At 41.0% G+C, this 288,358-nt stretch overlaps 4 protein-coding genes, 1 non-coding gene and 1 pseudogene across 8 annotated transcripts in view; 5 read left to right on the top strand and 1 right to left on the bottom strand.

The window, feature by feature from the left end:
• SGPP2 (sphingosine-1-phosphate phosphatase 2) overlaps window positions 1-88,376 on the top strand; it is a 126,836-nt gene extending 38,460 nt beyond the window's left edge. For 2 of the 3 annotated variants that reach the window (XM_057747248.1, XM_057747247.1), the window contains 4 exons: window positions 13,063-13,221; window positions 49,795-49,974; window positions 54,954-55,043; window positions 84,840-88,376. In XM_057747248.1, coding sequence (XP_057603231.1) covers window positions 13,063-13,221; window positions 49,795-49,974; window positions 54,954-55,043; window positions 84,840-85,391 — 981 coding nt within the window. In that variant the 3' untranslated portion in view covers window positions 85,392-88,376. Of the gene's footprint in view, window positions 1-11,010; window positions 11,049-13,062; window positions 13,222-49,794; window positions 49,975-54,953; window positions 55,044-84,839 lie in introns of those variants that run through there. The other variant, XM_057747249.1, reaches the window with a different exon arrangement.
• Window positions 88,377-95,340: 6,964 nt separating this feature from the next.
• Window positions 95,341-169,191, bottom strand: FARSB (phenylalanyl-tRNA synthetase subunit beta). Of its 2 annotated transcripts, none has more exons than XM_057745572.1 (17): window positions 169,108-169,191; window positions 162,861-162,916; window positions 159,506-159,660; window positions 156,886-156,952; window positions 156,191-156,306; window positions 150,525-150,675; window positions 149,358-149,466; window positions 148,376-148,446; window positions 146,449-146,510; window positions 145,405-145,456; window positions 143,296-143,357; window positions 142,817-143,024; window positions 142,245-142,325; window positions 138,512-138,604; window positions 134,812-134,929; window positions 123,429-123,584; window positions 95,341-95,612 (listed from the first exon to the last, which is right to left on the bottom strand). In XM_057745572.1, exons 1-17 carry the CDS (start codon window positions 169,163-169,165, stop codon window positions 95,461-95,463), a joined length of 1,767 nt encoding a protein of 588 aa, XP_057601555.1. In that variant the 5' UTR covers window positions 169,166-169,191; the 3' UTR covers window positions 95,341-95,460. The 2 variants fall into 2 exon arrangements, with proteins under 2 accessions (XP_057601555.1, XP_057601556.1); XM_057745573.1 differs by lacking the exon at window positions 169,108-169,191 and adding an exon at window positions 168,008-168,075.
• Window positions 169,192-180,804: 11,613 nt separating this feature from the next.
• LOC130858970 (glycerol kinase-like) lies at window positions 180,805-182,637 on the top strand. The gene has a single exon (XM_057746156.1). It carries the CDS (start codon window positions 180,805-180,807, stop codon window positions 182,464-182,466), a length of 1,662 nt encoding a protein of 553 aa, XP_057602139.1. The 3' UTR covers window positions 182,467-182,637.
• Window positions 182,638-183,958: 1,321 nt separating this feature from the next.
• Window positions 183,959-224,378, top strand: MOGAT1 (monoacylglycerol O-acyltransferase 1). Its single transcript, XM_057745668.1, has 6 exons — window positions 183,959-184,142; window positions 203,159-203,337; window positions 203,692-203,896; window positions 205,823-205,997; window positions 206,556-206,755; window positions 221,848-224,378. Exons 1-6 carry the CDS (start codon window positions 184,049-184,051, stop codon window positions 222,000-222,002), a joined length of 1,008 nt encoding a protein of 335 aa, XP_057601651.1. The 5' UTR covers window positions 183,959-184,048; the 3' UTR covers window positions 222,003-224,378.
• On the top strand, window positions 215,152-215,222 carry TRNAG-GCC (transfer RNA glycine (anticodon GCC)). Its single transcript has one exon. It is a non-coding gene; the product is annotated as a tRNA-Gly (tRNA).
• On the top strand, window positions 218,085-218,390 carry LOC130858361 (non-histone chromosomal protein HMG-17-like; annotated as a pseudogene).
• Window positions 224,379-288,358: the final 63,980 nt, after the last annotated feature.

Raw genomic sequence — 288,358 nt, 5'->3', positions numbered from 1 at the left:
TTTTTCTCATGAGATGCGGTTTAGTGCTTCTCAAGCTTTAACATGCACGCGAATCACCTGGGGAGTCTGGTTAAAGTTCCCAGGGATTCCCCAGGTGTGGGGTGGGCTAGAGATTCTGAATTTCTAACAAGTGATGCCCATGCTTTGGGTCTGGAGACCACACTTCAAAGGATGAGGACATGGATGATGCTGAAGTCATTATTTTAACCAGAGGAGCCTCCGTTTCAGACAATGTGGCAATGCCTTGTGATTTCAGTTGGCTTAGGATGGCAGGCTTCCATCCTAGCATAGAAAGCAGGGGGAAGGAAGCGGGCGCGAGTGGGCAGGGCTTTGCATCCGTGGACCTCTGCCTGCCGTTCTGAAATGAGTGCTGTGAGGACCCCAAGCATCCTTTACCTCTACTCTTTTCTTTCAACCCGTGCTCTCCCTGCTTCATCAGCATCCTCGCGGAAGCAGGCAGAGACACCCCATTGTTTAACTTGGTCTGATAACTTCCTTATCAGCGCTGCAAACCCATGTTTCTCAGACCATCCCTTATGCATGAGGGTCATCGGTTCTGGTCACAGAAATTGTGTTCTATGAAAAGAAATGAGAACCACATTTTCTACACTTTGGTATTTTCAGTAAGTTCTGTATTCTTAGGTACAGGAGCCACGGTCCCCATTTGTGGAGGAGGCATCCGAAGCATGCGTCACTTGGTGACGGAACTGAGCCGAAGCCCAGAGCCTGAGGGTTTGTTCGGGGTGGGTCTCTGCACAGCCTGTGGCATTCGGTCGCCTCCTGTGGAGGAACTCACTTTCTCTGGGTTTCATCAAATTGTTTTTGTTCCTGTGGTTTCTTGCTAAATAACTGTATCATCAGATCCCACATGGCCGAGCCAAGGCCAAAAACAGAAACCAAGTTTTCTTCATCTTCCATGATGGCCCACGGAGGCTCTGGGAGCACCGGCTTTTATTGCAGATGTGACATGGGACACAGGAGGCTCCTCCCGGGCCGCGGGGCTGTGGGTGGCAGAGGCAGGTTGTGTGTGAGACCTTCTAAGAGCACAGCTTGAGGAGAGAAGTGGTTTCCCAGGCATGTTGCAGCATGTCTGTAACCTCTCCTCAGGTACATTTCAGTCTGCAACGATGGGAAATCACAGAGAAAGGACAAGAGTGTGAGAACAGAGCTGGCCGTTTAGAGCACTTCTCTGATCACATCGCTTCCTGGCTCAGACACTCAGCGGCTCCCTATCATCCACTTCAACCCAACCTCCTTATTACTGCCTTCAGGACTCCTCTCCCTGGCTCTGGTCACCCCTTCTAGGCCTTCTAGCCTTGCTACGTACAATCCCCCCTATAAATACCTTGCACTCTCTACTGGGCCCGGGACTGTTCCAGGAACCCTGTGCCTTGCTGCTTCCATACCTTCCCTCATGCTGTTCCCTTCAGCTGGAATGCCCCTCTTCCCTTTCTCTTTCTGTCACCATTGCAGCCTCCTTCCAGGACAGCTTGCTTTCCTCCTCCTCTGTGATGTCTTTGTTTTTAAAATCTCCTCACCTTCTTTCCCTCCTCTGTGCTCTACTATAACGCGACACTTCTGACACAGTATTTATTTTTGTAATCAAAACCATGCAAATACAACTACCGTTTATTGAGCTCATCCCGTGTGTCTGGCGTGGCTTGGTGTGGTTTACATAAGTGACTTCATCTCATCTTCCGAGAGCCTCTGCAGGGGAGCTGATGTTATACCCACTGCTCAGGTGAAAACTTCAAACTTCCCCAGAGTGGCCCAGCAGCTGTGTCACTGGACTAAGTCTGGTGCTCATGCCCAGACCCTTGTCTTGTTCCATTGGTGTCTGTTTAACTCAGCCAGAGCTGGCCAGAACTGAAGGGAGAGGCCCATGGCTCGCATACAAAGCCCACAGAGAACCTGGTTGTTGAGAGGTGGGTGATAGGACTGTGTTTCTGCCTCGGCACAGTGACTGTCCCGGGTCGTGTCCATCTCCAGGTCACCCTTTATTTCTTTGGCAGTGTGCTTTGAGCTGTGGCCCTTGGGTGGCCTTAAACTGGATCTCTGACACTTTTGCAAAATCTGGCAAAGAGACTTGAGGTCCTTGGGAAACAAAGGAAGCAAACCGCAGTGAGACTGAAAATTGCACACAGGTGGTCTCAGGGAATGTTCTTGGTGTGATGGTTATTTGGCCAGGTTACGGAGTGAGTGAGGTGAGACAGCATCCATGGAATGGCACCTCCAGGGGCTGCCGTGGAGGGGGCGGGGAGCTCCAGTAAAGAGGTTCTTGGGTGATAGGATTCCTGCTCCCCCGACCTGCAGGCGTGTCTGTGCTCTTAGTTTGCACTGGAATCGGCCGTGGGAACAGGTGAGTGAGCAGGGGGAGCACAGTAAAGGTGGAACAAAAAAGTTAAACAGCCAGGCTTGGCTGAAGTTGTGATCTAAAATAGTGTTTAAGGACCCAGGGAGATGCTCACAATAAAATAAATAATACTTAAAATAATACTTAAAGTTCAGTGGCATCTCAATTTTGTGAAAACACAGGCCCCCACACTTAGGCATAGGAGAGGAGAGAGACCAATGGAGGTATTCAAAGGCACTGAGTCTGAGGGTTGAGATAACAGGTAATTTTTACTTTGTTTTATATAGTTTTTGATCTCACGTATTCTGGAGTGAAATGTGTTCATCAGAAAAATAAGTGGTAATCAGATAATCAGAAAGAAAACACGAGATTTAAAAAAAAACCCTTTAACTCAAAAAATTAAAAGTCAGAACAGAACAAAAACAACAACATTCACAGGGCACAGGGAAATCAGTGTGCCAGAGACAGGCTGGGTAGGAAGGACCATTGTTCTGACCCAGCATGGCTCTCTTCTCAATGTCCTTTTATGTGTGTACACACAATTTGAAAGCTTTTCCTAAGTTTATTTTTGTGACCAGTGGCTTTAAACTTGCTCAGAGACAGCCTTCCAGAGGGATCTACGGTTTGAAAATGTGACGGAAGTTGATGGGACCTCCCAAGAACTTTCGGTGTAGACGAGGCTTAGAAGTGAGGACGAGTGAGACTGTCCCAGCAGAATATCCTCCCCTTCCATCTGTCCATCCTTGATCTGTCCCATCCCTGATCTGTCCCATCCCTGCTCTACCTCTGAGGAGCATCACCACATAAGGACGGTGCCCCAGGGAGCGGCGGGGAAGGGATCAAGAAAGGAAGAACTTTCTAAAGTATTTTTTCCATCTTGGATTCCTTGAGAGCTCTGAAAAGTGGAGCCTGGGTTTGAGAAACAGGGATGGGGCAGCACAAAGATAGCTTTTTGCTTCCTCTTTTTTCTCCATGTACACATACACCTACTAACACAATAGCCTTGGGTAAAGAAAACTCCAAACTAAACATTCTGTGCCCGTTTAGCCCCGATAAACAAGGATGGAAGCAGGAAAGCCTTTGGATAAAATCTTTGACTTCAGTGGCAAACTGGTCAGACGTCAGTTTTGTCCTTGTGTGATTTAAATGTTTGTTTTTAAATCTTTGTACATAAAAGATCATCAAGGAAAAAACTTATATGTACCCAAATAGCTTTCTTACATTTTGGTGGTACTTTTTAAAAATTAAAAAAATTGTTTTTAATTGAGGTATAATTGACATATTAATTTCAGGTGTATAACATAGTGATTCGATATTTGTATATATTGCAAAATGATCACAGTAAGCCCAGTTAACATCCGTCACCATACATAATTACAGAATTTTTTTCTTGTGTTGAGAACTTTACAGTTTACTCTCAGCAAACTTTCAACTATGCAATTATGGTATTATTAACTCTAGTCACCATGCTGTACGTTACATACCCATAACTTATTTATTTTATAACTAGAAGTTTAGACCTTTTGAGCCCCTTTACCCATTTTTTGGTGGTGCCTTTTAAAGCTTTAGCAAATGTTTTTTTGAAGGGAATTAGGAATGGGTGAGTTCATGCTGCTGGGTTAGAGCAGAACTGAGTCAACCCTTCCAAGTTCTGAATTCTGAGTATGTGCGTTGGGGCAGGGGGTGGAATTCCTGGGCTAAAGCTAATGAACCCAAGTTTATAAGACTCCTTCCTGAACATCCTATAGCTCTTCCAAATGTCATTTTGATAAGTTAATATAAACGAATCAGAAACATCTGCACCCAAAATCCCCTGAACACACAAGGGCTTAACGATTAAATGGAAGAACGTTTGGCACAATGTGGTTCAGGTTTTAGCGGATCCAAAATGTTTTGAAAAACAGTTAAGTTCTTATGATATTTTGAGAATTTAAAGGGCAGCTGGCTCTCCCACCCCCTCTGAAAATGGGAGCGGCAGTTTCTGTTCTTTGCATCGACTGCTGTTGCTCTTACTGCCTGTGGAGGGAATTCTCCTAGCAGGGGCCCTGTCTCTGGTCTCCGCAAACTGCTGTCCTACCCTCTCTCTCTCTCTCATTCCTAGATTTGCTTCCTCAGCAGATACTGGTGTTTCGGGCACAGGGTTCTAACACTGATGGCAGGCAGCGTTTTGTCGAGTTGTGAGATCCACTTCTAGGTTCAGGTGAAACGTTGTCGCCCTGGATCACAGAATTTCACAATCCTTGTCCCGGTTCATCCTTCCTGATGGTACCAATATGAGAGCTGGTCCCTGGGGAAAAGAAAAAAGAAATTATGAGACGTTCAGAGGAGGAACTAAAATCTGATGGATGGTCAGGAGGAAAACAAAGCTCAAATTGTGGAAAAGGCTACAACGAAAACTCCACTGTAAAAAAAAAAAAGCCACATTCGGTTCAGTCCTCTCGAGCCTCCCTCTTGTTCTTGGACACAGACTGAGCGATCCCAGCAAATGCCAACGAAGCAGATGAAAGTGATTAGCGTGCAGTTCCCTTTCAAGCTCTTTTATTCGAAGAAGTTGTCCTTCCATTTTATTGACTTTCAGTCTCGCCATCCTGAAATTTTAATCACCCGAGCACTGAGCAGACAGCTCAGATCACCCAACTCGTAATTCTATCTGAAGTGCAAGATGAAAGGGGACACCCTGGTACATTCTTGTTCCTTCTGTTTTCCCCTTCAAGGGACACTGTCAATCATCCTTAGGCTTCCTAAGTGATCATCATTTAATTTTCTTTATAGGTTGGAAAGTCTTGATTTTCTAACTTAAAAAAAAAAAAGAGTAATTAAAAGTGATGGGAGCATATTAGTAAAGAGACGTAAATTCAAGAAAATGCGTGTTTACTTCACTGGGCAAACAATGGGACTCTACCCTCAGTGGCTTTTAAGTTTAGCACTGCTAGTTAATGATATTTCTCCACTAAGTTTAAGGAATTAAAAAACAAAAGAATAAAAGCAGGGCTTCTTCCCATGGTTTCTAAGTCAAAATTTGTTTTAGTCTTGCCAAAGTTCAAATAATCGTACTCTTATTTGAAACCTTCCAGGGACTTACTATTGTTCCCAGCCTAGATCCCAAACCTTGGCTTGATCTAGCTTCTGCTTTTAATCTCATCTCTTCTCTCTCTCTCTGCGACCTGCCATATCCTAGCACACAAGCCTGGTTCCTACTTTGGGGCTTTTTGCTAAGTAGTTCTTCTAACCCCAGACCCCAAAGGAACCAGCTTTTATCCCCATCCAGGGCTCAGCTCAAACGGCTCCTTGGAGAGCACCCCCCAACACATACATATCATTTGGTATCACTTGATCCTGCTTCAATTTCATCATAGTGCTTATTGCTAAATGAAATAATCTTGCTTACTGTCAATCTTCTATCACTGAAGTGCGAGCAGTGAATGAATAGTCTATGTAGATATGAAAAGAGTTCTCTCTAGAAAAGATTTGCCACTTTCAGTTTTTTAAAAAATGTTGGGCATTACTTGGTTTGTACTTGGCATGTTAACGTGCTAGTTGCTGTCTTATAATAGCTTCAAGTGTTTATTTTACCAATATTCCATCTCTGCAGCGTGTAATGCCATGTCCATCAAAGCCTAGTCTTTCAGAGAGAGGTAGCAGGACCAAAACCCCGCGAAGTGTAGGCTCTAATGACAGAGGCATCAAGTTCCTCAGATTCGCCCTTCCTAATCTCTAGGCTCTAGATTAGGAATTCTGGATGAATGTATGCAGAGTGTGAGAATCAGAGAACAAGGCAATGTAGAGTTTTAGTCCCCAATCTGCCACCTTTCAGCACATTGCCCAACCGTGGAAAGTGTTTCTGGGGAGGCCCCGGTCTCTGTAAGTGGCTGTCAGTCTGGAGACTGATGCCCCTTTTCTCCCACAACCCCAAGCACATGAAGCAATTCCCACCTTGAAAAATGATGCCAAGGCGACAACCCTTGGGGGCTGATGAGAGGAATTGGTGTGTAGGTTGAATGCAGAGCAGATGTAACTGGAGATGGCAAAGGCTTTCCCAAGTTGAGTTTAAAAAAACAGTTTAGAATTCCAAAAACCATTGAGTTTAATGGAATACTCTCCTCTATCTTTTCTTTAAAAAAAAAAAAAAAAAAAGCTAATTGCTGCTTCTCTCTTAGCAGAGAACATAAAGGCAGATGCTCCTGCCTGCAGAGCCAGAGGACCTTGTTTCCAAGGCAGGATTCTGACGGTGGTGCAAGAGCCCCTTTTAGGGAAATGTTTCTTTTCCTGTATTGTGATGGTCTGAGAGGTGAGGAACGTTCTCCAAGCTTCATGACTGCATAACTAATTTTGGATTTGTCATCCAGGAATTTATGCAAACCCTTCTCAGATGGAGGCAGGGAGCCTGGGATGGCTTCTTTCTGTCTGCATCATCAGTTGGTCGTTTGATCTGCTGCTATTTCAGTGGGACGCCTCGTCCTCGTGCCCTTGCCGTTAGTACCCTCTGTGGTTGGGGGGCGTGCCTGGGCGCAGGTCCTGCATTCGGACCACTGTGGCATCCTCCGTGGACTTCACTAACTGTTCCCTTCTGGTTTGTCACCAGCATTTTTACCCGTTGCTTTGATCACATTATCTTACTCTCTTAAACTCCCATTGAGGCTTCCCCTAACACTGAGAATGAAATCTGAGAGCCTTCCTCTGGGGTCTCCTTGCTCCTCGCTCCTCAAAGTGTGGTCAGTGGGTAGGGGGGGAACCTGGCAGCACGTGCATCACCTGGGAGCCCATTAGAAATTGCAACCCTGTTGCGGGTGAACTGTATCAAAATCTGCATTTTTAACAGGATCCTGGTGGGTCGCATCCATGTTAAAATCAAGAAATGCTTTCTGGGAAATCCTCACTGCTCCGTCATCGTTCACGGCCGACAACTAGGTCTTAGACATTTCTCAGCCAGGCTGTGACCTGAATACTTTGCAACTACCAGCAACAACCTCTGAGTTAATCTTCCCAGCATCCCCATGTGGTATGTACTATTATTTGCAGAAGGGGACTCTGAGGCACCGGGAGATCAAGTCATTGGTGTGAGATTATTCAGGTAGTGAGTGTTGGAGCAGCCTGGATTTAATCCGAGAAACTCTGCCTCCCTAGTTCGTGTTCCTAACCACCGGCTCTGCACCCTCCCCGCTTCCTGGCCTCTTTTCTCCAGGTCTGTCTCCTCTGGACTCGCCGCCTTCTCATCGGGTCTGTAAGAGTTCTCTAGAGCAAAGCCATGGTAAAGGAAATCCTGCTGTTTGGTGTGTTCTATAAAAACTTTGAGTCCTAAAACTATTTTTAAGGAGGACTGTGCTGTACCCTGTATAGCTCTGACCTCAGCCAAAGGGAATGAGCTCCTTCTACTGCTTCCAGTGAATGTGGGCTGTTGGAGCCTCGGATACTCCCCTCCCGGGTGTGAATTCCTTCCGGCTGCATTGAGATAGAATAGTATCTCACACTTGACCTTTGGAAGCATACTTACATTTACAGCTCTAATTTAAAAAAAAAACGGAGGTAAGTCATTTAACCTTGCAATGACATTGGTCAAGAGGTTACCAAGTCCTTTAAAGACCTCAAGGTCGGAAAGCCTATAGCCTGTGTTCTCAAGGCCACACGTTCGTTACAGAAAGGTGGGATGTGAGGTCTGGCAGAGATGAAGCTTAGTGGTTCTCAAACTGATTAGGGAACTTCTCTGAGGGGATATTCCAGAGAAAAACTTTGGGAGTGGGGTGGGCGTTGCCTGGCCTGAAATAGGTGTTCCCTGGGCCCCTCCTCACTTTCAACCAATTAGTTTCAATCTAACATCATTGTATATAATAGGTCCTGAGGTAACATTCTGTTTAAGGGGCCCTTCCCTACTTAAATTTTCTTTTTGTGTACAAAAAGCCAACTGAGCTAATCCTACTCCATCCTTTACAGCTGAGGCCGCTGAGGTTCAGAAAGGTGAATTGACTTCCCCAAGGTCACACATTATTTTGGCTAAAGGCTGTTTCTTGTATTCCTCCTTTGAAAGCTCAAAAGCTGGGCCAGCTGCCAAGTCTGCTGGGCATCCACTTCTTTGCTGTCTGGGTCAGCCCTTATTCCAGCCAGTGGTGCTGACCTGGCCATATTTCCTTTGCATTTCGGACTCCTCCGTGTGCATTTGGAAAACAAAACACCGTTGAGGTGTTTCGGGGCAGTCCCAAGTCAAGAAGTCCTATAGTTGCAGAGTTCTTTGTCTTCATCTTGCCGTCAGTCTGTATGGCTCCCTGTCTGTCCTGATTTAGTTATGCATTGAAGGCAGCCTTGCAGAGAACCTGGAATACTCTGGTATCTGCAAAATAGAGCAGCTGTTCTCCCACCCAAACTTTAAATGACCAAAAATCCCATTTTAGGAAAATGTGCATTTGAGGAATTTGTAACCAAAAGGGAAAGGTGGCATTGGGAGACTGAGATCATGTTTTTTTTTCCCCCACCTGCAAAAACATTTTGTTTTTTCACTTTCAGGAAAATAAACCAATAAATAAAATAGACAAATGAGAATATCAGTGACATTTTGCAGTTAGTAATAATGGATATACAGGTAATTTCCATCTTATCATCCCTTATTTACTAGAAACTTCTTTGCCTTTGAGGGAGATGATTGGCATACTAAGAGGTATTTTATTTCTAAAAATAACTCCCCACCCACCTGAATGTTCAGTGCTTTTCCTGATCTTTTGTCTGAAAAACTAGCTGCTGATCACTGCCTCCTGAGTCTGTGCCCCTGAGACACGGCCTCTTGTGTGTGGCCAGTTCTACAGAATACAGCAATAGAGGTTTTTGTTCCAGGACTTGGTTTCTTGTCTCTCAGTTTTATATCCTCTTCTCTCTGCCATTCACTTTACCTACCATTTCTTGTTTTTGTTTTTTTTTTTTGGCTTTGTTTTATTTATTTATCTATTGGCTGCGTTGGGCCTTCATTGCTGTGTGCCAGCTGTTTTTTCTCTAGTTGCGGCGAGCCGGGGCTACTCTTCCTTGCGGTGTGTGGGCTTCTCATTGCGGTGGCTTCTCTTGTTGTGGAGCACGGGCTGTAGGCTTGCAGGCTTCAGTAGTTATGGCACATGGGCTCAATAGTTGCAGCTTGCGGGCTCTAGAGCGCAGGCTCAGTAGTTGTGGCACACGGGCTTAGTTGCTCCATGGCATGTGGGATCTTCCCAGACTAGGGCTCGAACCCATGTCCCCTGCATTGGCAGGCAGATTCTTAACCACTGCACTGCCAGGGAAGTCCCTTTAACTACCATTTCTATTTCTAACCCTGGTTTCTTCTCCCTCTAATTGTTCCCAATGAGGCCAATACATACACTGGAACTGAAATTCTTATTTACAAAGATGTATTGAAGCGATATACACTGAGATTTTCTACAAGGGAAACTGAGATTTCCTACAAGGGAAACTGAGATTCTTGTTCTGAAAAGATAAGTCCTTAACTACTTTATTTACAGTACATATAATTCCCAAGAATTTGGAAGCAAATACTGGCTCTCAAGCTATTTAATTACATATACAGAGATGTTATCTAAAAACTCCTTTGGCTGTCCTATACACATGTTGATTTTTTTTTTTTTTTTTTGGCACACGGGCTTAGTTGCTCCGTGGCATGTGAGATTTTCCTAGAGCAGGGATCGAACCTGTGTCCCCTGAATTGGCAGGCGGATTCTTAACCACTGTGCCACCTAGGAAGCCCCACATGTTGATATTTTAAATTTCACCTTTGCTTTTAGTTTCTAAGAAGATTTAGAGACTATTCAGCTCTCCATCCCCCCCCCCCCCCAAAAAGAGAGAAGAGTTCCTAAGAAACTGTAAAAAGCATGCCTAAAGATATTTGATTAGTATTATGTAACACTAAAGCAGTTTGCTGTTATTCTTGCCAATTTTTTCAGTTATTTTCTAGGGTGAAGATATTGAACTTGGTCTCAGATAAGTCTCTAGGGTAGAGAATGGTTGTTGCTGAGTGTTTATAATGTCACATAACACTTGGGTACCATGAAATGACACAAGGGAGGGGTTTGACCATTGTTGCTAATGTTTGGCAAAAGTTTTCCTCCTAAAGCTTCAAAGCGGGACAGATTACCAAGTGTACCTGGCAGCTGGTGCTTTAAAATAACTAATCTTTACCTAAAAAGGGTCTCTTCACAGGATTTGCCCTGAGGATGTATGCCTGTTGGATGTATGTTTATAAAACAGAATCTGCAGAGATGAGTCCTCACATTAGATAATGAGAGACAGGAGGGAGGGAGGGGTGTGTCACTTACTTATTCATCACAGCCCCTTGACCTTGTTTTCCATGTCTTGGCAGAGAGGTGGAACAATCCACTTCCTTATTTAATTCATTTTGTGCATTAGTGTCTTTCCTCTCGAGGATGGATCCATTCCCTCTCCTTTGAATTCACTTAGAAGTAAAGTTCATCCCGGACGAGAGATGAACTTCTGGCTTACATTGTATGCTTACTGCTGACTAGTAACTTTCTCCCAGGTAACACCATGTACTGCTTGACTTGAGCCTGAATTTTTGAACTTAACCATGACTGGTTCACACGAATCCAGATGTACCTCCAGAGCTAAGGGCAGTGTCAACTTCCCCCTGACACACTGGCTCTGTGGGGGAGGTAGGGATGCTGGAATAAAATCGGGGACCTCTTAGGAGAAGGAAAGCAATGCCTCTTTGGTAGGTACCCACCGGTGTCAAGCACAGTTAATATTCTTGTAATTTCCAAGGTCATCTTTCTTTCTTTCTTGAGTATAAGAAGTACTCTTGGCCTTTTTCAAGGCTTCAAATACAATATTGCTTTAAAAATTAATTCCTGCAAATTATACTTTTTGGTACCCACCCACCCCCACCAGATAAGAGCTCCTTGAAGCTGGGCATCGTGTCGGCTCATCTGAATATTCTTGGTACCCAGCCTAAGTTGTGACTCATCCATCATAGGCACAGAATGAATATTTGCAGAGTAAATGCATGTAACTTATTCTCTGAATTCCCCTAGGGTTCAGGGACCTCAAACATTGTGTAAAAACAAACCAAAAAGCCAGACCTGCAAGACTCTTGACATTGTCACCCCTGTGATAAGGCTGCCTTTTTCTCCTCCTCATTTTTGGTACTGGCATTTTACTTTGATTTTATTTTTATAAAGTTTATGGCTTCCATCAGTGGCATTAAAACTACTTTTTAGATTCATTTAATGGGGTAACAATGCTTCTGTTTTTTACTTGTAACTATAATATCATAATGTAAGGACATACACCATATTTTTAAACAGATTATCCGCTTGTTCCTGTTTTAGTACCCTTAAGTCTTTTTTTTCCTCCCTGCCTACTACGAGGAAAATGGGGTGGGAAAGGATGGTAGAAAATGGGAGTGTATTTTAGCAGGCCCCACGTGTACGTGCTGAGTTACTTACACCATCACTGTAGTTGGCTGACTTGACGAGTCCCATTTAAAAGGTAAATTACAAACATTCATCAGCAAGTGATTTTTCTAAAGTCTTCGTATTAGTTAATCGCTTGTTGCTACAACAAATGACCACAAACTTAGTGGCTTAAAACAACACAGGTTTATTCTGTGGGTACAAAATGTATGGAGGTCAGAAGTCCAGAATCGTTCTTATGTGGCTGAAATCAAGGCATCAGCAGAGGTGTGTTCCTTTTGGAGCCTCAAGGAGAGGATCCTTTTCCTCGCTTTTTCCAGCTTCTAGAAGCCTCCTGCATCCCTTGACTCTCGGCTCCTTCCTCAATCTTCAGAGCCAACAATGTAGCATCTTTAAATCTTCTGACTCTTGACTCTTCTGCCTCCTTCTGTCTTTTAAAGATCTTAGGGATTACATTGAACCCACCTACATAATCCAGGGTAACCCCTCCATCTCGAAATCATTAATTACATCTGCAAAGCCCCTTTTGCTGTATAAGGTAACATAGTCACAGGTTCTAAGGATTAGGGTGTGGACATCTTTGGGGATATTCTCCTGCCTACCACAGTCATAGACCCACACAGTGTGCTAACAGTTTGCCTCCCTTGAGTTTCTAGCCTTCTGTGGACACAGGAGAAAGGTTTTGGCTTTTTTGTGTCCCTTCCCCTGATACTTCTATCTTGGATGTTACTAATTTAATTTTATGCAGAATTAACATCATCTGTGTTTGTGTGGACACATGGGGGTTGATAGATATTTGGTAACACAATGCTGTTAGCAGTGATACTATAATTACCCAAGGGGAGAGTAGGTAGCACCTTGGCAATTGAAACCCCTTGAGTCACAGATAGAGGGGTTTGTTTGTTTTGTTTTTGTTTCTTTGGGGTTTCTTTTTTGGCCGTACCTAGAGGCATGCGGGATCTTAGTTCCCCTGACCAAGGATCAAACCAGGGATCAAACCCCTGCAGTGGAAGCAAGGAGTCTTTGGACCGCCAGGGATATCCCTAGATAGAGGTTTTCATTTTTTAATTAATTTATTTTTAAAATATTTATTTGTCTGTGCTGGGTCTTAGTTGTGGCGTGGGGGATCTTTTAGTTGCTGCATGCATGTGGGATCTAGTTCCCTGACCAGAGATTGAACCCGGTCCCCCTGCACTGGGAGTGCAGAGCCCTAACCACTGGACCACCAGGAAAATCCCTAGATAGAGGCTTTTAAAACTTGCCTTACAGTGACCTGTTCAATGAACTCACAGACTTCTAACTTTTGTCTTTTAGGCTTATGTACAGAAGTACATTGTGAAGAATTATTTCTACTATTACCTATTCAGATTTTCAGCTGGTTTGGGACAGGAAGTGTTCTACATCACATTCCTTCCATTCGCTCACTGGAATATTGACCCTTATTTGTCCAGAAGACTGACCATCATATGGGTTGTAAGTATTTTTGTTACTTATGAACCAGTATTACTTCTACAGCAATTACCTGCTTTAGTATTGATGTACTCTGCATATATACTCTTTTTAAAAAACCACTTAGAGTTGAATTTCTACCTGGTTTACTTTGGGAAAATGAAAGAAAAAAATTTAAAGCTATGGGTGAATAAGACTAGGAGAGGGGAGACATGATTTGCAGAGAAAGGACCTTTCTGAAAACCCAAGAAGGGTCATAAAATGCCTCCTCCCAAGAGACCCCCTTTTAGTAAAATTTGATCAAAAACTGAAAATAGGAGCTGTGGACTAATAATTCCAAGTGGTATTAAGTGTAACTACTCCATATCCATTGGAGACACAAAAGCTCATGAGGCAGGGCAACTTCTTTGAGGGAGCTTCTAGTAGTATGGGGGCAGCTGGCGTACACACGAAAACCCACTGACAATTCCAAGTGGAGAGGTGGAACCCCTTCTGATTTTTTTTTAAGTATCTTTCTAGATTCCTTTTATATTATTTATTTATTTGGTTGCACCAGGTCTTAGTTGCAGCACACGGGCTCCTTAGTTGAGGCATGCATGCGGGATCTAGTTCCCTGACCAGGGATTGAGCCCCCTGCATTGGGAGCTCAGAGTCTTAATCACTGGGCCACCAGGGAAGTACCCACGTCTGATGGTTTTTCTGGGACCCTTTCATTTAACTTTGTTCAGGACCAAATAAGTTCTGATTTTTTTTTTAATTGGGGGAGATGGTGGATATTTGCAAGGCGTGCTGTGAGCATCTGGGCCCTGGGATCAGATAGGCCTGGGTTCACATGCAGCTCAGCCACTGTGCTTGTCTATGTGCCCTTGTCCTGAGCCTGTAAAACGGTGTTAGTAATGCATGTCATCCAGAAGACGTATAGGGTGTGGCCTGGCACATGGGAGGACCCTGCAGGTCACTGTAAGCACGGTGATGCATAGTGATGAGTCCAAGAAGGCGAAAGAGTCTTAAAAATCAACCAATTCTTAGGTCAAGGATTGTTTAGCCAGGAGAGGGGGCTTCAGGAACAAGGCTGCTAGCATGGCTGTTTCCCTAACTCAAGATTCTGCCCTAAAAACAGAGCTTCAGAAGTGCCTGCTCAAGGAGTATTCTAGATTCCACATATAAACAATATCATATGGTATTTGTCTTTCTCTTTCTGACTTACTTCACTTAGTGTGATAATCTCTAGTTGCATCCATGTTGCTGCAAATGGCATTATTTTGTTCTTTTTTATGGCTGAGTGATATTCCATTGTATATATGCACCACACCTTCTTTATCCATGAACCTCTCTACAAAACAGAAACAGACTCACAGACATAGAGAACAGACTTGTGACTGCCAGGGGGAGGGGGTGAGAGAGGGAAGGACTGGGAGTCTGGGATTAGCAGATTTAAACTATTATATATAGGATGGATAAAAACCAAGGTCCTACCGTATAGCACAGGGAATGCTATTCAATATCCTGTGATAAACCATAATGGAAAAGAATATAAAAAGATGTCTATATGTGTATAACTGAGTCACTTTGCTGGACAGCAGAGATTGGCAGAAGATTGTAAATCAACTATACTTCCATTTAGAAAAGTAAATTAGATTCCCTCTTGCAAGAGCACCGGAATTACAACTAACTGCTGAACAGTCATCAACAGAAAGACACTGGAACTCACCAAAAAAGACACCCCACATCCAGAGACAAAGGAGAAGCTGCAATGAGACGGTAGGAGGGGTGCAATCGCGTTAAAATCAAATCCCATAAATGCTAGTAGGGTGACTCACAAACTGGAGAACAGTTATACTGCAGAAGTCCACCCACTAAAGTGAGGGTTCTGAGCCCCACGTCAGGCTTCCCAACCTGGGAGTCCAGCAAAGGGAGGAGGAATCCCCAGAGAATCAGACCCTGAAAGCCAGCGGGATTTGATTGCAGGACCTCCACAGGACTGGTGGAAACAGAGACTCCACTGTTGGAGGGCACACAAAAAAGTGTGCTCACCAGGACCCAGGGGGAAGGAGCAGTGACCTGATAAGGAGACTGAACCAGACCTACCTTCTGGTGCTGGAGGGTTGCCTGCAGAGGTGGGGGGCAGCTGTGGCTCACCGAGGAGACAGGGGCACTGGCAGCAGGGGTTTTGGGAAGTGCTTATTGGTGTGAGCCCTCCCAGAGTCCGCCATTAGCCCCACCAAAGAGCCTGTGGGCTCCAGCGCTAGGTGGCCTCAGGCCAAACAACCAATAAGGTGCGAACACAGCCCTACCCATTGGCAGACAAGCAGATTAAAGCTTTACTGAGCTCTGCCCACCCAGCCCTACCCACCATCAGTCCCTCCCATGAGGAAGCACACAGGAGCCTCCTAGATAGCTTCCTCCACAAGAGGCCAGACAGCAGTATCAAGCAGTATCAGCAGTATTTCATCTTGCAAAACTGAAAACCACAGCCACAGAAAGATAGAGAAAATGAAAAAGCAGAGGACTTTGTACCAGATGAAGGGACAGGATAAAGCCCCAGAAAAACAACTGAATGAAGAGGAGATAGGCACCCTTCCAGAAAAAGAATTCAGAATAATGATAGTGAAGATGATCCAGGACTTTGAAAAAAGACTGGATGCAAAGATTGAAAAGTTTACCAAAGACCTAGAAGAATTAAAGAGTAAACAAACAGAGATATGCAACACAATAACGGAAATGAAAAATACACTAGAAGGAACCAATAACAGATTAAAGGAGGCAGAAGGGCGAATAAGTGACCTGAAAGACAGAATGCTGATAATCACTGATACAGAAAAGAATCAAGAAAAAAGAATGAAAAGAACTGAAGACAGCCTAAGATACCTCTGGGACAATGTTAAATGCACCAACATTCGCATTATAGGGGTCCCAGAAGGAGATGAGAGAGAGAAAGGACCTTAGAAAATACTGGAAGAGATTATAGTTGAAAACTTCCCTAACATGGGAAAGGAAATAGCTACCCAAGTCCAGGAAGCGCAGAGAGTCCCAGGCAGGATAAATCCAAGGAGAAACACGCCAAGACATATAGTAGTCAAGCTGACAAAAATGAAAGACAGAGAAATGTTATTAAAAGCAACAAGGGAAAAACGACAAATAACATACAGGGGAACTCCCATAAGGTTAACAGTTGATTTCTCAGCAGAAACTCTGCAAGCCAGAAGGGAGTGGCATGATATATTTCAAGTGATGGAAGGGAAGAACCTACAACCAAGAATACTCTACCCAGCAAGGATCTCATTCAGATTCGATGGAGAAATCAAAAGCTTTAGAGACAAGTGACAGCTAAGAGAATTCAGCACCACCAAACCAGCCCTACAACAAATGCTAAAGGAACTTCTCTAAGCAGGAAACATAAGAGAAGAGAAGGACCTACTAAAACAAAAACAAAACAATTAAGAAAATAGTGATAGGAACATACATATCAATAATTACCTTGAATGTAAATGGACTAAATGCACCAACCAGAAGACACGGACTGGCTGAATGGATACAAAAACAAGACCCATATATATGCTGTCTCAAGAGACCCACTTCAGACCTAGGCACACATACAGACTGAAAGTGAGGGGATGGCAAAAGATATTCCATGCAAATGAAAATCAAAAGAAAGCTGGAGTAGCAATACTCATATCAGATAAAATAGACTTTAAAATGAAAAATGTTACAAGAGACAAGACAGGACATTACATAAAGATCAAGGGATCCATCCAAGAAGAGGAGATAATTGTAAATATCTATGCACCCAATATAGGAGCCCCTCAATCCATAAGGCAAATGCTAACAACTATGAAAGAGGAAATGCAAGGCAGAAATAGAGACACAGGTGTAGAGAACGAACACATGGACACCAAGTGGGGAAAGCGGGGAGGGTTGCGGGCGAATGAATTGGGAGATTGGGATACCAAATTGTACACTCTAAATATATGCTGTTTATTGTCTGTTAACTGTATCTCAATAAAAGTTCTTAAAAAAAAAAAAAGTAAATTAAAAAAAAAAGATTTAGAGAAAAAAAAAGTGCCTGGTTGTATGCAAAGGAGGCAGGGTTCTCAGGTGGCGTAGCTGCACCTGTGGGGCTTTTATTTTTCTCCTTTGTAGATCAAGTGAGAGGGGTCTTGATCAGGAGCTATAAGCACAGGTGTCCTGAAAGGCAGGGGAGAGAAATAAAGCAGCGAGGTGCTGGGTGGGAGGGCTGGTGGGTGGCGGGCACCTCGGGACACTGGGAGTGGCTACCCCTCGCCTCTATCTGTGCCCGAGAGAGGGAAGACAGGCTGGGGTTGTCACATCTCTTTTTCATGTGAAATCTTTAAATGTAGGCTTACATTTTATTTATTTATATTTAAAGATTTATTTTTTTTATTATTTCTTTTTGGCTGCATTGGGTCTTCGTTGCTGCACATGGTCTTTCTCTACTTGCAAAGAACAGGGGCTAGTCTTCGTGGCGGTCCGCGGGCTTCTCATTTAGGCTTACATTTTAAAAGCTTTCTATGCCAGTTGAACAGAGAATCCTTGAAGTCTGAACTTCCGAGTCCTGGTTTGAAGCCTCTGGCCTTGAGGACAGCTAAGGTCTCTCGGGTTTATGGTTAGGCTTATTTGGCCCCAAATTTTTCCTGACTGTTTGCTCATTTTCTCTCTCAAACTACAAGCCACTGTATCCTTTCTCCATCCCTGTCTCCTCACCAGCCCTCTCCTGAAATCTAGCTCTGTCTCAAAGTACGATCCGATGAGAATCTGCAAGAGCACAGGCATCTTGCAAAAGATGAACATAGTGCAGTTGTTCCTCTCCTCTTGGAAGTGGCTTCCATTCCTGCAGAGCGGTGATGTCCATTGGAGCAGCTGGGGGAGGAGAGAGAGGGAGCGGGGAGCACTCCTTCTGTTCTTAGAATGCGAAAATGCACCCAAGACTGGTGGTGCTTGAGCTTTTCTTGTACTTTATTTTTTGAGATACAGAAAAAACCCCCCAAATCCAGCTTACGGTGCTTTGGGGTAAATGATACAAAATACTTCTGTAATAACCTGGGAATATCTCTTACAGTGTACAGTCAACTCGAGGCCAATTATCTCGCCCGCTGAAGGTGGAAAGCTTTTCCTGAGGGGCTGGGAAGATCTTTGGACCCGATGGGAGGCCGTGGTTAGGGGACTTCGATTGCTGTTATGGGCTGCTCATTTCCACTTTGGAGTCCTTATTTTAAAGTGCTCAAAGGATTTTCCGTTTGAGGTAGCATTAGCGGTCTTTTGTCAGAGAGTGGGCAAATAAAGTCTTTAGCAGAGAGAGGAAAGAGCAACCTTTGAGTATGCAATTTGTCCTGAGCCTTGGCGACCTGTTGTTTGCTTTTAAAAATGGGTGCATGGTGGGGTCCACAAGGCCCCCGTGCAGAGAGGTGTGTGATTTGTATCAGTGAGGCAGTGTGTGCATTCGTGGCAGTTCCTGGTGGAGAGCATAGTGGCTGGTCCAAGGAGGGGATGGAGGAAGGGAAGGAAGAAGGAGCAGAGGGAGAGAGGGAGAGGTTGGGGGAGGGGGAGGGTTGAGAGCTGGGAAGGTGTTTGCTCTGTGCTCTGCTGCAGGGGATAATAACGAGAGAGGCATAGTTTGGCCCCAGTGTTGAAATGGGTGGAGGGAAGGGAAATCCCTGATGTGCTGGGAGTTGGGAGAGAAGGAGGGGAGACGGGTGAGATTCTTTTGGACAATCAGCTTCCTGCTGAGGCAGCCTGTCTCCTGTTAAGGGTTATCCCTGAATTAGTGGCTGCCTCTTTAAGAGGTGAGGATGAAGAAATGTAAATGATGTAAGGGGCAGAATTTGAAGTCCCCTAACGTCTTTTCTCACCTGAAATCCTTTGGAAGGCAGCTCTGTTCAAGGGGGCCAGACCTCTTGACCCATTTCGTATTAATTCGACAGTTGTCATTGGATGAAGTCTCAATAGGCTTTATTGCTTTTAAAAACAGTCTGTCATGTCCGAGGTGACTCATTCTATCTGAAGTAGCTTAGAATTCATGGTTGTATTTACCACTTCCTCCTCACCCCTGCGATTCCTCCTCCCATCTGTTGCACCTCTTCTATTGCTTTTGTTGGCCTCTGTGCTGATTATCTTATTTGATCTTCATAACAATGGGTTGGTATCATTTTCATCTTTTTGCAGATTGGGATAGTGATACTTCAAATAATAATAATAAGCCGTGTTATATTACACGTTGAGGGCTTAGTATATATGCCACGCACTGTAATAGTGCTTTGTATATTTTACCTAATTTAATCCTGCAAGCAATCCTGAGACGTGATTACTGCCAGCCCATTTCACAGAAACTGACATGTAGAAAGGCTCACATTGGATGACAGCGGATTTGATCCTGTCCCCTAAGGCTTGTTGTGCTAGAGAGGCCTGCCCTTGTTGTTTCTTAGAAGAACACAGCTGAACATGAAGGGCATTCACTGTTGATTTTTGTTTTTTTTAAGAGATTTTGAAGCTGAGGCTTTAAGCATTCAAACGACCTGCCCAAGGTTCTCTTCCGTTGCGAATTTGCTGTGATTGTATTTCAGGTTTGCCTGTATGGCATTTATTAACTCTCTCTACTATTTAAGTGTCTTCTATAGAACTTTCTTGACAAGTCAAAGGTATTTTATCGCAGAAAACTTAGATAAGCTTTTGTTAAATTAGCTGAAAACATCAATGAGGTATTTTCTTCTTCTGTCACTTATCAAGGTTTTTAACCTGTCAACAGATTCAATAGAATCTTTGACCTTGGGACAGAAAAGGCCATGAATGGTTTATTCATTAGATGCTCATAAAGAGATGTTGTAGATGGTGCTTCAGAAGGAGTCACCGTCCAACTGATCTCCTGGCTTCCATTTTGGTGTGGTGACAGCCTGACCAAAAAGAAAATAAAAGAATATTTTTTGTGTCTTAAAAAGGTTAGAGGCAATTTCATTGAAACTGCATGGTGTTCAGCTTTGTAACATGAGGCAAAATCTCACTTTTTGCTAAATAAGGTTATTCTCCATTTTGTAAAATAGCAATGCAAATATCAGTACCGCAATTGAGCCTCGGAAGGCTCATTTTCTCTGTTCTTATGATATTTCTGTCCTGCCTCTTCACAGACACTGCATGAAATTCAAGATGAGATGTGAGAAAAAATTGAGAAATGTATTGATAGACAAAATTAAAAATAGGGGGCATACACATAGAATGGGAGATGAATGCCTCGTCCAAAGTTGAGCCGTGAATTTATCTTTCAACTTTGTCTTGAATGTGTCTTTAAACTTTGTCTGGACCAAATTCAAATGAAATGACATTATTCGCTAGCGAATGACAGGCTTGCTCCTAAGAGCGGAAATCTTCTCCAGACACATAAGATTGATGGAATCATGAAAGATAGTGATGCATGTGGCTAAATTATTTTCCTAGGAATGTTGTTTGTTCTCAGGACCCCTGAGCAGCTGTGTTAGAGTACTCACTTTGACTCTTCCTCATAACCTTTGCGTGTTCTCATTTTTTAAATCCTTGCTGATTAAACTGATGAAAAATGGTATCTACGTTAATTTTCACCTTTTTAGTGAAGATGAAAATATTTTTCAGATTTTCATCAGCCATTTGTGTTAACTCTTGTGAATTGTCTGTCTCTTGAGTATATTTTAAAGGGGCTTTAATTTTTTAATTGCTTTTCACGAGTTGTTAACATAAGATGATATTGAACTATTGATTTTCCATGTCTCAGAGACAGTGTGTCTTTATACATAAGATTGTTAGAAGTTGAAGATTTTGAGAAATGGTATGTAAATGGTATTTACTGTATCATCAATAGTGGCCTAAGAAAATCCCTTAAAATCGAATTTCAGTGCTTTTATGCTGGGTGTTCAGTTTAGTTTAGGCACAGACCTCACCACTCCCTGTTGCCTTACCTTTTGTGACCTCCCTGGCCCCTTTAAGACATTTGAATTTGGGACTCTGTCTTCAGGCACACGATGTTTCTGTTCTGCAGTTTCCCTGGCCATAAACTAGCTTTCTCAGGGGCAACCAGCCCTTAGAAATCCTGATTCTTGCTGCCTGAACTCCAGTAAGGTTAAAATTTCTCTTGGAGTTTTTCCTTGCCTTTTCCCCCCATTTGTAAACACTAATACCAAAGGATACAGTCCCCACCATTCTAACCATGTGAGGTTATTTTTAAGTAATTGTCATCCTATTCACACTATTCTTATAGTTTTTCTGATTGTTGAAGCTCTGGTTGAAGGCCCTGGTTGCTTCTGGGAGTTTCCAAGCAGGGTTAATCTCTCTTCTAATAATTCTTGGGGTTTTTTTGTTTTTGTTTAAGTTCCCTCAGTCTATTTTAATTCATGGCTTTTGATGAACTCCTTGAATGGAAACGAGTGTACTGTTGGGGGAGGAGGACTACTTCTACCTTTATAAGCAGCTTTGAGGTTTGGTCAGAGGTTTCTGATCCTAAAATACCATGAAAGGAACATGAGGCTGATGTTTATATGGTGTTCTTTGGTTTCCACTCAAACTAGCTCAGGAAAGGGGATTTGTTGTAAAGTTATGAGGAATCCCATGGGAGCCAGAACCTCACAGGGGCTTATGCCAGTGAACAGCTTGGTTTCTGCTACAATTAAGCAGTGACTCCAAGGATCTGCTTCTGTGCCTCCTGCTGCTAGCTGGTAGCTTCCTGTCTTTTAGTTCAGAGTTCCAAGACAACCTGACCCAGCTCACTGTGTAGCACAACTCCATCCATCTCTGGCCAATGCGTATATGGACCATATTTGGTCCAAGCAGCTGTGTTGTGGGTGGGGATAGACAATTAATTGGGGCACAGGTTGAAATATCAAGAGATTTGGACTATAATCCAGGCAGTGAAACCTTGCTCAAGGCAATTCATGATTCTGGCCTGTAGCATCCCTAGCTTCAAAGTGAAAGGACCCAGCTAGAGAATTTTTGGAAGCATATAACATGCTCATGACTCTTCTTTATATGTTCGCTGTGTGACACTTAAGAGATCCACCCATGGCATGAGTAAGAAGGCAGAGAGTTAAACACTGGGGGGGTGGGGGTGGGGGGTAGAGGGGATAATATTAAAAAAGAAAAAAGTATGTCCTCTGTTTGCAGAGCAAATGCTAATGTGGTTTTACATGTTTCGTCTTGTGCTGTGAACCCGTCAATATTAGACAGTATATTAGAAATGCATATCAAATCCACTGCTAAATAGTTGCTAGATGGTCTGCTGTTGTGTTCAGTGTGATTGAAGGAACACTTTAAAAAGAAATGCTGAATTGCTTGGTGAATATAGATTCCATTTTCTTGTACTCTCAAAATCCCGGCGATAAGGAAGTCATAACAGCAGAAGATTCCTCTTGGCAGATCCTTCTGTTCCTACTCTTCCAAGTCAAATTAACTTATGTTGGAGAGCTTGAATTTAAAATGATGGGTTTTACATCTCTCACGTTCTGATTATTGAAAGCTAGCTAGCTGATCTCTGCATTACAAAGCAGACCCAAAATTGACATTTAAATTGTGCCTACAATCTAGTGTCTAACTACGGCAGAGTCTAGGGTATTATTTTATAAACAGTTCCATAAATTGGTTAAGAGGCAGCTTTGTGATAACATGTCTAAATGCAGTCGTGTCTCTTTGGATGTGGGCAGGCTGCCATCTGGCTGTATCACAGGGGAGTCTGAGACGTGGTAAGAAAGGAGGGCAAAGCAGCCTGTCCCATCCCTGTAATTCACAACCCCCAGACAGGGGTCAATTTTAGTGCCAAAAGATGACTTTTAATGTGATTATCTCCTAATCCTCTGTTTAAACCACTACCACGTTCACTTCAAAAGATTGCCCTGCTTGTAAAATTGGTTCTTGCTTGAGATTAATGAGTCTTGAAACGTATTCAACAATGGCCAGACTGTAACCCTCACTAACTTGCATTGAATGAAATGGAATTAGGCGTCAGAGATTCTGCCCAGTTCCTCTGAAGTAGAATCTTGTAATTTAGCCTTAGTTAAATATTAAGTAAATGTCTCTAGGGGGTTTGTTATACAAACTGTATTGGTTTGGTTTTAAAACACAATAAGGAAATGTTTTGGTTTTAGTGTAGGTTTAAAAAAAAAGAAGAACCTTGAAAACTAGACTCAACAGATTTGGATCTAATTATCACCATCATTACCTGAAAAATGATCTGTTCCCCCCCCCCCCCACTTTTTTGATGACAACTGGAGAATGTGCCCACATTCTTCCCTAAATTTTCGGCCATCTCACCCCCACTACAGTCCCTATTCTCAACCCCCTAAGACTTGCAATGCTGGTTTTTGGTTTCAGTTTTGTTTTGTTTGTTTGTGTATGTATTTATTGGTTGTGTTGGGTCTTCGTTGCAGTGCGAGGGCTTCTCATTGAGGTCGCTTCTCTTGTTGTGGAGGACAGGCTCTAGGCGTGTGGGCTTCAGTAGTTGCAGCTCACAGGCTCAGTAGTTGTGGCACACAGACTTTGTTGCTCTGTGGCATGTGGGATCTTCCCAGCCCAGGGACTGAACCCATGTCCCCTGCATTGGCAGGTGGATTCTTAACTACTGCGCCACCAGGGAAGTCCCTGGTTTTGTTTTGATTGAGCAGAATTGTAATCCTCCCGCATGGAGACCAGCACCCCTTGACTCTCGCCCCCAGGCATCACTTCTAAATGCTTCGCTTCATTTATCTCTGAATGTGTGATTACTTTCAAGTTTAGCTAGGTATGAGATTGTTTGAGACACCAGGAGCCTGGAGGCAGGATATCTTTAAGGATGAAATTAGTTTGGTTCTGCCAAGACAATGCAAAAAAAAAAAAATTTAAACATTTCATACAGAGTTTGGTTGTGCAGTTAGTCCTTCTCCTCTCCCTTTGATTTTATCATAGCTTTTAATGTCTTATCAAGAGAAACAAATAGACTTTGCCAAGTTACATCCAGATCAGAAACCAAGGCACATCCGGCAGGGGCCTCAGGAGTTCACTTTCTGAATTCAGCTGGAGTCTAGGACCAGGCCTGAGGCTGCGCTGCCCCACTGCCTGCAGTCAAATCAGCCCCTGGGGGTCTTTAGACAAGCACCCTTCTGAACTGGACCTAGTCCCAGTTTCTCTCCCATTCATTTGTAAAACAAAAGGAAAGAAAATTGAGCTAGTCAATAGGCCACAGGGGCCTTTACTTTCAGAGGAAATTTTCAAATAAAATCTTAACAATGCTCTGTTTTTTTAACCGATCAATTCCGTTTGCAAAGCTGCATTCTTGAATGGGTATGATTCTCACAGCAGCAGCTTCTGAGCCTCCTCCACCTGCCAGCTGCTTTGCATGCAAGAACCCCATTTCACAGGTGAGAAAACTGAAATCCAAAGTGTAGTTAAGTGATTTACCCAAGGGGACACATTTAGTAAGAATAGGTACATCTGTCTCTCAACCCCATCGATTCCTTTCCACTGCACCATGTTACCTCAAATGGCTAAATTCTACATTTTCCCCCCAACCCAATTGTTCAGAAATGTGCTTGGCCTGTTTGGTTGGAAAGGCTCCATATATCATCACAGTCCCCTTAGCAAGTGCCCTATATATGTGCAGCAGACACGTCGTCACAGGTTCCCTAGGCATTTATCTTGCAGTTCTCTGTGCTGGGTCCCTTGTGTCCCCGCCCCCCTTGTTAGGCTGTGTGTCCCAGACTCTTTACCCTCCCCAGAAGGCCAGGGCATTACAGGGACCTGGGAGGGGAGGAGGGCTTTGGTGCCTTTGTTGGGGGCAGGGAGTAGGGGAAGGCCTGAGGAGGCTGCCTGCTGACCCTGCCAGCTTGTCAAGCCGAGGCCCACACTCTACTTCCTTGTCCTATTTTGCAAAGAGCCTAGTGGAAGAGGAGTGAGGCTAAGATCGGCCTTTGTCCTATGAGATGAGGATTTGACCCTCCAGGGACTGTCCTTGCCGGAAGGGCTTCCGGTGGAGTGGGGAGGAGCCTTGCACCGCTCAGCAGCTCTTCCGCAGGATTAGGAGGTAGCCCCTGTGCCGAGAAGGGGAAGGAAAGGTTTTTGCCGGCTAAGTGCTCTACCAGTTTATAGCTGGAAAGGCCATACTGTATTTTGGCCTCTGGAATTTTCTGGAAGCTTGAGAGGTAATAGAGAAACCCAGTCTTGTTAACCTAATGGCGGTCACCTCTCTGCTTCCCTCTCCTCTCTCTGGTACAGCCCTGTGGCTTCCCCAGGTGCACCCTTTGCAGCCCCTTCTCCCCAGTGCAGACAACAGCCTTGACCTCCATTCCTTTCCTTCCAGGCCCAGATGCCAGTCAGGCTCTGTTGCACCAGTGGCCTCCGTGGGCATGGGGGCCGGGAGGCATTGTGTTTGCTTGGGGGGAGTTGGCCCTCAGCCATCTGCAGATTCATCGGGGAAACTGAGGCTTCCTGGTGAAAGTTGGAGTCCATCCTCTCTCTGCTTGCACAACAGGCCAATAAATTGGAGAGGTGTTGAGGCAAGGAATATGACTTTATTCGGAAAGTCCACAGACCGAGAAGATGGCAGACTAATGTCTCAAAACAGCCATCTTATTGCTGTCTGGATGCCAGTTTCTTTTATAGAATCAGAGAGGGAAGTAAAGTAAAAAGGCAGAATAGAGAGGGAGAGGCAAGTAAAGGAAGTGAGGAAGTAAAGTAAAAAGGGCCATCAGTCTTGCAAAACATCCCCTGGAATGGCCAGCCTAGGGGAGGGGATGTGTTAATTTCTTCTTTCTCATGGCCATTCACAGGTGGGCAGGCTTATAATAATAACCAAAGCAACAAAAAGCAAAGGGTAATAATGTCAAAGAAACAGATCCAACATGGAGTCAGAATTGGCTCTTCCCTGTTACCCTCTGACCCAGGGTGCCCTCTCTCTTTGGCCACTTGCCTCCTGCAGCCGCCCTGGTGGTGCCCAAGGCGCAGCCTCAGGGCTCTCCTTGACGGGTGTGTGCCCTTATTATGTCCTCTGTGAGGCTGAGTGAATATATCATTTTCGAGGAGCCACAGTCTAGCTGCTTATGAGTAAATAACACGGTAAAGTTCATAAACGTGCACAGAGCTTCTGTGCCAGCCTTCAAGATGATGACAGCTCTCTGTGCAGCCATAGTCATCTTACTGAGTCCCGACTGGGTGCTGGACACGGGGCTGTGGACCCTGTAAACCTTATGGAGTGAGGGATAGGCACTATTATTCTCATTATAAAGGTGAGGAAGCAACATGAAAGCCAGCCAAGTTGATGTAGCCAGCAGGGAGTGGACTCTGGATTTGAGCCCATGACTGTCTGATTCCAGAATCCTGGCTATGAATCACTGCCCTCGCTAACCTTTTTCCTTAATTGTGTTAAATAGAGTTGGGCTTTTTTGTATATTAAACATGCCCAGGTAATTTTATTTTTCATTTTACAAGTAGTGAACTGTGTTAATAAAAAATTGAGAAAAGAAGAAAAAGTTCCCTAAATCCTACCTCATTTGTTGACTTGAGGGTGCTTCCTCTTCTCCCTCTGTCTGTGTGCCTGCCTGTCTATGCACTTGTTTGCTCACAGGACACAGTGTATATGCTACTTTGTGGTAAATGGTTTGATAGAACATGAAGCATGACTTGGGGTTCATGGCACATATCTAAGAAAAAAGGGGAATGACGCTGGGGGTAACTCACAAATCTTTTAACTATAAAGGAATAACTGAATCAAAGGATAGTTTCATTAGTTTAAGAATTAGAAGACTTGGATTCTAATCCAAGTGAGAATCGCTCTGCCTCTATGTTACGTGGCATATGTTTTAGTAAAATAGAAGGAGACGCCTTGGAGCGGGGGATCATAAATGCTGGCTGTTGTAGGTCGATAATCAGTTAGTCCAGAGTTTGTTAATCATTAGCCAAGTGGCATTTATCTCTGCCCTCAATTTGACCACCTCTGAAATGTGGAGTTGAACAAAATGACCACAGGGTCCCCTCCTATTTTGAAAGTTTTATGGTTATAAAAATATAGATGGTGACACATGTTTTAGGATATTCTGTCTTTTTAATCATGTTCTGGCTTCAACGATGCATCTGGCTCTATACAATTTCCCCCACGTGACCTCCACACACCTTGACTGGGTTGGCTCCTAGCAGTTTTCTTGGGGTCCCCATGAGGAACAATAGTTAGTGATAGGGTTCAGGGCTCTCCTAGTCCAGGCACAAAGCAGTGGCAAACATCAAGCACACAGTCTTGCTCTGAGCTTCTGTGTGTGTGTGTGTGTGTGTGTGTGTGTACGTGTGTACACATAAAAATCTATTGTTTGCATTGCATATGCTCCAATGTAACTAGAAAAAGATGCTATGTTTTTGTTCCCCTTAAAATTGAATTTCTTCCACACCATTCACAGGCACTGAAATGAGAAGGGAAAAAAATATTTTGTTCAATTTGAAAATGTTTTTCAAAGACATAGCAATTCGACTCTTGGGGTTGGGAAACAACATAATGAGGGTTTTTACAGAAACATGAACTTGGAAATTAGCAACTGAGCAGCAGTAAGCTGACTTCCTTTCAAACTAACGCTGATCAACAAATAAAGGCTAAATGAGTGAAATAAGAGAGCTGATTTCTTTATTAGGCCACAATAGAAGGTTCAAAGGAGAAAATGAAACTCTGGATTTAAACTAGCTCTACAATCCATGGCACACCTGTATGGGGGCTGCCCCCCTACGGGATCCCCTCCCAGCCTGACCATGTCCCCACAAGGGCTTCTTAAACCTGGGCTATGTGAAATAAAGATTGAGCAGTTTTCAGCATTTGTCGACATAATTGGGGAAGATATTTAGCTAGAAAGAGTGGGTACAGGGTGATGCTTTGAATGGCTCCATTTTTCTTTAGGCAACAAAAACCACTGCAGGGCTGTTTTAGTGAGAATTCAGTAAAAAAAAAAAAAAATAGGATTGGGGGCTCATTCACTTGGGTAAACATTCCAAACAAGCTAAGTGTTCTTTGAGGCTTTAACCTATGCGGGCTGGATTCAGAAATTTAAACCTAAATTTGTACTGTAGAAAGCTTCTTTCGGATGTATAAGACTGGGTTTCTATGCTTAAAAAAAAAAAAAAAGGCTGCTAATCTACAAAGAATGCTAGACTATTTCCCCTATGGGGCAATCAAAAGGGTGTGTCTTTAAAACGAAAAGGATTAAATCATTATAACTCTGCCAAGAGCCTGAGTTTCAGAAAACCAGGTGCCTGTCCTTATTTAAAACATCTCAGCTGCCTAAAAGGATGTCTAGGGGTATGCTAATCTGTTATCTAGCTCTCTAATGGATGTCAATTTTGTGTAACCTTGTATACATTCATGAGGAATAGATTTTAAGGAAGATTTGTAAAAGAGGCATAAAACCACCTAGAGCACTTTTAGTCTGTTACCTTTAAGATTAAAATATAAACAGCCATCCATAGGATAGGCCTTGTGCTTGGTAAGTGGAAGAGAGTTTTTGTGATGGAAATTCTCCTAGAAAACTCAAGGTGAAGGGACACCCACATCAAACCTAGACAATGTTAAATACTCCTTTGTGGTCACCTGGACGTTTTTCATCCTCTGCAACCTGAAATTCTGAGACTGTATATTTAAACACTGGACATTGATCCAAGCAAGAAGACAAGCATGGTAATCTTTCCAAGGTGTCTCCTAAAACATCTTCCGAATCCTGTATTTTTACAGATTCAAATTCAGGTCTTCACTTGTATTTTTTTGTTTGGTGGTCTTGTAACCCTGAGCCTCATTCATTAGTTATCACCAGTAATGGAATACCCCATCCCTAAACTACTTACTGATAAGTGATGCCAAAAGCTCAGCCTCTTGTGCACCAGTGCCAGATCAATCTCAGAGACAGAGTTTTGGGTGAAGTAGATAAGGATTGCTTTGCCTGGCAAAGGGAGACACAGTGGGCTCCTGACCCAAAAAACTGTGTGTCTCAACCCAGGAGAATTTGGTGAGGAGTCTTATAGCAGTGGTTCAAGGGTGCGGTTGTTGATAAGAATTAGGGTGTGTGCGGGGACTATACTCCTGAAGAATGCACACATCTTCCATTGTTCCTTGGCTGCTCCTCCCTTGTCTCTGCATCTCCTCCCTTCCCTGATTACCAGCTGTGAAAACCTGCCCTTTGCAACTCAGAAAAGTTCCTAGAGGCAGAACAGAAAGGCTCTCAGGCCCTGGAGCCCCATAGGGTTCTGGGTTTCAGCGGTGCACCATGGCCAAGTCTGAAAAGAGTTAAAATGATGCGAACATGTGCTTGCCTCTTAGAATGATGAGGTGGTACGAGAGTATATTTGGTCTCAGGCTAGCGCTGCATCTCCACTGTAAGGACAGCTGGACATAAGCTCTGTAGAAGTAGCTTCTGTAGCATATCTGTGTCTAAAACATGATGTCAGGAGCATGTAAATAAGAAAGAAGTTCCATGAGTCAGTCATTGTTTCTAAAAATAAGGTTTTAAAAAAGCATACAACTCCACAGATGGCAGCGCACTTCCAAGCATAGTCTTATCTCAATCCAGCATCATTTTTGTAAGATATTAATACCTAAATTTACATAAGATGAACTGAGGAAGAGATATTAATATCACCCAGACCTCATTCTCACTCCAGCCCTCTTCCTGCTTCGTCATCTTGTGTCAAGCCTAAAATAAAGGTTCTCTTTGAAGCAAATGGAGACCCTTTGAGAAGGGCCCAACAGGCTAGACAGTAGGTGGTGGATTTAGAGAGAATATTGGTGAATGGGAAAATGTACCTCTCATGAAAGTTCAAAGGAAAACGATTGTATAGCTAGCACCATAAGATACATTGGCTGAAGCTGGGTAGAATTTAAAGACATTTAAACATTCAGTAAAGACTGGACCACTTTGGTGGTGGTTGGGGGGTGGGGTGGATTTTAATTTTAGAGGAAAGTTTGCTCCTTTTCACTCAGTGCTGGAAGTCTTGGCTTCACCTACTGTCAGCTTCTCAGAAAGCTCCTGGCGGCTCTTCCTCAGCTGGCCCTTGCCGACTGAAAAAAATAATGCACAACGTGAGAGTTGTGAGTTAAGTTATATATGGGGCAAAATGAGGACCATAGCCCAGGAGGTGGCATTTCGGATCGCGCTGAGACTGCTTCAGAGAGGTCGCGGGAGAGGTCAGTATAGATGTGATTTTGGTGAAGGAGGGGTCCATGCAATCAAGCACATGGTTTTTTGCAGAAGGTTCTGCGGGTCACGAGGAGCAGATGTCACCATGAAGGATTTTAGTGCTTTTCTAGATACAAGGAGATACAAGAATTGGGCTCATAAAATCTTCTCCTGCAAATATCTAACTATCTGAAGACCTGTCCTGCTCGTTCTCCCAGAGCACAGCGTGCCTCATTTGTGATCTCCACCCTGAGCTCCTTTCAAGGGGTGTTGAAGGCCAGCAGCTTCAGTGGCTCAGAATTTGATCCTTGTAGAAGTAGATGGCAAGTGCTAATTTGTAGGTGACACCCTTCACCTAAGAGTTGCTGACGGTTTGAGAGCCTGAAGGGCTTTGCCATTGTCAGAGTTTATCTTAAAGTACTTTTACCCTTTTTACATCTGCATTTTCTCCTGCAAATCAAAACCTTATTAGATAAAGCCCTAGATACAGTCTTGGCTTAAAAATAAAAGAAAGAAGGTGACCCTGTTGAATTTTACCTGAGCCCTGTGCTCCTGGAAAACAGAAACCATGAAGATAATCCACCCACCCGTTTGTGTTCTAGAAATGATTTACTACAAGGAACCATCCTTCCCCATATGACTTAGACAAGGCTCACAGGTTCCCTCCCTACCCTGCCCCACTTTGTTTACCTGTAACAAGGCCAGTCACGGATCCTCCAGTTCCCATTCTTTGCCTTATAAATGATTTGAACTCCATCCCCACTGGCCAATCTGGACAAAATACCTGCTCCCTTGACTTGACCAAACTTGAGTTAAGCTTCAATTGCCAGACCCCTCAATTTTGACCCACTCTCACTCCAGCCAGCGCACAGCCCCTCCCGAGGAGAAGCTGACCTCAGGAGCATGTAAATAAGAAAGTTCCATGATCAACAAGCGCTGATCTGCTGTCCTGTCCACCTCTCCACACCCAGGGAACATCTTTCCAGCCTTGATCAGCGCTCTCTATAAAAGAAAAGCCCATTTCTGCCTGGTCTTTGAACACTCACAGATCTTGTGATCAGAGAGGTCTCCCAGTTGCAATAGTCCTTTCAAATAAAGGCTATCCTTGCCTGAAGCCAGATTTGTTTTTTATTTGATAAAGAGAGTAAGGAAGCAGAGATTTCAGCCCTGGCGTCCCTCCACGTGCTGTGCTGTAGTTCTCACTTTCCAAGATCATTCCTGGTGAAATTCACTTTGTGTTTACTCCCCTTATGCAACATACAATCTTTTGTGTGACAGAATAGCTTTCAGGAAGGCACTTGAATTATTCCTCTAACCAAAGCAGCAGATCAAAAACAAAGAAGATGAGGAGGAGTCATTTTGCTGAGGCTAGTATTTCACATACACTTGAGACTAGATTGCTGCTCAGACACGAAGTGGTTTCCTAACTTTATTGTTATAGCTCCACGTCACAAGAGTTAGCGATAACTGTATTCAAATGTAACTACAAAAGCACCTTCCACCCCTCAATATTAAATCATTTCTATTCTCTCTCGCTTTATATAAATTTTAGAGCTGGCTTTCCCAGCATTAACTAGAGACACAGAGAATTTGCTGTATGGTACCTCCTTCTCAGCTGTGTCCAGGCAGTCACCTTGTTTTATTATTGTTTCTAAGGGATAAATAGTCCACCAAAGAAATATGGTTTTAAGGAATGCTATATCATTTAAAAATAATATACAAAAAGTCAGTTTTAAGTCTATTAGGGCACCTAGGCTGTTGATTAACTCTATCAAATGTGTTGTATTTTATATACTAGTTAATTCAAGGACCTTAATTTGACCAGTTGTATAGTCAGTTCTGTAGTAATGAAACATACAATATTTTTTTCAGCCCCAAATATTCTAGTATATAACTTAGGAGTTATACACTAGGATTTACACAGTATTGAAGAAATTGTCATATAGTATTTTATGTAAGATTCTTAATTCGGAGTTCACTGGTAGTTCATTGGTTAAGACTCCAGGCTCCCAATGCAGGGGGCTCGGGCTCAATCCCTGATCAGGGGACTAGATCCCACATGCTGCAGCTAAGACCTGTCAAAGCCAAATAAATAAATAAATAAATAAATTTTAAAGATTCTTAGTTATCTCTTAGAGTGCTGGCTGCAAGCTGTAAGTCCTAAGCTGTTTACCAGTAGAAGTGACTTCTTTTCCCTAATTTTTTCAGAGCTTGGTAGATCCAAAAACCTGGACTTTTAAACCCAAATGTCTAAATGATCTTCCTTTACACAGGAAGATATGAAACAGAAAAGCTACAAAATAAAGACAACCAACTTAAAACAGTTCATGTCCATTAGGTCTTCACTTCTCAGATGGGGTAGTGAGCACAGTCTAATTCTCCAGAGAGCCCCAGTTTGTGCATTTATTCATTTAGTGAAGATTTTTGTTCTATACTGGGCACTTGTAAGTTTACGTTTCTAACAATTCTGGAAACATTCCCTCACTTCAAGCCTGCATCATCTTTATTCTGCATGCTCCAGTTAACCATCTAATGAACCTCCTTCCAGCTGTTCTTATGACCTTCAAATCCATCCTCCCCACAGCATGTAGAGTGACCTATCTCAGATGCAAGTATGACCGTGAACCGCTCTTTAGAACATATTAATGTCCAGGTACCTTAAATTTACCTATAAGGCCTTTTGTGATTGGATTTATGCCTACATCTCTACCTTTAGCCCTTCCCCCATCCGTTCTCTTCTCTGGAATCACAGAACTGCTGACGACTCACACTCCCACCCCCGTTCCTGCCCTGCAGATGTATCTGCGCTCTACTTTACGCTTCCTTCCTACTGTGGCCACCGCCTTGCACGCTCTCACCTGCACCAGGTCTCAGCACAGGCATTACCTCTGGAAAGGCCACCCTGAACTTTGTACCACCTATATTCCCTACTAGATGGTTCTTTATTGTTCCTTGAACCTGCCATGTAGTAGCAACACAATAAATAATTATTGAGTAAAATAAAGCCTATTTCTATAAAGAGGATTTAAGAGCCATCCCCCTAGAGGAGACAGATGTAAAGAAGTAATTACAGTTCAGGGTGGTAAAGGTACATTAGAAAAATCTACAGAGTGCTAAGGAAGCATCCTAGAGATCTTTTTAAATGGAATTTTTCCCCATCCTGAGTGGTTCCCCAGTGGCCCTGATGGAAATTCAGGACATAAATTTGGTCAAGATTTCATTAAGGTGTTTCCAGTATGAAACTAGTAATTCCATATGTTTCTGAACTACGAAGGGATCTTTGAACCGGAAACCAGATTTTATTTGCCTTTTTAAAAGAGCCTCAGATCTCTTTCTTACTGTGTAATTGATGAGCAGCAACTATTGAATTTACTTAATCATTCATTCATTCACTTAAGAAACAGCTGACAAGGGCCTATTATGAAATACTACGCTAAGTGCTGGGGATTAAGCAACGAACGGGACAGCCTCCATCCTGCTCTCCTGGAGTTTGCTTGTAGGCAAAGCAGAGAGTAACGAGTAAATCAATATAGAAATGAAAGGTTATACGATTATTGTTTAGGACACGATCAGGGTGAGAGCAGAGACTTACTTTAGAGAAGGTGGTCAAGAAAGGGCACTTGGTGCTAATTTCACGTGAGGCTTGAAGGATGAGAAGGAGGCAGCCAGCTGAGGGGCCGGGGTGAGGGCTCCAGGCTGAGATAGGCAGAAAGGGCAAAGGTCCAAAACTGAGCTGGAGCCAGGCCCTGTCCCAGACTCGGGGCCAAGCGTTCACTTGGGGTGGGGGTGGGGCTGGTAAATCAGAATGTATCGTCTAAGCGCAGGCAGAGTAGAGGTCTGTGAAGAAAAATGAAAGCAGGGTATACAGACAGAATGGCGACCGTCAGCTGTCTCCGGTAAGGTGGCCAGGGGAGGCCTTTCCACGGAGGTGGCTTTTGGACACTGGTCTGCCTTTACGTATAATTTACTTATAACTCACATTTAAACTGTTGGTGGCAGATCTGAAATGTTCAAAATGTGTCAGCCGTCTTTGTGATTGATTTCTGAATTCGTCTGGAAATCAGTGTTCCCGAGCAATCAGATGGCACGCGAGCCTTCTAAGAAGACAGCTGGATTTGAAGTGGAAAGCCACCTTCGAGTTGGTCTTTTCCGACTTTTAACACCAAACGTTCAAATGTGTGATTCACATCTGGGAAGGCGCCTCATCACACAGTTCTGTAAAATTCCCGCAGTGCTCACCATCAGAGGGACCCCAGCCTGACAGTGGAATGTGGACACTGCAAAGGAAAGGGCTCCGCGAGAAGAGCATGGGTGTGCCCGTTGGCCCCGAAGGCTGAGGCTGGCCGGCCCGCGTCAAGCCTCTCTCATCACGGAGGGTCACGGGGAGGTTACCGCCCAGTTACAGTCCTGTGATCACCATCCCCTCCTAATAGCTAGAGTTAATCACTCACTGACCGACTGGAAAATCAGTGGCGCCCTGCCCTCTCTCCCTCCACTTCGCCTACGTCCGTCCAGCCTCCTTCCTTCGCTCCCCGTGGCGAACAGGCGTCAGGAGGGGGATTCTCTGGGACTCTCGTGCCTTCCTGCTCAAAGACTGGCTCTACAGGAGGACAGTCATCTAACTCCAGGGGAGGAGAACCCATTCTTCTCTGCCTGGGAGAAACGGTGGTAATGAAGACCTTGTGTCAGAGACGAGCAGGAAGCAGCAAAGACGGCCGACGGCGGGAGGGGGAGACCGTCTTTCATAGCAAAGACATGATTGCAGCCCAATGAAAAGGAAACTTGATTTTCCAAGATGATGGGCTAGGGAATGTTTACGTCCCCAACCCCTCGTCAAATGCACTGTAATCTTCATTTTTAGAGTATTTTAATCTCAGACGGTGGTGAGTGACATTTTTGGTTGAGCCCTAAAAGTTGATGTCATTAAGTTTACCCCAAATAGGCCCCGTCACCAGCCTTACTAGACCAGTGGTCTCTTGGCAGAGAGGCTGAGGAATCAGGATGCTGGTGTCCTGGACCAGAACTGAGAATGGCAAGCTCTCACCGTGGGCCTGACCAGGTGTACGTCTGAACCTTGGCTTGTCAGAAAGCTGTGACCAGCAGGTGGAATTAAACTCCAGGGTCAAGAGTTCTTTCAGGCACTCTGGCTGAGAGGGTTCATTCCTGAGGTGTCAGAGTCTCCGCCTGAACTTCAGGGCCGTGCAAAAGAGACTGTCACACAGGACTTCTCTGGTGGCACCGTGGATAAGACTTCGCGCTCCCATTGCAGGGGGTCCAGGTTCAATCCCTGGTCAGGGAACTAGATCCCACATGCATGCCTCAACTTAGGAGCCTGCGAGTCACAGTAAGGAGCCTGTCTGCCACAACTAAGACCTGGAGCAACCAAATAAATATTTTAAAAGAGGGAGAGAGACTATCACAGGTTTATACATTTCCCAGGCGGGAGGTTAAATCTCAGACCAGGGCCAGTTCCTTTCTCAAGTGAGATGTGAAGTCGGGGTTCCTGGTGGTGGTGTTGGGGGTGGAGGAGAGCAGTGCTCTCATGACAGCGCGGATCCTGATTTTTGCTGGGGAGTCTCTGATTTCCGTTTGGAAGGAAGAGACTTGATAACCAGGAAAGGTGGGGGACGAGGCAGTGAGGAGTATTGGGGGTACGGATAGACATACAGCTGATTGAGGGTGCTGTGGAGATAGCATACTCACGTTTCTAGAATTTAGACCAACATTGGCACACAGAGTTGGTGGTCACCCCGTTCGTGGTCGTCTCGTTGACGGTCGTTCAAAATGAGTAGGAAATTAGCTTTGCGCACTGTTGATAGCACAGCCCGTGACGTCAGCCTGAGAATGGAAATGGATGTTGTGTCAAGAAACATGAGAGTCCGTTTGGCTGTTCCCCCGATGAGTTGAATAGCTGCATATCCAGGGCGCCTTCACCGAACACGGACATCGTCTGCGTGGTCATAAGTGAATTTTCTTCCCTACATCCTGTGATTATGGCTCCCATAATTTTGTTAGCCTGCATATTGGGTTTTTATTCGTATGTGTTTCCTTAGCTCTCCATTTCCTCTTAACTGGTAATTTCGTTTGCTCGTGGACTGCTGTATGACAGAGCATCTCATCATGAAATGGTGCTTCTTCCCCACCCCACCCCCACCCCCACCCCCACGTGTGTAGATGTTCTAGCACAAGGAAATGCAGCCAGCAGTACCAGCCTTTAGAGACAGAGAACACCTAGACTGCAGGGTTTGGGGACAATCACCTGCTGTTCTTATCACCAGTTAGTTCAGTGTTAAATTACGTGCCATGGGAGAACTTCTGTGGTGGTCCAGTGGTTAGGACTCTGTCTCCCACTACAGGGGGCGCTGGTTTGATCCCTGGTCAGGGAACTAGGATCCTGTAAGCCGTGTGGCGCGGCCAAGAAATAAATAAGTAAATTAAAAAATAAAGTACTTGCCAAGTAAGAGAAGGGAGAAGATCTGGCATGTGTGACTGGTACCAAATCCAGACAGACGTAAGGCCCCTAACCCTGGAACCATCTCAAACCAGGGCCATGAGGACAAGCACTTCTCTGACATTGCTTTCACAATGAGAAATGGTTTTGATCCCTTGGGGCTACAGCAAGAGTTGTGTGAGCCGGCACCACAATTCCAGATTTCTTTCTGTGCAGTGCAGCTGACTGGTCATGCAAAAGGCAGGCCACAGAGATGTGGTTAATGGTCATTCAGAACTTGGGTGGGTGCAGTTGTGTGGCTTGACTCCGTGGAGTCTTTAATCCTTCTGTAACAGGGAAGAGCCAAGTCTGACTCCATGTTGGATCTTTCTTTTACTTTAGCCTTTGCTTTCCGCTGCTTTTGTTCACTAAAAGGATACTGTCTACACACGTGGCCTGTCTCAGGGAACCCTGCCCCTCTGCCTGAATGTTAAACCAAAGTGCCTTTGTTCAGGGAAGCATCCTGACCCTGTCCACCTGTGGAGGGCTGCAAGAAAGAAGAAATGAACACATCCCCTCCGCAAGGCTGGCCATTCCGGGGGATATTTGCAAAACTTCCAGCCTTTTTATTTTACTTCCTCATCTCCTCCCCACTCTCTGTTCTATAAAAGAAACTGGTATCCAAATCCTGATAAGATGGTTTTTTGGAGACATTCGTCTTTCATCTTCTCGGTCTGCCAGCTTTCCAAATAACGTTGTGTTCTTCGCCTCATCACCTCGTCTCCCAATTTATTGGCCTGTCGTGTGGCAAGCAGAGCAAGCTTGGACTCAGTAACACTTCCAGATATACATTTTTTTAATTTCTTCTGAGTGACCACCACCCAAATCTTTTCTGAGTTCTACAAGATTGTAGACTGGAAGCCAAGGTGAAATGGCCCAACTCTGACCGAATGTGTAAGGAAAGCCTGTGATGGCCTGAAAAACTAGGTGTAGAATGTCAACGACCTTTAGCCTAATATCAGGTTCATGATTCATCAGGTCAGCATGACAGCCTCTCCAACCTCACACCACGTCCAGAGACTTCCTCATACACAGATGCTTCCATAGAAATACAAGCAAGTGCATCATGGTCATGTTTTCTCTTGTCTGAGGGTAATTCATGGCTTGACATTCTCTAAGGCAAGATGTATTTCAGGATAGACTGAGCTCAAACCCCATTTTAATGATATCTGTGCTTTTTCCAATGGAATTTTTTTTCCAGAAAATTATGAGACATTACAAAAACCTAAATCATTTAGTCTGCGGAGCTGTTTTTATTTTTGTTATGGGCCTGGGTTTTTGGTGATGTTGGAGTTGGGAGGGACAGGTTAAATTTGTTTTGTTTTGTTTTTATGACCAACATTTTTAAGACAAATGCTTTCTCAGTCTTTATGAGGAAACACAAGTTTCCTTGGATACCACTAGAATGACCCAAGGTTTAAAAAAGGTCTGGGCACCTGTTCCTTACCTGCTCTCATAAGTTTTTTGCTCATAGAACATGGTGAGAAAATGGTGGGAATGTTTGTAAAATATGGTGAAATAGGGAAATTAGCCTAGGGTTGCTCATGTAAGTTTTTTTTTTTTTTTTTTTTAATTACCAGGAATATGTACATGAAAACGTCTTGGGAAAATTTACAGATCATAAATTTGTTATTTAAATTTAATATACCAGTATTCTCATCTATCCAGAAAAATAAGAGAGCGCCTTCCCAGGGAGGGTCCTTTGAAGGTGGAAAGTAGTGCTTTCCTGAGTTATTACCAGAGCAGAGGTCATGTTTGCTTTTTAACACGCGTCGTGTATAGTCTGCTGTTGGCCGTGCTGGTTTTTAACATCTGAATGGCTCCCAAGCTGATGTGTGTATAAGCAAGGAAGGATTTAAGGAGAGCAGCCGCTCGTTATTAACGCACGTGCTGGAAAGCTCTCGCTTGCTGTTGGTAAAGACAAGAGTGCTGGGGAGAATGATAGCTCATTTTGGAGGCTAATATTAGAAACGGTTAGTATTAAAAATGGTACCACTACTGACAGAGGGTTTACTCTGTATAAGTTCTGTCTTCTGAGACGTCTTTGGTGACAGAGCTGAATTGCCTTTTAAAAATATGGGTAAAAGGGAGTAAAAAGTTGAAGTACTCTGTCTTATCTTGAAGCTTGTTGTTAAATGATACATAATTGATTTATTTCTAGTTGAAGAAAAGATGCCCATTCAAAGGACATCACTTAGAGTATCCCTTTGCCCCAATCACATGCTCTGGAACATTCTGCTTTGGGGAGGCCTAGGGAAATTTTGAAACGTTTTTTTTTTGATTCTGGTAAAAAAATCTCTGTTCAGACCAAATAACCCATTAAAAAATAAGCAAAAATATAGACGAGGATGAGAATCAAGAGTGTGACTGTGAAGTACAATGAGGGATGGTCAGGAAGTCCTTCTGTTATAGCAAAAGCTATATAGTGAAATGATGTTGAATCATACATTTTATTAAATATATTATGAAATATTTCAAATGTATTGGGGCTGAAATAATATAAAGAGAGGAGAAGGCTGGTGGTGAATTCTTGTTGATCTGTTGTAAGTGTTAAGAGCGTAGATTTATATTAATTCACAGGCCTTCAATACTCAAGTCTACCTTCAAGAGAGATGTGAGGCCAACGGTTGTGGGGCTGTTCCCACTGGAAGATGAGAGGGCTCAGTCCCTGATTGCTTCAGATCAATGTGTAAATTACAGACCACTAGGGGGTTTTTTTTGTTGTTTAGTTTTGGGGTTTTTTTTGGTGATTATAATGTGCAGTATTATAATGTCATTGATTATAATGTCTATTTCATGTGTCCCCATGGGTTTTATTTCTTCATCTGTGCCCCCACAGTGCACAGTGTGGATTTTATTGTTGGTACCAATGGTGCGCAGCAAAGAAAGGCTCTTAAGTCTCCCCTTTTTTACCACTCCTAAATGGTACGTGTACAGAAAGGATGGCAGATTCTCGGGGTATTGGAGGTAGAATTGAGGCAAGGATTCCTCGGTGGCCAAGGGCCTCTCTCTGCTTCTCATGCCTTTTGAGGGAGGATAGTCCACGACATGTGACTCCATAGAGGCCAGGTGGACCATCAGTTGCCCCACGCAGTTTCTCCGGCCAGATTCATGGTCCTACTGAGAAATATGTTTGATGACGTGCTTGTCGAGGACAGTACCCACCGCAGCATCAAAAGTGCGATAGTGGTTGTCACCGAGGCAACCAGTTGGTCGTATGTGTAGCCCAGGATGCTTTTCTGGGGCCCTGGACCCTTGCTTCGTTACCTTGTTGCTGTTGTTGTTGTGTGTGAACCTTTAGTTGAGGCATGTAGGATCTAGTTCCCTGACCAGGAATGGAACCCAGGGCCCCTGCATTGGGAGCACAGAGCCTTAGCCACGGGACCACCAGAGAAGTCCCTTCATTGCCTTCTCGATGTCATTGTATTTGGCACCTTTTCCCAAAGGCAAAATTATGGCCAGTCATATCCACAACCGATCAAATCTTCCAGAAGCCCCTCACCCCAGGAGCTTAGTACATGAGATGAGCTTTTTTTATTTTTCCTTTACATGTATACATCTTGGTTTTAGTGTATAGTATAAAATACAACAATCAGACCACGTGTTCTTGAATGTTTCACTAAAAAGAAGTAAGCTGATTTGGAGGCCAATATTAAAGAGATAATGTGGGTGGTCCATAGATGTGGCAGAATCTAGAAGATGGGTTGTGAATGACTGTAGTTTGAAAAACCCTTATGAGAGCCAGGTGGAGTAATGTGGGAGCGTGGAGGAGACCTCCAAACTCAGCTTGGTAGGAGGACCACAGAAAGTGTCCCCTTGGAGGTCCAGACATGTGCCAGTTAAAACTGTGCTGACTTGATCTTGACAACATGAAAAAGCTGGTCGTTTAGGCTGTGCTTGCCTCATAGAGACCAAGGCTGTTGCCTGGCTAATGGGTGGAGCTGGATGGCAGAGAATTCAGCTGTTGGGCTGTTGGCTCAGATTGCTTGGGGGGATTTCTTGGGGCGATTTTCCCAAATTTGTGGGGGTTTCTAAGTTGTGAAGAACTCCTGTTAGCAGGTTTTACTGTTTTTGAGGCAGGTAAGAGCAGAAAGAGTCTCAGATTAGTAGTCCATCAGTCAAGACTAAAGATGGACTTCTCTTCAGCTTGAAAACTCTGAGACTGTATGTAATTGAGGTTTGTATTTAAATGCCTTTGTGTGTGTGTGTGGCTGTTGCCTGAGCTGGCTGGCTGGGTTACCCACAAAGATTTGTGGCAGCACACTTGGAGATGGGAATAGTTTGTGGTTTTAATCAGATGAGAGAGTTCAACATGGCATGCGGCTAATGTCTATTGCATTTTTGCTGTCAGGGATCTATGAAAATAAAGATTTTGATCCTTCAGTATTATTTTGCAGTTTCTTTTTTTCCCTGTGATCAGCAGGACAATTAATATACTTAGAAATGTGAGAGAGGAGACTAATAGTAAGTGTTCTTAGCAGTGATTACATTGTATCTGAAACAAGCCCTATTTGTTTTTGCATGAAAAACTCAAATGGCACATAAGGCTCTCACCCCAGACCTCAGTTCTAACCCCCCAGTGTATCCACTATCCACAGTTCCCCATGTAACCAACATCCATTTACTTATAAATACATTTTTAAAATTACAAATGGAATCAAAATATACTCTTGCTGCCTCTTGCTTTTTTCATTTCTCAGTTGCTTTTTAAACCAGTGTCCGGTCATGAACATTTAGAGTTCTTTCTAGGTTTTTGTGGTTGGTTAGCTGTTCAAAGGAAGGTGGGCTTATGCATGATTTTAGCTTTTATACCCTTTGCATTTCCTAAGACTGGAGACACCCATTCCCTCAATGGGCATCATTTTGGGCGTGACCTCTGTCCAGTGGTGAGTAAAAGACACCAGTCCCAGACTTCTGCTGGACTGTTCCCTGGTGGGATGGTGTGGATAAGAATTTGACAATTGTCTCATCAGATGTGACATCTTAATCTCTTAGCCCCAAGGGCAGTCACGTGGTCTCTAGTGAGTGTTACATGGATCTAAAGAGTTAGAATCATAGAATTGGGTTCTTTAAAAATAGGTGTCTGGGCTCAGTAGTAATTGTCATGCCAGATTTGGGGGTGGGGGGAGTGGTGGTGGTGGTGAAAAGACTATAGGATTTGGAATCAGAGCGAAATTCAAGCCCATCGTCTCTATACTCATTGTGTTTTCTTTAGGAGGACGTTCACCTTCTTTAAGCCTCAGTTTCCTCATCTGTAAAATAGGAATGATATGAATGTTAAAATAAATAATGTCTGCGAAAATACACTTAAAGAACACTGTACAAATATTAGTTATTATTTAACCCAAGTCCTCTTATTAACGAAAAGAAGGCATCAACTGTTTCAAAGTAACTTTCCTAAAGATATGCATACATACATCTATGACTTCATTGCTAATCTTTGTACCTTTAGTGTTTGTCCTCATAAATTTCAGAAGCAGATCTGAGCTTGAAAAGACGGAGCATTCGAAAGAACAGGAAAATGTTGTCACTGAATCATTTTATTTTTCTCACCTACCATTTGTGCTTTTGTTATTCTATTTCCATTTTTACACAGCCTGGCCTATGTCAACACCAGTTTGCTGATAGTCTTCTGTGATTTATGGTGTTTGCTCCGTAATGTCTTTGTTTTGGTGCTTCAGGCATGGAATGAAATTGTATTAGTTTGGAATTACAGTTGCTTGTCCCAGTGTTTCAGCAGCACCTCCCCCAACCCCCACCGCCCCCAAACACAAACCCACAGGACACACACTCTAGAAGGGCTTTGAATTTTAAAAAGTAAATACAAATAATGCCACAAGTAGGAGAGGACATTCACCGATTGAAAACAGCTTTTTACACTGGATGGTAAGCAGTAGTCTCTAGAATGTTCCCAGATAACCATAACAAAGAACTGCTTTTAATTCACTCCCTGAAGCCAAATAGGAGACCACAGAGCAGTGTGTATTCTAGGGAGAAAAAAAAAGACCGAACACTGAATAAACAAAAAGGCACACAGCCTAGCACAGTCAGTCTCTCTCTCTCTTTTTTTTTTTCCCCTTGGTAAAGCTGTTGATCTGAAAAGCCTCCAAGAGCTTAAAATTGCTCTTAAAATGAATCCCATACTCATAGGTTTGAGTAGGTAGATTTTCAGCAGCTTTCTCTGGGTCGTGTGTGGTCACCACGTCAGTGCCCTGTAGAGCTGGAGTTTGGGGGCAGAGTTGGACAGGCCTTTTGAAGAAAATATTAATAGCAGCCGTGGCTGCTTCTATTGAATCAATATTTGAAGGTGTTGTCAATAGCCTTTTGGAACAAAAGACTTCGTGGACACATAGAAGCGATATTTCAGCACCCATCTTGATATCTAGTTTCTCTTTTTTTCATTGGGATGCAAATCACATACCATAATATTAACCTTTGTGTATTTATTTATTTATTTATATTTTTAAAATAAATTTATTTATTGGCTGCATTGGGTCTTCGTTGCTGTGCACAGGGCTTTCTCCAGTTGCGGCAAGTGGGAGCTACTCTTCATTGTGGTGCACGGGCTCCTCATTGCAGTGGCTTCTCTTCTTGTGGAGCACGGGCTCTAGGCGTGCAGGCTTCAGTAGGTGCAGCACATGGGCTCAATAGTTGTGGCTCATGGGCCCTAGAGCACAGGCTCCATAGTTGTGGCACATGGTCTTAGTTGCTCCACGGCATGTGGGATCTTCCCAGAGCAGGGATCAAACCCATGTCCCCTGCATTGGCAGGAGGATTCTTAACCACTGCACCACCTAGGAAGTCCCTAACCTTTTTAAAGAATATAATTCAGTGGCTTTAGTATATTCACAAGGTTGTGCAACCATCACCTCTATTTACCTGCAGAACATTTTCATCTCACTAAAACGAAACCCCATGTTTACTAGCCCTCACTCCCCATTCCCCACCCTGCCCTAGACAACCACTAATCTGCTTTCCATCTCTGTGGATTTGTCTGTTCTGAACACTTCATATAAATGGAGTCATACAATATTTGTCCCTTTCATGTCTGGCTTCTTTCACTCAGCACACTATCTTCAACATTCATACTTTCTGTAACATCGATCAAGCATTTCATTGTTTTTAAAGGTCAAATAATATTTCATTGTAAGGATATACCCCATGTTGTTTATCCATTCATCAGTTGATGGACATTTGGGTTGCTTAAACTTTGGGGCTATTGTGAAGGATAATGCTAAGAATATTCATGTACAAGTTTTTGGGAGGACATATATTTTCATTGTTCTTGGGTATGTACCTAGGAGTGGAATGGTTGGGTGTCTGGTCTTTCTTTATCCCAATTATGTTAGTAACCTGAGGAGAAGGGGAATGAGCTTCATTTGGGCAGATTAAGAAACAGGAAGGGCAGAGAAGCTGTGGTCTTTGGGTTGCATCTCATTGTTCTCTAGAATGATGAAACTAATTCCTGACTTTTTAAAAATAAATCCATAGGTAGACTGTAAATCCCAGTGATTCACAGTGTTTCTGCCCCATGAGACCTGAGGGATACCTTACATCCCTGTTAATCACTTGCACTGTGATTTCCCCATGGTGAAGTGGGCTATGGGTGTAGCCAGAGGGAAGAAAGAGAGTTTATCAAAATGTGTGTATGTTTTGGGGGGTGGGTGGGGTGGGGTGTAATTTGAAAAGAACCTGTGCTCTCTCCATCCTGCAGAGGATTCAGCTTTTATTATAATAAGAGTGAGCCTTCGCAGGATGGGGATGCGGATGCTTTGGGAGGAGGACTAAGGTGTGGGTGGTGGGGTGGGCAGCCAGCAGTCTCATAGCATGAACAATAAATGTGTGGCTGTTCTTTAAAATCCTGTGGCTGCTTTACTAGTAATGTTACTTCAAGGACCTTCGGTTTTCTAAACTATCTAGGTTTTATTAATCTGGATGTGAAGACTAAAGTTCTGTTAATCAGAGCTGTGTTAGACATGGAAAAAATATCCTTCTGGATTGTAATAAATAGGAAGGACCACCCCATTAAGAGAAAAAGCGCAGTTTTCTCTGCTCGCCCCAGTGAGCCCGACCATCAAGGACAGATCCCAGGCTGGAAATTCTTCTAACTTGTAAAGACACATTTCTTTTTGACAGAACTGGTTCTCTAGAAAAGCCTTTTGTCTGCTTGGGGTCAACAGCAGACTATCCAGAGAACTGGATTTTCTTTCCATCTGTACACGAATTCGGGAAGAAGTAAGCAAGGAGGCTAATTCCTCATCATGAAACTCGGCGGGGCCCCAGCACCATCAGCACCACACAGGGGCCCAGCTAGGCTGCTGCGGTGTTAATGAGCTGTAATTGCTTCCTGCCTTGCCTCCCCATGGGGTTTTGCTTTTACACATAGGCCTTGAGGGCCTCAGCCCAAAGGAGCGTGATGGATGATAGAACTTAATTTGGTCCCTTTAGGTAGAAGGGCCTTTCAACAATACAGAGCAAAGTCCTGCATTGAGGGCAAGCCATACCGAGTTAATCATTAGACTCTTCTACTGTGGTCTAAATGGGGAAGTAGTTTCTCTCTGCCATAGGACTCTTTTTAATAGACTTTACTTTTAGAGTAGTTTTAGGTTCATCGCAAAATTGAGCAGGAAGTATAGAGACTTCCTGTACACCCCCTGCACCCACACGTGCACATCCTCCACCAGAGTGGGACATTTGTTACAACCAAGGATCCTACACTGGCACCCTAGTTTACATTAGGGTTCACTCTTGGTGTTGTACATTTTATAGGTTTGGACAAATGTACAATGATATGTATTCACCGTTAGAGTATCATACAGAATGGTTTCAATGCCCTAAAAATTTTCTGTGCTCCTCTTACCCATGTCCCCAGCCCCTGGCAATCACTGATCTTTTTACTGTCTCCATAGTTTGCTTTTATCAAGATGTCATATAGATGAAATCATGCAGTCATCTAGCTGTTTCACATTGGCTTCTTTCACTTGGTAATATGCGTTTAAGATTCTTCCATGTCTTTTCATGGCTTGAAAGCTCACTTCTTTTAGTGCTGTGACGATACTGTCTGTGACCCACGAAGCAGGCCCTCACCAGATACTGAATCTGCCATTGCCTTGATCTTGAACTTCATCCTCCGGAACTGAGAGGAACAAATTCCTGTTCATAAGCCACCCAGTCTGTGCTTGGTTGTTATAGCAGCCCAAGCTGGCTAAGACAACAACTTTTTAAGATGTGATTGACATGCAGTAAACTGTACGTATTTAGTTTTATTGAGGTATAATTCACATGCTATTCAACGTGTTCTTTTAAAGTGTATGATTCAATAATTTTTAGTGTATTCACTAAGTTTACACATATTTAAAAGGTACAACTTGGCACATTTTGATATATGTACATACACCTAAAATTATCCACATAATTAAGAGAGATAATCATCACCCAGAAGTCTCCTTGTTTGTAATTTCTTTCCCTCCTTTCTGGCAACCATTGACCTGCTTTCTATCCTATAAAGTCATTTCCATTTTCAAGAATTTTATATAGGGACTTCCTTTGCAGTCCAGTGGTTAAGACGGCATGCTTGCACTGCAGGGGGCATGGGTTCCATCCCTGGTTGGGGAACTGAGGTACCACATGCCTTGCAGCTTGTCCAAAAAAAAAAAAAAAAAAAGAAATTTTATATAAGCAAAAGCATAGTATATACTGTTGTTTTATTTGTTTTGGGCTTGGCTTTATTCAGCATAGTTATTTTAAGATTCATCCATTGCTGTAGCCTGATATCTATAGTTTATTTTGTTGTTATTGCTGAGAAGTATTCAATTGTATGATTATACTGCAATTTGTTTCTCTACGCACCTGTTGATGGAAATTGGGTTGTTTCTGGTTTGGGGCTGTAACAAAGAAACTGCCATCAATGTTCACATACAGATCTTTGTGTGACTTACACTTTCATTCCTTGTGGGTAAATACCTGGGATTGGCATGGCTGGGTCATATGGAAATCATATGTTTTGACTTTTTAAGAAACTGACAAACGGCTTTTCCAAAGTGGTTGCATCATTTTACACCAGCTCCAGTGCTGTATGAGAATTCCAGGTGCTCCCCATCCTCCCCAACAGCTGGTATGGCCAGTTCCTTTAGTCACAGCCATTCTAACTGATGTGCAGTGGTGCGCCCCACAGTTTAACTCCACTGGTCCTAACATTCTAGGAGCTCCCGCTGCAGAACACCCACTATCACTTCTCTAAGCCTTTGCTCATGCTGTTCTTGCAAGCTGGATGCTTCTCTATCCATCCCTCATCTTAAACAGTCTTCCTTTAACATTCAGCCCCAGTGTGCCTGGTCCCTCGGGTTGAACCAAAGTCTGACTCTACATGTATACATACCCATAGAATTCTTTGGATAATTTTTTTCAAAGTCTATTTGCATCATAATGAAATCCTTTGTGTGACAGTTTTCCCCACTTGAGGATGGGGACCTAATACAGGGCTGGGCATATCATAGCTTCACTATAATGAATGCAGTGGCAGAGATAGGACTTGTCACCCTGTGAGTGATGCTCCTTCCCTATACTTTGAAAAACAAAGCTCCACTTTGTCTTGTTTGGAGAGCACTGTCATTACAGTAATTACTTTTTTTTTTTTTTTTTTGGCTACGTTGGGTCTTTGTTGCTGCATATGGGCTTCTCTAGTCGCGGTGAGCAGGGGGCTGTTCTTCATTGCGGTGCGCAGGCTTCTTAGTGGCGTGGCTTCTCTTGTTGCCGAGCATGGGCTCTAGGTGCGTGGGCTTCAGAAGTTCAGCACACAGGCTCAGTAGTTGCAGCTTGTGGGCTCTAGGGTGAGTGGGCTTCAGTAGTTGTGGTGTGCAGGCTTAGCTGCTCCACGGCATGTGGAATCTTCCCGGACCAGGGATCGAACCCATGTCCCCTGCGTTGGCAGGCGGATTCTTAACCACTGTACCACCAGGGAAGTCCAGTAATTACTATTTGCAATTTATTGATCAGAAACAATGTGTTGCTATGGGAATACTTTTAAATAAAATAATTACCCTCATTCTTAAAAACATCCTTCAGACATAGAAGGCAAAAGATAAAGGAAGCCAAAGAAACTCATGAACTTCAAGAAAATTTAATTTTGTCTGAATGAGGGTCACCCAGTCTGTCTTCACACTATGATTTTAACGTTTCCTGTCTGAGGACTCTCTGTATTTTTGAGTGAACTAGAGTTAGTCGTTAGGCCTGTAATATTTCGTTGATGTTGATACGTGGAGAAGGGACAGGGCTGAGAAATATTTATATCCAAGCATCTTCTGAGAAATTCTTAGTAGTCAACAATACCTGCAAGTTTTTCAACTCTCCAGTCTGATGAGGTTTTTATAGGTTCACAGGAGGGAGGCAGAAACATAAAAGAGTAAGCTGGTTTCCAACACAGTAGTTTCTGGTCGTAAGGGGATGGTAGAGAGGTTAAGTTTCAAAGTCTGATTAGAAATCGCAGCTATGGAATTTGGAGTGATTGTCACGGAGGCTTTGAAGCCTGTGGATTTGGCCTGCTGTGCACAGAAAGTGGTTCTTGATTTTTAACCCAGAGCAAGGTGGCAGCAGAGCACAAAAACATAGGCAGCGCCTTCTGGGGGATACCGAGTGTGCCGGGATAACACTCAGAGTTCACCGGCAGCTAGGCGAGTTGAAAGAAAGCACCAGAATGTGGGAAACTCTAAAGCAATCTGGCTGACTAAGCAAAAGTATTTTGAAGTAGTCCTCGATAGTGGGTTTTGTTCCAAAGCAAAGTCACTCCATCCGTCACGAGCTAAATAAAGCCTGGTAAGATCAATACCATCATGGTAAGATGAGGAGGTTAATGATTAAAGCCCAGGACAAAGTGACCTGTGCAAGAATACAGTGTAAAGCCGTGCTTCTCAAATTCTCATGTGCACATGAACCACGCGGGAGTCTTGTGAAAATGAGGGTTCCCATTCCGTAGGTACAGGCTGGGGCCTGAGATTCTGCATCTTAAAACAGCACTCAGGCGGTGTGGATGCGGCCTGTCCTCAGACCACACTTTGGGTTGCAAATGCAGAGACTTGAGTAAATGGGTTGCTCCTCCCTCTTTTACAACAGATCGTGAAACTGTCCTGTGAGGCTCTCTGACAAAGTAAGTAAGTCTGTTGTTAATCTCAGGAGTGTATGGAAATCAATTCTGATTTCTATGTTGTACTTTAAGGGAAAAAGAGAAAGGGATTTTTTCATTAATGGCATCATGGAAAAAAAATCAATTGAAAAACATCCCAGATTGAGTTGTGTTTATTTCAGGGTTGAAAATAGTCATGCCATTTATTGTATGATGCTCTCAGTTACTGAATAATGTTAAATTATATCCAGTATGTTGCCTACCTACATCAGGAGTAACAGTGGCATTCACAAAATTTTAAGCCAGAAGTTCCAGAAGTCACTTTTTTGGTTAAAATTTGAATGGCTGTCTGATTTGAGTATTAGAGTATCTTAGTCCAGGACCATCCTGGAGGTATTATCGTGGTAGCACATATTTTGAAGCCAAACTCCTGCATTTGAATCCAGTAAGTCTTGCCACTTATTAACTGTATACAACAGTTTACCCCTCTGTAATGGGCCTGCATTCTACAGGTGTTATTGGATTAAGTGAGTTAATATTTGTAAAGCTCTTAGACCAGTGCTTGGCACACATACAGGCTGTATAAATATTTGTTAAATATATGACCAAAATAGGTAAGACGTGTGTTAGTGTCATATCTCAGTTGCCCAGTGACCCTCTGGAATCCAGGCCTGTTTCTCATTTGAACAACTAAAATATCACCCTACAAGACTTTCCCCATAGGCAGCTGGGTCAGAGAGAAAGATGATTTCAGCCAACCCAAAGGAAACCTCAAAATAAATTCATAGAACCTAGGAGTTTATTTAGTGTGCTCATTTTGTTAGACTTACCTCCATGCTTTGGTTTTGTAGTTGGTGATGTATGTCGGCCAGGTGGCCAAGGATATCTTGAAGTGGCCCCGCCCCTTCTCCCCTCCTGTCGTGAAACTGGAGAAAAGAGTGACTGCTGAATATGGGATGCCTTCCACCCACTCCATGGCAGCCACGGCCATCTCCTTCACCTTCCTCATCTCTACCGTGGACAGATACCAGGTGAGGTGGGACTCCTTCCTCCCCAGTAACACCATGCATACAATGAGGCAGCAAAGAGGGGTTTTGCTTCAGGATTTTCTTTTTCTTAAAGGACTTTGAGACTTATGAAATAAAGACCAGGGAATGAAAACCTGTGGAGCAGTCAGTGTCAATTTCTGTATAAATGAAAGTGACCATATGATTTCGTATCCAAAGTGAGTTGTGCCCGAGAGTGAAAGTGGACACCATAAATAATGACAACAGCACCACAAGCATAACTGGGGTGTGTGGTCTCCCCCTTCTGAAAGCATTTTCACCCTGAGCTGCCTGACCAGACAGCACTTGAATCGGTGCCCTCATCCTCTGCTTGCAACAGACGTGAGGGATTTCTGATCCTAGTAAATGATCCCCCAAGACTGAGAAGATTTCACCAAATCCTCCAGCTAGATGCCCCAGGGTCCAGGGTGAAACAGAGTCTGTGCCCAAATTAGCTTCCAAAGATGCCTCTGCCCTTTCTTGAGGCTCAACCATTAGAAATAATCATTCAACATTTTGTAGAAAGCTGCCTAAATGACAGGAGATTAATAAATGTTGAAAATAGAAGAATTTCCCTTAATATCTGTTTAAACGCCAATGTTAGTAAGACCTTTTAAAAGTTATATTATTGCAGTGAAGATTTATTTTTTGTTTTTGAGAACTCTTGCTCTAATTTTGTGCTTAATTTCAGAAATTTTACCTTTTACCTGTTGGAAAATTTAGATTTCATTGACTGTAGCCGTCTTGTATGCAGATGACAGCATTGCTTCTCCTGCTGCTTTACACCAGAAACCTAGGGACGCTCCGTGTTCCAGATTGTACAGAAATGGGGGTTCAGCCTGATGTGGTTGGAAGAGGACAAGATTAGTGTCAGGTCCTGGCTCTACCTGGTCTTCTCTCTGGTCACCTGGGGTCACACCTCAGTTTCCTAAATGGGAAAGGGACAAGTATAGTGTTATATCCAACTAGGTATAATCTTTTTTTGTAACTTAAATGTCATGCCAGGATCAAACAGTATCTGAGCTCCCCAGTGCTGTCGGAATTTATTGAGTGCAGACTTCTGAGCTATGTCATGCCCCGTGCCGTTTGCCCCAGAAGGACATAGTGGGCCCAACACTGGCCCCCATCAATCTGCCGTCAGCATCCAGAGAAGCCTGTGAACACACTTCTTTTAGGAAAAGAGCAGCAACTGGCATTGACTGCAGGAAAGCAACAACAATCATTTATATGCTCATTTTAAGGCCACCAGGATCTTCTTAAAAACTTCTTTACAGCTCGAATGATGCAACAGTTTTCTTAAAGCCTGAGTTGTTATGGACTTCTTTCCTATTTAATTTTATTTTTTTGGCTGCGTTGGGTCTTCGTTGCTAGACGTGGGCTTTCTCTAGCTGTGGCAAGTGGGGGCTACTCTTCGTTGCAGTGCACGGGCTTCTCATCGTGGTGGCTTCTCTTGTTGCGGAGCAAGGGCCCTAGAGTGCACAGGCTTCAGTAGTTGCAATGCATGGGCTCAGTAGTTGTGGCATGCAGGCTCTAGGGAGCAGGCTCAGTCATTGTGGCACATGGGCTTAGTTGCTCCCTGGCATGTGGGATCTTCCTGGACCAGGGCTCAAACCCATGTCCCTTGCATTGGCAGGCGGATTCTTAACCACTTCACCCCCAGGGAAGTCCCTCCTATTTAATTTTTGATGATAAATGTATTTAACTATTTGGGTTATTTGCTCATGAGTATCTCTAAAAATGGGTTTATTTATATAAATATGTGTTCAGGCTAATACCCAGCCTCTAAATTCTGAATGTATTAACTCATTAATTTTTAACACTTTTCAGATTAAAATCATAGACCCAGTTAATGACTAATCTTAAGAAAAGATGCACAACCCTGTGTTATTGTACTCAGATGTTGCATTGGAAAAAACATGCTGGGCTTGGACTCAGAAGATGTGGCTTCTGGTTCAGACTGTGTCACTACTGGCTGTGTGACCTTGGGCAAGCCATTGCACTTCTCTGAGCCCTGGCTCCTGTTGTGAGGATCAAATGGGATGATTACTGGACAGACATCCATGTGCTAAAGTTCAGTACTAATGCAATGTATTATCAAGGGTAAAGGGTTTCCTCATTTGTGGACTGGGGCTAATAGAATATAGTTCATAGAGTTGTGTGAAGATTAAATGAATAGTGACCATAAAGCAGTTCACATACGATAGACAGTTCTCTGTCATCTTTATCCTCATCACCACGGAAGACCACAGACATTAGTACTTGAAGCAACTGGAATATACCTTTATGTCTAGTTCATAAGCAGACTATCCATGTGTTCCTCTATCTTTCTGTGGCTGTCGTTTTCAGTTCCACAAGACGAAACACTGCTGATACTGCTTGATACTGCTGTCTGCCCTCTTGTGGAGGAAGCTATCTAGGAGGCTTGTGGCTGCTTCCTGATGGGAGAGACTGCTGGTGGGTTGGGCTGAGTGGGTGGAGCTCAATAAAACTTTAATCTGATTTGGTGGGCGGACCTCAGTGACACTTTAATCTGCTTGTCTGCCAATGGGTGGGGCTGTGTTCCCACCTTGTTGGTTGTTTGGCCTGAGGTTATTTAGCACTGGAGCTTACAGGCTCTTTGGAGGGGCTAATGGCAGACTCTGGGAAGGCTCATGCCAATGAGCACTTCCCAGAACCCCTGCCGCCAGTGCCTCTGTCTCCTCGGTGAGCCACAGCTGCCCCCCACCTCTGCAGGCAACCCTCCAACACCAGAAGGTAGGTCTGGTTCAGTCTCCTATGGGGTCACTGCTCCTTCCCCCGGGTCCTGGTGAGCACACTTTTTTGTGTGCCCTCCAACAGTGGAGTCTCTGTTTCCCCCAGTCCTATGGAGGTCCTGCAATCAAATCCCGCTGGCTTTCCAAGTCTGATTCTCTGGGGAATCCTCCTCCCTTTGCTGGACCCCCAGGTTGGGAAGCCTGACGTGGGGCTCAGAACTCTCACTTTAGCGGGTGGACTTCTGTGGTATAACTGTTCTCCAGCTTGTGAGTCACCCACCCAGCATTTATGGGATTTGATTTTAACGCGATTGCGCCCCTCCTACCGTCTCATTGCGGCTTCTCCTTTGTCTCTGGATGTGGGGTGTCTTTTTTGGTGAGTTCCAGGTCTTTCTGTCGATGACTGTTCAGCAGTTAGTTGTGATTCCGGTGCTCTTGCAGGAGGGTGTGAGCGCACGTCCTGCTGCTCCACCATCTTGATTCGTGGCCCCCATCTATGGGTTCCTTGTATGACTCAGCATTAGCCAGATTCCTCCATCTGTTTGCATTGCTCACCAGCAAATGCCAAGATGCAGTAAAGTCTGGACTTTTGCCTTGACATCTGTACAGAAATATGCCCAGTCTTAGCTGAGGGCCATTATTCCTGGGCTTCCTTAAGAAGTCAGTTGTTGCCAAGCTTTATCATTACAGCATATGATGGGGAAGTAGCTGGTAGCGTTTCATAAAATTATAGCATTGTCCATCTATCTTGCCTCTTATAAATACTGTTTATTTCACAAGTTTTAATCTAAGAATGGGTCATAGTACCTAATGAAACTTCAAAGCTTATGCACAGCAAAGGAAACTATAAGTAAGACAAAAAGACAACCTTCAGAATGGGAGAAAATATTTGCAAATGAATCAACAGACAAAGGATTAATCTCCAAAATATATAAACAGTTCATCCAGCTCAATATCAAAAAAACAAACAACTGAATCAAAAAGTGGGCAGAAGACCTGAATAGGCATTTCTCCAAAGAAGACATACAGATGGCCAAGAGGCACATGAAAAGCTGCTCAACATCACTAATTACTAGAGAAATGCAAATCAAAGCTACAATGAGGTATCACCTCACACCAGTTAGACTGGGCATCATCAGAAAATCGACAAAGAGTAAATGCTGGAGAGAGTGTGGAGAAAAGGGAACGCTCTTGCACTGCTGGTGGGAATGTAAATTGATACAGCCACTTTGGAGGACAGTATGGAGGTTCCTTACAAAACTAAAAATAGAACTACCATGTGACCCAGCCATCCCACTGCTGGGCATATACCCAGAGAAAACCATAATTCAAAAAGACACATGCACTCCAGTGTTCATTGCAGCACTATTTACAATAGCCAGGTCATGGAAGCAACCTAAATGTCCATTGACAGATAAATGGATAAAGAAGATGTGGTACATGCATACAATGGAATATTACTCAGCTGTAAAAAGCAATGAAACTGAGACATTTGGAGAGACATGGATGGACCTAGAGACTGTCATACAGAGTGAAGATACAGAGTGAAGTGAGTCAGAAAGAGAAAAACAAATATCGTATATTAACATATATATGTGGAATATAGAAAAAATGGTACAGATCAACTGGTTTGCAAGGCAGCAATAGAGACACAGATGTAGAGAACAAACATATGGACTCCAAGTGGGGAAAGCAGGGAGGGTTGGGGGGAAATGAATTGGGAGATTGGGAGACCAAATTGTACACTCTAAATATATGCTGTTTATTGTATGTTCACTGTATCTCAATAAAAGTTCTTAAAAAAATTTTTTTTAAATTTCATCAAACTTATTGAAAACTTTAAAAATTGGAAAACAAACAAACAAACAAAAAAAAAACAAAAAAGAATGGGTCAAAGTAAGAAATTATTTGCTCCACTAGAACTTCCAGCACGATAGTTACCATCATCATTCTAAAAGTTCTACCGTGTCTTATTTGCACGTGAATATGTTGTGAAATTTCCTTGAGAACTATATTGCTAGGCATCTTTCCCTTTTCTTTCTTTAGTTTTCCCATTTTTCAAGTGATTTTAAATTATCAGACTGCTGGTCTAGGGAATATGAGATTGAGACTAAGAGTTACTGGATCAGAAATCCTATTTCCTTCTACAGCATCAAATTATGTGTGTCTCAGCCTGATCTAATGTCCTTGTTTTCTCTTCTCCGCTTGCAGTATCCCTTTGTTTTGGGACTGACGATGGCTGTGATGTTTTCCACGTTGGTGGGTCTCAGCAGACTTTACACTGGGATGCACACGGTCCTGGTAAGTCTTATGGCCCATGTATAATAATAGTAATGAATCATTAAGATAATATCAAGGAGGCTGAACTGGGCTAGACCCTCATGACTTTGAAGATTGGCTAGAACGGTAATGAAGATTCAGGCAATTTGTTTACATGCTAGTTTACTGATGATGCAGCAGCTGTGCAGAAAAACACCCAGGGTCAGGGATATGAGTGATGGGTGTGGTTCTCTGCTTAGGTTCTCACAGACATGGGCCTGAAATTCAGGGGTCTCACCTGCCTTTGCAGGGTAGGGGTCCTGCCAGGTCAGAGGAGCCCAGAATCATGGGCTTGCTTCTCTCCGTACTGGACTTGCCTTGAAAGATCTGTCCACCCTTTTACCATATTAGGAATTTTTTCCAGGGCTGCTACATTTAGCATGGTTAAAATTACTCAGTTCTATTTCCTAGTGTACCAGCCAGCTGCCTTGGAGTTCCAGAGCCTGAGGCTGGCCATGGTTTACCACGGGCACAATTTATCATCGTAATTGTTGCAAGAAAGATTTCTCTGAAAAGGACTAGGCCCCTGCTGATTTTGTTACTCTTTATATGAAGCTGAAAAATTATGTTAGCAAGAGACCTCAGAGGGAGAGGCCAGCCTTCCCTTGTCCTCTCGTTTCTCCTCCTGGTGCCTCATGTCGGTCCTCCCGGGAAAGATGGCGGGGAGGTGTCGAAGGGCAGAAGCCCCAGAGGTGAACAGGTTTAGGGCGAGAATTCGTCCAAATGGGCAGAAGCAGAGAACAGGGAGGAAGTCAACCCAGAGAAAGAGGGTTTATGGCTGCCACGAGATTCAAAGAGCAATATCATGCTTTCCTCTTCAAAACAAAAACAAAAACCACATTCTCACTCCAAGGAAAGCAGGGACACGAGTGGAGTCAGGGCTGGATCTAGGGTGAGGCAAGTGAGGCTGGAAATTGAACCGGTGCCAAACAACTCTGGACTCAAGAGAAGCGATTTTCATGCCATACTTAAAAACATCAAAATCAATGCAAGAACTTCCCGTGATGAACAGAATGTCCCAGTTTGAAATCAAGTCCTGCGTTTGTGTGACCTTCCCGGTTTTGCCCCACCCTGATCCCGGAGTGCCGCCTGGGTGCAGGGGGGCCCAGATCTTGAAAATACGACGGGAGCAATTAGGGGTCAGGCTTATTATCTATCTACCAGGATGCGTCCCTGCGGTCCCCGCCCCATCGCACAGCGTGTCTCGTGGCTTATAAGACTTAAGGGGAACAGGGGAGGAGCACATTCTCAATTTGCTACACGGCTGCTCCTCATTATAAAGAGGTTCTCTCCAAATACATCCACAGACTTAAATATGGAACGAAGCAGAACCCTCTCGGGTGTTTGAGTATTTCTTTTATCTGGGGCTACTTTTAATTTCCATTGGTTTTAATAAAAAGCAATCTCAGGAACTCAGGTTGAAATTAAAACCAAAGTAAACATGAGAATGTCGAGCTGCAGGCATGAATAGAGGGCACAGAAAACCCACCTCAATAAAAATCCAGCTCCGTGTCTGTCTTTAGCTTGAAAAGTGGGTCGGGGGTGGAGAAGCACAGATTTGTGGGGAAGATCATTTAGGCCTCTCTTTGAGATACAGGGAATGGGTCCCACCACTCATTTTGGAGCATCTGTACCAGAAGAAACTGGAACAAGCGGCAGTAACAACTATTCCTCCCGCCCCCGTCCTGCTCCACCATTGCCATTGGGAATTCCTTCCTTCATAATTCTGTCACCTGGAGTTCCCTGGTGGCCCAGTGGTTAAGACTCCACATTTCCAATGCAGGGGGCGCGGGTTCAATCCCTGGTCAGGGAACTAAGATTCCACATGCCACACGACGTGGCCAAAAAAATTAAACAAATTAAAAAAAAAATCTGAAACCCTGACTCAGGCCCCGGTCCGAGTCAGGCTCCAGGGACAGAGGCATGGCCCAGGGTAGGATGGTACGTAATTTCTGTTAGCAAAAGGGAACGGTTGGTTTTCATAGAAAGATGGAGTTGATTTATGGATTGGTCGTCTTCTTTAGATAGCAGCAACTTAAGCTTCGCACGGACTTGGAGCTAGATCTGGAAAATACAGGGGTAAACAAAACCTACCTTACCCTCTCAGGTGTTCAAGTCTACTGATGGAGTCAGATGTTTGAGCTGCTGATTGTGGGCTGTGATGAGTGTTATAACTGGTGTGACACAGCTGGATCAGGCCAACTAAGGTAGCGTGCCTCTCCCCTGGACCCCTCACGTTCCTCAGGGACTGCCGCCCCCTGGTGGTTCTCAACTTTGGCTGCACGTCCAAATCCCATGGAAAACTTTTAAAAAATATTTGGGGGCTTCTTTTGGACACCCACGTTCACAGCAGCAGCATTATTCACAATAGCCAAGAGGTAGAAGCAATCCAAGTGTCCATTGACGGATGAGTTGATAAATAACATGATACATGCATACAATGGAATAATATTCAGCCTTAAAAAGGTGGGAAATTCTAACACACGCTGCAGCGTGGATGAAACTTGAAGACATCATGCTAAGTCAAATAAGCCAGTCACCAGAGATAAATACTATATGAGTCTGCTTATATTCATTAAGACAGAAGATAGAAGGTGGTTGTCAGAACCTAAGGGGAGGAGGGATAGGGAGCTGTCATTTAAGGGGCACAGAGTTTCTGTCTGGGAAGATGAAAAAGTTCTGGAGGTGGCTAGTGGTGATGTGGCAACAACAGTGTAAATGTGCTTAATACCACTGAACTGTACACTTTAAACTGGTTAAGATGGTAAATTTTATGCTACATGGTTGGTTTTTTTTAACCACAATAAAAGATACAGTCCTAGGCATTGGTATTTTTTCAAAGCTCTTTGGTTGATTTCCGTGTGCAGCCAGGGTTGAGAGCCATCGATTAGCTGTCCCTTAGAGCTGGGCCAGGGCACGAGCCTGGACAAAACAAGAGTTGGAAGGTGGAAGGAAAGTGGGGACAGGTGCTGTATAGGCACCCACTGTGTCTACAACGTGAACGGCTCTAATTGTAGCCGGCTAAGAGACTCATAGCACACGCGTCATTCAGGTGGCTGCCTGCTTCACATAAATGGTTCTCTGTGTGTAAAGAGGTGGAACAGTTCATGGAGTTCATTGCTTATCCATTAAGAAATCCCTCTTGTCAGAGGGGAGTGGTTTGCTATGATGTCAAGGCTTCTGGAAGGGCTCCACCTGACTCCTGGGCAGGCCCGAGTGAAGCGTGGGGAGGCATTGAACCTGCACTCAGTGTCACCATCCAGCCAAACCAGCTCTGGCATCACTTCCATCTACCAGGACGCCCAAATAAGAAACTTGGGCACCGCCCTAGCTCCTCTCTTTCCACACCCATCAGTCAGGTAGTCACCAAGTCAAATTAGTTCTGCCTCTTAAAGATGTTGTAAAGCTGTTCTTACACCACTGCCAGGATACTACGAGAGTGAGTCAAAAATTATCCACACTTTGGCTGCAGAATTTATTTTAGTTTACTTTTAGAAAAGACAAATACATCATTTTTCGACATAACCTCCTTGCTTTTCAATCCACTTTGTCTGTCTGTCAGCAAGCTTTCGTATTCCCTCATTAAAAATTGTTTTAGGCTGAGCTTCCAGCCACGAATGCACCGCTGTCTTTGCTTCTTCATCCGAAGTGAATCTTCGTCCTTGTAGGGCTCTTTCAGGGGACCAAACAGGTGAAAGTCCGATGGAGCAAGATCAGGACTATAGAGAGGATACTTTAACACCTCAAAACAAAGTTTTTGCAGAAGTGTCAGATGTGCATTGTCATGCAAGATCACAATGCCCTTGGATAGCAGTCCTCTGCATTTAATCCGAAATTTAGGGTTCAGCTCTTCAATAAGCGTCTGACTGCAATGCGCCCTGCTGGTTGTTGAACCTTTCTCCTAATAATGTTCTAATCCTGGCCCTTGAGAATCCCAGAAAACTGTAAGCATCAATTTTCCAGCTGATGGTTGACTTTTGAACTTTCTCCTTGGTTGGTGATTGAGGATGTTTCCATTCCATACTCTGCTGTTTACTCTTAGGCTCATAGTGATGAATCCATGTCTCGTCACCAGTAATGATTCTCTTTAAGATTCTTTCACCTTCCTTAGAGTATCGGTCCAAATTTTGTTTGCAGATATCCAAATGCTTCTGTTTATGCTCTTCCGTGAGTTGTTTTGGCACCCATCTTGCACAAACTTTTCAAAACATAAGTCTGTCATGGATTACTTCATTTTGAGGTGTTACAGCATCCTCCCTATAGTCCTGATCTTGCTCCGTCGGACTTTCACCTGTTTGGTTCCCTGAAAAAAGCCCTATGAGGATGAAGATTCACTTCTAATGAAGAAGTGAAGACAACAGTGCATTCGTGGCTCACAGCTCAGCCTAAAAGTTTTAAATGAGGAAATACAAAAGCTTGTTGACAGATGGATAAAGTGTATTGAAAAGTAAAGAGATAATGTTGAAAATGATATATTTGTCTTTTCTAAAAGTTAATTAAAAGAAATTCTATAGCCAGAGTGCGGATAATTTTTGACTCACCCTTGTATTTCCAAATCTGCTGATAGTCTTCCATGTATGTAGGTGTTTCTCTATCTCCTGTTGAATGTGAGGAACAATACAGGTAGCCCCAACTGGGGACTTTGGGGGAATCGACCTTTGAGAGACGTCAGCACTGTTTATGGCAAAACATGGAAATAAAACACAGGGGTCCTGATGACATTCTTGTACCACACCTGGGACCACCCTACCTCTAAGCTGGCTGTTCCTTATTCCCTAAGCTGATTTTTATTGAAATCTTACCTTTCTCATAGTAAAAAGCATCCCAGCCAATGATTTACAGAAATAATTGTTTGGTGTATAATGGCATGTTCTCCTGGTTTGAAAAGTAAATCAATTACAGCCAGCCAAAAGGGCAGGGGAGAGGGTAGAATTTCTTGGAAAGATGGGGTAGCCCATGGAATCCAGCACACGTGGGGCTGAGCGACTAAGCCTCACACCAGTCTTTCTCTCCCTGTAGAGTGCCGCTGGGCACAGAACCCAGCTCCAGACCACTTCTCACTCTGATCCAGACCCTCACTTTCAGAGCTGAAACTTTGATTGGACTGGGCATTACCCTTGGACATGGGAGCCTGACAGGGAGACAGGGTTGCAGAGCAGAAACATGGCCCCAGAAGCCACTCCTGTGGGCGGCAGAGGCAGTGCCCAAAGAACAGGAACTGGGAAAACAACCCAGTAAGTTCACCATGGCTGAGAATGTCCGAACTCAAGTGGTTACCTTGTGCCTGAATCAAGATGCCTTGAATGCAGATAACAGAAACCAATGCAAACTTGTTGAAGCTTGAAAGGAAATATATTGGTTTTTATAACAACACTGTAGGAAGGGCAGAGGTGCGGGTGGCCACTGGGAGAGTGGGACCCCGGGTCTAAATTTTTATTGGAAGTCTCCCCCACTCTTTCCCTGGGTCATTTCTACATCTCTCCACGTGGTGGTTTCATCCTCTTGGGCTGCCTTCTCTCTGAGGCTAGACTCAGGGCTTACGTTCTTTCTGCTTTACTCCTGAAAAGATTCTAGTGGAGACTTTCAGAAAAGTCTAATTGGCCTAGCCTGGGTTATGAGTCTCTTGCCATATTAAACACTATCCCAGGGGATGCAGGGGATTGTGACTGGACAGGTGGGCCAGGAGCCAGCCTGTGTGAACAGGGACTGTGATTGGCAGTGATGGTTAGGGTTAGGACTGCATGTGAGAGACACCCTTCTCCAAAATAAAATACATCTGTTGCCAGAAGAAGAAGGCAGGCAAAGCACCAGTGATATGCTTTGTACATTGACATCATTGCGTTTTCCTGCTGTTTTAAAGATGCAAAAACTGGACATTATATTTGTGGGGAAAGGAGGTCTAGAGAAAATCAAGAAGGCTGATCATACTGTGTTTGTGATGCCTGAAATTAATCAGCTGTTACAGAATTGATTTTGTCTTTTAACTGATAACGTCATCATCCCTGATATATTAGCAGTAAAAGTAGCCAGAATTTTTGTCGTTGTCATTAGGTTAGTGATTAGTTGTTCCATTATTTTGAACTTGAGTTAGCTGAAATGCTGCTCTATTTTATTGTCCCTAAATTGCTTGATCTGTGAATAATTATATAGATATTAGGTTTTATTTGCTTACTCATTTATTTTTCCCCTAAATATTGCTTTAGTTTTGGTTGGAGTTGGAGAATATTGAAAAGGTTTCTCAAATATTAAATTATCTGCAGACCATACAAAACTATGTTCTGGCTTTGGACTAGAGCATTTTGGGTGTGTTTTTTCAAGTTCTTTGAAACTACTTCTTAAAAAAAAAAGAGCTTACTTCAAACTGCCTTACTTAATATAGAGAAGAAAGCAAATTGTAATACAGATTACACCCTACAAAGCTCTACTTTGTTATACCCTGTTGGGTGAGTTAGTTACTGAGATAAAAAAAGGAAATTTGGTTGTGTTTCTATGCATCAGTCACCACAGTGTTATGTGCTTTGTTTTCTGTTTACCTTGGAGAGAAACGTTTTTACCCTTTCATAGAAATAGAGGATTATAAAAAAAAAAAATAGAGGATTATTTCTGGTTTCAAAAGTAATAAGTACTCATGGTAAAACACTCATCCCCTCGCATTTTTAAAGTTGCATGTGTGTATGTGTGTGTGTTTAAGACAAAATAAATTGCTGTTAGTCAAACCACCACAGGAGGAGTTCAGACAGCCATTTGTTAGGATGATACAAAGGGAAACTGAAGACACTTTATATTTCTGTATTAGTTGAACCAAAGTGAGGACTTTGCACAGTTTCCAGCAAGAACTGCTCATGGTTTGTATTCCTAACAGCAAACATTGGCAAATTAATTTTTTATTTTTATCTCCTTTCTCTGTGATTTCTAAAAAGCCAGAGTTGGGGCACATTTTTCTACCTGTTCTGTAAGTGCGAGGTGCATAGGCTACTGGAAATGCCCTAAATCTAGCAAGCGGAGCTGCACTGAACCTTGAGTGCAGCTCACAGAAGATGCACTAAGACAGAAGCTGGTGAAAGCACCAGAATCACAGAGAGTTCAGAGGTCCCTCGGGGCAGTGAACCAAACCCTAAACGGCTGAAGCAGGCATAGCCTGGTCCTGGGCCAGTTTGCCTCAGACCAGAAGCTATCCTTCCTGCTGCAGTGGTTGGCCTGTAACATTCTGTGGCCTGGAGCCTCAGAAGCTTACTCAAGTGGAATGTGTCGTCAGACCTGTTGGAGTGCGACAATGGACAATTAGCCTGCCTGGGGGGGTGGCTAATGTCTGAGCAACCAAGCCAAATGGACTAAGCCTGCAGCTACAGAGATGACCCCTTGAGTCTGAGTTGGGCAGGCAAGGTGGCTCTGGGAAAGCAGGTAGTTTACCCCAGTGAGAAAGACACCAAAGTACCTGTATACCCCAGATTGCTGAAGAGGGAGCTCGGGGCAATGCTTAAGGTCTAGATTGTATTGAGAATGCGTTCACTTTTCCCAAATACATGAAAAACAAGCACATTCAGAGACAGAGCACAGATTTGAGATGTAGTACTACTGAGGGTTGTATTTGTGTTCTATGTGAGTCCCGTTTATTAGTAAAATAAGAGAAAGGGATTGATTTAAACCTTCCATAGAAGCCAGTCTCCATGTTTCCTTCTTTTCTTAGGTTCTTGCTATTTGGATCATATAGTGTGTTACAGTCTCATTGAAGGGTGAAGGTTTTCTGTAGGCTTATAATCGTATGCCTCTCTTAGTGGAAAAAAGCACTGTCTTTTCAAAATTTGTGAACTCAATTTTTGTAAAATGAATCAGACCTTCCCATTTATTTACATTTTTTTTTTTTTAATTCTTTGGCCCCTTGGGGAAATACATACAGACAATAAAGCTTTATTGCTGAACAAAATCCAGTCATGGGGAAAAAATTCAATTTGGTTTCATAAACTATTCACCTACTTCAGAAGGCAGATGCACCCCCTAGAAAAGAAGAATCCTACATATTTAATATCAGTGGTTCAAAGCCATGAAGGCAGAAGCAAATCCATTGTGCTAGGGGAGAGGTGACTTTGTCTGTCTCACCTAAGAAGCCTCTTATATCTACATGCTGTCTCAAAAAACATTTGGAAAAGTTAGAAGATATAAGTGAATATTTATGTAAACATAAAATAGAAAAAGACCTCTAGGCATGATATTAAATGGAATAATTCACAAAAGAAGAACTGATTACATGCATTTTTTTAAAAGCTTCTGTGTGTAAAAAAATCAAGTTCAGGGCGAGGCAGGAATGGACACAGGGTGCTACCTGACAATTTCCATCGTGCTTTGGGGTCCATTTTCCCATTGCCATCTAGTTTTCTCTAAGCATACTGTGCGAAACTCTGCTTAGGATCATTTCTTATAAGTGGGCATCCGGGGAACGCCCACTATGACATTTTACCAACAGAAAAAGCAAGAATGTGAATTTCCTGGCATTTGTTTCTTTTAATGTTATATACAAGTATTTCTATTCCAGTAGATAAAAGGACACGAGAGATTTTCATTCAAAGTACCTTAGGTCATCTAGCATTTTATTTTATTTTATTTTATTTTATTTTATTTTATTTTATTTTATTTTATTTTATTTTATTTTATTTTATTTTATTTTTTTCCTTGCTTGGAATTTTTAAAAATTTATCTATTGGCTGCGTTGGATCTTTGTTGCTACACACAGGCTTTCTCTAGTTGCAGCGATCAGGGGCTACTCTTCACTGTGATGTGCGGGCTTATTGTGGTGGCTTCTCGTTTTGGAGCACGGGCTCTAGGCACGGGGCTTCAGTAGTTGCAGCACATGGGCTCAGTAGTTGTGGTGCACGGGCTGAGTTGCTCCACAGCATGTGGGATTTTCCCGGCCCAGGGATCGAACCCGTGTCCTCTTCATTGGCAGGCGGATTCTTAACCACTGCGCCACACAGGGAAGCCCCCATTTAGTGATATTTTAATATGGAAATATCACTTTCATAGCAGTAAGAGTGAGCTATAATATAAGCATATGACTGGTTCTGTTCATGTCAGTCTTTCCATCAGTGAGTTATTTTCTTCACCTTTGTTTGCCCACAGTTCCCAACAGTGCCTGACAGTAAGTGCAGAGTAAATGTCGAGTGGATTGTAAGGGATATCATCTGGTATCTGTTCATAAACCAGTCTTTTTAATTTCTTTGTACTTTATTCACTCAGATTTGACAAGATTCAGCCATTAGTCTGAATATCGCATTCACTGTAGGAGACCAGGCGAGAGCACGTCTAATATTCTTTTTCAACATTATTTTGTTTTAACTTTAGGAATAAATGTGAAAAATGTAATAGAAAGTGGCATGCAAAAGTAAATACTGTGTGGGCATGGGTGCTCCATTTTGGAGCTTCTAGAACTCCCAGAGTTGAATGTGGCAGGTGTCTTGACGTGTAAAAAGAGAGCCTGGAACAGTGGTCAGCAGAGCAAAGCTTTGAGGCTCGTTGAGGGACCAGTTCTTAGGAGAAGAGTGTCTGAAGACATGCTGCTTCAGTGTTTCACACACTTCATCTAATAAATGTGATGATGATGTAGCCAGGGGTGGAGAGGAAATTCTGCAGTTCCTAATGGACTTGAGAATTTCATAAACAGAAAACCTGCTACCTGGTTCTTGGGTATAGGTGTGTAAGTAGTACCTAGAGGATAAGGAGAGATAAGTAAGCACACCCAAGGAATCACTACCCAGGTGACTGTAAATATAGCATGACCGGTACCTCAGAAGTCCCTGTGCCCTTTACTCTGCATCTCCCCCAAGGTACCCACTCCCAAGATCTCTGACACCATATCTTAGTTGAACTTCACATAAATGGAATTATACAGTATGCTTTCTTCAGCATTGGGCTTCTTTCACTATTTTGTTTGTGTTATTCACCCATATTGTATGTTGCTTTAGTTCATTAATTTTTATTTTTTATAGTATTAAATCATAGACCTATATCACATTTTACTTATCTCTTTTATTACTGATGCATATTTGGGTTGTTTCCAGTTTGATGCCATTATGAATGATGCAAAACTTTCTTAAACGTGCCTTTTAGAGCACGTATATATGTTTTACAGTCGAATATGAATGTAGATGTGAAATTGCTGGATCATGAGGTATGTTCAGCTTTCGGATGTCCGGTTGTGTTTTCTGAAGAATTGTATCAGTTCACGCCTACCACTAGTGTGTGAGATTTCCAGTTCTCCGCATCCTTGCCCCCCTTGCTAATGTTAGTCAGTTTCATTTTAGCCATTCTAGTGGGCATAGCAGTATCTCTCTGTGCTTTTATTTTGATTTCTCTGATGAATAGTGACATTCAGCCCCTTTTCGTGTTTATTGGTAACTTATACATCCTCTTTGGTGAGATGCCTGTTTATCTTTGACCATTTTTTATTGGATTGTTTGACATCTCTTTATTGACTTATTGGTGAGTCACTGGTCAGATATATGTATTACAAATTTCTTTTCCCATTCTCTGGCTTGGCTTTTTGCTCTATTGGTGGTATCTTTAAGTGAACAGAAGTTCTTAATTTTAACATATTCCAGTTATCAATCTTTACCTGTGTTTATAGCTTTTTGTGTCCTGTTTAAAATATTTTTGCCTACCACAAGGTCATGAAGATATTCTCTTAGTTTGAAAAGTTTTATTATTTTGTTTTTCTTATTTAGATCTACATACAATCTACTTGGAATTGATTTTGTGATCCATTTTTATTCTATAGGAATACCCAATATACTCAGCATTATTTATTGAAGATTGTCTTTTTTCCACTAACTGAAGTATCAACTTTGTCATAAATCAAATGACTATTTATGCACTCTTTATATATATGTAAGTATACTCTCTACTCATTTCCATTGGCTTACTGGTCTGTCTTCATGCCAGTACCACTCTCTTATTTATTGTAGCTTTGTAGTAAGTCTTGATGTCAGCTAGTAAAAGTCCTCCAGCTTTGTTCTTCTTCAAAACTATTTTTGCTATTCTTGGCCCTTTGGATTTCCATACGAATTTTGAAACCAGCTTGTCATTTTCTCCAGTGCTAGATTTTTTATTGGGATTATGTTGACTCTAAAGATCAACTTAGGAGAATTGGCATCTTTTGCAATATTGAGTTTTTCAATTCTTGGGCACAGTACATTCCTCTGTTTAGATCTTTAGTTTATCTCAGTAATGTTTTAGTTTACTCTGTAGAGGTCTTGCATGTCATATTAGATTTATTCCTAAGCATTGATATGTTTGTTGCTGAAAATTGCATTTGTTCCATTTTCTAATAATTTGTAGCCTATAATCAATAATTTGATTTTTGTACATTGACATATCCAGTGATCTTGGTAAATTCAGTCATTAATTCCATTAATTGCTCATATGTTCTTTTGGATTTTCTGCTTAACACAATTATGTAATTGGTAAACAATGTCAAATTTACTTCTTCTCCAATATTCATTTCTTTTGTTTGCCTTATCACATGGTCTTAGATCTCCAGTATGATATTGAATAGAAATGATGATGTGGTTATCCTTGTTTCTAAATTCAGGGAGAAAGTATTTTATATTTCATCCTTAAGGATGATGATAGCTGTAGATTTTTTTGTTGGTACCATTTATCAGCATTGGAAAGTTTCTTTTTATTCCTGATTTGCTATGAGTTTTATTTTTTTTATCCTAAATGGTATTGAATTTTATTAAATATTTTGTATCTCTTGAGATGATCATGTGATTTTTCCTCTTCATTTTATTAATGTTACAATTTATACTGATTTTTTTTATTATTATACTAACTTTGCATTTCTGGAATAAACTTAACTTTGTCATTGTATATTATCCTTTTTTTAATATCACTGAATTCACTTTCTCCTAACGTGATTTTATGGTTTTATAACTATATTCACAGGAGAGATTGGTGTGTGATTTTTTTTTCTTGGGGGTTTTAGTATTAAGGTTATGCTGACCTCATAAACTGATTTGGGAACTCTTTTCCTCTTTTTCTATCTTCTAGAAGAATTTGTATAAGGTTATTTTGGGGTTTTTTTCTTAAATGTTTGAAAGAATTCGTCAGTAACCTCATTGGATCTGGAGAATCCAGAAAAGGCTGGATTTTTGAGAAAAGGCTTTTAATTATATGATATATATATATATATATGAAACTGTTCAGATTTTCTGTTTTCTCCTTTATAAGTTGTGTTTTTCTAGGAATTTGTCCATTTTATCTCAATTGTCGAATTAATTGCCATAATAGTGTTTATAATAGTCTCTCTATTATCTTTGTAGGATCTCTTTTCATTCTCTTTTCATTCCTGATTCTATATTCTTTGCTGATCCATTTTATAGGGGCTTATCAATTTTAGTGTTCTTTTTAAAGAACCAGCTTTTGGTTTTCTTAATTTTCTCTGTTGTACATGTATTAATTTTTGTTCTTTATTATTTTCATCCTTTCAGAATTACTTTGCTGTTATCTTCTAGTATATTTGAAGTAGATTCTTAACCATTGATTTTTTAGTCCTCCTTCTTTTCCAGTATATCATTTAAGGCTCTATATTTGCCTCTAAAAATATGTTTAATTGTATCCTACAAGTATTAATACATTATTTTTCATTCTCATTTATTTGAAAATATTCTTCGATTTCCCCTATGGGTTACTTAGAAGTGTATTACTTAAGTTTACAAATATTTGGGAATTTTCTAATTTTTGTTTAAAATTTTATTTCTAGACTAATTTTCCTTTAGTCAGAGAAGGTACTCTCTATGACTTCCATTTCTCGAAATTTGTGGAGATTTACTTTATTTCCCCACATATGGTTGTATTTTGTGTTAATTGCTGCATATGGTGTTTTATATGTCAGGTCATTTATTAAATTGTACTTTTCAAAGTCCTGTATCATTATTTTTTCCTGCTTGTTCTCTGAATTGCTGGGAGAGGTGTATAAAAATCACTCACTATGGTTGTGAATTTGTCTGTTTCTCCTTTTAGTCTGTCAATTTTTCCTTCACATATTTTGAAATATTTTGAAGCTATGTTATTTGGTACATACAGTTTTTAAATTGTTGTCTCTTTGATAGGTTGGCCCTTTTACCATTATGAAATGTCCTTTTTGTCTCTAGTAATGTTTCTTGTCTCAAAGCCTACTTTGTCTAATGTTAATATAGCAACACAAGCTTTGTTTTGGTGAGCATTTGCAAAGCATTTTTCGTCCTTTTACTTCTTTCCTTTTCTGTATCCTAATATTTGCTTTGTGATTCTTATGAGCACTATGTAGTTGAGTTTTATATTTCAATTTAGTTTGATAGCTTTGCTTTTTAATTGGTGTATTTAGTCTGTTGTCACTTAATGCAATCTGATATATTTGGATTGAAATCTACCATATTGCTCTTTGTTAACTTTCCCCCACCTATTCTTTTTTATCTTTTTTTTTTTTTTTGCTTTCTTTTGTATTAATTAAGTGTTTTAATTCTCCCTTTTCCCCTCCTCTATTAGTTTGTTATAAGTCTGCACAATTCTTTTAGAGGTTCCCCAAGAGGTTACAACATGTATCCTTGATTTATGAGCATCAAATGCAATTAGTACTTTTACCACTTCCTGGGAAGAGTGGGTTATTAAATGAAATTTAATTCTACAAATATTTACAGCCCTCAAGGACTTATTTTTATTGTTGTATACTTAATATACGTGTAAGTTTATCCACATATTTATCCTTTCTGTTGTTCCTCATTCCTTCCTACAGTTTTATTCTTCCATCTGGCATCTCATTCCTTCTGCCTAAGTTACTTTATTTAGTGTTTCTTTTAGCATGATTCTGCTGGTAATGAATTCTCTCAGTTTTTGTTTTTCCAGAAATGTCTTTATTCCACTTTCATTTTGCTAGGTTTAGAATTCTCTGTGTCATCTCCTCCAGTGTCCCTGAACTGGAATCTTGCTATTTCCACTTGCCCATAGTGTACACTTAAATCAGCGTAGCCAGCTTGGTGAGACTGGCAGTGAGTGTCCAGATCTCATACCTGCCAAGCAAGGATGACTGTTTTCAAAGTTATGGATAATCCATTGGTATCAGCTTTTTGGAGGGCACTTTGTAGACTGTATTAAGAGCTAAAGTGTACATTCATAGCCTTCTAGACTCCAAGCCCATTTCCCCAAGGCGTATAACTGCAAAGGTGTAAAAGTAAAAATAATAACTAACATTTATAAAGCGCTTATGATCTGCTAGGCACCATTCTAAGTGTTTTACATGTATTAACTACCTCATCAGGGTAATTAACAGTGACCCTATTAGGGAGGTATTATTATTATTCCAGTCTTACAGATGAGGTTAAGTAACCTGACCAAGGTTATACAGTTGGTGAGAGACTGAACTGAGACTTAAAACTAAGCCATCTGAGTTGAGAATCCATGCTTTTAATTACCATTCTATACTGCCCCTCCAGGGTGTTCATTAATGCATTTAGTAGCAAACAATGAGAATACACTAAATGTCCATCAATCAGATGTAGTTAAGTATGGTATTTGCATAGAGTGGAATGTGATATAGCCATTAAAGTAATGTAGTTCTGTGGTCATGAAAAGATGTGTATGACATATAGTCAATGAAAAACAGGTTACAGAACAGCTTGTACAGTATGGTGCCATTAGTTGTAAACTCATGTGTGTAGGAAGGGGAGTTGCTTATGGACCGAAGGCTGAGAAGTGCATTTTAATAGTGAGCCTAAATTCCTTTTTTTTTCTTCTTTTTTTAAATATTTATTTATTTGGCTGCACCAGGTCTTAATTGCGGCACCCGGGATCTTCCTTGCGACATGTGGGGTCTTTCAGTTGTGGCATGCAAACTCTTGGTTGTATAGCATGTGAGATCCAGTTCCCTGACCAGGGATCGAACCCAGGCCCTCCGCATTGGGAGTGAGAAGTCTTAGCCAGGGACCACCAGGGAAGTCCCCTGAATCGCTTTTGACAAAAACAGTAAAGCTATTTTTATTTCAAGGACAGACACTATGCCTTATTCTTCCTCTGTCCTAGTATATTTCTTGATGTGTAGTAACCAATCAAAAATAAAAGCATGGGATAACTATTGAGTGAACTAATAAATAAATATTTGCACTCTGTTATTATTTATGTAAGGATTTCCTAGATGAGAAGGAAGATTCTAAACTTTGCTGTGATGAATGATAATTCTTCACTGACTGGGTACTTGCATTTCTTATATCTTCCCTCACACTGTCCTTTTTTCTTTTCTTTTCTTTTTTTAAACAGAACAACACTTAATGTGGATTTTAGCAATAAAATACATGGATTTCAAAGTGCTTTTGTCTTTGGTCCTTTTATTGTCTGAGAATCAATTAAAAAATTCACAAACCATTGATTTCCAAAATTCCTCTTAGTCCCTATAATCCTACCTCCCAAATCTGATTGAGAAAGGGAACCAAATTCTCCACAGAATTAATATCCATCCACCTTTTCTGTGATGCTGTTTCAAAATAAGAAATTCACCTTGAAGGGTTTAGAGAGTTGAGCTGGCCCAATTGCCTGTGGAGAGAAATAGCAGTGTCTATCTTGCCATAAAGGGCAAATGGATGGTTTGTCCATCACAGCATAAAACTGTCTGAGAATTGGTCTCATTACCAAAGTATGCCCAGCTGGTGATTGAATGAACACTAATTGGGGCACAGCAGATAGATGTAGAGAGGTGAATTAGCTACCTTGCATCTTATGCTCTGAAAATCAGCTAAAAGTCTAGAACTTAATTTTAATTGCAAAACACGACTGAGGTCTGTGTTTGTGTATGTCTGTGGGAATGGTCCTTAAACCATGCTCACTGGGGAAAGGAAGTAATCACTTCATGTATCATATTTTTAAATGCACACAGGGCTTCCTGTAAATGCTGTAATTTATTTGAATTTTTTCCAACCCTGAAACCTCCATACAGTTTTTCCATATGCATAGGTTTGTGGTTTCCACACCACACCCCGAGATCTTACCACATGTGTGAAAACAAAGGGTCACGCACGTACCACAAACTTGTTCCTCAGTGTATCTTGGATCTCATTTCTCCATTTTCATAGTTATATGGCGTTACTGTCTTCTCACTTGACACACAATAACTAGAAAGTGACAATCTCTGTAATCAAGATGGTCCAGCCTCATCATAAACATTGTATGGCCACATCGGACACACCTAGAACAGTCTGCAGAGCAAGACTGATATTTTTTAGGTCTCCAGTAATCTCCAGTTCCTCGTCTGATATAAGGGCTACCAAGGATCCCCTCCAGAGAGTTCTGTTTTTGCACAGAGAGCCGAAACTCAAGGGTTCGGGCCAACATTCCCCGGGGTCAGTGACAAATGACGGATTAGAATTATTTTCCTCTAAGTGTGAGCAGTCATGTCACCAAGTCTACAAAAAATTCTCAGATCTTTCTCTAGGACCTCTTTACACTCAAGTGTTTCTTCATTGGAATATCACTCTGACTTTCAAAAGCTACACTATCACTTTTTTACAGTACTTAAGTATTGTCTGAGTATATTATATAGTACTCATAAAATTCAGAAGGTTTTATATTTTAATCTTTTAAATTTTTTGGCCAGTATTTTTTTTTATTTTATTTAAGTATAGTTGATTTACAATGTTGTGTTAATTTCCTCTGTACAGCAGTGACTCAGTTATACATATATATATATTCTTTTTCATATTCTTTTTCATATTCTTTTCCATTATGATTTGTCGCAGGATATTGAATATAGTTCCCTCTGCTATACAGTAGGACCTTTGTTGTTTATCCATTCTATATATAATATGAGAGTGAGTCAAAAATTATCTGCACTCCAGTTATATTAAAACTTCTGTTGGCCACACTGTCTTACCAGTGCTTTCTGTTCAAGGCTACTATCTCCCCAGTCACCGCTGTGCAGGTGTGAACATGTTACATCAGTTCATTTGTAACTGTGGTGCAAGCAAAAATGGATACTCCACTTGTGATTTGCACAAAAAAAGAGCAGCGTGCAGTGATTTGTTTTTTGTGGTCTGAGGGTGTACCTGGTGCCGTTATTTATCGAAGATTTTATGTGCAGTATGGAGAAAGTGTTTTGTCGCAAAGAAGTGCGTATGAATGGATAGAAAAGTTCAAGGAAGGTTGCACAAGTGTTAGCCATCAAGAAGGAGCTGGATGCCCATCTATGTCCACGACTGATGACAACATTGAGCGTAGACGTGATATGATCCTGTTGAATAGATGAGTGAGAGTGGATTATGTGGCAAATCATTTGCAAATCAGCCATGGCTCTGCCTATGAAATAATCCACGACAGACTTGGGTTTCAAAAGGTTTCTGCTGAAGCCTAAACTTCGGATTAAACACAGAGGACTACTATCCAGGGGCGTTGTGATGTTGCATGACAATGCACATCTGCACACTTCTACCCACACTGTCAACACTCTGCAAAAACTTCGTCTTGAGGTGTTAAAGCATCCGACCTATAGTTTTGGTCTTGCTCCATTGCACTTTCACCTGTTTGGTCCCCTGAAAGCAGCCCTATGAGGATGAAGATTCACTTCTGATGAAAAAGTGAAGACAGCAGTGCATTCGTGGCTCGCAGCTCAGCCTAAAACATTTTTTTTTTACATATACATATATTCATTCTTTTTTCGGATTCTTTTCTCATTTAGGTTATTATAGAATGTTGAGTAGAGTTCCCTGTGCTATACAGTACATCCTTCTTGGTTACCTATTTTCAGCCTAAAACATTTTTTTAATGAGGGAATATGAAAGCTTGTTGACAGATGGACAAAGTGTATTGAAAACCAAGGAGATTATATGGAAAAATGATGTATGTGTCTTTCCTAAAAGTTAATTAAAATAAATTCTACAGCCAGAGTGCAGATGATTTTTGACTCACTCTCGTAGTTTGCCTCTGTTAATCCCAAAGTCCCCTTCCTTCCCTCCCCTACCCCCGCCCAGAAGGTTTTATTTATTTTTTAATGTGTATTTCAAGAAAGCACTCAGGAAGCTCTGACCTGCCATCAGGAGCCTGTGTTGGCCTCTGCAAGTTAGTGAAGTGAGATAGTCTTTGCCATTCACAGTGTGGTCCCCTGACTGGCAGCCTCAGCATCAGTTGGGAGCTTGTTAGACATGCAGATTCTCAGGCCCCACCTGGACCTACTGAATTAGATTCTGCATTTTAACAAGTTCCCAATGGGCTCTCATGCAAGACGCAGTTTGAAAAGCACTGAAACAGTCCATACACAACATACCAACCAATATGGGGACAATGCCAAGTATATTTCAGCCTGTATGGGCCTGTTCAACAATTATATTACATTCAAACATGACCTTTTTCTGTTCTCTTGATGCTCTGTGGCCCTTTGCCCACGCAGATCTGAGAAAAATCGCTTAAATGTTTGACAGTGTCTTTTGTGTCTTCTAGCAGGTTTCCCTTCCCTATACTTGTCATTTTTGCAGGCTGCTTAGCAGTTGTCAAAGGCTATGTTATAACCTGCCTGGGAAGCTGGTTTGATCTAGTGTCATAATCCTGTTGACCTGTGAAGCCCCATGATTTTGTTATAGTGAGAGCTGTTCATATTAATGCAAATTATGGGTGGGAAACTTCGTTTCATGAAAATCTTTTGTTTTGACTTGTTAGATTTTGTGAAGTCAAGACAAACGAGTGATTGTTTCTTAAATCATGCTGTATGTGGGCTAGAGTTTAGAAGTACATTGTATACCTAAATCCTTTGTAGTTAATATAAAAAGCATGCAATAATCATATTCTATCATCACATTAAGAAATGTAACACCTGCCGTATTTACTTTTTGAGCAAAGTGGTGCCATTTAAAGAGAGTATACAAAGGGGACTTCCCTGGTTGCGCAGTGGTTAAGAATCCACCTGCCAATGCAGGGGACATGGGTTCAACCCCTGGTCCAGAAAGATCCCACATGCCGCAGAGCAACTAAGCTCGTTTGCCACGACTGCTGAGCCCGCGTACCTAGAGCCCATGCTCCACAACAAGAGAAGCCACTGCAATGAGAAGCCTGCGCCCTGCAACAAAGAGTAGCCCCTGATCGCCGCAGCTAGAGAAAGCCCACCCACAGCAACAAAGACCCAACACAGCCAATAAATAAACTAATTAATTAATTTAAAAAAATAGAATATGCAAAGGAAAACAAGATAAAAAATGCAGTTGTTACAGGGGATGTGCATATTCAGTCATTCAAGATAATTAGTCATTCAAGATAATTAGTCATATGAATGAACATTGAAATAATCATCTACTTGCTAGAATATAATTTTGAACAGTAAAATCATAACTCTTGTCCAAATATAGAATGAATGTCAAAGATTTGCATTCAACTGACTTATTAATGAAGGAACTAGTCAGATATAAAGAAGTAAATATTTACAGACAATTTAATAAAGAAGTATGACTTTGACTGCTGGATTATATACAGAACTGGTTACTGACCTACAGGGCAACAAACCGTTATCTTTGAGGTTATCATTTCCACTGAACAGGAATTATTTGCATCTCTACCAAAAAAACATCTATCAGCTAGCTTGTCACTTCACAAGGTCTGAGACCTTTAATCAGCAGCACACAGTGAGGTGAACGAGGTATTATTCCTTCTATTATCCTTGGGTGGCCTTTGCCCCCAGAAGACATTGAAATGAGGTTTTCTGCCTTACGTCCAAGTTTTATATAATAATTCTTACACTTACTGAGAATCACTTTCTGTTGAAAAGGTGTCAACATCGTTTCTAATGAAGGTTTAAATGTGCTCACTTTGCAAGTGGGCGTTTATTCTAAAGCAGCAGAAGGTGAAATCTGGCATACCTTTTCCTACCTCCTGTAGTTACTCCTGTGCTCTGGTGGGTTTTCAAAATAACTGTAGATTTCCATGCCTGGTGACCCTCAGCCCTAGATGTGTGCTTGGCTATCTGAGGTGGCTCAGAGAACAGTCATGACAGAGTGCCCACTTGAAGAGCTGTGAATATCAAGAGATTCTACTGCTTACACTCACACCACATGGCAAGGTAAATCTGCTTCCCGCTTTTGATCCATCCCTGTGGACGTTGGTGTGTTTCCATAGGAAATTAATATTTTTGAACTTAGGCATTCATTCTTTCTCCCCTATACATATGCTAATTACATAACATGTAGGTTTCTCCCCATAATCATTTATATTCATATTCATGAACAATGTTGCCTCCGTCTTGCTATTTGGCTTCTGTTGAATCTCATCTGCGTTATTCTCAGAAATTAATTGTGAGCTAGCATGGAAAAGAATAAATATTCTGAGTGTATCAACTAGGAAACATTGATCTATAACTAAAAATTATGTTCTAAAACAATTGTAGGGTTTGACGTTGTGCGTTGTTTTATTTTCCCCCATTAAGTTTGCTGTAATGTCAGGGTCTGCTTGCATTCAGAGCATTCACTGCGTCTACAAAGAAGTGGCTCTTGGCTTTTACGCTGCTCCTGGCTTCAGCTTGCTCTCTGAAGGCAGCCAAGGGCAGAGAGGGCCCTTCACATTCTCAGCGGGGGACCTGGCAGAGGGGAAGATGCCAGAATCATAGAGTTCTCGGCGTAAATAGTTCCAAGATCTGAATGCATTCTTTCCTAACAATCGAATGAATGGGTTTGTTCTCCCCTTCTTTCTGGAGCGCTAACCTCGTGTTGCGTTGGTCCGCTCAATAGCATTCTTCAGCGAAGATGTTTGGAGATAGAATGTAAATTTGTCCCGGTAAACCGCAGATGGGAGTGTGATATAGGGTCAACATTCACAACTGCTGGGAGTTCTCAGGGTTAGGGCCTGCTGTTGAAATATCTAGAAATGTTTACCAAAAAGAGGAGTGTTTCTGTTTGGCTCAGAATAAAAACACAATTTTATGTGTTTATGTAAGTATTCACAAAACTTTGTTCTCATGCTTGGGATAGCTCCGTTAGGATTCTTTCTTAAACACTTTAGATTACCTGTCTTTATTATTGTTTTTGGTAATGAGGTCTAACAAAGCTCAAGCTTTTATCTGTATGCTAACTTTTATAACTGAAAATGAGAGTAGGTACAAAAATCAAAGGCATTTAGGTCTTTCTGCATTTTAACTTTAGAAAATGTTAGGTTCATGTAATGATTTTTTTCCCCCAGATAATTTAAAAGGCTTCATTTAAACCTTGATGGTAAATTGAATGAAAGGTTTATTATATTTCAGTGTGATTTGTAGGGTAGCACTGGCAACACATCTTATACACCTTTATTTTAAATGTTACTTACATCACGGAAGAACGGTATCAATTATCATGTAGATTCTTGGGGGCATTTCTTTTTTTTTTTTTTTTTTGGCGTGACATGAAAATTTATAAGCATCAATTAATTATTTCCATTGTTTATTTTGAAACATTCTGATTTTAACATCCTAATTTTTTGCCCTGATTATGTTTTTATAATAAATTGACTAGAAAATTGAGAAAGTATTTGCAAAGCCTGGGGAAGCTAATCATCATCTGTGATATCCAAACAGAAAAAACACTACTCTTAATATTTTATCCATGCATGCAAGTGTATATTTATATAGAATTAGGACCATCCTTCATGCAGAGTTTGTATTCTGCTTGATATTATCTCACTTATGGATACTTTGAAACCATAAAAAAAGAGGTTGCAGAAATGTATCTTTTCAAATGGAAAATGTTCCTGCTATGTTATTAAACAAGAAAGCAATATGTATTTTTATCTCATTTTTGGGTGAAAACATCATTGCACCATGCTTGATTTATGTCTTTCCAGATTCTTTCCTATTGAGATGTATGCTCCATTCTTTATGCTCTTTTTGCTTACTTGTGTTTTCTCATTGTTCTATGGTGGAGCATGTGTTACTTTTTAGACTTTGTCAGTAGGGGTTGAAATAACTGAACAACAATCATCTCTATCCAAACTTTTGTAAGCAGCTTTTTCTCTGATTATTTTCTTAGAATAAATTCCTAGGAGTGGAATCCCTGGATCTAAGTGGTGAATATTTTGTGTATTTTATAGTCTAATTATGTTCTTCTTGGAAAGGAGCTTTTAAATGTGTTTTTTGCAAAGTAAAGCACATTGCATTTTGGCCAGTTTTACCCTCTTGTCTTGTCTTTATCAAATGCTTTTTGCATCACCATCTTTTACCCATCTTCCACAGAGTTCCACACACTCCTCTCTCCCGCTGCTCCCCACATCCACCTTTTCTGGACAGAATTCTCCCAGTGCTGGCTAGTGGCTCCCCAACTCTGCGTCATGCTCTGTGCACTGTGCTCTGCCCCACAGCTCACCTTGGCCGTTCCAGAGGACTGTGGACTCTTTTCCCTCTAGCCCCAGGCCCTGTGCCAAACACAGGGCAGTGCAGTTCCAAAGAAATCATCTCCTCATTTAGAATTTGCAAAAATTAAAACAGCAGATCCAATCCTGAGATGAAGGTTTTGTGAGTTTTTCTTCTCTGTGAATTTAGTAGCTTGAGAAAATTAGTGTAAAATGTTGTCCCTGAATTTTCAAGCACTCTGGTCCTTATTTTTTATTTTTTTATTTTTTATTTTTTAAATTTTTATTTTTTGGGGGGGTGGTCCTTATTTTTTAGAAGCTGTTTAGAATAAACGTATTATTAGAAACATAGAGCCCCAAATTAGAAAGTTCATTAGAAATGGGTCAAGTATTTTTGTTACAAAAATACCTAAATTGTCTTTATTACAATACCACCTTTTATGGGTAAAAATCCAACCGTGCGGTTAGAAGGAACAATCTCTACAGCAGTAGCCATGTTGGCCAAAATTACTTTCGCCTCAAATGCTAAGGCTGTGAACCAAAATAGTCTCGTCTCCTGATGCATTGAAGAGAAACAGAATTAGTTTATGATGAATATTCCAACCAGATGTCCAGGAATTTGGTAACTGCGGTTACAAAGGAAGACGGAAGGAAGGAAGACACATTTTCTTTTCTGTATTGTAACAGTGGGTTTTAAATATTACGGGTATTCTGAAGCGAGAAAGACATTAAATTCTCCTAATCTCTGTAACTGAATATCCCCTACGTGTTAGGCCCTGTGCTAGGAGTTTTGGGGAATAATGTCAGTTGGAAGAGAACTTCCTCCTTGCTGATCAGTGTCATAATTAACTCAGGAGAAAAGCAGGTGCCTTTACATTCAGTGCAGGGACAGCTTATTCCCAGCTGTAGAGATACAGGAAGATATTCTGGAAAGGAAGTAGTTTTTGAGCTGAGCCTTAGATGAGCTGATAAGATCTTGAATAGATAGAGATGGTTAAAATGTATACGTAAGAGGAATGCAAGACTATGATAAAATTGTTCAAAGCATGTTTGGGAAAAACGAGTAGACCTATCTGACTGGCATGGAAAGTTCAAATGGGAGAGGAAGGAGAGAAAACCCTGGAACGGTAGGTTAATTAAAGCCATAGCATGCAGGACTGACTCTCAGTGCAGAGGCTGGTATTTCTCAGAGTTGTGTTTGTTTAGACTCACGTCATCAGCATGATGTTGGGGTGTTAAAGTGCAGGCTCCTGGGCTACACTGCAGATCAGAATCAGACGGCAGTCCTCTGAAATCTACATCTTAATAATTGTCCTGAGTGATTCCAGTGCACACTAGAATTGGAGAACACCAGCTATTGAAACATTCACCATGGAGGCAGTCAGGGAATGCTGTGCACAGGATCCTGGCCGGCAGGAGGGAAATGAAGGTCTAGGTGGAAAAGTGGGCCTTCAGAGGTGACAGTAGGAGCCAGAACTTGTGAATGAAGGAGGGGGGAGTCTGTGGAATACAGTGACTGGTGGTCAGAGGTGGTGAGAGGGAGGAGCGGTCATTAGGACTGAGCTTCTGTGACCTGGGGCAGACCAACAGAAATATGTATAATAAACGAATTTCCCTGGACACCTACAGGGTCACTGGGAACCTCGGGTCCTCTGCAAAACTGTGTTTAACCCCCACCCCTAAGAGAAATGCCCACACCAAAAATGTCTGGACTTTGCCAAGGGAGTCTCACATCTGCTCAGGAACCAGTCTGCACCCCTAGTACCCCTCTTGCCCTGTCGGACGCCATGATATGAAGGGAGCTTTGCTGGGTCCCTTGGTCTCTGCCCAGGCTCTCTGTCCAGACCTTGAGCACCTTGGTCTTGCCCACTGCCCTCCAGGCCCAGCAGCTTTCTGATGCTGTCCCACCAGCTGATCTGGGAGATGCTGTTGTTGCTCTGAGTTTTGTGGTCCCATCAGTATCCTTCCCTGCTGATCTGCGTGTCAGCAGCATCTCTGGCTGCTTCCCCAGGCAAAGCAGATCTGTGCCCAGGACTTTAATTCAAAGGCCACAGTGGCTGATACAGATGCTCTACGTTTGTCCTGCTAGGTGGTGTCATGAAGTGCCCACATGGGGCACTGTGGCCTGGAGGTCTAAGGAAGAATGGGTTCTTCCCTTTGGAGAGCCCTCTGCCAGAAGGGTCTCCAAGCAGCATTCTTTAGCTCTGTGTTTTGTAGATGGAAGCAAAATGAGTCTTCCATGCTCTCTGACTTCCTCAGGGCTCAGACTCGAGTTCAGTGGGGCTGCCAGGAGATACTCTGAGTGCAGAACCTCCTCTCCCCACTGAGAGAGTGGAGGCTGGTGTGGGGTGTCGAGTTCGTTGTGCATGGCCCTCCTCCTCCCCTGAAAACGTGTGTGCCTTTAAAGCACACAGGCAAGACACCCTCAGTTCCCAGCAGGTGATGCTTTGGCAGGCCAGTCGCACCTCCCCCCCACATCACCATGTATGCCCAATCCTCTGTGGAGGACGCTCACCTCAGATCCCCACTTCATATGGGAATTAAAAGGCAGGTCCTGTTTGAAAGAGGAGAGACGGAATTATTTCACTTAATTGTTTAAAGGAGACAGTACATTTATATGCTATAAAATTCAAAAGGTACACAAGGGTATCCTGTGAAAAGTCTCCTTCCCAATTCCATCCCCTGCATTCTGCATTGGAGTGAATCTGTTTGTGTACCAAGTAAAAATGTATCCATATGTTCTACCACCTTTTCTTAAAAGGAAAATGGTGGCATACTGCACACACTGTTCTGTACCACGCATTTTAAAATTCCATATCAGAGCTTCCTCATCCTTTTTACAGCTGCAGAGTATTTGATTGTATGAATATACCATAGTTAGATGTAACTGGTCCCTATAGGTAGAATTTGGCATTTTTCCAGGCTCTTGCTATTACAGATGATACAACAATGGACAACTTGTAAATACCTTGTTACAGACACAGGCAGGTGTGTCTTCATGGTCAAGTCCTAGAGTGAGATGGTGGGTCAGAGGTTAAATGAATGTGTAATTTTTAAAAAATACCACCAGGTTCTTCCCCATAAGGGTTGTGCTACTTTGCACTCATATGATTAAAAGACAGGAGTCCCTTTCCCACCAGCTACTGTTTCATCAAGAGAATGTTGTCAAACTTCTGGACTTTGTTAAGGCTGATGGGGTACCTTCTCAGCAGTTTGTGGGGGAGGGGGAGGGAGGGCGGGGACCTGTGGGAACCTCTGGGTGTCCAGAGCACTTCTTTACACACAGCATACCCAACACCGATGTTTAGTAAAAATAAAAGAGTCCACCAGCTTTTTAATTTTTTTTGTTTTATGTTTTAAATTTTATTTATTTTTTGGCTGCGTTGGGTCTTCGTTGCTGTGTGCAGGCTTCCTCCAGTTGTGGCGAGTAGGGGCTACTGCTCGTTGCGTTGCGCAGGCTTCTCATTGTGGTGGCTTCTCTTGTTGGGGAGCACAGATTCTAGGCACACAGGCTTCAGTAGTTGTGGCACATGGGCTCGGTGGTTGTGGCTCGTGGGCTCTAGAGCACAGGCTCAGTAGTTGTGACGCACGGGCTTAGTTGTTCTGCGGCATGTGGGATCTTCCCAGCCCAGGATCGAACCCATGTCCCCTGCATTGGTAGGCAGATTCTTAACCACTGTGCCACCAGGGAAATCCCTTATTTTTGTTTAAAATGTCATTTTTTATTTTATTTTTTAAATTAACAAACAGTGAAATTGATTTTGCTTTGGGGGTATAGTTCTCTGGATTTGAACACCAGGATAGATTTGAGTAACCACCGCCACAACACAGAACAGCTCCATTGCCCCAGAAAGTCCCCCACACTCTCCTTTTGCAGTCACACCCTCCCCCGCCCCCTAGACCCATCCCTGTAGTTCTGTCTTTTAGAGAACGTCATATAAATAGAACCACACAGTATGTAACCCTTGGAGACTGGCTTTTTCCATTCAGCCTAATTTCCTGGAGATTTCATCCAAGCTGCTGCCTGCATCAGTATTTTGTTGCTTTTTATTGCTGAGAAGTATTCCATTGTATGAAAGTAGCACAGTTTGTTTACCCCTTGAATGACACTGGCATTGTTTCCAGTTTTGAGTGATTATTAATAGAACTACTGTAAACATTTGTGTACTGATTTGTGTGTGAATGTAAATTTTCTCTCCTCAGCAGTTTCCTTTCCACTTCTTATTATGAATAAATGTAGGTGTGTATTCGTATGTTCAGGAGGCATTCATAGTTCCTTTTCTATAAAGTACTCATTTCCTTTACTCATTTTTCTTTTTGATTGTTGGTAACTTTTATCTTAGACAGGTTGGTTTGAGGGGCTGACAGGACATCTGAATGAAAATATCTAGCTTTCAGTTTAAAGAAGCAGGACTAAAGTTTGAGAGAGATTCCTGGAGACACAGTTGTTGTTGTTGTTGTTGTTGTTTGCACTTTGCTTTTTTACCGTTGCATAGTATTCCACTGAATGAATATACAATAGCTTATTCAACCAGTTTTTAAAAATTAATTTTTATTGGCATATCTAAACATGGGCATGTCCATAGATTCTGTTTTCAGGCTCTGTGTGTTTTTCTCCATTGAAGAGTTTGTATAGATCCATGGCCTCATCTCCCCCTCCTTTACCAGCATGACTCTCAAGTCTGTGTCGCCAGTGCTGTACAGCAGAAACTAACACAACACTGGAGACAGAGATTTGAGAGTCACACCAGTAGAGAGTAAAGGGATGAGGCCATGGACCTACACAAACTATTCAACAGTTTTTCTCTGCAGAGCCTGAAAACTGAATCTGTGGAAATGCACGTGTTTAGGATCTAAAGGAGAAAACCAAGCAAAAGACTTCACGGAGGTCAGAAAAGAGCCAGGATGATGTAGGGTAACATTAATGAAAGCTGAGTATTAAAGGTCTGCTAAGTAAAGGATGTAAATCTACAGGGCCCAGTGTTCAGAAAAAAAAAGGTACATCTCTTTCCAAGAATTCCAAGCAAAAACCCCACATTTCAGTCTGATTGGACTGGTTTAGGTCACATAACCACCCGCGTACCAATCATGATCAGCCTACTCAGGTCTTGTGCTCCAACTCCACAATTTTCCAGAACCTCATGGATCCCTGAGGGGAGGTATGAGGCTATTGGGTCAAAGTCAGATGCTGAAGAAACAACCAGAAAATGTCTAGTAAGTGGCCTTTTGAGAACAGTGTATCATCTAAGTCTAGTTAGACAGCAGCTGTGTTTCAAGGTGAAGAAGTGGAGGCAACAGGTGTAAAAATTTCAATCCAAGAGTCTGGCTCAAGTTTTGGTAACCCAGAAACTTACATGAAGCTTTTCTCCCCCCGCACCCTGCCAAAGATAAGGCAACATCCATGCATAATCATAGCACAGGAGGTGGTCATGGGGAGGAACATCATGGGGACTGTGAAGCCTGAGGGATAATTGAGGAGGAGGATGACAGCAGAACTGAAAGCCGGTGAAGCCCAGGTGCCAGATGAAGGACATGCAGCAACACAAGGCTTCCCCCCACTCTTGCCCCCTCCTATCCGTTCTCCTCACTGCTGTCAGAACTCTTGTCATGTTGTTACCCAAGGAGAGCTACGTCAGTGGCTTCACGTTGCTCCCCAGATGTAGGCTTTAGGAAGTGGACGGGCCTTTAGGGCCCTGTGGGCAGTATCTCCTTCCTGCCCCAAAGGACCATCAAGATGCACAGGCTCATCCCTTCCCCTCCTATACAGCAGCAGTCGCCTGTCTCTCCCCTAGACTCTCCACGTAGATGTGGTTGTGATTGTCTGGCTCAGACTGGATCCTCTAGCACTGTGTCTGGCATACAGCAGGCGCTCACACACGGGCACTGGAAGGAAGAAAGGATGCCCTCTACTCTGTGAAATTTGCTCTAGCCTCGGTGTTTATCTCTAAGGTCTGATTCTCACCCGTTGTTCACTCAAATCAGGTGTCATTTTATTAGAAACTAAGCAAGAGAAGTAATGAATGAAGGTATTAGGGGAAAGAAAGACCAAGCCTTTAGTATCCTATTTTATGTTTATATGGGAAAAAAAAAAAAAAGAGTAGAAGGCAAGATGCCAAAATATAAACAGTGTTGACTCTAGGTGGTGGAAATAAGGATCTGGTTCTTTTCTCATACTTTTCAGTGCTTTCTAATTTTTCTACAACGCATGTGTTTTACTTTTTGGTGTTTTCCAGGTTTTCCATTGCATTGAGGAAAGTGTTTCAATTTTTTAATTGTAAACTTTCAAAATAATCCACACAAAACTTTATAACAAAAGCACAGCAAGCTCCTCATTCTCTTAGACGTATTCATCTATTGGTTACCTTAAGACTTCACTTAATGAATTTTGCTGTAAGAACGCTAAAGGAAGAAGAAAATGGATGACATTAAGGAGTTAAAAATATTTTAAACATGCATTTAAGGAAGGAAGCAAAGGAGGGAGGGAGAGAAAGAGGAAAAAAATAGGGAAGGAAGGAGGGAGGGACAGAGGAAGGAAGAAAACCGTAATCTAAAATATAAAGGATTGATTAAATCAAGCCCGGTGCCTGTACCCAATGAAGTAGGGACATTATTTGAAATTCTGTCTCTGGAGACAGAGTGGCAGTGCCCGGACAGGCATGAAGGAGCTTCAGCACCACCACATCTAAAATGCCTTCTCAAGCCACCCCAAATAAACTTACCCCGTAAGTAGCGATGGTGTGCTTGCTGTGAATGTGGCCCCCGGAGAAGCTGAACTTCCTCCTCCAGCCAGCTGCAGCCCCCACCCCTGCCTGCCAAGAGAGGATGACGCCACCTCTGTGGAGATGATGACAGTCCTTGTGACATAATATTAAATAAGAAAATAATAGATTGGGGACTCCCGTGGTGGTCTAGCAGTTAAGATACTGGCCTTCCAGTTGGGCAGGAGGCGCAGGTTCCATCTGTGGTTGGGGAACCAAGATCCCACATGCCGTGTGTCGTGGCCAATAAAAATAAAAAATAGATTGAAGGGCATTCCCTGGCGGTTCAGTGGTTAGGACTTGGTGCTTTCACTGGTGTGGCCCGGGTTCAATCCCTGGTTGGGGAACTGTGATTCCGCAAGCTGTGGGGCATGGCCAAAAAAAATTTTTTTTTTAAAGTACAGAATTCAAAAAAAAAAAAAAAAAAAGATTGAAGAAATAGTGTAATTATAGCTATGCATTAAGAAAATAAACATAGAATTTATTTCAAAAGACAGAAAAACTGGAAGAAAAGACATAACGTGAATAGTGTGATTGTTGTATTTTTCCTGTTTTCAAATGTCTACACCTGTACATTTTTAAAATATGTATTATAAAATAAACCAATATAAAAATTGTATTTCAAATGTCAAATCAATTATATCTGACTCAAAATTATACCTATAGACAGGGGAGCACTCATTGGCTCACATCATTCTTTTCCCTCCCGCAGGATGTGCTGGGTGGCGTCCTGGTCACCGCTGTCCTCATCGTCCTCACCTACCCTGCCTGGACCCTCATCGATCGTCTGGACTCAGCCAGCCCCCTCTTCCCTGTGTGTGTCTTAGTGGTGCCGTTCTTCTTGTGCTACAACTTCCCCTCGTCTGATTACTACAGCCCCACCAGAGCGGACACCACCACCATTATGGCCGCCGGGGCTGGGGTGACCATAGGATTCTGGATCAACCATTTTTTCCAGCTCGTGTCCAAGCCCACGGAACCTCTCCCTGTTATTCAGAACATCCCACCGCTCACCAGGGACCTGTTAGTTTTGGGTTTGAGCAAATTTACGGTGGGAATTGTGCTGATCCTCCTGGTTCGTCAGCTTGTACAAAATCTCTCCCTGCAAGTGTTATACTCCTGGTTCAAGGTGGTCACCAGAAACAAGGAGGCCAGGCGGAGACTGGAGATAGAAGTGCCTTACAAGTTTGTCACCTACACGTCTGTCGGCATCTGTGCTACCACCTTCGTGCCAATGCTGCACAGATTTCTGGGATTACTCTGAGACAAACGGTCGGAAATTAGCTCACTGAACATGAGAGCAAGATATCAAAAAGTTGTTGAGTGGGAAAGTTTTGACAACACATTTTTCTTTAAAAAAAAAAAAAAGTTCCTTAAGTCACATGTCTGTTTTCCTGATATCTGAGATGAATGTTGCTGCTGTATGGAAGGAAAAATGGTCTCTCGGGGATCCCTAGCCTGTAAAGGTCATGTTACAGGTGAAGCCAGTCTAAACCCACAGTTGAGTGGTTTAGGGGTGCCCCACCCTTCTGTTACGTGGACTCTGGACCAGTCCTGGGCTGGCAGGAATCATGGCTGGCTTAGAAACGGCCACGAGCCCCCCTGGGTTCCAGAGAGCCCAAAGAGAGGGGCGTGACCCGGGAGGCTGGATGCTGGGCGTTGCTTTCCTGCTGTGACCTTGCCCAGAACTGCATCTTGTTTCCAAAATGGGAATGTTGGTCCGAGAGAAAGGGCGGCGCCATGTAAAACTGCGTTCCTTGGGCAGGGTGACTTTCTTGTTATGATCACATTAGACCACGCCTGCTTGCAGGGAAAGAGCGCTGTCAACCTCGCTGGGAAGAAAGGCAGGGGCCAGGTCACCTGCAAGAGCCTGCTCTTCTTATGCGTCCTGGTCTCTGTTGGGTGCATATGGAACAGGGATCCGCTCCTCCTTGTTTGTACACTTTGCAGGATTCCAGGTGCCATTTCTGTCCTCCTCTGACCCGTGAACCCAACTGGCTGCTGCTTCCATCTCACTTCATCTGGGCTCCTCTGAGTGTTCTGCCCTTTCCTGCGTCAGAGTGACTTGGGGCAAGCCCTCTGCCATTCTTCAGCCTTTTTGCTTCCTTACAAACTGGGAAGGCAGTGTCGTCTGCCTGTGAAAGTGGATCACAGCCTTCCTGGGGCCTGACAGAGAGAACAGGCCTCCCTCCCGGATACTGTTTCTCCATTTCTTAGTTACTTTTCATAAATCTGTTTTCTCATCGGCTAAATAGAATTGGGGGCTCCGTTTCCATTTCCCACCTCTCATCTCTTGGCAATTTTAAGGGTAATTAATGCAAGAACAACGTCAGCCTCTCTTAGGAAAACAAGCCAACCAAACACAACACCCTTTAAATCTCAGGAGAGTCCTTAGATTTAGGAAGGTGGTCATCAGGCAGACAACCCCCTGCAGGGGTTCCTCTTCAGTTCTTAAGAATGAGGAGGCACAGGTATCAACAATGTTTTTAAAAGTGAGTGTCAACCTGTGGTTAACAAAGTGTCTTTTGCCTGTAGTGCTGGGAGTCGCTGAAGCCAGTGGTTTCTAACCCTCCTGCATCGTCACCATGCACACACACACTCTGGGGGAAGTTAGCCTGCCTGGAGGGTTAGGCTCTTACCTCTGCATCCAGTGTGAAAACTGAACACCTGTTCGTCCTGATATCAAATACACACCCTGGCCTTTTGGTCGCAGTGATCTTTGGTGTTTGACTTAATGCTCCAGTTTCTTGAGAAGAATAATTGTTAGTATGACATCCTGTTTTTGCTTCAAATCCTTCTGACATTTTTCAGTGAGAAGGCAGGGGTCAAAATGACCTGCCTTTTGCCTGTTTTTATGTCGTACTCTGAACACTCTTTGTAGCACCGTGATGGGGAGATGCCCCAGCTCACAGGCACCCGCACCCTAGGCCACCCCACAATGCAGTGCACGGGGCACTTCCCTGTACCTCCATCCCCGCAGTCTGCCAAACCCAAGGTCACAGCACTGGGTAATATTTACTCAAAATGATTTTAGTTGATTTCTCTGAAGCCAACTGGCAAAAGGATCAGCTTTTTCCACTTGTATCGTTTGAGAAGAAGGGCCATCATTATTGTCACAGCAGTGGGTGTGGGCGAGTCATTTGTGTGTGTGTAAATTTTACTGCTGTCGCTTTTGTTTTAAGTCCCAACAATAGATTGCGCGATCAGCTGCATTACGGATTTAAGGCTGTATTTACACAATTTGGATTGAGGATGAATATGTTAGCCATAGCTCATTAAAGAGGGACCCATAGATTTGTCATGGTTGATCACTTTTTAAAGTCTCTTGTTACAGCAACTGAAGGATAAAAAGTATATATTGGTGAGGCCCAGCATAGTTTTTGAGCACTATGGCTCTGTGGCCTAGAGTCAGGCAGAAACTGATCAGAAAAGTCATTACTTCATTCAGCCTGCAGCTTGGCCAGCCCTCCTCATTCACTTCACACAGTGCTTCACTCTGTTAGACCCTCACAGCCTCTCAGTCTCTCACACACACACACACACACACCCCCACACCCACACACCCATACCCACACCCCCCCCCCTTGCCCCTTCAAAGACCACGCCATCCGTCTCTGACCTTTGGATTTTCTCTCTGGGGAAAGACTGCCCCCTGCTGGCTTAGCCTCAGCCTTGGTCCAGAGCCTCTCCCTTGAGGAGTCTTGGAGGTGAAGCTTCAAAATCCAGCTCACTGTGATGTGTCCAATCTAAGCTTAGGACGTGTGGTCTGGCCAGTTCTGCATTTGGGAACGGTGACACCGAAGCCCTCGGGGTCATTGGCCCCTCCAGGTAGAATGGCATGTCTTTTTCCTGACTGTCCTCCTCCCACTCCCAGCCCACCACCTCTTTGGACCAGGCCATCCATCCTGTGACTGTCATTCTAAACAGGCATCATTTCAGGCCAGTTTTGCTCAGACTTGCACCATAACAGAATATGCAGAAGAAAAAAATGCAGAAGAGACCATGAAATAAAAAACTCTATGAACAGCTGAAATCACCCCTCAACGTGCCGGCAAATTGCACTGCAACGCAGGATTTTCTTGTCCAAATAGGCGACGCATGCTTTCTGAGTGTAACCAAAGCATGTGGTGCTTCAGGGCCATATGCTCCTGGTTTCTATTTTGGAACCTTTCAGCTGTCTTGCTTATGTCCGTATGTAAATGTATTCTTTTAAAAATCACTTTTGTTTATGATTTATTAAATGCTTTTAAAAGCCAGTGTTCTGCTACCTTGGAATTTTTTTTTCCCTAGATCTTTTTCCCCCAGACCCTCAGGGTTCATGGGACCTGAGTTGAAAAGAGGCGACAAAAATAAGCAGGAGGCTGTACAGTTCTATCCCTGTCATGATTCAGCCTCATGCAGAGGTCGGTGAGCATCGTAGCAGCCACAGGTGTGATGAAGAGGAAGTAAGTGGTAAGACTGCATGCTTAATTACCCTCCTTCAGCTCCATGACGCCGGCTTCTCTTTGCTCAGCTCCCTGAATTAGTCTCATGAAACTTCATTTTAAAAATATTTTACTATGATCCTGGCTCTTTCAGGGACCTGTAAATACTCTGTGTTGCTCTTCGGTGATCATGAACCAAGCCCTGGTTCTCTACTAAGAGGTTAACCAGGACCAAGTGGAGTGTGGGTACAGACGCATCTCATTTAGGGGATAGATGTTCTCCTAAAAGCTGCCTGTGTTTTGATTGTTTACACGTGAACTTTAAGTGCACCGAGGGGTTTGCTGTTTAAAAATCATAGGGCAATTCTTCATTTCTGTAAACATAAGGCTCCTTAATGGGTTATTTGGGATAACACCATGCATGCACTGTTTTCTTCGAGTGGGGCACACCTGTAGTGCAGACTTGACTGTGTACAGGATGCATATTAAGAAGAATGAGAGCTGAATGTGGATCATGAATAGAATGTTAAATTCTTAAAACTGTAGCCTCATGAGACAAGGAAAAGCTCTATGAAACTAAAACCCCTTTTTCCTTTTTCACGCTTGTCTACATGGCATGCAAAAGCCAGCAAGACAATCAAGGATGTAGCTGGAGCTCTGGCTGGGACACTTCCTCACGGCACACACTCAACCCACCTCCTGGCCTTGCTCTCTCTCGCTATGACCTCAGGGTCCCCTTGGTGGGAGCAGAAGCCAGATTCTTTCCCAGTGGAGAGGTTCAAATAATGTCACTGCCTCTTCAACACACACAAAACCAGCCTTAAAGTGTGAGGGGTGGGGCAGGGTGACAGCAGGCTGCTGCTGTCATGCCATCTACTTGCATCCGTGAGCCTAAGTAGGAGCAGGGCCTCCTGGGCTTCCAGTCTGGCGTCTCTCGTGGGAACCAGATGGATGACGCTGTGAGAGGGGAAATTGTCCACAGGGCACACTAAACCCAGGCCATTTTGACATCTTAATTTGGTACCGATAAAAATATTTGGCTGGAAAACTATTTTTGTTGTAGGAGGATAAAACCACAGCTTAATGTAAATTTTTCATGAAGTCAGTCAATCATTTCTGCTGCTATTAAATAGGTATTAGGATTTTAAAAATTATCTATTGGCTGCATTGGGTCTTCATTGCTGTGCACAGGCTTTCTCTAGTTGTGGCAAGCAGGGGTTACTCTTCATTGCAGTGCACAGGCTTCTCATTGCAGTGGCTTCTCTTGGTGTGGAGCATGGACTCTAGGCACACAGGCTTCAGTAATTCTAGCACACAGGCTCAGTAGTTGTGGCACGTGGGCTCTAGAGCACAGGCTCAGTAGTTGTGGCTTAGCTGCTCCACAGCATGTGGGACCTTCCTGGCCCGTGGATTGAACCCGTGTCCCCTGTGTTGGCAGGCGGATTCTTAACCACTGCGCCACCAGGAAGTCCCTAAATAGGTATTAGTATTTTTATCAGAGTATTCCTTTCTACTTTATCTCAGACATCATAGTTTTTTCACTGATAGAAATTCAAAATATCCATCTTCCATATCTCTACTTGTTCAGTCTTTCCTTTGGCTTCTTAAACATACAGAATAGAGTTATAATATCTTTGTCTATTAATTTGATCAGCTATGTCATTTTTTCAGTCTGTTTTTTATTCATTTTCCTCTTTCTTATTGGTTCTCCATCCCTGCACCACAGCCTGGACTCTCCAGACCATAAGCTGAACAATCACAGGCCTCACTTTCTGTCTCAGGGATCACTGGCCTTCGTTGCCTGATGTCGAATGTGTTGAAAACCACTGTTTTACATATTCCATTTGGACTTGTAGATGGGGTAAGCAAAGGAGGGAAATGTTTCTTGGGAAGAAAGAAGTAATGACTACATGTATGAATCAGCTAGGTTGCAAGATGCGGAAGTGACTTGAAGATGGGAGAGGAGATCAGGTCCAGCTGACGCATGCTTGTTTTCATTATGGCCCAGGACAAAGCCCATCCGGGGCCTCCCGGAGACAGGTGTGGTGCCCAGTCATCTCACCTGCACAATGTCTCTCCTCCTGCAGCATGGTCTGCTATTGGGCACCTTTCTGTCTGGCTTACCTTGCTTCACCTGCCGCAGGCTCACCTCCAGTGCTCTGTGTCCAAATGTCCCGCCCAACACTCACAGCTGAGAGATCTCCAACGAATCCCGTCCGTCTCTGAGTGGCCTTTCACCCCGCATGTATCCAGCACCAGTGTGGATGTCTGCACAGGTTTGCCTCCCTTACAACTGGTTTCTTGCTGGCCCTAAGTAGGTGCTTATTTTAGGGGTGAGCAGGATGTAGGAAATTTCTTTTTCTACCAGGTTTGGTATCAAGCAGGCATATTTCCACAACATCCTCACTTTTCTGTCTTAAAGAAAGGACAGATTTGCTTTGCACATCTGACAAGTCCTGTAATTCAAATGCTGGAGCAGTTCTCTCTTGCCAGCGCCTCCTAATGCCTGGAGGATGGCGGGGGGCGGGGCGGGGGGGGGGGCGGACACAGGACTTTTTCAAATGTGTTCTAAGGCAGAACATGTCATGTTCCTGATTTCCTTAAGCAGAGACAATCAAGACCAAACCTATGAATGAGGGGTGAAAAACTGGAGTGTAGGCCTCCAGCATATTTTTACTACACTGCATGGGTCACATGAGGGAGAAAAAACATACAGGGCTTCAGCCAGATGTTAGTCAATTAAACCCTTTGCTGGAGCTATTTGTTCAACCCACAGTCAACCTAGTGTTTACAGTCATCTTGTTTACTAGACAGTTGGAGAGCAGGAAATGTGAAAACAAAGCAGGCTGTAGTGGAAACGAAAATCAAAATCGCCCGGATTGTTGTCAAATACTTGCCGTGTGGCTCCTCTGCCTTTGTCCAAGGAGGTCGATTTCCCCACATGGACTCTGGTCAGAGGCCTCAGAAAGCTGCTCACAGATTGTCCCAGAGGTGAGCTGCTGCCTTTAATTTCACTACATATGCCAGCCTCTACTTTTAAAAAATATATATATACATAAAATTATTCAAGTTCCTTATAAAAGTCACAACTTAGAAGATATCAGATGTTACATGCTTTTCTTGTTTAGAGGGAATATTTTTGCCGAAGGTAGTTGTAGTGCCTTAAGGTCACCTGTCTGCTTTTGGATAAAATAGACCAAAGAGCCAAGTCAACACCCAAGCGCTGGGGTCAGTGACATTTACAGGAAACATCAAGCACAGAGGCTAACACTGAGACAAGACTGTCTGATGGGCCCATCACTGTCGAGGGCAGGAGCAGCAGTTAGGCAAGCCGGGTCCTAGTCAGGCTACTCCTAATTACAAGGTAAGAGCAGAATTTCCTATTCCCTGCATCTAGAGATCTAATCTACTGAGGTTGTATATTACTCAAGAACAAAGGTCACATCTAAGAAATATCTAAGATATTCCAATGTGGTATTCAAATATGTAAGACAATACCAAATGTGGATATTTATAGTCTTGCATCCTTTAGGGATGGTTTTTCATGGTCCCTAAGCCAATGCTATTTTAGGGGGAGGCATATGGAAGTCCACCAGAGCACTTTCTGTAATTGCAGAGTTGGAAACAACAGAAAGTTCATCAGCAGAGGAATCGTTGAACAAAGTATGGACTTCCATGCAATAGAATTTTGCATCATTTAAAAGAATGAGGTAGATCTAAAGGTACTGGCCTGGAAAAATGGGACATATTAAGTGAAATGTCACAATATACACTATGGAAAATAGAAACCAAAACGTTTTGCAAACCAGTAAGTAGAACATGACCCACAACTATGAGCACGTGTGTGGGTCTGCCTGTCCAAATTAAGGAAAATGTAAGAAACAACATAAACTGTTAACAATGCTTGCTTTAGAGGATTGTGGGAGGAAGGGTAAATTAGCTTGGGATGGTCCTACTTTGTACAATTTTTTTAAATAGTGAAGTTTTAATTTTTTGTGTTTTTCAGTATATGTAAAAAACAAAACTTGTTAAAAAAAAAAAACCTCAACATTTGGGTAAGTAGGTAAATGACACAAAACTCAGTGACCCATGGGCTCCACGTCACCCTTGTTAGGTGCCACAAACCCACTCTTAGCCATGTGACTGCTGGGCACATTATTAAGCTCTCTGAATGTCACCATAAGTCAGGGAGGATCCCTATTCTAACTGCCTCCTACAGTTGTTAAACCAAAAAATTAAAATGTTGAGACAAAATCATGTGAAAATACTTTGTAAACTGAAGAGCAGTGCAGGAATGTCAGGCTGTAGAAGTTATCTGTAAGCCAGAACAGGAATCAATTATATCTAATTTCCCTTTTAATACGAGGGCTTCCAGTTTTTACTATGCAGGTGTGCTTTGTCTTCTCCAGTAAAGGCTTTCTGGCAGGCAGTGCCCACAGGCTGCTCTGGCTCCGGTTCAAGTGCCTCACGGGGACAAGTGTAAGGTGATCTGGCAGTGCAGCCTCCACTCATAAGCTGAAGGTTCGTTTCTTCTTCTAACGTACCTGATATTGTTATTCTTCCTGCTGCTTCAGAGGGCAGGAACCTCCACATGATGGATGGAGTTGATCTTTCCCCTTTCATGCTGGGATATACAGTTAGGTATCAGTGGGTTTTCCATTACAAATTGTTTCTGACCATCCAAGGATTATCCAGGTGGCTGGCCGCTAACAGAACTAACGGTTCCGCCCACTTCAACAATGGCTATCATATGACTCACAAACCCTGATTTCAATCACAGTGAACTTGACACTGGGGGAGCATGTTTCACTAACGGTCATGGACCAGTAAGCCATCATGAGCAGACATGCTGATTCTAGAATTCATGTTTTTTTCCCTAATGTGTGCATCTGCTGGAATTCATATCAGAACAATACAATCTGTTGCGTTAATTTCTGTCTCCCAGCTTTACTGAGGTATAACCTCCATCTTAACTACCACCTTAATTAGTTACGGTATAGATATTTCCATCACCCCAATGTTTCCTCTTAACTCTTTGCAGTCAATTTCCCTTCCACAGGCTCCAGTCAATCAATCTGCCTTTGACTTTTCTAGAACTTCATATAAATGGAATCACATGTAGCCTTGTGTCTGGCTTCTTTCACTTAGGGCAGTGCTTTGAGATCCATTCATGTTGTTCTGAGGATCAGTAGCTCATCCCACCCCACTCCCCTCTTTTTTCTTCTGAGAAGCAATCCACAGTACAGATATACTATAGTTTGTTTATCCATTCATCCGTTTGAATAACACTGCTATGAACATTTGCATAAAAACTCTGTATGGCTATATAAGTAAACCTAGGAATAGAATGGCTAGATGGCAGATGTATGTTTCATGATTTAACACATTGCAAAACTATCTTCCAAAGTGGCTATATCACTTTACATTTCCACCAGCCACCCATGAAAGTTCCCACTGCTCCAGTATCACCAATACTTGGTACAGTCAGTCTTTTTAATTTTAGCCATTTTAATTCATATTTTGTTTTTTTTTTGCATTTCCCTGATGACTAATGATGTTGAGAATCTTTTCATGTGCTTATTTCACTTACCTTCTTTTGGAAATGTCTGTTCAAATCTTTTGTCCATTTTGTAAAAACTGAATTGTCTTAAGTTATAAGACATCTTATGACTGCTGGATACAAACCACTGACAAGCATTATTTTTAGTGGGCGTATCTCACTTCATTACTGAAATGTAAGAATCTGCTTACAACAGGATTGGGAAGAAACAGACGGCAGTCTGTATGTTCACAAATCTTGCTAAGTTGGACATTGCTGGTAGTAATGTGATCTTAGTAGTAGGTGCAGCAAAAGCCCCATAAACGATAATTCTTGTCTATTCTTGTTAGCTATTTCTACGGGAACTTACTTTAAAGTTTTACATTTTATTGTGTTTCATATCACCTCAATAGTAATTGAGAACTTTTCTCAAACATTACACCCAGCTTTTTTCAATACATGGTACCTACTGGAGGATTCTAGATCAAAGTATTAAAGTAAATTAGGAGGTTAAGACAAGCCAGACTGGCAGAAGCTTAGCTTCAGAGGAGGAGAGATCTAACACCTCCCTATAAAGTGAGACAGAAACTAGTAGCTCTGTTACCTCCCTATAAAAGACAAGTTTGTAGCTCTATTAAGTATGTAAAACCATGATTTTATAACACTGACTATAATATAATAAAATGTATGGCCTAGGGGAAAAATAAGTTTTTCGTTGTTTCCTAATGTTCATGGTGCACTGGTACCAACGTGTCCCTTTTAAGTGTACTAGCAGAACGGATCTGTGCTGCGGGTTCACAAACACCATCTCCGATCACAGACAAAGTAGCCAATACCTACGTACCCTCAAATATTTTGAATACATATGCATTTTTCTTTCACTTTAAAATGACTTCAAAGGCTGTAACCACTAGACCATCACCACTTCTTAAAGGTTTTCTAAAAATGCTGTTATTGTTTCCTGATGATGAAGAGACATCAAATGTAGAAAATAGGAACTAAAAATTCTTCGTTACTCCTGCGTGTATGCTCTAATCAGCTGTCTCATTTCATAAGGGAAAAGAACAGGATCCTGTCCTGCAGACGTGATGGTGGAAGGCTCTGATGTGAGGGGAGCATCTCTGTTTCTCAGAACTGCTCCCAGCTCCCCGCAGGGCTCTCATGGACAAGGCAGCTTCACACAGATGCCACATTTGTGTGGTACAAGCCGGCCTGACACAGGGATGCTGGAACCACCCTCAGAGCCAGATACTGTTTCCTACTTTATTCAACATTAACACATAAATGGACTTCCCGTGGGTATGAGCGAAGGGCACCTGGGAGGAGAGAGGGACCCTTGGGGGCAAGAACCACACGACAGAGACCCATCTTCACAAAAACGGCTCGATGCTGATTTCCACACAGGAGCAGGGCATGGTCAGCTCGAATTTGGTGATAACATCAGGATGAAGGACCCCCAGCTTCCCGATGCTCTGACCCCGGGCAAAGACCTCAGCACATCGCCCAGGGAAGAATGCAGGGCCTGAAAAACAGGGAGAGAAAAATCAACGTTTCTCCTGGCAAAAATGTCAGTAGAGGAGAAAAAGATGGCGGCGAAGTAGAGAGACGTGGAGTGCATCCCTCTCCACAGATGCATTGGGAATGCACGGAAGGACACAGTCATTCCCACAGAGAACCAGCTGAACACCAGCAGACGGCCTCGGACAACGGAAAGGGCTGCGGAGAACCTGACATAGCCGACTGAATATTCATCTAATCCAATACTTGGACATTAGTCTGAGGCTTGGACAGTCTTCTATAAACACCTCTATCACCAGGACAAGCAACCCCAAAAGCTTGGACAACCATGAGGAAACAAAGAAACACCATGCAGGCAAAGGAGCAGGAAAAAAACCCACAAGACCAAATAAATGAGGAGGAAATAGGAAAAATGCCTGAAAAAGACTTTAGAGTAATGATAGTAAAAATGATACAAAATCTCGATAACAAATTAGAGAAAGTACAAGAAACAGTTCATAAGAACTCAGAAAAACAAACAGCAATGGATAACAAAATAACTGAAATTAAAAATACTCTAGATGCTATAACCAGCAGAATGACTGAGGCAGAAGAACGAATAAGTGAGTTGGAAGATAGAATGGGAGAAATAAACGCCACAGAGCAGGAAAAAGATAAAAAAATAAAAAGACTAGAAGACAGCCTCAGAGACCTCAGTGATAACCTTAAATGTACCAACATTCGAATTATAGGCATCCCAGAAGAAGAAGAAAACAAGAAAGGGTCTGTGAAAATATTTGAAGAGGTTATAGTGGAAAACTTCCCCAACATGGGAAAGGAAATAATGAACCAAGTCCAAGAAGCACAGAGAGTCCCATACAGAATAAACCCAAGGAGAAATACACCAAGACACATATTAATCAAACTAACGACAATTCAACACAAAGAAAAAATATTAAAAGCAGCAAGAGAAAAGCAACAAACAACATATAAGGGAAAACCCATCAGGATAACAGCTGACCTTTCTACAGAAACTCTGCAGGCCAGAAGGGAATGGCAGGATATACTGAAAGTCCTGAAAGAGAGAAACCTACAGCCAAGAATACTTTACCCAGCAAGAATCTCATTCAGATTTGAGGGAGAAATCAAAAGCTTTCCAGACAAGCAAAAGTTAAGAGAATTCAGCACCACCAAACCAGCCTTACAACAAGTGCTAAAGGAACTTCTCTAAGTAGGAAACAAAAGAAAAGGAAAACACCTACAAATACAAACCCAAAACAATTCAGAAAATGGTCATTGGAACACACATGTCAATAATCACTTTAAATGTAAATGGATTAAATGCTCCAACCAAAAGACACAGACTGGCTGAATGGATACAAAAACAAGACCCTTCTATATGCTGCCTACAAGAAACCCACTTCAGACCAAGGGATACATATAGACTGAAAGTGAAGGGATGGAAAAAGATATTCCATGCAAATGGAAGTCAAAAGAAAGCTGGAGTAGCAATACTCATATCAGACAAATTAGACTTGAAAGTAAAGACTATTAAAAGAGACAAGGAAGGGCACTACATAATGATCAAGGGATCCATCCAAGAAGAACATATCACAATGGTAAATATCTATGCCCCCAATATAGGAGCACCTCAATACATAAGGCAAATGCTAACAGCTATAAAAGGGGACATCGACAGTAACACAATTATAGTGGGAGACTTGAACACCCCACTTACATCAATGGACAGATCATCCAAACAGAAAATAAATAAAGACACACAAGCTTTAAATGACACATTAGACCATCTCGACTTAATTGATATTTATAGGACATTCCATCCAAAAACGACAGACTACACGTTCTTCTCAAGTGCACACGGAACATTTTCCAGGATAGATCACATCTTGGGTCACAAATCAAACCTCAGCAAATTCAAGAAAATTGAAATCATATCAAGCATCTTCTCAGACCACAACGCCATGAGACTAGATATCAATTACAGGAAAAAAACTGCAAAAAATACAAACGCATGGAGGCTAAACAATTCACTATTAAACAACCAAGGAATCACTACAGAAATCAAAGAGGAAATCAAAAAGTATCTAGAAACAAATGACAACGAAAACACAACAACCCAAAACCTATGGGACGCAGCAAAAGCAGTTCTAAGGGGGAAGTTTATAGCAATACAGTCCTACCTTAAGAAACAAGAAAATGATCGAATAAACAACCTAACCTTACACCTCAAACAACTAGAGAAAGAAGAACAAAGAAACCCCAAAGTGAGCAGAAGGAAAGAAATCGTAAAGATCAGAGCAGAAATAAATGAAAAAGAAAGGAAAGAAACCATAAGAAAAATAAATAAAACTAAAAGCTGGTTCTTTGAGAAGATTAACAAAATTGATAAACCATTAGCCAGACTCATCAAGAAAAAAAGGGAGAAGATGCAAATCAACAGAATTAGAAATGAAAAAGGAGAAGTCACAACGGACACCTCAGAAATACAAAACATCATGAGAGACTACTACAAGCAACTATATGCCAATCAATTGGATAACCTGGAAGAAATGGATACATTCTTAGAAAAATACAAACTTCCAAGACTGAACCAGGAAGAAATAGAAACCATGAACAGACCAATCACAAGTACAGAAATTGAGGCAGTGATTAAAAATCTCCCAACACACAAAAGCCCAGGACCAAATGGATTCACAGGCGAATTCTATCAAACATTTCGAGAAGAGTTAACACCTATCCTTCTCAAACTCTTCCAAAATATTGCAGAAGGCGGAGCACTCCCAAACTCATTCTATGAGGCTACCATCACCCTGATACCAAAACCAGGCAAAGATGTCACAAAAAAAGAAAACTACAGACCAATATCACTGATGAATATAGATGCAAAAATCCTCAACAAAATACTAGCGAACAGACTGCAACAGCACATTAAAAAAATCATACACCACGATCAAGTGGGGTTTATCCCTGGGATGCAAGGATTCTTCAATATACGCAAATCAATCAACGTGATACATCATATCAACAAATTGAAGGATAAAAACCATATGATCATTTCAATAGATGCAGAAAAAGCTTTTGACAAAGTTCAACATCCATTTATGATAAAAGCTCTCCAGAAAATGGGCATAGAAGGAAATTACCTCAACATCATAAAAGCCATATATGACAAACCAAAAGCCAACATTGTTCTCAATGGAGAAAAACTGGAAGAATTCCCTCTAAGAACAGGAACAAGACAAGGGTGTCCACTCTCACCACTGTTATTCAACATAGTTTTGGAAGTGTTAGCCACAGCAATCAGAGAAGAAAAAGAAATTAAAGGAATCCAAATTGGAAAAGAAGAAGTAAAATTATCACTCTTTGCAGATGACATGATACTATATATAGAAAACCCTAAAGACTCTACCAGAAAACTGCTAGCACTCATTGATGAGTTTAGTAAAGTAGCAGGATACAAAATTAATGCACAGAAATCTCTTGCATTCCTATACACTAACAACGGAAGAGCAGAAAGAGAAATTAAGGAAACTCTCCCATTCACCATTGCAACAAAAAGAATAAAATACCTAGGAATAAACCTGCCTAAGGAGGCAAAAGATCTGTATGCAGAAAACTTTAAGACATTGATGAAAGAAATCAAAGATGACATAAACAGATGGAGGGATATACCATGTTCCTGGATTGGAAGAATCAACATCGTGAAAATGACTGTACTACCCAAAGCAATTTACAGATTCAATGCAATCCCGATCAAATTACCAATGGCATTTTTCACAGAACTAGAGCAAGAAATCTTACGATTTGTATGGAAACGCAAAAGACCCCGAATAGCCAAAGCAATCTTGAGAAGGAAAAATGGAGTTGGTGGAATCAGGCTTCCTGACTTCAAACTATAGTACAAGGCCATAGTGATCAAGACAGTATGGTACTGGCACAAAAATAGAAAGGAAGATCAATGGAACAGAATAGAGAACTCAGAAGTAAGCCCAAACACATATGGGCACCTTATCTTTGACAAAGGAGGCACGAGTATACAATGGAAAAAAGACAGCCTCTTCAATAAGTGGTGCTGGGAAAATTGGACAGCAACATGTCAAAGAATGAAATTAGAACACTTCCTAACACCATACACAAAAATAAACTCCAAATGGATTAAAGACCTACATGTAAGGCCAGACACTATCAAACTCCTAGAGGAAAACATAGGCAGAACACTCTTTGACATACATCAAAGCAACATCCTTTTTGACCCATCTCCTAGAATCATGGAAATAAAATCAAGAATAAACGAATGGGACCTCATGAAACTTAAAAGCTTTTGCACAGCAAAAGAAACCATAAACAAGACTAAAAGGCAACCCTCAGAATGGGAAAAAATAATTGCCTATGAAACAACGGACAAAGGATTAACCTCCAAAATATACAAGCAGCTCATGCAGCTTCATACCAAAAAAGCAAATAACCCAATCCACAAATGGGCAGAAGACCTCAATAGACATTTCTCCAAAGAAGACATACAGATGGCCAACACACACATGAAAAGATGCTCAACATCACTCATCATCAGAGAAATGCAAGTCAAAGCCACAATGAGGTATCACCTCACACCAATCAGAATGGCCATCATCACAAAGTCTGGAAACAACAAATGTTGGAGAGGGTGTGGAGAAAAGGGAACTCTCCTGCACTGTTGGTGGGACTGTAAGTTGGTACAGCCACTATGGAAAACAATTTGGAGGTTCCTTAAAAAACTACAAATAGAACTACCATATGATCCAGTCATCCCACTCCTGGGCATATACCCAAAGAAAACCATAATCCCAAAAGAAACTTGTACCATCATGTTTATTGCAGCACTCTTTACAATAGCCAGGACATGGAAGCAACCTAAATGCCCATCAACAAATGAATGGATACAGAAGATGTGGCATATATATACAATGGAATATTACTCAGCTATAAAAAGGGATGAGATGGAGCTATATGTAATGAGGTGGATAGAACTACAATCTGTCATACAGAGTGAAGTAAGTCAGAAAGAGAAGGACAAATATTGTATGCTAACTCACATATACGGAATCTAAAAATGGTACTGATGAACTCAGTGACAAGAACAGGGAAGCAGATACAGGGAATGGACTGGAGAACTCGAGGTATGGGAGGGGGCGGGGGGTGAAGGGGAAACTGAGAAGAAGCGGGAGAGTAGTACAGACATATATATACTACCAACTGTAAAATAGTCAGTGGGAAGTTGTTGTATAACAAAGGGAGTCCAACTCGAGGATGGAAGATGCCTTAGAGGACTGGGGCAGGGAGGGTGGGGGGGAATCGAGGGGGGGGCGTCAAGGAAGGGAGGGAATATGGGGATATGTGTATAAAAACAGTTGATTGAACCTGGTGTACCCCCCAAAAAAATAAAATAAAAAAAAAAAAAAAAAAAAATGTCAGTAGACCTTTAACACTGAAAGCTCACTAGTCTACTTTAAAAAATAACTATTCTTCCTTAAACTACTGGCCATGAAATGAGAGTGCTCCCTCACACTTTCTGGTCTTAAAAAGAAGCATTTGCTATCACACCAAGACACTCTTGTCAGGAAAAGGTTCGGGGCAAATATAAAAGTCAGGGCCCCGTTTTTCATTACAGCAGTCTAGGCAGGGTGAAGAAAAGGAGGATGAAGGAACAGAGCTGGGAGGAGACTTGGAACGTGTGCAGACGTGGGACTGCTCTAAAGAGGACAGAGGGAAAATGTAAAACCATCAACTCTGTCTGGGAAGACCTGTTTTGAAACAGGTTTTTCCATAGTAATACTTGCTGGATGAAAAGTCTACACTGAATTCATGTACTATTCAAAATATCACTCTTTTCTACCTCATTCCATAAAGAAACACAAGCTGCACTGTCATCGGCAGGCACAGGCCTTGTACCAGAATGTGACCCACATTCCTGTGGGAAAGAGGACTTCCTGAGCAGTTCTGGCACATCCCCTATAAACCCACAGCAAAGGCCAGTCCGCAAACAACTCCAGGCTGACCCCTGATTTACTCAAGACAGGCAGAAAAGCTCCCTCTTCATTTGGGTGCCAGTGCACAGATATGGCTTCCTAATCCAATAACAGTTCTTCAGGTTTAAACAGTTATAAACAAGCGAGCAGACAAGCATACAGGCCCACTGCACAGTCACTAGTTACTGGGGCCGCAGGGATGCAGCACCACTGCATGCTCCACTGAGGTCAAAAGCAGTGCTGACTCACTGCTCTCACCACCAACCTGAAAAGGGGTCAGGTCCACAGCTCCTGACTCACTCAACCGAAACGTCTACCGGCATGAACTATAAAAATGCTGGGCCATGAGCCTCCAGCCTGCCATTTCAGAGTGACTGTATTATATGAAAGAGTAAACTGCCAAGTCTCTACTAATGGCTCTGAGGCCCGCACAGGGAAGAAACACAGAACTGGCTGGGGTCGGGGGTGGGGTGCTACCATCAAGTCAGTACCACAGAGACGCAGGATGACTACACAGCAGGATGTCTGTTCACCTTTCTGAAAAACACTTTAAACTGTCATTCTTAAATAACCCCAAAGCAACCTGGTTGAAATATAAGGTGATCTGTTTCTCACCTCCCCCCAAACTAAATAATTCTGCTTCACTATTAAAGCAAGAATTTCAATGAACTGCATTTGAAGTTCATCACTGTTTGGCTATGTGCATTAATCTACACTTGGAGAGAGGGATCAAATAAAATAACACAGAAACCATGCTGCATTGATAATGTATAGCCTTAGCGAGACATGAATATTGCTAAATCTGACAAAGATGGCATGTTTTATCAATAATTCTGTCAAAATAAAAACCTAACTTAAAAGACAAAACCACACGGCTCTCCCACCAAATAAATCTTCAAATGACAAGTTTGTAAAAGTGTTGGTGGTAAGTCATATAACCAAGAATCGTAGAGCTTAAAGGGCTGCCCCAAAAGTCATTTATTCCATCACCCCAGCACTCCTTACAAAGAATTATATCTGAATAAACTACACTATCTGAAAAAAGACACTAGCAGATTTTTAAAGGCCACGCAGGGAGGATGTTTTCAGGAACTTCCCTGATAACCATGCTATGTTTAAGAATCCTCACTGTACCAAAATCCTTTCGTTTTATCTACCTTCAAATTCCAATTCGATTGGATTCATTTTAACTGAAGCATAAAACCAAACTATTTTAGAATCTAAGCCAGATGTACTAGTTCTGACAATGTTAGCAAAATAAAGCCTAAGAGATAAGAACTTAGAATTTTTACTTCATAAAACAACTTTTGAATTAGAGCGTTTCCTTTTTTTAAGCAAAATTCAGTTACGTTCATCTTCAGCGAGCAAGCATGGTAATGCCAGCTGGATCTCTCTCCAGAAGTTTGCACCAAACTTTGCTGAAGCTCACTAACCAGTTAAATACTTGGTCAAATATGCCTATCACCAAATAGAATTTCCCCCCTTTCCAAAGAAAAGCAAAAAGAACCGAAATTCATATTATGCATTATTTAAAACATCCAAGTGTGGGAACATTCTAAATAAGACAAATATCAAAAGCTCTCAGCCCAGCACAGACCCATCCCAGCTGCTACAGCATCCTAAACTGCCCCTGGGTCAGAGGCCCTCCCGGTAGAGGAGCTGCTTCCCAGTGGAGCAGGCACCAAAGGGGGTCCTCTGCCCTCTCATCCAATGCTAATCCTCCCCTACCCAACGACATGTAAAAATTAAGCCCAATAATGGGATTTCTGTATAAACTCCACTTTGCTGAAAACTGCACATTTTAACATGTGATGACAATTTTAACTTGTCATTTTTTCATTTCTAACAAGGTCTTAAGATTTTTTGATTGATGCCTCCGTTAAAGCAAGGCTGAAGGTCTCTTCTTCAGACATAAACTGAGAAGCACACAAAAGTGCCTTCAAATTTGTAAGGGGTACAGAGAGAAACTACCACTTGACGGATGCTGTATGTCAGCTAGAAATACTGAAATAAAATTTTAAGTTACTAGAACACATACATTTCTTAGTGCTTTTAAAAAATCTTTATGGTTCAAACCAAACGCTGCAGACAGAAGTGAATGGCTTCAAAGAAGGGCAGACCAGAGAGAGAATTGCCTCTCTAACAAAAAAAGGGAACACACCCCAGTAAGGCAGCAATTAGACCCGAGTTCAAAGATGAGAGCACCTCCTCCATCAGCAGGAGGGGAGCTCAGCACATCAATACAATCACAATGCTCGAGCTAGGACCGAGGCAACTTAAATCACTCTTCCCAGAAGTAAAAGAAGTCACATCTGAGTGGAACCTAAATTTGGGTTTAGGTTTACCAAAAATCAGACCTGGATGGTAGCCAGAGGCTATTTTTATCTCATTAGCAAACAAAAATACTTCTGGAGAAAGAGCAGCCTGCTGTGTCTACAGTCATAAAGCTGCCAATTCAAGGGAAATCTTGTTGCCTTGTGAATGGGAATTCTAAAATTCAAATTCTACGAAGTACCTTCTTTTACTTTTAATCATGCATTTAAGCCCAGAGTTCCTGGTTTACTGTTACACCAAGGTACATAAATACTGCAGTTTTCAACCTGTGACCAAAACACTCTCCAGCAAAATATCCCACTCAGCGCACTTTCCCAGCTAGTTCCTTACGCTGATTAAAGCCTCAGCTTTGCGGGCATCCACCGCAGCAAAATGGCTTCCAACGGAAAACAGATTTGGGGAAAACAGTGTTCTCTGCTGAAATATATGTGGAAACCCAGACAAAAGAAACATCAGTTAAGCACAAGCAAGAATTTAATTTCCAGACCTTAGTGGGGTGTAAGTCAGTCCCTTAATTAAAGCTTTTGTAGCATCTCCTCAAGGTCTGTAATTGTCTCTCTGTGCTCAAACAGCAGGACCACTTTGAGGACCTTGGGGGCAATTCTTGGGCCAGTAATCCGGCATAGCACCCAGTCTTTAGCACATTTTCTGGCTAATTGACCTTCAAAGAGTTGTGAGCTCCCTCTCTTGCTCGTTGCCAAACACCTTTCACAGTTTCTTTTTGCCTCTGTCTTTCTTTTGGAGTAATATTATAGGCCCAAAGTTTGGATAAGCTTTACACATAGAGTTATTCCTGTAATTCTGTGAAACATCGGAAGTAGAAGCTTAAGGCGGTAACTGAGCAGACCCCAAATCTGAAAGCTCCATAAGGCTCTTAATTCCTTAATCTTTAAACCCCTGCCATTGGCTGTTTTCAGCTAATTTACTTGGTACTTTATTTAATCCATCTCTAAAAATCATCCACTCATACAATTTTACTTTTCCCTTTCTTCACATTACTAATAAATGCTTTGGGGTTCAAACCCACATATGGTAACTGCCTGCAGTCTGGTACTTTATCATTCAAATTTTCCATAATAAAAAGAACAAAACTAAAAGGAGGGTGGGGAACACTGGGAAAGGAATGTCAGTATATCACATATGTCATAGCAAATAATATAAGCTATCATCATAGCTTTAATAAAAATAACCACACATAAGTCCCCAAGTTAGGGACAAGACACAAAATGCAGAATTATATAGATATATAGTAAGCCATTGGGTCAACAGAATGTGTTTTAAATCTGTCCTAAATGACTGTGTATTATGGGGTGGGAGGAAGGCATAATCAGTTACCAGGCTGTCTCCAGGCCTGGCACCTAACCAAACCCTATCCTGTCCTCCCCCAAGTCCCTGATTCTAATATAATTAGATACATACAAAATTATCCACTCCATGGTCCAGTAACCCACCCTAGGAAATCACAGAGAGGAAAAAAATAAATAAAGCCCAGTGTTCCATTCTGGAGTGAAACTGACAGAGTAGGTGACAGGGCAAGAGTAGAATGGGGCTTTGATCATAATTTCCCACGAAGGACATTTTCCTGGTTTCCTACCACTTTCTGACAATGTAAAGTAACTAACTATGCTGCCAGCACATCAACCTCACTTTCCTTTTCTAAATAATTTAAAGGAGGGGTTTCCTAGGTGGCGCAGTGGTTGAGAATCCGCCTGCCAATGCAGGGGACACGGGTTCGATCTCTGCTCCAGGAAGATCCCACATGCCATGGAGCAACTAAGCCCGTGAACCACAACTACTGAGCCTGAGCTTTAGAGCCCGTGAGCCACAACTATTGAGCCCATGTGCTGCAACTACTGAAGCCCATGCGCCTAGAGCCTGTGCTCTGCAACAAGAGAAGCCACGGCAATGAGGAGCCTGTGCACCACAACAAAGAGTAGCCCCCACTCACGGCAACTAAAAAGAAAGCCCACATACAGCAAAAAAGACCCAACACAGCCAATAAAATAAATAAATAAATTTATTAAAAAAAAAAATTTTTAAGAAAAAAAAAAAAAGACAAAATATAGGACTTTAAAACAAACAAAACAAAACCAACCATGCACTTATAACATGTGAGCAAGGTATCATTCTTAAGGGTGGTTGTTCTCAAAGTTTTAGAACTGGGAGTCTGAGTGCCTCAATGGAATGAGGGAGCACCCAAGGGAGAAAAGGCACAATGTAGGTAAGATGTTAACTTATAAGAAGAAAAGGGCTTAGGAATATGAGGAGGAAAAATTGCATAACTACCATCACATAAACACACATTCTTTCAGATCTTAGTACACTCCAGGTTGGAAGAAAAGTTCTCTGCAAAGACCATTTAATTTGTAAGTGGAGACTGAATAATTTCCAACTGGTAATATAAAACACCCATTTCCCCCCACATGTATACAAATCTTCACCTTACATCTGAAGTGAAATATTTATGGTACCTAAAGTCTTTAAAGAGAGGGGACCTAATCCCTTGAGTTTAATGGCTATCTTTCATCCCTTTCTAAAGATCAAAAGAAAGAAAAACCCCTTACACAACTTTACAGTGCTAATCCCAACACACCTGCAGACATCATTAACCCTTGAAGCAGAGGCAACTGGATGGAAGAGGAGTGCTGGGCCCACCTACCCCCACAGCGCGGCTCGGAGAGGGAACCTGCACTCACTGCGACATCCTGTCAAGGCAGCAGGCCGAAATCTGTCCTGCAAATGAGAACTAGATTCTCTCAGGCTCTACTCTTACAAAGGAAATCAGCAAAGCCCAGACTACCTAGCTTCTAACTAATGGAGAAATGTCTTCAACAAAGAACCTTTTTTAACAGATCACTGCCTTATGACTAAACGTTTAGAATCATGGCTCCAAAATTTCCCAGTTTTACTTTGTATGGGGAAATTTACAATTTATTTCCATAGCTATCACTTTTTGTCATTTGTTATTTTATTTACTTTTTTTTATTAAAGTATAATTGACCTATGACACTATGTTAGTTCCAGGCGCACAGCATAGTGATTCCATATTTCTACATATCATAAAATGATCACTACTCTTAGGAATTATTTTACAGTCTAATCTTAACTATGTGTCTCTCATATACATAGACACATACTCAAATTTCAAAACCTGAAGGTCAGGAATGTTAGGAGAACTTAAATGTGATATATGTAATTGCAAGTTTAAATCCATCTCAAATTAATTTGTGTAAAACCAAAGGATTATTAACTCTAGGTTAAAAAGTACTCTATCTATTGGCTTGTTTTGAAGACTCCTATTCCAAGATAATGCCATCATCCTACATTCATCTGGCACTTGCATCATTTCCCCCCAAATTTTCACATTTCTTAAATGTTCACAGGACAGATACAGAATAAAAGCTTAAAAAATAAAAGGTATGGGGACTTCCCTGGTGGTGCAGTGGTTAAGAATCTGCCTGCCAATGCAGGGGACATGGGTTCAAGCACTGGTCTGGAAAGATCCCACATGCCACAGTACAACTAAGCCCGTGTGCCACAATTGCTGAGCCTGTGCTCTAGAGCCCACGAGCCACAACTATTGAGCCCACATGCCACAATTACTGAGCCTGCACTCTAGAGCCTGTGAGCCACAACTATTGAGCCCACATGCCACAACTACTGAAGCCCACACGCCTAGAGCCTGTGCTGCACAACAAGAGAAGCCACCACAATGAGAAGCCCGCACACAACAAAGAGTAGCCCCCACTTGCCACAACTAGAGAAAGCCCGCGCACAGCAACGAAGACCGAATGCAGCCAATAAATAAATATATATATAAATAAAAATTAAAAAATAAAAGGTATGGCTCATCCTGCCTTCCTGGGTCAATAAAATGAGTCTTTCTTAGTCTTTCACCTGATAAAAACCTTTAAAGGAGAATTTGTTCAACCAAATATGAGCAATTTATTATTTTCTCCACAATTACAGTGAAATAATAAAAACAACAATAAAGAGCCTATTCTAGGGCTAATTAAGGAAAGAATGGAAATGTTGAGTATTTGAGATTGTAATTTCACAATTAGTTGACTTATTCAATTGAGACCTTTGGCTAAGATGGAATAAGCATGACCTCAAACATGCCATTATGATAGTTGTGCTGTCGTTTCAGAATTAAATTTCGGTTGACAAGTAGGGCGTGTAGAAGAAAAAGAGAATAATGAGATTGTGAAAACAAAGTACCCTGTTTCCTACCTCATCTCCTTCCATCCCCAGTAAAGGGAGTGACTTGGTCCCAGTGCAGCCCTGGCCAAGCCCCCAAGGACAGGCCAGTTACAGATGGAAAAAGTGAAGCACAAGGAGATTAAGGGACTTGCCTGAGGCGGGCAATACCATAAGCCAGAGAATGAGAACCCCTGTGTGTGGCCCTGAGGCACAGAAGGCCTAGGGAAGAGTGTTTTCAAACTTTTGGTCAAGCTATCCACTTCATGTTTGCACACTTCTTCTGGTTTAAAATTAAATAAATAAACAAAACTTAAAAAAAAAAAAAAGACCGACAACCTCTAACCTTAGGACATAATCAACCAGGTATGCTCTGCAATATCATTCACACATGACAAAACCTAGAGCTTTTCAGAAAAAACAGAACTACATTTAAAAAAATCCCATCCTTAAGGAATAAATTCCAAATTCCTGAAACAAGACTGGAATAATCTGAGCAGATATATAGGCACCACAGTGACACCATCTAAAAAGGCAAAGAAGAAGAGCTGTACATTAGACCCCGCGGCAGAGATTGCTTTTGAAACATTTAAACTCCTGTAGAATCTTCATACTGGAAATGACCCTGGTGGTGATATCATCCAGGCCTTTATTTTATTTTTTTTTCATGTTTTTTGTTTTGGTTTGGTTTTGGGTTTCTCTGACCGTATTGCGTGGCTTGCAGGATCTTAGTTCCCCAACCAGGGAACAAACCCAGGCTCCTGGCAGTGGAGGCTCAGAGTCCTAACCACTGGACCGCCAGGGAAGTCCCAGCCATGCCTTTATTTTACATATGATAAAATGGATGCCAAAGAAGTTAAGAAAACCATACAGCCAGGTAAGAGCAGAGCTTGAGAACCCAGTTCTTCTTGACCCCCAGTCTGTAACTCTTTTATCCAGTGCTGATTTTCTGAAGGGCAGACCTAACATTTACCCTTGAGGGTGCTCTGGGGAATAATCACCCATTCCAAAAATGCTTTCCCAAATTCTTACATCTGCCTCTTCCAACAACTCCGTGGTACAGACAGAACAGATATTATCATTCCCATTTTACAGATGAAGAAACTGGCACAAAAGGGATTAAGTCCTAAATCACATGTGCTAACACAACAGAAGGACCTGACCCAACACACAAGAGTTACTATTACTACAGCACAGCTGATCAAGCCTCCTAGGGCTCAACAAAATGTATTCTTCCCTATCATTTGATTACAGTCTGTACCATCTTAACATCTGCTTTTTCAACTTAGCTTATATTCACATATTTATCACATTCCATCATATTAATATGTCATAGTTTGCCAACTGTTCTTTATGATGGAGTTATGTTTCCAATTATCCACTATTATAAATAGAACTCCTGTAACATATATGTTACTTTTTGCTCTTTCTTGGTTTCTTCCCTTTGCCAAAGGTAGTACCACACTAGTAAAGCAATGTCAATTATCGTATAGTTCATTACATATCAAAATGTGAAACAATAGACTTCTAGCAATGGTAGTTCCAACAAATCACAAATCTGATATAAGATTATATTGATCTTGTTTCATACAACACTGATTTTAAAAATAATTTTCCCTTGGGGCTTCCTAGGCGGCGCAGTGCCAATGCAGGGGACACAGGTTCGATCCCTGCTCCAGGAAGATCCCACATGCTGCGGAGCAACTAAGCCCACGTGCGACAACTATTGAGCCTGCATTTTAGAGCCCATGTGCCACAACTACTAAAGCCCACGTGTCTAGAGTCTGTGCTCCGCAACAAGAGAAGCCATGGCAATAAGGAGCCCACGCTCGCCGCAACTAGAGAAAGCCTGTGTGCAGCAACGAAGACCCAACACAGCCAATAAATAAATAAATATATATATATTAAATAATAATAATAATAATAATAATTTTCCCTTGCATAGTTACTACCTTTTTTTCAGTTCCAATGGTGGGGAAAAAAAATGTGTCAAAGCAGCCCAGGAAAATAATTCCAAGAAGAGATATTTGTTCAGAGAATGCAATTCACAAACAAGCTAGGAGCCTTTAGGGATTAAGAGAATGAGCAGAAACTCTTTTCTTCTGGAAGGAGAGTGCCAAAGTACAGTGGCTGTGATAACAACACTGATAAAATATTTAACAGCTACTGATGAATATTGGACACATCAAAACCAGTCTCACAGAACAGACAACAGGAAGTCCTGGAGACATTTAGAGCAAGGCACTTTATCTGATATTTTGCACAACTGTTTCCTCTTTATGGGCTGGCTTCAACATCAGTCAAAAGAAATTAAAATACTGTAACTATGGTCACACGGTTTATTGTTTAAAGAAAGGCAAGTAATTAACGTCTGCCTATTTGCTAATGGGCCACGTTGCTGTTTCCCACGTTTCTTCTTTTACCTCTTCCTAAACATGCTCTTTTCACATAAGGAAGTGTGTGCCTGGCTATCAACCAAGTGTGGTTTCAGAAGGTGGAGAGGTTTTTCTATTCCACCACCCGTTTTAAAGCTAAGAACCGGGCATTTTCATAAAGTGACCAAATTTTTCTCCTTTCACAATGAGAAAAAAGGCTAAAAATCAAAGCACCTCTTAAGTTCACACTGATATGTATCAACTGAACCTCAAGTCAGATCCTTTCCTGGAAAAAAAAAATTTTTTTAAATAGGGCAAAATGGGAACAATGAGAGTACAGGGTTCTGGAGGGGCAGGAGCAGAAGAGGAACAACTAAGACATAAGAAGGCTGCCACGGCTGCAAGTGTGGAGGGCCGGGGTCTGAGGACGAGCTGCCAGCCTCACATGCGGCCCATCCGGCCTAGAAGAACCATCGGCAGGAAGACCACATTCCTGGCCCACGACGCACCCGGGCCGGCACGTGCTCGGAGGTATTTCCAGGAGGGTGACAGGTTGCTCAAGTCACCTAAGTGATTATTACCATTTATTTCTCAAGCAGGTGGAAATTAGGCCACAGCTACTGAATACTAATGATAAGCAAAATAATCCATCAAGATCAAAACCACAACTTGGTCCTCAATGAATTTAGACTGTCTGCCTATCATTTATATAAAAGTATCAGGAATGCTTTAAATGCATGCCAATCTGTGGGACTCCTGCAATGATGTAAAAGAAGACTGTCTCTCTAAAGACAGCATAACAGGGGGAGAGAAATGTGCTGGCAGGTGAAAGAAACACCAGAGAAGACAGACATCTAATGGATGTTTGATTAAGGTTCTGCTTCCCCAAAGTCCACAGTAAAATATGCATTTCTAATTTTTAAACAAAGCAGACTCTGAATTAATATGATACTTTCAAAAAATCGGTACAAGCATTAGTTAGTTAAGGCTTCTATAGTCCTGCCTGTTAAAAAGAAACACTGGGAAAATGTTGGTCAAAATGTACTTTATTTTGTAGAATACGTTCTAAGTACAAAAAGAACTGAAGATAAACTTAAACTGTTTCTAAAAATGTTATTAGTAATAATATTGACATTATTATTCTGAAACAAAGATGGATACAGCAAATAAGTAATAATGTAAATTCATTAGGAACCAAGATTTTCAATGTAAAGAAAAAGAGCTACTATAAAGATAAAGCCAAACATATTAAGTAAAAATCCTCTAATCCTAAATATAAATTGGAACTGTCCATATGAACTCAATGCTTTACTTTAAAAAAATTTTTTAAAGGTTTTCCTCAACTCTGCATACTAAAAAGTCCTAGAAACAATGACTCGCTCAGTAGCAGTGAGCAACCTTAGCACCTAAACTGTGATCTAAATTTGATTTCCCACTAAAAGGAACCAGGGCCACTTGGCAACATAGCTGATTCCAGGTCTGAGGCAGAAACTATATGAGTCCAGAAATACATTTCCTATAATATCACCCAGTTCCAAAAGAGCACCACCAGATACAACTATTTTCTCCCTTTCATTTTAGTAAGAACCTTCCTACCAATAAAAGCATCTCAAGACCTAAAAAAAAGTCTTCTCCTTCCCTTCCAGAATAATCCAGCCCTAAAAGAGCCGAGGAAGGCAGAAATCCCCACACTCAGGTTGGGCACTGGGTGTCAGAGCTAAAGGGGGCGGGGAAGGCACCCACAGGTGAGGGGAAGAGCCCCGAAAGTGAGTGATGAGCAGGGCAGACATGCGGGGGAGAAAATGGAGTTTAGTTACCAGCAGAGGCGATGAGCAGCTAAGTGAATAAATTACGAATTGTGGAAACCACGTGTTTCACTGCTGGAGAAGTGAGGCACAAATACATAAGGGAGAAAACTGCAATGAACCCTAAGGTGTTGGATTGGAATGGAGGTATTACTGTGGGCTTATGGTCTTTAAATATAGATAGAGGAGTAAATTGGCATGTATATATGTCTGTGAGCAACTAGAACCCTAAATCTTGGCGTTTAGACACCATTCCCCACTAACAGGAACCAGCATGGAGAAACGAGACAACGCAAAGTTCAAGATAAGCCTGGAATATCTTCTTGTGCCCAAAGCAAGAGAGTGCTAATAATGATAAAGAATAATAGGAACATTAAAAGGACACAGAAGCCAGCTTGAAGGGACTCCCACCGGCCAAAGTGAGGACAATGTGAGCATCAGAATAAATAATGAATTAAAATACACTGAATAAAACAGGAAATAATGAATCCATACTGAGATAAACAAAGAGACTGATTAGGAACAGAACATTTACATAGTTTCAAAGTTCTTCCCCACAAAATGTTTATTAATGATAATGGAGAAAAGAGTAACTTGACAGTAAAGAAGCCTAGTAGACACCAGCTTGATCAAGTGATTAAAATGAATATTACCAGCTATGAGATAAATGGAAATTGAGTGCCACGGATAGGATACATTGAGAAGAGAGCGTTACTTCTGCAATCTTCCTCCAAAGATGCCTAACTTGAATCTAGTGGGAAGAAAACATCAGACAACCCCAAATTGAGGGACACTACAAAATAACTGGCCTATCATCTTCAAAATTGTCAGTCACAAAAGTCAAACAGAGACTGTTCTAGAACTCTCCAGAAGGAGGCTAATGAGACATGATAGCGAAAGGCTACAAGTGATATTTTGATATAAGGATAACTGATAAAACTTGCACAGGGTATAAGGATTAGATAGGGTTAACATTAATGTGAATAATATTTTCCTGGTTTTGATGATTATATTTTGCTTATGTAGGACAATGTCCTTGTTTGTAAGAAATACACACTAATTAATGTATTAAGATGTACAGGTTGGCAATTTACTCTCAAATGGTTCAGGAAAGTTTTCTGTTCTGCATCTGTTTTGTTTTTTTAATAAGTTTGTAACTGTTTCAAAATTTTTTTAAAAAATTAAGAAAATGGGGTTTACAGTATAGGAGTTTCTTCCATTCAATTCTTAAAAAAAAAAAAAAAAAAAGGTTAACAATTCTTGCCCTAGTCCAACACCTTGAAAGAAAACTAAATACTAAATGTGAATACATCAAGGGGAAAAAGGACATTTTCCAGATAGGAGCACTCATTTATCAGCCCCACCTAGGGACATATTCAATATGTTTACTTGTTTTTCTCTCCACCCATCCATCCTTTCAATCCTTCTGGATTAAAGCTGAAATGACTGCTTAGAGATCTGATATTTTTTGTACCAGAACACATCATTCTCTCGGAATTCAAAGGAAAGTGGTCACTGCAGCACACCAATGTGCCAAAAACAGGGTGCTGCCAACATGTAAAGCTGCTCCTCCCTGAGGAAAGCCAAACTTACATATGTAAGATCCAAACTGAATAGTGCATTCAGACAATACAAAGCTACAGTAAACAAAACAGCATGGTACTGGCACAAAACCAGACACATGGGTGAATGGAACAGAATAGAGACCCCAGAAATAAACCCACACACCTACAGTCAATTACTCTTCAATAAAGGAGGCAAAAATATACAATGGAGAAAAGACAGTCTCTTCAAAGAGTGATGCTGAGAAAACTGGATAGCTACATTAAAAGAATTAAATTAGAACATTCTCTAATACCATATACAAAAATAAACTCAAAATGGATTAAAGACCTAAATGTAAGACTGGATACTAGAAAACTCCTAGAGAAAAACATAGGCAGATCACTCTTTGACATAAATACCAGCAATATTATTTTGGATCCATCTCCTAGAGTAATGGAAACAAAAGCAAAAAAAACCAAATGGGACCTAATCAAACTTAGAAGCTTTTGCACAGCAAAGGAAACCATAGACAAAATGAAAAGACAATCTATGGACTGGGAAAAAATATTTGCAAACAATGTGAATGACAAGGGATTAATCTCCAAAATACACAAAAAAGCTCATGCAGCTCAATATCAAAAAAAACAAACAACCCAATCCAAAGATGGGTGGAAGACCTAAACAGACATTTCCCTAAAGAAGACATACGGATGGCCAAAAGACACTAAGAAAAGATGCTCAACATCGCTAATTAGTAGAGAAATGCAAATCAAAACTACAATGAGGTATCACCTCACATTGGTCAGAATGGCCAACATCAAAAAGTCTACAAATAATAAATGCTGGAGAGGATGTGGAGAAAAGGGAACCCTCCTACACTGTTGGTGGGAATGTAAATTGGTACAGCCACTATGGAAAACAGTACAGAAGTTCCTTAAAAAACTAAAAATAGAACTCCACATAATCCATCAATCCTACTCCTAGGCATACATCCCGAAAAGATGAACGCTCTAATTCGAAAAGATACATGCACCCCAATGTTCACAGCAGCATTATTTACAATAGCCACGACGTGGAAGCAACCTACGTGTCCATCAACAGATGAATGGATAAAGAAGATGTGGCGTATAAATTCAATGGAATACTACTCAGCCATAAAAAGAACGAAATAATGCCATTATCCAAGAGAATATCATACTAAGTGAAGTCAGACCGAAAAAGACAAATCTAAAAAATAGTACAAATGAGCTTATTTACAAAAAAGAAGCAGACGCACAGACACAGAAAACAAACTTATGGTTCCCAAAGGGGAAGGGGGTGAGGATAAACCAAGAGTATGGAATTAACAGATGTACACTACTATAGATAAAATAAACAACAGGGATTTACTGTGTAGCAGAGGGAACTATATTCAGTATCTTGTAATAAACTATAATGGAAAAGAATTGGAAAAACAAAAAACAAAAAACCCTGAGTAGTACAAATCACCCTAAAAATCCTCTCAAGTTTCAGGATTTGGGTCCTTGAAACTGGAAATGAACTTCTTTTGCACCTCTTTGTATTTAGGCCATAGCCTTTTCTGTAGAATAGTGGAAGTGAAGGTTTAGTTTGGAAGCAGGAAAAAAAGGAGTACAAGGTGTTAAATAAAAATACTTGTCCCCCTCTCTCTCTTTTTTGCCCATCACATATAGTTAAATTGAAATAACTCCAAAGTACACAGTAAGTCACAGCATGCATTCTCAATGGCGGATGAAAACTTGTTCTTGGCTGGGGAGAGGGGGGTATGAAAAAAATCTTATATTACAGTGGTTTGGAGCCCTCAAAAGCTGAACCCTACTTAACAAAACTGTACTCCTTAGTATTCCGTTCGTCTCACTGGGTGGTTTTGGGCGTCTCAGGAGCAGCACTGACATGGAAAACACAGCAAATGTATGTAAGATCAGTGCTCCAGACTATGGTGACAGATGCCTCTGATCCTGTGACTGGAAGACTTTGTATCAAGTGCTCAATTTCGAAGTCACATTAACAGGTGACCTGCATGGTGCCAGGAGTCACCACTGGCTGCCTTATGGACATTGTTTATGTGTGATCTTGAGAGCTTCCGTGCGTAGCTCAGGCTTTGAGAATTAAATAAAAAGAGTTTCTAATTTTAAAAGTTATTGGGCTTCCTAGGTGGCGCAGTGGTTGAGAATCCGCCTGCCAATGCAGGAGACATGGGTTCAATCCCTGCTCAAGGAAGATCCCACATGCCGTGGAGCAACTAAGCCCATGTGCCACAACTATTGAGCCTGTGCTTTAGAGCCCGTGAGCCACAACTATTGAGCCCATGTGCTGCAACTACTGAAGCCCATGCGCCTAGAGCCCATGCTGCGCAACAAGAGAAGCCACAGCAATGAGGAGCCCACACACCACAACGAAGAGTAGCCCCCACTCACGGCAACTAAGAAGAAAGCCTGCGCACAGCAAAAAAAGACCCAACACAGCCAATAAAATAATAAATAAATAAATTTATAAATAAAGTTATTAGTTATTATATTAATTCCATCAAATGCTGGAAAGAAAAAACATCGACAACATCTGACTACCAGCTAATTAAGAGTTATCTTCTCTTACCAAGGAAAAGTTAAATTCACTTAAAATGATTTTTTAAGAAATTAATTTTTCAGGGCTTCCCTGGTGGCGCAGTAGTTGGGAATCTGCCTGCCAACTGGGAAGATCCCACATGCCGTGGAGCAACTAAGCTCGCAAGCCACAACTATTGAGCCCATGTGCCACAACCACTGAAGCCTGAGTGCCTAGAGCCTGTGCTCCTCAATGAGAAGCCTGCACACTGCAACGAAGAGTAGCCCCCTCTGGCTGCAGCTAGAGAAAGCCGCACACAGCAACAAAGACCCAACAGCCAATAAATTAATTAATTTGTAAAAAAAAAAAAAAGGAAATTAATTTTTCAATTGTTTCATTTTTGCTGGAAAAGTAGGTTTTGAATGGTTTTTAAAATTTCTGGTTACAGTTACATATTTAAATTAATTACCAATTGGCATATATAACTTGATACATTACAATTTACATAAGTATATTACTTTTTTTTTTTTTATCCTGGCTGTGCTGCTAGGCTTATAGGATCTCAGTTTCCCAACCAGGGATTGAACCTGGGCCACAGTAGTGAGAGACTGGAATTCTAACCACTAGGCCATCAGAACCCCATAATTTAACCCTTAACTTAAAAATGTTTACTTATTCTTAACCCTGAGTTGAATTTTAAAAATAAGGTTTATACTTTTCATGTGTAAAGTAAAGCTATACATATGGTACATAATAAGTATGCAGTATACCAGTAGTGTTAACATTTTATGGAGGGGCAATTAGGGAAAAAAGTCTAAAAAGATTCCTTAAGGGAGAGAAAAGAAGTTGAGAAACACTGTGTTACAAGACCTATCAGACGGGAAAGCGAGCTGAGCAAGGTATTCAGGTGGGACCTGGGGTGGAGCACACACTCCAGCGCTGAGTACCTATACGCCACATGGGCACCAGGGCACACCGGGAGCACGGGCTGGGGGCCATGAGTGGACAGCACTTTGCCTCACACACAGGAGAGACAGTGAGGCAAGGAAGTAAACCCGCTCAAGAATAATACATGAAGTATGGTAACTACACGAATCGTGGTAACTGCTGAGGCTTTTAGGGGCACCGTGGCCCCACGTCATCCCGCTGTTTTGACGTGTGGTGATGACTGTTGATGTGTTTAATATTGCTCTTAATAAAGCCTTCAAAGAAGGTAATAAAAATTGTAGTATTTGACAGCTTGCCTCAAACACCAAAAAAAAGGAAATGAGAGGACTGACAATTTTTTACAGAGTAATAAGGTCAGAAGCTTAAAAACTTCCAAACTTTTTTTCTTTTAAACTTGGTGCCTTAACAGAGCAATGTCTTTGCTAACTAAAAAAGTGGAGACACCTACAGATCCCCCTTTCTTCCAGTCTAGACTTTCTGTGTAAATCAGACCATCAACGGAACACCTTTACTCCAACAAGTTGTTCAATACATATTCTTCTCATATATTTCCAAGCTCATGTTACACTAAAAACCAGTGTGAAGACCAAGGAGACATCACAATTTCACCCGTATTTTTTAGCATCTGAAATCTTTCACAGGTGTCCTGAAGGAGGAAAAAGGTCATGACCTATAGGTCAAGTCAATGATCATTAGGTGATGCTGTAACAGAAGGTATCTAAATAATCTCTGCGGGTACATATGGTGTGGGATTAAATGTGCCTAATGCTTACAAGGTTATTTTTTGTTTCACAAAATGAATTCTGAGCAGCATGAAAATTAGAATTGTCAAAACTAAAAGTACTAAAACTTCTGTTTTTCCATCAGGGATCTTGTCTCAGGTTAAAATGACATTTTCTGTAGATTTGTGAATAAACAAAACTGAAATAATAACAAATTCAGGGGGGAAAAATACACACTCCAGTCAACGCAGCCAATCACACAAAAGCCCACTACCTTCTATAAGAAATTATTTTCGCCGCTGATTTGCCCAGGAACCACATAGCTGTTCTAAACACAAAAATGTTGGGAATTTTCCTTGCCCAGAAGTGGTTTTTGAAAAGGATAAATGCATTTTAACATACATAATTTAGTTTGCAACAAACCACAAAAACAAAGGGGAAGAAGTCTGAAAGAAAGCATATACATATGCTGTAATGATCTGATCAAATGCCACTAAAACTTGTTTGAAGCACTCAGAATGCTCTACAGTCTGTTAAAAAGTTAAAGGTTCTTCTTTCTTTTTTGCCACTCAAGACTGCCCTTGTTGTATCAGCAGTCTGACATTCTAGCTTACCTTGTGTTCTTAACTGCAAGGGCGCTCAGTAAATAAAAACTAAGCAACCATGTGAGACTAAGCGACCATGTTTCTAACTGTGGGTGCAGTCACAGGACACGGGAGTGCTTCGCAGCAATCCACCGGCTGCAAAGGGCTGCTGCCTGCATGAGAAGCAAGGTTACGAGCCAATGTCAACAGAACTCCCTGGCATCAACGTAATGATCAATGAAATGAGCCTCCAGATTTCTCTCACAATGGACAGGGCCAAGTTTCTCAAAGGGGAACCAAGTTCTGATCCACTCTCTACCACCAAACAAAGCAGCACAAAAGGAAGTCAGTGGTGTTCATTAGAAAGGACAGAGAGAGATTAGGTACACCTGCCACTGAACGCACATTAGCAAGACTCTCTGGTGAACAGACTTAGCTCAATTATAATGGCAAAGCCACCAGGGACTTTTAATTATTAAAAGGTAAACCATATGCCAGAGTAACAGAAGACAACTCAGTAATCAAGAATGGCAGGAAACGGTAGCTCTTAATCTATTTCTACTTGACTTCTTGATACTCTGAAGACCTTTTCTTAAAGCAGAAAAAGCTATATGCAAAGTAACAATACATCTGAGGAAAAGATGTAGCTAAACACACCCTAGCAACCAAATTCCTATGTAGAAATTTACTTAGGAGATATACATATAAACAAAATTATGAAGGTGAGTCAAAAATTATCCACACTCTGGCTATAGAATTTATAGACGTTTTAATATAACCCGAGTACAGATAATTTTTGACCCACCTTCATATATATGAAATTTTAGATGAAGAACCTATACCAACTTTACTGCTGACTTATTTTGACAAGCCACTTGTTTAGGTCTTGGTTTCTTTAACCATTAAAAGATAGGTAATCAGGAAAAAATAGATTAAAAAAAAAACATTGTTTGTCATCAGATAATCAAAATAGAGAATCAAAATGTAATAAGACATTACAATATTCTGAGAGCCAAAGTAAATTCAAAAGGAAACACAGGGACTTCCCTGGTGGTGCAGTGATTAAGAATCCACCTAGGGGCTTCCTAGGTGGCGCAGCGGTTAAGAATCCGCCTACCCATGCAGAGGTCACGGGTTCGATCCCAGCTCCAGGAAGATCCCACATGCGCGCGGAGCAACTAAGCCCGTGTGCCAAAAAAAAAAAAAAAAAAAAAAAAGAATCCACCTGCCAATGCAGGGGACAGGGGTTCAATCCCTGGGCCAGGAAGATCCCACATGCCACGGAGCAACTAAGCCTGTGCACCACAACTACTGAGCCTGTGCTCTAGAGCCCTCAAGCCACAACTACTGAGGCTGCGTGCTGCAACTACTAGCGCCTACATGCCTAGAGCCCACATGCCTAGAGCCCGTGCTCCACCACAAGAGAAGCCACCACAATGAGAAGCTGGCTCACTGCAACAGAGTAGCTTCCACTCACCACAACTAGAGAAAGCCCACACGCAGCAATGAAGACCCAACATAGCCAATTACTTAATTAATTAATTAAAAAAAAAAGGAAACACAAGATAGCCTGTCCTCATACAAAATCAAACACCAATAACAACTTGGCCTAAAAAACTGAACATAAAGATCTAGAACCACATCATAAGTGGTTACAGTTTATGAATGTGTTTTCTAATTTAAACACAAACACACACACACACTTCCTCTCTCCAAACCAAAACAATAGACATCTACATATTAAGGAAATTAAGGACTATGTTGTTTTGGTGCTAAAACATATAATATTAAAATTATAATATTATAGGTTTAGAATGACAAAAATAGAACTTAAAAAAGATCAACACATATGAGCTGTATCTTAAAAGGTTCCGAGTGGCACAAAAGGTTCCAAGTGAACCTGTTCCAAATGCTGAATGCTGTAGCTTCTACCTTCATAAAGTTTCTTAAATCAGTCTTCTCCTTGGTATAGCCTCAGCCAACATTCAAGGTCAAGTCCCTATTCTCACTATAACACCTTTCAACCATTTTCTTCCCCTGTACTCTCCATGCCATCCAACCTACATTCTGCCAGTTTAATCCCTTCAAAGTACAGATCTAATCACATCATTCACTTACAGAAAAAAAAAAGAAGCAACGGCTTCAATATTTTCCAGCTAACTAGCTAAAATTCCTTTTTCTAGCACTCACGACTCTAAATGCAGTCCCGTGCTTCTTCCTCACCCTATAGTCAAACCAAACTGCACTGGGCCATGTTTCCCATCATTTTTGGCTTTGCTTCAGTGGTTTGCCTTGCTTCCTCTGTCTCCCACCTATTCCTTCAAAGGCCCATGTCACTTCCCAGAAACTTACCAATGTTTTCCCAGATGCCCCTTAAGAAGCTGCACCACCTCCCTCTTGTTGGTATGCAGTGGTCATTCCCCCTGTAGGTTCCTTGACAGCAGGATCTGTGTCCTACTTATTCTGTCTTCTTGAAGCCTGTCTCATGACTGGGAACTCAGATTTTTCTGAGAAATATGTCTAAGGAACTTATTGAGGCAGGAGAGTCATTATATTAAGACACTGCTTTATGGCTTATAGAAACATCATTAATATAAAAATTACATATAAAAGTATCTCCACAACAAATTATGCTCCAATTTACCATTTCAGCTCTTTGCAACCTTTCAAGTAAGAAAAAAAAATTAGATCTCATATATATGGCATAATCTGTTTCAGGGAACAGATTTTTATCCAGCTAATCTCTATATGAAGTAAAATTTCTGAGAAAAGACTATATAGAAGGTTAAAAAAAAATGTGTCATGTCAGCTTTCAGGTTGTCATTAACTTGGATGACCAGATCTTAAAGCAGAATTCTAGGGCTTCGCTGGTGTTGCAGTGTTAAGAATCCACCTGCTGGGACATCCCTAGTGGTGCAGTGGTTAAGAATCCACCTGCCAATGCAGGGGACACAGGTTCGATCCCTGTTCTGCGAAGATTCCCACATGCCATGGAGCAACTAAGCCCGTGTGCCACAACTACTAGGACAGTGCTCTTAGAGCCTGAGTCACAACTACTGAGCCCATGTGCCACAACTATTGAAGCCTGCGTGCCTAGAGCCTGAGAGTCGCAACAAGAGAAGCCACCACAATATAAAGCCCGCGCACCGCAATGAAGAGCAGCCCCTGCTCTCAGCAACTAGAGAAAGCCCGTGTGCAGCAATGAAGACCCAACACAGCCAATAAATAAATGAGTAAATAAATAAATTAAAAAAAAAAAATCCACCTGCCAATGCAGGGAACACAGTTTGATCCCTGGTCTGGGAAGATTCCATATGCTTCAGAGCAATTAAGCCCGTGCATCACAACTACTGAGCATGCACTCTAGAGCCTGAGAGCCACAACTATTGAACCTACTTGCTGCAACTACCAAAGCCCATGATCCTAGAGCCCATGCTGCACAACAAGAGAAGCCACTGCAATAAGAAGCCCACGCACTGCAATGAAGAGTAGTCCCTGCTCTCCGCAACTACAGAAAGCCTGTGCGCAGCAATGAAGACCCAATGCAGCCAATAAATAAAAAATAAAATAATTAAGAATTTGAAAAGTAACATTATAAAAAAAAAAAAAAAGCAGAATTCTAGAAGAGTCAACTGGTGAATGAGTAAGTAAAGCCACTATAAAGTTAGGCAACTTGGTCTTGTGGAAAGAACATGGGGAGGCAGGAAGCCTGGGTTCCACATGTGTGACCCAGCCCAACTCACTTAACTTGCCTATCCTCAGCTCCTTCACTTGTCAAACCAACGAACTGGACTTGATGAACTCCAAGACCCACTTCCAACACTTTAAAATTCCACACTTCACTGAATGATTGCTAATAAGAGATGTGGTAGAAAACAGTAACTTGCTGCAATATTTAATCTTTCAATTTTATTAAAAAAAAAAGATAACACCACAAATCTTCAACCTAAAAAGGCCCATATATTTAAGGTTATTTAAGCATTGTAAAAGAAGTTTGCAAATTAAAACAAAAAATAATACAAACAACAATAAAACACCATCTCTGAGGACTAAGAAGAATAAACTTAAGGGAAAAACAAAAATATGTCCCCCCAAACTTCACACCACTACAAGTACTGCTAAATAGCACTTCAAAAAAAGTGAATGTTCCAATAGAAATTTAAGATGCCGAAGAGTTATAAAATTGTCAGGTAAACGTGGAAATGAAGTGGTAAAATGTTTCTTTCAAGCGGTTTCTGGATCTCTTCTCTAACAAAATACACTGATTCAAGCTAAAGGGATATGAAAAACAAAAATTTCAGAATTCCTCAGACAACAAGAAACTAGCATTTTAGGAGTATATAGACAATTTAGTTAGCCTAACCTCCACTGTCTTTTTCCTTCTTTTGCCTTAAAGGCTTAAGACGGGCGACTCTGAGCACAAGTCATGAGTTTAGGTTTTCTCAGCTTCCAGTTTGGACTGTGGGTTGGCCATGGCTTGATGGTGCCAGTAATGAGAGGTTACCAGCGCTCGGTTGGAACAAAAGTATACTGTGTGGCACTAGAAGAGCGCTGAAAAGCATTTTCTCAAAATGCTGGAGGGAAAAAGGATTTTTCTAGAAAATACTGACAATTAATTGATATGAAGCTCTACCTCCCACCTCCCCCCACCAAATCAAAACCAAAAAAGCTTTATCACAAATAGGGCTTGGCTTCTTCATTACAGTATCACTAACTCTAGACTTAGCGGATCTGTCTCACCTTCTGACGCTTTGATCGCATATCCTCCCTTCTTTTCACCGGGAGGCACATTAAGCAGCTGCATGATTCTGTCCAGAAGCCCATGGATTATCTCAAACCCAGGATTCTTGTTGTAATAAACAGCACAGAGGTGTCTGTAGTTTCTTGCACCTACATCTGAAAAAATAAAAGAACTGGTCACAAGGCTACACTGACCATCAACTTAAGAAGCTGATTTACCCCAACACACAAACTCGGGCAAAATCAACAAAAAAGGACACTAATCAGTAAACATACAGAGAACCAATTAACCTCAGAGTCACAAGATAAGATGGTTTTTCATCCATCAAATTCCCTGAGATGTTTTTACTCGGGGAGATTTGGAAAACCCTCAATGCTGGCCTGGGAACGATAAGGCTTCACTGTGGTATGAACTAGTAAAGAATTTAATTGGTGAAGAATTTTGCAACATTTTTCAGAGCCTTAAAACTTCATACTCTTTTATTCACAATACTATACCCAAGACATAATTCTAAATACAAAAAAGGTTTCATGTAAAAAGATATTACTTCTACATAAAGCATTATTTCCAACAGTGAAAATCAGAAACAACCCAAATTGGGAAATGTCTATGTAAAGTACAGCACAATCACTCAGCAGAAGCCTAGGCGGCTAAAAGGCATCTTTATGAAGATTTATCATAATAGAGCCAGAGCAAATACTTATAAAACAAAGCAAAAAAAAGGAGACCACAAAGTTCAAAAGGAGTCAAAACTAAACTACATGGTCTGAAGAATAGACATTAAGTTGGAAAACTACGAAGCAAAGAAGGGAAAGACTATGATAAAAGTTAGGACAGTTGATTGCTCTAGGTAAAGGGAAGGGTCTTAATTCAGATGGTTACACTAGTGTTTGCTTTATAATCTTTTTAACCTGCATATGTCATATATACACATCACAATTAAAACATGAAATAAAAAGCAACTTATGAAGAATCACAGCTATGTAAATATAACCACGAGCCAAAAAACTCCATGCATAGGAAAAAGAATGTAAAGAAATATACCTGAATGTTAATAGAGGTTACGGGCAGGATGGGGTTTTTTCCCCCACTTTCCCTTGATTAGTATATTTGTTCTACTTTGAAAATCAGGACAAATGTATAAAAATATTTTTTAAAGTAACTGCAATAATTCAAGTGAACTCTAATGGGTAACTAGATAAACTGGTTCACCCACACAATGGAATACTACTCAGCAATAAGGTAGACTCGATACCTTAGATGAATCTCAAGGACATGAAGCAGAATGAAAGAAGCCAGTCTTAAAAGGCAATATAAGTGGACGATATAAACCCACTAATATGACATTCTGGAGGAGGCAAAACTATAGCAACAGAGAACAAGATAGTGGTCACCCAGGGTTAGATGTAGGAGCAAAAATGTGACTACAATGGGAGAACATGTGGGTTTTGGGAGTGATAGAACTGTTTTGTATTTGCCGTGATGTTACAAAACTTTAAAACTCCTTTTTAAAGAAAGAAATGCATAGTATATAAAGACAGACTCAAATTCAGTGGAGAACATTTAACTTTTTAACAGGTAAATACTCTTGTGGCCCTTTAATAAATTCTGGAGGAGACCACTGCTCTACACAAACACTGAATGAATGTTGGCTTCATTTTGCCTCTCAAATTAGGAAAAGAACAAACCAATGTCTACCTGGAGGAACAAACCAAAAAGAAAAAGCTGCTTCATATTAGCATGTATTAAGCAAAAGTTCTTCCACAGACTTATACCCATAGCCATAATTTGCACAAAATATAGAATGTCTCTTGCCCTCCAGATATCCAAATAAACAAAGCAGTATTTGAAAACACTGTATTTACTACCAAAGTAATATAAAAGCGAGCCAATAAACGGGGTAAACAGCCAATAAACTAACATGAACTGATCATCTACTATGTGCCAGGACTTAGTGTCTTTCTATCAACCTATCTGTCATCTTAATTCTCAAGACACTCATGTAAGCTAGGCTTCACTGCACCTATAAAGTGGATAGGGCAAATAAGATGGGGAAACAAAAGCTCAGAAGGGTTTTGCCTAAAGTCAAGCTAACTGCCTGGAGCTAACTGTAATTAATTACACAGCTAATAAGTTACAAAACCAGGATTTGACCAGGAATGTGTAACTCTAAAACCCATGCCCTCTCTACTATACAGCAGAAATCTCTAAATCTCTAGAGGATTTAGATGAAATCTCTAAATCTCTAAAGGATTTAGATGAAAATAAACAATAAAAGGGTAAACTTATGTGTGAATATATATTTAATATAGTCAAAGATGTGCACTCTTGAAATGTTTTTGATATGATAAACGTTTTCATTTTCATATTTACAAATTCTAGTTAAGCAACTAGAATTATTTTTAGAAGTCAGTTAACTAAAGTTTCTAGCCATCAACAGTACGTAACTCATGGAAAGTATATTCTGAGGTAAACTTTGGACTGAACACACAAAGAGAAACAACTGTTCTTGCCATGTAACATTTCTTAGCACCCACTATGTTCAAAGCACTCCACTCTAGGTATCCCTAGAGGGTAGAAGTCAAAGCCAGCATAGGGCCTGCACAGACTAAACCCTCAACAATTATTATCTGAATAAATGAATAAAGCATATACAAAAAACTATTATGCAAGGCCAGGACAAGACAGTGGCCGCATTCTAAGTCAGCACAAGAGCCAGCTGATGTTGGAAAGTAAGTACTGTGCCACTGTCACTCTCCATCATTTCCATATGCAAGAATAAAGTAATTTGGTATCTAAAAGCTACAATCGAAGGTGCCAGAAAAAAGATTAGTATTAAAACCAGGCAGGCATAAAACCTCACTAAATCAATCACACTGATTAACTAAAATGAGGGGCCTGATTCCTCTGTAGGAACGAACACACACACACACACACACACACACACACACACACACACACACACACACACACACACACACACACACACACACACACCCTCCCTTCTCTCCCTCTCTCTCTCCACTCCCCTTCCTCTTGAAGGGAAAAAAAAATGAAACAGAACTAATTTATCCCTTTCATATTACGGACTTGCTCCTGGGTATCTCTGCCATGTGGTACCCATTTGTTGGTGTCACATGCTTCCACTTTAACACAGAGACACGTACTGAAACTACTTTGTAGTTCCATTTTTGCTGTGAGAGAAGAGTCCAACAGTAATGCCATCATTCAGAGAGCTTAGCAACACAAACTGGAAGCTCTATTTTGGTAACCTTTGCCTCAATACTTCTGTCCTGATCTCCAAATTATGTAAAAGTTGCCTTTCTGATAAGAGGAGCAACATCTGGTTTAAAGACTTAGAATTAAAAAAAAAAAAATTAAGTGATTTTGATCATCTGAATACTAAAATTACAATAAAAAATACAGGACTTAAAAATTATACTCCGTTCAAGAAAGGTTTCAGGATGTTTACAACACACACATATACAATAATGAGCTACATATTTTTAAATTCAATTTTGCAGTATTTTTAGGAAAGGCCACTGACTTTTAGGGCCTTATACTAAACCCACCATAAGAATGAGATTAAAGGCATTATTTCGGTGTCCCCTCCCAGCTCCCACCACTGATTGGCTGGTTTTTCACATCTCCCTCCAGTGCTACCACTCCCCCTAGACTTGCTTCCTCGCAACTTGCTAAGATATTCCCTCTGAATCAGCTGGACTGAATAAAAGAGAAAATAACCATATACTCAGTTCCATTCAGAATTCCTCCTTAGAGAAACTGCTAGGCATAGTAAAATTCCCACTTCCTAGTATTTTGCACTGAGGGACCATATTACATCACAGGAAGTTCACTGACTGCATGCCACAAAATAAGAACTATTTAAATTTCATGCCAAAAGTAGGGTTTGTTGGAAAGGCCTCAGTTCTTTATAACTCAGTTAACAGACCTCTTGTGTCATGCCATCAAACAATTCTGCTTTTTAAATGGGCCTGCCAAGTATGTCAGCCTAAATTACCAGTGTCTTTCACAGACTTCAAAGTACTGCCCAGAGAGGCTGATGTAAACCACCCAGAGGAGGGGTGGCTGGCTACAATTCTGGAAGCTGAAAGAACATGCCAAATGATTTCATAGAAGAAGAAAAAAGGGAAAAAAGTGATAAATGATGTCCCTTAGTAAATGACTATCACATACAACTCAAATTTTTAGAATAGGCTTCTGCTTAGCGTAGATTCTCTTTCACCAAAGTACCAATGATTAAAAGCAAATTAGGGGTATTAGGTTATGTTATCATAAATGGCACAGAACAGAAAAGGATAGAGTCTTCAAGAGAACTGTTCCATCTCTATTATCACATTCATAGAGAAGCCCAAATGAAGATGCTAGGAGAAAACCTACCAGGAAACCAGCAAAGCTCCCAGGGCAATCAGTGGCTGATATTGAGCTTGAGAACAATAGCCTGGCCAAGCTCAGAAAATGAAACAAATCACCTTGATTTTTAGTCTACTCCATCCAACAAATTTCTTTAATATTGGTACCTATGAGATGACAGCTTATATTGCAAATTTTATTTATCTTCAGAAGAATTTCAGAGTAGGCCTAACGATCACAAAAGCTACAAGACTCCTATGAAGACATATACCTTTAAAAATGAGATCTAATGTGGGAGAACAAGAATTTTTACACACTCTTGGTAGGATTGAAAATTAGTAAAAAATCCTTTTTAGAAGAGAATTTGACAAGGTAGCAAACATTTAATGTGCATACCCCATGGACTGACAAATTCAATTTCTAAAAATACAATTTGTATAAGGATACAAGGATATTCATTACAATAGACATATTTTAGCAAAAACCTGGTAACAGTCTAAACGGTCGTCATAACAGTTTGAGTAAATAAATTACAATATATCCATATAATGGAATACTATGCAGCCATTAAAAAGAATGAGGTGGCCAGAATGTGTTCATAGGAAAAAAGTACAGAACGAGACAGAAAAAGCATAATCCTATTTGTATAAAGACTAAAAAGTATTTATCTGCATCTGTGGCTATATGTAGAAATGTTAAACATATGGCTGCATATGCACAGAATGTCTCGCAACTAATTCTAAGAGCAGGATTTGGGAGAAGTTGAATACGTGTATTTTTTTTTTTAATGTGAAAATAGTGGAATTACTCTTAAAAATATATACTTGTGAAAGTTCTTAAAGATACTGCAAATATATTTTCAATTTTAAAAACAAACATAATAAAATTTAAGAACAATTTTCCCTAAAACACTTCTATATTACAACACTGAGGTAGAGGCTTTTTCAAATAATGCTGAAAGCCAAGAATAAATGTGAGGAAAAACCTATGGCCTTCTCAACATATGAAGGAAAAAGTTACATCCTTGTGGGTTGGCTTTTATTTCGTTAACATAAACCTGGAATAGATTTTTATCTGCTAAAAAAAATACAATATTCAATGCATGACAGAGCACATTATACTCAACGTTAGCAGATCTTAACTGCGTTGAACCAAACGTACTAAAATAACTTTCTATATTAAAAATGTTGTTATTTACATAGTTAAGATGCCATCACATGCGAATGATGCTACTTTAAATATTTTTAATGTCGATGTTCCTCACACCCATATTTTTTAAATTATTAACTGGAAATTCTAAATGCCAAAAATATGAAGTAGTAAAATTAAATTAATCCAGACTGATGACATCAGCTCTCTTCAGAAAGCCACATTCCACATGTGGATGCTAGATAATCTTCCATTATTTAATGGCTACAGAATTAACGGATAATTTCTCAGAGCTGAAGTATTTTACAAGCTCATAGTGAAAATGCTTTCACTGAGCTTTTTATTAAGCAAAGAATTACACAAAAAACTACACAGATCGGGCCCCTATATTTTAGTAGGTTACAACATAAGAACAATACATGAAAGGTACAAACTGATAGCAAATAGAAGAAACAAACCAAATCATAAAAGAACAGTGAATTAGCTCTGTTTTATGCGGCCATGGTGGTCCAGGGAGGGGAAAAGAACATTAACTTTAAACTTAAAAGTTTAAAAAACTTTAAAAAAAACTTTAAACTTAAAAATTTTTTTTAAATTCTGGATTTCCACATCCAAACTAGGCAAGGTAAGAAGTAGGTCATTCTCTGATTTAGAAAAGCTTCAGGGAGAATGAGAAACTTTAGAAACTATTTAAACAGCAATTTGGGGGTCAGAGGAAATGAGGCTTGATCCGGGACTGAAGCAATGCTCTGCAGATACAGGGATGGCCTGAGCAAGAGGTGAAGGCATGGAGCAAGCGAGCTTGCTGAGGCGAGTAAGGTACCCAGACCCCTCTGAGGGGTCAAGGGCCTTTAACCCATTCCTCCTACTGTAGTAATTATTAAAACCCGCAATTTTTTACATGCAGTAGTTAAAACTAAAGCGCAATATGATTATCAAGGTTCTCCACTGATATAAGTCAAACTGACAATGGGATGACTGTATCATGCTAAATTTAAATCGCCCTATGTAGTACTTGCTTTTCAAAGCCAAACTAAGTCTGCCCTCTTAGCTATCGTTCCTTTTAAACTTAGACTCAACCCTGTGATGCATTTTCTCCTGCCATTTTTGTTAGCTTTTAAGCATCCTGGCAGCTTCAGGGACCACTGTGGAATAATGTGTGATGGAAGAAAAATCTGCATTTAATAAAAAGCCAGAATGTTGGACTTTCGCAACATACAGTTTCATTTCTGGGCATGAAGATTAGCAATTCACAATTGCTCCTCTGAAGTGATTTTTTCACTACTATCTTGTTTATAGTTTCTTCTGGACACTGAACAGAAAGGACAGAAGTATCAACAACTGAAACCAGCCAGTTACTCACACAGCGGCCCTATCTGATAGCTTCAGTATATCCTCTACTGGACTTCCCCGTTATAATAAAGCTGAAAATTTACCTCACAACAGAGTGTGTATTTAACTTCTCATTCCAAAGACATACACCACTCTGCCCAACAAAAGGGATAAATCGGCTTAGTCCCTCCAGTCATGACTAATTTTTAAAAATGTTGCAGCAACTTCAGATCTTACAATTCCACAAATGCAGTGATTGGCTCAGCCTCAAAGAACAGGAGTGTGTCTGACTCAGAGTGGAAATCCTCACACTTGAGGAGGGTGCCTGAGTTCCTCACCAGCAGCCTGACAGCCTCACGACAGGCACAGCCAGTCAGAAAGTCCACAATAGCATAAGAAGCTGTCTGGTGAGGTCAAGCATGAAAATAGGGGCTGGTACACTTTGTCTGCTCTTACAGGAAAGCAGATCAGACAGAATTTGTGGCATACATATTCAAACCCAGTATAGATTCCTTTTCCATTTCCATTTTGGAAGATACGCTTGTCTACACAAAACTGACATGAGGCTGAGAGTGTTGTGTTTTCCTTAATGTTATAAACCAAGCTAGTGTCACTCCCTTCTCTGTGCTATTAGGGTGCCTTGTACGCTGCCTTGGAGCACTACCTATAAAAACTGTTTACTGGTCTGTCTCAAAGCTGGCAACCTTTCCTCTCATATTCCAAGCAGTCCCTAGCAAAGAAAAGGAACTAAAACATACTTTCTACCAGTACAATGAATGTCTTGCCCACTCTTGCCATACATCTCCACCCCTTCTGAACCAGTAGTTTGAGTATGATCTCACTAGTGAAAATGTGAGACTTTTTCACAGTAAATGGAAAACTGCTCTATCATTTCACTTTTGATGGTCTAGATATTTTGTCTTCAAAATTGTTCCATTATTTAGGAGGAAATGACTAATGTGGATCCAAAAGAGAAATGATTCCTGGTTTGAGAGATGGTAAAAAACATATATGCTCAATTCAGTGAAAAGAAGTGAGTGATGAACTGCTCAAAACAACAACATTCTTATTTTCTTAAGTAAATTGCCACATCAGTACATTTTGGTTTTCTTTTCCTAAAAAAAAAAAAAAGGGGCACAACAGAAGAAAAACCAACTAAGTCAATAGTTAGGATAAGGACTTCCCTGGCAGTCCAGTGGTTAAGACTCCATGCTTCCATGCAGGGGGCACGGGTTTGATCCCTGGTTGGGGAACTAAGATCCCATGTGCCACATACTGCGGCTAGAGGATTAAAAAAAAAAAAAAGTTAGGATAAAAATGAGCTCCAAGTATCTTAGCAAGGTGACATTAACCCTTTAATGGCCAGTAAAGGTTTTCAATTCATTCTCAAAGAAAAATTCCAGAGACCAAGATGCTAGGTATCTGGCCTTAGGGATTACTAATATCCTGACAGAGCAAACACCAAACAGCGCTTATTATGTGGCTGGAACTTTTCAAAATACATTTAATTTTTACATCAAATCTAATGAAATAAGTGCTATCATTATCCCCATTATACAGATGAGGAAACCAAGGCACCAAAAAGTAAATAAATGGTCCAAAGTTAAGCAGCTGGTAAATGGCAGAACCATGACTCAAATGCAGGCGCTCTGGTTGCAGAGCAGCTCCATGGAACTGCGGTGCTGGGCTGCCTCTCCTCCAGAGTCCTCTCTGTACACCAGATGACAGGCAGGGAGGCCACAGGCCCATACTCAGAATAATCCATCAGAAAAGCTTCTTCTATAATAAAATAAAATCCAGACCTACCTAAACAGGAAACATACTTCACATAAATTAAAGCAAACCTATGTTTTCAAGACGGCAGACTTAATTGAGTACATTTACCTCCTCTTATTCCTCAAATCCCATTGATATGATAGAAGATTTTAAAGAAAAAGAATAAACCATGGAGACTTCCTGGTGGCGCAGTGGTTAAGAATCCATCTGCTAATGCAGGGGACATGGGTTTGATCCCTGGCCTGGGAAGATTCCACATGCTGCAGAGCACCTAAGCCCAAGAGCCACAACTACTGAACCCCACATGCCACAACTATTGAAGCCCACGCACCTAGAGCCCATGGCCCGCAACAAGAGAAGCCACCGCAATGAGAAGCCTGCATACTGCAATGAAGAGTAGCTCCCTGCTCATCACAACTAGAGAAAGCACGTGCGCAGCAAACATCCAATGCAGCCAATAAATAAATAAATTCATATATATAAAAAATAAAGAATAAACCATGATGGCTGTTTAAAGGACAACAGGAAAAAGTAATATCAGTGAAAAATGGACTGATGTGGAAAACAGAGCTGAATAATCACAACTAAAAACAGGTATAAAAGAGGTCTGCTACAGAGATAAGAACTACTCTTCCTGATGAGACAAAGGGCAGCAGAAATACAAATCTTTGAGTTAAAAAGCATACGGATGGGGTTCCTGGAATTATCACCAGGGTGATTTGTTAAATGATGGCCTACAGCACTTGCATTTAAGAACAGCTCTCTCTCAACCTCCAAGCATGGGCCCTCCCAAGAAACACAAAGAAAAAGAAGACCAGCGAAGGCACCTGTACCCAGGACTGCAACACAGTAAATGCTCCACGCCTACAGTGAAACCTTCCCTGCGACAACTGTGGGAGCCGCGGCTCGCTCCTCACGCTCCCCCTCCAGGCTCTGAGCTGCCTGCAAATGAGCATGCCCAGCCCTGCAGGGAGCCTTTGCAATTAGGAAAGAGGGCTGGTTGCTAAAATATTACAGAATTTTGAGGAAATCTCGACTAATTAACCTAATCCTATATTTAGAAATATGAATGGATCACCAAGGATCAAAACAACATAGAACTCAAAGAACTAGGATGAAAGGTAATAAGTCAAAGGTAACAGAAAAAATTGACATTGGAATTATAACAAATTCTCAGTTATCTGTACCAATGGATGATATATAGCATAAGAACCCTCAAAACTATTTGTAGCTGGCACTGAAAATGTTTTCTGATTTCTATTACAGCAGATTTACCACCCACAGAAAATTCTACAGTGGACTGATATGCAAAAGAACTTATATTCTCTAGGGATATAAGCACCAAGACCAAAATTCTGGCCCTAGCTCGAAGTCTCTTATTTTATGCAGTCTTGAGCAAATTACCACTTTTCTGTCTTAATTTTCCAGTATATTAAATGGGAACAATATTTTGTCCCATTTGCCTCAAAGAGATGTTTTAACAATCAAAAAAGAAAAAGTACCTTAAAAATTTTTTTTGAAAAGCAAAAAGCACCACACAAACACAAGGTGACACTGTTAACTGAAGACAGGCTGTGTCCTGGGGAGCAGATGGAATCCAGCCAAGGCTGAAAGCTTTGCAATGGACAGTCCACTGACAGTCAAGGTGGTTGTACCTCCATAGTATCTATTTCCTAAGATAGGCCGATTTACTGACTACTTTCTCATAGTTAGAATGATGCCATGCTGTCCTCTTTAGGAGAAATTGAGGAAAAGACCTCTTCTTTTGTCAACTGATTCAAAAGAACACACTCTGAATTCTGCAGTCTGGAGTAAGACTGAATAAATACTGCTAGGACTTCAACTGTTAAACCTAGAGAATCAAAGGAATACTGCCAGTAATTTAGTCATTTGAGGGCACTGCTCACCAAGAGATACCAAAACGCAACTTGAAATAGTCAGTCGAACTTATATAAATTGAAGACATGGAGAAGTCTGAATGAGACAGGCTTTCTTGGCAATCAGGTTTAAGTACTTACTAAACACATAACGTAATTATTAAATAACCACTACATTCCAATTATTGGACGAAGCAACTTGCTGTACTAACAAGTCCAGACCATACTAAGAAGAAGCAAAAACTGGTAAAACAGATTTACAATCATTGGTACAACAGAGATATGAACAATCATTGCTAAACTAGAATGGTAAGATATCAAGTACGTCAAAATGATACACATATAAATCACATGACACAAGAAAAAAAAGAAATACTCCATAGTGCTTTGCAAGTTGAGGTTTTAACAGGGGTCTTCATAAATACTAAATTCTTTGTTAAAATTTGCTTTCTGTTAAATGTAAGAGATACTGCAATCAAATACCTGGCCCTTGCTTGGATTGATTCACATAAATCAGTCATGAAAATCAAATTGAAACAACTCGGAAATTTCAAACACTAGCTGGATATATGATAAGATATAATAATGGTGTTGGGTTATTTAAGAAAAAGAATAGCTGTAGCCCTCTTTCAGAATACAAACTGAAGTGTCTGTTTATGAAATGGTATTATGTCTAGGATTTACACTAAAATAATATGAAGAAGTGGGCTGGAGTACAGATGAAAGAAGCCTGGCCATGTGTGTTGAAAACTGTTGAAGGTGGGTGCTGGAACTGCAGGAATAATTACATTATCTTCTCTACTTTTATATACAGTTGAAATTTTCATAATAAAAAATGCTTTAAGCATACAAATCAAAGGTGACTCATTCTTACCTCTGCTAGAATCTTTTATTACAATGTCAGAGATTTCAAACAGTTTCAGAGGAAGGGGCATCTTCCGATTTGCAGCTATGGTCTTTAGGAGGCCAGGAAGAAGGGTAGTGCGTGCCACCTACAGGAGAAGACAGGAAATTGCACTAACCAAATCAGAACCAAACACATATACTTGGTTAAAGACTCCAAGGCCTCAGAGGAAGACACTTTTGGAAAATGCAGTGTCTAAATATCCAAGTCATTTTTAACTTTTAATTCCAGGACTTCATATGCTGCTTCAGTTCACAAAAAATTGAATTATATTACAAAAAATACAAATATTTAAATAGTTTAAATGTGAATTAACCAAATTTTAAAGAACTAGGACCAGGGAAAATGTAAATGCAATTAAAATAGCAGGACAATGAGGAAAACAGAACACAAATATATAGGCACTAAAAAAACTACATAGCTGCTATGGGTAGGCTCTGACTATAGTTTTCAGCTTAGTAGCCAAAATAGATGGAAAACATATATAGTTATTTCATTCTTAATATTCATAAGAAATACAAGTGCACATCCCAATTCTTTAAAAAAACAAACAAACAAAAAACTTCCCTGCTTTTGCCTGTGAAATAAATTTCTCATTCTAAGCTGTATGAGGTATATTAGCTTCCAATACATCATGTTACCAGAAAGGTTTTAGGAACGATGGTATTACATTTGCAGTTAGACTTCAACACCGTTATCTTCTGCCCAGACTCTGCGTGAGCTTCTTAGGCTAATTTCTCTGCTTCTACTTTGCCACCTTATGATCTTTTATTCTGTCCATCGCGTGACCCTTTAGGACCTAAATCAGATCATGGAATTCTCCTGCTCAAAAATCTCCAACAGGCTTCCATCAGATTTTGAATAAAACCCATGCCCTACGTGAGGCTTTATGTGAATGAATCTAGCCCTAGCCCCCTCTCCAATTCCCACACCTGCTGTTCCCCCTGGCTTACTACATGCACTCCAGCCACACATCACAAGCATGATTCCAACCCAGGCCTCCACACTTGCTCTTTCCTTTGCCTCAATACATTCTTTCTCTAGATTCGCATGTAGCTATCTTATTTCCTTCAAGTCTCTGCTCAAAGGTCTACATGGTCCTACATGGGCTTGCCCTGACCACCCTGGCTATAACGGCAGCCCCTCTTAGATCCTGCACAAGTAACAATAAGCCCTTAAAAGGACTTGCTAGATTGTGTTGAGGAAAGTAGAGAACACCTTTTCTACCATATTCACTCTACCAGCCATTTGCTATTAGCCTTCAACTCGGTGCTTTATGAAATATGGGTCACTTAACCAGAGAGAAAGTGCCCAAACCGTTCACAGAAACAAAACTACAATGTTAAAAGGAAGCTTAACTTACTGGAATAGAAACAAACTGCTTTTGTAGATAACTTTCACTTTATTTAAAAACTCACAGTAACACAAAAAATTAAACATGCATCAGATGAAGCTCCTAGCTCTAACTCCAATTTACTGAAAATATAGGGGACTGTTGGAATATAGTTAGCAAAATCCTAAATGTGAGAACTCTACAGGATAAGTGAGCAAGTTTCTTCCACAAAGTGAAAGGGGGACAGAGAGAGAAAGAGAGAGAGAGAGTGGATGAAGGGGCAACTTGTGGATTAAAGGAGAAGCACATCAATCAACTTTGATACATGTACCTCATGCGAACCCCATAACAAACAAACTATTAAAATAAAATGAGACACCTGAGAAAATCTGAACAATAATTGGATGTTTGAGGATATTATGGAATACTATTGCTAACTCAGGGGAATATGGTAATATTCTGTAATTGTGTTTATAATAACTATAGTAAAATTTTGCATACTTTAGTAAATAACGCTTCTCTTATTTCCTCCATTCTCTAATATATATACTACCAGAAACAGCCCAAAGTTAAGAATTATGCAAAAGAAAGAATAAGTTTAGACAATAAATTGACAGATAAGACCATGAACAACTTACATTTATTTTAACCATAAATAAACACAAACCTGTTAGCCACATTAGTAATGGTAGGACATATCTGTTTGTAAAGCAGGAGTACAACAGAGAATCTGTAAAATCTAAAAGACAGACTCTCTTTCATCTCTCATGTATTTAATGCAGAGACACTGATTCTTATGTGTGCTGAGCCACAGCTATTTACAGTGACATTTAATGTGTTTCTGATTTGTTTTCCTTCCACTTACATAGACTAGGTAAGACAGGACATAAATCCTAAAGAACATAACATTACCACATTGTAAGAAATCTATCAAGCCTGATAAGTGAAATTGGGAGAAACATTTGGGAAAAAACTCAAACAAAAATCTATTAAGATTTACTGAAAAATTTCTCTATCCAAATGAATTTGAGTATCTCTTATTAAAAAGAACACCTCAGATATCTTAGAAAAGCTAGTGGGCCTCAGAAAACAAAATATAAAAACTCATCATCACAATCCTAAACTAGCATAAGGATTCTTCGAAGTTCTGACACTAAATACAGAGAAAGAATTCATGTACCTGATACATATTATTACCAATTAGTTCTTTAATTGGTTTAGCTCTAATCTGCCACATTAGTAGGTAGTTCTATAGATTAAATCTAACTTAAAGAAATCTAAATTTTAACATTTTTGAATTTTTAGAATTTTTAGAACTAATCCAACCACTACTTTCACAAAAGGGAAAACCAAGATCCAAGGAAACTATTTCAAATCACAGAGTTCCAATATTATTTTATCATTAACTTTCTTAAAAGTATTTCCTTCCAATTCTAAGATTCCCCTAGACAAGATCTTTTCTAAAGCCCAGTTAAGAAAATCATAGAGGGACTTCCCTGGTGGTCCAGTGGTTAAGAATCCAGCTTGCAATATGGGGAACGCTGGTTCGATCTCTGCTTGGGAACTAAGATTCCACGTGCTGCAGAGCAACTAAGACCGCTTGCCAAAACTAAAGAGAAGCCCACAAGCCCGTGCACCACAATGAAAGATCCTATGTGCCTCAACTAATACCCAATGGAGCCAATAAATAAATAAATATTTTTAAAAATCACAGAAATGCATAAACAAGAAAAACAGAACGAGCTTACTGGTATGAAAGAGATAAGACGATTCAAAGTTATTGATGAGCAAAGATACTGTAACTTCAAAGCGCTCTCTTTTTATAGTTAATGTCCTAATCTATAATGTAAATCACTTAACATTTACTATTAAGGGACTCACTCTCATTTAAATACTCCTCATCTCTACACGACACTGCCAATAAACTAGACAATTACAATGAATGGCACAGGACTTGCGTAATGACTCATTTCAAAGTGAAAGACTTAATGGAGGCACTGGGAGTAGGTGTTGATTTACATGAGTGGAAAAGAAATGAAACCTGAAAATAGTATTAAAAAAAAAATCAGCTGTGGACTGGAAAGTTCAGACAAGAAAGGCTGGGCTAGGTAGCACAAAGCAAGTAAGAACCACCTATAAAGTTAATCAAGAAACAATTATAAAACATTTAAAAACTTTTGTCATTAAAATATGTAAGAACCAAATATAAACTTATCCAAGAAGAGATTCTAAAGAAGCTCTACAATTTTGCCACTTGAGATAAAATAACTAAGACTTCATAATTCATGTACTGCCTCTCAGTTTTTACCCAAATGTTTATCTATTTAAAACTCTTACCTGAAATTCAGCTGTTTTAGGATTACTTATGTGGACTGCCTTTGTTGCAGAAATATCCAAACCCAGTTTATCAGCAATATCTTCTTGGGAGCACTAAGAAATACATAAAAATAGATCAATATGGAAAAGCAACGACTAAGTCTTAAAGTATTTAACGCTGTAACAATCTGTGATGGTCTCATGGCAATGTGGATTATGTAAAGCAGTAAACTAAGAATAAACATATCAAATTCAGGTCCACAGCGGATGCAATTTAACATTAATAGTTCTCTTACAATCAGTTCTAGCAATGATGCAGAGCTCAAGTACATTTTTTACATGGAGCTGGTGGTATAACCTGTACTTGGGCCCTCCTAAGCTAGCCTCCCATTGACCTTACCAGTCTAATCTCCTACAATCCCCTTCTCAGTCCCTGAACTGTGCACTCTTCCCTACCTTTACCTGAAACGCCCTCCCTGCCCAACTTGCTGCTGCCATCCCCCATGGCTCTACTTAAAAGACATCTCCTAGGGCAGATACTTCGAAAGAGAATACACTCTTAAGAAGTGTAAAATCTAGAAGCTTAGTAATACAGCTACCTTAAATCCTGTTTTGAAGTAATCTCATGGATGATTTAAATATTAATTAAATAATCCGTCAACAGATTAAAATTCCAGGATGTTATATTTGGGAGAAAACTCACAGGTCATTTACTCAAAGCTTTTCATTTCATAGATGCCCCAGCTGAGCTGCATCATTCATTCATTCACTCGTTCATTTAACAGTTTTATTGAGTTCCTCCTGTTGGTCACATACTATTACCTGACAGGTATAACAGCACTTGGGGCATAGCAGTGAACAGAACAGACACAATCCATGCGCTTTTAGAGCTTCTATTCTAGTTGAGAGAAGCAGACAACAAACAAAAAAGAAAAAAAGGCACCTCTTCCACCTCTTCCATAAAAATATCCCTAACGACTCTAGTCAGAAACTCTCTCTCCCTCCTTGGTGTTCATATGGCTTTCTGTTTTGACTACTACTGTAACCTCTGCAAAATCCATAATGACTTGTGGCAGAACGGTGGGACTGAAAGCAGAATCAAATGGCCTGAACTAGGACATTTAACTTCTTTGCATATGTGCTTCATGAAGCTCCAGGTAATGAACAAACTCCTAAGCACCCACTCACCAAAAAGAGAAAGATACCTGTCACCCTCAGAAACCAGGACAGTAGGCAGAACTATGAAAATAAAACTCAATGACTATGAAATACAGCAAGTCTAATAAATCAAATGAGATAAAGCAAATATAATGCTTGGCACTAAGTAATCAAAAAATATTAATGATGACAATTAATAAGTCATGATTAAGAATAAGCATTTACCACATATATTAATGCGAACTTTCTGAAAGAGTTTAAAAATTAACATGAAAACTGATGTACCATCATTTTACTCTTTTCTATTTTCCAACATCAGGTGATATTCATTGCACTGTTCTACAAAATTGTTCTCAAGGATTAAGTGGTCTGTATTTCACTTCGAAAAAAAGAATGGGTTTAGACCCATTTTATGCTGTTGCCAGTTTCAATGACTTCTGCCTTGCTCTTCTGGGAAGGATTCTGAAGACACATCCAGGCACAGCAGAAAAGAGCTCCCTGAACCACCACAGCTGCAGCGGTGGAGAATGGCAGCAGACACACTGTGAATAACCATTTTTTCCTTCATAATATGCAGGAGTTTTTATAACAAGATTTATATACAACATGACCAATCAATTAGGAAATGCAATTTACACGATGCAATCTATAGAACCAGTACTATCTGTATAAAAGAAAAAGGCCCCACAGACACATGGCTACACGGCTAGGAATCTGAGCGACCCTGCACTTCATCGTGATGATGGACCACAAGGGACAGAGATAAGAAGCACTTATATCAGGTATCCTGAACTGGGAGTAGCTGGTATACTGGATGAAATGTTTATAAATGTTAATATTCATGTGTTTATTTTAAAGTGTTAGAAAAAGTATAACAAGTAAATGAAGCCCACAATTTTTACAAATATTATTCTTATAATAAGGCTAAAACAGGTTTTTAGTTTTAGAAGTGAGCAACTTTAAAAGAAAATATTACAACTAGTATGCAGATACAGCAAAAATCATAAATTGTAATGATGGTAAGGTGGCTGACTTACACCTGGGAAGCCAAGGGCTGGGTTTTAGGAAAAGAAGGACTGTTACTCTTATACAAAACTAGACATCAGGCTTAGTGATGCTTAGGTTTGCTTAGAAAGTATGTAACTTTATAAATACCTTTTATGTTGAAATTCCTATAGGAAAACTGTTACTACAGATCTGAAACTCTCTAGCACCTAACTCCCACCACCCTACCCCATTCACTGTGATAATGTGTTGACCTTGCTCCACAGGGCTGCACTGGGAGATGGAATCATGGTCACAAAGCCCTTCGTGGAAGACAAGCTTTCTCTGCAGAGTAGCTACTGGTCAGGAAGCAGCGCATGTGCTCCCCGTGAGATGCACGGGGCTACACAGTTACAAAACCAATTCCTCTGCCACTTAATATACTTATAAAAAATAGAATACATTTCCTTATGCTACTTTTTGTATATCATTTTACATGAAATCATTGCTGTTGACTACATATGTGTATGTGGTAGGTATGTGAATGACATGGTACTCAAACTGAGCATTCACAGTCTGACATAAGGGAAAAACATTCCTCTGGAAGTCAAAAGGCCAGACTCTGGTCACGGTTCTCCTGCTATCTGTAGAGTAAACACTGCTGGGCACTTATCCCTTCTCAGCCTCAGGCTTCCTTGCTGGTACAGTGCCTGGCATGTAACAGACGTTCCATAAATGTTGCTGAATAAGTGATTGCTAAACCAGAAAAAGGAAGGTGTTGAACTAGGTCTGGCAGGTCCCTTCCAACATGAACAGCCTATGAATTACAAATGCTCAATAAAGTGACGCCAGAGAGGCTGCATCTCCCCACCAACCCTCTGTGTACTGGTCGTAATTCCCACTACTGCCTTCTGGAAATACTTTTAAAAGACTGAGAATTAGGGCTAGAATTAAGTTGGGGGCAGCTTTCCTGGTTGTTTTGGTTTTTGCCCTACATCGTTAAGCTGAAACGGACTTGAAGTACACTATGGGCACCACAGAAAAGCTCAGCAAGAGAGAAAAAGAAACTACAAATTGTATACACATTTCACTCTCTTCACATGGTCAATATGCTGGGGGAGGGAGATTTTCATCTGATTTTGTAATAAAATTCATTTCCTGATTTAGGCCTTTTATGTCAGCTTTTCAACTCGAAGCAAATGTTTGTGAACATGTTCAAAGACAAAGAAATAAGTTTAATGTGGAACAGTCCACAAGCCCTTAACCAGGGCGGCATCTAGTGGGCATGGTCACAAGCAAATTAAAACTAAAAATTCTAACAATAAATTTGGTTATGAAATTCACTGCAAACCCTCAACAATTACATGAAACACTAAAATACACTGTCATCTGTCATTTAAGGTAACTTTTAGTCCTTCATGCTCTTCTGTGACTCAAAAAAGAAACCTTCATTTCTTTACCTAAATTATACAGTCTCAAGTAACAAAGTTATTCTTCTAGAACCTTGAAATTTTAAAAATTTTTATAAATTCATATAAGGAATCATAGAACAAGTAATTCAGAGATTCAACGAAAACAATCAGCAGGGCAGAAAAAAGCTCGTACGACATACCAGAGCAAAGGTAAGTGCTTCAGTGAATCCCGCAGCTGCCATGTCGTGTCTTAGGAGTTCTGTGAGTTTATTTAGGGGAAACTGGGGGGAAGAAATTATTCCTCAATAAAATTTCCCATTTTTTTAAAGAGATTTATAAAAAACTTGTCATTTAAAGGAAACCACCCTTCCCTCCTAATATGCTGCCAGTCCCACCGTTTCCCTACACTGCCCCCTCCCCCCACCTCACTACCCCAACATTCCTACCCAGATGTACAACCCCCCCCCCCACACACACACACACCACTTCTGCCTTCAGGCCCTGGATCAGAAAATGAATCTTCTACTTAGAGACGTAAGAAGGTCTCCACACTCAAAACCTGTCTTTCTTCAAAGAGCTAGTCACCACAGGTTTTCAACGTACTCTAATCCATCAGGCATCTGTTTTGTATCCTCACCACAGCAAATGCCTCTCAGAGCAGAGCATGTCCAATACTGCTTAATTCCTACGTTCTGTTTTTCTCGAAGCCTTCCTGGCATTCAATAATAAGTTTCTAACAATAAGGAGTGTTTATTTAAGGGTGCAATCTTACTTGATTAGCTATGGTGTACGTTTTCGGGAGAGTCATCTGAATGTTGTTATATCCATAAGCAATAGCTGCATCTTCTATGATATCACAGGCGTGGATAATGTCAGCTCTGGTCGGAGGGATTTCAATCTCAATCTGATTCCCATCACCTGTGACTTCTGACTTTAAGCACATCCTGGTCAGAAGCTTGGCAAGATTTTCTGGAGTTTCTCTGAAATAGGAATGTACAAACCATAAACTTCACTGAATTATTTAAAACACGTTTATATTTTGTTTTAAAATATGCTACTACCTGAAACATGTCTGTGAATTCCAACAGATACCAGACATCCTAACTGATGTTCTATCATCACTTATTACTCTGAAGGGATATCAAAATCCTCTCCAAGTGTTCTTTCAGGAAAAATTAAGTAGTCATATATGCACTTCATTTTTTAATTCTCTTCAACAGTAAATACATAAATGAAGTTTTCAGAGCATACCTGATCCCAACTTTTTTGTTAATTAGATCAGCTCTCACCATCTCCTTTCGATAAGCCAGTTCCTTAGAGAGAAAAAGAGTTTGAGAAGCTGAAATCAGTCCCGCCAGATACAGGATTAACCTCCTTCTAATTCAATTCATTGTTGTTGCAGTCTCATTACCCTCCCAAGACACTGTCATTAGAGCCAGACATCAAAAATAAACTCAGTGCTTCAAGACATCATTTGCTACATGATATTCATATATGAACATTCTACTTGCTAGAGAACTGGAACTGCTTGGAAATATTATAAAACACCAAACATTTTTCTCTTTTACACGGTCAATCACCATTCTCTTCAGCAAAACACTAATCCATTACATTATTTCTAAAATGCTTACAAATCCTGAAGATTTTCATTTTCATCTCATGCAAGTAGGTGTTTATGACCAAGAAAGAATAATTCACGTCACATTATACCATCCATCATACTAAATCTAAGAGTGTTAAGTCATTCCTTTCCTATCATTTTTTTCAGGTGGGGAAATGCAACCATGCCCCAGTTGTAGCTATCAATCTGCTCCAGGAGACAGGCAGGCTGGAGCATCTCATGAGTTAGTACTCATTCTCCTTCAAAGAGCACCTAACTCTACCATGTGACAGAGGAACAAATACACATAAAATCCAGGCTTTCCAGCAACTTTGGAAACATACTGAGTATTTCTCATCATTAAATTATGCTCAAAAGTGCAAGTGCCACCAGCAAAAAGCCCATAAATTTAAAACCCTGTTTGGACTCAGGTAAGGATAATGGGCCAGAGTCTTGCTATTCAAAATTCAATTCTCACAGCAGGAGCACTGTTATCACCTGAGTGCGACCACCACCATGTAAAGAAGCCCAAGCTAGCCTCCTGGATGATGAGAGACAAATGACCTGTTCACCCCATTGCCAAGAAGCAGACACGCAGGTGAGGCTATCCCAGGTCATCCAGCTGCTAGCCTACCAACCAGCTGGAGCTCAGCAGCGATCAGCCCAGCCAGTCCTAACCAGAACTACCCTGCTGACCCACAGAATTCACCATATAAACAAATGATTGTTGTTTTAAGTCAGTAAATCTTGGGGTAGTTTGTTACATAATAAAAGCTAATTGATAACAGCAACTAAAACCAATTAAAAAAAACTGCTACAGCCCACAATTTCAGTTATGCTTTCCACAGTTACATATTTATTCTGAATTATAATTAATACTCTAGAATAAAATATGATGCTAAATACTAATGTTTTCAGGATGGGGAAGGTTTTGATCTTGGCAGGTTTTATCTACTTTAAAAACCACTTAAACAGTAGAAACTATTCTAGGCTCTGAGTCACTTCATAAGTGACAGAGGAATCATGAAAAATCCAAAGAAAAAGAGCTCAGGAAAGAATGGCCTCACTGAATCAGAACCACACTAAATGACTGTGACACTGTAAGAATGTGTCAAAATGGTCATCTTATATATATAAAGCCATCTTGGAGCAAAAAGCCCAGTCAGTTAAGAATAATGCTAGTTTAAATTTTTTATCAAGATCCCACGTCTTCACAATAATCATGCTTACTAGCAAATGAGTCCTGGAATACATTTGGAATTATTTATTAGTTACAATGATGGCCTTCCGCAATTGTTAATTCAAGTGTGAACAGACTAATTAGATTTGGAGGGCTGAGTAACCTTAAAAGGGGTGAAACTATAAATTACCGAGTTACCTAGTTAATAAGGGAATAAACCACAGGAACTACGGCCATATAATGCTGTGCTGTACTGCAGTGTGTTAGGCGTGAAGTGCGGTATAATACAGTGTGCTGGGTCTGTCTGGGCTTAAATGCTAGCTCCACCACTGAATAGTAACAGGCAAGCTATTTAACATCTCAAGGTCAAGGGCCTAATAACAGCACCCACCCTCACAGAGTTAATGTGAGGATTAAATCCATGTAATGCACATAGTATAGTGTCTGGCATGCAGGTGGGTGGGTGGACAGACAGAAAGATCACAAGCCCTCTACAGCTGCTATTATTATTATATTATTATTGCTGCTGCTGCTGCTGTCAAAGTCCTCGTCGTCATCAAGCCACTTCCTCTATACTTACTGGAAAGGTATGTAATTTTCCATTCGGAAAAACTACCTCAGCTGCTTCAACCCTGAAAACAAAGCCAGAAATAAAATTAAATAAATAAAAATGAAACTTAAGGGGAAAAAAGAGCCATACATTCTAGAAATGTGTGTGGTGAACAAAACTTTCACTTGGTCTACAACTGCAGCCTCAACACATTCAATCTATTCACATTCACAACACTGCTGTCTGCATCAGTCCTCCCATACACAACATTACTATGCCATTTCCTGTGGCACCCATGTCTCTTCAGGCAGTGCCTGCTTGGTAAGTTCATCTCCCAGTCCTGCAAAGCACACATCCTCAATGAACTCCTTGCCAATTTGATACACACGGTCCCAGGCTTTACCAGGGTCATGCTGTTACACAAGGAAAGCTGACTGACACAACCACTAAATGCAAATCAATTTAAGAAAAAAACAAAACAACACTGCCCATACAATTTCAGTCATACTCTCTATAGTTATACATTTATTTTGAATTATAGTACTCAAGAATAAACTAGTAGACAGTAAGAGCCATATAGGTTTGATAAGTAATTTTTTAATAAAAATTATTTTATTTTTAATTTTTAATTTTTTTATTAAATTTTAAATTTATTAAAATTTAATTTTAATTTTTTTATTAATTGGAACAAATACAACAGTCTTATTAGTACATACAGTATATATGCTTTGCTCTTATATATGATTCTCTACCTTTGTTTAGCTGTTCCTTTTGCTGTTTGTCCATGTTTAGTCTCAAATCCTTGAATACAGCTTAAATTTCATTGCCTCCATGAGGTCTGCCCAGATTGTCCCAGCTAGCAGTAACCTGCCCTTGCAAATGGCCAGAACGTCACTGAAACTTTTTAAAGTACTTATTTTTCACTTTATACATTATTTGTTCATGTCTTAGCTCCCCAAAGAGATTATATATTCTTGTTACAGGAACCACATATTTCATCTTTATATTTTAGTTCAAGGCCCCAGTGCTTTGACTTCAGAACAACAGTCCATCACCAATACTGAATGAACTTACGTGAATTGATTCTCACAATATTCACTGAATGTGGTGACAATGACATCAAGAACTATTTTTGCCTGCAAAGGAAAAAAACAAATATTATGGTAATCCATAAATATACCCATTAATATTTCACTCATTAATATTAATATTCAATATAATTTAGTCTCCAAAGATCTGAAAAAGGACCTGTATGTATAAATTTGAAAGAAAAAAATGGAGGGCTTCCCTAGTGGTGCAGTGACTAAGAATCCGCCTGCCAATGCTGGGGACACGGGTTCGAGCCCTGCTCCAGGAAGATCCCACATGCTGCAGAGCAACTAAGCCCGTGCGCCACAACTACTGAGCCTGCGCTTTAGAGCCCATGAGCCATGACTACTGAGCCCACATGCCACAACTACTGAAGCCAGTGTGCCTAGAGCCCGTGCTCTGCAACAAGAGAAGCCACTGCAATGAGAAGCCCACACACTGCAACAAAGAGTAGCCCCCACTCACCACAACCAGAGAAAGCTCCAAGCACAACAAAGACCCAACACAGCCAAAAATAAATAAATAAATAAGAAAATAGATCTTAAAAAAAAAAAGTGGAGTAAAAAAAATTTGCGCTTGAGTGGGCCTGACCTTATCTTCAGGTGTTCTGCCTTTATGCAGTTCTCTGAGAGTTACAAACCATGACTGAGACAAAGCGTTTATTTCCCCACCCCCTCCCTTGGGTTCACCATATTTCAATAAAAACAGATAGCTAACGATGGCAGTAAACCTTATCAATCTCATAAACCTCTGCAGCCAGATGCCAGACTCCTGGCCCAACCACTTACCAGCAGTCTGACTTTGCACAAGTTACTTACTTACTGTCTTTGTACCTTAGTTTGTCTGTTAAGTAGAGATGATAAAAGTTCGTACCTCATTTGGTTAATATGAGGATTAAGAGTATGAGTGTGCGTGTGTATATAAAACACATGGAGCAATGCCTGGTACACTGAAGGCCATATGGATTTGTTAATTTTTTTTTTTAATTAAAAGAATGCTTAGAAAAAAATACAATCACCTTATCAGGATATATGCTTTGCTTTTATATATACTTCACTCATACACAAGCTTCAGGAAAGATATTCAAGGTCTGCTAATGTGTGAATTAAAAAAAGGTTTTTAATGGGAAAAACTATATGACCCTGATAATATTCCTGAAAGCATATAAGGTATATCAAAGTTATAAATGAAATATCTTACAATGATCTCCAATCCTATAAGATGTATGTGAATGCCATTTATCTGCCCTACTTCTGTACTCCAGCCTTCTCCTGCCATTCAAGTTTACCTTTCTTAATTTGCTTAATTACCACCTCACTCTATGCCTTAACATGTCTAAAGAAATCATATGCCATAGAAAAAAGCTTTCATAACAATCCAATCTAATATGTAGTGAAGAAAAGTGACTGAATGACTAGTATTCTACATATTCTAGATATCTTTGTGTGTATAAGCCGTTTATCAATTTGCTAAATGAAACTTTATACCCAGCTGCATTTAATTTAAAATTTTAACCAAGTACACAAAGGTACGAAATTAGCATTCAAATTATGCCAACTAAGATGAACACTTTATACGGATGGCATTACAACATATATCCCATCCTCTGTTTTACAGTAACGTATTTGGCTAATTCTCTCACAAGACGAGGAGTTCCTTGGAGTCAAGAACATGTAACTCACTATTAAATTCATGGTCTTGGAAAGATAGTAGATGCTCACTAAACATTTATCAATTGAATGAAAGCACTATAACTAAAGTACAGAATAGCTACATCTTTCTAATTTTCTAAATTTCTAAAATATGTCCCCACCTACAAAATAAACATATTTTAAAGTTTAGCCATATGGTCTTGGCCCAGAAGTAAAAATCTATCCTGACAGGACAAAAATTGAATAAAAGGTTTACTTACCTTAGTAAAGTCAGTTCCTGTGCATTCAATAAATACATTTCTAGTATTTACTGTTATTTTGGAATGATTTCCTGTAACAAACACAAAATAATCAGTTTCAGAAATAAAAGTGCACTAAAAAGCTCTACAGAACAGAAACTACATTTTAATTTAGAACATAAGATAAGCTGACACCTCAGAGGTAAGGAGATACACAACTTTTATTCTAAGCTCCCATTCTAAGCTGGAGAATAAAGATAAAATAAAAACAAGGCTTTACTGAGTGCATTCCACGTGTCAGGTGCTTAACAGAAGCTGTCTCATCTCATTCTCAACCACAACCCTATGACGGGGCTGCAGCAGGCAAGATAACTAAGATTCAGAGATTAAGCTCACTGACCACGATCACAAGCTATTCAGCAGCAAGGCTAGGATTTCGGTCTGGCTTACTCCAAAGCCCACTGTAAGTACTAGAGTCCAAGGTCTTGAGGAGGAAAAGATTCTCCTTCCCATAGTGAATCAAGTGAACCCCGTTTTTACCTCCAGAAAGGCAAACATCTACGGCTTTTGACATCACTAAAATCTGTAAATATGTTCAAGCTGCTTCTTCGACAAAAGCTTCAGAAAGGAGTTCAGAGGGTAAAATTCAGTTTTAAATTTTTAATTTAACTATAAAACAGCAGCCCAGAAAGAATCTGACTTTGAGTTTAACTAAATAAACTATCAGCACTCTTTGAAGGAATATAACAGAATCAAGTGACTAGCACCAGAAAATAGTTATAAACTTATAAATATGCACACATATATAAATTACATAAAAAATCACCAGTAAAATACTGAAAAAATGAATGAAAAGAACTATTGCAATAAAAACCACAAAAGACCTGAGATTCTCACACTGAGTGATCTGACTGACTCAGCCAGGCGTATGAGAATTCCACAGAAATGCTGAAGAATAAGAGGGAAACAGCAAAACACCTATGATGCTTAAGAAATAACTTACCATTGATGATTGGAGGCAGTGAAAGAACGACACCATTGCTATCATAGATAACTGGGTACAGAGGTTTATTTTCAATTATATGTAAATAATGTTTAAGGTGGTTGTCAGTCTGAAAAAAATTAAGTTAAACAAAATTAGCCTTTTACTTCTATCATTGTAATTAGTTTATATACTTATGTAGCAAAAAAAGGAGGAAAAAATCAGAAAAATAAAACAGCCCCCCAAAGTTTTAAATGTATAATATTTCCTAATATAAATTAATATCTCAGAATCCTTATACAGCCTCATCTCCTACTGGGGAAAGATGAGACCATAATTGTTTTTCAAGATTGAAAACAGATTTGCAGAGTAAGCCTGAATCACCTTAAGCAAAACACAAACGATACAAAACTATTTAGATAAGTAGGAAGAAATCACTTGCAAATCAGGCCAACAATGACAGCTGATTTTTCCAAATGATACCCACCTCTTCTACTATTTGCTAAATGTAATTAATTATTTATTTGTTTGTTTGTTTGTTTATATTTTTGGCTGCGTCGGGTCTTAGTTGCAGCACACAGGATCTTCGTGGCAGCACTCAGGCTCCAGAGCACATGGGCTCTGTAGTTATGGCTCACGTGCTCAGTAGCTGCAGCTCAGGATTAGGTGCCCCTCAGTATGTGGGATATTAGTTCTCTGACCAAGGATCGAACCCGTGTCCCCTGAATTGGAAGGTGGATTCTTAGCACTGAACCACAAGGGAAGTCCCTTGTTAAATGTAATTTAAAGTGACTACTGAAATCATTTTCACTGCTGGACTCTATAAAGTGCTAATCATGGAGGCAGATGCTTTGTAATACTGCATGCCACAAAAAAACTAGCTCAATCTCATTGTTCTTTATATTTGCATGAGTGTTAATTATACCTAAATATGAATATTACAAGGTGGTATGACCTATTTCAGTGGTTCTCAACCTTGGCTGTCTGTAAAAAACACCTCAGAGGATAAAAGAGTAATAATAAACAAAACTATGCCCACATCCCACTCTAGATAAAACAAATCAGGTTGGAGTCCAGACACTGCTGTTTTTCCAAAAGCACTCATTACATTGCCCTAATGAAGGGTTGATTTTGGAGGAATTGCATAATTTTTGCAGAGCTATCACATTAATATAAAGGAACATTTACCTTGTATATGTTCATCAGTTCACAGGCTGTATACTCCTTGGTCTTATTTAGAGGCTTGAATTTGATATCAGAAGGTTTCTTTGCAGTATAAGTAAAAGGGCCTGACAAAGTGTCCAAATCATGGGTACCAATAGCAACCAAGGCCCTTTTCCTAAATGTGGAGAGAGGGGAAGAGACGGAAACAGAGAGGTCTGACTATTGCAAAGTAGAAATTCTAAAGATAACATAGACTACAGGTTTTTAAAAATTATTTTTAGACACTTCCTTAAAGTAGCCTGTTACTATACGGCACCTTTACAATCATTAAAATTTATGAGAAATTATAAAGTTACTTAAAACATTATTTCAGTTGCTGAAGTAAGTTCTATCCATTATGTTTTCCCAAGTACCATGTAATAAGGACATTTTCAAAGCCAACATACACTTTAGCTCCTTTTAACCTATTTCCTCTAGTGTCCTCAAGCAAACATAAATGTTTGATTTTATTAGAATAAACTACCAAAAAACTCCTGTGGTTTTTTTTGCTTTTCTGTATTTTCCTAAATTTCCTGTCGCATAGCTATATTGCTGTACTAATGTAAATAATTTTAAGAACTGTGAATTACATGTAAAACTTAATATGTAAGGAAATTTCAAGAGCTATTAATTTCATTTGTTCTAAGGTTTATTTGCAAAGGATTTAAGGTAATTTTAGGAACTTAAAGCAAGATACAAAGTAGGAGAGAGAGAAACAGAAGTAGGAACATAAAATGGAGCCAGAAACAATGTTGACAGTAAATTAGAATCTCAAGGACTACAGTCTTATCACAGAGGGGAACAAATTTGGCTCTAAGCTTTCCAACAGACAATTCAAAAAGAGAAACTTGGTCACAATTTACGATGTTCTAAAGAATTCTTAGAATGTGTTTTATACTATGTGTACATATATCTGAGTATGTACGCATAACCACAACTAAATAAATATCAGAAGGATAAAATCATTAGTAATCAAAGAATGTGTTAAAGTCCATGTTACATGAACTATGACATAGTTTTTAAAACTTGTAAGAAACAGTTTGGTCAACCTTAACGCAATATTGTAAATCAACTATACTGAATAAAAGAAATTTTTTAAAAAGGGTTTCTTTGGTCAACCTCAAGACAGGTGACTAGAACTTTAATAAATATGGGTAAAAGGAACAGAGTTGTTGACACGCTTAAAGGAAGTGTTACTTTACTCAATGAATTACATGTTTATATACTAGTATAGGTAGAAATATACATGGTTCAGTAAGCTTAGATAAATTAACAATTAAAACCCATTAATAAGAAAGTCCATGTTTTCTGATACATTAATATTGGTTTCTTAATCCTAAAACAGTACCTCAAAGTGTCACTAAATTTCATCTTCAAACCAATCACAAAAAAACAAATCCCAGATGAATCAAAGAGCTATGCATTTTGAAAAGCAAAAGGCAAACTTACATACACACACACATACACGGAACCATAAAAATTATTCAAAGAAAATATAGGAGAACAATACTTAAAACTGTGGAGTAGGACATCCCTTAAGTAAGACACAAAACATAAAAGCCATATAGGAAGACTAATAAATATGACTATATCCAAAGTGCAAACTTTATACAACCAAAAGACCCCAAAAGTCAAAAGACACACTGAGAGAAAAGGTCTACAACAGAGGTACAGAAAAAGGATTCATATCCCAAATATAAAAAAAGCAGCAGCTGAAAGAACTGAGCATAAAATTCTGCTGCTGGACTTCCCCGGTGGCACAGTCGTTAAGAATCCGCCTGCCAATGCACGAAATATGGGTTCAATCCCTGGTCCAGGAAGATCCCATGTGCTGCAGAGCAACTAAGCCTGTGCACCACAACTACTGAGGCTGCATGCCACAACTATTGAAGCTCATGCACCTAGAGCCCCTGCTCCACAACAAGAGAAGCCACCACAACGAGAAGCCTGCGCACCACAACAAAGAACAGCCCCCGCTCACCACAACTACAGAAAACCTGAGCACAGCAACAAAGACCCAACGAAGCCAAAAAGAAAAAGAAAAAAGAAAATTCTTCTGCTGCCAACTGCAGCGGTCTCACCTAGCCAAATGTTTTGAGTCTGAGTCAGGCTAAGTATTCAAGAGTCTTTGCCTGCAACAGAAACCACTCCTCAGAGAAAAAGAACAAAATCAAGAGCTTCTTCCATAACAAAAGATTCTATATGCAATCAAAAAAGCAGTGCATACGAAAACAGGGAAACATGACATACTTCAACCCATAAAAACGAATGTGAAGATGACCCAGATTTTCAAATCACCAGAGATTTTTAAAATGCTACTACAGGGCTTCCCTGGTGGCACAGTGGGTAAGAATCCACCTGCCAATGCAGGGGACACGGGTTCGATCCCTGGTCCAGGAAGATCCCACATGCCTCGGAGCAACATTCTCCACAAGCCCAGGCACCACAACTACTTAGCCTGCGCTCTAGAGCCCATGAGCCACAACTATTGAGCCCACATGCTACAACTACTGAAGCCTGCGCTAGAGCCCGCACTCCACAACAAGAGAAGCAGCCACAATGAGAAAGCCAGGCACCGCAACGAAGAGTAGCCCCCACTTGCCACAACTAGAGAAAGCCTGCACGCAGCAGTGAAGACCCAATGCAGCCAAAAATAAATAACAAAAAATTTTAAAAACCTTTAAAAAAATAAAAAGGAACCAAACGTTCTATAGAGATGAACAATAAAATAACTGAAGTAAAAAGTTCACTGGACACTTCCAGCCAAGATCGCGTAACAGAGACTAGATTTACTCTTGCCTGAAACAATCACAAAAGAGGCAAAATATATAAAACAACAGTTTCCATGGCTGACACTGGACATCAGGTGATGAAGGGCAGATGAGAAACAAGAAACAGATAAGGTGAGCCCTATGACTGTCCAGTTGACTGCCTGGCCGGGTTTTAAGCCACAGGACAGGAAAGGGGGTCTGGCTAGAGCCCAGTGGACTCCCTAAGTTGAAGAGACACAGTTGAGGTCTAGGGAGAGTTCACTGCACACAGTACTAGAGAGGACAGAGCTACCCAGACAGCAAATGCTGAGGTCTGCAGAGGGGGTCCCTCAAGAATGCAGCTGATTACTTATCAGTGTGTGCATGTGAGGAAACCACCCAAGGCCAGGGAAAGAACCATCCAAGGCAACAGTGCTCACACAGACTGAAAACCTCACTCTCCATGTGGCAATGGATAAAGCAGGGTACTGTGTGATCAACGAAAACAGAAAAATAGAGAAAAAAAAGCAGAGAAAAGTCAGTGAAATCAAACGCTGGTTCTCTGAAAACCAATACACAGTGGTACACGTTGAAATAACTGATAAACCTCTAGCTACAATGATGAAGGTGAAAAAAGAAGACGCAGGGATGAAAGAGATGATATTGATACAGATACTACAGACATTAAAGGATGAGGGAAGATGATAAACAACTTTATGCCAAGAAATTTGATAATTTAAGTGAAATGAATATATATCTCTTGAAAAATGCAAATCAGGACTTACTGACTCCAGCACACAAGAGTATTAAGATGGGATTCATTTCTCTCCTTAGAAGAAGCTCATGATTTCCAGAAATACTGCATAAAACAGAGCTTGAAGTCGAATTAAGTAAGGAAATGCCTTCTGATTTAGGTAAAAATTAGATTCTTCAAATGACTAGAACAGATAATTGGGCTCAAGCACTTACTAGCTATATCAATGCTTGTCAGAAATCCTCTATCGTGTCTTTTATTTTGAAACTATATTTAGGTGACTTCCCTGGTGGTCCAGCGGTTAAGAATCCACCTTTCAATGTAGGGGACACAGGCTCGATCTCTGGTCCAGGAACTCAGATCCCACATGCCACAGGGCAACTAAGCCCGTGCGCCTGCAGCTACTGAGCACACGGGCTACAACTACAGAGCCCGTGTGTGACAACTACAGAGCCCACACGCTCTGGAGCCTGAGCACAACTAGAGAGAAGCTCACGCACACCAGTGAAGGATCCCGCGTGCTGCAACTAAGACCCGACGCAGCCAAAAATAAAATAAATATTTAAAAAAAAACTATATTTAAATTCTTATTGTTTTGCTTAAGAATAACATCTGCAAGATGACAGAAGATGACAAATAGATTATTTCTTTTTATAAAAGAACTTGGAATAAATGTTACTTGGAATCTGAGAAAAAGTTTCTGCTACCATGTATGCAGAGATGTTTCAAGAAAAAGAAACCTCGCAAGCTTAACCACAGGTGTTTTATTTTTTTTAAGCTCTTTATTGGAATATATTTGTTTTACACTCTTGTACCAGTTTTTGAGGTACACCAAAGTGAAGCAGCTGTATTTATACATATATTCCCATATCCCCTCCCTCCTGCGACTCCCTCCCCCCTCCCTGTCCTGGCCCTCTAAGGCATCTCTCATCATCAAGTTGATCTTCTGTTATACAGCAACTTCCCACTAGCTATCTATTTTACAGTTGGTAGTGTATATATGTCTATGCTACTCTCTCACTTCGTCCCAGCTTCCCCTTCGCCCCCCCACCCCAGCCCCGTGTACTCAAGTCCATTCTCTACTTCTGTATCTCCACTCTGTCATACAGAGTGAAGTAAGCCAGAAAGAGAAAAACAAATACCGTAAGCTAACACATATATATGGAATCTGAAGAAATGGTACTGATGAACCCAGTGACAGGGCAAGAGTGGAGGTGTTTTATTTTTTAAATATTTTTCACACCAGAAGAAAACGTCCAAGGTCCCCCCTCAACCCTGTCTCTAGCCCATCCCTTATGCAAAAGCCTCTTCTAGTTTCCATAGTTTACCAAATTGCAATTACTGCAATTATTAAAAAAATAAAATTTTTTTTCCATTTTTACACAAGACATTTACAACTGTTAATCTTACCTTTGACTAGCATAAGTTACCTTCGTTGATATATTTTAGGACCAACACAAAAAAACTGATATGTTAGCTAACAGCTGACGTTTCTTATCATCAATAAATATATAATTTCTATTAGGATTTTTTGAAATACTGAAATTAGTTCAAGCACTCCCAATGTTACCTTCCTTGACCTTTACGAGTTCAGGAATTATATTGGTTTGAAGATCACCAAACTAAAGGGAGCTGTATGTGAAATGATGTACAGCAATGCCAAAGATAGAATAAGAAAATTCAGTTATGTGAAAATCTCAAGTTTCACCTGTCCATTTATAATTATATTCACTCAAAAACTGAGATCAAGCCAAAAATTTTTGTCTATTTTTAAAATAAGTCACACTTCAAATTACCATGGTTTTACTAGTATAATCTAATGCTAATGACTTGAACCAAAAAAAAAACAAGAAAATCTCTAGGACTAGATATTTCTTCTCTACATAGTACTCGAAATATATCTATTTCTCCATGCATACACTATCTATAAGCAGTAACAAAGAGCTGTTTGGAATAAATTAAACTTATTTAAATCTAAATTTAGTTAAATTTAAACTCTTGTTACTCCCACATATTATTAATTTAGAAATGCTTTGAAAAAAATCTGCAGTGGAGGAAAAGAGGAAAGAGGGAGGGGGAGAGGAGAGGGGAGGGAAGGAGGAGGGAGGGAGGGGGAAGCAAAGAAGAAAGAAGATGCAACCACAAACCTGCAGATGTTCTGATGTAATTTCTCCTGAAGTTCAATGAAGCTGTCATATCGATCTTTAGTAAACTTGATGTTTCGGAGAACCGCTGCAACAGCATACGGGCGTATTTTAGCTGTCTAAAATGCATTATATCATTAGAGGTGGTAAATATTAAGGCTTTTCTTTGTAATAACATCTTGTACTAGAAAGTCAGTTGTCACAAATTTTCATTCAAACAAGTGTATATGCATTCATTCAATCAACAATAAAATGCAGTAGTGATAAAAGACAACATCACTGTCCTCATGCAATTTACATTTCAGCAAGATCTCTGAAAATTTACTGAATCATTAAGAAAAAAATTAACCTTTAAGTAGTTTGCTCATAGTATTTCTACCAAAGTAGCCTTTTCCCAAAAGATTTTCTTTCTAAATGTTATTAATGTACCACGATTTAAAGAACTGTATCTCAAATGTATTTTAAACAAACATTTGGATGTTATTTTCCAAAATTATTCACGGAAAACAGATGCTGTGTTCCCTTTCACTTCTTTGTAAAAACAAAATGACAATTTTTAAGAGCTAGAGGCTACATATACATCCATTTTAGCAAATGACCAAAGAAAACATTTGGCAGAAAGGTCAGCTTTGTCCCACCTTATAGATACATACACAAGAGGTGTTTTTAAAAGAAAAATACCAATTGATCCTTCTTACCTCTTCTGTGATGATCAATTTCTGGACTTCATTAGGCACTACCCGTTTATACATTGGCGCCTTTATCCTAAAATAGTAAAACAAATTGGCTCATTATGAACCACAACATTCGATAAACTAATTTATTCTATTCTGTGTGTAGAAAGTATACAAAATGAACAGAACTAGGACAATAGATTAAAGTTACAGCAAATCAAATTTGGGCTGAATATTAAAAAAACAAAACAAAACTCCAAAGCCTAAGAAAACTTCTAACATTTCTAGCTGTCTAAAAATAGGTAGGGGCCTTCCTAGGTGGCAGAGTGGTTGAGAATCCGCCTGCCAACACAGGGGACACGGGTTCGATCCCTGCTCCAGGAAGATCCCACATGCTGTGGAGCAACTAAGCCTGTGCGCCACAACTACTGAGCCTGCGCTTTAGAACTCATGAGCCACAACTATTGAGCCCATGTGCTGCAACTACTGAAGCCCACGCGCTTAGAGACCGTGCTCCAAGAGAAGCCACGGCAATGAGGAGCCTGTGCACCACAACAAAGAGTAGCCCCCACTCACTGCAACTATAAAGAAAGCCCGTGCACAGCAAAAAAAGACCCAACACAGCCAATAAAATAAATAAATAAATTTATTAAAAAAAAAATGGGTAGGATGCCTCGTGGTAATACACGACCTATCACTGGAGTCTCAGCAGAGGCTGGAAAACCTTTAAGCAGCTGTACAAGGGACATTTAAACATCAGCTGAGGGGCTGAAATAAATAACCTTTTGGTTTTATTCCAACCATGAGAGTCTGAGCTTTTAAGAAAAATAGAGCTTATTAATAAATACAGATGGCCTGGCCCTACCTGGACCTAATGAATCAGGATATTCAAGGGAAAGGCCTGGTAAGTGGTACATTCTGAAGGCACAGTCCAGGCAATTGTTATTATCAGGAGAGAGGGGAGCTATCGTTTTAAGTCAGTGCTTCTCAAACCTGAACATGCCTACAATCAACTGGGGAATCTGTTAAACCACTATTCTGATTCAATAGGTCTTGGGTAGAGGCTGAGATGCTGCAGTTCTAACAAGCTCCCAGGTGTTACAGATGATGCTGGTCCACGGACCACACTTTGAGTAGCAAAGGTTTTAAGTCACTTTCTTAATTCGGTCTCATCATAAAAATCATACGAGGTGCCTGTTAAAAATAGAAATTCCTATCAGGCAGGTTTGGGAAACACACTGTAAGGGATTATCCCTGACCCTAAAACATAAACATGATTGTCGTGCAGAGAAGCAACTAGGTCAACCCCCAAATTTCAACCACCTTAAAACTGCTGCAATGCAAACAAGTGATTGTTCTTTTTCCTCTTGAGAGGAAGGAAAACAGAGAACTTGCAACAGGCTAGAGGAGAAAGATAACCTGGCCTGAAAGAGTTAAACAATCTTGGTTATTCTTTAGCTGTTACTATGAGCAAACACTTGTAGCTAGACTTGTCCTTCACAAAGCTGATTATTCTTACTCCATACGAATTACACCTCGCACCTGGTATTTCTTCCCTACACTCCTTTGTAGCACTCTTCATTTCAGAAAGAAAGTCATGGGCCAATAACTTCAGGGACACTAGACCCAGTCGCTGCACTGCCTGATGCCAGCTTTGGCCATGAATTTGCAGAAGAATGCAAGATCCTCACCACCTGGACTCAACATTTACCCGGACTGCGAGCCCCACATAGAAAATCTTCCCCGACTCCCGAGGAGCAGGGGCAGAGTTCTTGAGGTGCTAGCCTGCTGTGACTTTCCTTCTGCCTGGCACAAAAATAAAGCCATCTCTCTCTTCCTCCAAAATGTCTCTGTATTTCTATTTGGCCTCGGTGTACAGAGCAGCCGTTATTACGGCAACAAAACCAAATGCCTAATTATCACCCTCTCACCAGCACTGATTACTCATCCCAAGGCCTCACAGTTTCAGAGTCTAGCCCATCAAGCTGAGGCTCTTATTCTTTTGCAATTGACGAGTTGCAAATGGATAAGTAATCAAAACCAAAAACAATTATTTTTGATAGCTTTACTGTTTCACCTCTTTTTTGCTTTATATGTTCATCATTTTCTATATGTATTACATGAAGAGTTGGAAGGGGACTTAAAAATATTCTTCATTATAAATTAGGAGATTGAAACTAAAAAAATCAATTAACTTGCCCACAGCCATCATAAGATCTTCAGTTTTCCAGTTAGGAAGCACCATTCCCAAGCTTCCTCAGAATTCTTAAGAAAACAGCATATAAAGCTGTGCCACCTCTACTTCTCTCCCCACCTTTAACAAACCAATGATCTATCTATTTCAACTGGACTACTGAAGGAACTCACAAGAACCCACTAAAGAGTTTTTTAAGAAGACATAAAATCATTAACCACTCCAGCTTTAAAACATACTCCCCAAATGAAAGGTTACGACAATCAATATTCAGACAAACTTTCAAATGGCTGCAATCCACAGGCTCCAATCACCCCTCTCTGCAGACCTAAAGCTGGGTACCTGTCCCCCAAGTGTTTTTCTAGAAACTTAAACAGGGTGGCTGACAATCACAGGCAAAGAAAAAAGAAATCCAACTTAGCCAAGTATTTAATGAACACATCCCCTTACCTTTCTTTGAAGACTTGAAGTCCTCGAACCAATCCTTCCAGACATAGGAGATCATATCTATTGGCAGGGACGTCAATCTTGTAGAGAATAACATCAGAGGCCCCCTGTGCCTTGTCATTACCTTGCTCCTTACTTATAATTTCCTTCTCAGATGTCTAAAACAAACCCAAAAATTAAATTAAAACTAAGTAAATCTACATTCTTTTGAAAAAGTTATCAGTCCTATAAAGTAGTAACTACATTATTCAGGTTCTTTCCAGAGGAGCACAAATCCAGCAAAGAGTGGGCCAGATCATGCCTGCCACCGGTTTTTGTCAAGTTTTACTGAAACACAGCTAGGCCTATTCATTTACATTTTATCTATTGTTATTTACACACTGCAACAGTTGAGTTGTGCCAGAGACTAGACAGCCTTCAAAGCTCTCCGTGTCGCAGAAAATGTTTGTCCATCCTTGACCTAAAAGAAAATGAAAACACCAACAAGAACACAGGGCAACAACAACAAAAGCATCAATAAGGCAAAGCAAAGAGGATTCACCAAATAAAGGATAAGTGAGTTTTTATAAGATAACGACTCTCCAAGCTAAATCCTGCAGGCACCCAAGCCTAGAAGCGACATGAGAATGAGAGTAGTAATATAAAAACAAACAAAAACATTTGAAGAGATCATCAGAAGCTGTGGTGTAAATTAGAAGGGATCATAGGTACAATGGGAAGCGTTCTAATGACAGTAAAAGGCACAGAGCAGCAAGAACAGCAGCAAATGGAGGAGGAGAGACAAGAAACACCACAAGGTAATTTCTAATGCAGTGACAAGAAGCTCAGAGTATCTCAGTCACCACACTACACAGATTTTCTTTTTCCATTTTTTTTTTCAGCCATGCCACGCGGCATTCAGGATCTTAGTTTCCCGACCAGGTATTGAACCTGTGCCACCTGCAGTGGAAGCATGGAGTCTTAAGCACTGGACTGCCAGGGAAGTCCCGAGATTTTCTTAAAAACAATCGTCAAGAGTTAAATTCTATGTCCTATGTTTACCACAGCAGGGAACTGTAGATACACTTAAGAAATTTTCAATCAAAAAGCTTAAAAGCCATATTTCAACATGACTGTTACCCACGAATTATCTGGAAACCCCACTTAACGGAACTCCTGCTATTTCTACCACCAATAACCTGCTAAAATAACTGATGGATTCCTATCAAAATACATGATTTTTGTTTTACATGATGCTCTCCCACTGCCACAATATGAGCAGTTCAAATTATTGCCCCCACAATTGCAGTCTACACATGCACAGCACACAGAAGGATCCACTTTCTGGCAATAAGCACTATGTGCCTGAGCCACACCTGAGGAGTCAGAGGCCATGCAATGCTGCGACCGTGCAGGGCTCACGGTGCTCACTGACCGTGGGCACCAAGGAACACCCCCACCGGCCATCTCAAACTCAGGAGGCATACTTTTAAAATAAGAGAAATTTTAAAAATAAAAAAAAAAGCAGAAGACGTAGAAGAGGAAGAAAAGGGAGCAGGACAGGAGAAAAGAAATGGGGGAGGATACTAGAAAAGGCAGGAGGAGAAATCAGAATTTAAACCAAGTTCAATCAAAGGGGTCAATAAAATTGCTGGTGTTTTAGTGAAGAAAGATGAGTCACCTCATGGAGTGCTAGACTTCAGGAGGGACCCATATAAAGGAGAGAAAATGTGGTGACTAGAGAAAAGGCATCTGAACAAAAAAATGGCCTAATTCCTCTGCAAAAAAGACAGAGCTGCCCAACCCTTCTTCCATTTTCAGTATCTCAGTTCATTCAAAGGTCATATGTGAAGACTGGGTTTGCCAATGCTAACAAAAATGTTATGAAAATCAATGACCACAGAAATCTCAGAGCGGGAAGGATCTATAAGGATCATACAATTCAAATCCCTTATTTCACAGATGAAAAGGAGGCCCAGAGAGACCACTATATGAGGCCCAGGAAGGTAATGTAATTTGTCCATGTTCCACAGCTAGTAGATGTGGGACCTCGAACTATTACTCCATTTTTATGATACCGAGTCCAATGCTCTTAGACCACACATAATATTGAGTTCTAATAAAATTAATAACAATTTATTATAAATTATAGAGATTGCAGCTCACTTCTCAAGCATAAGCATGCTCATTAATACTAACAAAAAATCTTTCTGTAACATTAATAAAGAGGAAGCAGGAAGAACTAGGCAAGACAATCTAGGTTTTCATCAGTTTGAAGTTTTTAACTTTATAGTGTTATAAAACACAACAGATCAAGAAGACTTGGGGGGAGGACTTCCTAGGTGGCGCAGTGGTTAAGAATCCGCCTGCCAATACAGGGGACACAGGTTAGAGCCCTGCTCTGGGAAGACTCCACATGCCACAGAGCAACTAAGCCCGTGTGCCACAACTACTGAGCCTGTGCTCTAGAGTCCGTGAGCCACAACTACTGAGTCCGTGTGCTGCAACTACTGAAGCCCATGCACCTAGAGCCTGTGCTCCACAACAAGAGAAGCCACTACAATGAGGAGCCTGAGCACCACAATGAAGAATAGCCCCCGCTTGCAGCAACTAGAGAAAGCCCGTGTGCAGCAACGAAGACCCAACACAGCCAATAAATAAATAAAATAAATTTTAAAAAAAAAGAAGGCTTTGGGGGGAAAATAACACTAATTACCAGAGAAATATTAAATTATCTTTTTACAAGTACAGCGTCTCTAATACATAATCATTATTAGTAATAATATTTAGTAAATAAAGCTATTTTTAAAATATTTTAATCATTATACAATCAAAAGACCAGGAGAATGTTTCAAAATCACTTTTAGAAGCAATTCTTCAAAAAGTAGATGCTGATTTTACAAGATCAATGTATAGAGTAATAAATGAAGGATGAATTAATGCTGATGAAACAGGCTCGGAGGAAGTTGGGGGTGGGGCACAGAGGAAGTTAAGGAGGGGGAGCCAGAGGCCAAGCAGACAGCAAATCTGGCTGAAGCCAAGTTTCCACTGCTCCCAGACCCCTGCCATCTGGTTATTTGCAAATGGCACCTCATTGCCCCGGAGCCTGCTCTCATTCTGGGGTTACCTGAGAGGGTCTACCCACCTCCACAGCACTAGCCTCATGACTTGAGGGGACTGAATCAGAATAGGGCATGAACCCCTTTTGAGATTTTACCCAAAGCAACACTCTTAGAACCAGAGCTTAGTCCCTTAAAACAGAGAACACAGAAACCACCACGGCCCACAAATGTTGAATCTCAGTCTAACCGAAAGGTAACAGATAAAATGTAATGAACTTATGCACAGAGTATTAGTGAAACAAATATCCAATACATACAACTTCATCAAGCTCCAGACCAAACTCAAAACAAAGTTCATCAAATTCTTCATCAGCTGGAAAAAAAAAAGAGATTGTAAATTTTAATCTGTTCTGTACAAAGGAAACAATATATAAATTGCATTTTTTAAATTGTCTTACACCAAGCATACTAAGTATCAGGCATCAGATATCACCATTTAAAAACAAATAAAAAAAAAAAGACTAGCCAAAAAAAATTTTTTAAAGAAAGAAAGAAACACAAAGCTATTAAATAAAGGGCTGATTCATCTAACATCAGCTGCAGAATTAGGTTATCTGCACTAGGGAGTTTACATTTACTTGGAAGGAAAACAACTTGCTGAGCAGTAATCCAATGTAAAGTAGGCTTCAAATAATAAATTCAACACAATGGAATAATGTCATATAAATCCTATCATTCAAAATTCTCTGGGGCGGCCTGGCAGGGGCTTTGGAGCCAGGCCAATCTGAGTCTGAACTCTGACAGTTCCACTTACTAGTTCTGAGAGCTTGGCACCTTATGTGAACTTTCTGATTCCTACGCCTCAACCATGAAGTATTTTGCAGCCACTTATTTATAGCATGCAACTGTTGGAAAGATTAAACGAGTTCATGCAGATAATGGACCTGGGATAGTTCCCTGAAATGTAGCAGGTCTGCAATAACTTACAGTTCTCTTCCTTACTTTTAAATTATATCCTACTTTGCTTTGCTACCTGATACAGCTTTGTCAGGGTTTTCTTGTTACCAAAAACTGAACACAAACCATCATCACCAGTATATTCTAGTGAAAAGCTGGTCTTAAGATTCCTGATCCTGCACAGACATATGTATACTACCAACTGTAAAATGGATAGCCAGTGGGAAGTTGTAATATAACAAAGGGAGTCCAACTCGAGGATGGAAGATGCCTTAGAGGACTGGGGCGGGGAGGGTGGGGGGGACTCGGGGGGGGGGAGTCAAGGAAGGGAGGGAATACGGGGATATGTGTATAAAAATAGTTGATTGAACTTGGTGTACCCCCCCAAAAATAATAATTAAAAAAAACAACAAAAAAGATTCCTGATCCTGACAGTGAACTTCAATTTAACAAACATTTATTGAGCACCTACTATGTGTCAGCACTGTACTAGATGCCAGGGCTACAAAGATAAATAAAACACGATTCCTACCTTAACTACTCCCTACTCTAGTAAACAAACCAGATGTGTAAATACAGTTATGTTAAGTGCAAGGTACAGAGTTGGCACAAAGGAAGCACTAGACTCCACTGAGAGTCAGCGCAGGCTTCACAGAAAGGATGAGTTCATTAGGCAGGGACTGCAGACAGTGACACAACAGCATGGCAGATTTGGAACATTCCCTATGAATGAAGCATGATGTTCATGTCAGGAAGAGATATGATGGAACAAACAGAAGTCAGCTCATGATGCCAAGGGATTTGCCCTCATCCTGCCTGATACAACGGGGAGTTACACTAAAGGATTTCCAGCTGGGCAACAGCATGATTAGATGTGCATTTTAAAGAATGGTGGAGGGTGGTAGATGAATTGGAGCAAAGAATCTACTGCCACAAACAGGTGAGAGACAGGATTTGATTAAAGCAGCAGCAGTGAGTCTGAGGGAGAAGGAAGAATGTGAGAAACATTTTAGAGGCAGAATCTCAAGGACTGACTGGGAGGTGGGAAGTGAGTGAGCAGGAGGCATCTGGGATGGCTCCCAGGTCGCTGGTGTGGATGAACATGTGGGTTGGGGTATCATTAACTAGGGCAGGAAATAACAGAGGCCCCCATGATCCTTGCCTCCTGGTACTCACACCCTTCTGTGAACTGAGGTCTCAAACAACCATATGAGTGAGCTTGGAAGCACACTGTCCAGCCCAGCCATGCCCAGCTGGCAGCTTGACTGCAACCTGGTGGGAGACCCAGAGCCAGATCACCCAGCTGCACCACTCTTCCCTCCATTCCTCACTCAAAACTGTGTGAAATGATAAAGGCTTACTGTTTTACCCTCCTAAGTACTAGAGTAATTTGTTATGTAGCATAGATAACTAACACAGACTTCAGTCCCTGGAAGTGGAGTGCTGCCGTAACAAAACACGGGAAAACATGGGGAAGGCTTTAGAATCAGGAGATAGGCTTTGAGGGTGTAAATGAAAACCTAAAGCACCTTGACAAAGCTGTTGATAGAAACCTGAGTCTCTGACAGGGGATGCAGGTGAGGATATGGAGAAAAGAGAGCAAGTGTTATTGGAAACTGACAAGAGGAATCCTTTTTATGTAGAGGCAAAGGTTAGCAACACTGTTGCCTACAATTAAGAGGACTGGAGAAAATGCAGGCACTCAACAGGGTGATGTAACTAAGCTTGCCAACCAGGTGCTGAAAGGGTTGCCTGGTTTATAATGTGAGAGAAGAGATTAAGTAAATGAAAGACTATTGAACAAAAAGGAGCCAGGACCTGATGGTTTTAAAAATTCTCAGCTTCCCCAGATGTAAAAAAAAAAAAAAAAAAAAAGCTAAACTTAAGAAATGACTTCTGAGCAAAGAGCAGCTCCAAAGCATTTCCAGGGAAACATGGTCCAAAGATGAAATCAAGGGTATGATTGTAAACTCTTAAGACTCAGTAAAATCAAAGGCACTATTCATTCAGACAAAAGGCACTACATATAAAAAAATTAAGGGTGTGCCTCACAAAGTTATTTAGTCACACAACTGAGATTTAAAAGGGGCACTATCAGCAGAAGCCCAAGGTACAAAACAGCTTCTTTCAGAGATTCATGGGTGGTGTGGCTTTTGACTAATGAAGTGGAAACCAGTAAAACTGGCCAAAGAGCCACAAAGTTTTTTTTAAAAGAAATACACTGGCAGAAACATTGCAAGCCAGAATTGAAAAACACAGAGACCAGGACAAAATGATGTCTTTGAACCCCCAAAATTCTATTAGTGGGAAGCAGACTGAGAAAACTAATCAGCTGTCAAGAACGCAGTTTCTTTCACCAAAAAATAAAATCATGAGGTTCACCCAGGGGGTAGAACCAAGAGCCTGGAGGACAGAGCAGAACCATGGACAATGATCCCAGGCCTTGAGATCTAATCAAGAAAATGCAACCTCTGCCAGATCAGTTTCAGAATTGCCATGGACCAATAACTCCTTCATGTCTTCCATTTTCCCCTTTGAAGAACAATGTCCTGTGCCTGTCCCACCACTGAATGTTAGGTGCAGGTGGGGCAGATCACCCACCTCTTTAGTCAGGTTCTTCTGGTGCAGTTCCTTAAGTACAGCTGCTGCTGCTGTAACGGAATCACACTTCTTGGGGCCTTGGGAGGGAGTGTTATTTCACACGTGGGAGGAACATGAATCATTGCGGGCAAGAGGGCGGACGGTGATAGCCCCCAAGATGGCCTCCAAGAACACAGTGCCAGAAATGGTCTGTGTGACCTAGAGACCATGGCAAGGGATGGTTTATCACTTCTGATACGTTAGTAAAAACTGTGGCTTCTATCTTGAGCACTCTCTCTCTCAGACCTCTCACTCTGGGAAAAACAAGCCACCACGTGCAAGTAACCCTATGGAGAGGTCAAGGTGAGATGCACTGAAATCTGACCAAAAATCAGCAAAGAACTGAGGTCTGCCAACGAGCACTTGAGTGAACCTGGAATTAAACTCTCCAGCCCCGGTTAGGCCTTAAGATGACTATAGACCTGACACCTTTACTACAACCAGGTGAGAGTCAGAACCACCCAGCTAAGCCAATACCCAATCCTTGAAGTCACTTGTTAAGCCTCAGAAACTTAACAAATGACTGTTGTATTAAGCTGCTAAATTGAGGGGTAATTTATTATGCAGTAATAGACAACTAAATGGTTACTGACCAAATTGTACAGAATCATTAAAATACAGAGTCCTTTATTGAGCCCTAATTATACAATTTGTTTTAATCCTTTCAGCTGTATTTCACGCACTTAGATGCAAGGAAAAACCAACAATAAACTCATGCTTAATGATTCCCTCTAACAAAATGACACACCTAAGTAACTACATCTTCAGGGTTTATATGATATACAGAGGTAGCTCTGGTAGCACTGCCAGCAATTACACCAAGGCAGAACAGGACCAGAATTGGAAGAACACTGAAAACAAATCAGTTAAGACAATGTGTATGACAAGAGGAAGACATCTGAGCAGAAAGGTGATAAAAAAGACTAAGGAGACAAAGCTGCCCCAGAAGAGCAAAATGAACAGAATAAAAAAGCAGCTTGAAAAATATCCTCTGCTTATCCTTGATAAGCAAAGAAGTGGTGAAAGGGAAGGCAGTGACTGCTGAAACAATAGAATTCAGGACAAAAAGCAACACCTGTAGGGAATGAAAAAGAGGGAATGAGGCTAGAAAAGACTGAATGAGACATTATCCGAAAACAAGAAGAAAGGGGAAGACAGAAAGTGATAAAAAGTGAGGGGGCAAGAAACAAGCTGGATCCGCAACACTTGGAAACCAGATGCTTTGCCACACGTTTTTCCACTTTTGACCTCAACCTAATTAACATTTAAAAGATTTCCAAAAAGAACACGTGAAATACAAACTAATGATGAGTATTATTTCTGACCTATCTCAAATACACCTCAACCTCAATCTTCCTGAGTGAAATTTTAATGAGTCAGTAGTTGACAGATACTTATGGATAATTAAACTTACCTGCTGTCTCCCAATGTGGAAAAAAAGGGAGGAGGGTAGCTAGGGAATGCGCTAAAATGTCAGAGGAAAGTAAACAAGTTATAAATCTCATCATTTTTTAAAACCTGGATTACTTCTTACTTTCCCAGATACAGATACCCAAGTGGGAAATGAGCATACATGTCCTGAACAAATTTTTGCTACATACCATCATGTGTAATTCAGGTATCTCGCACACAATTAGTGAGAATATGGTTTAGATGGATTGGAAAAATATAAAAAAGCACAGTATGAAATAAAAAGTGTAGGGAATTAAGCCCCATTTCAGAGGGCAAGAGTATAACTTCTATTTTCAGGGACTTACGGCAGAACCCTAGGGAGAATAACACTTTAATAATACAACTGACCCTTGAACAAGGCAGGAATCTGGGGTTCCCATCCCTCCACCAAGTCCAAAATCTCTGTGTAACTTACAGTTGGCCCTCCTGGGTTCCGCAGGGGAGGATTCAACAACCATGGATTATGCAGTACCTCAGTATTTACTGTTGAAAATAAACCCTTCTGTAAATGGACCTGCCCAGTTCAAAGCTGGATTGTTCAAGGGTCAACATAGTATCTAAAAGTGCACCTTAAGAAACGTTTTAAAAAGCTAACTTTCTTTACACATTAATATCTTATTGTAGAGAGCAGCACCCGTTAAAGTTACTAGACCTTTGATATACTGAGCCCTAAAACCACAAATAGCTCTCAAATCAATTATCACAGCCAGTTACACAAGCTGATAATATGGGACACGGCAGATGTCACCTCAACATGTGTCGGGTAACTGATAATTGTACTTTGTTTTTTGTTTTTTTAATGGTACGGTTTTTAAAACTGAAGAGATGAAGTGTAGCCTGAAGAGATGAAGTGTAAGCCTACCGAGTAAAGACTGCTCGTCACGCAGGGCTCAGCGCACACGTCACCACCCTACCTAATGCTGTTCTTAGCACAATATCCTTTTTGTTTCCATGCTAGCGCTTAACATTATCCGAAATCATTTTATTAACATGCTGGCTTTATTATCTACCTCCTTTATCAGAATGTGAACATGGACCTTATGTGCCCTGTGCACCGCTGTATTCCCAAAGCGCTTAGAACAGTGCCCGGCACATAACAGGCGCTCAGTAAATGTGAATAAAAATAATACCGGGGAAGAAGGCCGTCCCGCCCGCTCCTGCTCACAAATGGGAGTTTCCACAGCGCCCTTCTTATTGCACTCAACTGACTACACTCGGGAGGCAACCCGGAGCTTCATTCTTATTCTGTCCCCCGGCATCAGGCACGCAGCAGGCGCTCGATACGAGATCGCTGAATGAATGACCGTGTGAGCCCAGCACCCGCGGAGACACCGGTTCCCAGAGGCTACGTCAGCCTAGCCTGGCCGCCGGGGACATCAACCCTCTCTATCTAGACCCCGAACGCCCAAGGCCAAACCCTGCGGGGCAGCATGAACGTTGCCACGATGCCGTTTTGCAGGCGGCCCCAGCCTTCGAGGAGAGGAGCAGAGCCCAGACTCTGGGGCGCTCACTCACTGTAGGTCCTGCCCAGAGCTCGGAAGAGCAGATCCCGCTTCACACTGACAGTCGGCATGGCGAGTCCGGCCCACTGCGCCTGCGCGGAGCGCTAGCCCGGGCTCGGCGCGAGCGGTGCGTAGGACCCGGCCCCTTTCGTGCGGGCTGTCTTGAATATCGCCAGTCTGCTTCCAAAAGCGCCTCCGCTCGTTTTTCAGCTGAAAACAAGTAAGTTGCCACCATTAAGCTCAGTAAATCTAGTTTCGTTGAGTGAATAAACTGTAGGCTGAAAAAGGAGACAGGATTAGATAGAATGGGCTAGAATGTGATGGGCAATAAAATGAACAGCCCGCGAAGGCCCTCACGCCTCCAACGCACTACGGTCGCGGGACGCCAAGCGAGGTGGGCGGGGCGAGGGGCGAGTGCGTGGAAGGGGCGGGACCTCGAGGTGGAGCATCCTCCTGGGAGGGGGTGAGGCTGTAAGTAGGCGGGGTCCGAGGCGGCCGGGATAGAAGGATGCGCAAAACCAAGCAGTGGGAGCGAGAGAAACTGTTAGCAGACATGCTTTTATCTCATTCCCTAATCTCTGACACCCTGGTACGTGTTATAACTGTGCTTTGTTTGACCCTTACAGAAACCCTATTAGAGAGGCTTCCTTAGAAACGTCTTTTTAAAAGAGGAAACAGACTGACATTTACTCGTTTTTCTCTACTAGCAGATGCTGTGCTCAGTCCTCTGCTGTCCTTAGCAGATCTGTTTCTAACAACCCTTAGTGTAATAAGCAGAATAGCAGCCCGCACATATATCAGGCCCTAATCCCTAAAACCTGTAAATGTTACCTTAAATGGAAACAGTCTTTTCAGATTAAGTTAAGGATTTCCAGATGGAAAAACTATCCCGGATTATCAAAATGGGCCCTAAATGCCATCACATGTATCTTTATAAGAGGAAATTAGAGGCAGATTTGAGAAAAACAGCAGAGGGGAGGCAGTGTAACCACTGGGGCAGAGACTGGCGTGATGCAGCCGCAAACCAAGGAATGTCAGCAACAACAGAGACTGCTGAGGCAAGGAAGGGTTCTCCCCTAGCTTTCTGCAGCAGTCCTGTAGTCCTCTACACTTTGACTTGAGCCCAGTGAAATTGATTTTGGACTTGTGACCCCCAGAGAATAAATTTATTTGTTTTAAGCCACCAAGTTTGTGGAAATGTTACAGCACCCATGGGGAACTAATACACCAGGGTAGATGCTACCATTATATCATTTTACAGATGGTAAAACTGAGGCCCACTCTATCTGAGTCACCCAACTCAGAAGGCAGAGCTGACACAGTTCCACGAGGGAGCCTTACCCTTATTCTCTCTACTCTACAGAGCGTAAGGGCCAAGGCCATTCAGGTGTGGGGACAGTAGCTGGGAAGGAGTTAGGTCTCCCTGTCATTCAAGCAGTTTTTTACTATATTAGCTTCCCTCTGTGGCTGCAGGCAGCCCCTTCCCAGTGCCCACATAATAGATTGGCAGAGGCCCCATCAATGGCAAATATCTCCAATGCCAAATAAAATTCTCTGCTCTCAAATTGGTACTCAGTGAAAAATGCATTCATGAATAAAGGACTTCCTGAGTTATTGTATGCTGACCTCCTCTCCTCCTGGCACCCCAAAGTGTTTTATGGCGTTTAATCTCACTTTCCTTACCTGCAAAGTAGAGATGATAGTAATGTACATCTTAGAGAATTATTGTAAGGATTAGAAATGATACTCATAAATGACTATTGTAGTTCTTGTGTCATAAGTCCTGGAATTTGGGCATTGTCATTATTGTTATTATCTTCCTAGTAAGTTTCCTGCTATTCTCGGACTACCCAGAGGCATTCTGTTCCTATCTGCCACACGTCACAACTCATCCGTCCGCTTTTTATCCTTGCACATGCACAGGTACCCTGTGCCTTCCCTATGACTAGCTAAACTGTTAGGATAATCTAATGGAAAAGGGAAAACTAGGCCACAATACTTACCACAAATGGCATTGGCTGACAATATGAGGAAGATATGTGAAAACTGCTGCGATATTATATTAGAAAATGTAGGTAGGTGCTTCTCTTGTCTAATTTTAGAGCCAGCCTGAGAGCAGGAATGAGATAGCAGCATTTCCTAGAACTGAAAGATGGGCTGGCCAATAAACATGAAAAAAGGTCTCCATGCAATAGAAATTAGGAAGATATGAGTTAAAATTATAATGAAATATAATTTTATACCTACCAAATTGGTAAAAATGTGAAATTCTTAAAAAAAAAAAAGAATGTCGGCAAGAATGTAGGAGTATAAATTGATACAACCACTTCAGAAGATTCTGGCCTTACCTACTTAGAAAGGCACAGGATGTGTGTACCCTACTACCAAGCAATTAGGAACCCAGGAATATTCCCCAGAGAAATGCTTACCCATGTGCACTGGAAGACTAAATAAGAATGTTCAGTTACATTGTTCATTATAAAGAACAACTGGAAACATCCTAATGTCTATCAGTACTAGAACAGGTAAACACTTATAAATTCATACAGTGAAGTGCCATTCAGCTGTGAGAATGAATGAACGACAGCTGCATATAAAAACTTGGACCAAAAAATTAAACCACAGAAGCATATATACAGTATGGTGTCATTTATACAAAAATGAAAAACAGGGTAACCTAAAGACTATATTATTTAGGCATATATAAGTAGATGGTGAAACTAAAGGAAAAGGGATGATAAACACAAAATCTGAGACTAGTCAGTTCTGAGTGGGTTGGAAGGGATGAAGCGTAGGGAGTTGAGATACCCAAAGGGTTTCAAAAATGTTGGTAGTGTTCTGCTTTACCTGGTGTACCTTTAGGGGTGTATTTTAAGGAAGTTAAGATGAAGATGAGAAACAAGAGATGAATGTGGCCCTCTTTTGAGGGGGTGAGGGAGACAAATGCTTGGTGGCCTATAGCTGAGTAGAAACACAATAGGAATACTTCACATTTGATTTTAAGTTGGGGGATTTTTTTCATAAGGAGCATTTGTAAAAGAGTTTTGTTTAAATTAAAGAGTCTAATTTATGATTCTTTTCCTTTATAGATTCTGGGTTTTATGTTATGTTTTAATAGGTCTTTCACCACCCAAGTTATTTCTTTTAAAAATCACATACACTTCTTAGAGGACTTGAATGGATTCTTTTTTATTCCCTCTCTCTCTCTGTCCATTTAAATCTCAGATCATTCTGAAATTTGTTTTGGTTTTGAGAGAGAGTGAATGAATCAGCATTATTTTGTTTTCAAACAGCTATCAACTTAGCCCAACAAAATTTATTAAATAGACTTCTTTTTCCCCAGAGATTTGAAATACCTTCTTTAGCACAGGTTAAATTTCCATATCTGTTTGGGTCTATTGCTGAACTATCTATTCCATTGCTAGTACAAAACTATTTTAATTATTATAGCTTTATAATACATTTTAATATTTGAAAGTGTTCAATGCTTTCTTTTCAAAATTTTCCTTATTATTCTCTCACGTTACTTTTTCTACATGAGCTTTGGATTCTGTCAAGGTCTGAAAAACATTCTTTTGATGTTTTACTAGGAATCAAATGTAATTTATGGGTTAATTTAGGAATCTTTCTATCCAAGAACCACAGCTTCCATGAAAGTTTTTGAACATGCCAGGCAATGGTCCACCTTAAAACTTTTGAATCAGCAGTTTCCTTTGTTAGAATGCTTTTGCCCCCAGACTCCTGCAGGGCCAGCTCACTCAGCTCCAACAAGTCTTCTCAGAAAGACCTATCCCTGACTATACTATTCATCATGGTTATTAGAAATAAATGTCTCTCCCTGATAAAACATAAATTTCAAAGAGCAGAGACTTTTATGTTTTGTTCACTAATATTTGTCAAGAGCCTCAAACAGTGACTGGCACAGAGCAGACCCTAGATAAATATTTGAAGTTTTATTTTAATGATATTATATGTTTATATAATTAATAATATAGTATGTATATATGTAAATTGTGTATTATCTTCTCTTTTTTAAAATAGATACTTCAATAGGAAAAAATGGGCAAAGAATATTAACAACCAGTTCAACCAATAGAAAGAAAAAACAAAAAGTGAGGAGGGGAGGAGAAATTCAAATTAAAACAACAGTGAAAGCTGGAATGTTTTCTCCAAGGAGACTGGCAAAGATTAAAGAAATAAATGATCTGACCTTAGCTGGCAAAGATTTAGGAAGCTGCTGCTCTTAGGCATACCTGTCAGGAATATAAATAGTAGCTTGACAATATGAATCAAACTTTTAGAGATGTATACTCTTTGATCCTGAAACTCCACTCTTGGGATTATTCTAAGGAGACAATCAAGGAAGTATTCTTCCATTGGTAATACAGAAAATTTGGAAACAACCTAAATGTCCAACAATATGAGATTTGATTAAATAAATTCTGATACCATCATACAATAAAATACCATGCAAACATTAAAAATGATAATACATTTTTAACATGAAAAAAGTCTACAACATATTATATGAAAACTAGTTACTAAACGATATACATAAAATGATTTTTTAAATGCACGTGTGTATGTGAGTGTGAACAAAAGTAAAACAGCTGGTATGGTATACATCAAAGTGTTAAGTGGTTATCTTTTGGTGGTGAGATAATTTTTGTCATTGTACCTTTTGTATTTTATAGAATTGTAATTAGCAGGATTATTTCTATAGTGAGGAAAAACCAATCGTGTTTGGTTCTTCTCTTTGCCTAATCACACGTTGGTAGACAACCTTGCTCTTTCATCACCAGATAGCTTGTGTAGATCTATGCCATCATGATTGTTTTTGCCTGTAAAACTTGTAACATACATGCAGAAATTTTCTGAAATGATTGCACCACTTTCCTGTAATGCTTGTGGGTTGGGCAGCAGTTGGGAAAGAGATGTTGTCAGATCTGAAATTCTTCCTACATAGATCCAAAAAATGCAATGCTGTGTCTGATGACATCTCACACTAGAGCAGCAGACAGTTTAAAGTGGCAGGCTAGTCCATCAACAGATGAATGGATAAAGATGTGGACTTTTGTTCACACACACACACACACACACACACACACAATGGGACACTACTTAGCCATTAAAAAAATGAAATTTTGCCATTTGCAACAACATGGATGAACTTGGATGTTATTATGCTAAGTCAAAGACAAATACTGTATGATATCACTTACACGTGGAATCTAAAAAATAAAATGAATGAATATAACAAAAAAGAAACAAACTCACAGATATAGAGAACAAATTAGTGGTTACCAGAGGGGAGAGGGAAGGGTGGGGATTAAGAGGTACAAACTACTATGTAAAAAATAAAGAAGCTACAAGAATATATGTACAGCACAGGAAATATAGCCAATATTTTATGATAACTGTAAATGGAGTATAACCTTTAGAAATTGTGAATCTCTATACCTGAAACATATATAACTTATATAATATTGTACATCAACTATACCTCAATTAAAAAAAAGAAATATATGCAAAAATTTTAATTAGGGAAAAAATAATAAAGTAGTAAGCTCTTATGTATGTAATTTCTTCTCCAAAAACAAACACTGTCCACTCCAAGCTTTGAGTTTCCTCATCCATAAAGTGAAAGTAGGACCTCACCGGATGGTTTGGGGATAAAGCATATGGAAACAATTTGAAACATGCTAAATACTTTTCAAATAGTAGACATTTATACTCCAGATAACAATCCAACCGACCTGAGGCTATGAATTGTCTCTTGTATTAAGCTTAGTAAAACTCAGGCTGCTGCTGTAAACTCAGGTGAGAGATGACACAATTTACAATAACTGACTTTGTTGTCATTGCTATGTATCCACGAGTTCTGTTCTGGCTAAAATCTTATGTGCCTTTCCTGTAAATCTCCTGGTTCGTTATAATCCCTTTGTAGATTACCCTGAAATTTTTAGGACATGCCTAAAGTCTGTCCATTTTCTTGGGTTTCTGTTGATGGATCTATCTGGAACCAAGAAGGTCTGTTAGACCTGCCAAGCCACTGGTTGTTTGAAATTGTATTTTTAAAGTAAACTTGTTAGGCTTTTTATATTATTGACCATTCCCTCTTTCTTGAAATTCTTCTTAGTTTTCCTGACTCCAGACTCCTCTATTTAGCTTCCTGGATTTTTCTACTATCTTAGGTGAGAGACCATGCAATGTAGTGTTAAGAGTTCTATAAATTAGTCACAGATTACAATTCTGTATCTGCTGCTCACTAATTGAGATCTTGGACCAATTCTTGAATACTGATAAGCCTTTGTTCCTTATAAAATGAAGATGATAATAATATCTACCTCATAGCTATACCATAGGATGGTTGTACAAAGTTTAATAGAAGCAGATCATGCTTGACACATTGGGAATACGTGATCAATATTAACTCTCACAGCCTCTTCTACCTCCTGCATTACCTTTTCCCTACCTTCAGTGTAGGGATATCCTCTAGATGTATGTCTCCCAGAAAAAGCTCAGCTTCCTCTACTGCCTAAACACAGATGGCTCTCCTTCTAACCTCCAAACTATATTTCTCCTCTGTGCATAGTTCTTGCCAGCTTCTCAACATCTGCACCTGGAAGTCCAACAGGCTGGCATCTCATACTCAAAAACTGAACTTGCACTTACCCTGAACTTCGTTCTTCCCCGTGTACTCCTTATCTTTTTCAATGTCATGAGTATCCACCGAGTTGTCCAAGCCAGAAATACTGAAGTCAGCCTAACTCCTCTTCCTCCTCCTCCTCCTCCTTTCTCTTTTCTAACTGGTTAAGATTGAAGAAACTTGGGATAATCTGCTTTCTTTCTCTCACCACAAGGTAAACCTTTGAGTCACCATATTAGAACAATGGGACACTGTATCTCATGCCAGTGAACTGGTCCAGGGGTAAACACCTGAACCAAGCCAAATGTTTGACTTAGAACCACAGGGAACTTGAGGTCCATTTTATTTAATGGTGGAAACAGTAAGATGCAAGTCTGGAGCCATTGGTGGCCATGTTTCCTATCATACAGAGAAAACTAATCTGCAGTGAGCTAAACTGATACTGACACTAGGAGAAAAGATGGTGGAGAGAGACCTAGAAGCACTTAAATCCCTGGTTGTTCTTCAGACCCAGATGTCTCCCTCCTCTTCCTGAAACTTGGTTGTTCAACTACGTGAAGTTCAAAAGGATTAGAGTGTGAGAGTTGGAGGGTTAAAGCTAAGACTCAAGAGGTAAGTAGATGCTCTATAATGCAGAGTCTAAAACTGTATTAAAGAGCTTGGACTTTATCTTTTGTGTGTGTGTGTGCTAAGTTTTATTTTATTTATTTATTTTTAAAGTGTACAATTTGATTTTTTTTCGTATTAGTAATGTATATATGGCAATCCCAATCTCCCAATTTATCCCACCTCAACCCCTCCCCCGCCCCCCTGCTTTCCCCACTTGGTGTCCACGTTTGTTCTCTACATCTGTGTCTCTATTTCTGCCTTGCAAACCAGTTGGTCTGTACCAATTTTCTAGATTCCACATATATGCGTTAATATACAATATTTGTTTTTCTCTTTCTGACTTACTTCACTCTGTATGACAGTCTCTAGGTTCTTCCATGTCCCAATTTCATTCCTTTTTATGGCTGAGTAATATTCCATTGTATATATGTACCACATTTTCTTTATCCATTCGTCTGTTGATGGACATTTAGGTTGCTTCCATGACCTGGCTATTGTAAATAGTGTTGCAATGAACACTGGGGCGCATGTGTCTTTTTGAATTATGGTTTTCTCTGGGTATATGCCCAGTTTGGACTTTATCTTTTAAAAGATTTTAAGCAGAAAAATGACATGATTAACTTGGTATTTTGGAAAGATCACTTTGGGTACATTGTGGAGAAGGGATTGGGGTGGTAGTTCAAGGGGCAAAACTCAAAGCACAGAAATTACTTAAGAGGTTGCAATAATCCAGAGGAGAAATTATAGCAGCCAGGACTGAGGAAATGGCATGTGTTGGGGAAAAAAAGTAATAAAAATAGATCAGAGGAAACAACAGGTCATACACCAAGTAGCCATAAATAACCAGAAAGATACGAATATGAGTGAAAGCCCATCCATTGAATTGGACCTTCTTGGAACTGGAAGTAAATGATGGAGCCTGCTTTGCCACACCTCCAAGGACACCACTGTTTGAGTTGCTGACTGTCTCATTCAAGAGCCTGCCCTGGACCCAGATTGGTTGCAATAGGTCTTCCTAGTCACTTTCTCCTAATTTCTCCCTTGTTTGCGTTGCTGGGGCCCCAAGTAGGCTCCCAGGCCATGTGCAAACAAAAGTGGGGAGAGGGTCATGGAAAGAGAAAAGACATTTAATAAATATTAGTGATTACCATAATAATTTCTGAGTAATTGTTCATAGTGTTATAATAGTTTAAAAGAGCAGCTATGGAAGCACCTGTTTTGTAGAGCAGATAACAAATACTAACATTAACTAATGTAAAGATAATAATTGAACCTATATCAATGGAGCTTTCAAAGGAAAATGCAAAAAGAAAGAATCATATGTAGAGTCTGAGAACGTGCACGTGCCTATAGCAACAAGAAAATACAGAGCAAAGGAAAACTTTGGGCCATTGTCATGGTGGCTGCAACGTCTCACTCTCTTGGGCCAGACTCCTGAAACTTTGCCCTGAACAAACATACCTCAGTCCTGTCTGACTGGTAAACTAGCTCACTGAGAAGACAATAAGAAAACAGAGGCGCCCACGCAAATTTCTTGAACTTTGTTCAAAAGAGCCTTGAGAACAGAATTTCTTGAAGGATATTCTACTGAAACTACCATAGTGATGGTCCTCCATTTGACTTTAACCCGAGCTGGTCACTCTCAATGAATTATGGTAACTGTGATGGTTGGGTTCCCTCTGTGTGTGGTGTGTGTGTGAATCACAGAGAAATATTTACCTTTATGACTAATATACCTTATAAAAACCAGAATAGTGACCTTTGTCCTAAACTGTCCCCTTTAAGGACTCAGTCTAGAGAGAACACTGTTTCCTGTTAAACTTAATGATAGGAACATTTTAACTTAAATTACAGCAAAATGTCATGTTATAGAAAAACGTCTTCTTGTTAGCAGAAGTCAGCTTTAGTAAAACACACAGGAAACAAAATAAAACAAGGAAGTGATGTTTAGTTATTCATTTCCAGTGATAGGCTTTTGTAATCTATGAGGCAATCTGAATTTTCACCTTCTCATTCCTTAATTAGACTTGAGAAGTGGAAAGAGGAACCACCGTTGGTTGCTGGAATCTCAGATCTTCAAGTGGGACAGTGTTGATTTCCTATCACCATGGCCACCTCAGGACTTACACAGGAGAGGTACTTTACACATTTTTGTTGTATTATTGAAAAGTTATGCATGTTTTATTCACTCCTATACACCCAATGCCAAGCACATAGTAGATGACTGGTAAATATTGCATTGGCCAAAAAGTTCGTTCAGGTTTTTCTGTTGGCCAACCAATATTTCTTGACTGAATGGATAGCTAACCCCAACCCAAACTATGACAAAGTTGGTCCTCTGCATTCTTCTACCTGCCGTTCAGTGACTTGTTCCTCTATTTCAACAACATTCCCTTCCTTTCTCGTGGTATCATTCGAGGAATAGCCTAGTACGGCAGTTACTTGCTCAGGCTCTGGAAACAGACAAGCCTATTTTCAAAAAACAGAACCTTAGTTCTACTCCCTACTAGGTGAACAATTAGTTTGACCTCTAGCCTCACTTTTTTTACTGGTAAAAGGAATAATAGTACCTACTCTAGAGAGTTGTTGTGAGACTTAAATCAAACTCAACGTGTAAAGCATGTAGCCCAGTACCTGGTAGAAGGTAAGCACTGAGTAAAGTTGATATATCACATATAGTTTTTTAACTGCAACCCTGTTTAAACTTTGTACTTCTCCAAATATTAGCCTCCCCACCACCACCACCAAAAAAAAAAGGAAAAAAAAGTGGTTTCTAACCTGAGTTTTGCCAATCCCTCAGAGGTTCTGGAACTGTTTGACGTTAGTTTCATTTTGCTACAGATACACTTTGGGAAGAAGGAAGATACTGAGAAGGTGGGCGTCAGGATCCCCATTCATTTCCAACAAGAGCAGTTTAGCTTTTATTTCTTTTATAAATTAGAGATATTTGAAGATTTAAAAAAAAAAACCCTGCTAAAGTCAAAGTTTGAAACCATGATCCTACACAACACTGCTTCTCCTCATCTGTTTTAGTACAGTCGTAAAGAGATCTGGGTCTACTCCTTGCCAGTAACTGGCTGGGGTACCTTGGACAAATGACGCAACTTCTCTGCTCGAAGCTCCCTATCCCACAAAATGTGTAGTTTGGAAAGATAATGTCTAAGATGTATGTTTTCCTATTAGTTTTAGTTCTAGACATCAACAAAACTCCTACAGAAAAGTTATTTTGAATAGCTTGATGAATTAAAACTTTCTCACCATTTAACTCCAATAATAATTTAACTCCAATAACCTGGGACACAATATGTACACAAATAAACGTGTTGACTGTTAAACAAACGAGTGAATGATTTAATTGCTAATTAAAATGGTGATGGACCCTCACGGGTCCCTGCGTTGTTTAAACGAGCTGTGATGGGGTATGACAGTTCTTTTCTACCTGCTGAGGGCTCTCCGAAAGTGACAAAAGCATGATTCAGAAGAGTGAACTCCAAGTGACTAGGAGTAGGAGTTCTGGGTATCCTGCTTTTATCTGCTAACAGATTGTGAATCCACATTAATCAATCAGCCCTACCATTTACATCTCCCAAGCTATGTCCAATCCATCTCTGTTCTCCTTTGCTAACACAGTAGACCAACCCACCATCCTCTACCCTCACCCGAAAACAGCCTCCTTAGGGTCTCCCTACTTCCACTCTTGTTACCTCCAATCTCTTCTAATTAGACGCTCATTCTTTATCACTGGAACTTGTATGTTTCTTTCAGGGCACTAGCACACATTTGGTTTATTTTACGTTTCTTTCACTAGACCGTGAACCCCATGAGGAGAGAGGCCTTTCTTATTCACCCCATCTTATTCAGCCCATCTCCACTCCCCACCTGGTGCTTAGCACATAGAAGCCTTTCCATAAATAGTCAATGAATGAACGCGTGTGAATTCTCAAAGGCCCCGAGACCCTGTCTCAATTCACCTTTGTGTTATCAGCACGCAGGGCTGTGCCCCGTGCAAAGCAGGCATCCCCTAAATACTTGTTCCACGTGTGGGTCAACTGATGCAGGGATGACTCTCTTTCCGGGTTTTAGACGACAAAACCGTATTTGAATCTTCACCCGGCCAGCTGTGTGACTTTGAGCCTGGCCTTCATTAACTGCCAAATGAGCTAAAGGTTACTTCGCAGGGTTGCTTCAGGATACGCTCAGGCTGGTGAAGGGCTCTGCACAGTGTCTGAAACGCTGTGTACTCACGGCATCCGCACTGGCAGCGGGGGAAGGTTCAGGGAAGAAACCTATGGGGGAGGAAGGAGGGGCGGGGCGAGAAGCGCCGTGAGGATAAAGCGTTCTACAGCCGCGCGCCGGCTGGCCCTTCCGGCTCGCCATCCGTCCCTTCCCCGCCCCCCGCCGTCACCCGGGAAACGGGACGCGATCTCCAGCCTGCCGACAGACGCTAGTTTCATGGCAGCCACGAAGAAAGCAGTTTTGGGGCCGTTGGTGGGAGCAGTGGACCAGGGCACCAGCTCGACGCGCTTTTTGGTTTTCAATTCAAAAACAGCCGAACTACTTAGTCATCATCAAGTGGAAATAAAACAAGAGTTTCCAAAAGAAGGATGGGTGGAACAAGACCCTAAGGAAATCCTGCAATCCGTCTATGAGTGTATAGAGAAAACGTGTGAGAAACTTGGAGAGCTCAATATTGATATTTCCAACATAAAAGCTATTGGTGTCAGTAACCAGAGGGAAACCACTGTGGTCTGGGACAAGGTAACTGGAGAACCTCTCTACAATGCTGTGGTGTGGCTTGATCTAAGAACCCAATCTACCGTTGCGAGTCTTAGTAAAAGCATTCCAGTAAAAAATAACTTTGTCAAGACCAAGACAGGCCTTCCACTTAGCACTTACTTCAGCGCAGTAAAACTTCGTTGGCTTCTCGACAATGTGAGAAAAGTTCAAAAGGCAGTTGAGGAAGACAGAGCTCTTTTTGGGACCATTGATTCATGGCTTATTTGGAGCTTGACAGGAGGAGCCAGTGGAGGTGTCCATTGTACGGATGTAACAAATGCAAGCAGAACGATGCTTTTCAACATTCATTCTTTGGAATGGGATAAAGAGCTCTGTGAATTTTTTGAAGTTCCAATGAAAATTCTTCCAAATGTCCGGAGTTCTTCTGAGATCTATGGCCTAATGAAAGCTGGGGCCTTGGAAGGTGTGCCAATATCTGGGTGTTTGGGAGACCAATCTGCTGCATTGGTGGGACAATTGTGCTTCCAGGATGGACAAGCCAAAAACACATATGGAACAGGCTGTTTCTTACTGTGTAATACAGGCCATAAGTGTGTATTTTCCGAACATGGCCTTCTGACCACAGTGGCTTACAAACTCGGTAGAGACAAACCAGTATATTATGCATTAGAAGGTTCGGTAGCTATAGCCGGTGCTGTTATTCGCTGGCTAAGAGACAATCTTGGAATTATAAAGACCTCAGAGGAAATTGAAAAACTTGCTAAAGAAGTAGGTACCTCTTATGGCTGCTATTTCGTCCCAGCCTTTTCAGGGCTATATGCACCTTATTGGGAGCCCAGTGCAAGAGGGATCATCTGTGGGCTTACTCAATTCACCAATAAATGCCATATTGCTTTTGCTGCATTAGAAGCTGTTTGTTTCCAAACCCGAGAGATTTTGGATGCCATGAACCGCGACTGTGGAATTCCACTCAGCCATTTGCAGGTAGACGGAGGAATGACCAACAACAAAATTCTTATGCAGCTACAAGCAGACATTCTGTATATCCCAGTAGTGAAGCCCTCGATGCCTGAAACAACTGCCCTGGGAGCTGCTATGGCAGCAGGGGCTGCAGAAGGGGTTGGTGTTTGGAGTCTTGAGCCTGAGGATTTGTCAGCTGTCACCATGGAGCGGTTTGAACCTCAGATCAATGCTAAAGAAAGTGAAATTCGTTATTCTACATGGAAGAAAGCTGTGATGAAGTCCATGGGTTGGGTTACCACTCAGTCTTCGGAAGATGGTGACCCTAGCATCTTCAGTAGTCTACCCTTGGGCTTTTTTATAGTGAGTAGCATGGTAATGTTAATAGGAGCAAGGTACCTCTCGGGTGTGCCGTAGATAATACCAACTCGTGGATTCCAAAGATGAGAGCTCTTTACCTAATGAAAGAATTCAGTGCTTCTGTCTCTTAATGTGCTGACACTATTCATAGACTCTGATTTTATTTATAAGCCACTTGCTGCGTGACCCTCCAAGTAGACCTGTGGCTTGAAATAAAGAAAATGCGGCAGAAAAAAAAGTGATTTCTCAATTAGGAAAAAAAAATCAGCAAGTTTTGCATACAAAAAGTCACAACTCCCCTGAACTACCCAGTGGTTGTTATAACTTTCTATTACAATGTTGAAGGTGAAAGGCATGCATGGTGGGGGGATGGGTAGTCAACTCAGTTGTTTTGCCCTGTACCACATCCCCTCTAGCAGTGACTTGACAGCTCCCTGCCACTAGGTGTTGTTCAACTATACACTAAGATTTACAAAGAAAATGTAGTGGGTGCTCACAGTATGAGGCACAATTTAGAATCCATCCATTTATTTAACACATCATAGTTGAAACCCTTCACTAACAAATCTTAGGGTAAAGACTTGAACCCTAAACACAGCCTGCAAGGATCCAGTCCTTGGCTACCATTTTTGATTCATTTCACTTCAATCTTCTCCTTGTTGCCTGAGCTCCCACTATATTGGTCTTCTTTGAGTTTCAGCCACAGGACCTTTGCACATGTACTTCCCTTTGCTTGAATTAGATTCACCGTTATAATTAAAGTTAAGGTCACTTCTTCCGAGACAGACCCTCAAGTCTAAGTATCAGAACCTTCTCATTCATTCATAGTAGGGTTTCGCTTTCCAATTACACACCCAATTGTGTGGTTATTTTTCTTATTTTTGTGTGTCCCCCCCCCCCCCCATTTGTACTCTCTGAGAACAGAATCGATGAATGACTTGGTTACTGAGTGTATCCCCAGTGCCCAGAATGATTCCCGGCACGTGGTTGGTATTCAATACATGTCCTTTGAGTAAGCGAAAGGTTTCCAGGATTCCTGTGTAGGAATCTGAGACACAGAGGTGAGGAGGCCCTAGCGTTTGGGGGTGGTGTGGGGAACACAGACCAATAAACAGATGCGTACCAAGCTCCTCAGAAGCTAACTCCTGCGCCTTGCCCCAGCTGGTGGGAGATCCTAACCCTTTCCCAGCTGCAGACGCTCTCGGAGGAAGAGGTGGGTTTAAGGGCGGATGCTGAAGCCTAGCGCACAGTAATCGATCAGCTGAACAATGGTCAGAGCCCGGTGGAGATCCCAGGTCTTGGGCAAGGTTGCAGGAGCCCGCGTTGCCGGCCTGAGGCAGGCTGCCCGCTGACGCCTCTCGTCCACCCTTGCGCCCAGCGCGGCGCGCTCTCATCGGCGTCCGGGCGCGCCAGCCAATGTGCCGCGGGCGCCGCAGCTGCTCTTCAGCCCGGGCGCGCGTGATTGGCAGCCCCCAGCCTCAGCCCTCGGCGCGCCCTCCCACCCAAGACCAGGTCCAGTCCGCGCCCACTCCGCGGCGGTCGGGCACTGGGCCGGCAGGCCGTGCACACCCCGCAGGCGCCGCGGAGCAGCGAGGTCCCAGGCGGCAGCGCTCGGCGCCGTGCTCGCCCCGGCCAGGCCATGAAGGTCGAGTTTGCGCCGCTCAACATCCCTCTGGCGCGGCGGCTGCAGACGGCGGCGGTGCTGCAGTGGGTGCTGTCCTTCCTGCTGCTCGGTAAGGACTCCCGGCCGCGCAAGATCCAGGCGAAACTCCGTGGTGCGTGGGGCTCCGTCTCGTCCTTCCCGGACATTCCTTTTCCAAAAGTCAAAGGACGTTCTTAGATCCTCCAACCCTACTTCTCAAGTCACAGAGGGCATTTTGCCTAATTTAGGATTCCCCTCTTTGATTCATCTTTCCGCGTGAATCTCGTAGGGAACAACTGATTGCCGACTTTATTTTCCCCTGTGCCGTTTTTAAAAATCGAGGTGTATTTTACCCACAGCAAAAGGCACAGATTTTAACTCGACGAGTTTTGACAAATGTATTAGTGCACATGTAACCACGACCCAATCGAGCTATAGGACATGGCACGCCTCTCAAAAGTAGATGAAAAAAAAAAAGTAGATGAACTTGTTTCTTGAATTATCGATTCATAAATGGAAACACAGTGCCCAAGGATATGAAACCTGATTCCTTCCTTTTCCCCACCCTCATAACAAATATCTGTGTTTGCTTTTCCGTGTTTAAGAGTTTCCGGATGCAGAAAGGTACCTTGCTGCAAAGAAGACTGCACCACACATTGGGTTGAGTTGGGTGGTCTCTGTCTGTAAATAATTCGACCCAGGAGAGTGTGTTCTAGCCGGTTCCCAAGTTAAGCCCATGTAGAATTGCACAGATGCCAGTTACTAGGTGGGGTGGGGGCTTACCTGGGAGCTTTTCCTCTGGATTTTTGTTCTGCTCTTGGAGTAGTGGGGGGAGGGGTCAGGGGAAAGGAGGATAGTATGAGAGGACAGGAATTACTGGGAACTTGAACTCTTCAGAAGGCTACAGTCATTTGTATGCTGTAAGATCATGGGTTGTACCCTGTCCAGGCCACAATAATAACAGTAATAATAAATTAATTGCACTGTAGAGGTTTACAATTTTGAAACCTTCTTACATTTTAAATGCCTGCATCAGTGGTTCTCAACCCTGGCTGCATATTAAGATCACTGGAGGAATTTCTAAAAAATAAGATGCCCAGGATTTATCGCTAGATTTTTTTAGTTCTTTTGTTTCAGGATGGGACCAGCACATCAAGATTTTTTTTTTTTTAATAAACTCTCCAAGTGCAGCTAGAGTTTACGAAAAAAGGAAATTCAAAGAATTAACTCATTAAGTCCTCCTAAGCCAAACGATTGAGACAGCATTACATTTCGTCATGCTCTAGGCCAAAGTACCATTGAGATAACAGCTACACTTATCCAGGGCTTCGTGTGTGTCAGGGACTGTTAGGGCAACTACAGATTGGCACTTGCCATCCACCTCTACAGTTCTAAGCACCATGCACTATTAACCATGTAATCTTCACAACAGCCCTATGAAGTAAGGATTGTGTCTTCCTGAACTTATTGTACAGATGAGGGAACTAAGAGATGAAGTGAATTGTTTAAGATCACACAGTTAGTAGGGGGTAGAGGAGCTGGGAGCAAACCCAAATATCCTACCCAGAGTTCCCGCTTTAACCACTATACTGTCCAATTTAATGCCTTGAACCTGGAGACTGACTTTCTCGCTCATCAGTCGGCATGTCTCTGACAGTCCACTGTCCTGTGCTTCCATGGCCCTTGTCATTGCTTGTATTTGGCCCTTGTTATTGCTTGTATCTGTGTGTCTGTGGTTACTTGAGAAAGGTCTGTTGCCATCTGTAGGGGGGCAGAATTTACCATCCCAAAGTATGTCTCTTTGGTATATTAATTATTGTAAGCTAGTTATTTTCTGAGAAGCAGGGAACATGGGGAAAATCTTCGAAAACCTAGCAGGAGTTAACCTTTTTGTAAGAAACATTTACATTTATAAGGAAAATCTCTATTTGTAAGGGTGTCTGCTTGCTGTACTGGGAAGAGGAGGATGACCAAATCTCTAGAAACCTATCGATGGAGAAGGCAGGGACTTAAATCTACATATAACCTTACCCTTGCTTACTGTGTTTTTCCTGAAAACCTCCCACAACTGATTCTCCCTACCTTCAACATCCTCTTTTGTTTTTAGCTGAGGATGGTATTTAAGGTGAGGGTTTAGGCCATTTTGGTGAGTTAGTTTTCCTGGGTCTGCCCCTTGCATACATATTATTAAAATTTTGTTCGATTTTCTCCCGTTAGCCTGTCTCATGTCAGTTTAATTCTTAGACCAGCCGGAAGAACCTAGGAGGATAGAGGGAAATTTCTTCCTCCCCGATACTTCCTAGTTCACAAGCTTAGTGAGGGAGTACCCAGCACATGCCTGGCCTATGGAAGGCACTCAGTAAGTACTGGTTTAATGTCTTCACTCAGTCACCCAAAAGGGAAGTGGTCCACCCTACATGTCCCTATTTGTATTAACTCATGTACGTAAATCCCCACAGCAACCCTAGAGGCAGGGGCTAATCCCTGTACTCACTTTCCAGAGATTGAGCTTGGAGGTGTAGTAATTGCTCAAGGTCACAAGTTAGGTGGTAGAACCTATGTGTCACGTGTGAATGGACTAATGACTTGGACATGACCCACCCCTCCTAATTTGAATTAAACTGCAGTGGCTTGACAGACAATTCATTTAAATGCTCTTATTGCATGCATTTGACATTTGTGATTACCATATATTTCGGAAATTTTATTATGAAAAATTTCAAACATACAATGAAGTAGAAGGGTATGAACTCCTATATACCCATTACTTAGATTTATAATTATTTTAACAATTTGCTATATTTTATCTATTTTGCAAAAATATTTTAAAGCAAATCACATTGTTTTTTAATCCTAAATACCTTAGAATGCATACTATAAAATTATGTTTTACATAATTATAGTAATATTGTCACATGCAGCACAATTAACAGTAACTGCTTAAAATCATCTAAACGAAGTCGATATTCAGATTTCCTGAAATTGAGCCCTTTTTGAATCAGGATCCAACAAGCCTCCAGGGTTGCATTTAGTTTTAAAATTTATTACAGTTTTCCCCCATTTGTTTTCTTATCAGTGAAGCATTGAAGAAGCCAGGTTATCTGTCCTGCAAGATATGTCAACTTCAGGATTTCTCTAATTGCTATTTGGTAGGGTTAAGTTGTTCCTCAATTCCTATTTCTTCTAAAATGGAAGTTGGAGCTAAGGCTTAATTAGATTTAGGTGCAACCTTTTTGCAGCTCCTCTTCTGAGTGGCTGCTATGTGCTCATGTTGCATTATGTCAGAATGCACGTAATGTCTAGTTGTCCCATTATTCGTATCTAAGAGTGGTCAGTGGGTCCCCGGTAGGAAGCAGTGTGAGGAGTGGTAATTGACATGCTGCAAATAAAAATTCCCCATTGACCTTTCACCTAGTTTCACCTAATTAATGATCTTTGACCAAATTAACTATTTTATTTGGGACTACAAAATGGTGATTTTCATATTCTATCACTGTCTTCACATATTAGCTAGAATTTATGCCAGGAATAACTTTTCCTCATCATCTTAGGGCCATTGATTACCCTACAATTCAATTCTTACAGTAAAGACAGGATAAACGCTTACTTATTTCTTTCCATTTTAAGTATTTTAAAGTAAGGAGTTGCTGTAATATCTTCTTCCAGTGGTACCAGAGAAGTCCTATTAACTATGTATTTTAAAATCTCTACCATCAAAATCTTGGAATGCATTTTTCTTTCCACCATCATGAAATGAGTTTAAGCTACTAGCACTTGGGATATATTAAAAAAAAAAAAAAAAAGGCAAAATGTTTCATTTAGTCATGAAATCAAATACTGTTTCCTTGAGATAAATGATAAGTGCCTATCTTCCAATCTTATAACATTGTATTAGTTTTAGGTGTACAACAACATAATGATTTGATATATGTGTACTGCAAAATGATTTCCACGGTTAGTTTAGTTAACATCCATTACCACACATAATTACAATTTTTTTTTCTCTTACGATGAGATCTTTAAGATTTACTCTCAGCAACTTTCAGTACAATATTGTTAACTATAGTTACCACCCTGCATATTATGTCCCCAGGACTTATTTATCTTACAACTGGAAGTTGTTATGTTTTGATCAACTTTGCTTATTGTGCCCACCTCCCGCACCCCCACGTTTGGCAACCACCAATCTGTTCTCTGTATCTATGAGCTTGTTCCTTTGTTTGTTTGTTTGAATTCCACATATATGAGATTATGTACTTGTCCTTCTCTGCCTCACTTATTTCACTTAGCATAACACCCTCAAGGTCTATCCATGTTGTCACAAATGGCAGGATTTCCTTTCCATGGCTGAATAATATTCTATTTCATATACAGAATATATGTCACATTTTCTTTATCCATTCATCTGTTGATGGACATTAGTTGTTTCCATGCCTTACTATTGTAAATAACACTGCAGTGAACATGGGTGGGGGCTGCAGATATCTTTTCGAGACAGTGATTTCGTTTCCTTCAGTAAATGCTGGGAAGTGGAATTGCTGGGTCACCTATCTTCCAACGTTAATATTCAAGAAACTGAATTTCGGAAATGTGGATCAGGAAATTCAAGTACTCTAGCAATGATTTCCCAACTTCATAGATTCTTCCGAAAGCATTCTTCTGTCCTATATGCTGTCTTTCAGTGTGTAGCTATATTGTGTTTACTCATGGACATTCAGACATAAGAGCATTTGGGAGGATACAAATGGGACAAAACTGAAAGCATCATGCTCTGTGGTGACCTAAATAAGAAGGAAATCTAAAAAGGAGGGGATATATGTGTATGTATAGCTGATTCATTTTGCTGCACAGTATAAACTAACAATATTGTAAAGCAACTATACTGCAATAAAACTTTTAAAAACAAATTAAAAAAAAAAACTGAAACATTACTTACTAGCTTGTGTGCTGCCAGCCAACCTGCTAACTGAAAAGTGGAAAACTGAAAAAGAGAGAACCAACGTTTACTGACCGGCTTCTATTTACAGCCCCTTGTGGCAAGGATTATTAGATTTATTTTTTTAGGTGAGGAAGCCGAAGTTCAAGAGGTATGTATTTACCTAAGACCATGTGGTGAGATGGGTGATCTTTTACTGAATGGGTCTGTTTATTTACTTATTTATTTAAACAGCCTTATTCTGATACTGTCAAGCAGGAAACTGCACATATTTTATTTTATTTTATTTTTTGGCTGCACCACACAGCTTGTGGGATCTTAGGTCCCCAACCAGGGACTGAACACGGGCCCTTGGCAGTGAAAGCTCAGAGTCCTAACCACTGGACCACCAGGGAATTTCCACTGCACATATTTAAAGTATAGTTTATTTATTTATTTATTTAAAATTTTTATTTATTTTTTATTTTTGGCTGTGTTGGGTGTTCATTGCTGCTGCACAGGCTTTCTCTAGTTGCAGCAAGCAGGGGCTACTCTTTGTTGTGGTGCATGGGCTTCTCATTGCAGTGGCTTCTCTTGTTGTGGAGCACAGGCTCTAGGCACCGGGCTTCAGTAGTTGTGGCATGCAGGTTCAGTAGTTGTGGCACATGGGCTTAGTTGCTCCACGGCATGTGGGATCTTCCCGGACAGGGGCTTGAACCCATGTCCCCTGCATTGGCGAGTGGATTCTTAACCACAGTGCCACCAGGGAAGCCCCTAAAGTATACAGTTTGTCATCACATATGCACACCTAAAAAAAATATTAGCACAATTAAGACAGTGGTTACAGCCATCGTCCCCAAAGGTTTTTCATATCCCTTTTGTAATCCCTCGTTCCCCCATCTACAAGTGTCCACTTAATGTGCTTGCTGTCATACATAACACGTTTGCATTTTCTAGTGTTTTTTATAAATGGAGACACAACATATGTACTCTTTTTTTGTTGTTGTCTGCCTTCTTTCACTGAATATAATTATTTTGAGATTCATTCTTTTTGTGTGTATTACGTAGTTCATAGCTTTTTTGTTTCAAAGTGCTTTTCTAGTGAATGAATATATTGCAATTTGTTTGTACATTCATCTATTGATGAATATTTGGGTTGTAGCTATTATCAGTAACACTGCTGTGAACTAATACCTACAAGTCTTATGAACATATGCTTTCTTTATTGTTGGGTAAACATAGGAATGAAATGGCTGATCATGTTATGGTAGGAGCAGGTTTAACTTTTTAAGAAATTGCCAAACTTTCTTCCCAAGTGGTTGTACCAGTTTACATTCCTACCAGCACTGTGTGAGAATTCCAGTTGCTTCATATCTTTGCCATCACTTGATATAGTTATTCCTTTTAATCTTTGCAGTTTTAACAGCTGTGTAGTGGTGTCTGCCATTGTAGCTTTTGTTTGCATTTCCCTGATGTCTAATGATGTTGAACATCTTTTCATGTGCTTGTTTGCCATTTGTGTATTTTCTTGGTTGAAGTACCTGTTTAAATCTTTTGCCTATTTTTGATTGGGCTGCTTGTTTTCCTACTATTGAGTTTCGAGAGTTTGTGTTCTTCTGGATACAAGTCCTTTATCAGGCATACGCTTTTTATAGATTTTTTTCTTCCAGTCTGTGGGTTATCTTTTGTGTATTTGAAGAGCAGAAATTTTAAATTTTGATTGTCTAATTTATCCATTTTCTTTTTGGATTGTGTTTTTGGTATTATATCTAAGAAATCTTTGCTTAATCCAAGGTCACAAAGCTTTTCTATGTTTTCTACATTTTCTTCAAGTTTTATAGATTTACGTTTTTACATACAGATCTGTGATCCATTTTGGGTTCATTTTTATATATAATGCAAGGTCTAAGTTCATTTTTTTGGCATATATATAATCTAATTGTTCCAGCTCTATTGTTTAAAAGAAAAAAAAAGCTATCTTTTTCTTCTGCATTGGCTTTGTACTTTTGTCAAAAATCAGTTGTCCATATATGTGTGGATTTATTTCTGGACTGTTCTGTTCCATTGATCTGTTTGTCTTTTTTGATGCCAGTACCATGTTATTTTGATTATTGTAACTTTATAATAATTCATGAACTCATATAGTATTAGCCCTCAAGCTTTGTTCTTTTTTTTTCAGTTATTTTGACTATTATAGTTTGTTTGCATTTCCATATGCATTTTATTTTTTTAATTTTTAATTTTTTAAAATTTATTTATTTATTGGCTGCATTGGGTCTTCATTGCTGCACATGGGCTTTCTCTAGTTGCGGTGAGCGGGGGCTACTCTTCATTGTGGTGCATGGGCCTCTCATTGCGGTGGCTTCTCTTGTTGCAGAGCACACGCTCTAGGTGCCCAGATTTCAGTAGCTGTGGCATGAGGTCTCAATAGTTGTGGCTCAGGGGCTCTAGAGTGCAGCCTCAATAGTTATGGCACATGGGCTTAGTTGCTCCTCGGCATGTGGGATCTTCCTGGAGCATGGATCGAACCTGTGTCCCCAGCATTGGCAGGTGGATTCTTAACCATTGCGCCAGATAGGAAGTCCCTCCATATGCATTTTAGAATTGGTTTGTCAATTTTTACTAAAAAACCTGCTGGGATTTTCATTGGAATTACTTTTTGATTGAGATCAGTTTATAGATTAATTTGTAGAAAATTGATGTCTGAAAAATGCTGTCTTCCACTGATGATTTTATTTATATCAGAAGTTTTCAACTTTAGACATATTTTAGAATCACCTGGTGATTTGTTAAGATGCAAATTCCCCACAGATTTTGATTCTGTAGGTCTCAGGGAGGGTCCTTAAACTTTTTCAACTTTTTATTTTGAAGTAACTTCAGAAATAGTAATTATAGAAAATTATAAAAAAAATTCCATATTCCTTCAACTTCCCCAAATGTTAACATTTTACCCTGTTTCCTTTATCTTTCTTCACACACATATATCATCATCCTCATCATCATCATTTGAACTCTTTAAGAGTAAGTTGCAGATATGGTCTCCCTTTATTCTTAAGTACTTTAGTATATATTTCCTAATATGTATCTCTTACATAACCACAGTACAATTATCCAAATCAGCAAAATAACACTGATGCTGTACTATGACTTAATCCAGAGGCCCTACTCATATTTCAGCAATTGCCCCACTGATGTCCTTTATTTTATTTTTTAATTAATTAATTAACTTATTGGCTGTGTTGTGTCTTTGTTGCTGCACATGGGCTTTCTCTAATTGCAGCGAGCGGGGGCTACTCTTCATTGTGGTGCATGGGCTCCTCATTGCAGTGGCTTCACTTGTTGCAGAGCATGGGCTCTAGGCATGCGGGCTTCAGTAGTTGCGGCACATGGGCTCCATAGCTGTGGATCATGGGCTCTAGAGCGCAGGCTCAGTAATTGTGTCACACGGGGTTAGTTGCTTCGCAGCATATGGGATCTTCCTGTAGCAGGGATCGAACCCGTGTCCCCTGCATTGGCAGGCAGATTCTTAACCACTGTGCCACCTAGGAAGTCCCTGATGTCCTTTATAGCAAAGGAATCCACACGTTGTAGTTAGCTACATCTTTTTAGTCTCCCTTAATCTAGGAAATTTTGAGGGAGCACGTTAACATTCACTCTAGTGATTCATACTAGATTCATGGACTTGCATAAACACTGCTGTGCCTCTTTGATCATGGACTATCTCTGTGGTTTTCAGTTTGTAGCTATACAGAGTATTTGTGCTTCTTTTGTACTTCAGCTTGTAAGGCTTTCTGAAATAGTAAGGAAATGGACTGGTTTCACCTGGATCCTTGTTATAATTTATTTGACTTCATTAGGCAAAGAAATAGGTCCAATAATAAATTCATTTTTTAAAAATTTATTTATTCATGTATTGGCTGTGTTGGGTCCTCATTGCTGTGCACAGGCTTTCTCTAGTTGTGGCTAGCGGGGGCTACTCTTTGTTGCAGTGCGTGGGCTTCTAAGTGTGATAACTTTTCTTGTTGCTGAGCACAGGCTCTAGGCAAACGGGCTTCACTAGTTGTGGCACAGTGCTCAGTAGTTGTGGCTCCCAGGCTCTAGAGCACAGACTCAGTAGTTGTGGCGCACAGGCATAGTTGCTCCAAGGCATGTGAGATCTTCCCGGATCAGGGCTAGAAACCATGTCCCCTGCATTGGCAGGCATATTCTTAACCACTGGGCCACCAGGGAAGTCCCTGAATTCATTATTAAACAAGAAAAATGTGGATCCTTATATGGCAATATTTTTTGAAGGCAGTATGGAGCAGACCCAAGTATGAGAAATACTAGGCGGCAAAATTCTGCAAAGCATTCTGAGATTTGTCTTTTTAGCATCCTCTTCCTCCTAAGAAACTCTGGGAGGCAAGTTTTCTTAAAGCAGGAGATTTTTAGAGGAATGTTATACTTACATTCTTATACTCAGCAGATGGCACTGATTGATGTTTTGATATACAATGCCTCAGGAATAAAAAGGAAAAGAATGTGATGTGCTAAAGGATTTTGCTTGCCTCTGAATTCTGTTTTCCTTCTCCATACTATGTTAAATGGCTAAAATAAGTATGAAACAGGTTTTTTTTTAATTCTATTTCAGAAAAGTCTTAGTAAGTTGCTTTATTTACAGTGCTAACTGGAAAGGATGCACATACAAGTTAAATATTTTAAATTATTTTTAAATATTGGCCACTGGTCACTATTTAACGCAAGTAAGTTAACTTCCACTTGTTTCCACAATGTTTTTCTGATGGAGTTTGCTCATGGTAATTTAATAGAATCATGTTGAAGATGAGAATATTCTTACATAAGTAGATTTATCCTGCAGTGTTTTGTTAAGCTTCTTTTTTCCCTGTAGTGGAACCATTTTATTTATCTTTTTTTTTTTTTTAAAGAATATATTTTATTTTTATTTATTTATTTTTTTTATTTTTATTTTTTTTTGGCACACGGGCTTAGTTGCTCCGTGGCATGTGGAATCTTCCTGGAGCAGGGATTGAACCTGTGTCCCCTACATTGGCAGGCAGATTCTTAACCACTGTGCCACCTAGGAAGTCCTATTTATCTTTTTAAAGTAAGTTTTGATTATAATTCATGCTAGTTATTAGAAAAATTGGAAACTGTAGAAGAGCTTTTAGAAGAAACTAGAAAAAGTCCATATTCCCATCCAGAGATAACTATTGTAAATGTTTCGGCATATTCCTTTCTCTTATTTACCTATTTTTAAAGATTTATTTTTATCAAAATAATATATGCACTAGAAAATGAATCAATGAATATTGGGTTAAGCCACATGAAACTGGTGTTTTTAAAGGTCTCAAGCAGTCAGTGGTGGCTGATAGCTAACATTTGTTGACAGTTTCCTCTGTGCTGTTGTTACCAAACCCAGGTTTGGCTGCTCACCACTCCTAAGTGAATAATTCAAGAGGCAACTGTCAGTAAAAAGGAAAGGTGCTTCTATCAGAAAAGCGGTCAATCTGGGGAGACGGTGGACTCGTGTCCAGAGACCAATTCTGAAGATTCTGCTCAGCCATGATCGTTTTTAAAGGGAAAAATGGGGGAGGGAGGGAGAATCTCAGTGAATCATCAAGGCAAGAGATTGGGTTCTGCATCACGCTCCACTGAGTGCAGACTGGCGGACTCTCTCTTCGGATGTTATCTGCCTGTGTGATCTGCCTGCAGGATTGCTCTGGGGGATATTGGAGGTAGCGAGCTAATCATTTTTTAACTGCTTAATTCTTCATTTTTACTTCTTTTTTTCTAGGAAAAGGATTAGCAGGTTAGGCAAAGCATGGTATGCATTCAGGAGACCATAAGTCGGGAGTTAGTTTCAATTGCTTAGTGATCTCATTCCTATAATTACTTTCTTTTGAGGTTAGAGGGGAACAGAAATGCGCAAACAGGAAAGGGGCAAAGGAGCTGCTTCCACCATCATTTTTTTTTAAATATTCTTTTATTTATTTATTTGGCCTCACTATGTGGCTTGTGGGATTGAACTCGCACCCTCGACAATGAAAGCGCAGAGTCCCAACCACTGGACTGCCAGGGAATTCCTGCACTGTCATTGTTCTAATGGCTTTCTGTGTATTGTTTTATTAAAGTTTCACTAACCTATTATTTTTCCATATTATAAATAATGCTTTCTTAAAATTTGAAAAAACTGATAAGGAAAACTACAACCTAGAACTTAAAGGAATTTTTCAACTTATATATATCAGGTCTTTGATTGAAGAAATGCCCAAGGCAAAGTGCGTTATTAAGATTCATTTACTTTTCAAATTCTGCTAACATCGATAGAGCATTTACTGTGGGTCAAACACTACCGAACATTTTCATTTGTACTCTCTTGTTCAGCATTTCATTTGTACTGTCTTGCTTACGGATTTTAAGTATCCAGGTTGAATCCATTGAAGCCAGAACAGATGGAGGAGCAGAGACAGGAAGAGTCAACATAAGCACCAAAGGACCTTCCATCACCCAAAAGCTATAGACCTGGCCACCACTCCTTGCCAGAAGTCTTTAGTTCGTGAAAAAATAAAATTTATATCCCTGATTTTGCTGGAATACTTCTTTCTATAAAGCTAGGGATGCCCGAAGGCAGCTTTGAAGCTAAAAGTGGGTCATTGGATCCATCATTCACTCCTCATGTATGAGATTGCAAGTCAAGACTTCACAGCAGGGACCTCCCTGGTGCTGTGGTGATTGGGGGTCTGCCTGCCAGTGCAGGGGACACAGGTTCAGGCCCTGGTCTTGGGGGATCCCACATGCTGCAGAGCAGCTGGGCCCGTGTGCCACAACTACTGAGTCAAAGTGCCGCAACTACTAAAGCCCGCACGCTTAGAGCCTGTGCTCTGTGGCAGGGGGACCGCCACAATAAGAAGCCTGCACTCGCTGCAGCTGAAGAAGGCCTGCGCACAGCAAAGAATACCCAAAGTAGCCAGTGGATAAAAGAATAAATTTATTTAAAAAAAAAAAAAGATTTCACTGCAGATGTAGGGCTCCCTGTGAGGTCCCAACTTGTTCCCACACAGCAGTGCTTAATTTATTATGCGTTATTATCAATTACATACACAATTCACACATTTCCCCATCTTTTATTTTTTAAAAAATATTTATTTTATTATGTATTTATTTATTTTTGGCTGCATTGGGTCTTCCTTGCTGCGTGCAGGCTTTGTCTAGTTGTGGTGAGCCGGGGCTACTCTTCGTTGCAGTGCTCGGGCTTCTCATTGTGGTGGCTTCTCTTGTTGCAGAGCATGGACTGTAGGCACGTGGGCTTCAGTAATTGCAGAGCGTGGGCTCAATATTTGTGGTTTGTGGGCTTTAGAGCGCAGACTCACTAGTTGTGGTGCATGGGTTTAGTTGCTCCTCGGCATGTGGGTTCTTCCCGAACCAGGGCTTGAACCCATGTCCCCTGCATTGGCAGGTGGATTCTTAATCACTGCGCTACCAGGGAAGTCCCCCCCACCCCCACCCCATATTTTAATTTTGGAAATTTAGAAGTATTTAAGAACAGTTCAGTAAACATTCTTTTTACCTAGATTCACCAACTCTTAGGATTTTACAGGATTTGTTTTCTCTGTCCCTATAGACCCACACACACATTGTTGTTTTTGTTGCTGTTGAACCATTTGAAAGTAAGAAAGTCGTAAAAATCAGTGCACTTCATTGCTCAATACTGTAGAATGTGTTTCCTGAGAACAAAGATTTTGAGCATAATCACAATTCCATTATCACACCCAAGAAATGTATCATTGAAGCAATATTTAATACATGGCTCATATTCAGATTGCCCTAATTGTCTTCAAATTTTCCTTTAAATCTAGACCTGTTCCTATACTTTTTATTTGCTTTTTTGTCTTTTATAACACTGATATTTTTAAAACAGTCCCAGCTAATTATCTTGTAGGATATCCCCTAATCTGGACTTGCCTAATTACGTTCTCATGATTGGAGTCAGGTTAGACATTTTTGGCAGCAAGAGCACAAAGGTGATGGGGTGTATTTCCCATTTGATCATAACAAGAGGCAAATGTTATTTTGTCCCTTTACTGGTGATGGTAAAGTTAGTGATGATGGATACACTTTGGCTGAGCCTTTCTGACTTTCAGTACTGGTAAAGGTTCACAGTAGCCAAAAGGTGGAAACAGCCCACATGTGCATCAGCAGATAAATAAATGGATAAACAAGTTGTGACCTGTCCATATGTGGGAATATTATTCAGCCATAAAAAGGCATGGAGTACTGATACATGCTGCAACATGGCTGAATCTCAAAAACTTGACGGTAAGTGAAAGTCTGCAAAAGGTTACATATTGGATCATTCTGTTTATATGAAATATCTAGAATAGGTAAATCCATCCAAAAAGAATGCAGATGAGTGCTTGCCAGGGGCAGGGGAGCGGGAAATAGTAGCTGTTTAATGGGTACAGGGTTCCATTTCAGAATGATCCAAGTGTTTAGGACCTAGGTAAAAGTGGGAGTTGCACAACAGTGTCAATGTACTAAATGCAACTGAATTGTTTTCTTTAAAATGGCTAATTTATGTTATGTGAATGTCACCTCAATAAAAAATAGCAAGTGGGAGGCAGCTTTCTCACTGATGCAGAGAATGTAGAGTCTATGGCAGTTAAACTAAAAATAGAGTATAAGCGATGGGAGGGCTGACTTGTGGTTTGTCATCCAGAATATACCCAAGTCAAGGAAGCTGAAATTTAGCGGAATTCCCTGGCTGTCCAGTGGTTAGGACTGCAAGCTTCCACTGTAAGGGGGCATGGTTCAATTCCTGGTCAGGGAACTAAGAACCCACATGCTGCAATGTGGCGAAAGAAAGAAAGAAAGAGAGAGAAAGAAAGAAAGAGAAAAGAAAAAAATGGCAACTGGGACTGTAGGCCTTCAGTGCAACTTGGTTTGTGAATCTAAACAATTTTTTAAAATATCAACATCAGTTTTGAGAGCTGCACCATGTCTTGGCGTAAATTTTTATACCTTTCTCGTCTGTTTGACCTCCAGTTTAGAAGAATCATGTTACCTTGGATTGCTTAGTGGAATAAAAATAGAAAATAGAGGTGATCTAATCACCTGGTTTTTATAGTGTTATCTGCTTTGGATCCAATTAGGGATCAAGGGATTAAAAAACTATCTTGGTTCTTCTGTTTATGATGTGAAATAGAATCTTTATGCAAAATTATGTTTATAGAGAAAAGTTGTTAGAAGCCCAAACTTTCAAAAAAAAGAATTTCAGTTAGTACTGACAACCAATGGAATGTTGCTCAGTCATTAAAAATAACTTACAGAGAGGTTTTTTTTTTTTTTTTAACAGACAATAAACTGCATATATTTAGAGTGTACAATTTGGTATCCTAATCTCCCAATTCATTCCCCCCCAACCCTCCCTGCTTTCCCCACTTGGTGTCCATATGTTTGTTCTCTACATCTGTGTCTCTGTTTCTGCCTTGCAAACCGGTTGATTTGTACCATTTTTCTATAGTCCACATATATATGTTAATATGCGATATTTGTTTTTCTCTTTCTGACTCACTTCACTCTGTATGACAGTCTCTAGGTCTATTCACACCTCTACAAATGACCTGATTTCGCTCCTTTTTATGGCTGAGTACTATTCCATTGTATATGTGTACCACATCTTCTTTATCCATTCATCTGTTGATGGACATTTAGGTTGTTTCCATGTCTTGGCTATTGTAAATAGTGCTGCAGTGAACATTGCATTGCATGTGTCTTTTTGAATTGTGGTGTTCTCTGGGTATATGCCCAGCAGTGGGGTTGCTGGGTCATATGGTAACTCTATTTTTAGCTTCCCAGGGAACCTCCATACTGTTCTCCTTAGTGGCTGTATCAATTTACATTCCCATCAACAGTGCAAGAGTGTTCCCTTTTCTCCACACCCTCTGCAGCATTTACTGTTTGTCGATTTTCTGATGATGCCCATTCTAACCGGTGTGAGGTGATACCTCATTGTTGTTTTAATTTGCAATTCTCTAATAATTAGTGATGTTGAGCAGCTTTTCATGTGCCTCTTGGCCATCTGTATGCCTTTGGAGAAATGCCTTTTTAGGTCTTCTGCCCATTTTTTGATTGGCTTGTTTGTTTTTTTGATATTGAGCTGGATGAACTGTTTATATATTTCAGAGATTAAGCCTTTGTCTGTTAATTCATAGAGAGAGGTTTTAATGCCAAATTTATAATACCAAGCAGCTAAGGTGAGATAATCCTAAGTGACAAAATAGCACATAAAAAACATGTATGATCAGCTGTGTTAAAGAAACATAATCTGTTTGATGGAAAAAAAGACCACAAGGGAAAATTTAATAGTACTTTTTGTTGGGTGACAGGAATATGAGTGTTATCTTGTCTGATTCTACTTTTTGCATTCTCCAGATGTATCCTAGTAAGCACAGTTATTGTAACAATGGCTTCCATTTGTCAAGTGCTTGCTCTGTGCTGGGGACTGTAACACTGTAACATCTCTGTTTATTCCCCCAGCAGTCCTTGGAGAGAGGTGCTGTTATGAGCATATTTCACAGGTAAAGGAATTGAGGATCAGGAAGTAAAAGACCTCGCCCCAGGTCAGGCAGCTAGTCAGCGGCAGATTCCAACATAAGGAGTCCAATTCCAGATCCATGTCTTAACCATTGTATGTGCAAAACACATAATGAATATTAAAGAAATATGCAGTGTGTATTCAACTAGAGGACATGTGGTTGCGTGAGTGGACCATTGAATTAGTAGTTGGGGAAATTTGTTTCTGGACCTGCTCTTGACTCACTCTGTGATTGAAATTAAGTCAATGTGCTTTTGGTCTTAATTTCTCCGTCTCTATAGTAAAGAAAGCAGAACCTTCCATGTGCCTGATTCTTTATGTGTATGAACCTGCTTATGTACTTGTAATAAACACTTATACGTTTATGGTGTTGTGACTGTTAGCTGGGGATAGTTTGGTTTTATTTTTTAAAAAAAAGTACATAGGTTTAAGGATTAGGTAGATCCAGGTTCAAGTCCTTTGGACACTCAAATTCCCTGAGCCCTAGTTTCCACAACTACAAAACGGGCACAGAACTGTATACTATGAGGGCTGCAAGGCAGAGTAAATAAGGTTGCCTATGGGAGACAGTCACTACTCAGTAACTACTCTCCCTCCCCTACTCCATCGTAGCTCACCTGATCTAGCCTGGGGTAGAGAATAATGAGACCTGTTCATGTTTCTTGTAAATGTTTTGCACATTTTAATAAAATAAACAAAATTAATTACATTGTCAATGCACAAACCTGGGTAGAGGGAAGCAGGTAGAGTGATCTTGGTAGGAACAAGGACAGAGGACACTCTTTTGGTCTCACTCCCAGACTCATGGAAACTTCCAGAATGCAAGAAAACACCCCACTGAGTGGTGGAGGGCACATGCTTTCTTAACCTTTCACACACTTTTAACCTTTAACCCACGCTGGAAAGAGCGAGTCAGTCCTCTGATGGGGTTCATTTCTGTATTTGGGTTAAATCTATACTGGGAAATTTTTGATTTATATATTTCTAGACATATAAACATGTGTTCTGTTTTTTAAAAAAAAAACAACCCAAGTCTATGTCTACAGCTATATCTATAAAAGAGTAACAGATCAAGGTGTTCTAACGCAGATACCATGATGGATCATTTGGGGACAAAGTGTTGCAGAAATCGGTCCGTCGAGAAACCAAGCACCACACTCGGAGGGTTGAAGAACTCAGGTTTATTAAGCTGGTGGCCCCAGATGAGCTAACGCTCCAAAGTTCTTGGCCCTGAGCTCAGGGTGAGCTTTACTTTTATAGGGGTTAGTGCACATGTTTACAGTTAGCATGGGTAGATTGGTTACTTGGTTTACAGAGCACCAGAAGTTTCCAAATAGAAACTTACAAGAGCAGGTGCAGAACACTCCATTTTTTAGCAAAACATCTTATGGTTACATTGGATTGCTAGGTCATACTGGGTTTTTTTGTTTGTTTTTCTCTGCACAGCAAGCATATTTTACAAAAGCAGAACAAGCATGGAGTTATTTTTAGCTGAGGGCAAGTTTCTAATTTTCCTCTTCAAAAGCTCTTTTTAACAGAGCTGAGAATGGATAGGAGCTTGGGGGACCGAAGTCAGTACTAGGTTAGAGACTGTAGCACATAATGAAGAGAGAGCCAACAGCACTCCTGAAAGCAATCGTGATAGCTGGCATTTGTTGAGCACTTACTCTGTGCCAGGCTTTAAACCTTTGTGCTCCTCCCCATTGATATGTTTTTCTTTATATAAATATTTTTAGTATAACACAGCACAGATATAAAAAGAAAATGTCTAGCTTAGTTTAATGTGTTACTTTAAGGCAAATATTCTTTTTTTTTGGTGTGATCACATTTGTATTTTTTTTAATTTATTTTTTATACATCTTTATTGGAGTATAATTGCTTTACAATGTTGTGTTAGTTTCTACTGTACAACAAAGTGAATCAGCTATATGAATACATATATCCCCATATTCCTTCCTTCTTGAATCTCCCACCCACCCTCCCTATCCTACCCCTTTAGGTCATCACAAAGCACCGAAGGCAAATATTCTTGTTCCTACTGCCCAGGTCAAGTTTTATCAGTTCCTGTGTCATCTGTTTGAAGTTACATCATTAGGTGTGCAAATAATTAGGATTGCACTGTCATTGTGAAACGTCACAAGAAGTGGTAGACGAGCTAAGGCATAGAGTCCCTCCTGTGCCATTTCTCTCCCTGGCAGTAGAGTTCCTGAAAATGAAGTTTGTCAGTGGAATGTGCCCTCTTTATGGGCACATGAATAATGGCTGCCCAATCAAGGTGAACACTTGTAGCAGGAACTCCCCTACATCCCTCCTGTCAGCGACGGTTCCTCCATGTATCACATCAGGGAGGTGGGTATAGGGCCCTGGGCTTTGAGAATGGGTCTAGAATTAATTAATTAATTGATATTCAATTTTTAAAAATAGGGGTATAGTTGTTTTACAACGTTGTGTTAGTTTCTACTGTACCACGAAGTGGAGTTCCCTGTGCTATACAGCAGGTTCTCATTAGTTATCTATCTTATACGTATTAGTGTATATATGTCAGTCCCAATCTCCCAGTGCATCCCACCCCCTTTCCCTGCTTGATGTTTGTTCTCTACATCTGTGTCTCTATTTCTGCCTTGCAAACCAGTTCATCTATACCATTTTTCTAGATTCCACAAATATGCATTAATATGCAACATTTGTTTTTCTCTTTCTGACTTACTTAACTCTGTATGACAGTCTCTAGGTCTATTCACACCTCTACAAATGACCTGATTTCTCTCCTTTTTATGGCTGAGTAATATTCCATTGTATATGTGTACCACATCTTCTTTATCCATTCATCTGTTGATGGACATTTAGGTTGCTTCCATGACCTGGCTATTGTAAATAGTGCTGCAGTGAACATTGCGTTGCATGTGTCTTTTTGAATTGTGATGTTCTCTGGGTGTATGCCCAGTAGTGGGATTGCTGGGTCATATGGTGATTCTGTTTTTAGTTTTTTAAGGAAAGTCCATTATGTTCTCCATAGTGGCTGTATCAATTTACATTCCCACCAACAGTGCAAGAGTGTTCCCTTTTCTCCACACCCTCTGCAGCATTTACTGTTTGTCGATTTTCTGATGATGCCCATTCTAACTAGTGTGAGGTGATACCTCATTGTGGTTTTGATCTGCATTTCTCTAGTAATTAGTGATGTTTCATGTGCTTCTTGGCCATCTGTATTGTACCTTGAATTTAGACAGGTCAGCCACTCAAACATTCCATGTGGCTTGGGCAGTTCACTTAACCTCCTTAAGCTGCCATGTTCCCTACTCTAAAAAGAATGTTAGGAGTGCTAAGGCTGCTTCACCCATGCTGTGGCTATATGAGGATTAAATTAAAAAATATGTGGGTGGAGTCCACAGTACAATACTTGGCATATACTAAACATCCAGGAAATGTTAAATCATATTGTACCATTGCTGTCTTGTTACATTACCTCACTTGAACCGAGGTTCAGTTGAACAGACTTTGTATGTAATAGATCCCCCTACCTTGGGCCAGTGATTGTACAGTACAGTGGGCAGATGCTAACTGGCCCTGATTCCTGAGGTCTTCCCCTTTCTTACAGCACAGGTGTTCCTTGGAGTCATTGTGTTCCTGATCATATACAACTACTGGTTCCTCTACATCCCTTACTTGACATGGCTTTACTTTGACTGGCAAACTCCAGAGCAAGGAGGCAGGAGATCTGACTGGGTCAGAAGCTGGTCCGTTTGGAGATACTTTAAGGACTATTTTCCAATTCATGTGAGTAGAATTGTTTTATATAGTATGGTTTTAAGCTAGGAGAAGAATGCAAATGTGTTTTTATCCCATATTTTTCAAGCTTTTCCCTTTTTAAGGGAGAGAGCCTACAATTCAGTCCAAGTTGCTAAATGGAGTCAAAGCTAAATTGACAACATTGAGAAGGCTGTGTGTGAGGGGCTCTGGGTTCAGGAAACAGTTAAAAAATTTGGAAACAGCTCTACCCCAGGGAACAAAAAGGAGTCATGTTCTCCATTTCCTCTTGAACATAGAACTAATTCTGAGTCCTTCTGTTTCTTATTGGAAACTAATCAGAGAACATTGTATTTTTTTTATGTCAATATAAATGCACTGTAGCTCATCAAAACTTGGGATTTGGACCCAAGTCACAACTACATATTTGGGTTTCACCCCCATGGAGTGCTTGTTACTGGAGCCTTTGGAAACTTTTGTACAAATTATTCAAACTTCAAGGAGCTGTTTCCCGGCCTCACTGCGTATCTTCATGTGCTTCCATTTTGGTTCCGGTGTCCGCTCTTCCGAGAATATCTGATGAGTAGTGGTAAGTGAAGGCAGATTACTGTTTCTGTAGGGTTCTGGGATGGCAGGACCACATAGAATGCCCCCTCCCAAACCAGCTGGGTTTATAGTTTCTTAGAGTAAAATTGTAAGGAGGTGGACTTGGGACAACTCAGCACACATAAGTGGGGGACGAATCCATGTGTAGAGATGAGGTTAAAGACGAGAGAGACAGTGAAGGAGCCTGTCTTAGTTTGGCTGCTGTAAGAGAATACCATAGACCGGGTAGCTGGAACAACAGAAATTTATTTTTCATAGTCTGAAGGCCGGGAAGATCCAGTGTGTGGTGATGGTCCGCTTGCTGGTGTGCAGATGGCCGACTTCTCATTGTATCTTTACGTGGTGGAAAGAGAGAACATACTAGCTCTGTTCCTCTTCCTATAAGAACATTAATCACATTCCTGGGGGCTCTACTCTCATGACCTAATTACCTCCTAAAGGCCCCACCTCCTAATACCATCCTTTTTTTTTTTTTTTGATTGCACTGAATCTTAGTTGTGGCAGGCGGGCTCCTTAGTTGTGGCATGCGAACTCTTAGTTGTGGCATGCATATGGGAGCTAGTTCCCTGACCAGGGATCGAACCCGCATCCCCTGCATTGGGAAGCAGATTGTTAACCACTGCGCCACCAGGGAAGTCCCTCAACATATGAATTTTGGAGGAACATAAACATTTAGTCCCTATCAGCCCTGAGAAATAGCATTTAAGCATGGCCTGAAGAAAGGAAGCCTCAGGAGGAAACTGAGAAGTGGCCAGAGGCAAGCGAGGACTGCCAAGTGTCTGGAAATCCAAGAGGCCCTCTTTCCAGTGGAAGCGGTGCCTCCGCTCTCACTCAGGGCACGCAGAGCAGAATGGCCATGCCTTGCACTCAGTGAAAGTTCATATCCATCTTGGCTCAGGTTCTCCACCCTCTAACCCACTCCCCTCTGCCTCTTTTCTTCAGAGAATTGCTGACCATTCAGAATCCTGTCCTAATTTTATATCCCCCAGTAACCGGAACCCACAGTAAAGTGAGCATATAATTTCCTTCAGGAGATGAAGTGCTGTGTTTTGATAAAGTTAACACATTCTTTTATGACTAAAGAACCGGATAAAATCAAGAATGTAAGGAAACAATAAGACATTAAAAAGTGATTATCTCTGAAATATGGGTCACGAGTTGTTTGTGTTTTCATCTTTATTCTTTTCCTCCAAGAGTTCATAGTATTTTCCCCCAAGAGTACAGAGTCCACTTAAAATCTGAAAAGGAGTCTTTAAAGTTACTTTCACATGGGAAGGCCTGATATAAAGATGGAACAATTATGTAACTTATGTCTTAAACAGTTTACCAAAGTCAAACTGACATTTTGGAACCATGCACAGATTTAGCAACTGATATAGGTTGTCAGATGTCTGAATTTTTTAAACCGTTTACATTATAAATCTATGTTTGAAAAATAAGAATGCATATAGAATACCTGAAAACAGACCATTGTATGTTCAAAAGATCCATTGCAATCTCCTGGAGGATATACTGTTTGGTTCTGAGTAAGGATCTGCCAGGATAATGATTAAGACCACCACATACAGCTATGCAGGTTGTGCACTGAACAACTCCAGGGGGCACTTTTACTTATAATACAATTTGAATGGAATCTGTAGAATTGAGCAGTACATAACCTACCTGAACAAGTGGTAGACTTAGTAATAAGCAAGTGGCATTTTAAAGACCTAACCCATCACCTGCTAAAACATTAGATCTTACTAATGGAATCTATCACCAAAGATTTGGCTATGAAAAAATTATAAATCTGCAAAGTGCTCCAAATGTAAGCAGTGCAGGAAATGTGAAATATTTGCTGGCGCCATAGACTATTATGATATGAATGTAAAAGGGCAATTCGTTAATGCCTTTTGTTTTATTCACTAAGGAATAGTCTCAGTTTCCAAGAAAAGTGTGTCTCACGTGCTAAGTAAGGAAGGAGGTGGAAACATCTCAGTCATTGTGCTTGGGGGTGCAGAGGAATCACTGGACGCCCATCCTGGAAAGTTCACTCTGTTCATCCGCCAGCGGAAGGGATTTGTGAAAATTGCTTTGACTCATGGGTGAGTGGCTTTTCATTTCAGGCAACTAGGTCAGGGAAGTTAACACATTATTAAATGAATACAAAGAAGTAAAGTAATTTTTCTGGCCCTTAAAGACAGACCTCCTAATCGGCTTCCCAGTGAAAACAGATGTGGATGTTTATGTTTATAGAATACAAAGTTCCCACTAAGGTAGCTCAATGCCATGGCATCTAGCAATTTAACTCATCTTTAAGAGCAAAGCAAACAAAAAATACAAAATTTTATATGCACAGTATAAATTTCCAGCCAAATGAACAAATGAACCATAGCCAAAACCATAGATGAAAAAGAAACTTCCTGGAACCTTGATTTTCTATAGAAGAAGATTCCATAAATCACTAAGACTGCTGAGGTACCTCCCCAGAGGACTTCAGGTATAAGTCAGTTTCAACGTATGGAACATGAACTTAGTGCTATAGGGAGGCTTGGGAGCATTAAAGAATTGTTAGGAATCTGTTGCAAAAGTCAGCTGGGCTGAATGAAATATTTAAATCTTTTTTATTGAAAATGTTTATTCTTCCTCCTTGTTATTTGCAGTGCTTATTTGGTGCCAGTGTTTTCTTTTGGTGAAAATGAACTATTTAAACAAGTTAGCAACCCTGAAGGCTCATGGCTTCGAACTGTGCAGGAGAAACTACAGAAGATCGTGGGATTTACTTTGCCCCTGTTCCATGCCAGAGGAGTTTTTCAATACAATTTTGGCCTAATGCCCTATAGGAAACCCATCCACACTGTTGGTATGTACATCAAAGACTAGAGGCTTGTTAAACTGAGGAAAAGGGTTACCTTACTTTGAACAATGTTTATTGTTACTGAAATACCTTTGAGTAAGAACTTCCTAAAATCATAATCCTATAGATGTTATTTGAGCTTCATTTACAGTATGCCTTTTATTTATGAAATGACTGTATTTTCCATTTGAATGGGAGTCACTTTAAAAATATTGCTATTGAACTATAAATAGAATTCAATTTTAGAAGTAGAATTTCTAATACTCTATCATGAATCTGTTTCTCTGTACCAGCAGATTATAACATGGCAATTCTTTGAACATGTTATATCAGAGTCTATTAATATGTGGAAATTTCTGTATAAGAGATGTCTTCATCGTGTACAGTTCACATAGGCATCAGTTAATACGGCGAAAGCATTTTTTCCCCAACTAGATATATTTCTACGTATTCTGATATAGACTGACTATTTTTAAAATGGCATGTTTGGGGGATTGAGTTGGGGAGGAGGGTGACCACCATGTTCACCCCACACTCCTCATTTATCCCTCCTCCCACCCTTTGCCCTTTGGGAACCATAAGTTTGTTTTCTATGTCTGTGGGTCTATTTCTGTTTTGTAAATAAGTTCATTTGTATCTTTTTTTTTTTTTAGATTCCACATATAAGCAATATCATACAATATTTGTCTTTCTGTCTGGCTTACTTCACTCAATATGTTAATCTCTAGGTCCATCTGTGTTTATAGCTCTGATTTTTACTCATGCCTATCAAACGTGCTTCTGTTAAAGATTCAGAACAAAAGAAAATTGCTTCAGTGCATGCTTCCACTTACCCCCCAAATGATTACATCAGAAATACCATTTCTAGTCTCTGGCATCCTCAGTATCCCGCTATTACTCGAAGCCTTTTAAAAATAAAGCTAAGAATATCAATGTCTCATAAATACTCAGCTGCATGATCTCATGGTAGTCGAATGGGAGTCAGATGACTGAGAGCAGCCTGATTCGTGTGAACCAGACCCTCGGGAAACATATATTTAAAAACTTTTATTTACTTGGAGTAACACAAGATGGGGTAAGTTATTTATAGTTCCGTAAACAAAAGCAAAAGCTGTTTATCAATCAAATTCGACAGAGAATAAAACACAATATGATATTGAAACCATGATGTAAGTTACTATGCTCATTTCTGTTTTAAATCAGTGTACTGCAAACCCAGAGCTGTTTCTCTGTTGACTCCCTGACACACCCCAAGCAGAATTCAGGCAGCATCCAGAGCAGCAAATTATTTTGTGGTCCTTCTGCTTCCCCTTCTACTTAACTAAGAGTTTAACTCTACCTCACATCGCAAGAACTCATCAAATATTAGTTGAATTCATCCTAACTCATTACTTCATCTATAATCCTCTCACTCCCAAGGTGTCCTGAGATGCTCTGATTCTCCATCCTATAAATAGTTTCCCCCCATATCTCTCAGACCCCACTTCATCAGCAGCTTCAACCAGAGCATTCATTTTAGTGTGAGCAAGATTCACTAAGATTCACTAAGACTGTAATGGTTTTGTCTGTTAATGTCCTGTTAATTAAAATCCCTTTAAAAATGTGCTCTGGCTAATTCTAAGATGCCCGTCATCAGTCTCTGCATATTTCTTACACCAGACTTTGCCAAACCATCAGGTTTCTCTACATCCTCCATCAAAACCTTCTTTCCTCTTTCCTGAGGGTCATTCTCAATGGACATAATTTATAAAGAAGCTACCATATATTTTCTTTACGTGTGTCACAAATAGTATGTCATTTACATATTTTATCCTTGTTATTATCAGTTTATCCAATTACGATAAAATGTTCACATAGATTGTATTTTATTACATAATAATGGAGAGAAACTGATTTCAATGTCACATCCATCATGACAGCTGGGAGAGAAAAAGGAAATGAGTTTAGACTTTAAGAACAGTGTATAAAGAATCACAGTTCCTTGCAAGAATGTTGCTTTTTGTTTGTTTGTTTGTTTCTGCATCACAGACCTCCAGGAGGGCAGGGATTTTGCCTTTTCTGTTCTCTGCTATGTTCCCAGTGCCCACAGGGTGGGAGCTCAACGCATTTGTGAATCAACAAATTAGTCTTTGTTAGGCCTGTCTTATTGTAATTCTTAAATTTTCAGAAATCAAGCAAGTATGTATGAAAATTTTTTAAGATCAATTTACTATTAAGTTCAAGTCGTAGAGCCAGTACAGGTAGTATGACAGAAGTTGTTTGGGCAAGAAAGTAAAATACGAGGGAAACCTGCTATTTAAAAGAGGAAATTTCACATGTCGTAGTGTTGTAGGATTTTACAGCGTGAAGCAAGACACCAAGGCTATATGCAGGAAGCAGCATTTATTTATGCCGGCATAGGCCCAGCGGATTTGTATCCAAAGGCTGAGGCCTGAACAAAGCGGGGCCATTTCTTTTATACTTTTTGTTAACTTTCTATACATTAGGCTTTCTTTGTGCCACAAATAAGGTAACACAGAAGGTAGCATGTGACTTGATTGGATACTCTTCTCTCATGGCCTCTGGGGCAGCTTCAGAGTTACAAGGGCTACACAGCAACAGAGAGGTGCAGAAAACATGCAAGAGGAGTTGAGGAGTAAGCAGGCACATGTAGATAACAGCTGGACCCAGCTTTGTTTCTCTGGTTGAATTATGGCCTCTGGGTCCTCAGGTTCCTAGAGTTCCCACTACATTCCCCGCTTTGATGTTCAGAACCCTCTTTTAGGGTCTAAGAGCATCAGTCTGGCTTAGGGGTTTATAGTTCCATAACATCGTTGCATGTGTGGCATTCTTTCTTTCAACCATGGCTTGGATGAAGCCTGAGACAGATCTGATCATCAGGGGAGCCAGGCAGGGTGAGATTAGGCAAGCTCCCAGGATTAAGAGCATGCCAATTATGAGGGTTTCGAAGCCCCTGAAGACTGAAAACCATCCTCCAAATAAGTCTTCTGGGTTCCAGCCTTTCCAGGTCTGGACTGGGACATGAGCGATCTTTCTCATTTGGTCGGTGATTTTTTCGATGACCTTGCTGTTGTCATCTATTTGTAAGCAACGGTTGCTCACGTTAAATTTTTCAGAAACCCCTCTTCCTTTTGGAGGAGTGCTGCTTTATCTTTTCCCGTCCAGGTGGCCCATGAGACACAGCCCCAGAAGGGGCAGTAGTCATCTATGGGGTCACCCCAAGGACGCCATCTGGAGACTCCTTCACACGTGTATTTGTCATGTAGCTGGTATTCCCGTCCCCATTGTAAGCCTCTGCGTGATCGCCCTGTGGCCTTACAGACATCAGATAGTACAGGTACTGGCCTGGGGGGAGGAGTAACTTGGGTCCGGCTGATGAGATCCCCACCTTCTTGTGCGTGCCGGACGTTCAGCTATTCCTCACGGAGGGGGACTGTCAAAACATGGATGTTGGTCCGCATGTTGACAGATGGAGTAGGTGGTCTTACGGTGAGTACGAGTCCCCCGTGCTTGTCCCTGGCATGAGAAGTGGGTGTGGTAAAGCAAGGTCCAAGTAACTCCCTGACCTGACCGAGTTATCCGAAGGCATGGGTCACAAGACAGGGAATCTGAGTCTACTTGAGGGGCCCAGATTAAACACAGCCAAAAGCAATAAAACAGCTTAGCCACGGGGAAAAGAAAAATGCTAGCAAAACCCTTTAGCCCCATTTCCAGTCAGCTGGAGCGGTCACTCTTAGCCCTAAAGCGAAAACCAGACCAAGAATTACAGCAACAGTTAGGGATAAAGGGTGACAGTCCACAGAAAATAAGAACAGTCTGTCAGTTTGTCCTGCTTGACGGTCGATTCCTCAAGCTTCCGCTGTGCATAGGTCAGTCAGCTTCCAGAGTGACTGAAGCAGGGCTGTTGTCCTCCAGGGTCCCAGGTGCCGCGACTTGTTTCTCCCGGATGGTCAGTGTGCACGGGGTTGATGGATCAGGGATGCACTTCCAGTCTTGAGAAGTCAGCTTCACTCTGCCGTGGTGAATCCAAGGAGTCACTTCGGCCACTTGAACTGCAGTAGGAGTGGACAGAATGACAGTGAACGGTCCCCTCCAGAGGGGCTTTAGGGGCTGGACATTTCATTCTTTAGTATGTACCTAGGTTATCTGACTTAGTCTGTTCTGTACAAATCCTTGTCTTGTTCTCTTCCTAAAAAGTTTACCCAAAGTTTTTGTCTCATTTGTACTTTTTTTTTCTTAAAAGTTTCTTCACAGTGAGTTATTATTGTTGACATATTTTTAACAGATAGCTTATGTTAAACCTAGGCATAATAAAATTGTTATATTTAATGTTGATGGCTTTAAAGACCTGTCCGTGTTTATTAGATCAACAAATATTAATACCAGGTATTAATTTAATATTGCCTATTTCCCAGTTTACATGAACCTGAAATTTATTTAGCTTAATTTCTCTTGTATTTAGAATTGATTTGTAAGCATTTACTTTTCTTTTAGGCCAATTAAGTAGAGCTCATTTACAAGTTAACCTCACCAATATTATTTATAGACAAAGACATATACTGAGATATACACATATATTTAGACAGACAGAGATCTCATAGTTTCTGCTTGAGATTTAAAATGTCTCTTGTCTTCCTTTTTTTGCCCCTTGACTTGAAGTTGCATTAAGCAACCCAAGGCCAAAGTCTCTGGCAAAGTGGGCTGTGTTTGTGTCCCAAGGACATGATAAGAGTTAACTTTAAGCTTTCTTCTAGGCATATTCTTGTTCTCTCAGGATCAGAATTTTGGAAAAAAGCATTTTAACAAGCTTGCTTTGTCTAATTGCATGTGCAAAAAGGAACGGGTCTTGCAATTTCAAAAAGGTTTTATTTTAACTAATTGTGTCCAGAGTCTAAAGAATATTGTGGCCATCAGTGTCAAAAATCCTTTTTCCTTTTTTTTTTTTTTTTTTTTTTGGCTTATGTCTCTGGTTTATCCCTCAGGGCAAAAAGAAAGCATTACAAGTAGACATTTTTTAACCCAGTGATGTATATCAGTTCGGGTTGAGCTGAGAGCCCGCATTTGTTGTCTTAAAGTTATAGTGCCCATTTCTTTTAAGTCTCCCCGTATTCGCCTAGTAATGGGAGGTGGACGCCCCTAAAGAATTTCATAAGGGGAAAATCTCGTCTGTCTACTGGGACTAGACCTAATTCTTAACAAAGCAATCAGCAACAGCTGATCCCAGTGTGGGTCTCTTGGCACAGTTTACTCAGTTGTAACTTTAAAGTTCAGTTTATTCCTTCCACCTTTCTGGAGCTCTGTGGGCCGGTATGCTGTGTGTAGCTTCCAGGTGATCCTTAACCCCTTTGTCACCAAATGCACCACCTCAGCCACAAATGTTGGCCCATTATCTGATCCCATGGTGATGGGAATTAGGAATCGGGGAATGATTTCTGTCAGAAGAAATCGAGCCACTTCATGTGTCTTTTCTGTGTGGGTAGGAAAAGCCTCTACCCATCCTGAGAATGTGCACACAAAAATTAACAAATGCTTTTAGCCTCGGACTCGGGGGGGTTCAGTGAAGTCCACCACAACGTTTTCAAAGGGAGCTCCCCCTACACTCTGCACCCCAGGGGTGGACTTAGGTCCCTGGCGTGGATTATTTCGGGCACATGTCTCACACTGTTCGCATATCACTTGGGCTATGCTAGAAAGTCGGGGGACGTAGAAGTGTTGGCTCAATGTGGCTTCCAGGGCCGTTCGGCCGCTGTGAGTTCCCTGGTGGAACTGTTTCAAAAAGGCTGGGGCTAGGGTCTCAGGAATTGCTATTCGACCGTCTTCAAATTGCCACCATCTGCCCAAGAGATAGTTCCCCCTTTCAGTCTTAAACCAAGTACTTTCATGCTATGAGTAATTGGGGTCCCAGTCTGCCAGGGGACTAGGGAACAGCGTAGTGGTCAGAGCCACTGTTTTCAGTATTTCCTCAGAGACTGCATACTTTGCCTCTGGGTCTGCTTTACGGTTTCCCCGGGCAACCATAGCATCTCCCTTCTGATGTCCCCGGCAATGCATGACTGCCACTTGTAGGGGCCCACACAGCTTCTAAGAGTTCAAGGATTTCTTTACCATACTTTATATCTTTCCCTTCGGCGTTAATTAGCCCCTTTTCTTTATATGGAGCCCTGTGTAAGTGGGGGGTGGTGAAGGCATATTTAAAATCGGTGTATATATTGACCCCCATTCCTGCTGCCAACTGGAGAGCCCGAATTAGCGCAATAAGCTCTGCCTTTGTGCAGAAGTTCCCTCTGGCAGAGGTTTTGCCTCAATGGTGGAATTTAGTGTCACTACTGAATACCCAGCAAGGTGTTCTCCCTCTTTCATGAAACTGCTGCCGTCAGTGAAATATTTAACATCAGGGTCCTTGGGGGGCTGGTCTGTTAAGTCTGGTCTGCTGGAGAACACCTCATCCATGACTTCGATGCAGTCATGGTCCGGCGGACCTGGCCCGACCAGTAGTAGGGTTGCTGGGTTTAAAGTCCTTACTACTTCCAGGTGGATGTGTGGGTTTTCACATAGCATTCCTTGATATCTAACCGTTTGGACGTCAGTCAGCCAATACTGTCCCTTATACGCCATCAGGGTTAACATTGAATGAGGTACTCGGATAGTCAGATCTTGTCCCATAGTAAGTCTGTCAGCCTCAGACACCAGGAACACTGTGGCCACGAGTGCCCGCAGGCAAGGTGGCCACCCTTGGGCAACAGGATCTAGTTGTTTGGAGAGCTATGCCCCCGGACGATGCCATGACCCCAACATTTGTGTCAGGACCCCTGTCGCCATGCCGGTACGCTCATGCACGTGCAGGAAGAAGGGTTTGGAAATGTCTGGGAGTCCTAAGCCAGGCGTGTTGGTGAGGGCCCGCTTAATCTCTTCAAAGGCCGTTTGTTGTGCTGGTTCCCGTAACAGTGGTTCCTGTTGTCCCCCCTTTGTAGCCACGTTTGGGGTTTTGCCAGAATAGAGAAGTTGGGTGTGCAGATTCTACAGAAACCAGCAGCTCCAAGGAACCCCCTAACTTGGCGCCGAGCCCTCTAGTTTTTGTAATTTGTTTCGAATGCCTCCCTGAGCCTGGCTGACATCTGCTGATTCTCGGCTGTCTCTGGGTCAAAGGGGGTGTAGAGGCAGAGAGCTTCACAAGGTCTCTCATAGAGTCGGCTTGGGCTCTCTCCAGGCTCCTGGAGCACCTCTGCGGTTCTGCTCATGTCCACGGCCTTCTTTCCTCCCCCTTTCGTACCATGTAAAAGAGCCTCCCGATAGCGTTGGAGCATTTGGAGTTCCCGGGCCTCATTAGGGTCCCACTGGGGGTCTTCCCCAGGGAAGTAGCGCTGGGCACAAGCCTGTATATTCAGTGTCCCCTCCGAGGCATGCTCTTCGAACCATTTTAAAGCAGCCTGAGTAACTCGGGGACGCTCTTCAGAGTTGAACAGCGTCAGGAGAAGCTGGCGGCAGTCTGCCCAAGTGGGCCTGTGGGTCTGGATGATGGACTGCATCACATCAGTCATAGCCTAGGGCTTCTCAGTGAATGAGGGAGTATGATTTTTCCAGTTTAGGAGCTCAGTAGTGGTGAAAGGCTGATATATGAAAGTACGCTGCCCTCCTTGTATTTGACCGTCTTGGTCATAAGAGAGGGGTCCTTGGGTTTCCCTCAGTGGCATTTGTAAGGCACTTTGACTTTTCCTGGGAGGAGGGCTGCCAGCAGGATCTCCGTGGTGCGTCTTGGCCGGGGTGTAAGGGGTTAGGATTGGCGGCTCTGGAGTGACCTTGGCTAGAGGCCTCTTGGGTTGCTGGGGAGGAGGGGAGGCCTCTGGAGTGGCAGCGGGGGATACAGCGGGGCATAAGGTGGAATCTCTTCTGGCTCCCCAGACAAAATAGGCTTTTCCGGTTCCGGTTGGCATTTGCGGAGGCCGTGATCCAAGCCAACATGGTTCTACAGTTTTCTTCCAGACAGGCTTTTAGGCAAGGTGGCTGAGAAAGGACTACGTCTTGCCATGAGTCAATGTGAGGGAATTGCTCAGGGTGACCTAGGTCCCCCATGGTAACCGTGAACACCCTGCTGACTAGCTCTTTGTGTAGTGACCCCTCAGGGGGCCACCTTACCCCAAACGAAGGCCATTCTGCCTCACAAAGTGTACGGAGCTTTCCAGGGGTCAATTTAACACCATGATTACCAGAGTATCCTTTTTGAAATTCTTTTTTACCATACACTCTAAAGGAGTAGTTTTACTTTGTTTGTCACCCATTTCCTCCCGTCCTAACAGACAACAGGCACACACACGAGGAGGGTTGGGAGGGGAATATGAGGTTAGGAATTTCGTTTTGTCCTCCTCCTTCCAGTCTCCTCACGGAACTATTTCAGGCACCTCTTAGCATTGGTGGTTCAGTGGTAGAATTCTCACCTGCCACGTGGGAGGCCCAGGTTCATTTCCTGGCCGATGCACCAAGAAATGTTGTAGGATTTTTACAGAGTGATGCAAGGCACCGAGGCTGTATGCAGGAAGCAGCATTTATTTATGCCGGCAAAGGCCCAGCGGATTTGTATCCAAAGGCTGAGGCCTGAACAAAGCGGGGCCATTTCTTTTATACTTTTTGTTAACTTTCTATACATTAGGCTTTCTTTGTCCCCCAAATAAGGTAACCGGAGGGTAGCATGTGACTTGATTGGATACTCTTCTCTCATGGCCTCTGGGGCAGCTTCTGAGTTACAGGGGCTACATACTAACAGAGAGATGCAGAAAACATGCAAGAGGAGTTGAGGAGTAAGCAGGCACATGTAGATAACAGCTGGACCCAGCTTTGTTTCTCTCTGGTTGAATTATGGCCTCTGGGTCCTAAAGTTCTTCCACTACAGTAGTATGTGTTGGTTTTAAGTTTTAAAATTTCATGTTGAAAAATTTCAAATGTTCAGAAAAGTCTCATGAGTAGTCAAATGAACTCCTGTGTGCCTCTCTTCTAAACTAGCCAATTGTTAACATTTTTGCTATAGTTTTTTTCTCTCTCTAACGGTATCATAAATATACTTTTTAGTGTTGTTATCACTGAACTGTTTGAGTAAGTGCAGACAAGATGACCATTTGTTCGTAATTACTTATTTATTTATTTATTTATTTTAAGAACTTTTATTGAGATACAGTTAACATACAATACACTGCATATATTTAGAGTGTACAATTTGGTATCCCAATCTTCCAATTCATTCCCTCCCAACCCTCCCCACTTTCCCCACTTAGTGTCCATATGTTTGTTCTCTACATCTGTGTCTCTATTTCTGCCTTGCAAAAATTCATTTATTTATTTTTTGGCTGCACTGAGTCTTTGTTGCTGTACTTGGGCTTTTTCTAGTTGTGACAAAGGGCAGTTTCTCTTCGTTGTGGTACTTGCGCTTCTCATTGCCATGGCTTCTCTTGTTGTGAAGTACGGGCTTTAGGCACTCAGGCTTCAGTAGTTGCAGCACACGGGTTCAGTAGTTGTGCCTTGTGGGCTCTAGATTGCAGGCTCAGTAGCTGTGGCTCACGGGCTTCGTTGCTCCAAGGCATGTGGGATCTTCCCAGACTAGGGATCGAACCCGTGTCCCCTGCATTGGCAGGTGAGTTCTTAGCCACTGCACCACCAGGGAAGCCTCTGTTCCTAATTACTTTTGTGTATATCTCTTAAGAACAAGATTATTCTCTTTCATAATGTCAATACAATTCAAGAAATTTAACATTGATTAAATGCTAACTAGTGTACCCTCCATATTCAAATTTCATCATTTTCCACAATAACATTCTTTTTAGCTGTGAGTTTTGGTGGGGGGCAGTTTGTTCCCCCCCACAGCAGGAACATACATTGCCTTTAATTTTCACACCTCTTTAGGCTACTTTAAGCTGGAATAGTTTTTCAACTTTTCTTTGTCTTTATGGCATGGGCAGTTTTAAGGATGATACCAGGAGTGAATCAGTGATGTCTACAACTTACTCTCAAATGGTTTTACAAAAATAAAAATAATAATGCATGTGTATATCTATAGACATATTGTGTGTGTGTGTGTGTGTGCACGCACGTGCATGTGCGCGCATGCAAAATGTTTAAATTGGTGAGTCTAAAGTAAGGGCATGCAGATGCTTATTGTATTATTTTTTCTATGGGTTTGAATTTTTTTTTAATAAAAAAAAGTTAGGGAAGGGAATGTACCTTACTTAAATAAAACTGGTTTGGAGCCACTTGAGGACAGAAGTAGTCCATTTTGTTTCAAGTCATTATTCTATCCTGATGGGAAAAAAACCTGGCTAAGGGATTTTCTGAGAGAGGAAGGAAGGGGGACCTAATTTAAATTTTAATTGTACAGGAGGGATTAAAGGAGATAATATCAATGATAAGGGGATTGCTATGGTGCCCAGTACAATGTATTAGGTGCTCAGTAAATGTTCATGAGTGTGTGTGTGTGTGCATATACACACTCACACATACACATGCTTACATTGGGCGTCTTCTGAGACTCCATTATAAGCCAGAGGTTGTACTTAAACCCAGGTTTTGACTCTTCCCAATCCCACTCTGCCCGATCTGTCGCTGGTGTACAGCTGTATAGCATCTAAAGAAAGAGTAATTCCTATGTGACACCATTAGAGAGAGAAACTCTGCAGAATTTTCATAATTACAAAAAAATAGAACAAAGACTTCTTATTGTGAAAGATCTACTCTTTGCCTCAATAAGAGGAAAGTAATGCCTATCTCCAAGCTCTTCTCCAGCTGTAAATATAACAGCTCATGAAGCTGCCTGTTCTTCATCTAGGTAAACACAACACAGCATCACAGATATTAGAGTAAGACTGCTGTGTAAGGCAATAAAGACATAACTAATCCTGAATTGTTGGATGGAATTGGAAAATGGAACAAAGGAGCATGCCAGCTATAAAAAGCACTGAAACATAAACAAGAGCTAAGATTCCTGACTCTGCCACAAGTAGATGTTAGCTGATTTTTCCAGGGCAAGGAGTTCTACCTCCAGAGCAGCTTGATGCAGCTGGACTTTCCTTTGTGTTACAAAAAGGGAGTCATGCAGCAGTCTGCAGCTACCTAGTCTGAAACTAACCCAGTCTTATGTTGAAAACAGCTTTCTTCTCTTTAGTAGTAAAAATCTCCTTTTTTTGTGGAGAGAGAGAATTCTGGTCTCCTAGGGCTCCGGGGACCTTTCTCAGATTTGCAAGTTTTTGTTTTGTTACCTCTGCCTTTATCCCTAAGAAGTAATTGAGAGAGCAGTGTGAAGAAGAGGCAAGAGCGAGCCCTGGACTGACCAAAGCCTGCGTGCCCCTGCATCCCCATGTCCAGTGCATACGTCCCACCGCTGTTGCCACCATACCCAAGAAAGGCTGAAGGGGATGCTAGAGGAGGTAAAGCCAAGGTGAAGGACTAACCACAGAGAAGATCTGCACAGTTATCTGCTAAACCTGCTCCTCCAAAGCCAGAGCCCAAGCCTAAAAAGGTCCCTGCAAAGAAGGGAGAGAAGGTACCCGAAGGGAAAAAGGGGGAAGCTGATGCTGTCAAGAATGGGAATAACCCTGCAGAAAATGGAGATGCCAAAACAGACCAGGCACAGAAAGCCGAAGCTGCTGGAGATGCCAAGTGAAGCGTGTGCATTTTTGGTAGCTGTGTACTTCTGGTGACTGTACAGTTTGAAATACTATTTTTTATTATTTTATAAAAATGCAAAATTTTATTTTACTTTGCTTGTTTTAATCTTTGTTGTTCACACAGAGAACACTTCATTGTTGTTTTTTGGGGGACGGGCACATGTCACTAATAGATTGTCCCCAAAGCTGGTTTGATGTGGGGGAAAAACACCGTTCCTGTCTAGTTTTGAGAGACTTCCTCTTGGTTTCCAGGAAGGAGGGATTCCTTGATGTTGCCACAGTAGCCACCTTGGCACAAATGCCTTGTGGTGTGGAAAAACTAAAATTAGTTTTTATGTCTTCTTCTCCCTCTTCACCTTCAGCATAGAATTGACTCCCTTAAACCCAGAGACCTGTTGGAACCTGACCCCCAAAGGTGGGTTACCAGTATGTCAGGCAATCTGGACTTTCCTGTGTCACCATTGAGATGGCATCCCTCAAAAGAGCAGCGGTTCCTTTTTTAGATTGTGGGTCTTCAGGTGGATCCTTCTGTCATTTTCATATCCATTTTCCAAGTCAGGGTCGGCTTGTGAAAAGTTGTTAAACAACATGCTAAATGTGAGATGTCAACCCGCATGCTAAACTTTCCCTGTTCAGAGCATCACATGAAGACTTCATTGCATTTTATGGTGGCTTTCTGATTTTGGTAGTCCATTGAAAAAGCAAGTTTGAAAGTTGTATACTGTTAACGATTGTCTGCCCATGTCCTGCCTGAAATACCATGATTGTTTATGAAAAGTATCTTTAATAAAGCTGGATACAGTTTGGCTTGGGGAAAAAAAACGAAGTAATTGAGAAAGGTTTCTTACGGTCTAATCCAATTTGGGGTTAGTTTAGTAATGAGGAGCAGAAGTGCTAGGTTTAAATCTTCATTTCCTTTGGTTTTTGTTGGTTTGTTTTTTTGTATGTGTGTATGAAGCTTAAAAACTTTCAGCATCTCAGTTTCTCTGCAGGTAAATAAGAGAAAGACAAATATGACTGTGTTTGTCTCACAGTTTAAAGGGAAAAATCTTAAGATGATAAATTCAATCTATATGAGTGTGTTTGAACTCTCTAGAAGAACTATCTGAAATATAATAAAACCATCAATAGGAAAAAAAACAGGATTGAAATTAACTGTAGTATCTCACAGGAAATAAGGCTCACAAATCCTAATCAAAGTAAGCTGGGAACAAAACACTCCATCTTCTTAGACCAGTGTATCTCTTTGTCACTCTCCCACCCAGAACAGTTGCTTTTAACCTCTCTCCTTGGGATAATTTCACTAAGAAAACAGAAGCTATTTCTATAAGACCACAAATTTGCAAGTTGATTTACAGGTAGATTTCTCAATATGCATGTAAATTTCAAGGTTTTTTTCCTCAAACAACAACAAAGATCAGAGCTGAAAGGAAGCTTCAAGATCACCTACTCTTTTATCCTATATATGAGAAAATTCGGCCAGAGAGGAAGTTACTTACTACCTCAGTGTACCTGCTGGTGAGCTAGCACTGGACGTGGTCTAGCCTGGTGCTTCTTGTGCAACACCAGCTCCCAATTCCACCCCATCATCTCAGCCTCTCCTACTCTGTATTTCAGTCACAACTGACATGGGAATTCCCTGGTGGTCCAGTGGTTAGGACTCGGCACTTTCACTGCCAAGGGCCTGGGTTCCTGCAAGCCGTGTGGCAAAAAAAAAAAAAAAAAGACAGCCACAACTGACAGTGAGATGTGCACTATATATGTTTGACATCCAAGCTTTCAAGGAAAACTGTACAGTTTTCTTGAAGCTATATCTGGTTAAAAATTTAGCAATTTGATAATGTTGTGTTAAGGAGATTAGATATCTATACACAGGGTATATAGATTATGTATAACATTGTGTACAAATATAGATAGATATAGAGATATATCTTCTTAACATATAACACATTATAATATATATATGTGTGTGTTTGTGAGTATGTCATTCCCTTCTCTGTGCTTCCTTACCTCCCATACTATTGTCACACTTCCCTCTAATGTTCTTTATCATTTCCTTCTTTCTCTGTTTTTATTTTTAACTAATCATCTTTGTTACTGACATGGACTGAGCCTTGGATGTAGCATGGGGAGACTCTGGTGGGCACAGGAAGCCCTGCAAGTGCCATTCTGTTACCTACAGCCCTACTTGACCTCATGCCCAAGCTAATCAAAGGCAGTAAGCGGTTTGCAGCTCACCCAACATCCTGCACATTTCAACTCTTGGCATCAGTAGCAGCATCAGGCCAGCAGAGGGTGCAATGAGTAGCAGAGAGAACCCAGGAGAGTAGGCGCCAGAGCCAGGTGTCTCTAAAAATCTGACACAAGTGAGATAGAAGTTATTTATTACATAAACGCCTTAAAGTAGGTGTAGAAATTGCTAGGTTTTAAAAAATTAATTAGTTCGTTTTTAATTATACAGATAACACCAATGCCTTCTCATTGTAGAAAATTCATACAATACAGATAAGTTCCCCCAGCTGTACCTCCCTCCCTCCCTCCACATACGGGCTGTCAGTGTCTCTTGGTAGACTTTGTTAGTAAACCAGAAGCTTATAATGCACTTAGATATAGAAATTTTTTTTTAATAAATAGGATCACACCATATCATTTTATAACTTTCCCCCTACCTGCTACATTTTAGATGTCTCTGTGTGTGTACACATATATATAGTTCATTTTTTAAATTGAGATATAATTGCATATAACAGATAAGCTTCAAGTGTTGACTGGATATTTGTATATATTGTAAAATGATCACACAATAGGTCATCATACATAGTTACAAAAATGTTATTTAGTTTTTAAAAATAGTTGCTGCCGAAGAGTCCATTGAATGAATGGTCTGTGGTTTATTTAATATTTTTTTCCATGAAGACTTTTGGTTAGTTTTGTTTTCCATGATTACAAACAGTAGAATCCTTGTGATTATGTGTGTTTTCTAGTACAGATCCTTAGCAGTGACGATGTGTATGCTTTTCATTTTTTAGGATGACATTAAAAAGAGCCAGAGTAGAGGGTTGATGCCTCATGAGTCAAGATTTCCCAGGCAGTGATAATAGAACTCTGTGGTCTGGCTGTCAGCTGTACCAGAGGGAGCGAGCTGGTGACGTGCACTCACAACGATGTCCTCTTACCTCACAGCTGCAGCCAGCACAGTAGTTCATTAGACTCAAAGTCAAAACCACCAGCGTCCTGACAATCCAGCATCTGCTGAGAAGGAAGGCTCTTTATTTGTGACCACAAGAGATGGCGTGACCACTGCAGGCAGCCAGTAAAATGAAAAAGGGATGGGAGCTGGCAGGCCGGACAGACTCTGATTGGAAGATCCTTTGAGGACTGTCCATGAGAGGCGGCAGTCTGTGGTGGTGTGGTTTTGATTTCTTACGTATGATGTATTTTCTGTTTTTGCAGTTGGCCGCCCAATCCCTGTTCATCCGACCCTGTACCCAACCCCAGCGCAGGTTGAGGAGTTGCATCAGACCTACATGGAGGAGCTAAGGAAATTATTTGAGGAGCACAAAGGGAAGTATGGTATTCCAGAAAATGAAACTCTCGTTTTTAGATAACCATCCTCTTAGAAGGCGCGCGAGAGGGCGAGAGAACATCCCATGGACAGAACAAATCTTTTAAATAAATTAAATTTTTTCTTTGACGATGGAATTACATTTGCAACGGAAAAGTATTATGTATAGTGACAGATGTTGATGTTTATCTATGGGTGACTATAGGGTAAAGGTTGGAGGTAATTAGGAGCCTTTCAAGAGTCTTCCTCATTTAAGAAGGTAAAAATCGTCGTGCAAGTTAAGGTTTAGAATTATTCATGTGCTTAAAAAAAATGGCAGCTTCAAAAAAATAATTTGACCCTTTTACTAAATATCACAAGAATTTAATGTGGCGTTTTCACTGAATATGACAGCTGTTGTTCAGCACAGCTGGAACATTTATGAGACAGTGTGTAAAATAATTTGCCATGTAGAGCTAAAGGAGATCATTTCTTTTTTTTTTTCTGCTTGAACAGGCCATTTGTTAGTGAATAATGTTACTTTTAAGACTTAGATAACTTGATCCTTTATGTCATTTTGGAAATAGGATGAATCTACCATATGGAAACCCATGTGGATGAGACCATGTCTTCTCTTTTCTAATTATGCTTAGAAATAGTCACCATCGTCATTTGCTTAGAAACATGTTCATTTGCTACAGATAAGGAGGTCTTTTGGAAGACATGCTTTTGATGGGTTTTAAGACACTAAGATTCCAAAAAGTTTTCACGGTAACAGAAGGGGTTTTAATTTTCTTCCCATATGGCCTCTTTGAGTAAGATGAGCTCTGAGAGACAGTGCCCTCTCTGGTGAGATGTGACCAGTTCACCATTGACTCAGGTTATGTGATTCTTCCTAAAGGAGACCGTCAGGTCTGAGAGAGGGGAAGCCTTGTCCTTCCTGTTCATGGGTGTCTCTCTAGGGCCTGGGTCAGCTCATGACACTTAGTAGGCATGAAATGAGTACTTGTTGAATGGATGTATTTCTAGATACACACACAAACTTTGCCATAAGGTGAAGAATGTTTAGAGCTGTACCAGAGGATAAGAAAAGGCACACTTTTAGAAGGGGATAATTTGTGTCTGATTGTCCCACGCCAGTCATTGACAGTGCTGCAGGCTGGTTTGTAAGGAGCAAGTCAGAAGGGGGTTTCTGAGAATTAGTCACTAAGGGTTAAGTAATTATTCAGTAAGTAAGAAGAATATCTAGGTTCCCGTTGGTCTCCACTGCTGCGTGTCTTTCTATACCTCCTCCACTCTCAGTATTTGGGGGCAACTTTATTGAGTTGTTCTAACTTATTGTTAATATGTGTTAACACCCCTAATTTTTAAAACATCAAGACCAGGGCTGGAGCCTGGATTGGGTTTAGCCACAGCAAAACACAATCATGGTAGATAATGCCATGAGTAGAAAAGCATTTCAGGGACTTCCCTAGTGGTGCAGTGGTTGGGAATCTACCTGCCAATTCAGGGGACACGGGTTCGAGCCCTGGTCTGGGAAGATCCCACATGCTGCGGAGCAACTAAGCCTGTGCACCTCAACGACTGAGCTTGCACTCTAGAGCCTGTGAGCCACAACTACTGAGCCCACACACCACAACTACTGAAGCCTGTGTGCATAGACCCTGTGCTTCGCAACAAGAGAAGCCACCACAATGAGAAGCCCATGCACTGTAATGAAGAGTAGCCCCCACTCTCCACAACTAGAGAAAGCCCACACACAGCAACGAAGACCTAATGCAGCCAATAAATAAATATATCTTTAAAAAAAAAAGGAAGAAAAAAAAAAGAAAAGCATCTCACACACACAAAAAGGGAACCTTCTCAATTGTTCCATAGAAGACTTTTAGGCCAACATCACTTTGGCTTCATGTGGCTACCAGTCCAAGAATCCACTGACCCATGACCTTAAAATTCGATCAGTTTTTTGTGTCAAAGCAGGGAATAGGACACATCCTATCTCATTCTCTCTCTCTCTGTGTTTTTATTTGGCCACATCTCGTGGCTTACAGGATCTTAGTTCCGCAACCAGGGATTGAATCTAGGCCCTGACAGTGAAAGTGCTGCGTCCTACCCACTGGACCACCAGGGAATTCCCAGGACACATCCTATTTTAATAGATATGGATAATTTAACTATAAATCCTTTTTGGTATCACTCAATATCAAACAAATGTAAAAAGAGCACCGTTTACATAAAACTACACCCTAGCTGGTCAGGGGTGAGTCTTTCTGAGCAAAGCTGTGAGGCCCAAATAACCACAACAACTAAAGGCCTTTAAGTATTGTAAAACCCATGAACTTCATTCCTTTGGAGAAGTTTATGAAAATCTCATAGCACAGTCTTTTGCGATTTCACAAGGTATGACTTTTAATCTCACACTCAGTAGTGAGGGGGCCAAGCTGACCACCAGCCTCCACTGGATTGTCTAGTAAGCAATTAAAGCCCCTGTGTGGTAAAGCAGAGGCCCTGAAAAATGGGGAAAGTTCTGCTCTGATGAATTTACTTAGAATTATCGCATTAAAAAATCTAGACATCAGCAACTTTAATTTTGGCATACATAAAATCTTATTTTTAGGTATGTATTAGGGAGTTTATCTCTTCCTTTCTTAGTGTCTCCAGAGGCCTTAATTGAGCAAGGCGAGAAGTCCTTTCATAAACTCAAAGCATAGTTGTAAGTCCCATATAGTCCTACAGATTACAAATGAATATTTTGATAGGAATTTTTGCGACAACACAAATGTGAGCCATATATTGTATTCACTGGTATGTTTTGATGGAGATCTCAATTTTAAAGGTTCTCATCTAATATGTAATTGCATGTAAAATTTAAAGAGCAAAACAAAACAAAAACAGCAACAAAAATAACCCCAGAACACCAGAAGAGAAACTGGACCTGTTGCCTTAAGAAAATGTGCATTTATGCTTTGATTTGGACATTTCTTTCTCCTGTTTCCTTTGTACACTGGGTGCAGGCTGAGTCATTTCCTTTGTATCGCAGCCAGCAATACTGAAATTGTCTATACCCCGCTAAGTCTATTACATTCACGTCGAAGGCTGCAGCCTTGGTGCTTATGAAAGCCAGCTAGTTTTGCTCTTTCTCAAGGGCAACCAGGGCAAGGGATGCTGTGTGATTTACACAAACCCTTCGCCATGACTGTGAAAACAGTCAAACTCTCTATAAATCAGGGATGATTCGTGAGCCTTTATTATGTGTGTAGGGTTAAAACGAAAATCCCTGTTTCCAGTAGAAGGTACATTTCTGTCAAGGGAAGCACAGGAGGTGGAATCTGGACTCAGTGCCATCACTTCTATAACTTCATGTCTCTTCCAAACTACCTCTCTGGTGCAGATTGCCAAATTTGTGATAAATCTGAAAACACATTTGGGGTGTACTGTCTCTGTCTTCTTTTCCTCTGAAACAGGAGACAATGTTGATGGGATCTGTCTATTGGATGGTTTTCTCCAATAGCCCAAGGTTGCTAGTTCTCATTTTTTTTTTTTTCTAAACTAAATGATAAAATGTCTGTTTGTGGGGCTGGGAGCACTCCTTCTAGTAGAATTTGTATATCTTTTTAAAGGAGAAAAACAAGACAATGTCAAAATAACCAAGTAGTTGCTCCTGTTTCTCTAGGATGGTAAACACAGAAGCAGTTGTTTATATTTAAAACAAAGGGATTTCTCTAATGCCTTGTATTGGGTTGGCCAAAAAGTTCATTCCAGATTTCTGTCGCTACCAAAACCCAAACAAACTTTTTTGCCAACCCAATATTTTAGTTATTTTAATTAATCCTTCCCAAACACCATCAGCTTAGTGCCTTGATATCTTATATGAGAAGAAGAGAGTTTATCTGTATCCATAGGTAACCCACAAGATGATGAGTTCCTCAGTGGCAGAATCTGTGTGTTGTGTGTGTTTTGATTCTGCCCCAAGAGAGCAGATGTGTGCTGTCTCTCTGTGAATGCTCGTGGCATTGACCTGGAAGTTTGATGGATGGTGCCATGGAAGCCACGTTTTAGAACTAGAGAGACTTCACAGTCTGTTAGTTATTCTTCTGCAGATGAAGCAGTGGAACCCCAGTGAGGTTTAATACAAATTGGAGCTGACTCCATGTTCTAGATTGAACAGGAGGTACTGCTATTCTGTGACTGTTGATTAATAAAGCCAAGAATCCTCCTATGAAGCAAAAGTGTCAAAAAAAGTAGAGTATGCTTACAAATACACTCAAGGCAAGGGATTTAATAACTCATCAGCAAGCTCTGTCTTATTGGAATTGAGAACATTTTTCTTTCTTGAGACCAGTACACTGCATTGTTGATTTTTCCCTTTTGCAAAAGCTATTTTGGTGATGCATTCTGGGCGAAGTCCAAGTTTCCAACAAGCTTAGCCCCTGGAACCTTATGTATCGGAGCAGCAGGATGGGGCAAGGTGTCTCAGGCCCAGGGTGGGTGACAGGCCCTGCGCAGATCTTCCCTCTCACCCGTGCTGTGATCATCAATGCGGCCAAAGCAATCATTACTCAGAGGTGCAAGCAGAGCTTCTGTCACCTCATGGGCAACTCCAGGACCTCATCCAGCTGAGTTCTCACAATGTCACAGCTGCCTTTTTTTTTTTTTAATCTTTTAGATTCTGGTTAAGAATTATCTTAGGCTCTCTTGAGAATAAAGATAAATCCAACTTTCCTTGTATTCCAAGGGTTGCGTGATTCTCCTATTCCATTTGCAGACCAACTTGGAGCCTGAGGTCTTTCTGGTTGGATTTCAAACCCTGTTTTATGGGGGTGCAGTCCTGTTGAGACAACCAGAGAAAATTACTACCCCTCTCTTTTCGACTCTCCAGGCTTCCATGTTCAAATCATCCTGTAGCCTCTGGCTGTCCACGAATTGGCTGGGTGCCCTGGGCTCAGTGACTTCCTATGTAAATAGAGTTAGGAGTGAATGATCTCTCAGGTTCCTTCTGGCTCTATCTCTGTGGTCTCTCCCTCACCTTTTTTCTGTCATCGTGATGACATCTAGTTGGAGATGCAGATTTATCTGATGACTTTTCCCTTTCCTGTGCCATCCTCATTTGATAGTGTTCCTCCAAGATACCGTAGTGAGTTCAAACGATTGTCTCACTTACTTGTTATTTATAAAATGCAGAGGGCTACTGAAATTTCTCCAGCACCACAGTGACCTTTCATCATGGTGTTTCTAAGAAATAATTTAAATCTCTAAGTAAAAATCAGAAAAACTTATCTGTGAGGCTTTGTCCTTTATATCATTCAAAACTAGGAAATAACAGTTTATTACTTGTTAAATTCTGTATAGGAGATGGTGAATTTTTATACATTCTATATTGTGTATGTGGCTGTGTGCTTTTTAAAAGCTCTTGGTTTGTAAAGTTTTGACCAATAAATCTATTTTATGCCCAAGTTATAAATGTGTGGGTGTGGTGTTTCACTTGGATGGAATGCTTTTCCTTTTCTCACACTTTGACGAGGCTGAGTTAACTTGGACTTGGGGATAAATACAAGCAAGGGAATTGGAACGAAACTGTGAGCACTGCCATTTCTCCTACTGAAGAGCCAGTCCTTTAAATTCACTTGATGGGACAAAAGATAAAACAGAAAGCAGGGTCGGGGACTTCCCTGGTGGCGAAGTGGTTAAGAATCCGCCTGCCAATGCAGGGGACATGGGTTTGAGCCCTGGTCTGGGAAGATCCCTCATGCCTCAGCAACCACTGAGCCTATGCGCCGCAACTACTGAAGCCCGAGTGCCTAGAACCCATGCGCTGCAACAAGAGAAGCCACCATGCACTGAAAAGGCCGCATGCAGCGACGAAGACCCAATGCAGCCCTCCCCCCGCAAAAAAAAAAAAGAAAAAGAAAAAGAAAAAAGAAGCAGGGGCAGGGCTAACCAAAAAGTGCAGGTGTGCAGGATGAAACAAGAGCAAAGGACAGTGAGGGGAAACAAGTCAGGAACTTGCCGTAGTCTCATGTGGTTGGAATAAGTGTGAAACCTCTGAGATACAGAAATATTCAAAAACTGGTCAAAAAAATTAACAGATTCTCAGTCAAGTGAATCACTGCTAGTGGGTACTGGGTTTCTTTTTGGATGATGAAAATGGCCTAAAATTAGATTGTGGTGACGGTTGCACAATTCTGTGAATATTCTTAAAACCCCTAAACTCTACACTTTAAATGGGTGAATTTTATGGTCTGTGAATTATGTCTCAATAAAGATATTTTATAAACCCAAGTCAGTCAGACACTTGCCAAAATAAAGGAACAAGTTTAAAAATTCCCTTTTTTAATGTGTCAAAAGTGAATACCTCCCTTTGATGCCAGCACTTTGGATGACAAAGTTTATGCCTTGATTTTCGAGACCTGCTGGTGTTTCTGGTGTTCCTTCTCAAAACAGGTGTTTTCAATACTCTTTTAAAGTGTTTTCCTAGATAAGGAACACGCTGTTTTATTATGGTGTAAAATACTGTTTAACTTTGATTTTCCCTAGTATTTTATTAATACTGTAGCTGAAGACTAAGTAAATATTATCATATAAAGATAATATTGATTGACCACCTCCAATGTCCCAGATTCAGGGCTAAGTAGTTTATGTATACTATGGCATTTAGCTCTTAAAATAGCCCTGTGGATTGGTACTATTTTTATCCCATAGGAAACTGGGGCTCAGAGTGGCTAAGAGCTTTGCTCAGGCAACCCTGATAGCGGGTGGTGGAGCCTGGACGTGATGCCAGGTCTGCTGGCCAGAGCCCATGCTTTGGGTGTAGGGCTCAGGAGCCCTGGGGCGGGGGGGGGGGGGGGGGGGGGGTGCTGTCTCTTTTACTAACTGGCCATGTGATTCTGGGGAAGTGACCTTGTATTCTTTTTTTTTGTAAATTTATTTATTTATTTATTGGCTATGTTGGGTCTTCGTTGCTGCACATGGGTTTTTTCTAGTTGCGGCGAGCGGGGGCTACTCTTCGTTGTTGTGCGCAGGCTTCTCATTGTGGTGGCTTCTCTTGTTGTGGAGCACGGGCTCTAGGTGCACGGGCTTCAGTAGTTGTGGCACACAGACTTAATAGTTGTGGCACACGGGCTTAGTTGCTCCACAGCATGTGGGATCTTCCTGGAGCAGGGATAGAACCTGTGTCCCCTGCATTGGCAGGCAGATTCTTAACCACTACGACACCTAGGAAGTCCCGACCTTGTATTCTTTACCTATTAAATGAGAAGGTGGGACATGATTGTGAAGGTACCTTATAGGTCCACCTAGATGTGATTCTGTTGTAAAACCATCTGCATTTCCAAACCACTCCCCAAACTCAGTTCTCATGGCAGCCGCTCTCAGCGCTGAGAACAACCCTGGGGACCCATTGTGAGGTAGAAAAGTGTTGTGTCCACCATTAGAAGGACAGAGTAAGGAAGTATCCTCAGTGGACTAATACTTGTTGTCAAAGTTTAAAATATTGTGTGAAGAATACTTGTTTAGTTAAAAGTCTTGATTTTGGGGGGAAACTATTACTACATAGAGCATTAGCTGGGGAAAGGTCATTTTTCCAAATGGTATTTTATTTTATTATTTTTTTAAATTGAAATAGAGTTGATTTATGGTGTTATGTTAGTTTCAGGTGTACAAAAAAGTGATTCAGTTATACATATTCATATATATATATACATATATACATATATATATATTTTTTCAGATCCTTTTCCCTTATAGGTTATCACAAACTATTGAGTAGAGTTCCCTGTGCTGTACAGCACGTCCTTGTTGGTTATCTATTTTATACACAGTAGTGTGTATATGTTAATCCCAAACTCCTAATTTACCCCTCCCCCTCCCAAACTGTATTTTAAAATTCATTTTATTTATTACATGTGTACCTGTATATGTGTGTTCCTAAGTACCTTTAACAAATTTTTTCCACACGACAATTGCCATGTTACAAATTTAAGAAGAAACGTCTCCTGTTTGTGTCTTCTTCCCTGCCTTCTCCAGCTCGCCAACAACATCTTTAAAAATTCAAGATGAGAAGGAAGTTTGATCTTTAGTTTGACCTGATACTGGCATTTTACATGTGATGCTGAAATAAAGGAATGCTATCATCTATCATAGATTGGTTGACTCTATAAGAGCAGGATCGCATAATTTGTAATTTGAAATTCACATTGAATCCAGGCATATGGAATGCAAGTCATATTAAATAATTTTAGTGGAATTTGCAGAAGGGCTTATATATTATATAATTATAGATACAGACATTGATGTATAGAGATATATTATATATATATATATATTCATTACTGTTATTGAAATAATATCCAGACTTTAAATCACTCAGAAGAAAAGCAAATGTGATTCATTTGGGACCTGGCTGTACTTTTAAAGATGGACTTGATTTATGGTATTTTGAATAATATGTAGTTGATTGAACTTAGTGCAGTTATTATTATGAGTAAACAGAGGAGATATGGCATAGTGACACTACAGTGTTTCCAGAGGAATCAACACACTGTATTGTTTCAAACCAGGACACAAGCATATCTCACCTGCAAAGCACTGCAGCTCCAGAGGGAGGGGTCACCTTCTGAATCAGGGAAGACCTTGATCAGACATCCACTCACATGCCTCCCTTTTCTGTCTTCTTCTGTTGTTCAGGTTTTTTCAAAACATTGGCTTCTACCTTGTCCATAATGCAGGAAAAAGAAAAATAAGAGAAAGTGAAGCAGTAAGTTAAGCTGCAAGAAGCAACCAGGAAACTTACTTTCTGCCAGAGGTCAGGTCAAGGACCATGAAAATAGGAAAGAGTTAATAAGAAAGCAACAGGGACTTCCAGGGTGGCGCAGTGGCTAAGAATCTGCCCGCCAGTGCAGGGGACACAGGTTTGATCCCTGGTCCAGGAAGATCCCACATGCCGCGGAGCAACTAAGCCTGTGCAGCACAACTACTGAGCCTGAACCCTAGAGCCCTCATGCCACAACTGCTGAGCCAACTCGCTTCAACTACTGAAGCCTGCCCGCCTAGAGCCTGTGTTCCGCAACAAGAGGGAAGCCAATGCAACTAATAAATAAATAAATAAATTTTTTTTAAAAAAAGAAAGCAACGGGGCTGCACGAGGAGGAGGAGATCTCATGATTCTACATTTTATGTTAAAGGACTGTTCACATTCCATTCCATGGTGTGTCCTTGTCCACATCTGGTGCTGCCTGAGTGAAGTATTATCTCAGAAATGGCGCCTCACTGAAGGAAGGTCTATCCCCTTCTTGGCCCTTTCTTGGTAATTTGAAGAAGTGATTCCTACATTAGCAGTTCACATTTTCTTAGCTCTACCAGGCACTATGATAAGGACCTTTGCTATTTATCTGGTTACTGTTATGAATCTACTATCTCTTACCTGGACATCTGGAGAGTTGAAGATCTTAGCTGAAAGTATTTTTTTTCCTCAGCTGTGCCAAGTTGACAGATGATATTAGCAACTAGCCCAAAGATCAAATAGTCAAGTGAAAAATGAATGATAAAATGGTGTTTGAATCTACCTAGGCAATGTGACCGTTAGAACTATGAATTTGCATGGTTACTGTTGAGAATTTGATAAAACAAACTATCAGGATAATTTGGCTACAGCTGCTGAGTTTAGGTGTTTAGATGACAGAGCTTATGCAAAGCAGTGTGCCAAGTGGTCGTTTGTGGCCAGAGAAAGCCCTTTCATAAGGACTATTGGTACCGAACTTTTGAATTGCTCTGAAGCTGTTACCACAGCCTTTTGGTCTGACTTTATTGCAGATATTATTTTCCTTTCCACATCTTGAGAGGCTTAGAAACTGCCCCAGGGCTGTTATTTCAAAGGAGAAATTCTCTTCCATCCTGCCTGTGATTTCTCTTTGCTCCAGGCTCTAGTTTTTGTGAAACAGAGGGATGTGGTGACTTCAGTCTGATTCTCTGTCTGAGGTATGTAATGTGTTTTCTGCTAATTCACTGAGTTCCATCAGGGTTATTCTCTGCCAGAATTATTTGGCAAGAATCCGCTGAAGAATTACTTTCAGCTTTGTTTGTAGTTACTAGATTCAATTGGAATTTCCTGCATCTCCCGGCGAATCAAAGATTTTCTTGGAGGGGTCGAGGCCCGAGCTGCAAGGTGTGTTCCTGCGAGTAAATGCAAGAAGTCTGGGTACACATCTTCCCAGTCAGTTTGACAATTTCAATCAAGTACTGACTCAGTGAAAAGAACCAAGTCACAAGACATGTTCTGCCCTCTTGGGGGCCATAATTAGAAAGAATCTTATAGGAGAGAGAGGGAAGCAGAGGTCACAAGATCAGCACCAGCCCAGAGCTTTGGCCATGCAGAGAGATAAGTTCTGGCTGGGGGATCTGGGAGGAGTCATGGAGGGAATGGAATCAACTTGGGCTTGCAAAGCTGAGGGAGACCTAGACAAGCAGGAAGGGGAATCTCAGACAGAGGAGTCAGGATAGGGTGGCCAGCTTGTCACAGTTTGCCTGGCATTTTCCTGGTTTTAACAGTGAAAGTTCCCATCCTAGGAACCTCTCAATCCCAAGCAAAATGGGACGGTCAGCCGCCCCGGGCAGGAAGGCAGAGTGAGTGGCTACCTCAACTTGTAGGAGCGATGGGAGGGAGGCTTTTTTTTTTTTTTTAACTGTACTAGAGAGCAGCTTTTAAACCAATCTTTGGAAAATGAATAATTCCAGCTTAACTATATAGCCTATGATACTCTGAAATTTCCCAGCTGCTGGGAGTTCAGTGTGAATGACAGGCTTAAGGCTTTGGAAGGTCATCATACATCTGAGTGAGATTTTGGCAAGTTTCTCTTTTGTCCAAGTGAATATTCCCCAAGAGGCTGAGTCCTATGGAGGCAGGTATTCTGTGACCACGACCATCTTTTCTGAGCTTAAGTTTCTCTCTCTACAAGGAGAAATTATTTTCTCCTATAATGGATTTATAAAATATTTTTAATGAATGGGTGCCTAGACCCTGGGACTTTTGAAACTCAAGATATACTTAGAGGTCTGAAATATTAGAAAATGCCCTAGTGTTTGTATAGTATTAGCTCTAAGTTTTTATTTTGTTTTGTTCTGCCTTGTACATGTTAAACATATAAATATATTATTTATGAATTTATATTTATATTGACAATATATTTATTTCATTTAATAAAAATATATATCATTCAAATAAATATTTTTTAAGATTTTTTTATGTGGATCATTTAAAAAGTTTTTATTGAATTTGTCACAATATTGCTTTGGTTTTGTGTTTTGGTTTTTTGGCCACAAGGCATGTGGGATCTCAGCTCCCCGACCACGGATCGAACCCGAACCCCCTGCATTGGAAGGCGAAGTCTTAACCACTGGACCTCCAGGGAAGTCCCTCAAATAAATGTTATTTATTTATACATTGCTCCCAGAAGAACTATAGATGGAAGAGATTTCATGCTAGAGATTTCATATCTAAATGGTCACTTATGAAACTTAATAAAGAGGAGAATTGAATATAAGAATATCAAATTACAACTTAGTATTTACTTACAATAATAAAATCATCTCTCTTTTATAGAAGAGTCACTGAGTAGTAGGAACTAGCAGTGATTGATGCTTTTGCATCTTTGCCACAGTTCGATGAGCACATTTAATCTTGGAACACAGCTTCTTAAACTTTTTATATCCTTCTCACCCCAAGTACCTTAGCAGAGTTGAACTCCCCTCAGTTGGAGCCTGGGGTTACGTGACCACAGTCAAATTCCTAAAGAAATGGAAAGTTTCTCATGGGAAGCATCTAAGTTATTTTTTTCCCCAGTGACCATTGAGACTAGGTTTAGAAAAACTATAGACTGCTTCAAATCAATTCCAACACCAGAGACCAAAGCAAGCCTTAGATCTTTGAACAAAAAAGTAATATATCAGATAAAAATGCAGTCAGCTTTGTGCTTGTTTCATCATGGTGACAAAAATGTCACCACAGCTCCAGATATCACATCTGTGTTTAAAGGCAGGAAGAAGAAGGGAGGAGTTAACTCTCTTGCTGTGTTAGCATCTACACTATCCTTTCTACAATCCCTCTTGCAAACTTTCTTGACATTTCATGGATCAGAGGTGGGTCACATGGTTCCTCCCTCCCCTTACAAATATCTCTGAGAAAGTGAATATTGACTTTCTACTCTCTGCAGCAGGGGTCAGCAAAACTTGAAGACTGAGACAGTTAATATGTTAGGCTTTGCAGGCCATTTGGCTGCAACTACTCAACTCTGCCGAGTGATGCGAAAGCAGCCATAGATTATGTGTCCATGAATTAATGACTGTATTCCAATGCAACTTTACTTGTGAACAATGAATTTTGAATTTCATGTAATATTCATGAAATATTATTCTTTCAATTTTTCCTCAACCATTTAAAAGTGTGGAAATCATCCTCAGCTCCCAGGCTGTATAAAAACAGGACCCCAGTCCCCTGTGTGAGAGGGGGATGCAAATGGCTTTGGAAGGCCCACCACATGCTACAGCACATAGGCCCGGTACCTTGAATATAGATTATGGGAAAGTGCTTTGAACCCAGTGACAAGGCAAAAATAAAGATACAGATGTAGAGAATGGACTTGAGGACAAGGGCCAGGGGGGTGGAGTGGCAAAGGGGAAGCTGGGACAAAGTGAGAGCAGCATTGACATATATACACTACCAAATGTAAAATAGATAGCTAGTGGGAAGCTGCTGCATAGCACAGGGAGATCAACATGATGGTGAGTGATGACTTAGAGGGCTGGAATAGGGAGGGTGGGAAGGAGTCATGGGAGGGAGAGGATATGAAGATATGTGTATAAATACAGCTGATTCACTTTGTTGTACAGCAAAAACTGGCACAACAGTGTAAAGCAATTATATTCCAATAAAGAGCTTAAAAAAAAAAAGTGCTGACATGCTCAATCTATCAAGCCAATGTTAATTTTCCTGAGATCAGCAAGAAAAGCCAGCTTCCCAATCATGTTCTTTGTCGTGAACAAAGTAAAGTTTACTAGATACATTTAATTCAGAAAATCTGTATTGCTGATCTACTAGGTCAGGAGACCTTATATATTTTATACATTTTGCTTCAAGTTGCTCTGTAGTGACTGAAAAATTGGATCAGACTCTCCATGAGAAAACTGTAGAACAGTCTAGAACTGTAACCAGAAAATTATTGACACTATAACAAAGACATTTACATAATTGCTCAAAGGTCTGTTTGCATCAACTTCATGAAAATTCAGAGATAAAATCACCCTAGATGCTAGTTAAAACTGGAGAGTGATGTGTTAGATATATTGATCTAATGATTATTCTCTTTGAAAGTATCTCTAAAATGTTACATGCTTATTTTCTATTCTCTTTTGAACTTCATAGTTAATTTTAGAATTATGTTGCATGTATGTGTATATCTATATAAATATTAAAATATATACATATAATTTTAATATGAAATAATTCTAATATAATAATATATAGACTATGAATAATATATAGATATATAATATACACATATCTATGTAATCTGATGATTCCTTCTTAAAAAAGAAATGTATTGAGTTATGTGCTGGAGAGTCTAGGGATTCGGGCATGACTGCAGATGTTCAAGTGATATCATCAGAACGAGTCTTTCTCCATCTCTCCTCTCTTCTCCCCACAGTGTTGACTTCATGCTCAGACTCCCTTCGGGGTGGTAAGACAGGCACCAGCAGCTGTAGGAATAGATCCTACCGGGTCAGCATTCCCAGAGGAAAAGGCGCTGCTCTTTTTCCTAGAACTGGGTCTCATTGAACTGATGTGGATCATGTGTTCATCCCCAGACACATCGCTATGGTTGAAAGGTTGGAATATGCTGACCGGCCTGGCTTGGGCTGTATAGCTGAGCGTCCCTCCCTAGAGCCGGGGGTGTTATGGAGCTGGCTGGTTTGCCTGACCCATGTGGTCAGAGAATTGAGGATGAGTGGATCCCCTAAGGAAAATCAGAATGAATGGATTCTGGAAAGACAAACAATTGTCCACTACAATAAAATTAGCATTTGACTTTTAAAAAATATATATTTTATTTATTTTTTATTTTTTATTATTTGTTTATTTATTTTATGGATGCATTGGGTCTTTGTTGCTGTGCGTGGGCTTTCTCTAGTTGTGGTGTGCAGGGGCTACTCTTTGTTGCAGTGCATGGGCTTCTCAGTGCGGTGGCTTCTCTTGTTGCAGAGCACGGGCTCTAGGCATGCAGGCTTCAGTAGCTGCAGCACACAGGCTCAGTAGTTGTGGCTCACAGGCTTAGCTGCTCTGTGGCATGTAGGATCTTCCCGGACTAGGCATCAAACCCATGTCCCCTGCATTGGCAGGTGGATTCTTAACCACTGTGCCACCAGGAACGTTCCAGCATTTGACTTTTAACAAAGGAATCAGGAAGGCACTAAGGAGACTCAAAGAAAATGAATGAGGAATGGGAAAACCATGGGAATGTAAAGAAAATGTTTTATAGTGAAAGGGGCAAGGTCAATGGATCATAATCTTGGCAATGTATCAGAAAAGTATAGGTAGTTAGAAAAAAAAATTTTCTGCACCTTACCCCAGAATGACTGCATCACAATCTGAGAGTGAGGTCCAAAATTCTGTATATGTTTAAACACCCCAGGCAGTAGATATGTAACTTATCCATAGCTTTGCTTTGTGAACCAGTCAAGGGATTGCATTTGAGTACAGGCTAAATTGCCGTAGCAAAGAGACCTCAAACTACGGAGGCCTCGATAAGACATTAATGTCTTTCTCACATAATAGTCTAGAGGTGAACAGTTTAGAATGCAGGGTCTGTTCATTCAAAGACCCAAGTTGCTTTCATTTGTTTGACCACCATCCCCTAGGGGGTTGTCCTTGTCTGCATAGGTGAAGCTGTAAAACATTCTAGTCCAAGGGAAAAACAGAGAGCAGAGAAGCACAGAGTTGTATGGTAAGGCCAAGGCTCAGAAGTACGCACCTCACTTCCGCTTTCATTATACTGGCACAGCAGGCTGCAAGGGAAGCTGGAAAATATAGTCCTTCTCTCATCTCAGATGTAAATATATTTTTCTCTTGTTTCTAAATACACACACTCACATATACATAAACATATATTTATCTATAAATAAATATACATAAATAGCTAAGTGGGCATATGCCCAGCTAAGATTGGACACCTAACAGTGAAACATTTATTACTTTCAGTTAAACATGATAAATTGAATGCAACCTACTGACATGAGAATGAAGAAAGAAAAATGGTGAAAAGTCAAAAAGAACAGGGGAGGAGGAAGAGGAGAAAGTGATGCCAACACTATTTTGCAAAATGGAAAACAGATGGACAAGTGGTAACTGACTAGGCAGAACAGAAAAAACAGAAACTAAATGCCAGAGAGAGTTGAGGGGGAATGTCCAGTGAGAAGAAATCTGAAACCCATTACAGAATCTCGGAAAGGCCAAGCCATGGAAGGCACCACCTATCAAAAGTCGGATGTGGGGAATTCCCTGGCAGTCCAGTGGTTAGGACTTGGCACTTTCACTGGCATGGCCCAGGTTCAATCCCTGGTCAGGGAACTAAGATTCCGTAAGACACAAGGCATGGCTAAAACAAAACAAAACAAAAAGGAACAAACAAACAAAAAACAACAAGAAAAAGTTGGGTGTGGAGGGGACCAAAAACAGAGAGTAGTCAAAGGTTTCTTAAAGAAGCAGACTCTCAAATTCCCTGTCCTAGCTTCTGCAGTTTGGCCATCCCCTACCTGAATATAGCAAAGAGCTTTGCTCTTGGAAATTCTAGAGAAACTCTGAGCTCTGGGGCACCAAGCTCAGTGGAGGGGGTTGGGGTGGTGAGGTGCCTTTAAAGCAGATTGAGTGACAGCTTTCATATTGAATGGTGATTCCCACAGCCCCTTCCCACACTAGGTTCCCATAATTCTGGGCAGCTGGTTTTCTATTACCCACAACAGGAGACTGGAGAATTCCTCTTTGGGGAAGTCAACCAATCCAAGAGAGAAGACCTATAGATTCCAATCTTTGTGGGTCCCCATCTGCCACAGTATAATGACCCCGACCAATGAATAAATTCTATTTACACAGAGCTGCTGGTCAGCTTTTTAGTGGCAGCAATGAACGTCCAAGAATCAACAGACATTTCAAGAATGTCTTCAACAGGAGCAAATATAACATGTGAAGAACATGGGAGAGATGGAGACAGTGGAAGAAAACATGATCATTTATATCTTTAGAGAGATAAGAGAAAATTTTGCAACAATAAAACAAGAACAGAATGCTATATAAAAAAGAGCATTAAGAAGAAAGAACATGACATAACCATACAGGGATGATGGGAGGAGGAGAAAAACAGGTGCAGGAATGCATGAGGGAGTCAGAGTCTCCTATTGCGTAGAAAAGAGCCAACAGATGGAGTCTAACATTAAAAACTCAAGAAACAGGGACTTCCCTGGTGATGCAGTGGTTAAGACTCTGAGCTCCCAATGCAGGGGGCCCAGGTTCGATCCCTGGTCAGGGAGCTAGATCCCACATACATGCTGCAACTAAGAGTTCACATGCTGCAACTAAGGAGTCTGCCTGCTGCAAGATCTGGTGCAACCAAAAAAAAAAAAAAAGTCAAGAAATAGCAATTTAAGGATGTAATTTAGAATATAGATACAAACACAAAAAGAAGGCTAAATGGGTATAAAATTGACTGGAATTGAGGGTGGTGAAGGTAAGGCAGGAGACTGCTGCTTTTTATTATAAGCCAATATTATTTGATTTCTGAAACCATGCATGTAACATTAAAATATGTTTTAACATGTTTATTAGTTTTAATATTGTTTTAAAATATTTTATATATACTTTAAAATAATAAAAATGTTAATATCTCATTTCTTGAAGACTACTTCCCAATAAGATGTTGAGATATAAATGTACCAGAAGTCTCTGTGTGAAGTAATTAGTGAGAAGAGCAGCCCGATGGACCCGGGGGAAGAAGTGGTTTACAAGGGAGCTCATGGGCTTTAGATGTGAAGGCATTTGAAAGAATCCTGGTACTTTCAGGAGGGAAAGTGGGAATTTCTAAGAAATCTGAGCAGATCATTATGGACCAAGCTGCTAAATATCGACAGGGTTGGCAGATAGTGTAGAAATTACAGGTGCTCTGTTATTAAAAAATTTTGTTTATATATTTTAATAACAGGAAGTCTGTTCTGATATTACTGGGAAATGAAGAGTTGCTTTTCCCTTTAAGTTATAACCAGAAATGCTTTGCATAGCAACAAGCCAGATACTACTCATTGGCTTCTCAAAACCCCCCCTCCCTGACTGGCCTCCCAGTAAACAGGTCAGATACTTGCTTTCTCAGTCTTAGTCTCAGCTAAGAGTGCCCGTGTGTCCCAGTTCTGGTCAATGACATGTAAGGGAGTCTGCTTAAGGACTTCTGGGAAGTTTTGTCCTTCTTGATGAGGAGTTAGGGCACTGGGAAAGAGATTCTGCAGGTTGGCTTTGACCAGGGTGATGATATTTTCCAGTTCTCTGTGGCTGTCTTGAAACCACAAGGGCACAGCCAAGGGAATTTCCAAAGACACCAGTCTAAAGCCCTGGCATCAACAAATCCGAAAGCAATACCAGTAACTGTGTAACTCAAGTCTCCCCATTATGCAAAAACAAAAAAGCCAAGGTGAATCTGTTTTTCTGGCTTTTTTCCATGACCAGAAGCATTTCTACTTTCAACATTGGTCCAAATATGTCATTGTATTATTTTTATAAATAATATTATGATTTTGGCGATTAGGTAGTGTGCCCCATGGCAATTGAATGAAGGAAGGCAAAGTGATTCACTCACATCAATATGATCATTCATTACATTTATCCATTTGTATGAAAGTTCAAAACAGCTTTGCAAGAAGTGGACCTTGGGACACAGATGTTGTAGGTGTGATGAACTAATGATCCCCTCATCCCTGGGGGTTGCTTCGAGGGGACTGAAGTAGCAGGAATCTATAGGACTGCTGGAGCCCCTGGGGCAGTGAGAACTACTTCTGGCTGCCTGATCCATTTACCCTCAATGCACTGTACAAATATCATCCTTTACTCTGAGTGCCATCAAGTAAAATGTGCCGGGAAGCCAGGCTTTGGGACTCACTCATGGCCTTTATGTGCATTCTCTCTCTTGGTCTTTATAGGAGCCTTCTGAGTTATTATTAATCTCTTCTTCCAAATGTAGAAACTGAGTCCCTGCATAAGTTAGATATTGGGGGATTAAAATAAAATCAGATATTCTACCACTAAGGAAAGAACTTTATCCCATAGAATAAGTTTTTTTAAATTACCCACTCTGGGGTAGGGTCATTTTCTTCTTTATCTATTGTTTCCTATGGGAGGCCATCAGAACGCATTTACTGAGTACCTGCTATGTACTTAAAGGCCTAAAGGAAGACTCAGTGACCTGAAGTTCCGTGAAAAGCAAGCCAGAAACAGGCAAAAATGAGAAAAGGGTTCAGCCTATTAGGTTGACGCATGGCTTGATATTGTGTTGTTCTACATGGATAAAGGATGCTCTAAGGAACTCCCTGGAGGTCCGGTGGTTAGGACTCCATGCTTCCGCTGCAGGGGGCCTGGTTTCAATCCCTGGTCAGAGAACTAAGATCCCTCAAGCCTCATGGCATGGCCAAAAAAACAAAAAAACAAACAAACAAGGTTGCTCTAAATTATGAAGGACAGTGACGTACAGGGTGTTGAGTGATCAGGAGGAAGCAATACTCCTTTCCATATCCTTCAGCATCAGCACCTCAAAGAGAAACAAACTATTATACAGGAAATACAGTTTACTTCCTGACTTCAGTCCCATTAAAAAAAAAAATAATGATAAAGGGAATTCCCTGGTGGCGCAGTGGTTAAGAATCCACCTGCTAGTGCAGGGGACGGGTTCGATCCCTGGTCCGGGAAGATCCCACATCCCGCGGAGCAACTAAGCCTGTGTACCACAACTTCTGAAGAGCTGAGTGCCCTAGACCTCGAGTGCCGCAACTACTGAGCCCATGCGCTGTAACTACTGAAGCCCACATGCATCTAGAGGCCGTGCTCCGCAACAAGAGAAGCCACCGAACTGAGAAGCCCATACACTGTCATGAAGAGTAGCCCCCACTCTCGGCAACGAGAGAAAGCCTGCATGCAGCACTGGAGACCCAACACAGCCAATTAAATAAATAAAAATTTTAAAAAATTTAAAAAATAAAAATAGATACTAGATAATGGAATGCCCCAATGCACAGCCATTGGGTGGCAGAGTCAGAATTCGGAAGTAGGTGTCCCGACTCACTCCACTGCTGCGGAGAGAAGAGGCACACTTATTATTCCCAGCTCTCCATTCTCATGTTACCACTTCCCTCGGGGGCGTCGGGACAATAACGAACTTTCATAGCTGAGAGAGGGACGTGGGAGGAGGCAGCTAATGGGGTGATGTGCTGGAGGATGGTTTGGCAACCACAGAACTGAAAGCTGAGAGAAGGACGGTGGCTCCACCAACTCCAATCCCTTTATTTGCGGTGTGTGAAGATGTGACGAGAGCAGAGAAGCCAGGACAGAAGACAGTGGCCACATTGTTCTGCTGGACTGTGGCCGAATGTACTTCCTCACCATTTGTTTCTCTGGCCTCCTGAACTCCACTAGATGGCATTGTCCTCGCTCTGTGCCAGCTGCTGATGGTGAGAAAATGGAGAAGAGTTTGCGTGGGTGCAGTCTGGGCTCCATCCAAGGGTGCGTGGCGTTTCTTACTTGTTTCTTTAACTTCTGGGGCTGTTTGTCTGAAACTTTCAGCCCTGGGACTGCTGCTGGTCAGATGTTTTACGTCCACTTGTGAACCAAGGTGGCGGGGCTCTGAAAAGGAATCAAAGAGTTATAGGGGACCAGAAACCAAGTAGGATCTTCTCTTTATGCGAATGAGAAAAACAAAGCCCTAAAAGGCTAAATGAATTTCCCCAAATCTCAAAACTGCTTAGTGACAGAGGCAGGAAGTTCTCCCTGCTTGGGAGGCTGCCACCTCCTGGGTATGTGACCTTGGTCAAAGAACTCAACATCTCCTGTAACAGGGAAGAGCCAAATCTGACGACATGTTGGATCTGTTTCTTTTCCTTTAACCTTTGCTTCCTGTTGCTTTTGTTCACTAAAAGGATGCTGTCTATACGTAATGGCCTGCCTCGGGGAACCCTGCCCCTCTGCCTGAATGTTAAACCAAAGTACCTTTGTTCAGGGAAGCATCCTGACCCTGTCCACCTGGGGAGGGCTGCCAGAAAGGAGAAATGAACACGTCCCCTCCCCGAGGCTGGCCATTCCAGAATATATTTATAAGACTTATGGCCTTTTTACTTTACTTCCCCACCTCCTCCCCCTCTCTGTTCTATAAAAGAAACTGGCATCCAAACCCCGATAAGATGGTTATTTTGAGTCTGCCAACTTCTCAGTCTGCCGGCTTTCCAACTATAAGTCGTTATTCCTTGCCTCAACGCCTCATCTCCAATCTATTGGCCTGCCGTGTGGTGAGAAGAGCGAGCTTGGACTCGGTAACACTCAGCTTCAGTTTTCTCATCTGTAGGGATTATAAAAGAACATTTTCTATAGGGATGGGAGAAAGAGGTGAGCACTGCCTGAGCACACAGTACATGTGGAGATGTTTGCTTTATATTGTCATTGTTTCCTAGCCTGTTTCACTCCATGCAGTTCTCTAGGTCTTCACTGTGCTAATCGGTAACTGTAGGAATCACAATAAAAGACTCGCACTGGTGGAAACTTACGGAGCTATACACCTAAAAAGTGTGAATTTTACTATATCTAAAAGTTATACACAAACCTGAGGGTTTTTTAAAAGACATTTATTCCATTTCAAGCTATCAAGTCTCATTAAACACATGTGACACTGTCATTTGAAAAGGTTCTTACATAGTTATAGTGGCCAACTTAAACTTTGAAGGCTACAGTTTAGAAAGAACTGAATTTTTAAAGTGCATTTCTCTTATTCTAAGTGTAATCACAATTGAGGTCAACTTGGGTGCACTTATTGATATTTGCCGAGAGTATTGGGTAAGTATTCTAAAAGTTTCAGCAGTCAATTTAAAAACATGTGTCCCATGGTTAAATAAAGACAGTTTGTTTGGATACTTTTAAGGAAATTGCTGATTTCCCCTTGTAGTTGATGTGCTTTTTTGTTGCCTGAAGACTTGAACGATTTCCATGAACTCCAGCAGTTATTTCTCTGAAGCTTTGTAAAGTCAGGATATATTTTCCTGGTTTCCTTTCTCCCACACAGACATGACCTTGCTCCTCTGGAACCTCCTGACACACGGTAGCATCTGATGGAGTTATCAAGATGTATCTCACATCCTGATTATTTGTGAACAAGTCTTGTTTTCTCCTCTGGATGTTTAGCTTTTTGAGATCAGGAGCGACATCACGTTCCTTTTCCTAATGGTGCCTAGCATTCGTGCTGAATGAATTAAAACAAATCAGTCGTTGTTAACTGATAAAACAACTAAGGAGCAATGTTTTCTTTCATAGAGAACCTGAAGAAATGAAAAAAATCACCAAACAAAATGCGGTTTCATTTTTGTTAACGGGTAGAAGCAGAACAAAGAAGCCATGTATTGTTTCAGAGGAAACTTTAGATCCTTGATTTACTAAATAGACAATCTTCCATTAACATATCAATTATTTCTAAATGAATGCTTCTGACTGGACCTGGAATTAGGGCACCTGGTCTGTGATCCCAACTCTGACTAGTAAGCTGTGAAAATTTGACTGAGTCACCTGCGCCTCTAAGTATGTTTCCTCCTCTGTACATTGAAGGGGTTGAAGCCATTCTTAGGTCACCTCCAAAGTTCCTTCCAGTTTTAGCATCCTCCAAAGCATGGGCCTCCCTGTCTGTCTCAGTGCCTCGGGTGCAGTGGACCCTGAGGAAATGCCACAGTTAACTGAGGGAGTTAGTTAAGTGGTTTCCCTTTAATGTTGTTACTTTATGAACTCTGTATTGATAATATAAACTAAATCTCAGCCAAACTCTTCTTACAGTAGCACAAATTCCAGATTGGTAGGTTCCAAATTACTGACACTGTATTTAATTTGGAGTGATCAACACATGTACTCTCATATCTCTTCCATGTATTACAAATTTTTTTAAATAAAAGGGATATTTAGAGATTAACTCGTCCATGGACTCTGAATCTGGAGTTTCTAAACCCATGGGCTTAAGGGCTCCTGTAGCCCTCAGAATCCTGTCACTCTTTATTCATTTTATCTACCTTCTTTTTAGTGAAAGCACTTAACACTGCTTGAAAATAATCATATTTTTACTTGTTTCATGAAGCCTGTGCCTGAGCTTCCCATTCTGCTCTACACACACACACACACACACACACACACACACACACACACACACAACTAGACACTAAGATTCAGGAGGGCAGCACCCCCTCCTGTCTTGTTCACCACTGCACCCCAGTGTCCACAGAACAGGGCCTGGCACTCGGTAGTTGCTCAATAAACATTTGTTGACTGAATGAACGTGTAACCCCCAAATAAACGGATTACGTGGAATCAGTTTAAATTCAATATCCCATCCCCCAAACCCACAAGTCCAATTCCAACATTCTTTAAAAAATATGTAATTTCTAAACTTTCTGGGAGGTGGAGATGTATCCCAAATGCATATGAAACTTCCTAAAAATTCTCTTTATCCATCTATCTCTCCCATATCTCATATGAGGCAGGTGCCTTAAACTTTCTTCCCTCTTTCTTCCTCAAATTCCCACCAAGCTGGCTCTCTTCCTCATTCTTCTCTCCTGTTCTGCCCCAGATCATTTATTTTACAAATCAGTGGGTTTTAGTGTATTCATAAGCTTGTGAAACCATCACCGCTAGTTTCAGAACATGTTCCTCACCCAGTAAAGAAACTGGTAACCACTAGCAGTCACTTCTCATTGTTCTTTACCCCATTCCCTGGCAACCACCAATCCACTGCCTGTGGATTTGCCTATTCTGGACATTTTACATAAATGGAATTACACAATATCTGGCCTTTTTTTGTCTGGCTTTTTCACTTAGCACAATGTTTACAAAGCTCATCCTTGTTGTAGCCTGTATCAATACCTCATTCCTTTTTATAGCTGAATAATATTCCACGGTGTGGATATACCACTCTTTGTCTGTTCATGAATTGATGGACATTTGGGTTGTTTCCACTTTTTGGCTCTTATGAGTATTGCTGCTATGAATATTCATGCGCAAGTTTCTCTGTGAACATATGTTTTCAGTTCTCTTGTATATAAACCTAGGAGTAGAATTGCTGGTCATATGATAACTCTATGTTTAACTTTTTGGGGAATTTCCAAATTGCTTTCCACACTTTTACCAGAAAAACATGCACCTTCCATCTTTTCCACATCTTCACCAAGAGTTGCTATTGTCCATCGTTTTTTATCATAGCCATCCTAGTGGATGTGAAGCAGTATCTCATTATGGTTTTCCCTTGCATTTCCGTAATGACTAATGAGACTACTGATATTGAGCATCTTTGCATGATATTCTTGGCAATTTCTATACCTTTATTGGGGATATGTCTATTCAAGTCTTTTGCCCATTTTAAAATTGGATTATTTGTCTTTTTATTTTTGAATTGTAAGAGTTCTTCATACATTCTGGATATAAGTCCCTTGCTGGATATATGATTTGCGAATATTTTCTTCCCATTCTGTGGGTTGTTTTGCACTTTCTTGATGATGTGCTTGGAATCACAAAGGTTTTAGTTTTGGTAAAGTATACTTTATCTACCCTAGATCTATTCTTACCGTCTACATTAGTGCCCTGACTCTTAGGTAAATCAATCTAGCTTCTCTTCTTACCTCCGATTCTCCTTTCCACACATCACCCTGAACTGTATAACAAAGGCCTAGAGCAAGTAGAACAGATACAGTATCTTCTTTAGAATGTGACATGAGGAGGAAAGTCTGTGATCTCCTATAATTTCATATTTTTGTCCCTTTCAGCTGTACAAAAATATTCAGATACAATGTGCATTTTCCTGAGGGTACAGGTCTCTTGATTCATTTCATCAGATTTTCAAAGATACTTTTAATGACAAAAATATTAGGAAATATGAATCTAGCCTCCTCCTCTTATTTTACAAGAAAATGAAAACCTAGAGCAGTTGAGTGACTTGACCAAGGTCACCAGACTTCTTCGTGACAGTTCTAGAGACACTCGGGTTTCCTTAGCTCCCTGCCCCTCCCCCATCAACACGACCCCAGGGTGTCATGCTGCGTATTGGACTCCCGTATTGCAGGTGAATTCCTCTTGAAGCAGCATATTTAATCCAGTACCAACATTTTTGAGACTAAAGCCAGGCAAGACTGACATGAAAGGGTGTGTGGGAGCTGGGGAACAGGGCAGGTCAGAAGCATCAGTCTTGAGGCTCCCCTGAGGAAGCCGTTTGCCTGGATGGAGAGCAAATCAGGAAGTGACAGAATGAAAGGTGTGGGAGAGAGTGAAGGTAAGATGGAAGCACACATCACCTCTATGCCTGGGGTCAGCTGGAAATGATCTGCAGTCTAAACCATGGAAGGGCTTTGCTGAGCAGCGGTCAAGGAATCCAAAACTGGCACTTGCTTGGCAAAATGCGAGGACAAGAAAAATGGTACAACTGACAATCCTAATGATCCTTTCTCCCATCTAGACAATGGAAGACATTTCTATGGGTGCTACATTGAAAAGAAAAAGAGCATTTTAGAAACTTGCTGGCAGATTTTTTATTTTTAGACTTTTTTTTTTTGCAATCAGCAAGAAATTTCTAAATACGTGTATGGGCATCAAGGTTAACACTTTGGCTACAAGTTCTATTAATATTTAGTTTAGTTTGTGATATTGTACCAGTGTTGATTTCCAGGTATTGGTAATGGCACTATGTTTATGTAGAATGTTAATGTAAACAGAAGCCAGGCAAAGGACATATGGGAATTCTGTTGATTTTTGGTAACTTTTCTGTAAGTCTAAAATTATCTCAAAGTGAAAAGTTAAAAAAGAAAAAAACTTTGGCTCCATGTTTTAGTTTTTTTCATTTCCAGAAATGTATGTTTTAGCAATACATTCTTCATGGGATCCTAATTAAAAATATTAACTAAAAACCAAACAAAGCAAATCTGATTTATTTGTTTATTTATTACATGTTTTATTTTATATCATGTACACGTGGTATATTTCTAACATTTAAATTTTTAATTATTAAAGGATATGCAGTGAAAACTTTATCTCCACTTTTAGCCACCAACCCACCCAGTTCCTCTCCTTGCAAGCAATGTTTTGTGCTTTTCCAGAGATACTTTATACATGTATAAGTATATATAGATATACTGGTGTATACATAGGTATAGGTATACACCAGTCAAGTTTACACACAAAACTAAGTATCACAACACACACATACACTCCAACTTTTACACAACTATTAGCATACACATAAAAAGCTTTATTATATTTTGAAGTGAATTTTAAGGAAACAGGGATGTGATGATGAAGCATTCTTTTTGGCCTCATTCATACTAAAGATTTTTAAAATATGATTTTAAAATCGAAGTCATCTGGGCATACAGTTTTATTTTTCAAATCAAGTAGAAGTGAAATATTTATGGTGAAGAATATTATTAGCCCTTTGATCTATCCCCCACACCTCCTTAGCCTGCTTCTGAAAGGCAGTCACTTTTTCCTCTCTTAGGTTCTGCTGGTAGATATCTCTCAAATTGCTAAGTAATAGGATTCTGCTGTTTGGACTCATCGGTTTTTTTTTTTAAACTCTTTATTGGAATATATTTGCTTTACACTCTTGTACCAGTCTTTGAGGTACACCAAAGTGAATCAGCTGCATCCATACATATATCCCCATATCCCCTCCCTCCCGTGACTCCCCCCCACCCTCCCCATCCTGGCCCTCTAAGGCATGTCCCATCATCAAATTGATCTCCTTTTGTTATACAGCAACTTTTGGGGTTTTTTTTTTAAGATTTTTTTTTTTTGATGTGGACCATTTTTTAAGTCCAAGTCTTTATTGAATTTGTTACAATATTGCTTCTGTTTTATGTTTTGGTTTTCTGGCCAAGAGACGTCGGATCTTAGTTACCCGACTAGGGATTGAACCCACACCTCCTGCATTGGAAGGTGGAGTCTTAACCACTGGACCGCCAGGGAAGTCCCCTGACTCATCAGTTTTATCACTACCTATTGGGCTCTGGTCTTTTTATTCTCCATTTCTTCATTCTCTCAAGATATAAAATGATATCACTATTTTTGGTCTCTTAACAGGTTACATTTATGGCTTGAATAATATATAAGCACCATTATTTCTTGCTCAACTACAGCCAGATCTCGTGATCCCCTAATTATCAAAAGCAGATAGTAACATCCCTAACCTTTTCTTTAGTTGTCCTCCCTACTTCCATCTTCTGTCATTTTCCTTTTACACTGTCAAGGTCAATATCATTTATATTTTCTTCTGTAACCATGACTTCGTTCTCCATGTATTGTCTATAGGTTTGATTCTAAAAGTTGAAATCAATCAGTACGTTTCAAATGGTGATGTCTATGTAAAAATTGTTCACTGCAGAGTCAGTATATTCTCTGCTTACATTTTATTTTATCCACCTCTTACTCTTTCCTAGAGTTTCTGATGGACTCTGTTTCATTCTTCCTTTCTTCTGTTCCTATACTGTTTGCCTTAATCACAGTCACGATTTCCCCCCAAACTTGTTTGCCAATTAGATATTCTGTTTCAGACTCCCCACCCCCTTGCCCCTGAAGCCTTTCCTTTCATGGTCCTCCCTCCATCCTTCTTTTCCATTCAGGACTAATGGGGCAGTGGCACAGCTCTCCTTCTAAAGCTGCGCTTCGCCACTTTACTTAGTCGGACCTACTATTTTTTGGATTCTGTGCTTTCTCTGTTTATTCCTTCATTTTGCTGGAGCACTTCTTCAAGGAACGCTCTAAGAAAGAGTGCGATCTTTGCTCCCAAATTTAGCATCTCTCTGACGTTTCTATCACTTTCAGATCTCTCAATTGACTTCTCTCTGTGAATTTGCTGAAAGTAAAAACAACACCCTAACTGCCTATTACTTAGCTTAAGGAATGTCTTACTTTTATACAAAAAGAATTTTTATAACAGGGGTAGAGGGCAGGCATCTCCACCATCCAGGCCCTCAAAATATAGATACTGGGCCTTTCCTTGTGTCTGTATGGCTCCTCTGGGTGTCAAGGATCCCCCCTCTCCTTTTAAAAATTATTTTGTTAGTGATGCATTTTTCCCCAGACATGTTTTCCATCTCCCATTTTGCTAAGTTCTAAAGCCTCATAAATAGTGTATTTCCAGGATTATCTGTTACTTTGTTATATGGCATGTTTTAGTTTTTATTTATTTCTTAATGTAATACTCTTCTTCCAGACCATGCCCAGGAAAGTAGTTCTTTTCTCAATCAGTAAGGCACAAATGATAGATTCTCTAGTGGAAAACACAACCCACATCTTTTTACGGAATTATCCCCGATTGCAATGCAGAAGTGACTGGAATCATTTCCTTTAATTGTTTTTTTAAATAACAGTTCCCTCTTATTCTCATCACATCACTTCCTTTAATCCTGGAAGGCTGCCTCTCAAAGTGAGCCCACTGGATAAACTGTCTGTTGCAATTGCTCCTCCAATTGACAGCAATAAAGCACTTGGGAGATGAGTCAGCCATTGGCTGCACTTAAGATAACCAGACAGTATGGGATTTGTAGCTGCATTTGCAGCGGAGTTGCTGTGACAAGCTGGCATGGGAAAAAAACAGGTCAGATCATCAAGGAACAGATAGTTTGGGGGAAAGTCTATTTTCTTTTTGGCTGAGGTTTTTCTGCATGTACCATCTCTTTTGACTCAGAAGCTAGGAGGTTATAATGCTAAAGAAATGTGCAACAAACCTGTGAATATGAGAAAAGTTGTGGATTCCAGTTCAGCCCCCTCTCTCCACATTGATTTGCTTAATGTGTTTAATTCAAAGCAACCCAGCCCAAGATTTTTTTGTCAAATCGTAACAACACTTGTAGATCCTTCCTCCAGGGATCACTGATGTTCTTTTTAATCCTTGCAGCATCCTTGCACAGTAGGTCATTAAAGAATTCCTACCTTTTGCGTGGATGGAAATCTTTGGGTTCAGAGAAGCTAAGAGATTAACTCAAGGTTTGTGTATTAGCTTCCTCATAGAGGAGCTAAGCTGATGATACAGTATTTACAGGGGCCAAGAATCATAATACAGGGAGAAAGGGAAGATTCCTTTGCCATGTAGACTCTGGAAGTAGTGGTTGGTGGCACTGTGCTGGCTTCCAACTAAGCATGGTGCTTCCTTTGCTCTCTCCTCATCCTCAGACTGTTTTCCTCTCCTGCTCTTCAACGTGCACCAGGGGACATGCAGAAAGTGCATGGACTTGGTGTCTTCGTTGCTCACTTGCTAAGCACATAAAGGGAACCTCTTCAAGCTTCTCCTTCTCTATCTGCAAATAGAAGATAATAATATTACCGAGTCCAAGCTCATAGCGCTCGCTTCAAAACAGGCCAATAAATCAAGAGAAAGGTGTTGGGGCAAGGAATAGCGACTTCATTCGGAAAGTCAGCAGACTGAGAAGATGATGGACACTATCCCAAGGAATCATCTTCCCCGACTTAAAATTTGGGCTTTTTTTATACTAAAAGGGGAGGGTGTAAAGTCAAACATTTCCTGGTTCTGGTCAGCCTTCAGAGCAGATGTGTTAATTTCTTCCTGCTGCCATTCACAAGTGGTCCTGGTTAGGATGTTTCCGGTGAGCTAAACAAAGATATTTTAGCTTAGTGCTCGTTACTTAGGAAGCAGGGTTCCCAGAGATGGGCCATTATGTATAATTTAAGCTTATAGGCAACATCCCTTTAGTGATTACCTTGTAGCAAAAGCAATAACATAGAAAGGTTAAAGTAATTGGTTCTTCCCTATTACAATAAGTTCTAATTCCCAGACCTCTGTAACAACTAAGACCACACACATGAAAGGGCTTTCTCTGGGAGCAAACAACCACACAGTAAAGCAAGTATTAACTTTCTACTCTGGATTTTTCTAGTCATAAATGTGTACATAGCACATGTTGTTTATCCTTTCATCCATCAATGGACACTTGGGTTGCTTCTACCTTTTGGCTCTCATGACTAATGCTGCTATGAACTTAGGTATACAAAAACCTGAGTCTCTTTCAATTCCTTTAGGTCTACATATAGGAGTGGAATTGCTGGATTGTATGGTAATTCTAAGCTTAGGATTCCTTTCTAAAGAACCATGAACTGTTTTCCATAGTGGCTGCATTTTACATTTCCACCTCTAGACTTTGTTTATTATTATTATTATCTTTTTAATATTTATTCATTTATTTATTTATTTTTAGCTGTGCTGGGTCTTCGTTGCTACACACGGGCTTTCTCTCGTTGTGGTGAGTGGGGGCTACTCTTCGTTGTGGTGCACGGGCTTCTCAATGCTGTGGCTTCTCTTGTTGTGGAGCACGAGCCCTAGAGCGCTCGGGCTTCAGTAGTTGCAGTGCGTGGGCTCAGTAGTTGTGGCTTGAGGGCTCTAGAGCACAGGCTCAGTAGTTGTGGAGCCCGGGTTTAGTTGTTCTGAGGCATGTGGCATCTTCCCAGACCAGGGCTCGAACCCGTGTTCCCTGCATTGGCAGGCAGATTCTTAATCACTGCACCACCAGAAAATACTACCTCTAGACTTTAAACAGCTACTTATTTCCATTTTAGAAGGGAGTCATTTATTTCATTGTTTGTCCCCATTTTTCTTAAGAAGTACTTGTCAACTGTTGGCTCTTCAAACCACCAGAGAAACCTGTTGGCCAAGCAAAGCCAAACTTACTACACCTGCTACAGGAAGGAAGACCACGTCTTTAAAGGTATTAATAGTGTCTCAAAGGGTGAAGTCAGGGAAGGATGCTTATGGGGTTTTAGGCCTGGTTATGTGACATTACGGCTGGTCTCGGAAGCTGAGTTACTGGCTGGCACTGGGCAGGGGCTGTGACACAATATTATTACTACACAACGTTATTATCTTCAAATTGCAGGTAGAGAAGGAGAAGCTTGGAGAGGTTCTCTTCATGTGCTTCGTGGGTGGGCAATGGAAACACCAAGTCCATGCACTTTCTGCCACATCCCCTGGTGTATGTCTAGGAGCAGGAGAGAAAAAAAAAAGGTCAGAGAATGAGGAGAGAGCAAAGGAAGCACCATGCTTGGTTGGAAGCCAGCAGAGCACTACCAACCACTGCTTTCAGAGTCTACAAGGCATTTGCATTGGTGGGCACAGTGGAGCCAGTGTCCTGAAGCCAGTCTTGCTGAGCAAGAAGTTAGCCTTGATAAGTAAGCTCTTTTCATTAACTCATAGTCTTCTCTTTCACGAGCAAGTATTTATTTCCTGGAGCAAGTAGATAAGACAGTTTTGCTTCTTGTTTAATGTAAGGACAATATGCCGCATTTTAGCATAGTTTAACACAGACACAAGAAATTATGTTGGTATTGCCAACTGAAAAAAAAATTAAAAAATGCACAACCTACAAGTTGAAAATTATATTTTATTTAGTGGACTTGCTGAGGACTTGAGCCTAAGAGGCAGCCTCTCTGATAGCTCCGAGGGGCTCTTTGAAGAGGTAAAGGGAGGAGCCAGGATATAGAGGAGTTTTTGCTAAAAAACCTGGAGGTGAGGACATCAAAAGATTACTGTTACTTAAAGAAAAACAGATATCTCAAGTTAACGACTTACTGCTTTTCTATGGGAAGATGGCAAAAGTCTGGGCTTGTTGAAATCATTCTTTTGATACGCATCTTAACTATCTAGGGTCAGTATCTTGCTTTTCTCCATCCTGAATCCGCTCAGGGTGCACCACTGGGGGCAGCTGCTGTAGCTGATGGCTTGATAGCCGCAATATCCTTTGTGTACTGGTATGGCAGGCAACATATTTTCATCCACAGTCTATCAAAGCAGATAGAAATGAAATATCGAATATTTGCTTCAGGATGTATGATTGTAAACTCAGGTTTCTCACCTGATTGCCAAGGTTTCTCACCCTCAGCACGTTTGACATTTTAGGCCAGATAATTCTACGTTGATGGCACTGTCCTGGGCATTGGAGGATGGCCAGCAGCATCCCTGGCCACTGACCACTCGATGCCAATAGCACCTTCCCCCTTCCACCGGCTGTGGCGACCAAAAATATCTCCAGGCATTGCCAAACGTTCCCTGGGGAGCAAAATCACCGCTGGGGGAGAATCGCTCTGTGTATCTTTCGTCAAGTCTACTTTCTTGGGCTTGGTGAGGGGCGAGGGGGAAGCTCAACAGCCAGCTACTAAGATGAATGTTCTTGTAATAGGAAACAAGCTTACTTTACTGGGACCCTGGATTCCTGACTTGGCCTACACCTCAAGTTCCTAATAAACAGTCTGACACATGTTGCAAAGGCAAGTTGAGACGGAGTTAGATCTTAGGAGGATTCCCTGGTTGCTCTGTGCCCCTTGTCAGTCTTGAAGCTTTCAGTTATAGCATTTTGCCTATATACCTCAACACCCACACATCTGTTTCCTTTTCAGACTGCAGGCTCTATTATTAGCACCACTGCTCAACACAATGTCTAAAATATTCTAAACCTGAAGTCACAGACAGGCAGTCCACAGTACTTACTTGGCCTGTTGCTATGTTTTATTTACTTATTATTTATTTATTTATTTATGACTGTGTCAGGTCTTAGTTGCAGCACATGGGATCTTTCCTTGTGGTTCGCTGGCTTCTCTCTACTTGCAGTGCATGGGCTTAGTTGCCCCATGGCATGTGGGATCTTAGTTCCCTAACCAGGGATAGAACCCAAGTCCCGGCATTGGAAGGTGGATTCTTAACCACTGGACCACTGAGGAAGTCCCTTATTTAGCTCTTTTAAACATTAGAATGTTCACCTTAAAATATAAATTTATAACTTTTCCTAAAAGAATCAGAAGATGGTTCAGCAATAAACTAGCATTGCCACAGTGCCAGGAATCCACAATTCCTGGAGCTGAGAATCAGTTTCTGCTCCAGAAGAGGTACATTCTTACCAGTTTCCATCCTCTTGGTATTGCTCTAGCCCCTTCTCTTGTCTGTATTACTGACTTGGCCCATGAAGGCATACGGATTTTCCGTCCCTGGTTTAAGCAGCCCTACAATGTTTACAATAATTGGACTTTGATTTCCTCCTAAGTATCCTAATATTGTATGGTGTAGAAAGAAAGAAACAAAGATGGCCATACAGCAGTCTGAAACAAAGTTGAATTAGTTTGCTTGACAAGAAAGTCTGCATCACTCAAGTGTAAAATCAGTAGGTCTTTTTGAATAGAGATTGAAAGGGGTGATATGTTTTGAAAAGAAAGTACATCAAACAAACATGGAGTAAAACTCTGTTGGCTCCTGCGGTGGACAGCAAACTCCTCCTTGCAACTGGTCTTTTCTCAAAAGCAGGACCAGGGCTCAGAAGAGAAGCACGAGGGGCTGTGTAAGGCTCCGCTTAGCTTAGGACTATGTGGATCTGAATGTGCATGCTGGAGACAGGTGGAAAGTTTCCCTTTTAAAAAAAAAACAATGGTTAATAATAATTATCATTCAGAGAGTCAAGTGGCTACCTGAGTGACTGAAACAAAAGGTCTCCAGGGTTTCGTTTGATCTTCAACTCTGGTCCTTTCTCTCTGGATCATTAAGGACGTCTTAGTAATGCTAGATGTAGGCCTTTCAGTGTATTTGAGTTGGGCTCCTTGAGTTCTCTTTCTGCACCTCTAGGTAATCTCTGAGCCCTTGAATTTCCCTAGCACAACAGTAGCGCATTGTACCAAGAGGATTCTCACAGCTCACAGCTCTGCAGGGAAATTAGGCCAGGCTGGGTATTTCCTGAAACAGGACTTTCATCAGCCAATGTGATAAATCAGTCAACCTCATGGCCATGGGTTTTGGACATTAAAAAAAGTTATTACTCTATCAGTGGACCTGCTTTTAGATTCAGACATCAAACCAAGCCTCATTCCCCTTGATCAGTAATTGACAGGATGATTAATAATTGGCATTTTAAAAATGAATACTCAAGGCACGATAGACAGACTGAAATGCTAGTTAGCATGTTTACAAAGCACTTGTCTCCCAGGAATATTGTAATTTGACCGTCCTTCTGATTTGGCTTCAGAAATTATTAGAACATCCTTCCTTGAAGAAAGAGGGAAAAGGGAATCCCTTTAAGATGTTTGTATTACAACAGTAAAGGGAATTTGATATATTTGGATTGTTTATAGCTCCTAGTGACTTATTAAATGTTTAAAAAATCTTGTCTTTATCACCCTCCCTTTAAATTTTTTATTGTGGTAAAATATATATAACAAAAATTTCCATTTTAACCATTTTTAAGTGTAAAGTTCAGGGGCCTAATTTATTTTTTAAAAACTGTTGTTTTGCTAATAAAAAAGAGTCGATGGATAAAGGGGAGAAGGACAAATTCATTTAGGTCCCTTTTCACGTATGTAAATGGGGATGCAGTCTATGTCACCAACAATCCTATGTCCCAAATCTTTCCCCCCAAAGTATCTGATGTTAAAGAAGTGAAGACATGGCTATGTTCCACTGTTTTTAAGAAATAGAACTTCAGTTATCCTTCTCTTTTCAAATCCAAAATGAGGTGGTTAGATTATGTAGAAATAATAAGATACTAAGATTTGGTGAAATTAAAAAGTGCTAGTTAGGGACTTCTTTGGTGGTCCAGTGGGTAACACTCTGTGCTCCCAATGCAGGGGGCCTGGGTTTGATCCCTGGTTAGGAAACTAGATCCTGCATGCATGCCACAACTGAAGATCCCATATGCTGAAACTAAGACCCAGCACAGCCTAAATAAATAAATAAATAAATAAATAAATAGAATTTTTAAAAGTGCTAGTTAACCTTGAGTGAAGAAGCCATATCAAAACTGTTTATCAGGGGCTTCCTAGGTGGCGCAGTGGTTAAGAATCTGCCTGCCAATGCAGGGGATACAGGTTCGATCCCTGCTCCAGGAAGTTCCTACATCCCTTGGAACAACAAAGCCCATGTCCCACAACTATTGAGCCTGTGCTCTAGAGCCCGTGAGCCACAACTATTGAGCCCTCATGCTGCAACTACTGAAGCCCATGCACCTAGAGCCTGTGCTCCGCAACAAGAGAAACCATGGCAATGAGGAGCCCACGCACCACAATGAAGGGTAGCCCCCACTCACCGCAACTAGAGAAAGCCCGTGTGCAACAACAAAGACCCAACACAGCCAATAAATAAATAATAAATAAAATTTAAAACAAACAAAAAACTGTTTATCAGGACTTCCCTGGTGGCACAGTGGTTAAGAATCCACCTGCCAATGCAGGGGACACGGGTTTGATCCCTGGGCCGGGAAGATCCCACATGGCATGGAGCAACTAAGGCCGTGTGCCACAACCACTGAGTCTGCACTCTAGAGCCTGTGAGCCACAACTAGTGAAGCCCGCTTGCCTAGAGCCCATGCTCCACAACAGAAACCACTACAATGAGAAGCCGCCTACTGCATTGAAGAGTAGCCCCCGCTCGCCGCAACTAGAGAAAGCCCAGGCGCAGCAACAAAGATCCAACACGGTTAATTAATTAATTTACTAATTACAAAAACTTTTTATCAATTACTGGTTGATTAGTTTCAATGTATTTTTCTTATTTGTATACTTTGTAAAAATCATAAAGAATGAAAAATAAAACATGTAGAGCAATGGTAAAACTTGAGTAAATGTATTCTTTATTTACTTTAAAAATTATTGCTTTCTTAAAAATAAAAGCAGAAATAAGATTGAGTGCATATTTTAAACGTTAAAGCTGTTTTTATCTTTACATAGAGCAAAGAAAGTATTTGCTTCAAATGTATTTTGGGCATTCTGTAAGGCAGATTTTCCAAATGGTGATATAAAAACACTGGTTTAAGGAGTTGTTGATTGATTCCACTGTTAATTGCTGGAAAGCTGCAAACTAAAACCTCTTTGTGGAAATTGCCAGTAACATCCATATTGTAAAGGCTCCAAGAAATCCCATAACAAAGGAAAAACCTCTTTCAGTATTCTCACTGGTTAATATCATATGTGCTGCTGTGGCATTTGTTCTGAATCCATAAAATATTTCATTTCACTTCAACAGCATCACTTCAGTGTCATCAAAATTAATCTTCATCGATATACAATTTTTCTTTTAAACATGTGGCAATTATTCAATTCTTTTACCTTCCTGCGTGGTATCATTAGACATATTAGAAAGCCGAACTATTAAAAGGACAGAAAAAACCCCGGAACGACATAAAGCATTAACCCATAACATCTTTATTTTCATTTTACATTTCAGTGGAAATAAATCAGATTGAAATTGATTATACCCAGAATGTTATTGACTAAAGCTCTTTGCCTGCAATCCCAGGAGCTGCCACCAGGTGGTGATGAGCCGGTTTGGATGCATAGGCTCCCTTCCAGGGGAAGTGTGAGGGTCAGACAAAGCTCAAGCAGTTTTTGGTTTTCTTTTTAACTTCAAAACAGAAAAAAAAGGAAGAAAAGAAAAGAAGAAGAGGGAGGGAGGAAGGAACCAAACTACAACAAAAAATGTCAGGACATCATTATGAATTAACAAAATGCATCTATTGATAAGTTTTTTTCTAAACAGAGCTACTAGAGACCAACTTCCTTCTCCCTCCCCTCCCCGCCCCGTCCTGCCCCGCCCCTTCCCTCCCCACCCCGCCCTGCCCCTTCCCTCCCCACCCTTTCCCTTCCCCTCCCACCCTTCCCCTTCCCGTCTCCTCTGGCCCCCTCTCGGAGTTCACAGGCAGCTGCCTTGAACAGTTCCCAGCTCAAGGAGTGGGCACATTTTTTATGGCTGAGTGATATTCCATTGTACATGTACACCGCATCTTCTTTATCCATTCATCTGTTGATGGGCACTTAGGTTGTTTCCATATCTTGGCAGTTGTAAGTCATGATGTGATGAATATAGGGAAGCACATATCTTTTTCAATTAGTTCTACACCTGAAACTTACATAATATTATAAATCAATGTTAATGCAATAAAAATTAAAAAATAAAATTAAAAAAAAGAGCCTGCACCCTCTGCTTTTCTGTCAGGAATTTTTTTCTAGTTCAAAAGTCTTTCAGTGTCTGTTCTATTTGTGTAGCTCAGGGAAGCCTGGAAGACTTAGGAACTTAATAACCTCAGGCAGCGTTCAGCCACTGAGGGAACAGCGTGTGGATACACAGCTCAGCTTCTCTCTCAGTGGGGCCATTCTGGGAAGCTTCTACATGGCTCCTCAGGGGGTCCCTAGTGAGACTGAGCCCCAGATGCCTGGAGGGGAAGACTGCTCGTTTATGTACCATTTATTTATTAGGCTTTCTCTCTACCCCTTCTCACTTTCCTGTTCCCTCACTAGTACTCACTGAGGTCACCTCCCCCCAAAACTTGACCTGAGTTGTCTCAAGCTTTGGGGGAACCTAAACTAGTACAAGTTTAACTATGGTGTCATTTCGGTCTTATTAGATATATAATATTAGAATCCAAGCATCAGAAATCCTACCTGGATTGGTTTGCACAGGCAAAGACACACACACACACACACACACACACACACACACACACACACACTCACACAAGAACTTGTCAGATAAACTGGTTTGCAAGGCTGAAATAGAGAAACAGATGTAGAGAAAAAACGTGTGGACACCAAGGGGGGATGAGGCGGTGGGATGAATTGGGAGGTCGGGATTAACATATATACACTAATATGTCTAAAATAGGTAAATAATGAGAACCTGCTGTATAGCATAGGGACCTCCACTTCACTGTACAGTGGAAACTAACACAACATTGTAGAACAACCATACCCCAATAAAAACAGAAAAAAAGAAAAGAACTTGTGCCTGTTTTTGGTTCTGTCCACTCTAAGTCTGATATCCAAATGTTATTGACTTGCTAATTGCAATTCTTAATTTGAACTTTGCTCCTATATCCATTTAGTTTAAGCAGCTGGATTTCTTGGAAATCCTTTTCTTACTTGGTCTCATTATGGCTAAAGAAAAAAAGGAAAGAAAAGAGAAGAGAATAAAATAAAAGAAGAGGAAAGAATAACTAAATTGCACACACTATCATAGTGGCCATTGTATTATTCTGTGTTTATAATCTGACTTTTTCACCTGAGCCAAAACTTTTTTTTCCCCTTTTAAATAGACTTTATTTTTAGAGCACTTTTAGGTTCACAGTAAAATTGAGCAGAAAGTAGAGAGAGTTCCCATGTCCCCTGCCCTCCATTCATGTGTGGCCTCCCCCACTATCAACCCCAAACCCTTTTTAATTAGTTATTTTTTGTCTTTTTGAAACTTAAAAAATGCCTAATGTCATATAGATTTTGAAAGTAGTGATCTGGTGATTTACTGGTGCTGCCAGCTCTGTCTTTGATCTTTTCCTTCACGTCTTTCTATTCTCAGTCCGTACTCTACTTTTGAAGGCAGACAGAAAGATACACAGGACCCTGTGTCACCAGGCAAGGGCTCTGTACCTGGGCACCACTGTACAGAAAGCCAAACTCTGACAGCAGGTGTTTGCAGCAAAGTAAGGGCTTATTTGCAGGGTGCCAAGCAAGAAGAATGGGCAGCTCATGCTCAAAAGACTTGAATTCCCTATTGGCTTTTAGGCAAGAGTTTTCAAAGACCACATTACAGGAGAGGGTTGTAGTATGTCTGATCAGTTTATGGACCTTCCTCTGATTGGCTGGAGGTGAGGTAATAGGGTGATGTCTCAGGAATCTCAGTCATCAACCTTCTGCTTCCAACCAGGCTGGGGTCTACATACTTGTGGTCAGCACATGGTCACCATCCTCCACCAGGTGGGGGTCTTAGTTTCTGCAGAGCAGCTCAAAGATATGCATCAGATTGTTATCTCCATCCCTGCAGGAGGAACTAGGAGTCCTGTGACTCTACGGCTCTAATCATTAACTACTTGAGCCTACTCTTGGGAACTCAAGGAAGGCCTAGAAGACTAAATACTTTTGTCTACAAACAAGAAACGGGGGACACGGAGGGACTTTTGCAGCCAGAAAGGCCCTGAAGGGTTCTGCTTGGTTTTGTGTATGCTGGGGCTCATCCTTATCAGGGAGGGGACTTTTCCAAAGCAGAGAACAAAGGGAGTTTCTTTCACCAAACAGTGGGGGTCTGAGAGCAAAGCAAACGACAGTCTTCTGTTTCAGTATTCTAAGTCCTCTAAAAGAATATCAAAGTAAAATTTAATTCAAGAAAAATTAAGGTTTTCACTAAATTTTGAAGCCATGTTAACAGTTGATGTGGCAATTTCCAAATAGCAGTTCCTGTGTAAAAGTCGAAGTTAGAGGAAAACACATAGAAATGAACAGACTTTGGATTTATTTCAACACATGGTTTAAGGCTCTCGAACATCTATTAATGAGTCAGGTCTGCAACTGCTGCTTTATTTATGCCACAATTTTATAATGAACTCAGCGAACTTGGCTGGTTACCTGCCATGTGCAAGGAACGACACGTCAGAAAGGACGTCTGTATTTCCTCAGTGACAAGCCTGTGATCAGTGTTCCACTGAATCCTTTTGAATGTTTCCCCATTTAGTCCTCATAGAAGAAGTTTTCCCCATTTTACGGATGAGGAAACGTACGCAGCTGGCCTAAAATCATGTGACTTAAGCAGGATTTGAGCCTAAATCAATTTAAAAAAATTTATTTATGTCTTTGGCTGCACCGGGTCTTAGTTGCAGCTCACGGGATCTTCATTGCGGTACGTGGGCTCCTTTATTTGTAGCATGTAGAATCTGGTTCTCTGACCAGGGATTGAACCCAGGCTCCCTGCATTGGGAGCACAGGCTTTTTTTAAATTGATTAATTAGTTAATTCATTCATTGGCTGCATTGGATCTTTGTTGCTGCGTGCAGGTTTTCTCTAGTTGAGGAGAGCGGGGGCCACTCTTCGTTGCAGTGTGAGGGCTTCTCATTGCGCTGGCTTCCCTTGCTACGGAGCATGGGCTCCAGGCACAAGGACTTCAGCAGTTGTAGCTCGCGGGCTCAACAGTTGTGGCTTGCGGGCTCTAGAGCGCAGGCTCAGTATTTATGGCACATGGGCTTAGCTGCTCCGTGGCGTGTGAGATCTTCCCAGACCAGGGCTCGAACCTGTGTCCCCTGCATTGGCAGGTGAACTCCCAACTACTGCGCCACCAGGGAAGTCCTGGGAGCACAGAGTCTTAACCACTGGGCCACCAGGGAAGTCTCATGAACCTAAATTTATTTGATGCCAAAGCCTTGTTTCCATTCTAGCTCACCACACCACCTCTTTAACAAAGACAGAACTTTGCCGACCTGTTTTCCTAGGTAGGATCACACGGCTTCATATTTATTTAAAGAAATATTTATTGGGCCCCACCCCTCTCCCCACACCAACCTGACCTTTTCCCCCTCCTGTTGCCAGCACTGCAAAAACAAACAGAACCCTCTGAGGCCCCAGCGACCAGCCCCATATGGCCTATTGACACTTGAAATATACGTAGTTTGAATTGAGATGTGCTATAAAATATACATGGGAGTTTGAAGATTTGCTAAGAAAAAAATGTAGAACATCTTGTTAATAAAGGTTTTTTCCCCACATCTTTATTGGAGTATAATTGCTTTACAATGCTGTTTGTTTCTGCTGTACAACAGAGTGAATCAGCTATATGTATACATATATCCAATCCCTCTTGAGCCTCCTTCCCACCCTCCCTATCCCAGCCCTCTAGGTCAGCACGAAGCATCAGGTTGTTCTCCCTGTGCTGTGCAGCAGCTTCCCACTAGCCATTCATTTTACATGTGGTAGTGTATATATGTCAATGCTACTTTCTCGGTCCCAGCTTCCCCTCCCGCCCCATGTCCTCAAGTCCATGGTGAAATAATATTATAGGGTAAAATAAACTATTAACTCAGGTTCATACCATCTCTTTCTTTTTACTGGTTTAGTATAGCTACTAGAGAATTTAAAATTACCCATGTGGATCACATTCTATTTCTAAAGGACAGCTCAGCAGTACAGGCTGTACTTAGATCTCTTCCTTTGTTGCCTTCTTCATAGATTAAGTTGCTATTATTGGGAGTTTAGGGAGGATTTGTGAGAAGAAGGGCTGACAGCTTCTCAGCAGGCCTGGGTGTTAGAGGGGACCCTAATGCCAAAGACTTAACTTGGCTAATCTGCTTGAGCTGGAGTTTAGCGGCCTTGGTCATTAATGGAGTTAAGCCCTTTAGTGAGATTTGGCCTTTGCAAACACTACCTGTCTTTTTGGATTATATCTTACAGAATTTAAAAGAGGACGGAGGAAATGAAATCATCCAGGAACAAAACAAACATTCTCACTCTGTTTTGTCAAATGATGGTCCAGGTTTGATGTTTCTAAATTTGTCTTGAGTTTACCTGGATAGCAAGCTGAGAGCTATTTATTGTTTGCCTCCACTTATAAAAGGAAATGCCTATAATGGCTGTAGTCCTCTTTTTGTGCTACAGTTGAAAGGGATTGAAAAGTCCATTTGCTATGGAGAGGCTAAGAGACAGAAAGAAATCCTGCAGGGAATATCACATTACCTCCTCCGACTGGGAAAAAGACGGCCGGCCCAAGATGGGATTTCAGCCCTGTGGTTAAATAAGCAAACAATCTATCCATGTCATAGAATAATAATAATATGAAAGAGGATGGTACATCCAGGTCAACTGCCCACATCCAGCAGCTGGAGACACCGAGGCCCAGAAAGGCTGGGCTAGCTGAGGTCATTTAACATAGTGACAGGGTCAGCCCTAAACCCGCAGGTGGTAGAAGTGGGACAGAACTTCACATATAACCCAGTTCAGGGCTCTCAAGCTGCTTGCTGTGTACAATACAACCCCCCGGGGATTGTTCAATGTCTCCATGCCCAAGGCTGCCCCCTAGATGGATGAAATAAGTCATCAGCATTTGGTAAGTTTCCCAGGTGATTCCAATATGCAGCCACTGATCTGGTTCACCCTCTGATTTTCCAGACACGAAGACCCAGAAAGGATCAGAGAACTTTGCTCAACTTCCAAGAGCTACCAAGTGGCTGAGAAGGGACAAAACCCTTCTTTCGTGGCTCTGGATTTCGTTCTTTCCTCTTCCTTCATTCTCAGTCCACTCTTCTTAGGTCACATCACTTGTCCTTCCTCTGAAATGTCCTTCCTGCAGATCTCTGCAGCGCTGTCTCCTTCTCGATTGGAGCTCACCATCCATGCAGCATTTCCTGGGAGAGGCCTGAGCTGACCACCCGCACCTCCTCCCGTGTCACCATCACATCACTGTTTTTCTTCCAGGTACTTATCACTCTGTGAAAGGATCTCCAGCAGTGTTGGGCTTCCCCACTAGACCACATCTCGTCTGCCAGGCTCGCAGCCCTCTTGCCACCTCCTGCAACTGTCCCTGTCCCATTGTAAGGGATCGGTAAGTGTGGACTGAGTAAAGTTTGAACGGGTACTTAGCAGTGACATTCTCTTGGATACTGTCTTCTAAGGATATTGTTTCAGGGGAGATATACTTCTAATTATATAAGTTGGAGAATATATTGTTTGATTTTGAGAAATGCGTTTTCCAGCGCAAGTCTTCTGAATCACATCTGTTCCATCATGTGAGGCTCATCTGTGTGGACAATTTGAATATACATCAGCTCCAAGATAGACTCTTAGGCTATTTAAAGGGACAACGCTTTACCCATGATCCAAAAATGGACTTTCATTAGATAATGGAGTATGATTAGAATGAGTATCGCATGACCAAATGGAAACATTTGCTTCCAATGAAGATCAAGTTATAATTGCACTTCTTGCAATTGGAAAAGATTAACAATGTGACAATTAAAGAAAAAGCTTTCCAGGTGAATATACAGACAGTAACTGCAGGTGGCACGCTACAAGATTATAGCACTCATGCATTTGTGGGCCCTCATACCCATGAATTCTATAAAATGGTATAAAGTGATCCTGTAACTATTCAGAGGTTATGATTAATTCTCAAATGCATTCATGCAGAGGTGCAATAAACATGATTCCTGTCCTCATTGAAACTAGCACTTACTTTGGCACTTACTATGTGTAAGGTCCAGAGCCTGGTTACTCAAAAGCCTTGTTCCTAGAGTAACAGCAGCAGCAGCACCTTACAGCTTGTTACAAATGCACAATCTCAGGCTCCCTGCTCTAGTACCACAAAATCAGAATTTGCCTTTTAACAGGATCCCCAGGGAGTACACACACACACACACACACACACACACACACACACACACACGAGTTTGAGAATTGGTCTAAACCTGTGGTTCACACCTTGTGGTGGTGGGGGGGTGATTTTATTCTCCAGAGGGCATTTGGCAATGACTGGAGACCTTTTTGGTTATGACGCCTGGGGATGGTGAGAATGGAGGGATGTTACTGGCACCTAGTGGATAGAGCCTGGGGATGTTGCTCAACTTCCTTACACTACCCAGACAGCCCATCTCCCCAAGAAAGAATGATCTGGCACAAAATGTCAAAAGTGCTGAGGCTGCGAACCCTGCTCTAGAGCAACAGACTCGAGAACTTAAAAGGATAACGTTATTATTCAGAATAATGCAAATTGTAGCTTAGAAGCATTGGTCAATCAGAACTATCCACAGAATCCATATATCTAAAACTTGAAAGATGAAGTTCATTGAAAAATCAATAATAAACTCAACATCATGGACATAGCTGATGAGTGGCCACAAAATCGCATTCTATGACATCAGAAACCAAGGGTTTAATGGTAGTGATGTCTTAAAATAAATTAAACCCACTGTCACCAACCTCAGCATCCTCTCTGCACCTTGTTCTAGTCACAGCATTGCTTCCTGCTTCTATCTGAATACTCCAGGCCCATGTGCATGGTTTCTTCTGCCTGAAATGCCCTTTTCCTTTCCTTCATCTGTCATCTTCCTTCCTCTCCTGCCCTAAGATGCCACCGGTCAGTGCCCTCTTCAGTGCTTTTCCTCTTCCTCCTGATCTCATGGCCCCTCTCCCCGCCTCCAGGTTCTCCCCACTGGAGCACACTCATCCTAGAGCATCTGTGTCTGGCTGTATCCACTCCATTTTACTGGGACCAGGATCCCACCCCCAGAGATTCTCTGCTCATTAATCTGGGTGAGGCCTGGGCGGCAGTATTTTTCAAGCTCCTCAGCCAGGGTTGAGAACCACTGCTCACAGATATAGGTCAATCTCCTTAACTCAGTAAGAATCTGGGACTGTCCTAACCACAGCTTCCTTTTCAGGCTCATTGGCCACTCTCAGCATCTTGATCTCTCTTCATTTCCTAGCCATATTTTCAAATATGCTATGTACTTTATCTTTTTTTAAAGATTTATTTTATTATTTATTTATTTATTTATTTATTTTGTTTTTGGTTGCGTTGGGTCTTTACTGCTGCATGTGGGCTTTCTCTAGTTGTGGCGAGTGGGGGTTACTCTTCATTGCGGTGTGCAGGTTTCTCATTGTGGTGGCTTCTCTTGTTGAGGAGCCCTCTAGGTGCGAGGGCTTCAGTAGTTGCAGTGTGTGGGCTCAGTAGTTGTGATGCATGGGCTTAGTTGTTCCTCAGCTTGTGGGATCTTCCCTGGCCAGGGATTGAACCCATGTCCCCTGCATTGGCAGGCAGATTCTAAACCACTGCGCCAGCAAGGAAGCCCCACCATGTACTTTAAAAAAAAGTTATTTGTCCTTGTTAAAAAATGTAATAGTGTATTTGTACAAATTTTGGAAAAAACACAGAATGATGAAGTTGAAATTGACTTACCTCTAAATCCAGAACCAAGAGTTAACCACTGTCATATTTCTGTATTTCCTGCCAGCATTGCCGTGGGCATAGTCATAACAACCCCAGTCCTGTCCTGTACGTGTGCCTCTGTTCATACAGCTCCCTTTGCCTGGAAGGTCCTTCCTCACCTACCATCCCTTGGCCACCCAGCGTTTGCTACTACAAACCCCTCAATGCCCATCAGATATTAATGTTTCTCTGTTGCAAAACCTTTTCTGACCAGTCTCAGGCAGACGGGGTATATTCTCTCGTATCTGCGTTCCTATAGCACTGTGTCCACACCCAAGGTTATGGCGCTTATCACTGGGCACTGGGGCACCGTCTGCAGGTCATTTTCCCCTGCAAGACTGTGAGATCTTTGAGTGTAGGAAGTCATGACTTTTCCTTATGTATGCTTTTGTTTGTTTGTATTTTAATCCCGGATGCGTAGCACAATGCCTGGATGGGAGAGAGACTAAGTAAGTAGACTTTCTTGAATTGGTGAATTTGCTTCCATAATTGAATCTGAGAACAAGGTATACCCCTTAGTGAAACCATTCTGAACGGTAGCATTTCAGCAGTTGATAATGGCCTGTTTTTGTTTTCTTTTTTTAATTTGGCTTTATTCCTTTTAAGCTGAACACTGTTCACTGGTCTTTGCTCCTTGGTTACTGAACAGTTCTACTATTTTAATTGAAATCAAATTGATGGAGAACAACCATAATGAGTTTTTTATTTTATTGATGTTTTGTAGAATTAGGCTATGTGGGAAAGCGGTGGATGGAATTAAGATAGGACAAAAGTAGCTGCTTCGACCTTTAGCATCAAGAGAAATATAGCCAAGGCTCTCCCAAGCCCCAAAGTTGACATTTGCACTGATAATGTTTTAATAAATGGACTTGGCTTTACCTGGTGGTGATACTGGTCTGTGCTTTCAAGATGCTCCAACATTCACAGTAGGAGCATGCAGAGGAGAGATAGGAAGACATATGAGTGTTAATATTAATACTTTGGTCAAAAAAGCTACAGTAACATGCATTTTCCCATTTATTATGTGGCATACAAGGATGCTAAATAGTGATAGCAAAACCCAGCAAAGTCTACATTAAAATACTTAATATTTTAAATAAAATAATGTACCTAAATCATAAAGAGTCTTATATTTTTAAAAAGCAAATGGTAAATCACCAGGGAAGTAAAATGAATAATTCAAAGCTTCTGAAGAGAAAACAAATGCTGAATTTTGAGCAAGGCAATGTCCTTACATGAACTCATTGTCATTATTGACCATCAAGATAGCAAGACTTCCCCCTCAATCCTTCCTACAGCTTCCATTATGTCTTATTATCACACACACTCAGCAGTCATTGTGTGAGAACTGCTTTCACTTTGTGTACTGACAATTTGTTGGCTCATAGGGGACTCAGTAGAGAAAACAATGAGCCATTTCAATAACATTGCAACAAAAAATGGGACACTGCTGTTTGTTTCTCCCTCTAAGCCAAATTCCAAGAGGCAATTTGAGGATGGGATTTGAACATGGGCTAAAGCTGATTTAGTTGTTCTACTTGGTCAGGCCTTTTGATTCTGTATTAGGTGAGGCCTGTCCCTGGGCCAACACTGGTTCTAGAACTTTTTAGGAACATAACTTTGGAGGCAGACTCCTTCACTGTGACCCTGAGGAAGTTACAATACTTCACTTATCTGAGCCTCAGTGTTTTTCCTGAAATAAGACATAATAATATTCATATTGTCTGTCTTGCCTATTATGATCCAGGAAATGCTTTCCCTTGTTGTTTCTTCTTGTATCTAGAGTTGCACTATTACAACCATTTTATGTAGAGTTGTATACATGATCAATTGCCTCAAGACGTTTAGCGACCATTAATTTTGTCCGAGGCTTGGTTACACATTGGGTAATGCAAGAGACAACAATCTTATAAAATAGACAAGATATAAGTAATATAGCTAGGAACATTAATAAGGTCATAGTACTCAGAGAGAGACAAAAGCGTAAACAATTTGAAAACAACAAAAAGAGAACAAAGTAAAACAATGATTAGTATAACCAGTGGTAATCTGGTCACAGTAAGCCCTCAAGTCCAGAGGGGAGACAGCTGGAGAAGCCAAATTCTGGAGGGATCAGGTAGAGAGAAAAAGATAAATGTTTCACTTTGTTTACAAATGTATACTTTAATCAACTTGTTGTAGTCATAGTTAGCATAAGAGGAAATGTTCTCTGAAAAGCCAAGATATAAAGGCAGTAATATTTCAGACAAAAGGTTATAAAATTATAAATAATATTTATCAGTTCAGTCCTATGTAATTAATTCCTGTTGACCTGGATGAAGCCATCGGGATTTCCACTAGCTTTGTAATTTCTTACCCAGTTCAGTGGTAGATCTAAGTCATCAGAAACTTATATTGGTCAAAAAGTCCTTTTTATGAATCTTCTTGAAGATCTTCATTTTATAAAAGCATCAGAGTAAAATAATGACTGTCTATAAGTGACAAAAGACTTAAAATGGCATAGTTAAAGATCTGGTTACAATGCACTCAACAAGAAACCTGGTTATTTCTGTGACGTACAACATTTTAAGATAATAACCAGAATTATGACAGATAACATTATACCAGGACAAAGCAGAGTTTTAGGAATTCCATACAATTGTTTGGAATATCTATATCAATGGCATTTACCTATACAATGTAACCTAAGAAGATTTATCACCACTTATTTGACGTTTCCTATGTAATTTAACATACAAGATAAACCTTATTAGTTTACTATTTCTCTTTGGTATGTTTCAGGGGCCCTTTGAAGCATTTCACAGTTAGCTAGAGGTCAAAAGAACTTCATTTAGTATTTGACTTGGGGAAGTTTGTCCAAGAAATCAAAAAGTTTTACAACATTTGGTCAAGTAGGATCAAAGGTCACTATGAAACAATACTTATTCATTCAACCAAAGTGAAAATAAAACATTTTAAAGGCACAGAAAGTTGCAATGGATTACTTAAAAGGAGGTAAAGAAAATTTACAATCTGTTATTAAAAGCAGATCGATATTCCAAGAAAACTTTGTTCTCATAACACAGAAAACTAAATTCTCGAATTCCCTGGCAGTCCAGTGGTTAGGACTGCACGCTGCCACTGCAGGGAATACGGGTTCGATCCCTGGTCGGGGAACTAAGATCCTGCAAGCTGCACGGCCAAAAAAAAAAAAAAAAGAAAAGAAAAAGAAAAAGAAAAACTAAATTCTAGCTTTGTACCAGCTTACTTTAAATATTAACATTCATTTACTCAATTAAATTTTATTTTAATCTTAGCAAGTCCTGACCATGTTCAAACTCTTTTCTCAGGGTTTCTTGCCCACAGACTTTCTGTAACTTCCTTTTTGCTTTCAGACTTTTGTCCTCTGCTTTTCCTTTCTTTCTCTCTCTCCAGGACAAAATTACTTTGTTTTCTCTTAACAAAATGTGTTTCCTTTTCTTTTCTTTTTTTTTTTAAAGAAGTGGATTTATTTAGAGAGAAACACACTCCACAGACAGAATGTGGGCCATCTCAGAAGGTGAGAGAGGCCACAAAATGTATTTTCATTCCTTGTGAGTTTTTTATTTCATACAAAGTTGTTTTTCTTATTAATTTTAGTAGTTTTAATTACTTGTATTAATTAGAATTCTTAACTTTTAAAAACCTTAATTTCCAGTGAAAACTAAGAAGTAGGAAATCACGAACTGTCTTTTACAGTAGCGTTCTGTACATTGGCAAACATAAATATTGTTTATGATTTCTAAAAAAAGTGCTTTTTTATTTTTTATTTTATTTTTATAAAAACATTTCAGTGTGGCGCCAAGTATTTTTATTAATAGAAACATGTCATACATATAATGTACACACAGACATATATAAACACGCGTAATTAGAGATCTCATAGTTTCACTTTTAAAATTTAGTCATTGTTACCCAAAGACCGGGTTAAACTCTTGGTGGGTGTTGAGCCAAAAGACACAACCAAGTCAAAGAGCTGGAGAGGAAAGAATTTTATTACTTTCAACAAGTAAGGAAAACACCGGGAATATTTCTCAAGGCAGTGTCTCCCTGAACACCAAAATTGGGGAAGTTTTAAACTAAGGGTGTATGCATATTCATGAAGGGACTTGAGTGGTGTGTGCATATTCATGAAGGGACTTGAGTGGTGTGTACATATTCATGAAGAGACTTGAGCAGAGGAGAATTCAGCGTAGAATTGGAGCAAAGGTTAACAGAGTCCAGGCTCTAGGTGACTGAAGTCACGAGGCTCAGTAAAGGTCAGCATCACGGTTTCTTAAGGTTTCGGTTAGTCTGGTGGCTGAGTGCTCCAGGGGGTTCGGATGCTGCAGAACAGCACAAGAATGTGCTTCAGGTTAATCTTTGCCTTCCAAACAGAGCGGGGAGTCTTTATTGTCTCAATATGATTAAATTATTTCCCCAGCCTGGTAATAGCTATTTGTTCTTACATTCCTTTGTTCCTTTGAAATCATTAACTACTGAGACTATTCTTCTGCAAGGGCAAGCATTGTGACCAGGCTTGGATCACAAAATGACTTAGGTCTATGTCTGATTCTCTTCCCCTGGGGACCACTCCCTCACCCTATCTGCCTACATCATGGATCAGATATTACAAATACAAACTTACTCGTTTATAAATAACAGTTGGAATAAGCTCAGTTCATTTGCTCAGGTGACTAAGGCTTTACTATCTGTGGGAAAGACTTTTAATATTTGTATTTGTCCTTGATAAATCCTTAAGGAGGCTGTGAATTAGATTTTGGGTGAGAGAACATCTCCAGCAGCTTTAGTTTAAAAAGGCCTCTCCCCACCCCACCTCATCCTTTTTTTTCTTTTCTTTTGATTTCAGGTTGTTCTCCCTGACTGAGCTAAGTTGGCTCAGTCTCAAGTCATTGTGGGCTGTATCTACACTTCTAGATTTGTAGAGATTTGAAAGACGAAGACAGTTGCTCTTAATTCCTCCGAGAATTGTTCTTATGCCTAAATGATTTCAAAAGATTGATTTACCCAACTACATTTTCTTTAATTTGTTATTTTTATATCAGTGAGAAGATTTCCAGCTAAAGTGAGACCCAAAATTTCTGTTCTAGAACTTTACGGTTCAATTCATCATGTCTTTGAAAGTTTGCACAAGGCATTCAACAAAGGCCCTCTTTCTTTTTTTCTTTTTTAAATTTTACTGACGTATAGTTGATTTACAATGTTGAGTCAATTCCTGCTGTACTACACACGCACACACACACACATACAATATATATTCTTTTTCATTATGGTTTATTACAGGATATTGAATATAGTTCCCTGTGCTATACAGTAGGACCTTGTTGTTTATCCATTCTATAAACAATAGTTTGCATCTGCTAATCCCAAACTACCAATCCATCCCTCCCCTGCCTCCCCACCCCAGCAACCACAAGTCTGTTCTCTAAATCTGTGAGTCTGTTTCTGTTTTGTAGATAAGTTCATTTGTGTCATATTTTAGATTCCACATATAAATGATATCATATGACACCTGACTTTTCCTTTTTGGCTTGCTTCACTTAGTATGAGAATCTCCAATTGCATCCATGTTGCTGCAAATGGCATTACTTCATTCTTTTTTATGGCTGAGTAATATTCCATTGCATATGTGCACCACGTCTTCTTTATCCATTCATCTGTTGATGGACATTTAGGAAGCTTCCATGTCTTGGCTACTGTAAATAGTGCTATTATGAACATAAGGGTGCTTGTACCTTTTCGAATTATAGTTTTTTGCAGATACATGCCCAGAAGTTGAATTATTGGATCATATGGCAACTCTATTTTTAGTTTTTTTTGAGGAACCTCCATACTGTTTTCCACAGTAGCTGTACCAACTTACATTTCCACCAATAGTGTAGGAGGGTTCCCTTTTCTCCATAGCCTCTCCAGCATTTGCTATTTGTAGACTTTCTAATGATGGCCATTCTGACAGATGTACAAAGCCCCTCTTTCTGAGTATACAAGTTAAATCCAGAGCAATTTACCCTGGAGGCAAAAAAAAATCTCCGTTATTGTTTTTTTTTTTTTTTTTTTTTTTTGGCACACGGGCTTAGTTGCTCCGTGGCATGTGGGATCTTCCTGGAGCTGGCATCGAACCCGTGACCTCTGCATTGGCAGGCGGATTCTTAACCACTGCGCTATCTAGGAAGCCCCCTCCATTATTGTTTTTACCAGCCACTGAATATTAGCTCCCAGTTTTTATTTTTATTTTTAAATTTTTAAAAATTAATTAATTAATTAATTTTATTTGTTTATTGGCCTCATTGGGTCTTCATTGCTGTACATGGGCTTTCTCTAGTTGCAGCGAGTGGGCGCTACTCTTCATTGTGGTGCATGGGTTTCTCATTGCAGTGGCTTCTCTTGCTACAGAGCATGGGCTCTAGGCATGTGGGCTTCAGTAGGTGTGGCATGTGGGCTTCAGTAACTGTGGCACGTGGGCTCAATAGTTGTGGCTCATGGGCTCTAGAGCGCAGGCTCAATAGTTGTGGCACACGGGCTTAGCTGCTCCGCAGCATGTGGGATCTTCCTGGAGCAGGGCTCGAAGCCCGGTCCCCTGCATTGGCTGGTGGATTCTTAACCACTGCGCCACCTAAGAAGTCCCCAGTTTTTATTTTGTATTGTGTGGGCTTAGGTAATCCTATTGGTTTTTTTCAATGTGTTTAATTAATATTGCTTAGGGGCAGATTTATATGCCCTGTCTTATAATGCCAGGCAGGGGACGCATTCCCCACTAAGACATAATGTCTATCCCACAATATACTTGAGCAAAAGAGATGTAATCATCTTCTATAAAGCCCGCTCAAAAATTCCAATTTTTATAAACTTTCATCTCAATTTTATCAACTCTTTTACCTTTAACTTTAGCCTCCATTGAGACTCTATCAATAAGTCTTGTTTTTACAAAGAGCCCCAGAAACTTTTCTTTTTATCCCCCAGCCATTTTATCCATTTTTGTATAAAAGATTTTGGGTCACCAGTGACAGATTGAGCCAAGGGACTCAGTCCCTTTTGTCAATTACATAACTCGATTAATTGGCCCGTTACCCTGAATAATTTTTGGTCAGCTATCTCAGTGTAATTTTCTTCCAGCCCTTTAAACTGGGGTAAATAGAGCAGACTTGTTTAGGACCCTTTAGTGTCGGAGACCAATAGGGAGTCCCTTTGGTCCATCTAACTTTAGGTAGAATCCCATTTATAATCCAGTGAGCCCCAAATTGGCACCTTAACATGTGGCCATAAGCCACACTCCCAGTGGCAGTTACCATAGAGGATCTGCCACATCCCTCTTCTCCAGCTTCTCAATGCCCACTGCCCATGAAGGCGTGAGAAAGAGCCTGACTCCTGCTCCAGTCTGGACACTGCCAACGTCCTCGTGCTGCCCAGGGTCATGCAGATGTGGGAGGAGTAGTCCTCTCCCCAGCACTGTGTCACAAAGCAGGTCAGCCCATGCTAGCATCTCAAAAGGTCTCTCCTGAACGTTATTTCATCTGTTCCTGGCTTTCACATCTCTAATCAGGGGCTTCAACCCCAGGCCAGGACAGAAGCAGATTCAGACTCAGTACTTTTCCTCATTTATCCTTGCCCTCCCTCTTTCCAGGGCCTCAATCCCACATCTTCCAGGAACATCCCTGAAAGGCAGTGTGAACAAGGGATTCTCACTACTACTTCGCTCTACAGCAGGCACCTAACCCTTTTTGCACCAGGACCCTTTGGCGGTCTGGTGAAGCCACAGACAACTCAGAAAAGCATTTTTTTTTTTTTTTTTTTTTTGCTGTGCCATGCTGCTTGCGGGATCTTAGTTCCTCAACCAGGGATGGAACATGGGCCCCAGCAGTGGAAGTGCAGAGTCCTAACCAGTGGACTGCCAGGGAATTCCCCAGAAAAGCATTTTTTAAATGCATAGAATAAAATACATGGGATCAAAAAAGAAGCCAACTGTATTAACATACAGTTACTAATACATTTTAAAAAGTAAATTGATGGTAAAGAAATACACAGACCTTTTAATGCATGCAATAACAAGATCCTGCAGTGGGTCTAATAGCTACTGTAATTTCAAAGTGATAAGGGTAAATGATGTGCAGTGATATCTGCAATAACTTAATTTGCTATGAAAATATCTGTGATTTCTGTTAATAACAAAGTTACAGGCGCTGCTCATCCTGACTTGGTTTGCTATCCGCATTCATATTTGAAAGGTTAATGTAAATTACAGTTAGAAGTTAGTGCAAATACAGGTGTTATTTTTTCCCATTTCAGTTTACGCCCCACTTCCTCTTACTGTATTAACAGAATCCCCAATTCCTCCCCCAGCTCTATTCCCAGGTCCCAATGCCTGAGGGGCCATCAAGCCCTTCAAAGCTGACAGTTCTGAAGGTATGTAGGCAGGTCCGAGTGTTCTCAGGAGTTGTTCAGTATTCTCGGTGTTGTACTTTCCTTCTATCTTTTTTGTTAAAAGTCACACACGGATCTCTGTATTTTAGGGGGTTGGGGACGGGTCTGAGTGCCTGTTTGGAGCAAAGCCACATAACAGAGCAGAGTGCTCGAGCCCCCCACCCCCAGCTGAGACGCGATCTTACAGAGGTCATCAGCAGGGGGCAGGAAGAGAAGAAAAGCACGAGGCATTTGTGTCTGGGCACAGGGGATGTCCATAGAGGAAGTCACCCACATAGGAACGAATCCCTTCCCTAGAGCATGTTTGTAAGTCCAACGTGTTAGCAAGTCCAACAAAGTTAACCTAGGTACCCACTAACACAATCGGCTATATAGGACTGTACGGTAATAGGTTTATAACAGTTTTCACTCAAATAACAAGTACATAAAAAACAAACATAAAAAATAAAACATTTTCAAATCTTACTGTATAGTGACATACAGGGCCTGGCGCTGAGTGAACAGGCAAGAAGAGTAACTGACTGGAGGAGGGAGAAGAGGTGGGAGGTGGTAGAGCTGTAGGACCCTCAGCGATAGGAGATGGAGGGCAAGCTGCTATTTCTCTCACGCCTGACGTTGATGGAATGCACATTCGCATCTTTGAAAGTCTGCAGCCTGAAGGGTCGTATGTAGGGGACTTAAACGGCACTTAGAAAAACCTTCCGAGGACCTTTCAGAGGGAGACCGTTTTCTGCCGATAAATTAACAGGAGTTCCTATCAGCATGCAAGGGTAGCCTCTACACATGAACAGTGGGATTATTGGTGATTTGTATTTTCTTTTTTTAAGTTATCCTTATTAGTCTAAAGTTAAATTTTCTATCATGAACATGCATACATTTGTAATAATAAAGAGAAAATAATAGAGGTTACCCCTTAAATGTTATGTAAGATATCTATGTTTCTTTTCCTCATTGAAAGGCAGCCTATAGTAATGGAATGAAGACAATATTAAAAAAACAAAATTAAAAACCTAGGGTTCTTGGTCCAAGTCTCATTTGCTCTGAGAACTTGGGCAAATCACTTACTGTAAGACGGGCTGTATAAGTGTTAGGGCTGCCATAACAAAGTACCACAGACTGGGTGACTTCAACAACAGAAACTTATTTTCTCACAGTTCTAGAGTCTAGAAGTTCAAGATCAAGGTGTGGGCACGTTTGGTTTCTCCTGAGGCCTCTCTCCTTTGTTGGCAGGTGGCCACCTTCTTACTGTGTCCTCCCTTGGCTTTTCCTCTGTGAGCTCACATCCCTGGTGTCTCTTTTTTGGTTGTTATTGTGTGTGTCCTAACCTCTTCTTCTTAGAAAGACACCAGTTAGGTTGGATTAGGCCCCCTCCCCCTGTAATTTTAGCGTAGTTACCTCTATAAAGGCCCTGTCTCTGATTACAGTCACACCTTGTGATACTAGGAGTTAGGCCTTCAACATATGAGGAGGGGCAGGACACAGTTCAGCCCATACTCATGTAGATTATAATATTTGTTTTCCTGTTTCTTGGCATTTGTTGAGAGGATATGTATTAGGAATATTGTAAAGGCCTAAGCTGTACAACTGTAAAGATGTAAGCATTAGGAACTAAGAATATGATATCTCACTGTGAAGAAACTGTACCTTTCCCCTAATTTGCTCTCCAGCACAGCTACCCGAAATAAAGGTGGACTGGCTGTCAGCCTCCCCAGTGTAGACTTGAGAGGAAACACCTGGTTAGGGGTGTACAACCAGACAATTGTCTCGCCTTATGCCCACTTCATCTGGACACGGCATTTTCTCTCAGGTCATTCTATTATCCTGGAAATTAAGATTAAAAAGAGTTTGCATCTATATTCCAGCGCAAAGGTTTTTGACATTGTGTTTTGGTTACAGCATTTATCCAGCATGGGTTATAGAAGAGACTTCACTGGCTCGAAAAACTGATACCTGTTATTAGCGAACACAGCAAGGCAGGATGTGGTGCCTAAAAATACTTAGTTATCTGCACACAGGTCAGATCCTGAGAGTAGTTCAGATGACCACTTTCCTTGCCCGCAGGCTACCTTTGAAACCTGTCAAAGTCGTTGAGGCGAGGCAGGGTTAAGGAAGGTAGGAAGACAGGGCGGAATAAGAACTTCGCTTTTTAGGTAAAAGTCTAACCCATGATTATTAACAACTCTCATAAACAAAGGTGCATGGGCCAGTGAGGATGTGACTTAATCTACCTTTAGACAAACAGGTGTGTACTTCCATTGTGGAGATTCTGCTCCCCTTTCTTGCTCTAGCCAGAGGACCACAGTGGGCATGCATGTGTGTGTGTGTGTGTGAGAGTGTGTGAGCATGCGGGCACACTTGTCCACACTAGGGGTTGGGGGACAGGAACCAGAGTTTAAGAACAAAATAAAGATAACATAGAACTGATGGGATCATCCATTTGCCCAGTGACCCAGTTCACAGTTGGTTTGGAAACGAGGCATTAATTCATTCCGTTAAGAGGCTCATTCATCTGTTTAACAAGATTTGCTGTGTCCTGTCACTGTCTCAAAAATGAACGTGGGGTCTGTGACCTTGAGGATGCATATGTTTATTGTTGGGGAAGTTGTTACCATTCCCCCACCTCCCACCAACTCTCACACTAGCCTGTTCAAGTTTTATGTATTGACGGTATGTTACACGCAGTTGCAAATATGCTTCTCTGGTTAACAGTCATCAAGGTTACAGTCATGACCATTCACCTGCTTAGGCTGCCCTTGAAGAGATTTCCTTAAAGCTGTGAGCAATATTGCTAAGATTCTCTAGAGAAATACTTTGGTTTTCTTTGGCCTTTATTCTTGGTATCAATGGCAACAAAATATTATACCAAAGTTCACTCCCATGCTACAAATTTTCCAGTGGACTGTAACTGGTCTCCAAAACAAGAACCAGAAATGATGCTTGTGTCATCAAACCAGTGATTGCTATTGCAGAAAATATGGCAGTCAGATTTGAAGAAATGCTGATCTGCTATCAGGGAGAAAGTTGCTGTTTCAGCATAGTCCTGTTAATTTAGAGAAAAATTCCCTAAGTTGGCAGCTTCTATTAGCCCTGCTTCCCGCATACTTCAATGTTGATGTCCAATACTGATAATGGAGATCTCTTTTAGTGCTATCATATTCATATTTCCTAACTCAGTTAACTTACATGGTATGCAGTAGACCTTGACAACATATGAGAAATATATTGACTTTCTGGCCAATATGCTGAGTTTTGTAAGAAATGCTTCTTTGAAGGTTGTGTGTTTCAAGCTCTGCTTATAGTTGTGGAGATAGATTTTTTTTTCTCATCTAGTTATTAATTCATTCAAGATCTCTCACATTTAGCCTCTTATGATTAGTAGCATTCATAATGGAAAATTGAGATTACAGGTGAAATCAAGGTCATAAAACAGCTAAAGGTTCTCTACTCTACCCAGAAAGCTGTGACTACAGTGTGCTCAGCACCATGTATTGACCATGGGTTTATGGGATACCTCTTATAAAAGCGTATAGGTGTGTCTGTGGTTTTTCTAGCACATAAACAGGTAGATTCTTTCATGATCGTGCTCTAGAGTATACTAATCATTTTAGTCCTTAAAGATGACTGATTCCTCAAGTAAAATTGTTTCAGGTTGTGTCCAAGAATATGAGGGAGGTGAGAATTGATGACACCTGTTTTAATATGTTCTGGAAATATTTCCCAGGAGGATACGTGAAAACCAACAAGTAATTTAGCTGTTTGCTTAAGAAGATTCCTGCAAACTAATTTATCCGGGAAAATAATTTGCTTATCTGGGAAAACAGCTCTCTTATCAGGAAATGGATTATCCACCTGTGAAAAGAGCTTGCTTATCAGATAATAGCTTACGCTTCAAGACCCATACCTGCTGTGCCGACTACCCTCAACTATTATGTTATAAACTATGTCCAGGTACTTCCCTGGTGGTGCAGTGGTTAAGGATCCACTTGCCAATGCAGGGGACACGGCTTCAAGCCCTGGTTCGGGAAGATCCCACATGCCGTAGAGCAACTAAGCCCGTGCGCCACAACTACTGAGCCTGCATGCTGCAACTGCTGAAGCCCCTGCGCCTAGAGCCCATGCTCTGCCACAAGAGAAGCCACTGCAATGACAAGCCTGCGCACCGCAACAGAGTAGCCCCTGCTTGCTGCAACTAGAGAAAGCCTGCATGCAGCAACGATCACCCAACGCAGGCAATAATAAGTAAATAAAGTAATTTAAAAAAAAACAAAACTATGCCCAATATCGATTGGTTCCCTGTATAGAAACGTCAGCCTTATACCACTTGAGCCCTGAGCCCCAATCCTGTCTTCATTGAAATCTTCCTGCTGAGACACTATGAGTATTGTCATGGTGGTGCTTTTCTTTGCTATAGTAAGTTTAATAAAATTAGTTTTGAAGGATTTGACAACACACAGAAAGGAGAAAAAGAACCAATATTTATTGAATTTTGGTGTAGGTGCTCATTATGTGTCAAATTGATATTTTTTATTACCCATTTCCTTTGCTAATGGTGTATGGGGCACATTTAAGTCAGTGCTAAGTTATGCTATGACCTGGGCTAGGAGAGAGTAAAGTCTTATATCATGTTATTTATTCTGGGCACTAAGATTCATAATGAAAAACAATGGACAGTTGAAACCTTCTTTACTATGAAACGACTAAAAATGGCAAGACTTTAGACCTTAAGCACCCTTTTCATTCTTTTTTTTTTTTTTCCCTTTTCATTCTTTTTCCCTTTTTTTCTTTTTTTTTTCAGCTGTTGGGTCTTCGTTGCTATGTGAGGGCTTTCTCTAGTTGTGGTGAGCAGGGGCTACTCTTCGTTGTGGTGCACAGGCTTCTCATTGCAGTGGCTTCTCTTATGGCGGAGCACGGGCTCTAGGTGCACAGGCTTCAGTAGGTGCAGCATGCACACAGGCTCAGTGGTTGTGGAGCACAGGCTTAGTTTCTCTGAGGCATGTGGGATCTTCCCAGACCAGGGCTCAAACCCTTGTCCCCTGCATTGGCAGAATTCTTAACCACTGCACCACCAGGGAAGCCCCCCATTCTTTATGTGCATCTCCATGTACCTCTACAAATGTCATGTTAACATAGGTGGGTATGAAAAATCATTCCTTTCCACCCTCCCCTTCTGCCCAGCGCTTCCCTCCTGAAGTTAGCATCTATGGCTGTTACCTTTGCTCAAACAGCTAGTAAGGCCCCACAATTCTTTGCTCAGGTCTAGTGTTATGGGTTGAATTGCACCCCTCCCCCCAAGAAAGATATGTTGAAATCCTAATCCCCAGTACCTCAGAATGTGACTTTATTTAGAAAAAAGGATATTTATATAGGTTATTAGGAGGTCGTTGTGGTTGGGCCCTAATCTAAAATGACTGGTGTCTTTATAAAAAGGGGAAATTTGGATTCGGAGACAGACACATAGAGAAGGAGGACAAGGTGAAGATACACAGAGAAGACAGCCATGTGATGAGAGTGATGCATCTGAAGGCGAGGAATGCCAAAGGTTGCTGGCAGACACCAGAATGTAGAAGAGGCAAAGAGAGATTCTCTCTCGAGTCATCACAGAGGGCGTGGCTTTGCCCACATCTTGACTTCAGACTTCTAACTTCCAGTAATGTGAGACGACACATTTGTGTTGTTTTCAGCCACCCAGCTTTTGGAACTTGGTTCCTCTGGTTACTTTGGTACTTTGGTACTTTGTTCCCAGCAGCCCTGGGAAACTAATATACCCAAAGTCAACAGTTTAAAGAGAAAATGAATATACAAAACATTTCATTATTTTTTATTGTATATTTTATTTTAAACTGTTATTTAATGTGGTTGAAGGAATGTGGTTGAATGGGTAAAAGGAACTGAATGCTGGGTTTGGGTTACCTCGATGGACTCTACATTAATTCTTACAGAAATAATTTTCTTTTATAAGTCCTTTTGAAATAAACTGTCTTTTCCTGAAATATGACTTTGTCGTATAACATAGACACCTGGAGCTACTCTGGGCTGAGTGCTTTACATTTGTGACCTGCATCACTGATGCAGTTATCAGTAACCTTTTCTGCAGATAGTGGAATAAGTTTAAAAATGGTAACTTGCCCAGGGTGACATAGCTGATAGATGATAAAGTCAGACATGCCACCTAACTGCTATCTTAAAACAAAGTCCACCCTTTCAACTCCAAAATTTCATTATTATAGGAACTAATTACAAGGATCAACTTACAGTAAAGGATCATCATAGGCTCAATGTCCAAGGTCATGAAAGAGAGGAGATGCTTTAGAAACTTAAGATATCTGTGACCAAGGTATTTTCTCCAAACTTTTAAAGAATAATATGTATATTTATTTACTGTAGAAAGATTTAGATTAAAATATACTAGGTGTCAGATCCTGTGCTAGGAACTTTCATAGATATTAACTTTCAATCCTCATACCAACAGTAAAAAATCTATTACAGTATACTAATGTTATAAAAGGTTCATATTAAAACAACACAAATTAAATTTTACTGACAAGCAGGGATAATTTAGAATTCTCCACCATTCCCTCACTCACTGTTAGAGATGGATTTGATAACATGTTTTCAATGTCCTGTGATGGATTTCCTCTGTAACTTTAGTCTACTCACTGTTTCTCAATCTTTGATGATAGGTGAAGGATTCCTGTACAAGACTGAACAGCATGTCAGGCATACCATACTTTGTGAGTCATTTAATGGATTTTCAAAGATAACTTTAATTACACATAATTTTTGCCTTTGTGTTAACCCCGGGTTTAATGTGCAATTTCGTAGCAGTTACTGTGATTCTGCTCCATATTTTGCAGTAAATTTCCAGTATCCGGTATAGGAAGGGCAACATGATCATAAAAGGTTCTAGACTAGATTATGTAAAGGTTACTTTGAAGAACTCAGAAGGGGAATTAGTGCTGTATAGGAACTAATATGGATTCACTAGGAGAAGTTCTCCTATTAAACTTCACCAGGTTTCTAAGTTATTTATCAGGAGACTGATCTGTAGGTCAGAATTTTTGCAAAGTAGTTGAAAAAAGATCTTGTACCATCCTTAGGACAAAAGGTGAAATGTGGGCTGAGTGACCTTGACATGAATTCATAACGTGTTCAAGGACCCTAACTAAATGGTGACCAGCTTCACCTTAGAAAGAAGTCCCTGGTGGCAGGCTGAAAGAGTTTATCCTGACTTTTTTGTTGAAAATACTTAATGGGGATTAATATGGGGTTACAAAAAGTATAAATTTGTCTCATTTGCAGATAATGTGATTCTGGGAGGAATAACTGATACCCTGGATAATTAAATTGAAATCTGAAAAGAACTCAATAAACTAGAACTACAAGTCAAATCAAACACCACAAAATATACTACTAATAAATATAAACTTATTTATTAGTAGTATATTCTGCTCTGTGATTCCCAGACCAAATACATAAGTAAAGGAAGATGGAAGGATGAAAAAGACTTGTGGTCTTTAGTTGGCTGAATTATCAGCAAATAGGTGGTCATAGATAATAATGCAAATTTGAGCTACCTTAGTGATAACCTGGAACAATGGAGACAATCTTCTGACTTCTCTGGTTTTGCTCAGGCCACCCTTTGACCAATGATGTCACCTGGGGCGAAAAAGTCTAATAGAAACGTCAATAAACTGAAACAGACCTAGAGGAGAGAAAATTGAAGAAAGGTGAGAACACTTAAGTCATGTCATATGAGGACCCAGCTGGAGATGCCACATGAGGATAAGAGGAGAAATGACAGGTGTCTTCAAATATTTGTATGGCTGTCACCAACAAGTATTCAAATTCATCTATATAGCCCCTAGGGTAGAACCAGAGGCTATAGGGACAAGTAGCAGGGAGGTGGATTCTGGTTCAAAACAAAAAGAGCTTTCTAGAGCTGCCAGAAATGGGACAGGCTGTCTCCTTGCCCTAAGGATGTTCATGCAAGGATAAATGGCCACTAGTTGAGGAAATCTGGCCGTCACTTGCAATTGCCTATTTAATTTCCATCCTCTACTTTTTTTCTGTTTCTAAACATACCTCAAGTTTATTTGGAGGTAAATAAATGACCCAGTTCTAACCACAGAGGGCTTTAGACCTGAGAGAAATTCCCTGAAATGCTGGAGCATTTTGGTAAGTTTTTGATTTTCTAATAAGAAAAGAGAGATGTAACTGGTGGCCATCTCCTCTCTTTATCCTGCCTTGAATGCAGATGTGATGTTAAAAGCTTGCAGAAACCATCTTGAAACCATGAGGAAAAGGCCAAGATTCAGGGAGAATCACTTCTGACATCACTGAGCTGCTTACCTCCAGATACCTTGCTGTGTGAGAAAAACGCATCCTTAATTGTTTAAGCCATGGCAGTCGGATTTTTTCTGTTACTTGAAGCCAAATTCATTCCTAACTAATCCAGGAAAGTGAGAGCAAATAGCAATGACAGTGGATTAGATGAATTCTGAGTCCCTCCAACCTTAAGGGTTTTTAAGCCCGGAAGCTAAGTTAATGTTCTTAATACTTTCTATATTTAACCAATAACTATCCTTCTGAGTACTCACTATGTAGATGGTAGTATACTAAGGGCACTAAAACACTTCCTTACCTTGTATGGTACCAAAATCGCTAACGCTGTTCTGGGAATTCAACAGTACACGGGAGCCTCTCAACAATGTCATTGTAAGGAACAATGATTTTATTTGTGAATGAGTTTCCTATAGCAAATCTAATTTAATTTTGTAACTAATGGCCACCATTTCACAGCCAGATCCATATTTGGTTCGAATGCTCACTGCTCATGACATACTATGCTTTATGCTCTTTGGCCAAGGGTCTGTGAAGATAGTCCTTGGAATTTCTAATAGATCCCACACATTTAGGTCAATATCTCCCCTCTACCCACCAATACCCCCTCCCCCAGAAGGCAGAGAAAATGCCACCCAGAAACTACTAGGGAGAGTGTATCCTACGGAAACAGAGGGGACCCTAAGCCAGGGGGATGTCTTAGTCAATGTCCTGCTTTGGGTCATGGGGAAGACTTCTGAGGGGATGAGTCTCTAATGTCAGCACTTTGGATGGAGATCCTCCTTCTTCCTACCTTGCTGAATAGCTTCCTTTGGGGATAGCATCTCCATTTCAGTGCAGTTAGCACAATCCTGGTTGGCTGAAGATCAGGAACCAACCTTCAGACTGAGGGATCTTCTGCACACCAGTATAACCTCAGAGATAAGGTGGACAGTGGTCCAGAAATCAGGGTTTTCAGCCCCACCCCTGTGAGATGGAAGGGGTACCCGAGGAGGGATGCCAGGGTCAGCAGTAAAACTAGAAGTGAGAGGGCCTCGTAGAGTGGGGCCATAGTAAAGGCCAACTGTGACCACAAAGGGACACGGACCCTATACTTGTTGTCCAAGGGAAGATGGCTGAGGAGAGGGAGCAGTTATCCTGAGGACACTGTCCTGCTGTGTCAAGAGCACTGGTTTCCCAGGCAATTTTGAGGGGGGATGGGAACTACATCCCCCTGAGAGATGGGAGAAAACCACTGAAAACATAGCTGGGAAGTCTAGTTCACATCACAGGAACCTTGGCTGTGGGCTTGAGCTGAAGAAAGTGTCCATTGTAACCTAGGTCTGAGATTTCTCAAAAGCAGCAGCAGCAGGTATGGCCTTAAAAATTAGGATATTTTAGGGACTTCCTAGGTGGCACAGTGGTTAAGAATCTGCCTGCCAATGCAGGGGACACGGTTTCGAGCCCTGCTCTGGGAAGATTCCACATGCCACAGAGCACCTAAGCCCGTGCACCACAACTATTGAGCCTGTGCTCTAGAGCCTGTGAGCCATAACTATTGAGGCTGTGTGCCACAACTATTGAAGCCCATGTGCCTAGAGCCCAGGCTCCACAACAGGAGAAGCCACCACAATGAGGAGCCCGTGCACCACAATGAAGAGTAGCCCCCATTCACAGCAACTAGAGAAAGCCCGTGTGCAGCAACAAAGACCCAACACAGCCAATAAATAAGCAAAATAAATAATTAATAAAAATAGTTAGGACATTTTATATCAGGCCATTTAATACACATTTTTCAAAATGTGAACTGTAACCCATAGTGAATGATGTAATAAACAATGGGTCTCTAACAGCATTAAAAAAAGAGAAATAGAAGAAAACCAAATAAACTAGAAAGAAAACATCAGGATGCATTGCCTGCAGTGAAGGTGATGTGAAACTTTTATTAAAGAGAGAGAGAGAGAGAGAGAAAGTGTGTGTGCTTGTGTGTGCGTATACACCAGATTTTGATCTTAAATATATTTCTTCCTGTGAGTCAGGGTCAAAAATGTTTGAAAGCTGCTAATTAGGAGGCTTACTGCCTAGATAACTACTTAATTTGAATAATATAGTCTTTAGAACATTTTGTATCCTGTTTCATTTTTATGATTAAACTGACAGGAAGTAAAGTGATTCAGGGCATTGACCAATGTTAATTAAACAAACGTCTCCTGATTTTGGAATGACATGTTCTGGTTTCCTATTGCTCTTTTGGCTTATGCAAATGTCCATACTTTATTCAGCAAGAGGATTGTTTGTTCCTTCGCTGCTCTTACTTCCTTCTTTCTCATTGATAGTGATTTATTTCCTGGAACATTCTCTACCTTCATTTCCATAAATTTGATCATTAGTTCCAACATTCCTCCTTTCAATCTGGTATAAATTCCTTTTTTTTTTAAGTTAGACCATCTCTTTCTTGAAATGTTCAGGAGCCATGGTAGTGTACTTCACTCTTCACTTTCTCACTTGGACAGGTGAAGACCTTGCTTTATTTCTCTTAGTTTTACAAAGTGCTAGTTGAAGATATGGAACAAGAACGTACTTGCCAGAACCGATGGACAGGTGCTGGTTCTAGAGGGGAAAGATGCTGACGAAGAGGGGAATGAAGTGGCCTGATTGAATGCATATTGTTTCTGGAGAATTACCACATACATTGAAATAATTCAAGTGTGCCTACAAAATAATTAGAATCATACCACAAAGCAAAGAGATCTCAAGAATCCTAGCAGATCTGAACTTGGTCTGGAAGGAGCACTGGGAATTTCTAATTGGGTGATGCCACCAATGCTACCAGAATCTTGGGTCTTTTGAAACTTAGTGTGACCTCATGCATGGGGCTGATAAGAACTGAAATTCTTTCTTTTTTTTCATTAAATTTTTTTTATTAAAATAAGTAAACCTCACATTAATTGGGTGTACAATTCTAGGAATTTTGACTCATGGACAGATTCATGCAAACTTTACCACAATCAGGACACAGAACAGTTCTATCCTTCCAGAAAAACTCTTCTAGAACTGAAATTACTATTAAAAAAACATCACTTCTGCAGACAAAGCTGAGAAGCAGTGGCAGTTGGGCTCCTACCAAGGGCAGAAGAGGCCTCCAGACCCATCTACAGAACAGCTTCTGGACACAGATAAAACCTGGGAAGAGACAAAAGATGGCGGTGAAGTAGAGAGACGTGGAGTGCATCCCTCTCCACAGATGCATTGGGAATGCACGGAAGGACGCAGTGATTCCCACAGAGAACCAGCTGAACACCAGCAGACGGCCTCGGACACCAGAGAGGGCTGTGGGGAGCCCGACATAGCCAGTAGGGAGGCATCTACGAGGGCTCAGAGAGGGTGAAGCGGCGGAGCTGTGGCAGACAGGAGGGAGTGAGAAACACACGGAGGGTCCGCAGCGCAGCTCAGTGTTCCCGGACCGAGACATCGATCCACGGCTGAACGGAGGGTCCAGGAGCGGGAGCGTGGGAACCGGAGAGCTGGTTCAGGGTGAGAAGCATTGTTGCCGGTAGGGTGACGGACCGAGAGCACAGGAGGGAGGAGGTCCGCGGAGAGGAGTGCCCGTCCCTGAGAGCTGCCCGGCCGTGATGGCGGCTGGAGGCTGCAGGCTCACGGGCGGGGGGAGGAGCCGCGCGCGTAGCCTCTCCCTCTCTTTTGGCGCCTCTGCAATAGGCAGTGGAGAGACGCCCTGCGGGCCACCTAAGGCGCTCAGGGATAGCAAGCACCCTCAGGCACTCGGGCGGGGCTAGATTAAAACCCCTTGCAACGCCAGCAGCAGGGAGGCTGCCGAGAGGAAAAAAAAAAAAAAAACAACAGCATCAAAAAGAAAAAAAAACCCCGAGAGAGGCCCAACTCTAAGACTTTCTGTTTACGCCTGAGCCACCAGCGCCCTCTGCAACAGGCACCTCCAAGCCTGACTGAAACAACAGTGCACCACTGCTCACTCACTCCCAGGAGAAGCAGCCACTATTGTACCCTCTCCCTCCCCACACACCGACGCTTACAGACGAACAATAAAGGAACCTCTGCTGGTCACAGAATAACGCAAAAAAACCCAAGGACAAGCAACCCCAAAAGTTTGGACAACCATGAGGAAACAAAGAAACACCATGCAGGCAAAGGAGCAGGAAAAAAACCCACAAGACCAAATAAATGAGGAGGAAATAGGAAAAATGCCTGAAAAAGAATTCATAGTAATGATAGTAAAAATGATACAAAATCTCGATAACAAAATAGAGAAAGTACAAGAAACAGTTCATAAGAACTCAGAAAAACAAACAGCAATGGATAACAAAATAACTGAAATTAAAAATACTCTAGATGCTATAACCAGCAGAATGACTGAGGCAGAAGAACGAATAAGTGAGTTGGAAGATAGAATGGGGGAAATAACTCCCACAGAGCAGGAAAAAGAAAAAAGAATAAAAAGATTAGAAGACAGTCTCAGAGACCTCAGTGATAACCTTAAACGTACCAACATTCGAATTATAGGCATCCCAGAAGAAGAAGAAAACAAGAAAGGGTCTGAGAAAATATTTGAAGAGGTTATAGTGGAAAACTTCCCCAACATGGGAAAGGAAATAATTAACCAAGTCCAAGAAGCACAGAGAGTCCCATACAGAATAAACCCAAGGAAAAATACACCAAGACACATATTAATCAAACTAACGACAATTAAACACAAAGAAAAAATATTAAAAGCAGCAAGAGAAAAGCAACAAACAACATATAAGGGAAAACCCATAAGGATAACAGCTGACCTTTCTACAGAAACTCTGCAGGCCAGAAGGGAATGGCAGGATATACTGAAAGTCCTGAAAGAGAGAAACCTACAGCCAAGAATACTCTACCCAGCAAGAATCTCATTCAGATTTGAGGGAGAAATCAAAAGCTTTCCAGACAAGCAAAAGTTAAGAGAATTCAGCACCACCAAACCAGCCTTACAACAAGTGCTAAAGGAACTTCTCTAAGTAGGAAACACAAGAAAAGGAAAACACCTACAAATACAAACCCAAAACAATTCAGAAAATGGTAATTGGAACACACATGTCAATAATCACTTTAAATGTAAATGGATTAAATGCTCCAACCAAAAGACACAGACTGGCTGAATGGATACAAAAACAAGACCCTTCTATATGCTGCCTACAAGAAACCCACTTCAGACCAAGGGATACATATAGACTGAAAGGAAAGGGATGGAAAAAGATATTCCATGCAAATGGAAGTCAAAAGAAAGCTGGAGTAGCAATACTCATATCAGACAAATTAGACTTGAAAGTAAAGACTATTAAAAGAGACAAGGAAGGACACTACATAATGATCAAGGGATCCATGCAAGAAGAACATATCACAATGGTAAATATCTATGCCCCCAATATAGGAGCACCTCAATACATAAGGCAAATGCTAACAGCTATAAAAGGGGACGTCGACAGGAACACAATAATAGTGGGAGACTTGAACACCCCACTTACATCAATGGACAGATCATCCAAACAGAAAATAAATAAGGACACACAAGCTTTAAATGACACATTAGACCATCTCGACTTAACTGATATTTATAGGACATTCCATCCAAAAATGACAGACTACACTTTCTTCTCAAGTG

Source organism: Hippopotamus amphibius, chromosome 8 (genome assembly GCF_030028045.1).
Source record: "Hippopotamus amphibius kiboko isolate mHipAmp2 chromosome 8, mHipAmp2.hap2, whole genome shotgun sequence".
In the NCBI taxonomy this organism is placed as follows: domain Eukaryota; kingdom Metazoa; phylum Chordata; class Mammalia; order Artiodactyla; family Hippopotamidae; genus Hippopotamus; species Hippopotamus amphibius.
Note: the sequence above shows the minus strand (reverse complement) of the source record. Positions and strands in the feature narration are given on the sequence as shown.

What these genes read in the sequence shown, in the direction of transcription:
- FARSB (XM_057745572.1), bottom strand. Translation starts at nt 169,165, where the DNA reads ATGCCGACTGTCAGTGTGAAGCGGGATCTGCTCTTCCGAGCTCTGGGC. An exon ending in AACTGATGAACATATACAAG is followed by an intron (nt 149,467 to 150,524) that starts GTAAATGTTCCT and finishes AATTTTTTTCAG; the next exon opens with ACTGACAACCACCTTAAACA. An exon ending in CTAAAACAGCTGAATTTCAG is followed by an intron (nt 134,930 to 138,511) that starts GTAAGAGTTTTA and finishes CTTCTCCTGTAG; the next exon opens with GTGGCACGCACTACCCTTCT.
- LOC130858970 (XM_057746156.1), top strand. Translation starts at nt 180,805, where the DNA reads ATGGCAGCCACGAAGAAAGCAGTTTTGGGGCCGTTGGTGGGAGCAGTG.
- MOGAT1 (XM_057745668.1), top strand. Translation starts at nt 184,049, where the DNA reads ATGAAGGTCGAGTTTGCGCCGCTCAACATCCCTCTGGCGCGGCGGCTG. An exon ending in GCTGTCCTTCCTGCTGCTCG is followed by an intron (nt 184,143 to 203,158) that starts GTAAGGACTCCC and finishes CCTTTCTTACAG; the next exon opens with CACAGGTGTTCCTTGGAGTC. An exon ending in AGGACTATTTTCCAATTCAT is followed by an intron (nt 203,338 to 203,691) that starts GTGAGTAGAATT and finishes AATGCACTGTAG; the next exon opens with CTCATCAAAACTTGGGATTT.